General features: G+C 38.9%; 7 protein-coding genes and 1 long non-coding RNA gene across 12 annotated transcripts; 5 read left to right on the top strand and 3 right to left on the bottom strand.

Moving 5' to 3' along the window:
- Positions 1-72,681: 72,681 nt before the first annotated feature.
- On the top strand, positions 72,682-73,625 carry LOC129727238 (transmembrane protein 242). Its single transcript, XM_055684840.1, has 3 exons — positions 72,682-72,893; positions 72,958-73,196; positions 73,256-73,625. The coding sequence occupies exons 1-3, from the start codon at positions 72,800-72,802 to the stop codon at positions 73,391-73,393; spliced, it is 471 nt and encodes a 156-aa protein (XP_055540815.1). The 5' UTR covers positions 72,682-72,799; the 3' UTR covers positions 73,394-73,625.
- LOC129727237 (inhibitor of nuclear factor kappa-B kinase subunit alpha) lies at positions 73,395-76,431 on the bottom strand. Of its 2 annotated transcripts, none has more exons than XM_055684838.1 (5): positions 76,007-76,431; positions 74,487-75,949; positions 74,080-74,429; positions 73,635-74,024; positions 73,395-73,582 (listed from the first exon to the last, which is right to left on the bottom strand). In XM_055684838.1, the coding sequence occupies exons 1-5, from the start codon at positions 76,125-76,127 to the stop codon at positions 73,540-73,542; spliced, it is 2,367 nt and encodes a 788-aa protein (XP_055540813.1). In that variant the 5' UTR covers positions 76,128-76,431; the 3' UTR covers positions 73,395-73,539. The 2 variants fall into 2 exon arrangements, with proteins under 2 accessions (XP_055540813.1, XP_055540814.1); XM_055684839.1 differs by having other exon boundaries at positions 76,011-76,431.
- A 457-nt stretch (positions 76,432-76,888) lies between these two features.
- Positions 76,889-79,272, bottom strand: LOC129727771 (protein-associating with the carboxyl-terminal domain of ezrin). 2 transcript variants are annotated; one of them, XM_055685918.1, is made up of 3 exons: positions 79,099-79,231; positions 78,022-79,022; positions 76,889-77,964 (listed from the first exon to the last, which is right to left on the bottom strand). In XM_055685918.1, exons 2-3 carry the CDS (start codon positions 78,889-78,891, stop codon positions 77,053-77,055), a joined length of 1,782 nt encoding a protein of 593 aa, XP_055541893.1. In that variant the 5' UTR covers positions 78,892-79,022; positions 79,099-79,231; the 3' UTR covers positions 76,889-77,052. The 2 variants fall into 2 exon arrangements, with proteins under 2 accessions (XP_055541893.1, XP_055541892.1); XM_055685917.1 differs by having other exon boundaries at positions 78,022-79,272.
- A 13,634-nt stretch (positions 79,273-92,906) lies between these two features.
- Positions 92,907-99,988, top strand: LOC129730721 (uncharacterized). The gene is made up of 10 exons (XM_055690269.1): positions 92,907-93,535; positions 93,862-94,025; positions 94,088-94,277; positions 94,337-94,440; positions 94,503-94,666; positions 94,723-94,865; positions 94,930-95,791; positions 95,864-96,129; positions 96,209-98,967; positions 99,029-99,988. The coding sequence occupies exons 1-10, from the start codon at positions 93,478-93,480 to the stop codon at positions 99,266-99,268; spliced, it is 4,950 nt and encodes a 1,649-aa protein (XP_055546244.1). The 5' UTR covers positions 92,907-93,477; the 3' UTR covers positions 99,269-99,988.
- A 21,767-nt stretch (positions 99,989-121,755) lies between these two features.
- Positions 121,756-124,407, top strand: LOC129727285 (peroxidase). Its single transcript, XM_055684961.1, has one exon. It carries the CDS (start codon positions 122,002-122,004, stop codon positions 124,054-124,056), a length of 2,055 nt encoding a protein of 684 aa, XP_055540936.1. The 5' UTR covers positions 121,756-122,001; the 3' UTR covers positions 124,057-124,407.
- A 7,801-nt stretch (positions 124,408-132,208) lies between these two features.
- LOC129732838 (uncharacterized) lies at positions 132,209-132,944 on the top strand. Its single transcript, XR_008729362.1, has 3 exons — positions 132,209-132,344; positions 132,484-132,674; positions 132,737-132,944. It is a non-coding gene; the product is annotated as an uncharacterized LOC129732838 (long non-coding RNA).
- Positions 132,945-142,658: 9,714 nt separating this feature from the next.
- Positions 142,659-145,915, top strand: LOC129728282 (uncharacterized). Its single transcript, XM_055686710.1, has 3 exons — positions 142,659-142,663; positions 142,726-144,842; positions 145,860-145,915. Exons 1-3 carry the CDS (start codon positions 142,659-142,661, stop codon positions 145,913-145,915), a joined length of 2,178 nt encoding a protein of 725 aa, XP_055542685.1.
- A 5,356-nt stretch (positions 145,916-151,271) lies between these two features.
- On the bottom strand, positions 151,272-212,384 carry LOC129730259 (serine/threonine-protein kinase GL21140). Of its 3 annotated transcripts, XM_055689440.1 has the most exons (10): positions 211,751-212,383; positions 156,425-156,790; positions 156,141-156,365; positions 155,958-156,081; positions 155,425-155,842; positions 155,253-155,350; positions 154,922-155,188; positions 154,702-154,851; positions 154,355-154,632; positions 151,272-153,893 (listed from the first exon to the last, which is right to left on the bottom strand). In XM_055689440.1, the coding sequence occupies exons 2-10, from the start codon at positions 156,670-156,672 to the stop codon at positions 153,884-153,886; spliced, it is 1,818 nt and encodes a 605-aa protein (XP_055545415.1). In that variant the 5' UTR covers positions 156,673-156,790; positions 211,751-212,383; the 3' UTR covers positions 151,272-153,883. The 3 variants fall into 3 exon arrangements, with proteins under 3 accessions (XP_055545415.1, XP_055545412.1, XP_055545414.1); XM_055689437.1 differs by having other exon boundaries at positions 151,272-154,632; positions 211,751-212,384; XM_055689439.1 differs by lacking the exon at positions 211,751-212,383 and adding an exon at positions 211,320-211,477 and having other exon boundaries at positions 151,272-154,632.
- Positions 212,385-223,000: the final 10,616 nt, after the last annotated feature.

Raw genomic sequence — 223,000 nt, 5'->3', positions numbered from 1 at the left:
TAAATATCTAGATTCCCGGAAAATCGGTAGATGCGAAATGCAGCGTGAGTCAGAATAACATGAATAATACGTGCCTGCGGACACCAATCATCAATCGTACGGTTAAATTACCGTATATTAAATTGACTAAAACAGTTTTTTTAATGTTTTTACCCCAAAAAAGCACTTCATTAGGCGTTTTCTAACGAAAAGGTTGCCGCGAAATTACCGCGAATTCTGAATATTTTCTATTTTACCACCCGCGAGTTTTCGATTTTTTTGCCGGGAATTACCACTGTCCACATCACGATTAAAGAAATATTCGTTTTGGGTGGTATTTGGTCACTTTAGACTTCAAAATAGCATGTGAAGTTAATTTCTGGCCTCTGGGCGTCATTATGATTTCGAAAACATTCATATTGGATGGTATTTGATCATTTTCGGCTGTTTTCCAGACACCGAAAGTCGCCATCTTATATTTCAAAATGGTGTCTGAGGTGTGGCTTTAGTGCATCATCACGTTTCTGAAAATTTCTATGTTGGGTAGTTTTTGGTTACTTTCGGTGTTTTTTTAGAAACTGGAAGTCGCCATCTTGGATATCAGAATGGTATTTGGAGAATATTTTTGGACTTTGATTTTTGGCCTTTTTGTATTCCGTATAAACTGGTTAGAATATCTGTTTGATCTGTTTGTCTGGGAGACCCCCCCCCCCCCTTTCCAGAGTACGGAGAAGTGCCAAACCACTATAGAAATTCATGTTCGATTCGTATAAGAGCTTTTCCTTTGAGGTGCCACTGTGCTACCGCGATTTAGAACTTCTAATGTGACCTAGTGTAAGTTGTAGGTCTTGTTGAGTGTAACACTCACTCATACGGTAGAAATTTTCCAAACACTCCAAAAATTAAAAGTTATGGTGAAAAACTGTTTGTTGTACCTCAGCGCTCACATTTTTTTTAAGTCAGTCATTTCTCAACCGATTTCCAATATTTTAGCAGTTTTTGAAAGGAAACTGCAATATATTTACAAATTCACAATTAAAACAATACCGCACATTTCGTACAAGGTTGCTCCTCCCTGATGGATCTAAGCTAGTGAAGTTGCACAAAGAACCACGTGTATAGCTAGTTAATAGCCTCAATTTCTTCTGCTTTGTATAGAACGATAACGGCGCACAGTGCAACGTTCCATAGACAAAACTCAAAAAAGTGGTTTTCGTATTGAACCAATTCTATATGTTGATATGTTTTATACATGTTTGAGACCTACTGTAACGATATTATTATCTTCGTAAGTTCAGCCATACGATTATGAAACGCATCACTTGTGAAGTGGTTTCAACTAATCAAGTGACGCGTTATTTTAAAAAAAAATCTAAGTTTTCAAATTAATTTTTTTATATACTCTATATCTTTTCAAGTTAAAACCAAGATGGCAACGGTAATTCATCTCATCAAGCCGATATTCACGATGAATGCACGAATTAAACACCAAATTTTCAATAAGGTCTAGAGGTGGCGCAGAGGGCCTAAAGGTCAAATTTTGAACGAAAGCAATTTTAAAACAAAACATATGCCTATATAGGTAAACAGGTGATTTTGTGATCCCATAGGGCGTAAATTTCGTCCGTTTTGCGTTAAATTCAACCGTTTTTGAGATATTCGCAATTTCAGTGTACACTCTTGCAATCTTGGGGTATGTGATTATTAGGAAATGCACAAGGTGCCTGTATGTTCTCGAATATATTCTCGCAATAGACAACATTATTTCTCCGAAAAAAGTGCAAAAGAGAAAGAAAAAGAATAGGAAAAGCGAAAATATGGAGCATCACAAACTTGAAATTTACTAGTTTCTTAAGATTAAATACAGCGAATACACGCATTTGACTATTCTTAGTTTCCCTTTTTCCATTCTCTTTCTTGAAATTCAACCAATTTTTTATATGTTGCTTATAGAACCCCGAGGAGGTATTTTTGCCTGGGAAAACAGGTCCCGCGAACATTTTTGAAAATAAGCCCCACCCTACCCTATATTCATCACACACATTCATCACATTATCATGAATGAACGTAGCCGCAGCCTGTCGTAGTAGGTTACCTAGATATCCGCTGTAGTTGTTTAAGTGCAAAACTGGTAATCTAGGTAACCACTGCAGTGCTGTAGATTTATGTCAATTGTGTCGGAATAATTCAACATTTCCAGTATGATTTTTTCGTATTAACAGAAACTGATTTGGCAACTTTTAATTTTCTTCATCACAGTGAAAACAGATGAAAATACATACAGTTGAAATTTAGGAATTGCAGAAATTCATCCCATATATTTCTGCTAATTCAAGCTTGTTTTCGGAAATTTGAGGTGAACATTTCAAAGATTAAAGTATTCTTAGTGCAGTGAGTGATTTTGTTAAGTGATTAAAATAAAAAGTGGTCCACTAGTGATGAAAGAAACATTGGTTGGCTGCTGAACGAGTTCCGTTGTAGCCGTATAGAACGATGCGCGGATTTTGTTTTCTGAGGTAGGTGATTGAAATAGATGAGTTTTCGGGTGCAGATGCCCGACTATAATATCAAATCTAGAGCTTTTAGGTGAGTTTTTGAGGATTCCACTTAATGAGAAACCTAAGTGAACTAATAAAAATACATTCCATGGATTAGCAGATTGGTTTAGTTAGAAAATGAGCGTTTTTTCATGTTTTCAGTTGTGTTTTCATGTTGTATGAGACGAATATATGGGCTGAGATGAATAATGGAGCAGTTCCCCTACTTTCGATTTAAAATCCATCGTCAAAAGATATTATTTCACTTTTTCCCCTTATTTGAAATATCCTTCAAACTTCGGAAGCGATTGCTATTGCTCAAGTTTGCTCTTTCAGCCGGAATTCGCGTTTTCGAATGATACCTCTGGACCTAAGAGTGAGCAATTTATCGCACATCTGTCCCTTTTTTTCTGTAAAACACGTAATGTATGTTTAAAACACAAAAAAGATTCCTGGATTAATGATGTCTAAATGTTTTGCAACAGTAAACCGTTTGAAAACATAATTAAAAGGGAATTAAATAAAAATAATAATAAAAAACTAATTGTTATGGCGTTAAGGTCACTTTCTCATCTCCTAGAAATTATTTTAATATGCTTTTCAAGCCTTTTACCTCGAAATGGATAATATCCTTGGAAAATTATCATTTTATGCTTCTGTACAAAAAAATGGAGACATATTTGCGATTACGTATTTGACATTCGTCAATTATGCAAATAGTCGGTACTAAACATTTTTCGTGTCACACCAGTTGAAAAAATACTAGAATGGCTGTTTTGATTTTTGTCCCGCGTTCCCAAACATTCAACGCACTGTGCGGCGCTGGCCACGTACTCACGGTCGTTAGAGTAAGAAAGAGGTTATAAGGAAGGAGTTTGAACAGCCGTTGTTGTCCGATACCGAGTTTCCGCTGCAATTCCACGACTGCGACGGAAATGGAAGGTTGTGTCACTGTGGTAAGTGACGAAGTCGAACAGAACAGTTTTTTTTGTCAAATATTGTGAATCTAAGCGAGTGAATCTATGAAGCATCCGTACTTTGGTCTGCGTCACTGCACAGTCTTAAGCTTATGCAGACGTTTGTTTTTCATCTGTGTTCAGAGCCCTACATTCCAGAGAGAGGAGGAGTCTCGAACTATCATAAAAACCTTCGGTCCCAGAAACCTCCACACACAAATTTTCACGCCAATCGGTTAAGTAATATTCAAGTCGATAAAGATCAGACAGACATGACTCCTGTTTTATACTTTTCTGTTGTTTATTATAAATGTCACTTACTGAACATCAGGAAACCACTAGAACAGCGGTTCTCAACCTTTTTTTTTGTCCGCGTACCCCTTGGCGATATTTTCTAAATCAATTGTTCCCCTGATTTGGAATGTTCTTGCAGAGTGGGAGGGAGTAGCTGTAGATCATTATGTGGTAGTCTAGTTCAGGTTTCAAATTGAACTATGGTTTGTTTAATTGTTACAGTCATGTTCTAACAGCAAGTTTGAACAAAAATGAAGTATTATGAAGAAAAATTGCTTTGTCCGCCATTACTGATTCTTTTTTTGCGTACCCCCTGGCTCTCGCGTACCCCAGGTTGAGAACCGCTGCACTAGAAGATTTACCGAGGAGTTTTTGTACAGTTACTTACTCTACTTACTTACTCCTGTGGAGACAATCGACCGAATCCAGAATCCCTCACACCCGCTGCTCGGGCATCCCCGTTGACAGCACACATCCTTCGAAGTTGTCGGCCTCTATCCAACCTACCCTGTTGACAATATCAAGATTCATCGCTCGAAGACCCCAATCGCTTGCCGATCGGCCTCTTTCCACGATCACGAATCTTGTCCGTGAAGCGCCATCGGGAGGATCAGCGTCCTGTAGAGTGTAAATTTCATGCGGGTCCGTAGGCTACGGGACCAAATCTGGCTCTGTTCGCTGCCGCAATCTGCCTCTCTACCTCACGACTCACCTCGTTATCACACGTTACGAGTGTACTAAAATCAACAAGTTCATCACCATCGCAGTTTTAACGCCCGTAGAACCAGCCAGCCACCCAGTACTTTGTTCTGAGAGCCGTAAAGGCCTCCTCTACAGCTGTACGATAAACACTGATGATATCAATGTAGTCCCAGAAGCCTAGAAACATGTGAGACTTCGTGATGATGGTGCCGCTCCTCTACGCGAACTCTTCAGCGAAATTTAATATACGAAATTGAGGAGAGTCAAGCCTCGATAGTTGCTGCAGTCGAGTCTAAGTTCCTTCTTGATACAGGGTATTCGAGAGCTTCCAACCAGCCCGTAGGTAGTTCCGACCTTCCTTGCGGCTTTATAGTTCTGCAGCTCTTTGCAAGCTTTTTCACCTCTTCCGTGGTTGGCAAAGTAACAGCTTATCCATCCTTCACAGTTTCTCTCCTGTTCCCTTTGACGACTCACACACCTTCTTCACCCTTCAACACAATCAAATTCCCCTCCCTTTTGTTACACATGACAAGAACTGGCCCAGTCCGGTTCAGTCCTATGTTCCGATGTGCAAACTAGATAATACAGATAGCTATTCGCAGCGAAGTTTACTACCCAAGTAACCAAAAGTTCGGCTAAAAGTAGATTTCAGAGCCTAATCAGCCAAGCTAACGATCATAAAAAGAATTCTAATTAGCTCAATGTTTAAGTACCGTACTATCAAGTCCGCGTTTGATGGATAAACTTCGAGTAGCGTGCAGTAGCAGCTTCTACACCGAACGAGAAAGTTCACATTAAGTTTGATTAGGTTGTTGCACAGAACGTTATTCAGCTTGAAAAAAACTTTAAAAAACTCAAAATTAAAAAAAAAAACTTGTAATTTTTTTAATACATCGTTTCCCTTAACTAATTTTATTCGTGTTAATATAATTCCAAGATTGGCATACACTGGAGAAAAATGGTAGATCAGAAGAATAATTGCCTAGCTTTATTAATTATTAAATTCCCTGATTTTTTGCAACTTACATAACACAAGCTACGAACTCGAGTTCTCCCTCTTCGAAGTCTAGAATCATACCACTGCTCATTCCCGCTATAGGAGCTCAGCATCGATTTTACTCGATGTGCTGATTTCTCTTCGTTACCTACCTGTTCATAGCTTGTAATATACCGGGTCTCTCTTTAAGCTTAGAAAATCAGATAAAGTACACAAAAACAATTCCCACGTTCATCCGAATCCTTCATAAGTGCCATGTACTTACATTTACATCTTCAACAAATGCAGCCATTTTTGATTTTAAATTTGATAATATAATCGTATTCCTTGGAAAATTTTATTTAAGAAACAACTATTACTCCGAAATTATATGAGTCAATCTCGAGATTTACCATTTTTGCGAAACAAATGACTGTTTCCTGATCTGCTCTGTTTTATTTTAAACCTAAAATCTCATTTCGAGAAAATTTCGCCAAGACTACTCACTGAATCACACCTAAACAAACGTGGGAAAAATTCCCGCTCAAATTCTTATAACATACAAACACTTAACGTAGCACGAGTTTACCAAATCACTGCAATTTTTCTGTCATTAATTGGTCCTAATTAAATAAACGCGCTCGAGCGATGGTGATATTTTCACCAAAAGCCGTCCATCTATAGCCGTAGTGTTGTCGGCGTGATATTAAAATTATATCTGAAACTATTTACCATTCTCAAGACTCGAAAAAAATAACCCCAAGCCCTCGATGATAATCAACAGAAGATCGAAGAAATTTCCGGGGCAAATAATCACGCAGCTCGCGCAAAAGATGCCGACCGGACCGCGCGGAACTTGAGACGCGCGCGTTTCAGTAACATGACATTGCTGATCCGTTGATGGTTCACCGGCGTGAGCACGTCCCCGCGACGAGTATCGTGCAACGAAACTCCACTCCACTGGTAACTGTACGCTATATAGAAGTAAAATAATGAAACATGTTTAATCATCCCGAAGCAGCGAATTTGAATATTCGATCGGCTACAAAACGCTGCCGCCGCGCCACCGTCGGTGATCGAAAAGCAGCTACATTGACAAGGAATTCATTTAGTATTGGGTGCCATGAGTGACATTAATTTTCGGCGCTAATCGTTCTCCATTAGTTTAATTGAGCTTTTGGAGCCAATTATCAATTGTAGCGCATGAATATTGATGGTATCAATTTGAAAAACGATTTTTATGCTCACAGGTTATTCCCGTCCTGGCAGGATTACCCGTGTAGTTCGTGTCAATTTAATTGAAACAACATCTTCGTTCCAAGTGATTTAGATATGACACGTAAACCGAGGCGAATAGACAAGTGTCTAGGATGAATGAGCCCTCAGATTGACCGTGACGTCTCTGCCTGGACCCTCTGAGCAAACATTCAGAGATTAATTGTAGCAGTAGAAAAGCGAGATATTGATTGATTATGCTCACGTCTCCTAAAATTTGTTCCCGCGGCTGCGCTGAACTCATACTGGCCTTATGCTGGCAGCAGCAGCAGTACCAGACGGTCGTTTCGAACGGCTTAAAACAAAAAAAAAATAACAAATCTTTCAAAGGGAGAAGAAATCTCCGCTTGTAAATATCAATAATCGAGACACGACAATGAGTGCGGAGAAACTCAGCAGGATAACATTTTTGGAATGCTTCTACACGGTTGCCTGGTGTCTCTGTATCTTTGCCGATCTGGCAGAACATCGACCCAGCTCTCGAATGGTGGTTATAGGTCACACGAGGTGATACGTGCACTCGAAAGAATAGGAATATGGGCATTTAGTAGATTGTTAGTAGGTGCGGATGTGACGATTTGTGCTTGATTTTCGACGAAAAAGTGCGTTTTTCTAAAAATAATTTTACGAAAAAAAAATTGAGATGAAATATTATGTACAGATTAATACAGACTTGAGTTACTCATGAACATGACCCCTTCATGCCATGTCGTCAAAAATAATCCGCTGAAAGGGTTTGGCTACTAAAGGAATAAAAAATCTTGAGTATTAGGATTATTTTCCCACAGATAAAGATAGGTAAAAAACATAACTTCTCTAGAGCAAAAAACGGAGATTTATGTCTGCTGCAATAACGCCCGCAGTTAATGTTATCGAATCAGCAATTACGGCACGGCTAACATCTCATCGTAAATATCTCGAGTCCGTGTGAAAATATGCAAACGTATCCTAAAAAACAAATTGAAATAACGCAAAGGGACGAGCCGTACCTTTATTGTGTCTTTTTTTCATGAATTTTTTTTTTTCGTTAAAGTATAGGGCGCGAACTACAACACCTCATTGGGAGTGCCAAATACCCACAGTGTCATCGTTAATTTTTAAAACTTCATTAGCCTATGTGATTAATAGCAGTCACGCCCGGAAACACATGTTCATAACTGAAACCTGATGATGTATGCAAAACGCCTCCGGTTGATGGTTTTACTGCAAAACACTCGTAAGACCCTCCTCGTAGGCCGAGCAAGACACGAAGCAGACCATGCTAAACGGTGCATTCTTATCTGCCGACCTTCTTCGCGGCAGTTGCTTCTGTACTTCTTTCCTTAATGTGACTGTGAAAATCATAAGTATAATTTTGCCATTGACTTAAATGTGTACACGGATGATCACGAATGATGGAGGGAAGTGGAGAGTTGATGATCTGCTACCTGGGACATTACAGCATGAAGACAGCATGTTTGCATATGTAATGACCTCTGTGACGAGTGGCACTCAATTACTGCTACACACCCACTTCGAGGTACGTTTTCTGTAGAAAAAAAAAGCATATGATCCTGTTGACTTTGGGTTTTCGATTGCTAGCGTATCTTGTATAAGTGGGATAATGAGGTTGAGAAAAAAAAAACAGGACAGGACAAGGAACCAGAGAAAGGCAACCAGAAAAGAAACGACTAATAATTAAAATGTTTTGGGTAATAAATCAGTTTCGGTGACATCCGACAGTGCATTACAGTTTTATCAATTTGAGAAATGTTAATTTATATGGGAAACGTTTTCGATTTTCTGTTTTCAACAGGAAGCTGGAATACGCCGAAATGGGACCGTTCGGAAATAGGGCGCAAGGATTCTTGGATGTTTCAACTAGGTAGAGTTGAATAAGAAAATTGAGCATCTAACCGCATGAGGCTATGAACAAAGCCTCTGAACGCAGTGTGGTCTACGCCAGCGCATTCTATCTGGTGAAATGTTAGCTCACATCCACGTAAGTATTATTCAGTTTTACATTACATTTATTGAAAACAAAACCACGGTAAATAGCCGTGCGTATATTAAGCCTCGAGCTGTTTGTGAAATGCGACCATTCTGCAATACAGTTCAAATAGTACTGATAATGTAACAGAATTACTTGGCATAGCCCCTACCCAAGTAATTCTAATGAAACAAAAATCACGAGGCGAAAACAGTCAGAGAACTGGAATTTCCCTTGTTAATTATTTAATTCATTTTAACCGCAATGAGGTTAACAACTTAAATTTTTTTGAAAAAGCACATGCTTTGTATAATGTGCGTGTAAAGTGGGAAATTTATAGGAAGTATGGCGGAGGTGAAAAGCATATCACCCAATGCCGTACTTGCCAACGTTATGGCCATGGTTCCAAATTCTGTAACATGGACCAAAAATGTCTTAATTGTGGAGACTCTTCTCACAAAAAGGACACATGTCCTGTGAAAGAGAGTAAAAATTTTCGCTGTGCGAATTGTAACGGCAACCATATGTCAAATTTTTATCAATGCCCAGTCCGTTTAGCAATTGTTAAGGCAAGGCAAGGTAAACAAAATTCAATTTCTCAATTAAAACCAACTTCAAAACAAAATTCTTCAAGCGTACCAGTGACGCATAGTTTACCTACTCCTTTGCATACCCGTTTAACTTATGCACAGGTTACAGGTAGTTCGAACATTATACCGCCTAGTGTTGGTAGTTCGAAAATTACCGTTAATATGGGTAAGCAAAACACGCTAGAAAATAATTGTACACCTATTACTCCAGCTAATATTGCTACCGAAAATATTTTTTCTAATGTCAACTGCCTGGGGCCTATTACGGCAGGTAAACTTTCTTTTTTGCAACAGGCAATGTTCGATCTTATGAACGCCATGTTGCAGGCAAAATCAATGTTTGAAGCCATTCAAATAGGCACAAATTTTACTATTAAAATTGTTTCTAATTTAAAATTTAGCAATGATTTTAAATAAAACAAATAAAATATTAAATTGGAATGCTCGCTCATTGAAGGCCAATGAGAATGAGCTTTTTAATTTTTTAACAGTAAATAATGTGCATATTGCAATTATTACTGAAACATTTTTGAAACCTAACATAAAATTAAAATATGATCCCAATTACGTGGTTCATAGATATGATAGGATTCAGGGTTCCGGCGGTGGAGTTGCAATTGTTATTCATCGCCGAATCAAACATCGTGCTCTTCCCCATCTTGAGACGAAAGTTATTGAAACTTTGGGAATTGAAGTTCAAACTGAACTTGGGATTTTATTTATTGCCGCAGCATATTTACCATTTCAATGCACACGCTCAAAAATTATTTTAAAGGTGATTTACAAAAACTCACCAGAAATCGTTCGAAATTTTTCATAATCGGCGATTTTAACGCTAAACATCGTTCATGGAATAATTCTCAAAGTAATTCCAATGGCAAAATTTTATTCAATGATTGTTCTTCAGGATACTATTCTATTTTGTCTCCGAATAGTCCTACATGCTTTTCTTCTGTAAGAAACCCTTCAACAATTGATTTGGTGCTAACAGATCAAAGTCATGTATGTAGTGATTTGATCACACATGCTGACTTTGATTCTGACCATCTTCCAATAACTTTTTCTTTATCACATAAATCAGTTTTAAAACCTATGAGCTCTGTTTTTAATTATAACAAGGCTAATTGGGAAAGATACAAAACTCATATTGAGAGAAATTTCAATAATGAGCTTGATTTGCAAAACGAAGTGAATATTGATTCCGCTTTGGAAGCATTAAAATGTGCAATTGTTGATGCCAGGAATAATTCTGTTCCAAAGGCTCAAGTGAAATTTGATTCATCAATAATTGACGAAAATCTTCAACTTCTAATTCGTTTGAAAATGTCCGCAGACGTCAATATCAACGTTCTCGTGACCCTGTTTTTAAAACTATTTTTAAAGATTTACAGAAAGAGATTAAGCATAGATTTACTCTTCTGAGAAATCAAAATTTTGAGACTAAAGTTGAAAAATTGAAACCATATTCAAAACCTTTTTGGAAGCTGTCGAGGATTCTTAAGAAACCTTCAAAGCCTATTCCAGTTTTAAAAGATGGTGAACGTTTTCTTGTATCCAATGAACAAAAGGCTCAAAGACTTGCTCAGCAGTTTGAGAGTGTTCATAACTCAAATTTGAATTTTGTGAGTCCAATTGAAAATGAAGTCACACGTCAATTTGATTTAATTTCTTCCCAGAATTTTTTACCTGCAGAAATAATTGAAACTAACTTGAATGAGGTTAAATCAATTATTAAAAATTTCAAAAATATGAAAGCACCTGGTGACGATGGAATCTTTAAAATACTAATCAAACATCTCCCTGAGAGAACAATGGAATTTTTAGTGAAAATTTTCAATTGCTGCTTCAAAACTGCATATTTTCCCAAATTATGGAAAAATGCAAAAATTACTCCCATTTTAAAACCGGATAAGAACCCAGCTGAAGTTTCAAGTTATCGACCAATCAGTTTGCTTTCTTCAATAAGTAACCTGTTTGAGAGAATTATTCTTAACAGAATGATGTCACACATCAACGAAAATTCAATTTTTGCAAATGAACAGTTTGGATTTCGCCATGGGCATTCCACAACTCATCAATTGCTCAGAGTTACTAATATGATACGAGCTAACAAATCTGAAGGTTATTCCACTGGAGCTGCTCTTTTAGACATAGAAAAAGCATTCGACAGTGTTTGGCATAAAGGTTTGATTGCGAAATTGCAAACTTTTAATTTTCCAATTTTCCTAATCAAAATTTTAAAAAATTATCTTACTGATCGAACTCTGCAGGTTGTCTATCAGAATTCAAAATCTGATAGATTTCCTGTCAGAGCAGGTGTACCTCAAGGTTCAGTCTTGGGTCCAGTCCTGTACAACATATTCACTTCAGATCTTCCTGATTTGCCTCCAGGATGCACAAAGTCATTGTTCTGCGATGACACAAGCATTTCCGTAAAAGGAAAAAGTCTTCGTGTCATATGCAGTCGATTGCAGTAAAGTTTAGACATTTTTTCTTCCTACTTGCAAAAGTGGAAAATCTCTCCCAATGCTTCTAAAACTCAAATGATAATTTTTCCGCATAAGCCTAGGGCTTCTTTCCTCAAGCCAAACAATAATCACGTTGTCAAGATGAATGGGGTTATTTTAAGTTGGTCCGACAAGGTTAAGTACTTGGGACTAATTTATGATAAAAAACTTATTTTTAAAGAGCACATTGAGAGTATACAAGCCAAGTGCATCAAATATACGAGATGTTTATATCCTCTCATTAACAGGAATTCTAAACTTTGTTTAAAGAACAAACTTTTGATTTACAAACAAATTTTTAGACCAGCAATGCTTTATGCTGTACCGATCTGGTCAAGTTGCTGTTCAACAAGGAAGAAAACGCTCCAAAGGATTCAGAATAAAATTCTGAAAATGATTTTGAAGCGTCCTCCTTGGTTTGGTACACTCGAATTACATAGACTTACTGGTGTTGAACCATTAGAAGCTATGTCAAATAAAATTATTAACAATTTTCGACAAAAATCGTTGCAATCCTCAATTGCTACGATAAGCTCTCTTTATAGCCAATAAGATAGCAATTAAGTTAGTTGTAAGTTTACTTCCCCTTTCCAACAAGTAGGTTTAAATCCCTACGAATGATAAGTCCTAATTGCGAAAGCAAACAAATCCTCACAATTAAAATTACAAATTTCTAACAGTGTTGAGAAGTCACCATTTGTGATTGGACACACATACTCATTATTTACTAATATTTATCATAAATACTTAAGCTACTAACAAATCCCCCCTTAAAAAAAAAAAATTAGTACTGATAATGTGAAATTTTTTTATCCTCATTACACTAGATCAGCGTTTCCCAATCTTTTTGGCTACGCAGCCACTTTTGCGAAGCACAGATAGCATCGCGCCCCCGAAAAGAATTTCAGATACAAGTTTTGCAATACGAGGCTGCGTTTTTCAGTCTCATATCTTTCTGCAAGTCTAAGACCATACCAAAGTAAGGACAGACAGACACAATACAATACAGAAACAAAGTTAAGACGCGTTAGAAGCAATACAGAGACAAAACACATACAAAACAGGGACAAGACAACGATAAGACAAAGACAAGACACAGGCAAAACGGATACAAAACAGAGACAAAACTGTGACAAAACAGAGACAAGACAAAGACAATATAGAGACAATATTCAGACAAACAGAGATAAACTGAGACAATACAAAGACAAAACACTAGATAGAGACAAGACAGAAACGTCACAAGGACAAAACAGAGACAAGACAGAGACGAGACAGGGACAAAATAAAGACAAAACAGAGACAAGACAGAGACAAGACAGAGACAAGACTAAGACAGGACAAAGACAAGACAAAGGCAAGACGGAGAAAATACAAGGACAGTACATAGACCATACTAAAACAAAGACAAGCCATGACAAGACAATGACAAGATAAAGACGTGGTAGAAACAAGGCAGGGACAAAACACAGACAAAGACAAGACAGAGCCGAGACAAAGACAAAATGAAAACAAGACAAAGACAAAACAAAAACAACACAGATATATGACAGACACAAAACAGGGACAAAACAAACACAAAACTGGGACAAGACAGAGACAAGACGAAGACAAAACAGAAACAAGACTGAGACAGAACAGAGATAAGACGGAGATAAGATAGAGACAAGACAAAGACAAGACAAACTCAAAACAGAAACGCGACAAAGACAAGACTGACACGAGATAAAGACAAGACAAAAGCGAGACAGAAACAATACAAGGAAAATTCAGAGATCATACCAAAACAAAGACAAGCAAAAACAAGTCAAAGACAAGATAAAGACGCATTTAAAACAAGACAGAGGCAAAACACAAGCAAAACAGGGACGAGACAAAGACAGAGATAAGACAGACACAAAACAAAGTCAAAACATAGACAAAACAGGTACAAAAGAGAGATAAGACAGAAACAAGACGAAGACAAAACAGAAACAAGACTGAGACAGAACAGAGACAAGACAGGGATAAGATAGAGACAACAAAAAGACAAGACAAACTCAAAACAGAAAGGTGACAGACCCAAGAAAAAGTCAAAACAAAGTCGAGACAGAGTTAAGACAGAGACAAGACAAAGTCAAGATAGAGACGAGACAGAAACACGAGAGAGACAAGACTGAATTTAGAAAGAGACGAAAGACACAAAATATAGACAGAACAGAAACAAAACAGAGACTCAAGAGAAACAAAACAGAGACAAAAAATACCAAAATAAAGACAAGCAAAGACAAGACTAACCCAAGGTTAAGACGCGTTAGAAACAAAACAGAGACAAAACCATACAAAACAGGGACTAGACGAACATAAAACAAAGAAAAAACAGAGACAATACAGAGACAATACAGAGACAAGATAGAGACAATACAGAGTCAAGACATAAACAAAATAAAGAAAAGACAAAGACAAAACAAAGACAAGACAGAGACAAAACTGAGGCAAAGCAACAGAGACAAACCACGACAAAAAAGACAAAACAAAGACAAAACAATAAACAAGACAAAGAAAAAACAAAGACAAGACAGAGACAAAACACAGACAAGACAGACACGAGTAAAACGATGAGAAAATGAACTAACTGAACAGAACATTGAAAGTGAAAAATTCTTTAAAACCTATAGATGAAATATACAAAAAAATACAATGAAAATGTTTGGTTTATTTGGTCTGAATGCTTCTCTTTGAGTCATGGAAACAAAAATTTGAAACATTTTTTTTCCCTTGTAGAAGACTGAACCACTGCGACCATTGTTTGATTTATTGTGATGATTTGAAACAATAGTGCAATAGTTTTTTTGGCGCTTCTTTACAAATTTAGCGAATTAGCGTATCGAAGACCAATATTTTAGCGACGCTAACAGCTCGCTAATTAGCTAAAAAATAACCGAAATGCTATAGTTAGTTCGTTGAGCAGGCAATCGTAGCATCGAATTGTTTCGCAGAGCACGAGGTTGCACGTTTATATTCACTTGTTCCAAGAAAGCGGGGCAGTCTATGAGGTCATGCAAAAAGTTCTATGGTAAACAATCCGCTGGCCGTATCTTTTCAAACAAACAGAGGCTCCAAACGTAATCATAAGCAGTGACTTGGCAGCTTGGTAAACAGAAGCGATCCGTCCATGGCAGTTTACGAAGAGCAAATCTCAAAAAGCGCCATTGAACTGACTCTATTCTTTCCACGCCATTGTTGTAATGGATCATCCAGACAGCCGAGCAGTACTTTAATACAGCACGAGACAATGCGCAATACAACGATTTGAGGCAGTAAATATCCGTAAATTCTTCAGCGGTCCTTGAGATGAACCCCAGAACTCTTGAGGCTTTATCGACAGTGAACGAAATGTGAGGGTTGAGAGTGAGCTGGAAATCCAAAATTACTCCCAAGTCTAACTTGATTTACGCGTTCGATTTCTGTTCTTAGCAAAGCGTATTCGTAATGTACAGGGTGACAACGTGAAAGTGATACACTTCATTTATCTAATAAAATTCAAATTTAGTACTTAGTTAGTTAGTACTCAGTTGAGTTCAAACCTTTCACCTTCGTGTTTGATAACGCCCGTAGACGCTTTTCAAAGTCATTGCAAGCCGCACGCACAACTTCGTTCGGCATTTCGTCCCAAATCTTCACCAAACGATTTTGAAATGTGTCCAAACTCAAATGCCTAACGTCGACCAACTTTCCCAGTACTGAAGTCTAGCGGGTTCAAATCCGGTGACGATGCAGGCCATTCAGATGAACTAATGAAACGAGACAAATTCTGCTTACACCATTTCTGAACGATCAATGCCTTATGCGCTGGTGCTGAATCCTGTTGAAGGCAAAAACTGTCTTTCACAAAAAGAATTTTAGCGTAAGGATGCAAATGGCCTTTGATAACGTGTTGCAAGTAGTAATCCTTGTTTATTTTCACGCCCCTGTCAATGAACAGCAATGGTAATTTCCCTTTGGTCGATATACCTCCCCAAACCATGCTGATCCATTTTGATATCGGTCGACTGCTCTTTTATCGGCTGGTATATTACAAAGACATGCTCCATAAACACGGTCATTTTGCTTGTTCGAAGTTGCCTCCAGAGTAAAGAACTTTTCGTCCGAAAAAATAATGTTGTGACCTGCGTGCGTCTTCAGCAGAAAACCGCGATCTTAAAAAAAACTTAGTACCGACAGGGTTGCTAAATATTATTATTATTTGGCTGAATATCCTAGGTCCTTTTTGAACACATTTTGCATGGAAGTGTGGCTCATGCTCATTGCCGAACGGGCTGGATTCTACCGGAAACGTTCCTTCACTGCTTTGATGACCGCAGGAGTCCGAACACTCCGTTTTTTATCAGGTTTCTTCTTGGGAACAACCATGCCTGTATCCTTGAAACGCTTGATGGTCCCGTAGACGAATAATCTGCTTAAATTCAGTTGTGATAGCTTCCTCCTGATCTCGATGTTAGTCAATCCTTGCAGGTGCAAGACCCTCATTTGTTCTCTATTTAAATCAATTGCAATTTTCTTGAGCTGCGGAACTGAAAACTAACTGTAATTATTCCGAATAAACAGTAAACACATCACTCTTTCAAAACATGTTCAGATGTTTGTCATGCTGTGACAGAAAATACAACGAGTGGCACTCGAATACGTATATCACTTCTATGTTGCCAACCTATATAGTCTGTTTTTCCTCAAAAATGAAATAATCGAGCATTTAGATGAATTAACATCCGTACGGCTCCCATGGCACCAATCGACAAAAATAGATATTTTGACGTTGAAGGAAGTGACAGTCTTTAATTGTGTGAACTTGAAGATAGAGTTTGCGGTCATCCGCGTAAGACAAGCGTGGTCCTTTAATAACTAGATTCACGTCATCAAAAAGAGCAGGAAGATAAGCGGTCCTAAATGACTTCCCTGCGGTATCCCAAATGTAGCATCAAAATATAATGATCGGCAATCCCTGACAGCAACGGTTAGACGTCGACCAGAAAGGTATGATTATAACCATAGTAGGAGATTCGAAGATAGTCAAGTTTTGCGATGGCTATGCGATGGTTTAGTTTATCTAAGGCAGCTGTCAAGTCAGTGTAAATGACATCCGTCTGAGCACGTATCACCATACCGTCAGTGATGTACGAAATGAGACAAAGCAAATTAGTGGCGGGGGAGCGACCGGCTATGAATCCATTTTAGCCGGTGCCTATATATATTGGGCTTCAAATGGTGAGTCGACAACTTGGAAGGAGCGTCAAACTTAGCTCCGGTCCTCACAAGTTCCCATCTCACGCCTCCACGAGTCATATGATACAATAGACTGCCAGTTAAAACATGGACACAACTGGTTGGCGTTGCCTGAGCAATGTTGTCATCCAACAATAGCTAAATGAGAAGGTGCGATGCGATCGTTGGCGCGGTAACCATATCTCGGCGGTAGAGGAAATGCTTCGCCAACCCGAGCGTCTGTCCACCAAGATGGTGCGGCTCAAAACAGCGTCTGATCTCCATGTTAGGAGCGGCTGATCAACGTCCTGATGTCAGCGTGGGACTCTAATCAGAGCTGACACGATGGCCCTCCGGCGAGACAGGGGGTTGGGGAAGGCCCAACAAGCCGCCCCGAAAAACACCAAATGCTGCAAATATCGAAGAAGTTAATACGGATCGGAACAATCGGCACAGACCTAGGCGACGAAATAAGGACTACGATTAGAAACTCGGTACATGGAACTGCAGATCGTTAGGCTTTCACGGCTGCGACAGGATCATATACTGATGAACTAAATCCACGCAACTTCGAAATCGTAGCACTGCAGGAACTTTGCTGGTCGGGACAGAAGGTATGGAACAGAGGACATCGAGTGGCTACCTTTTATCAGAGCTGTGGCACTACTAACGAGCTTGGGACGGGCTTTATAGTGCTGGGTAGGATGCGCCAACGCGTGATCGGGTGGCAGCCGATCAGTGCGAGGATGTGTAACTTGAGAATTAAGGGCCGGTTCTTCAACTACAGCATCATCAACGTGCACTGCCCACACGAAGGAAGAGCCGACGATGAGAAAGAAGCGTTCTATGCGCAGCTGGAGCAGGTGTATGATAGCTGTCCGCAACGGGACGTAAAGATTGTCATCGGTGATATATTGCATGCGCAGTATGCATGCGCTCAAAACTTTCGACGGTGCGAAACTCGCGTCAAAGTCGCCCACCGCGACCAAACATCGGGCAACTACGGGACGCCGAGGTTGCACGGGAGTACGCGCAGCAGCTGGAAGCAGCATTACCAACTGAAGAGCAGCTTGGCGCAGCTACTCTTGAAGATGGCTGGAGGGACATTCGATCAGCCATAGGTAGTACTGCTGTAGCGGCGCTTGGTATTATGGCTCCGAACAGGAGAAACGACTGGTTTGACGACGAGTGCAAACAGTTAGTGGAAGAGAAGAATGCAGCACGAGCGAGAATGCTGCAACACCAAACGAGGGCGAACATGGAGCGCTACCAACGCGCACGGAACAGGCAAAACTTGGTCTTACGGAAGAAGAAGCGCCAGGAGGAAGATTGAGATCGCGAGGCGATGGAGGAACTGTACCGTGCGAATGACACACGAAAGTTCTACGAGAAGCTGAACTGTTCCCGCAAAGGCTATGTGCCACAAGCCGACATGTGCAGGGACCTGGGCGGCAACCTTCTCACGAACAAGTGTGAGGTGTTTGACAGGTGCAAGCAGTACTACGATGAGCACCTTAATGGCGATGTAGCAGAGGACGACGACGGAGTGGTAGTAGATCTCGGTATACGCGCAGATGACGACAGAATCCCAGCCCCTGACCTCCAGGAGGTTAGAGAGGAGATCGGCCGGCTGAAAAACAATAAAGCCGCTGGAGCTGACCAACTCCCCAGCGAGCTGTTAAAACACGGTGGTGAATCACTGGCTAAGGCGCTACACTGGGTTATTGCCAAGATTTGGGAGGAGGAGGTAGTACCGGAGGAGTGGATGGAGGGTACAGTGTGCCCCATCTACAAAAAAAGCGACAAGTTGGATTGCTGCAACTACCGCGCAATCACGTTGCTGAACGCCGCCTACAAGGTACTCTCTCAAATTCTGTGTTGTCGACTATCACCGTTTGCAAGAGAATTCGTGGGGCAATACCAAGCGGGATTTATGGGTGCCCGCGCCACCACGGACCAAATATTCGCGGTACGGCAGGTCCTACAGAAGTGCCGTGAGTATAACGTGCCCACACAACACTTGTTCATCGATTTTAAATCGGCATACGACACAATCGTTCGAGACTAGCTATGGCAGATTATGCACGATTACGGCTTTCCGGATAAACTGACACGGTTGGTCAAGTCGACGATGGATCGGGTGATGTGCGTAGTTCGAGTTTCGGGGACACTCTCAAGTCCCTTCGAATCTCGAAGAGGGTTACGGCAAGGTGATGGATTATCGTGCTTGCTATTCAACATCGCTTCGGAAGGTAGTATCGACACGAGTGGCACGATTTTTAAAAGGTCTGTTCAGCTCTTTGGCTTCGCCGATGACGAACCCTTGAAAAGATGACGGAGACGTACATCAGACTGAAGGCTGAAACCGGACGAATTGAACTGGCCATAAACGCATCGAAGACCAAGTACATGAGAGGAAGAGGTTCCAGAGAAGACAGTGTCAACCTCCCGCCACGAATTCATATTAGCGGTGATGAAATCGAGGTGGTAGACGAGTTCGTGTACCTGGGCTCGCTGGTGACTGCTGATAACGACACCAGCAGAGAAATTCGTCGACGCCTTATGGCAGGAAATCGTGCCTACTTTAGACTCCGGAGGACGCTCCGCTCTAATAAAATCCGCCGCCGCACGAAGTTAACCATCCACAAAACACTGATCAGACCGGTAGTCCTCTACGGCCACGAAACCTGGACTATGCTCGTGGAGGACCAACGCGCCCTTTTCGAACGAAAGGTGTTGCGTACCATCTGTGGTGGAGTGCAGATGGAAGATGGATCATGGCTGAGGCGGATGAACCACGAGTTGCATCAGCTGCTGGGAGAACCACTCATCGTTCAAACGGCGAAAATCGGGAGACTACGGTGGGCTGGGCATGTCGTTAGGATGTCGGACGACAACCCGGTGAAAATGGTTCTTGATAACAACCCGACTGGAACAAGGCGACGGGGCGCGCAGCGAGCAAAGTGGCTCGATCAAGTGGAAGACGACCTGCGGGGCCTCCGCAGACGACATGGCTGGCGAGCTGCAGCCATGGACCGAGTTGAATGGAGACGACTTTTTCGAACAGCAAGGGACACTTCGGCCTGGAGCTGACTGGTAAGGTAAGGTACGGTGCTTATAAAACCTTTACAGTGAGCTAGCAAAGGCTCCATGATGACAAGCTCGAATAGTTTGGCAATAGCACAGAGCGAAGTTGTGTACTGAAAACATGTACGCCAATTTACAGCAGGACGGGAAGATACCGAAAGTGACATGCAGAAGCGGAGATACCAGGTTTTCAATCTGCGTTTCAAGAAACATCGACGGAATCCCGTCAGGACCCGGGCTTAGGGATGATTTCAGTTTGCAGCAGGCTCTAGAAATCATCGTCGCGTCTAGATGAGAGGTGTTCAAAGTTTAACTGGATCGTGAGGTATTACTGGCGGCACATTCAACGTAATGATCGCTCATTGTCTCGCCTGTGAACACACTGGCGAATTTCTCGGAAAACTCCTGCGGAGTGGTTGGCTACTTACCGTTGAATGTCAAAGAGGAGGGCATCCTAGCTTTAAGTCGCTGTTGATTGACGAGCTTCCAAAGTTGCTTGGGATGAGACTTGAGCTTCCTCCGTTAATCATGTTGATATCGGAGAAAGCATTCTCTGTCTGTTGGTCGGATGATCTCCAGATAGATTCGTGGATACCTTTGCGGGGGAAGAAGGTACTTCGGGCTACCATACCACGGGAGGCCGCAAAGTTTACGCACCGATGGCCATTATCATTGGACACGGTGTTCAAGCTATCTAGCCCGATCACGTGTCTGTAAATTGCCTTTCGTCCTACATTCATGTCCCCAGTGACGACTTTCACGTCCCATCGCGAGCTGCTATCGTAGACATGCTCCAGCTGCGCGTAGAAAGCTTCCTTCTCGTCGTCGGTCTTCCTTCAAGTGGGCAGTGTACGTTGATGATGCTGTGGTTGAAGAACCGGCCCTTTATCCTCAACTAGCACATCCTTGCGTTGATCAGCTGTCACCCCATCACACGTTGACGCATCTTCCCCAGTACTATGAAGCCGGTTCCCAACTCGCTGGTGGTGCCTCAACTCTGGTAGAGAGCAGCCGCCCGGTGCCCGCTTTTCAATGGTATCTATCCTGTCCAACAAAATTCCTGCAGCCCTACGACTTCGAAGTTGCCTGGATGTAGCTCGTCATAGATTATCCTGTCGCATCCTGGAAAGTAGAGCGATTTGCAGTTCCATGTCCCAAGTTTTTAATCATTTCGTTGCCTAGGTCCATGTCGATTGCTCCGATTCGTAATATCTCTTACGTTGTTTATAACACATTGTTTGCTGGGGCGGCATGTTGGGCCTTCCCCAACCCGCTGTCTCGCCAGGGGACCATCGTCTCAGCTTTGTTTAGAGTCCCACGCTGCAACCAGGGCGTTGATCAGACGCTGTTTTGAGCCGCAGCATATTGGGGAACAGATGTTCGGGATGGCGAAGCATTTCCTCTGGCACCGTACGCGCCAATGATCGTGTCGCACATTCTCACTTATCTATTGTCCAGTTGTGTCCATGTTTCAACTGGCAGTCGAGTGTAATCATATGACTCTCGTGGAAAGTTTAGAACTTTTTGTAAGAATACATATTTTCGAAAGTTATTCTTGATTCTCTAGCAACAATCATAGGTTCAAATGAATGTATGGTCAATATAACATTTTTCACTATCATGCTAAAGAAAGATTAAATAAAAAATTTAGGAAGTTTCTGGAAGAAAATCAAAACTATTGAAATTTCAAAAGTATAACTGAAATTATAACATACCTCCCTCGAATTAGAAAAACGTGGAAAATTATTTTGTATCTAGTTTTTACACCCAAGTTCTGCGCAATAATTTTTTCATATTAAAAGTTAATCCTTGTTTTGATCCAAAAAACGAACAATACCTAACTACAAATGACAGTAATTAGCAATATATACGTGCCCTTCGAACCTTGTTGATTCTAATCTAAACTGATGTTCCTACTTTGTCACATCGTCGACGCCAGTTTATACCTACCTAAACGTTCAAATTCTCATTTGTGTAATTTGTGTTTAACGACCACCGCTAGTGTGTTTTAAAGTTCTAGTGAAATAAGATTTCCTCCGTCTACTGTCTGGAACGTGTTCCCTGCTGTCTTCTACAATAAGCATCGAGTGGAGGATGCCTGGCTGGGGGACAAATGAACTCGAAACTCATCGTTGCTGTCGCCGCCGTTGCCGTGTTCACGTGCTACCGTACGGCGCTATATCGACACCGTTTAATCTCTCACACCTCATTGACTTTTGTTACCTCGCTGCACGAGCCTTATTTTCCGAGCATCGAATGACACGTTGAGCTGAACTCTGATTTGTACTAAAAATTAGTAGTATTGTTGTGTTTCTTTCAGTTACATGTAAACATGCGAACATCTAACAGAGCTACGAAGTTATTTCCTGTAAGCTCCCAGCCGCGTAAAACATTCACATGGTCTAGAGCTGATATTTTCGAAAAACACTCACTAGGCCACAACGCTAACTAGCAGCAATATTATTCCCACTTTAACGACGAACGATTGAAAAATAGTTTGACGGGCAACAGCAGTTGACAAACCACCGCGTGAGGTTTTCATCATTCTTTTATTGCCTGGGGGGAAGCCGCGTGCTAAGACGTGTTGATGTTTGTTTAATCTCTGGCTTACAAATACATCATGTCGCGGGGTTTATTTCCGATCACGACGGTTCAGACCATGTACATTTGATACATGCGTGAAACCGATACAGCTTCAGTGAGGTGGGAAACTCAATACTGAACGGTAGCATCCATACGAATTTATAATTGATCACTTACAAAAATGTATTGAGATGCAACACTTTAACTTTAGTAACTTTAGTAAAAACTTACTTAACTTTAGTAAAAATAATAATCATGCATTTAACGCGAATGAGCTCAGCAGGTTATTTTAAACATCTTAATTCAAGCATCCAACCAAAAGGCATGAGATTTAAATTGCTTGTTTCCCAAACCAACATTATTTGCCGGCTGGAGTTTCAAACTTCGAAACAATAGCATCAGATAATCGAGCATCGTGTTGGATCTGAAATATTGCAAACACACCTTGAATTTTCCCGCTGCAGAGAAAAAGCAAAAAAAAAAACAAATCGTCCCTATCAGTGTCTCAAAATCTGTGACCATGAATTGTGCACTGCGACCTTACCGGCTTACCTGCTTTCGAGCGAGCGAGGATTCGCGGACCCTCATTGTTTTGCCTTCCCGCACTGTCAGGACGGGCGGAGGAAGCGATTCCGGATTTAGCGAGCAAACCGCAAGACACCGAAAACAAGATAATTACACCGGTTCACCCCGATAGTGCAGGGAAACCGAAGATGTTTTCTTATGCTCCCAGCATCTCGGCACAGAGAAAGCGAAAAGGCGACCGGCACGGAAAATATTTTAATAAGGCACACAGTTATTTCCCGACCTCCAGCTCCAACGGATATTGCACTGTAATTATCTCCAACTATTCCGAACCACTTGCAGCTCTAGCTTTGAGCATACCAGCAGCAGCGTCTCTCATCTCCACATAGATGCAACCCGAAGCAGAAAGGTCGACTTAACTCATGTGGTTAAGCGGCAGGGTTTCCTTTGACTTTGTGCGTGCAATCTTGCAGTAGCGTTCATTCGAATGTTTTCTGCGGCATAAAAGCAACCGTTCCAACTCCTTGGCACTAGCTACTACTGGCTGGTAGCATGAAAGCTTTCCTTGAACGTGTTTGTAGTTCAGAATACAATACAAAAGATTATAAAGTAATTATCGGATTGTAGGCACTGCCTTTGCGATGCCCTTGTGCCTTGCTTGCGTCCAGCGAAGACGATGATGCCCCGTGTGGATTTTCCTTACGTGGAACTGGTTGCTATTTTGCAGTACGGACTATAGTAGCATTCCTAGTATACTAGGTAGAAGCATTGAACCAACGGACACATATTGCGTTCTGCTCTTGCCAAGAAACTGTAAAATGGATTCGTTTTACCGTACTGCAGTAGGATATGAATATTCACATACTGTTCGAACTTTGGAGTTATTCATAAGTGAGAATTCCTTTATTTACTGCGTTTTTCAGCATCTACTGTTGATTTAGAAGTCATACAGGAAGTTTAACATTCGTGCTATTTTGTTGATCAAAGAACACTACAATACTTGCTCATGAATCTCTATTGATTTTTAAATTTTCTCGAGATATAATTTTGGCTACCTTTACATTGCACAATGTCACATGCCAAAAATGACAAAAAATAGGTATTAATTAACTAGTATAGTAAAACTTTGATGTTTGTTACTCAATGCTCGAAATTTGAAACTCGAAATTCAAAACAAATGTTAAATCTGTGACTGCTATAGCATTCTTGTGATAATGAGAGCTGAAATATTGTCATGTACCATTCTACCCGTTCCCTTTCTACGTCCACGAACAGAGAATGTACAGGAAGCCACTCAGACCAGATATCTGAAATCCCGTTGACATTCTTCTCGTCGGCCTTCACTCGAGGCTTCCTCAAAGCAATCAAATTGCTCGGTATCTATTACAAAGCAATTAATGTATCAATCAATATGCAATAACATAAATTTATTGAATTTTTATTCCCTTTTCCGTCGCATCGCAGCTGAACGTTGATCTTCTGAGATAGAAAATGTAATACCTTTTCCAAGCTTTCTGCTCATCATTGGCCAGGCACACGTCGACCAGGCCGCCTGGTCGTAGTGAGAAAGAAAGACACCGCTCAAAGCAAAACAATCAAATAGTCAATCGATTATCGTCAAGACCTCTTATTTGAAAGCGTAACTATCTCTAATTGCGACAGGGACGGTCATCTCTCACGTCCGCTCGCCTCCGGTCCCGGTCTGTGCTGCCTCTTGCAGAATTACGCATGTGTAGCCGTGAAGCACTGACACACTTCAAGTGGGTAACAACGTGATAAGTAGAGAATTCGAAACTAAAGTTTCAAAATTGCAAATATAAACAAAAAAAAAGTTTACAAAATGAAAATATGCCTTGTAGATTTTTTTAACTCAGTTATATTGAACTTTAGACAAGAATAAACAATTATTCAAATAGAGCAAAACAATGTGACAAAAAATGCTGTAACAATTTCCACCTGCCAGTCATCTGTGTATCATCAACGCCGGTAAGGTATCTCAACTATTCCAGATACGCGCGTTACCGCAAGCACGACTAATGTGAGCCTTATTTATTCCGCCTATTTAAATACCGAAAAATGAAATCGTTAAAATTATTCCGGAATGTCGTTAGATGTGTTGAAAGGAAAAGATAGAACATCTAATCACAATGCTAGCCTTCTATTCTTTCAGTTGGTCTATCCTGTCATTAAAACAAACTAACTTTTGGAATTTCATTCGTAGGACTCGCTGCTACCTGAACTGAGGCTGTTTAATTTTCCAAACAGGTTATTCTCGGTTCATTATTATTATTGGTGTCCCTTCTTATCTTAACGACTACCACAGGCAGTGCTACAAACTCAACTCAATCGATTCAGCTCCTGTTCATGTCACCCTCCCGCGTGATAATCGTTACCCATGCACCCGTGGAAGTCCTAGATGGAAAACGGGCAAACGAAAACCGAATCGCTCTATCGTGGTTGTTTATATTTTATTTATCGTTTTCAGAAAAATAAAACAAAACCGTTGTTCAACTTTTGTCGGATTATGTTCTATAAACGGAAGCCGTCTCTACACCGATGACTGCCTTCTTGGGTGGTAACTAATCGGTTCCTCGCAAGTGGCCGCCGAAATCAAATCTACTAACGATACACACGATTCGTTCCTTGCCTCGCTGATTCGGCGGTGAGAAGAATGCTTTTCAATCTCGCGGCTTGAAGTGAGCGTAAAATAAAACTGTTATCAACTCAATTATGATAACGACCCAATTCCCAACTCCTGCCGTTGCAGCAGGTCTCCAAGCCAAACACGAATGTCGTTGGACCACCAAGTTTTCTCCGCGACTCCAACAGAATCAGAATGAAGAAAAGTGGTATTAGCGAATGCCATTATAATATTAATGCGAAATAAAATTCGAATCCAACTAATATCGAGTGGTAAGGAATTGATAAGCATGAATATTTATTGGCGCTCTCGTTTGCCCCATGAAGCTTCCGATTGGGCTCTGGTTATACGCGGTGGTAGTTTTTCGTTGCGCTGAAACGTGGAAGATCCATTCCATCCGTTCGCCTTTCGGACTGTTCTGAATGATTATTGCTTTATTTATTGCACCGACCGATCTCCAGTACAGAACCAGAACAGAAGAAGCTCATTTGAATTTTAAATGTTCCGCAGGTAGCGCAGGAAGCCGCCTCAACACCTCCAGACACTGGGAAAAAGCCCTCGCCGTTGTTGATCGTTTGGGTGAATTCAATTTGTTCATTTGCATGCCGACTGCCAGGAATTTGACCGAGAACTCAAACGCCCTCACACGGAACGAGAAGAAAAAACTTATCGTACTTGCCAAAGAATATCAGCCCAGTTACCATCGTGGACGAATTCCCATCAGGACCGTCGCATGGTAGCGGCATGATGATAGGTTATCAACAGTAGCAAATATTTGCAATTAGTACTGAAATCCTCCAGAAGCCTCTTCAGTGTCAGTGAGCAACCGGAAAACGAAGTCCGAAGGTTTACCTCATGTTTTGCGGGTTTATCATGCAAAGAATGTAAAGCAAACTTGAAGAGAAATGATTTTAAACATGAAAAAACTGCTGGGTAAAGAGTTTGCTTAAAAAGTGGTTCGAATATGACCTGACCTTATGTCATGGACTTTGTAAAAGTGTTTATGAACTAGACAAACTAAGATTAAAAAAATATTAGTAATAGGGAGCTCACTTAAAACCCATTAAGGGGTGATAGAGGACCCTATTTGATGAATGAAAAATCCTTCTACACATATGGCCAGAATTCAACTACTGCAGAGTAATTCACTTTTTCAGTTTTCGGTTAGTTTGCCTTAAACGAGATCTAGCACAAGAAGCGTTATAGCTAGCTCAATTCGGTGGGTTTCGTTAGAAATCTGAGGAAATTTCGTAATCAATAGTGTTTTGAAAATGTCAAATTAGAGAAAATAAGAAGCACTTAGAAAGGAATGAATGTGAAATCAAATATTTTTTGAGAACTAAATTTATACACAGACTTCGTAGCCGACTGTTCAGTGTACAGGACAATTGCAGGGTAACGCTACGATCCTATTGACACTAACAGTCTCCTCTGAGCCGAGACTCGAACCTACGACGACTGGCTTGTTAGACCAGCATCGTACCCCTATCCAGTGTACATGTCAAAAAGCGGCAGTTCCGTCCACTGGTCTCGGAGCAGAAGACAATGACAGCGGCTGAATAAAATGCCCTGTTCTTTCTATTAGAAGCGTTCTCTTTTATCCATTTTGTTCAGTGGAATTTTAGAAACATTCAAGACGAATTTGTATTTGCTTCTGCTTTTAATGCTTTTAATGAATTTCACACGCACCAACGAAACTACTCATGCAAAATCAATCAAAGGGGAACTGTTCCATTATTCATCTCAGCCCATATATTCATCACATACAACATAAAAAAACACAATTGAAAACAGGAAAAAACGCATATTTTCAAACTAAACCAATCTGCTAATCCATGGAATGGATTCTTCTTAGTTCAATTTTGATTTCTCATAGAGTATAATCCTCAAAAACTCACTCAAAAGTTCTAAATTTGATATTCTAGTCAAGCATCTGCACTCGAAAACTCATTTATTTCAATCACCTACCTAAGAAAACAAAATCCGCGCATTGCTCTACACGGCTACAACGGGACTCGTTCAGCAGCCAACCAAAGTTTTTTATCACTAGCGGACCACTTTTTATTTTAATTACTGAACAAAATCAATCTCTGCACTAAGAATACTTCAATCTTTGAAATGTTCACCTCAAATTTCCAAAAAACAAACTTGAATTAGCAGAAATATATGAGATGAATTTCTACAAATCCAAAATTTCAACTGTATGTATTTTCAACTGTTTTCACTGCGTTGAAGAAAATCAAGAGTTGCCAAACCAGTTTCTGTTAATACGAAAAAATCATACTGAGAATGTTGAATTATTCCGACATAATTGACATATATTGAGGGCACTGCAGTGGTTACCTAGGTTACCAATTTTGCACGTAAACGATATCTAGGTAACCTACTACGACGGTCTGCGGCTACGTTTATTCATGATAATGTGATTCATTCATGATTAACAGTGGGATGAATATGGAGCGTCGTGAAATTAATAATTAAGCAGTGATACAAGTTTCAGATGGTGGAAGCCTTGTGAAAAATGGTTTGTTTTACAAAATTCAGGATAAATCTAGCTAGGTTTACTAAATGTACAATGCTGAGCGATTTCATAAGAGCACGTAAGCGGTGTTTGTTCATTTGTTCAATGATTTCGTGGAAATTTGGTATTTATCCATGCATTCTTCGTGAATATCGGCTTAATGAGATAAATAATGGAACAGTTCCTCTAGTTACCCATTAGTCAACAGAAAAAAATGGCAGCTCTATCAGTCGAATTCTAGCCGTGATGGAGAAAACAGTGAAGCTGCTCTGTTCAGAAGTGTGCGTGTTCAAAGAACGGTACCCCGCCGCGTCGAAAACGGACATCGTGTGGCACTTTGTGGACGCCGGATAAGCCCGTTTTGGCATCTACAACGTCTTAGCACTATTGGACAATAATCAGAGCACCAAAAGAAAGCTCCGTTCCGAACGGCCGACGACCTCGAGCGACAAGAAGCTGCTGAATAGGAAGACCGAGGTACAAGTAGCTGCGTGCGCTTGGCGGGGAGGTCGGTGCAACTGGTAAAAACAGTGAAAAAGTACTTGGTGAACATGGACATACATGTCAGCTAGCGGCAGTCCCGTCCACTGATTTCGGAGCTGCAGGCAATGACTCAGCGGCAGTGCCTGAATAAGATAGGCAAGTCGACTTTCCCGGCGAATCGTGACGCGACGTGGCAGTGATGATGGACGACGAGATCTATCTCATCCTGGAAGGCAACGACTGGCAGGGCACTTCGTATTTTACTTCCCACACAAAGATAGTGAGCTCCGAGGTGAAGTTCATTTCACTCACCAAGTTCCCCAAGAAAATGCTGCTGTGACTGAAAACCAGCGAGAAGGGAATGTCAAAGAACCATTTCTTCGCTTCGGACTGATTGTGAACGGAGAAATTTATAGAACGAAGTGCCTACCGGCAGTAGCGTCGCTTGTTGACTACTCGATTCTAAGGGAACATTTGTATATTATATAACACGCTCAGCGAAGTACTACACTGTGTGAGGCTAACGTGCGAAAGTGCAATACACTGGGGTCTTTTTTTACGCGGTTGGTTGTGTCGCATTGAAAAATCTGCGTATAAAAAAATCGCGTAATTTGAAAAAATCGCATAAAAAACTATTCAATAAAAATATCCGATTAAAAATAATAGCACGTGAGTAAATATAAACTTGAAAAAAGATATAAAAATGGTAACAAAACACACAAAATGAGTTTATAGTGCTTCTAAAGGGAAAATTCATTGAAGAACGAGACAATAACTTTTTTTAATAATCGCAACGACCCTGACCTGTATCGTTATACAATTATTAATGTTTTTTTGTTCCTTTTTCCCGAATCAACTGAAATTGTTTATTATTTAATAAGAACTGCATATCTACAAAAAATATGCATCACTTAGATTGATAAAAAAGAAACACGTATTGTCATAAACCATAAGATTGATTGTTTGATACCGCGTAAAAATAATCTTCCAAATCGTATAAAAATAATCCGCACTTTTTCAAAAAATTGCGTAAAAATAATCCGCGTTATTGTTAAAAATTCGCCACGAATTAAAAAACGCATAAAAAATAACCCGCGTAAAAAAGATCCCAATATACGTGAGGATGAGAGGGTATGGTAAACCGCCAAATTTCGCGTTACGAAATATACAAATGTTCCCCGCGGTCCGAACTCATTCTCTTTGATGATGTAACATCGCAAAAATTAGGCGCATGTGTGGCCACCAGATATATGACTAAATTGAGACAACTCAAATCTCCTTATGAAGTCATTATTCTACTACCGAAACGTATCTCCCATTGATTTATATTAGTCAACTACACGATATTACGAATGCCACGAAAGTAACATTCACGTTAATGCTCGCTATTTCTATGTATTACTTCCTCGTGAAGTGATCCTTTTCTCTACCGAAAGCTTTAACGCGTTAATAATCCATCTGTAGAAAATACGACCTCATGGAAGGTATCTACTAGATAAAAATGGAATGTCATGTTGGTTATTTACATAAAAATGTTCGCTGATGTTCAGGAAAGAAATTTGAGAAAAAATTATGGTTGTCTGATAACTAAAACTTGAGATATTATTCACAAAACTACGTAAAACATGCAAAACTATGGCTTTTTGTGCTGAATTTGTCTCTAAATCAATATTCAAAGCGATGACATATCGTCAGTTGAATTCAATACTGGCACAACTCAAAATTTTGCATTTTGGCAAATGATGCCAAATATTATCAAGTTTCATCTCACAAAGACCCGTTTCAAAATTCACAATATTTCCAGAAATATAAGTAGATGTGCCTTTATTGCACAAATCTAAAATATCCCTAAAAGAGAGCAAAATGAGGTTACAATTATTATAACTTGCTCATTACATGCACATGATAGACCCAAACAAGTTCAATAAAAATGGGAAGTCCCAAAATTAGAATTTTTCACGAAAATGAAAAAAGAAATTTTTGACGCCAATTTTCAAACGCGTTTTTCTCAAAACTATGAATTTTGAGTTGTGCCAGTATTGAATTCAACTGACGATATGATTCTTTTTTAATTAAATTGTTTGTTAATCATTGAAGACATTCGAGGAAAAATTATTAGTATCCGATTACTAAAACTTGAGATATTATTCACAAAACTACGTAGAACATGCAAAACTATGACTTTTTGTGCTAAATTTGCCTCTAAATCAAAATTCAAAGCGATGACGTACGATTCTTTTTACATTGAAATGTTTTTTAATGTTCAGGTAAGATATGTAAGGAAAAATATTTAGTATCCGATCACTAAACCTTGAGATATTATTCACAAAACTACGTGAAACATGCAAAATTATGATATTTTTCACAAAGCACATGAAAAATGCAAAACCATGATTTTTCAGGCTCAATTTGTCTCACAGCTATGATGTATGATGTTTTCATTAAAATGTTTGTTTATGTTCAGGAAAGGCTTTTGAGTAAAAATAACACTATGTAAAACACGCAAAATCGTGAATATTTGGGCAATATTTGCCTCTAAATCAAAGTTCAAATCTATGATATGTAATTATTTTTCATTGGATTGTTTGTTAATGTTCAGGAAAGACACATGAGACAAAATAAAAGGTATCTTATTGATAAAAGTTGAGATGTTACTTTAAAAACCAAGTACGTAACATACTTCAATGTTTGAAGATAATTTTCTGCATACAGAAAAACACATTAAAATACTCTTTTTGAAATTTATATATATTATACATATAATGCATGCAAAATTTTTATATATTATACATATAATGCATGCAAAATTTTGACTTTTGAGCATAAGCTCAATTCGCCTCTAAATCAAAATTCTAAGCGATGAAATGTGATTTTTTTTCAATAAAATGTTCGTTATTCCTTCAACATCTGTAAGTATTTTCTTGCAGAAACATCCATGTTTTGATTATGTGCGAATCGAGCAAAAAAATTACATTTCTGATGTTTTCGTAGTTTTGTGAATGGTAACACATTACGGGATTTAATTCACTTTTTTTTACTTTTACCTAAACTAGATCTTGGGACATTTAGCTGGAGGAAAGGCCGCATTTCATTGGTTTATACATCGATTAGGAGGCGACTTATGCATTATTTTTCTTTTAATTTCTACGTAGTTTTGTGGATTAAAGCAATAACTCCTTTTCAGACGTTTTTCTTTGGACACCAACAAACATTTTCTTTATAGAAATTCACATGTCATCTTTTTAGATATCATTCTAGAGGAGAACTAAGCATGAATGGTCATGCTCAATTCTTATTACTTAGATTTCTTTCTTTCAAAAGTTACATAAAAAGAGGTTTTACTGTAAACGATTAACGAATATCTGGACATCACCCAAATTGGTATTCGGCCAACCATTTCAATACTTCCGAAAGTGGAACTCCATACGTCATTTTGATATCCGAAATGGCGACTTCCAGTTTCTGTAAAACAGCCCAAAATCACAAAATGCAATTCAATATGAGTATTTCCGTTCCGTGCGTTCTCGAAATTTTAAAGTACTTAAAGTGATGATCGACGTACAAGATGTGAAATATTTTGAAAGTGAGTTGTGCTAATATTGCAATGAATTAAAAAAAAAATGATTCCTAATTTTGAAACCTTTGATCCCGAGCATCGCCGGGAACGTTCAACTAGTCAGAAATATAATTTAAAATTGAAAATCACAAAAAACACACTATGTTTGAATTTTTATACAAAATTCACACACGGTAAGCCAACCAATAATATTCAACTGTACTTGAAGATATAAAAACTTAAAACATTAAAATTATTTTCTTTTGGGAAGAACCAAACTATTATATACAACTTAACCAATAAAAAACCTAAATAAATCCACCTAGCGGTCAGACCCAGCCTTTCTCATTTAAACTTATTATTTGTAAAAATAGATTTACACGAACGCTGCAATCCAATAAAGAAATATTCACTCTTTGGGTACTAAAATATTGATGTTGTAACTGAAGTATAAAATTTGAAATTTGAATTTATTTCAATCATCAGCAATATCAGAAACGTTTAAATTGAACGATAACATATTTGAATTATGTTGAGGTCCCATATATTGATCAAAGCAGGTAAAGTTTTGAATAGTCTCTTAATTTCTTTACTTTTCATAACTTCTGAACCACATATCAATTTGTTATGAAGTTTATCATTTGTAAGTTTGAGAGATGACTCGTTCGTATGACACAAGTTATGTTCAAATAAGTCATGTAATCTTTGAGATAATAGATTTCGTTGTTTTATTAACAATTTAATACATAACGGTGGCTTAAGTTCGATTATATTCAAATGAAAAGGGAACGTATAAAGCAGCCAAACTTTGAAACCACGTGTTCAATCATAATTCATCAGTTAACCCTTAACTAGCCCGTTCATCTGATATCAATATTGTTCAAATCGGTTGTGTAGTTTCTAAGATAATGAAGTTTCGTGATTTTCACATTTCGATACATTACAGACGAAGTTACAATCCGATTACAGCAAAATGCAATAGGGTGTTATGAGGCAGCTAGACCTTTCATTTGATACTAATTCTGTGGGAATCGGGTCAACCATCTCTGAGAAAAGTGAGTGAGTCCAGGTAGTCTTCGGAATATGTTTCTTTCAATAGCTAGATTTCACATTTTTAAACATAACAGGCAAAGTAATAATCCGTTTGCAAAAAAACATCATTAGGGTCTTATGGGGCAACAAGACCTTCCATATGACACTGATTTTATGCAAATCTGTCCAGCCATCTCTGAGAAACATGAGTGAGATTAAATAGTATCCAGAACACGTTTCTTTCCATAACTTCTGAACCACAAAATTCAAAAGTTAAGGGTTTTTAGGTAGCCCGTTCATTTGAAACCAATTTTGTTCAAATCGGTTGTGCAGTTTCTGAGATATTGATGTTTCGTGATTTTTACATTTTGATACATAACCTCTAAACTAGAAATCTGATTACAATAAAATTCAATAGGATCTTATAGGGCAACTAGACCTTTAATTTGCGATTAATTTCATTGAAATCGGTTCAGCCATCGCTGAGAAAAGTGAGTGAGAAAAAAAGTTTCCAGTGATCGTTAGGAGAAAGTCAATATGTTTACTTTCATTATGGGATTTCACATTTTTATGAACAACGGACAAAGTTACTATCCGATTGCAATAAAATTCAATAGCAACCTATGGGGCAACTAGACCTTTCATTTGACACTTATTTTGTGATAATCGGTTCAACTATCTCTGAGAAAAGTTAGTGAGTTTAAACAACCTTAGGATAACTTTTCTTTACATAACTTTTGAACCATATGTTCAACCATAACGAAATTTGAAAGTTAAGGATTCTGGAGACAGTCCGATCATTTGAAACCAGTTTCATTGAAATCGGTTGTGTGGTTTCTGAGATATTGATGTTTCGTGATTTTTACATTTTGATACATAACCTCTAAACTAAAAATCCGATTACAATGAAATTCAATAGCAACCTATGGCGCAACTAGACCTCTCATTTGCAATTAATTTCATGTAAATCGGTCCAGCCATCTCTGAGAAAAGTGAGTGAGAAAAAAAAGTTGCACATACATACACACACACACACACACACACACACACACACACACACACACACACACACACATACACACATACATACATACATACAGAAAATGCTCAGTTCGTCGAAAAGGGTCGAGTGGTATATGACATTCGGCCATTGGGACCACTTTTATACCTTTGGTTTTTCCAGTGATTGCTATACCTTTCTAGGAGAAAGGCAAAAAACCACTTAGATGCTACGAATTTTTTTTTTTCATTAATAACGGGTGACCACTAAAAATCTGAAAATTTTTAGGGGCTCATTCACTCCACATAAAACACGCTCAAAAAGGAATGAGAATTTGTATATGAAAGCTCTATCTTTCCTCTTTATGCCAGTATTTTTGTTCTATTTATGCATGCTCAGTTCGGTTCAAAATGGCGTCCAAACAACGAGCATTCCGCCAGTGCATTGTAAGTTCGCTATGAACTGCTCAGTAATTTTGGCAAAAAGTTCATGGTAAACCATTTTGAAAGCGAAAATCTTCCGGTTTTTATGATTCGCCAGGAAGGTAATGGAAGACCGACCAAAGTAGTGGACATAAAAGGGCTTTTTCCTTGTTGTCAAATTTTGGTTCAAGAATAGTGGTTTGGTTATCAATTAAAATATATACCAAAACGAATGTTCCAAAACACTATGCAGATGAAAAGTATGTGTTTTGGCCAGAGAAAATATGATCACAGCACGTCAAAAAAACACAAACGTTTCTGAACAACAACTCGACTCCATTTGTACCCCAAATACACAACCTAACAAATCCTCCTCAGTGTCGCCCAATCGAAGATTCATTCGGGATTTTGAGTTCCTTCGGTGCAAATATACCTGGAGATCAACGAATTGCGAATCAAGAGGTGCATTCGAAAAGCGGACTTGAAGGCCGTACAACGCCCTTGTTTTGTTATCATAAGTAAACTTCGTCGGGACAGACCTTTTTCAACATTTCTTGTTAGTTTACAATGGATGAATCTTCATGAGGAATAAATAAGTTTTTCTTTAAGTTCTTCCACCTTTTTTTGACAGCTGTAGAAAAAAATCCCAAAATTTTAGTTGTCACTCGTTAGACACTTGGCGCAGAAAATAACCCTGAAGTTTGATTTATGTCAACCAGGCCCGGATTCAAGGGGGAACGAATGGGGCAAATGCCCCGAGCCTTTCGATACGAGGGGCCCCTGTAGTCCTGAGACGTGGTTTTTCTTGAGTTTGTTTTTTAGCTTATGGTGGCGGTTTTAAATTATTATTTGTTTTTCTGGCACTAAACTCTCTCCCCGCCGAGAGAAATCAGTTTCTATCTCAAAATATTACCTTCAAACTTTCATTGCTCAACAACTACATGCACAATCAAATTAAACTCTATTGCATATTGAGGATCAATCCGTACTCTAACCGGATTAAACAGTTTTATCGTTTAAAATTTCAAGTAAAACTGTTAAACCTCAACCAAAATTCAAATGTCAGGTGATGCCACATGGTATCACCCGCGGGAAATGGGTTCGAAGTGTTTTCGATCATTGAAAGCATAATTTTTGTTTATATTTTATTCGGTTTCTGGACTATAAAGGCCTTCGCAAGTATTTTGATTATTTCGCTGGTTTGAAGAGAAGTTAAAATTTCTACAACTTAAGTGATATTAATATTTCAGTTTTTTGAACAAAAATTCCAACATAAATTGAAATCATTTTTGTTTTTGGGCTCTTCCAATATCGGAACCATTTGTAGCAAAATTTGTTATCAATTGTCTGCTTTGACCTTTTCTGTTGTTCTGATGAGTTTCTCGACCCTTTTAGGCTGAATTTAGAAGGGATTCTTTCCATTTATGACTTCTCTAGGTTTCGGGCTGAGTTTGAAGTATATTTTGTTATTCTTTTGCCGACTTTTTCATGTTTAATCACCAAAATAAACCACAAAAACAATCGTTTTTCAAAATGCTGTTTAATCACTGAATAAACCACAGAAACAAATGTTTTCTAAAATGTACACGATTGTCCACTAGGGGGAGGGAGGGGTTGGGAAGTTTAAAATGGACGGTCCGGGACAGTAGAGAGTGATACGATATTATTGTTAGAGAAAATTACCTCATAGTAGTTTAATTGGCCAAGACAATTAATGTGCACGGCCTTTATTAAAACAAGTTGCATGGGACAAGAATTAGTTTTCTGAAAAAAAATCAAAAATGATCCAATTTCGGAATGTTTTCAATTCAATTTTGATCGACTATAATTTGCTCAGAGCGCGGAAAATATGTAGAAATACTCCCTGAAACTTTGTATTGCAGATAGTTTTACGAGATTTTCGACAGAGTCTTTTATGCTTAGTCCATTAAAAAGTTATCTGAAACGAGTTTTGGTGTCACGTATTCTACAAAATCTTCTGTCTACTAATTATGTAACTCTATAACGAATAATGCTATTACCGCCATGTGAACATCCCATCTCAAGGCCACTCATATTGTGAAAATACCCTCATCCTTCGATTTGAATTTCAAAATAATAAACCCAACGGAACGGTTGTGTTGAATTATTCTTCCGGGCAGATTGAAACAGTTTACTGCCTCTCGCATCTATCTTTAACCGTCGCAAATCGACGATCGCCTTGGGAAGGGTGGAAGAGATCATAATTTATTTGCATTTTTATTTGCGTTCATAAATAATTGATTGTCTATACGCACTGTGACATGACTCGGAAGCTTCCTTCTATCTTTCTCTCCACTCTCGGGGCCTTTTATATGTAGGTTTGTGATGTTTTCCAAATGCAGTCACAATCGCAAGGTGAAAAGCGGCTACCGGTAGGCTGTAGCACACGAAAAAAAAACAGCAGCAACTGCCCGACGAACGTAAAGATGTTCGATTGCTGATGGTGACATCCGCGTGTCAGCAGCCACCATTTGTCTGACAGCTTCGAGCCGATGCGCGTGGCCAAACGGTTTCACATTTGTTATTCCGATTGTTTGCTGTTTTTGCACCAGTTGCAGTTTTGTCGTACAGGTGCACATGTTGCATCAAGGAAAAAGGAAAGCTACTACAGACTATCGATGATGAGGAACCCTGTGCTGCGTTGCAAATTACATAACACAATGGAAAGAACAGTAATAGATAAAGATCAGAATATCTTCTTTCAAATCCAAAACTCGACTACACCACAGAGTTAAAATATTCGTAAATATTTTAAGAGAGTTAACTCTTGATTGGTTTCGAATCACATAAGCTCTAGATTCAGCATAATCGGTGCTTTACTCTTCGATATAGCAAGCAGCAATGTGCAGCAGCCGGCTTCATCGTTTAATGGTGTCAAATTCATTATTCTATTTCGGTAGGCAGTGTTCAGAACAAATTCTTTTGCGGTCCCCGAAATAGCGTTGGGAGTGTGCGCATCTCGGGACAAGCAAAACAAACAATAGTGCGGTAAAATTACACTTCACGAGATGCGATTTATGTTGCACCAACATCGTAATCGTTAGTGCTAACATATAAACAATACGTCGAAATGCAGTGAGGACAATGTGCCCTCGGAAGTCGATACGCGACGCCTTGTCGGTGAAAAGAAAGTTCGAACTCCGCCAAACTCTGCACGTGGCGTCATCGGTCGAACCGAACGTGTCGCTTGTTACCGCTCGTATTATGTTTACTTTGGACTAGTGGCTTACGGCACGCGTGTTGTGCGTCTGACTAGGGATGCAGGGAAGTACAGGGAAAAGTCACTTTCCGGCAGTGAAATTATAGCCCTACTCAAAGGAACACATTACCCGGAAACGTATGACCTCAGGGGACCATAAAATTAATACAATTACCCATCGGAATCACATTTAAATTAGCTCTGGTAATTTTCTCCGGACGCGTTAGCATCTGAGCAGCCACAGTTGCAACCTATATTTGGATCTGAAAATTGGTTGGGATTTTGACTGGTTTACTATTATAATACTGTTCACATAAACAATTCATTAGCAAGAAGTGCTCTAGAAAAATATGCCTTTTATTAGAAGAAACAACTGTGCATAATAATAAAATATATCGGCAATATAATCAATATTGACTTTAATCACATTTGGGAAGAAAATGTAAATAAATAAAGACAAGATTTACAAAAAATGGTGATCGAACAAAGGAGTTGAATGATTCTTTTTTGTTCGTCACTATGCCATGAATATAATTAAAATTAACTCGAAAAGTTAAAAATCATGAAAAATCAACTCTTAACATTTCCCGCCGTTCGGTGCTCGTACAACACCATCAGATTACTAATGTATCATGATCGAAACAATTTGGACTATTTAACCCTCTAGTGCCCAAGTTAATTTCTAGACGGGCAACGGAAAATCACTTTGAATCATTATAAACAATTTTTAAGTAGCTTCTAAGCAAGTATTCGGCTCAAGAAGTGTTTCTACATGAAATGTCGATGAATAGAAGTGTTTTACTGAAAAACATACAGTATTTTTCGACTATTTGACTACATCATCACTGCTTGAAAACAAAATATCATGCGTAAGGTTTGTTTCATTCAGAATTTGACCGTTTCCTTTTATTTACTGCAGCGCCTCTAGTTGTCGTATCGAGAAACTAAAGACAGCGCTTTGATCTGGAAGGTTTTATTTACTTAGTGGCGAAAATTTCGTCAGCAACGCCTGTAGCGTTGAAAAGTTATCCAAGATGGAACGCGAGAGACAAGAAAAAATTGTGCACACCTACGTTGAAAACCGAACACGGTCAGAAGGAATGATCGCCAAGACTCTCAAACTCTACCGGAATCGACTGTGAATACCGTGCTCTAACTTTACCGGGACACTTTAACGGTGGATCGCGCTAGATAAACCAAACGTAGAAGTTGAACATTGGAACGGAAACATATGTCAAAATGGACTTTGGATAAATCCCAGGCGAAAATTTTACCTTGCTAACCGTAAGAGGAAGGCTCCAGGTGGGTTAAAATTTATTTTCGCTGATAAATTTGCCCGCAAGTTGATGATTTGGCAAGCCGTCTGTAGCTGTGGAAAGTAGACAAAAGTTTTCAAAAGCAACCATGAATGGACAAGTTTACAAGAAAATGTGTCTTCAGGACATACTTTTGCCGTTCATCCATTCACAAGTTCTCGCCTGATCTAGCTAACTGCTACTACGCCCGGGATGTATTGGAATGGTACAAGCAGAATAATATTGATGTTATCAAAAAAAGGATTAATACACCAAACTGCCCACAGTTTCGTCCCATTGAAAGATATTGGGCAATAGTCAAGCGTGAATTGAAGAAGTGTGGCAAATCAATCAAAACATCATCTGATATGGCAAAATTGCCACTGTGCAGAAATTGATGGGAGGTATTCGACAAAAAAGTTCAAGAATTCATCAGAACAGCAGACAAAAAAAAATTCTTCTATTTTTTTCTCTTGAATTTTCATAAAGACCCTGCAAGAACAAATTTGTTTACCAATTTTGTGCGTTATTTCCTCATTGATTTGCTGTGATAGATGCACCGCAGTGCCAATGTTTTACGCTCGTGTATTTAAGGTTTTATGAGAACTTCTTCAACGTTTTCAGTCTAATCAGCTTTGCAACCGTGTTTGTCTAGTAAAAGGCTACATTTTGATAAAATATTACGATAACATAGTGGAAAAAATGTGGAAGAAATTGCGTTTTTTGTAAGGCGCCCTGTTTGGGGTGAAATGGACAGTTTTTGGGGTGATATGGTCTGGTGAGTTTGAAGTAAACTCTTCACCGTGGGCATACAGAAACGGACGAACAAATGACGGTGTACAAAGCATGAACTGTCAAAAGTATTGCAGCAATCCTGGATGAATTTTCTGTACACAAAGTGTTTTAAAACCTCCGCACAGTGATGGGTTTCTGAACAAAAGATGGAAAAAACCTAAAAGTCTTTCTAAAATGATTGAAAATGACGTATAATGCCAATTTTGAGGTGCTGAACTTATTTCTAATGTCAGAAAATGTGATTCACCTAAAATGCCGTTTTCCCTAGGGGGACCCCCTAGGGACCCCTACCCTTACCCCAAACTACCCTAGAAGTTACTCAAACGTAACAACTTTATGTTCGCTCTGCTTGCACGACCATACATAAAATTCCAGAGAAGTAAGGTCCGGAAAGCTAAGAGGCCACCAAGTCTTATCGAGAAAATCCGTCAAATTCTCACGACACCACGGATAAACGATATTCACCGTGTGGGCCGGTGCGCCCTCTTGTTGAAAGACGTAATAATCCTTCCTGCAGAGGTCCCGAAGTGCCGGGACCACAACCTTCTCCAGAACATCGGTTCATAGTACGCGCCGTAATTTTCTCGTTTTTCTCGATAAACACTTGTGGGAGTGTCTTGGCCTGAAATCGGCCCCCAAAACCATCACCGACGCGGGGCCTTCCGATGGAGCGGCCAACGTCGGCGGCCACAGCTGATCATTTTGGACATTGTGCGGCTGATGCAAAACCAACAGTTCCCTTCATAAAACATACACTTCGAATATATCAGTTTGGCTCTGTCCAGCCTCATCTTCATTGTTGCTTCCGTTACCCCGTGAACCTTGCATTTCTTGTACGGCAAGTCCCTTATCAGGATGGTGTGGGCAGCCCGATTCCAGCGGGGTTCCGGATCGAGCGGTTCATTCTTCGATGAACCCGCTTCATCACCACCTTCATGGTTGCTGGCGTCCTCGTTGAACGGGCCGAGCTCGTCTCCCGGTACCGACGGATTGTGATATATCGTCGAAACAGCATGGATTTAAGCCTAAAAGATTGACTACGACTAATTTAGCCACCTTCACGTCATTTCTCATAAGTAAGATGGAAAATGGACATCAGATAGTCGCTATCTATACCGATCTCTCCGCAGCTTTTGGCAAGATGAACCACGAAATAGCACTGGCGAAGCTTGACAGTATGGTCATAGACAACAGCATGCTTACCTGGTTACGTTCTTATCTCATCGGCCGATCAGTGAAGATATGGAGTCCCACAAGGGAGCCGACTCGGTCCTTTTTTTCCTACTATACATGAAAGATGTAAGTCGCATTTTCAAATGCTTTAGGCTCTCGTAAACAGGCGACCTCAAGCTATATTACGTCATAAAGGATCACACTGACACGTCTACAACAAATTATCGATTATACTTCAAAAGATGCATCAAAACGTGAGATATTTTGGGAAACGGCAGAAAATCGAAATGAAAATTTTTTGGCAGGAAAAATTGATAGACACCTAATTATCATAAAATAAAGTGTGCTGTAACATATGAAAAACAAAGGTCTGATGTTGTTCTAAAAATTCAGAGCGAATATTAAAGGTATAGTGGTATAAAATATGAATTTTAACGGCAAAAACCCTTTTATTAACATAATTGAACATAATCAGATAGCTCAGTAAGATTGAGAAATAGCTACCAAGTGTCTTCAGCAAAATTTTTTGTTATGTTATTTTGAAAAACTTTGCCAAATACGGCGATAAAAAATATTGATTTTTGGAGAAAATATTCTTTTTATCTCACGTGTAGGGGGACTCATCACGGATCTGTTAATGTCCAAAGAAAGGTCTTTTTTCACTCTCAAACTTTCCTGAAGGCAGTATTGCTCTAAAATGAAACTTTTATGAGAAAATAACTTTTGACCACCTTTTTTCATTTCTGGACCATAGTGAGGCGCTTGGAACTTAATGTTGCATCAACCGGATACCTCTCAATGTGACTAAATGTTCCGCAAGCATACTCTACAGCATCACGTGTGGCGGTACTAAGTATTGAGTCAGTAAAAGATTTGGGAGTACCTCTCGGTTCACAGCTGAACATCAGTGACCACGTTTCATACATTGTGTACAATGTCTCTTCCCAGTTAGGTTTTATTCTCAGATTTTCAAAAAAAAATCCAAGAAATTTATTGCCTTGAGGCACTCTCTGCTCTCTAATACGTTCAATATTTGAACATGCTGAAATAATCTAGTCTCATCACCATCAAAATGACACATGGAGGATTGAAGCTGTTCAATGGAGATTCGTTCGTTTTGCCCTGCGTAGACTTTTTTGGCGAGATCCCCTCAATTTACTAAAATATGCCGATCGCTGCAAACTCATCAACTTAGAGTTGCTAGAAGTGAGACGATATGAGGATAGAGCTTGCTTTGCTGGCGATCTGCTGCAGGGACTGTCATGTCATACTGGGTTTTCTTGATATAAACACACGTCGTCGCAACACTCGCTCTCGTACATTCTTGTACATCCAGCCTCCGAAGGCCAGTTACGAGCAAAATGAACCGATGCGTAGTATGTCTGGTGTGTTTAACCGTTGCTATCCTGTATTCGATTTTAATGTTTCTCGTGTTGTCAATAAGAAAAGCTTTAAGAGATTTTTTGGCTAATTCAATTAATTGATTAGAAATGTCAATTTGTCATTGGGGTAAATCTTTTGTCTGTTGACATTCAGTAAATAATAATAATGAAGATGATAATAATGCGCGGTAGGCAAACAACAAATGACAGCAAGTCTAGAAACTAAAACTAACACCAATATGCACATGGTGTGCACCTACATAGCGGTGAAAAGTTGTATTCGAACTTATTGAATGCCCTGTATTACGATTTTCAATAGTTCCATCGTTCAAAATTTTCAAGTGTAGCTGCCAAACATTCATCAAAATTTCGACGTAAGGTGATGTCATACTGCATCGCCCGCGGTGTATGTGTCAATGTCGCATTTTCACGTGAAAAGCAATTAGCGTCGTATAGGTGTTTGTACTAGAAAGAAAGACGATAAATATCGTTTTTGTCGAAAATAAATGAAAAACAGTTTCTAATTTGATTATGAATCAAGTTTACTTAAATTCTTTATAACCTTCTCGGCAAACCGACTTTCGATTCAGAATTCAGAACCAAATTTCATCATTCAAATTAATCAAAAACTAGCTTGAAAACTGACAAATCAAATACTTATTGCTAATTCCAAACATGTTCTGGATACCCTTGTAAAAAATATCAATTTCAATCTTGGATTAACCCCATAATGCTACACCAACTCGAAAAACTCTGATGCTGATGATTTCACTTATTAAGTGATTGGTTTATCACCTTCAATATAAAAAAGTAATAATTAAAAAAAAGGATTTCATCACTTTCTCCATTTTATCGCCCCTCAAAGGGTGATAAAAACGGATGATTACTGTATTTTTTTTTAATCACGACTAATTTTTGAAAAGGGTTTATGTTAAAGTGGTATTCATATTAACAAATATTTTTTCGAGCCAAAACGGTTTGCTTGTCTTTTCGAAAAATAAATCGTCACCGTGAAAATAAAATTCGATAAAAAAAAATAAATATTGTTTAACTCAAAAAGTTAATTTTTCATGAAAACTGGAAAAGGTGAGCTAAACACTGAAAGTTGTCTGATTGAGAAAAATTAAAAAAAGACAATTTTTAAATACGAGAAAAAAAAATTGTTCATAATATTCGTAACTTCAGACACTACGAGACAAGTGTCTTAATGTTTTAGATGCAACCATGAAAATGATAGTTATTCAATGGTTTTGACAATGTTAATAAAATGTTTCAAAACCTCATACTCAGCAGATAAGTATTGATAAGCAGTTTTATTTTACAAAGTTATATTTTTGAATGGTGTAATGGAATATGCATCCAGCAGCACTTAACCTAATACTTATGCAACTTGTAACGAGTACCACTATCCTAGTTCATTTTATCGATGCTTCCTGACCGGATACAAACAGCAATAATTAAGCAAAGTGACAGGAAAATGAAAACAAACTAGACACTATTAATCATGCCCATCAGTATGGACCAAACAGACACAAACAGTTTCAAATTAATTAACTAATAAGAGAATGCTGGTAAGTGAAAAATAGTCTTTACCTACTTGCGCGGCGCAAGGAAAAAAATCAAAACATCAATTTATCAGTGCGTACCGTCATCGTACCGTAAATGAAGCATACTTCCAGTGTTCCACAGCAGCAGCAGCAGTTGTAGTGTCAGGCTAGGAAAGCGGCTTTTCGGTCGCACGCAGATGTGACATTCCTAGTGAGTATACGCTACATAGTTTCCTTCATTTTCCATTTACTCGATCATCCCCTGAGCACAGAACCGAGGGCTAATGGGTATCCACAATCCGATGGCATAACACGAAAGGAAACTTCGCCGAGGAATCTCTTTTTCTCTCTGCTGGCGCGGACAGACTAGCGACTTCAAAGAAATCGGAGTCCACTTTTTTTGCTTCCTTTCGCCACCGAGATTCGATTGATGATCGCCGCACTTCTCATCGCATCGATTCCGGGAACGCGGTCACGGCACTGGAGCGGGCCAGGAACGGCGATTATATGCAGCTCTTATCATACCGATATCGATTTATATTTATATACGCGAATAGACTAGTTGCCGGAATAAAAGCGTATCGAGCAGCAGGATAGGGCATCAATAAAGCAATTAGCTGTCATGCGACATGCTGCAATGCTGCAAAAATGATTGAAATTACACTAGATTGAAGATATAACTGTACCGTGGCGAATCCCCGCTACAAAGTAGGTTTCGAGAGGTGCACCGTCCAATTCTCGGCTCAACAATACATACATATATCGGTCAAACTTTCCCAGGAAATCATTCGTCGATGTCGAACACCGACAATGGCCAAGAGACAAAGACAAAATGTTTCGCACATAACTTATTCCCCGCCGTGGTGTCTTCTTGTCCCGTACGGATCCCTGGGAAGCAAAACTGGAATCCCGAAAGTAGCTTTCGCACGATTGGCCGCCGTAATCCCTTCGTTCTTTTCGCACATCTGTTAATACAGAGCGCTTGAAGTGAAGCTGCAGCCTCCAGTTCGGAATAACAACCCGCCCTGTTGGCAGCACCAAGACAATGATACAATCGATTGATTTTGCGTTTTGGCGAATGAAAAATCAAACCCTAAAGCTGGAACTAAATTGTGGGAAAGTGCCTCCCAAATATTTCGGATGTTCTTGCAGCTTGTTCGCATTCTCCGAGACGCTACTCGTTTAGTTTCCGTCCATGTTGGATACTGATTGAGTTTTTTTGTAGTTTTACTCTATTTGAATAATCCAAAATTTAATTTACACGAAAAAAAAATCGATTTTTCCTACAAAAGTATGCTTCATCATGCTGCGTACATACTCATTTGGCAGATGCATTTGAAAAATTCGAGCTCAGTCCTGAGCTCATCGCCCCGCAAAACATTACTCACGTAGATTTATTTATGATTCCCAGGTCGCAGTAACATCTACGGTGAAATCTTCATCACTCGCGCGCGCTGGCCGACATTTCCGAAATTTTCGACAATCCAAGTCTCGTCGGTATGTCTCGTTCCTACTAATATTTCATCCCCCGCACGAGTTCGACTGTTGCCGCCCGAGTGTATCATTTCGTTTCCAACATTTTTTTTTTGTTTTCTTCCACAAACAGAACCATAACGTTTCACTCGCCATTCTTCCAACGAGCAGAGCGGTGGGCCACGCTAAAGCTTTTGTCTCGTGGAGAATGTATGTTGGTATTTTTAATGAAACTTATCAAATATTTCAGCGTTACTAATATTTCTCCCTCCCTGTCCACAAGCAATAGCACACGCTTATGACTGTAGCACCGCGCAAAGGCTATGGAGAACGTGCGCCAGCAACCCCTCCTGGTCTTCATTTACAATAATACGTCGAGTACGCGTTGGCATCAGTCAGTTCAAAGCCGCCATTATAGGCAGAACAGGAATCCCCCTTTCAACCCCTCCCTCAACCACCCGCAACGACGATGCCAGTTGAAGCGCACGCATTCCAACCACATCCATAAACTGATACTCCATAACAAATAGACTGTTGAAACGAAATGAATATGTTTTAAAAACGTAAATATTTTAATTCACTCTGTATATGAAACGAATGTTATGTAAATGGATTTCGAAAAATGACGTTTGCCATAACCAGTTGGCATACCGATAAAACATTCGAAGTGCAAGTTTGTGATGGGCACTAATCCATCACCGACCGGATGCGATTTTCAACCACGAAGGTGTTATATATTCCACCTGGTAGTGTTCCTAATGAGCGTGTCGTCACTAGCTAGACCGCCACTGGTTCGTTACCGATTTGGCTGAGAGCTAGTAAAACTGCTCAGAAGAATTCAAACACAAAACTGCATTCATTTAATCAATCATTCGCCACGAGGGAAAACTTTGATATCGTTGCTAGTTCTGTATGAGAAAAATGATCTCTTCCGAGTGCTTTAAATTCTCTCAACTTGTTCCATGACGGAACCGCAATTCCGAAGCTTCGTATTCGATCAACCGACCTTCAACGAGTCATTAGATCGGACGCGTACTGTGCGGTCTCAGCACTAATTAATTTAACAGTATCATGCAGAGTAGTACCTAGGTACCTACGTGCGTGCAGAATCTAAATCGTCTTGAAAACAGAGCGTGCTGTTGTCTGAAATGATTACACTTTGACTATTTACGAATATGGTGAGCTGCTTTACCGCTAGGTGATGACCGTTTAAGTGACTTCAATTATTTATGCACTTTCTATTTTAAAGTATAAATTACTGTCTATGGAAGGTGAATACGTATTGCAGCGGTGGTTTGCACGTCCAGCATATATCATTGCAAATATGGACTGGGGAGAATATTGGAAAATTAATCATACACTGGCAAGTCTGGTTATATGAGAATACTGGAAAATTAATCCTACCACGCAGTCTAGGCATTATGGTACGCACGTTATATAAACCAATATAAAACTGATGCTTGCATAATTCGTACTAGAAATTATTGCAAAGTTACAGAATAAATTGCAAAACTATTTCATCATTTTAGCTATCCAAAATTTAAAAACAAAGTTGAAAATTTAGAAGGAAAAATACCAGATAATATTGTATGTTTCCCATGGGACAACGGTCGGTCGAAAATACTAGCTTATTTCCGAATTGATAAAAAATCTATTTGAGTAACATCAAAATTTTCGTTCTGATACCACAATTCATTAAGGGAACTCGGTGAATCTTTTTGCCAATGTCAACAAAATATTCAAACGAATGTTCAGTGAATTAAACCAATCTGTTGTGAGCCATCAGATATTAAAATCATCTTGAGCGAATTGGTTCCTTTTTTTTAAAGGATTCAGAGAAATGTACAATTCAAACAAGTGTTTTTTCTTCGGGAAAGTTTTAAGTCATTTTCTACTGCAAATGTCATGTCATTCAAGAAAAAAGATTATCACAAACTTTTCAAATAAATTTTACTCTCTGAACATCCGAATAGTATGACTCGAAGTAGTAACACTTAGTTGATTTGTTGAGACGAGGAAGGTGTTTTGCTCTTGACGTCTGTCACATCTGTTCAACTTAAGAACCAAAAATGAGACAAAATCTCCTTACTTTAAGTATCGACATCTAGCGGTGGAGAGAACGCATTTTACACTCGAAATTTTATTACGCTTATATTTCATTCATTCAACAAAAGGACTGTATGAGCTCTCGCCGCTTTTTCGCCGAGAGAATCCTTTGTTCTCCCCGGTACTGGTATAGCGAGGGTGCCTTTTCATGACAATCGTACAATACCACCCGCATACTTGCAACGGTTTTTATGTAGATATATTTTTGATAAATTTTATTGTTGCCAAGTTGAGAAGTTGAAATCCTGACTAACGACAATCATTTTTTTACATTGTAACTAATGCCGTAAGCAGTGCTGTGTATAGCTGTGTATAGCGTCCGGTCTGATATGCATTACTTGCAATGTTAGGTATAAAAAACGGTACGAGAAAAAAATATTGTCGTTGGTCGAGAAATTTAGTTTCCAAGTCCAACGAAAATATTCAACTAAATCAACTAACAGGTTGAAATAGTTTCAACAGTCGCGAGGTGTACGATCAAAGAAAATTTGTTAAACAAATTTCTTGTTGTTGAATGGCTGAAAGGTTTTTAATTTAATTTGTTCTATTGACGTTGATTGTGAATTGTTACTGAATTTCCGCTTTAAAAATCTCTTGAATGCAGTCCTGTCTTAACTTGATTTTGATAGATTAAACTATTCAAGATCACCTTTTTGCCTGGTTATTGAAGCAAAAAAAATAATTTTTTGGTATATGTCAAACTATTGGAGCGAACTATTCGAACGATGCACTGTAAAATCAATGTAGGATGGAACAGCAAAAAATGAATGGGAAAGCTTGGGCACCGATTTGCTGCAGAGTTTTGTTCGAAGTTGCATATCTATTCTGTGCGTCTGTGCATGGCATGCTCGCATGTCCTTGACCTTGAAACTTTCATATATCAAGCAGCAAAGTAATTAGGTATAATGAATAATACAGGGTGACTAGTTCCTTGTTGGGGGTACACTAAGGTCGCTTTTTACGCGGTTTTTTTACGCGGATTCCGGAATTTACGAGGTTTTTTCACGCGGATTCCGGAGTTTACACGGTATTTTTTTTGCGCGGATTCCAGTTTCTCTTCACTCGGATTGCAGAATTATCGCTGGTTTTTTTATGCGGATTCCGGAATTTACGCGGTTTTTTTACGCGGCATGTATCCCCCGCGTAAAAAGCGACTTTAGTGTATTTCAAAGGCTGATAGAGTTATTTAACTTTTAAGTTTCTTGGATACTTTTCCATATAGTAGCTTTAGCTTTGAGAGTATATAACTTATTATTATTTATTTATTTATTTGGAATTCCGTCATAATGACATGGCCTGATTTACAAAGTTTCTCCAATCACTCGGTTATTAGCTGGCGCTTTCCAATCCCTGGAACACCGTGTACTCTCTGCCAGATCTAGCTCCACCTGGTCTACCCATCTTACCCGCTGCGCCCCTGGTCGTCTTCTTCCTACCGGATTCATGGTTCATTCTCCGGCTCCATATTCCGTTCTCCTGCACGCCGTTAAAGACCTTCCTTAGTACCCGTCGTTCGAAAACTTCGAGCACTCGCAGGTCCTCCTCGAGCATGTGTCCACGTTTCATGCCCGTAGAAAACAACCGGTCTTATAAGCGTTTTGTACAGGTTACACTTCGTACGGGGGCTCAGTCTGTTCGACCGCAATTGCTTGTGGAGCCTATAGTAGGTACGACTTCCGCTGATAATACGCCTCCGGATCTCTCGGCTGGTATCATTGTCCTCAGTAACCAGTGAGCCAAGATAGACAAACTCATCGACTACCGCGACCTCATCGCCGTCGATCGTAATGCTACTGCCTAGACGTTGTCGGTCAGCTTCGGTTCCGTCGGCTAGCATATACATCGTTTTAGCCATATTTATCTGCAACCCAATCCTCGCTGCTTCCCGTTTTAGTCTGGTGTACTGTTTTGCCACCGCCGCAGTTGTTCTGCCGACAATGTCTATATCATCAGCAAAGCAAACGAATTATACCTGGAACCTGTCCCGGTTTAGCACGGTCAGTGCTTCAAGCAGGGTTTAATCAGCAAAATATGTTCTCACCCAAAAAGCATTGATGTGGTTTGTGGAAGCTGGGAGTATGGTGCGTGATAATAGCTGAAATCTTATGCTTCACTTTTTCGATTTTTCTAGCTTTTGGGCAGATGTTTTATTTACTATGTTCTAATTATGACTAGTTCGGCATTTTGTTACCAAACTTAAGACTAAATATTGCTTAATATGGATATCTGCATTTTTAAAATTTTTAAAGCTTTGTATGTATGAAACTTTGCCAATTTTTCTATTTAATAGGCAACATTCGCATTGACAACTAAGAGAAAATTGGCGTGAAATGTCGTGTCCCCGAAAGGAAATAGAGCAGTCGTGCATAATGCATCGGTATAAACCGCGGTCCCGGCTTGGGAGAGTTTTGCTCGTATGAACGTTTACGGAATGTAGTGATTTTGCGGGGTATACCCAGATAGTTGTTCATGTCTCACTGTGTCCGTTTAGCCGAAGATTCCGTTCGATCGACAAATATCGTAATTAACAAAAACGCGATGTATACCTTTAAAAGAATCGCGTCGGTCAACGTGCATTTGCTTTCTCGATACACTGTTCGTTCGCTAACTGGGCTGAGGGCCTAGCCCAGTTAACGAATGTCGCTCGCTAACTGGGCTGACATTTCAAATGTCGTCAAATATCGAGGGGGATTCGGTTGTGATCGCGCTAGGCAAAACTCAGCAAAAATTGGAAACGTTTTAAACAAATACACTAAAAATCCTGATTGATGAACAGAAAATGAGAAAAAATAAATTGTTGGCCTTGCGTGTGCTTTATTCGCACTAACCGTTGCCTGGAAACATGTTCTTTTCATAAAATATTTATTCGACCTGGAAACCAGTAGATGGATATCTAGTGGATCGCATATGTGATGACAACCAAAATCCATTGAACTGAAAAAATCATTCTCAACTTACTATTCATGTGCCCCTATCTCGTTTTGACAGCAATATGACAAACGCTGATTTTTGACGTTCATCTGCTTTTTAACTGGGCTGTAGCCCAGTTAGCGAACGCCCAGTTAAAAAGCAGCCCAGTTAAACAACACCCAGTTAGCGAACAGTTACTGTAGTACGATAGTATGTTTGCTTTTCCGGGATTGACAACTAGCTGATTGCTACGAGTGGCAAAGGCTACTTCGCGCGCGTCGTACGGAGAGGATCGCGGTGTTCGGCAAGAAAGATACCCATGGTTCATTTTCGTAATAAGCGCGCAACATTGTTATATTCCATTTTCAAGTGTTTTTTTCGCGGGATCGTATCGCTTATTCTTAGAACAGACGAAGTGTATACGAGAGACGTCATTAGTAGATTTGTTAGGTAGAATTGTCCGGTTGACCAAACCCCTAGAGACTCCGCGTCGATACCTTTCATGTGATCGTATGATCTACAGATATATCAACAACGCGCAATAGTTTTCGGTATGAAGAGGATCACCTACGAGCAGATATCCGATCGTTTGAGTTGTTTCAAATTAGTTAAAGCTCTAGTATCCTTGCGTACAATTTGTTGTTGCGGTGTTACATGGTCAAACTGAATAAGTTCGAATCCCATTATGAATATCGTGGTGGATGTATTGAACATATAGGCGCGACATTTGTTCTAAAGAACGCGACACTCGAAATCGACGAATCGTTTACCAAAACGAAACCTGCTGCAAACCCTACCCTTTTCTCCGAAATCCCAGTGATTTCTCGTGGAAGTGCAGAGGTGTTCTCGGCTTCCAATAAAGCGAGTATCACGTCAACATTTTCCTATACAAACTCCTTCTTTGACCTGCATTCGGATGCGGCCGGCGCTGGTATTGCCTAACTTAAAGATTAAGGTCACCAGTTTTTACACATTGAGGATGCATGTTGGTCCCAAGCATCATCTGTTGGTTCTCTGTGTAATTACAGCTGATCTGGCAATAACGGAGTAGCAACCGCGGGCGGTCAATCATGCTCATGCTCATCATCAGCAAAGCAAACGAATTGACAGGATTTGTTGAAAATCGTACCCCGCGTGTTGATGTCCGCTCGATTCATTACACCCTGTAACGCAATGTTGAATAGCAGGCAGAAGAGACCATTACCCTGTCGAAGCCCCCTGCGGGATTCAAATGGACCCGACAATCCACCCGAAATCCGCACACAGTACTGCGTCCCACCCACCGTAGCCTTTATCAGTCTAATCAGCTTCCTTGGAAAGCCGTTTTCGTCCATGACCTTCCATAGCTCTTTTCGGTCGATATTGTCATACGCAGCTTTAAAGTCGATGAATAGGTGGTGCGTGGGGGTTCTGTATTCACGGCATTTCTGGAGAATCTGCCGTATGGTAAAGATTTGGTCCGTCGTAGACCGTCCTTCCACGAAGCCGGCCTGATAATTTCCCACAAATCTGTTGGCTAGGGGTGAGAGGCGGCGAAAAAAGATTTGGAAAAGCACTCTGTAGGCGGCATTCAGGACGGTGATCGCACGATAGTTTCAACAGTCCAATTTGTCGCCTTTCTTATAGATAAGCCAGATAACCCCATCTTTCCACTCCTCCGGTAGCTGTATCACCAATTCTTGCAATCAGCCGTTGCAAACAGGCAGCGCTTTTTCTCCCGGAAGATTTGGGTTCCCTGCATCTTCTTTTTTCGGTGTCTTTCCAAATTCAGGCGAGTGGCACTGCGCATCTTAGCCGCCCGCGCAGCAGTCTCCTCATCCATCACCCTCCTACATTCGTCGTCGAACTCCGCCTTCCGTTGGGCTCGTCCCACATGCCCGATGACGTTCTCCGCTACGCTGTTGATGGCTGTTTTAATTGTGTTCCAACAGTCCTCGAGAGGACCTTCCTCCAACCGGGCCTCTTCCGGCAGCGCAGCTTCGAACAAGTGCGCGTAGTTTTCAGAGATGTTAGATTGCTTCAGTCGCGCGAGATCTAACTGGAGCGGGCGTCGGTACCGAATGTTGTTAACCACGGAGAGTTTTGGGCGCTTCTTAACCATCACCAGGTAGTGGGCCGAGTCGACGTTAGCGCTCCTATAGGAATCCGTCTGATTCGGTGACCTCCAGGTGTACTTGTGTATGCACGGCCATGTTCTTGGAGGCGGCAAAGTCAATGAGTCTTAGGCCCATTTCGTTTATCAGCTGGTGCGCGCTGAACCCTCCAACCACCGGTTTGTATTCCTCCTGCTGGCCGACCTGAGCGTTGAAATCCCCGATGACGATCTTGATATTATATTTTGGGCAGTGATCGTACTCACGCTCCAACTGCGCTTAATCCTTGTCGTTTTCGGTACTTCTGAGGTGATGGCTGTGCACGTTTATGATGCTTATGTTGAAGAACCGGCTCTTGATTCTCAACCTGCACATTCGAGGGCTGATTTGCCACCACCCAATCACCCGTTGCCGCATCTCGCCCTATAAAAGCTGTCCCCAGCTCATGTGTGTTGCCGCAGCTCTGATAGATGGCATGACCATCCCGGAACGTACGTACCATTGAGCCCTTCCAGCACACCTCCTGCAGCGCAACGACGTCAAAATTGAGGGATTTCAATACTTCGAAAAGCACTCGTCTGCTGCCTTGGAAATTGAAAGACCGGCAGTTCCACGTCCTGAGTTTCCATTTTCGTCGCATGGATCTGTGCTGATTGTTCCATTCCGAGTTTCTTTGTTCTTCGTTCACTATTTGTGAGTGTTTTACGGTGGCGGCTTGTAAGGCCTGCGCACCAACCCCCTGTCTCGCCGGAGGACCATCGTGCGCAACACTGTTTAGAGTACCACGTTGGCACGAGGACGGTAATCGGCCGCCCTAACCTGGAGTACAGACGCCGTTGTGAGCCGCTTCTAACATGGAGGACAGACGCCCGGAAACGGGATAGGAGTGGCTGAATAAGAGGCTAAGGCCCACGTGTGGGGTCTATGTTATTCCTGTAGGTGCACTTGGCATCGAAGGTACGCATTATCCAGTCGTTTACCAGCCATATACTGAAGTCTATAGACTATAGTTTACCAGTCTAGATACTGAACTGACGAAACAAGGCAAATTCTGCTTACATCATTTCTGAACGATCAATGCCTTATGCGCTGGTGCTGAATCCTTTTGAAAGCAAAAACTGTCTTTCCTAAAAAGCATTTAAGCGCAAGTATGCAAATGGCCTTTGATAACGTGCAGCAAGTAGGGTAACGGGAGTATTTTGGCCCACATGCATATTTTGGCCCACCCGGTAACATTTTACGCATTTATCTGATAAATTCATTGAATATTAGAAAACTATGCATGCAACATTAAGTAACACACCCAAGAATCATACTACACTATAATTTTCGGCGAAAAACTGGCTCTAGGTAGTGTTATTTTGGAATTAGTTCATACATATTCAAAGTCATGGCTGAGTCAACGCAACGTCATGAGGAAGTGGTCAACACAACAAGTCAACGTCCGGAAGCTATTGTAACAAATATGTATACTTTTGAAACAATTCGTTGTTATAGTAACATCAATGAAATGTTATAGAAACAGTTTGTATACTCCAACATGTTGGAAAAAGTTGAAAAAGTGGTTAAACGCATGGCCGAAATATGTTTGCCTCTTTCTGAAGCAAACATATTTTGGCCATGCCAAGTTTTGACGTCTCTTTGATTACGGTTCGGCCGTTGCACGTGAACAAAGAAGCAGCTTGTGACAATTTACAGGTAATTACTTCTTAATTTATCACATTTAACGATATGAAATTAGATAAGAATGCCTGTCAAACCGCTATAAGCCAAATCATTTCATTTTTAGATACCCAAAATTTACAAAAATTCACAGCAGAAGGATGTTCTCCTCAAACCCACTATTTTCGCTCAAAAAATACCGATGATAATCTTATATATAATTAGTCCGAACTATTTCCATACACGTCTGTAGATATAAAGGTGGGCCAAAGTAAAAATTTGGTGGACCAAAATATGTTTTTAGTACTTCGTAGAAATTTTGATAATTCTAGGATATTTTTTAATATGTTGCATTGTTGAACGGTGTATATTAAAATAGACACTTGGCTTTCAACAATGGTATAATAGAGTAGGTTTTTATGTTGAAAAATTGTGTTTATTTTTAATGAAGTGTGCGAACACTTCCCAACTAGTACCACTTGTTTATTTTCACACCCCTGTCCAGCCATGGTATAAACACTGAACCGTGCTGCACTGGGGCGGTTTTTGCATAGCAACACGATACGACGTGTCTAGCTACCACCACTCAGTGTTAGTGTTAGACAGACGTCACGAAGGGCGAAACTTGAAACACGGAAGCCAGTGGCAGTGTTATACGATCGCCACTGGTGCCTCAAGCTTCGGCAAACACCGGCACCGGTGGATCTAGCTTCGGAAAACACTGGTCTCTCGTAAATATTATCAACAATGTGAGTATATTTGGGAACTTTTTCCTTCGCATTAGGCATAGCAGAGCCATATGGCAGTGTGGGCAGTGACCAAGGTGTTTCTACGATGTTCAAACATTCGGCTACGGTGCTTTCACGAAAGTTAAGCTCTCGTTTCCGGTGTTTGCCGAAGCTTGAGGCACCAGGGCCGACCGTATAACACTGCCACTGGCTTTGGTGTTTCAAGTTTCGCCCTTCGTGCCGTCTGTCTTACACTAACACTGAGTGGCAATTGCTAAGCACACCGTTTCGTGTTTCAAATACATCCCACAGTGTAGAGCGTGTTTTGGACATGACTGCCCCTGTCAATGAATAGCAATGGTAATGTCTTATTGGTCGATATACCATTTCAAACCATCACAGCTTAAGCATTTTGATATCACTCGACTGCTTTCTTACGATGGAGACATGCTCCATAAGTACGGTGATTTTGCATGTTCAAAGTTGCTTCCAGAGTAAATAACTTTTCGTCCGAAAAAATAATGTTGTGACCTGCGTGCCTGCGTTGTGACCAGTAGAAACCGGGATTTAACAGCCCTGTTGGCAATATTTTTACGAGTTAATCGTTGAATTTTCTGCTTCTCAAAAACTGAATATCCAAGGTCCTTTTCGATAACGTTTTGCATGGAAGTGTGGCTCATGTTCATTTCACACGCCATTTTTTTTTGTCGAAAACGTTTTTTCACTGCTTTGATGACCGCTTCAGATATGACATCTTCCTCCTGATCTCGATGTTAGTCAATCCTTGCAGGTGCAAGATGCTTATTTGTTCTCTATTTGAACCCATTGCAACTTTCTTGAGCGGAGAACTGAAAACTAACTGTAGTTATTCCAAATAAACAGTAAACACGTCACTCTTTCAAAACATGCTCAGATGTTTGTCATGCTGTGACAGAAAATACAACGAGGGGCACTCGAATACGTGTATCATTTCTATGCTGCCACTCTGTACAAAAATAGGCGACAAATAGGATTGTGAGAAATATCGTGCGATCACCATTCTGAACGTCGCCTACAAAGTGTTTTCCCAAGTCATCTTCCAACATCCGTCGTCACTAGTAAATGGATTCGTGGGAAGTTATTAGGCTGGCTTCGTAAAAGGTCGGTCAACAACGGGACAGGTCTTCATTTTGCGGCATATCCTCCAAAAGTACCTACGCACCATCCATTTATCGATTTTAAAGCCGCATGTGATACAATTACCCGAAAAGAGCTGCCGGACGAGAACGGCCTTTCAGGGAAAGTTGATCCAACTGTTCAAGGTTACGATGGATACAAACCAGTGCTATGCGAGTATTACGGGTGGATTATTCGGTCCTACAGAGGACTGCGGCAAGTTAATGGTCTCTTTTGCCTACTGTTTAACATTGCGCTAGAAGGTATTATGCGAGTAGTGGGGCACGATTTCCGATCCAGCCAATTTATCTGCTTTGTCGATGATGTAAACATTTTCGGTAGAACATTTGAGGCGGTGACAGAGCGGTACACCAGACTAAACCGCGAGGCAGAGAAAGTTGAGCTGAAGATTAATGCTTTCGAAACGAAGTACGTGCTGACTGGTGGAAGCGAGCACGACATGGCCTGCTTAAGCAGTAAATACTGTGACGATTGACGTCAATGAACACGAGATAGTCGACGAATTCGTCTTGGCTCACTGGTAACTTCGGACAACGATATCAGACGTGAGATCCGGAGGCGTATTATCTACTTACGGAAGTCGTGCCTGCTATGGGCTTCGCAAGCATCTGCGGACGAACAAACTTAGCTTACGCACAAAGTGTATCCTGTACAAAACGCTTATAGACCGGTTTTACTCTATGGACACGAGACGTGGACACTGCTCGAGGAGCACTCGGAGTTGTCAAACGACGCGTGCTAAAAAATTTCTTCGGCGGCAAAATAATGGGACAGTGACTTCTGTCGTAAGATTTTTCATGAATACTGAGGGATGCCGTCAGGGCCACGACCTTCAAAAGCATCTGAATGTTTCAACGTCTCTAAAATAAGCTGCACGTCAAGTTAACTAGCGCCAATAGACCCCTGGGAAGCTTAGGAGAACATGCGAAGCAACCGCGGTTGCGATCTTCATCAGAAGCGGTTTCATAGATTCCTTAAAAACATCTTTTCCGAGCTATTCTCGACAGTGCTGATAAAAGTCATTTTCCCCAGCAAAATTCTTCGAAAATTAAAAATGATTCAATTTTCACTTCCAATGATCGCAGCACTCTTTCAGATACACTAGATTTTCGTCCTATATAGTAACGTACTGTTATACTCAGGTGAAATAGATCGCGCGCATCGTTCACGGTTACGGAATAAAATTTGACGACAAATCCAACCAAATGATCTTCACTTCAAAGCGAAAAAGAAAAACAAACAGTTCACTAAACCAAAATGAACCTCACCGAAACACTTTTTCACTGACACTGACCGATGCCTTGACAATCTTCGTTAACTGATAAACTGATTTTGTTGTCTTGCTTCCATCGCATGAAATATAATGAGGTGTTTTGACAGTTCACTTCCAAGCAAAAAGCGGGAAAGGAGAGCTCTGGAAAAATTGTAAAAAAATAACGTTTATGGATGCTTTTTTTCACTTTCACTCAAGAGTGTCAACAAATATCAACCCTGATTCTAGACACTTTCGTCAGAGTGCACTATAGAAGGTAAATTGTCAGATGTCGTTATTATGTAATGTCGTTATCATGTACATTTGTTCTTTGAACAGTTCTTTCATTTAATTATGTTCTTTCTTTTAATTATGTTTCCCAATGCATTACTGATGACAAGATTCAGTTGAATGCATTTGTCCGATTTATTTTCATTCAGTGGATATTATTCGGAAATATTTAATACTATTCCAAAACACTCCTAATTTCACCAATCCTTTGAACCATTGCTTCCTTTCCACTTCTCAGCTCCCCCGTAAAACTTCCCTGATTGTCTGAGCAAATTTTTAATAAAACATAAGAATGGGACGCATTCTACAATTGCTGCCGACACACTTGTCCCGCTTGTTTGTACATTTATTAGATTTTATTAGAAAAGTCCTCTCCAGTGTGAAATCAACCGAAGGAAATTCACAACAAAAGCGAGACAGGTCCGAAGGGCAAGAGTGTAAAGCCTCTGCTCTGTTCGACCGTGTAGAATCTCCTCCCTAGTAGAATCCATGTGATGAGGGTGTCAATTTCAATATAGGACGCCGTTGTTGCCGCTACCACCACCGTCAGATCATTGAAGTTATCATCACCAGAGAAAACTAATATAAAAACCATAAAACGATTTGTCCTTGTGATTATCTCCGTCCTTACAGCTCATACGTCTGCCTACGAGGGGGAAAATCAAATATTTGCACCCTTACGCGGTTGGTTGCCATTAGGGATGTTCGTCCACGTGCTCTAGCAGCCAGCCAGCAGCCACTCCAAAGGTGCGGGTAAGATTAAGGATATGATCTGATGCAATTGGTTTCCTTGCTTCGCTCACAATTTGCCATTTGTCATCTTATAGAGTTATTATTGAAATGAAGAGTGATTAATGTTTGATAATAAATGTCATCAAGCTATAACATTAATAAATGGTGTGTGGAGTGAAGTAATTGATAGCTTTTAACCTTGGCTGAAATAAATAGCCTATCGAAGCGATACCTGTAACATTGGTAATGAATAAAGTATTAGAATTAGTGTTAAGCTGCACAACAAAAAAAATAATCAGTTTACATTGGTTTAACAAAACATTTTGCCACCTGCGATCGTGACGAATGAAAAGCGAGTTTACTGGCTCCATAACTAATCTGATTTTTATTAAAAAAGCAAATAAACGATACGGTTCAGCAGAACCCTTTTTATTATCGGCACCCTATCTAGACCAACGGAAATAGCCTTCTCATGAAGGTCGTCAAGTGCGTGATTTTCCGTTTGATGAAAACCTACGAACATGATATGTGCAATAATGGGAAGATTCTGCTGCCGAAAGTAAAGGGACGTCTCAGTCGAATGAATAGAATTAACTTTCATTTAATAACCTAGCCCGGAAAAAGGGATACGGTTGTTTTCTGGCAGGAGTTTTGTCATTTTCCTGTTCCGTTGGGCGCTACGGATAGCTCGGCTGGACTGGATGCAAATCGAGCTGCAGAGGGGGTGAAGTATTTAATCCAAGGAACACGTGTCCCTCAGATGAAACATATTGAGCCTGTCGAGTGTTGCTATAGAGGCGTTTATATGAATTATGATCACAATACTTAGATTAATTTCATGACCTATAAAGCTTTTAATTGGTTGTTGCCTTATTTGAGAAAGTATTGATATCGTAGTATGTTGTACTCCTGCGGCTGAACAAAATAATAATATTCATTTTATTACTATAAACTCTGTTATGAATAGTAATGATAGATTGTATCTTTAATACCCGATCGATATAAGTATACATGAAAATAACTTTGATTGTGCTGTGTATTTCAGATTTAGTTTGTTTGGGTGAACCACAAGGTATGGTAGTTTCCAGTGAACTCTTTCGGTAGGATTAAAAATAATAAAATGTGTTTTTGCACGAGCATTTAGTGAATTTCTTGTTGTTTTCAGTTAGTTCCTGTGAAGTTCGGCTGTTTGGGATCGGATGCTTTTTAAGAAATTTCGAAAATGTTAAACAGTTATTTAGAAAAAAAATCTTGATTTTTGTGTCATTTAGTCCAGTAAATTTCTGAGGGCTAGTTTGCAAATCTTGATGTATTTTAAGTACTTTTTCTTATTTCATTCAGTTTCGAAAAAGTTTGCTGGATTCACTTGGTTCAGTTATTATATAGAAGAAAAAAAAGCATGGAACACTCTACCCTCTATTGTAAATTTTATTAGATGTTCTGCACATTGCACAGCCTTAACCCACGGAGCATCTAGTCTACGATCATTATCATATCGCATATGAAAATAGCGCACAAGAATTTTTACTGCTTGTAATAATGAATTTATTCCCACTGTTATCGCTGTAGAAATATTTTTATGTGACCCCTGACAATGAAAAATTGCTTTATTAAGTTGATAACCGCATTGGCAACGGTGCATTCGTTAGCAGTTCTAGATGAGCCCTACAGGGAGGCTTAGTTACACAACCTACGAGTCTACTGTTTATCTACCCCTGCAGTGTACAGACCATGAATCAGCTGGCTACCCATTCCGTTGGTTACATAGTTTTTTTCCTGTCTTTCAAATCGCATCTTTCTCTTAACAAAACCGTACGCAATTACCGTGTTAATTAGTAACCAGCCACTTCAGATATGCTGTTGGTTCTTCTGCTTGCCCTTGGGTATCAGTTATTCTCAGGTAAAAGACTCGGTTCGAAAGGATAGTGAACACAAAGGCACATAACGATTAAAAGGCAAATTGAAATACGTTATTTGCGCTTATTGTAATCATAAAAGAGGCATTGCTCCTCTTAATTTACATCGTATTAATTTCTTGGAAATGATAGCCAACGGCTGACGGGAAAGGATTGTTTTAGTTGTGAGGTGGTGGGCGTACCCAAGGATGATGGTGTTGGAAATGCGTGCTTGCACTGTGTAATCGCGCTTTTAGCAATAGCGCAGGGTTGTATGAGAAAAAAAAATTAAATAAAATGATGCTTATGCTATCCTGATATTTTAAAATTTCAAACCAAATAAATAGTTGGTTATTGTAGGACAAAGGTACTGTGTAGAGATTGTATTAACTTCGTCACTTTCCGTTTGTCGTGGAAAAAAAACCATCCACAAGATGGTGATGCCCTTTTAAGGAACCTAGTTGTTTCGCGATGTGAAATTATCCGGAAACCCATTTACAACTATCGCGTGCTGCTAAGTAAATGTGCACTGAAAAGACGAAAGTTTTTACTCCAAGCCACGGTCGCTGGGTGTTCAACCCAGCTGGTCTACCCTTTTTTGTTTCTTTTCTTTTTATTGTCTTGAAGACATAATGGTTGAAAGGGGTTTCTTGAACCGTCACCGAAAATATTTGTATATAGTTGACGGAAAAAGGGTTGCTTCCGCTTTATTACTCGTTTTTTTTTTTTTTTAATTATTATTAATAAAGGATCCAGAATGCCTCGTGCGAACAGGGTGTAGTACCTGGAAAAAGGGTGCCAAGTTGGGCTGTAACCGCGTGACAGGGGAAGAACGACCAGCTTGTAAATTACAGAAGGCAGGGCTCGGCTCGTTCGGTTAAGTTTATTATGACTCGATTTTTGTCGTATATAAAGCTTAATTTAATTAAATTAAATTTCTAGTAACTTTTGTGTGCCCCAGGAACAATGTCGTTTTGATGAATATTCATGGTACTGTTTGGAGTGTTTTTCTGAAATAATGTATGAAGTTCTACAGTTACTGGTCGGCAGTGCTGAAACAGAATCACAAACAACTATGCAACATTTGATAAATGGTGAAAGTTCAGTTATTTTTCGTGTTGTAAACCAGTTCGGTCATTGTTGAAACAAAACACAAACTTAGAGTTTGGAACTATCATAATTTCGTTTTATCGCGCACAATTTGACAAAATTAAGCAATAATAATCGTCCTAAAATTGCAAAATTTTCCAAGTTTTAGATTTGAAATCCGAGTTTTAGATGTTGCGCATTGATTAACGATATTTGACAGTTTGATTTATTTCGAGATTCAACTTCATTCATACTTGCATGCAGATACTTTTCGGTGTTAATTTATTGTATCCTTTCAAAAACCCACATTGAGAATACACAATTCAAGCCAATTGGAATGTTATAAAGTAACCGGTCCTATATTCATCTCAGTATCTATATTCATCTCATCACGCCTTTATGATCAATTTGATGATATGTCAATTTGACGGTAAATTGGACAAATGAGAGAAATAAGATGAATATAGGTGCACCAAGCTGTTGAGATGAATAATGGAGCGATTACCCTAATATCGTTCTCGTTTTCGCGGTGTACTACACTTTTTCCGTGCTATACTTTGCAGCTTCAAACAAAACATTTTCAGTGTCATTGCATTGGTATGCGTAATAATGGGATAGCTGTCAATTCGTTTTGTTTTGGTCATAATCGCATTCGTCATTTTGTCTCGTTTCGTCATTCCACATGGCTGTAAATTAATTTATGCTGATGATCTAAAACTGTTTCGCATCATTCGATCTATAGCTGACTGCAAAGAATTGCAAAAATATCTTGATGCATTCGTTGATTGGTGTAACCGTAATTTTCTGACAATCAGTGTTTATAAATGCTCCGTAATTTCTTTCACACGAAAAATTAAACCACTACCTTGGAACTATAGTATATGTGGAGAAACCCTCGAGAGAGTATCGGTAATGAATGATTTAGGTGTACTGCTTGACTCCCAGCTGTCCTTCAAGCACCACTATTCTCATATCATTGCACAAGCAAACAGAAATCTCGGCTTCATGATGAGAATCGCCAAAGAGTTTACTGATCCGTTTTGTCTGCTATCGCTATACGTCTCACTAGTTCGCTCTGTTTTGGAAACATCTGCTATCATATGGAGCCCTTACACTGACATCTGGGCCAACCGGATTGAATCAGTACAGGTCAGGTTTCTGCGTTACGCTCTAAGATCACTTCCATGGCGTGATCCTGCCCAATTACCACCATATGCTAACCGATGCCGTCTACTTGGCATTGACACACTAGCAAAAAGAAGAGACGTGTCCAAGGCTGTATTCGTGGGAAAACTACTAAGTGGCGAAATTGACGCTCCAAACATTTTGGCTCAAATCAACGTGAATGTTCCCTATCGAAACCTAAGATTGCGAAACTTTCTGCGTCTCCCATTTAATCGTACAGAATATGGCCAAAACGAACCCATCAGGGCGATATGTGACGTCTTCAACAATGTATTTTACTTATTTGACTTCAACGTTTCTAGTATTACTTTTAAAAATAGACTCAAGCGAATGTTGTAATTTGTTAGCCTTAGGGTAAATTTGTTTCTTAGCTAGTTAAGTGATTTCATGTGTCATATTTTACAATAGTATATTTATTTGTTGTTAGACTTAAATTCAAAAATGTTAATGTTCAATCAAAAGATGGTGGGGTTTTTACGCGCAATTGAGCTTTTCTTAAGGAATTTCTCGAATGGGCTTTTCCCCACCCAACCCACTTCATTAAGACCAAAAAGGTCAGATGATATGAATAAATAAATACAAATACAAATACAAATTTCATATGTCCATCTCGAAAATTTGCTGAGAAAAAATTTACCTGACACTTTACCACGTGGAACGAAAACCAAAACAAACCAGTTTTGACACATACGTGTGAATGTGTTGGTAACTTCCTACAGCACACTCTGCTTTTTTCGGGTGTCATCAGTGACAGAAAAAGTGTAGGGAGAGACAGAAAAAGGGTAGCACGTAAAATCAAATAAAACATTTTCGGTGTCAAAAGTGTCGTTTGAGTGTAGCTACACCGCGAAAACGAAAACGACATTAGGATTAGGAATGTTTGAAAGCTCGCGACTTGGACGCAACCTGGATCGAAAATCGTGAAAAACAAACGCTGTCCGATCGGTTGCTCTAGTATCGCGAGTGGCAATCCTTTTAATATCACTTTAGATTTTATTTCCGTCATAAATAGATTTCGTGTTAGGTTCTGTTTTGGTTGTGCAACTTGAAAAACAACAACAATAACAAACGTGCAAGCAGTGAAACGTCACCCGTGGATTGTCTTATACTTCTGCACAAGCAACTACCCAACATGACAACTCTCACCACTTGCGCTGAATATCGTGCTCATGTTTTTTCAATTTTTATTTAAAATCGTTCGTTTTTAGATAGCTTGGATTTTTATCGTGTTTGTGAATGAATGGTTAGAAGCTGAATTCAGCTTCGACGGGTTTGTTTTGGTCGGCAGCGGAGGCAGCCATCGCGGGATAATAAGTTTAGCCTCGACCACGAGAGAAGATCGGCCCCGTTATGCTTAGCGATTGGGCCTAAATAAATATTAGAGTATAAAATAAAAAACGGGAGAAGAGACACATGCCGGTTTGTTTTTGTTCGTTTAGTGAGCGTTTCACATACATACTTTACACTCAGGAAGAAATCTTCCAAAAAAGTTGGTACAAAATGAACTACTCGAATGGTACCACACTCTGAATAAAATCACTGTTTGAGTTGGTTTTGAAGGCAGTGTACCTGTGCAGCCCTGCATTTGTCTCGTTTCTACTCGAGAAATGCTGCATTGATTTTGTAAATAACTTTTTGACAGTTCCTTATGGGTTTTTCTTCGGGGCTCTATAAAGCCGAGAAAAAGGAAATTCATTTTGTTCATTATTTATTGAGCAGTTTGACAGGACGATGTACGGAGTACTATGGGGCAACGTGTACCAGAAAAAAACGCCAGTGTTACGTATGTCTTATGTAGGGTAGAGCGGGGCTAGTTGGTTCCGGGGTAAGTTGGACAATGAGAATATCTTCGAATCTACGTATCAAAAAAATCGGGTTATATGGGTAATACGTAGTAGATAACCAGGGAAACTAAATGACGAATTGAAGTACAGTTTTAATTGAGACGTATAATAAATACAGGTTGGTGGCAAATTGGCCATCAATTCTACTCGGTTTTCAAGTTGAAACTTTTTGTCTAAACAAAGTTAGCCAAATGGAAATGAACATGGCTCAATGTATTATGAAGTCATTTCCGTTAGTTTTAAGTTGTGTAAAGCAAACTTTCGCCAAAATTTTATTTCCATATATTTCAAGTAATTTTCATATTTAATACGTGAGGGGCTAGTTGGTCACATACTAGCGGGGTTGGCTGGTCATATGGACATCATAAATGAATTCAAGAAACCAAGTAAATGCAATTTCAGGAACAGTGCTGTCGTGATGCAATTTTAATCCAAGCGAAACAGCATTTTTTATTGTTTAGTAAAACCATTTATTTCAATTTATATATTTGGTAAAAGTTATCTCCATTGCATTGTCATTTTGTTGAATCTTTTATTGCACACTATAAATGCTGAGTAATTGATCTCAAATAACGTATAACGTTCGCAACAAAACTCTTAGAGAGATTTAAACATATACTTCTCATCAGGTATTAAAGAGTAACACGATTTTTTTCATGCAATCATGAGTTACTTTTTTCTGAACAAGATGATTTTTATGGTTTTTTATGAACAAAAAACCGGGTGCGGTTTGACCTCCGCTGAGACACCACAGGCTGCCGCAAATGCAGCTAGGAAAAAAAACTGAATTGTCCTTCCGAAATATAAATGGCCAATTTACCCCACACCCTAACCAACTTACCCCAGCTGAGGGGCTAGTTGGCCAATTCGACATCCACTCAAAAAACATAGAATATCCGCAAAATCATAAACTATTCTGTACAGTTTATATTTTTCCTAGATGCTATAGACTTAACACAACATTTCCATGTTATGAGTTTTGCCATAATATTTCCCACAAAAAGTTACAAAACATTTTGACCAAAAATGACCAACTAGCCCCGCTCTACCCTATGTGTTTTGAACTGTTTTTTGTGTTCTACAGTTTGTGTCTCGCGTGTTCAGTGCAGCGACGGTTGTTCCGCTGATAGAAAACAAAACCAGTGAAGGTTCCTAAGAAACATTTATTGGTTAAATAAGCGCTTTTTCAACTAATCTTATTCAGCTGACGACTGAACATAGAACGAATAATGTATTTCTGAGTGTTTATTCAGCTTTCAATCAGTCAGTTTTGAAGAACTAAATCAGCTACCTGTTACATTCGGCTTCCTAAATAGCCGAACAAGGGCTTAATTAAAAATAACTTAGCCATTTGAACAGCTTTTATACATGCTGATCAATTCTGTAGAAGCGATTATTCATTCTTTGTACAGCTTGTAGAAAAACTTAATGTTGTGGCAATCAGTTCCACCTGTAATCAGACTTTATTCAGCTATTCTGAAATGTTTAGCTATTTTATTCAGCCCAAATGTTTGTTGGGTTGTACCACTGGCCCGTGCGTCGAGTGCTTTAAGTTTGGCGTTTGCTCGCCGATTAGGGTAAGCAAATCTAAAGTCATTAGCCAACCCCGGCTAAGTGCCAAGGAGCAATTTTAAACACTACCCCGCCGGAGATCGTTGCAGCAGGAGCTGTTGGATACCGCCATACCGACAAAGAGCAGCAATGTCCTCGCAGCTAGCCCCATCACCGATAGCCAGAGGAAAATGAACGGAATACGCGCATAAGTTTTATTTTCAGTGCTCTAGCAGGAGTCCAAAAGTCAGCTGAAGGTACTTGGCCGCCCTGTAAGGGTTTCGCCGGGTAAATTTAAGGGGTTATATACCTTTTTAGTTTTCAAAAAACCGAAAAAATTTTTATTGTATTATCTTCAAATACAACATCTTGAGAACATTTTCACAAATTTTCATACAGATCTGAGCAATAGGAAGAAAGTTAGAGCGATTTGCAGTGCGCCTCGCCACGGCCGCATAAGCTTAACTTGAAACTTTACACGCGATTATCTCGGAATAGTGTTTTCCGAAAATGACTTTGCCGTGATCCTGATTGCGGAAAAACTACGGAACCGATTTCCTTCATCTTTTTTTTTAAATTTTCGTTATTAAATTCGCCGGTCCTTGAACGATCGCTTTTTGAAACATACAGTTACATTTTACCGCAAAAAATTTTTTAATGCAATTTTTAGCGCTCAAAACGTGCATTTTTTGGGAAAACGTTCCCATTTGCACTGAAAACAAAATACTCATAAAAACGAACGTTCAAGGAATCGGCACACTTCTAAACTAATGAAATAATATGATTTTTTTGATTTCGGTTGACCCGCTGAGTCTCTATCAGGATCACCGCAAGCCTCTGCAAAAAAGTAGCGTTTCGGGGAAACGGCCATTACTCCAGTAATAATTGGTATATCTCAAAATCAAACGTATTTTTTTGTTGTTGATAAACTGTACTTTTAGAAAAATACCCCTTTGATGCAATGAAAATGGTGCTATGCACTTTAAAATAGATTCAAACTTCCCTCATTTTTCTCGACCAAGAAGGTATGTAACCCTTAAGAGTGTACAGGGTATACCTGTAATAATATATCGCACAAAGAAAACCACACAAAGGCAATCGCTCAGAAACAATCGCACGAAAAAAATTGGTTTGGCTGTACTTAAAAATAATGATCTATAAAAGGGTTGCTGATTGTCAAGACAATAAAATGTAACTCATTAGTAAGCTTTTAGCATATTTATTTCATTTAACTTCAATACCATAACCGAGGTTAGGTTCTGTACAATATCTGGTTACAGCGTCTTCTACACAGAGAGGGATCATTCAAATAATACATAACGCGCTCAGGGGTGGGGGGGTATTCAGCGAAGCGTTATATTGCGTGTAGCAAACATGTAAAATTGCGTTACATGGGGGTGGGTGGGTATTGAAAATTGCCGAATTTCACGTTATGTAATATTTAAATGGTTCCAAACCTACTTTTTCTTAGGTCTTACTTACAGACGGTGTTATGAACAGATACGCAAAGAGTGAGGTCGAAAACTCCAAGTGAACCGTCAAATCGAGGCTCCAAGTGTGCAAAGTAAACAAACTCATGCTTGTTACTTTTCGTACAGAATGTGTGTTGCAATCAGTATCAATTCTGTGAATCACGTGCAATCATGGTTTCAACGAAAAATGTGTTCGTCATGCTCATGTTATGAGTGATGCATTGAAAATTAAATAACTGTATGAACAAGCATTGAAACTCAGTAATATATCCAAACAAAGTTTCGAAATTTCATTACACTTTCTAGTGCGTATGAAAAGTCATGCGAAAATAAATGTGGTTGCCAGAATTGTACAAAATAGAATATTAGCAAAGGGTTGCCATATTTACTGCTTGTCTCTTTGCGTATCTCTTTATAGCACAGTCTCTAGTCTTACTCAGATTTGACCTCCTTGAGATGCCTGCTTGATAATAGACCAGTATTTTTCGATGGACCGGTGCGTTGACGTAGGGGTGGGCAAAACGGTTTTTTTGTAAGAGCGGCTCTGAACCGCTCACTCACCGTTTCGAACCGGCTCATATGAACCGCTCATGGTTCACAATGATTCACAAGCGTTGACAGTTCGTGTTGTTTCGGCAAACTTCGGGTTCACGCGAACCATCAGTTCTAGTGCGCTCAAAGAACCGTGGTGCTTTTTCGTGAGCCGTTCATTCTCTCGCTCTTTTCTAAGAACCGGTTCATATGAACGACTCGTGAGCCGTTCGCCCCTCTCTACGTTGCGGCCCTTCTTATACTTATTGCCAAAATTTTGAAGTTTTTACTTTCTTGCTTTCTCCTTCCAAAACATTATCATTCCTTCCGGAACATCATCATTCTGAGCGGTAAAAAACAGTAGCACCGAAAGCTGCCGGAAGTCCGCCTTGACGTAAATCTCGTCATACCTGATGAGACAATGAGGCTTCGTTAGCATCTACCGTATTTTGCCGTTTGTCACGATTTGGAGGCTTCTCTAAACAAAAAACTCGGACAGATTTAACTCTTCGGCCACACCCCTGACCGAAGCATTGCGTCTCTTCTTAAACGCTTTCACGACACGCTTGAAATCTTGACATTAATAGAGCATCCATTCTGACCGCATTTATCAATTCGCGACGCTGCTTTTCGGGTGACGCCAGTTTTTCCACTTTTCGAAAAACTCTCAGTAGCAAAAATATATTGTAAACAAGACACTCTGAACTAAAAAAACAGAAATTTTCTACAGCTTTTTTTTCGTGATGTATTTTGATGTGGAACACTCTTCATTTAATTTTTTTTTGTTTGTTTCAACTTCTGAAAAAATCTCAAGTATTACAGAGTAGAGATGGTCGGGTTTGGCTTTTTTCAATCCCGTACCCGATCCGTACACGATTTTTTTTTTGGTTAAAACCCGAGCCTGAAACTTATTTTTTTTGATCAACTCCGAGCCCGGCCCGAACCCGAAAGTTTCATTTTTTGCAAAAAGTACCTGTTGTGAAATGTTGTAAAAAAAAAACATTTTTATATGACGAGACATTGCGAGGATGAATATTCTCAAAATATACTGACTAAACGAAACTGCTTTGCAAACTGCTATCGCTGTAAAACTGCAATACTAAAATCTTGTGTCCGAATGTCACCGGTACGGACTTGGAATGAAAATGATGGTGAAATGTTAGAATAGTACCTTTTATATCAAAGCTTCGTCAATTACCGACTTAGAAAGTAGCAGCATAAGAAATGGTAAGGAAAGTAAAACATTTTTGAAAGCGGTCCCTGACACGTTCGTAGTCTACACACTTCTATAAGTGAGAGTCAAATGACATGTTACACCGCTGTGCTTCACCCTGCTATGAGCAGCGATATCGGCAGATCAGGTAACACCACAGGTGAGCAACACTGAACAATAAAGAAGAGCACCTCAGCTGGCTTTCTTGTGCGGCCATTGTTGTTTGGGGCTCAATTCGTCATAATGGGGGTACTGTCAAACTATGATAATAAGATAAAAATTCAACTTCCTACTTCAGTTACATCATTTTGGGGCATCAAAAAGTGCCCGTTGCCGATGATTCTTGTTCTCTGGTTACTTCGGGCAGAATTTTCAACCATTTTTGGCATTTTTGCAGCTACCAAGTTTTCTTTACAGCTGTCAGATATACAAGTGCAACCCGGCACGAGTTGACCGGTACTTTTTGCTTTTTTTTACCTTTCATAAATTTCCAGTAAGCGCGGCGAGATAAACAACAACAACAAATTGTTCCAAAGTCAGATCGGTTGTATACTTTAGTGTCGACTGTGCATGAGAAGTAAACTAGTGATTGGTTGCTCGATATAATATAGAAAATCTACGTTATTTACCAAATTTTTATAACAGTGGCTCAATCAATTGGTTGTTTTTGGTACAACAACTAAACCGTAAAAAAAAATCTATTCGATTGATGCCAAAACCTCGATAATCTGATAAAAAATGACTGAAATATAAGCGCTCTAATTGTGACCACTATTTGGATGGTTGAATTTCTTGATTTTCAAATCAGGCACCTAACTTCCAGATAGACGTTGTGCTACGTCAAAAATATGTACCCAAAAACTCAAAATAGTTGCTCAAGAAAGATTACAGCTTTTGAATCATTTATGTGACTTTAGGAGCCCCTAGTGTATGCAGAAGTGCGTGAAGGCGTCGCATAGTAATTGCCTGGGAGGGAGAAACGGACACGAAACTGTGTGAGTGTCAAAACGAACCAGGATGAGCTGTCATTGACTGTCAATTTAAACCAAGGGAAAAAAAGCATTTTTTTGTTATGAGTATTGTTATAACTGAAAGGTAAAAAATATTCATCGCCAACGGTTTTTATATTATTGTCGTTTTACAAAATATTTTGGTTTATTTTCACATAAAATAATAAATTTCATAAGCTTTCAGCAATAACCATGTTAGCGTACTCCGATTTTTAAACTTGCGCCTTTCTGGATTGAAGGCTTCAATTACAATTTCGAGCACACTTCATCACGGTCGAATGTTGATTCTCGTTTCACAAAATAGTGAGATGCAGGATTGTAAAATTTTCGCAACTGCACGAAACCCCGAAAAGTCTGCCTCACAGGTTATGCTCTCGCACACATTTTTAGAAAATCTGCGTGCGCAAATATATATAAACTCAAAATTCCGAAGAAACTTTTATACAACGGCAAATTGAAAGGACACAGACTCGAAAATTTTGTTTTTTACAGACAGAATTTGCAAATTCTGTATACCAGATATTACTGAAAACTTCGTTTGAGTCATGCATGCGTTACAACAAAAAGATAGTTACACGCTATCAAAAAACGACGCATGTGCGTGTTGTTGTTTTGAGTGTAGTATTCGTTTCACCCTCACAGGTAATTGCTTGCCGGGTTCGCCGGTTTAACGTTATGTTTACGAGAAAACTCATTTAAGTCTATGAAAAAGCTATCTGTTTTAAGGGGCACCAAAATTCACAGAAAAGGTTAAAAAGCTATAATCTTTGTATTTACCAGTGTATTCAATTTAGTGCATGGGCAATAGGGTGCGACAAAAAATGAATGTTAGCTCCCATGCCCTTTTCGTGTTCCTTATGGGTCCCATAGCAACTGTGTAACTTTTCGGATCGATCGGTGAAACGCCCGATTTGCGCCCGATTTTAAAAGTTTCCATACGATTTTATATGGGAAAATCCACTTTTTCAATACTTATTCTCTAGAGATGTCAAGTTGGCTCTTAAAAAAATATCAATACATGATATTTGTAGGAAATTTTCCTGGGAAAAACTCTTCTGAAGACCGTGAGGCGCTACGATGCTTGTAGAAACAGCTATTCACCCCAAACTGATTGAATGTCTGACGGACGGCTCACCATTGAAATTTTTCAGCAACACTGCTACAGCATGCTGCTTTTGCAAACTTGCTTAAGTATGAGAAATAATTTCGCGTGGAATTAATTTTCAAAGTGTGATTTTTGCTCATAGTATCTTCGGGGAAGCCTCCAAGATAAATGTCTGACCATGTCATTTCTCATCACATGGTTGAATTTGCAACAGCAGCATGCTGCAGCAGTATTGCTAGTAAAATTCAATGGTCAGCCGTTCGTCAGATATTCAATCAGTCTGGGGTGAATATCTTTTTTCACAAGCAAGGTAGCGCCTTGCGGTCTTCAGAAGAGTTTTTCGCAGGAATTTTTTTTATAAATATCATGTATTGATATATGTTTTGGAGCCAATTGGACATCTCTGTACAAAAAGTTTTGAAAAAGTGGTTTTTCCCATATAAAATCGTATGGAAACTTTAAAAATCGGGCGCAAATCGGGCGTTCCACCGATCGATCAGAAAAGTTACACAGTTGTTATAAGACCCATAAGAAACACGAAAAGTGCATGGGAGCGAAAAAAAAACACCATCGCTTTTTTCCCATATAACCATGTCCCAGTCTAATGGGCAACCATTCGTTTTAAATTAACCCCGCAAATAAATCGAATTGAGCTGGTATTTTTTAACGACAAGAATTTATATATTTTACGCTGAGACATTCGTTCTCTGTCATTTTATTCCTTGATGATTACCCTAGTTTTAGTATTTTTAAACTATTTAAACTAGAAGTGTTAGAACAATTATTTCGTGACGATTAAATAAAATTTTATCGAATATGTAATTGTATTGAATATGTAAACTTTCAATACAAGAATTGTGAATATTTTTCAAACGACAACAATTGCAAAACCACTAGAGAAGGAAGATTTGCAGGTCCGTGTAATTAGCGCCATTTCAATGATGAAGCATAACCTTAGCGCTGCAAGGGAGATTCGTCTTCTACTAACCATCCACAGCGCCAACTATACAAATCTTCATTGCTCTGTTTTCTCACCCAAGACACGCACCATACCATAATGAATACATGGAAACGAAGTAAATAAGCTGCCAGTTGTGCACGTTATTTTGTTTTGATCTGATTATGTAAAGAAACAGTCAGTAATGGGTGTAACTTTGTAACTAATTCAAGAATTTGAGGAAAATAAGCACGAAATGTTCGATAACACTACTGTAACTTCTACGGAAACAAAACCGGCACCCCAACAAACGGAAATGACTGTCGAGGAACGCAAGTATCGCTTTAGAGGTATGGAAATAATTAAGTAAAAGTTAAGGTACATAAATGTAAAATCAAACCACCAACCTTTCAGCTGCTGCATTTTTGACAGGAGTCGCCGGTATTTCGGCAATCGTTGGCTTCGGTAAAACAATAATGACCGCAAAAAAATCCGACCCACAATTTTTTGACAAAGGTGTACAGGGCAGCATCGCAATGCGTGAAACGGGCGCAGGACTAGCCTTAAGGGCGTTCGGTTGGGGCACGCTGTACGCCTTCCTGGGCACTGGTACTATTTGCTACGGTATCTGGAAGCTGTCTGGAGCTACAAATGTGCATTCCTACAGGTTCGAGTGATTTGGGTTAACTTTATACAACTTGTTTGGTTTTAGATGCGAGAATTTAGAGAATCAATCGGTAAAATATTACCACGGATACCAAAGAACGACCCACCAAAAAGTAGAACGGAATTTGATGGACTGACGGATCTCATGAAGTATTTATCTACTTGGGGCAAGAAAGAAAAATAGATTTAGTGAATTAATATATTCAAATTCTTCTATTTGAAAATAAATCAACGAAGTTGAAATGATATATATTTTTAATCGGCAATCAGTACACTTTAGCATGATACATATATACTATGCGATGGAATCAACGGATAGCACAGGCAGATTTACTTGAATAAATCGAATCCGTCGTTGATCAAATCGTCGGTTCTGAAAACAGAAATAATTAAATAAATTCCTTTCAAAACAACAATTACTTTACGTCATTATCAGTGAATCGTTGGCACTAATCAAAGATTCAACGTCTGGTCCCTCGCCGAAACATAGCAAACTTTTGTTTACAGAATTTGGCCCCATAGAATCCTGCAGAGTGGAAACAGTGCCGCCGATACGGAAGCTTAAATCGTTACTAGCTGATGACTCCAACCGGAGAGAGCTCATCATTCCTTCGATATCTGGTAGCGGCGAGGAAGCACCATTGTAAACCGAGTTGGATGAACTGCTAGAAATATTGTGCACCAGATTCCATACATTCTCGTTATGTTCAATTGTTATTCTAGCGAGTTCTTTTTTAAACTTTTCCGCTTGTTCGAGAGCCTTCTCCAGCGCTTTTCGTATCTCTTGCATCTCTCGACGGATATCTATCATTTGCCTATGAAAAACAATATTAACCAAATTCAATCAATTCGAATTCGATTCAAACTCACTGTTGTAGTTCCTTAAACTCATAGTCGCGCAGCAAAATGTCTCTCTTCTTCAGACACTCGTAGACCGCCTGTAGCATATCGATGTGCGATTTCTCGTGCGTAGCTTTCTCCAATATTTGGGCACGGACAATCTCGTAACGTCCGTCCAAAGCCTTCAAATTGAAAGGATCTTGCTGTTCGTAATCCTTCAGCAATTGGTGGCAAACGGAGAGCCGACTGCGCTTAAGGACGGATTCGTAACGTAAAGTTATCTTGTCTGCTATTTCTAGCAGTTTCAGGATACTAGTTTCCATGTGAGTACATCGTTCTTCCCACAAAACGATGGTTTTCTGCAGCAGTTCGTCAGAAAACTACAAAATGATAACTGATACTTTAAATCTGATAAAAATATGATAATTTAGCTTTACCTTTCTCTTAACCATTTTGTCCCTGGTATAACCCAGAGCCAACTTATGAAATTCCAATCCGCCACTCATTCCATAAGTAATTTTATTTAGTCGGCTCACTTCAACCTTGTACTTAACGATCTCTTCGTTAAGCATCAACCCGTAGTTTTTTATTCCCTCCAAGGCCAGGATATACGAGTGCTGCTCTTTCGTCACGAAATAATGTGCATTCGCAGCAAACTGGCGGAGCATGTGAGGCTTTAGTTTAACCTTTATGTTTTGAAATACATCTGTTACACTTTTTGGTATTTCCGGTTTCAAATCCGGCTGTATTATGGCACCTTGTTTATTAATTATGAAAAGCATAGGTTTCTCGTAGAAGCCCGGCAAATAGAGATCAATGGGTTTGGTGTCTTCTGCAATGCGGTCTAGCTTTTGCTCCAGTGGTAGAACGAACTCAATTGCATCTTTAGGGATACCCGTTACTTTTGTGACAGTTTGTCTTACCATCTCAAAGGTACTGCTTTCGCTAATTTCGACACTCATTAGTCGAAAATCGTACAGAGAAAAGATAGTTAGTAACTTCTTTTGTAGAATCGTGTCCAGCAGTGAGAAAATTTTGAGCACTTGGACCGGTTTACTGTCGGCAAGTTTAACCGATCTCAGCTGTTGTTCAGTCAATTCTTCATCTCCAACCTGAAAAACATGTCCTCGCTGCTTTGGGTTCCACTCTAAGGCCAAAACTAACCACTTTTCTAGGTGTTGCTTCAAACCAGGTGCAATGTAGTTCTCTAAAAATAGTTCACTATGGTAGGTGTAATTATCACGGTTGTCCTCCGTGATAGCTATATGCATGGACTTTTTCTGCTGAACGTGCATCATCCATTTAGCAACTGAGGTGTGGGGAATAAACGGACGTATGCCGCAAATAATTTCGAACGCTATGATTCCCATGGACCAGTAATCTACGGAGCAATTGTAGCGATCACAATAGATAAGATCAGGCGCAATGTATTCTACTGTGCCTACTAGGCTGGCATTCAAGCTTTGCTTGTCCAGTGCCTTTGCGTATCCCAAATCAGTAAGTTTATACACGGTGCGATTGCCCTCTTGCTTAAGTACGATATTTTCCGGTTTGATATCGCGATGGGTTATTTTCAAACTATGCAAGCAAGAGATAGCATTACGAAGCGAACGTAGAATTTCTCTTACTTCCAGCTCTTTTAAACCACTGCAACTGATGGGCCGGTTTAGAACTCGCCTTAGGTCTCCACCTTCGCAAAACTCCATGCAAAGTATTGGTAGCTTATTTGCCGAATACTTTGCCAGTTCTCTAAGAAAGCTCTCCGGTTGAACCTGGATCGTACGCACAATATTTTCATTTCGAACTTTGTTAGTCATCAGCGAAACTTCGTTCTGCCATCGTTCACAGTGCTTATCCGTCATTTCGCTTTTATCGTGCAGAATGTGGAACTTTTTTATCGCTACCAAAAATAGAGTTATATGAGAATTTATAGTTTAAAAAAGTATTTTTTACTTACCCACCATCTCCTTCGTTTGCTGATTTTTCCATAATGTCACTACTCCAAATCCACCGCTACCGAGGCTTTTCTCACGATACCAATCACCGATAACCGGCGGATCCTCAGTTTGAGCGAACATTTTTTACTGCTACAGAGAAAATTAGTCATCCACTCGGGCCTCTAATTCGAACTGCGTGAATCTGCATCAGGAAGTGAAGAACACAAACTTTTGCCGCTCACGGTAAAAGGCAGCCGCTGAATATTGATATCTATTTTTAACCGTATACACTGGGAGCAGATTATAGTCTCTGGCGGCTAAAGTTGCGATACCGCGCCCAATGCGTGAATTGCGTTCTAATTTTAAAATCTTGCACTGTTGGTAAATTTTTAGCTTCCAGGCAGCTGATTTGCTTGCGAATACGCATAGCAAAACATAGTAGCTGAATGAAATAACGAAAGCAACGGCGGATGACAGCCATGATTTGCTCAACCCCCTGACAACACTGCAGTGAACTGAATGAAACTTTTTTTCAGCTGCAAGGAAACTTTAGAAAATTGATTGGGTCATTTACTCAGAACAGTTTTTATATTTTTTTACTCTAGGGTAATAATGGAAGCAACGAGATAAAAAATCAGCAAAACTGATGCTGATACTGAAGAAATTTAAAACTGTTTCAATCATGAATACTTCAATTCTATCTTGATTACCTCTTCAAAAAACAGTTATTTCTAGACATAAAAATAGTAGGGCATGATGGAAAAATGTTTTTGCGATTGAATTATCAATCTCAATCAATTGAATGCATCGTATTCATTTATCCACATGCGGTCGTGTCTTGAACATTACCTTTTAATTTTTGGTGTATGGATATGTTAAAATTTGGTAATATCATTCGCATATAGCCACCGATCACAAATTTATTGAATAATGTGCACAAAGTTGCAGTAACCTTAATTTTCTCCCCCGATAATGTACTAATCCTATCGACTTAGCAGACAGTGAGCCCTTTATGAGCTCCATGTAAATAATAATTGAAGTAAAACATCGGAGAAATCCAGTTTACCTACCACTCACTCTCTTCATTGTCCCATCCGTCCTCATTGGCCTCGAGAGTTTCTACTTTTACGTCGAATCTACTACCATCAACCTTCAACAAAAGAGAATCCTGCTCCTGAACTATTGGATTTGTAGTGGCAGTGGTACTCTTGGCAGCTGACGTCACGGAAATATTATCTACTGGGTCTTTCTCGTCGATTAGCAGAACATTAGCTTTCTGAATCACTGGTTCCATATCTTTGAAAAAGTCCATATCCGATGCAGTGAACGATTCTAACGGTTTCTTGAACGGTTGTGTTTTAATGTCTAGATTTTCAATACTTTCAGCTTGCACAGAAGTTTGACGCCTTATCTTCTCCAGTTCTTCCTTGTCAGGTCTCACAATCGCACTTTGTGTGTAATCCACGTCATTTCCCAATGTCACAGGTTGACTATTGGTGATAGTGTCGTTATCATGTTGACCCTCATGCTGACCAGTATTAAGCAAATGATTAACGGTGTGTTCGGTCATGTCATTTTCCCAATCGCTCCATTCGTCTACCTCCAGTTCAACATCGCTATTAGTATGATAAATATCTTCCCCTTCAGGCGACAACCGTTCCGGCATGATGTTAAAACCCGATGATTCCACAATAGACGAAAACGATATATTGTTTTCCGCTGTTGCTATTCTGTCCACCCCACTGGGAACAGGACTTCCGGAGAGGAATTCGCCAGAGCCAATAACTGGTGTTATAGACCTTACAGCACTCCATGGCATTGTCTGATCAGGTACACCTTGTGGGCGACCATCGGCAAAAATTTTACTTCTATTGCCACCGATCACAACTGCAGACCCCAACAGGGGGACCAAATCTGCCAAGCAAAGCAAGGTTTTCGCGACTAGAACATCGTTGGTATCTTTTATACCTAACAAAAGCTGCAAAGCAAAATTTATACAATCATGATTATTATAAACTGTACCTAATTGTGTTACCTGTGGTAGTATGTGCTCCCGCAAATCGTCATTGCTAAAGAAATCCACATAAGCTGGAAAGTATTCCAACAACGTAAGTCGAATTTGGGCATCCGGAACGCAGAACACTTGCTTTATTTTAGGAATAATATACGCAGAGAAAATCTTTGCAGCAAACAGAGCTGCTGACAGGTCATCCGTCTTAGGGCGTAGTATGAACGGGGTAACGCAGAGCTGAGCTGTCGTATCCAGGAGAACAATTCGGGACAGCAACAAAGAGCCCATCTGTTCTGCGACAGTTTCCGGATCGAACAGTCGTAATCGATCCGCTAGGCCAGTAAAGAATTCCTGTTTCGCCTGTGGGCTTTTCAGTGGCAATTCGGTGAGGAAGGAATGTATTAAAATAAAATCGTGATTAAACAGCGGATGCAGCAGGATGGCAGAAAGTTTTGGTCGCATGGACACATTAGCATGCTTCAGGTGCGTTCCGCAGTACGTTTTGAAATCTTCCACTGCTGGAATGTTACTATCGGTTTTGTTATGCAAGATCTCTTCACACATCACGGCAAAAGCAAACTGCTCAACACCTTCACCCTTGTTTTTCAGCTCATCCGGGTCAATCGCCTTCTGGTAACGATATGGTTGAGATTTTTCTAGCAGGTTTAAATTGAAATCTCCATTTGTCCATAGATGTTCGAATCCTGCTAATCTCCATGCTCCATCTTCGGTAACGTAAATCGATGATATGCTAATGCTTAAATGCCGAACGCTGGCCTGCTCCATTAGGAAAACGAGTGCACATAATACGTTTCGCAATCCGAGACAAATTTGAACATCACTTATTATGTTAAGACAAGTTGCTAGAGGCCTACATCGCTCCGTGGCCAACATCTTCAGGGAGCCTTTGTGCCATGAAGCAATAAACTTTAGGATGTTCGGATGTCGATAAACTTTAAGGTTTTTAATTGCCCGCTCCAATGGGTTCTGATTAGTCCAGAATTGTCCTGTGACGAGCGTCTCTCCTTGAAAAATTGATATGCACGAAACGGAGGTATCGGACGGAACTTCTCCATTGTACAAGGACCAGTAGTCTGTTACCTGGATAGCTTTTCTGCTAATTTCCAATCCTTTCAACTGTGACTGATCGTTTCCCATGCTTAGGTTTTGCGCAATTAGGACATTACGATCATAGACAGTAAAATATTAAAAGTCGCTGGGATATAAACTGAACATATAGACACGAAGAAACACTGCATAGGGATGGGAAACCTATCGATAATTATCGATAATATCGATAGTTGCCGGCTATCGATAGAATCGTTAAGCTTTCAGCGTTATCGATAGCTATTGATAATTCTCTCGCGGTGGCATGCATACTCCACAATGATGCCAGAACTGAAAACAATAAATTGACCTTGCCAGTTTTGAAAGACACTTTGATGCTTGTTCGCTCTCACACGAAATCCTTTTTGAAATTGTTAGAAAATTGAAAGATAATCATTTTCGCTCATTTTAACCCGTACGGACAACGGCGAAATTTCGCATAAGTGTGAACGATATGTGCGAATAAACTATTAAATATTGTTCCTGTCCACAACGTAAGCAACATTTTGTTGTTTTTCTGCATCTGCTTCTAGCTGTCAAACTATCGATAATTATCGATAGTTATCGATAGAATTGGGAAATTATCGATAGTTATCGATAGCGATTTTAGTCGATATTTCCCATCCCTAACACTGCAATTGCTGGCCTGCATAAGCAGCTCTACTGTCAGTGATGATCAGAGATGCCAGACTTTTTTTTGGCAAGTCTGTATAATCCATAAAAATGTCTGTATAAGTCTGTATACCGCTGCGAAAATAAGTTACCGATACATTGATACCTAATTATTTGTCGACCTGTCAGATTGTTTTGTTTTATTGCTTGTTTTGATTGTTCTTTTTCGAATCTATCATAGTTGGTCGATTAATCGATAACTAATTTATCTTTTAAATCTAAGTAACACATAGAAGTAAGAGTCTTTCCCGTGATAAAAATTGTCGTTCGTCGTAATGTAGCTAAACTGATACATGATGGCAGAAGTCTCGCGGTTATAAAAATAGTACCTTCAAGGTTTGGGACATTTTAAGCAATTCTTCAACGTTGGATATTGCTCCGAATAGAACAAACGGTCTTTTCACCAATATAACCTGCATGGCAATCGATCGAGACAATCAGCTGTTTGTCACTGGGGGCGAAACAGGCAGATTAGTGCCCACGGGGCCGATAAAAACCCCGATAGCCTGACTCGATTCCCGTTGTCATGATTTCACGCTCAAAAACGCAAGATTAATATGTTCAGCAAAGTGTTCAGTTCCTAGTTCACTTTTTCCAGCAACGGCTACAGTGACTTTTGGTTTTTGTGTTCGTTTTTTTTTGTGTATACTGGTAAAACCATTATGTAGAATATCAGATATCTGTGTAATATCTGTATTATACTAAATGTCTGTATAAAATCTGTAGGCTTATGCGTGTCTGTATCGCAACACAAAAGTCTGTATAATACAGATTTGTCTGTATATCTGGCATCTCTGGTGATGATAAAATTTATCATCAAACGTCAAATCTCAGCAACGATCACAGCCACAGGGAAGACATTCGAGGGCTCGTTTATATATTGCGTGACGTGCTCGGGGTAGGAGGCTATTTAACAAATCTTTACACCGCGCAAGTACGAAGCGCAGAGATTTTAGGACTGTTCACCATAAATGTCAGAACTATTTCGTTCAAATCCTTATATTTTTTTGAAGTAGAATACTTCTCTCAGGAAGTTCGGCTACATAGGGATGTGAAATGAAAATCTAAAACCGAAAAAAGTGAAAAATATGTCCAATTTCAAATGCTAATAAATCGGTTAGTATTCGATGGATTTCCGTCGTTCTTGCGGCAAAAGATTGGAAAATCTTCTTAGATTCTTCCCAAAATGAGATAATTGTAATTTTATTTTTCACACTTTTGTACTATTGAAAATATTCAAGCCTTGTCAAAACGAAAAATTCGACCTGTGATTGGTCGTTATACGATTGCTTCCCAAGCACGGTCGACATTATCATATACCTTGCAATTTAAAACATGCTGTTTGGCCTATATAAGAGCCTGTTTCAGCCGAAGCCGCTCATAATAGTTCTAGACAACGACAACAGCAGTCGTCCTTCCTTAGCAGCAGCACTAGCAGTGCAGTGGATACCAGAGATGGCGGAAAGCGGCCACAGCTGTGGCGTAGCAATGGATAGCGCACTAGTTGCAGCGGATTCCAGCAACGATAGCAGCTGGGCCAGCTGATGCAGGGACAGTGGATACCAATGGCAGCGTATAGCGGCCACAACTGTGGCATGGCTATGGATAGCGAACTAGTTGCAGCGGATCTCAGCATCGATAGCGGCTGATGCAGTGAGGCTAGAGTGCCTGAAATGCAGTCTCTGTGCGATAGTGGGATAGTAAATGCATTTAATGAAAAGTTGACTCATTTTGATAACACGTGAGCCGTCGAGTTTTGAGTGCTAAATCAGGAAAGGAATACTTTATTCGCCCTGTCAGTGATAACGCAAAGATGTCATCGGCATCTTATCCGATACTAAAATGAACAACAAATTGTCCTTTTCAGGATGAAATAAAAACTTGATTGAAGAGTTAATATTTTTTAATGAGATAATTCAAATTTTTAAATTTGTAAAAGTTATAAATTTTACTTCATCTCCGTGTCTCAAAATGAACTGAATTATCTTTTCCTTCAGTCATGAGCACGACATCCGAAAAAAATTCATCTCAAAATTTAAAAATTGTCAAGCCCCAACCATGACAAGCAACTTACTATATTATTGAAAATGGCCAATCCTTGTTGATGCGCAAAATTCGATTGATGTGATTAGTCAACGTTAATTTACTAGAAAAAATGACTGACACGCAAGCAGCCGGGTTATCTTTTTTGTAAAAGTATTCTACTTCAACCTTGCGCTCGTGGCTTTGCCCACAACTCTCCTGTTTTTCTTTTAAGTGAAAGTGAAAGTGAAGTAAAATTTTGAATGAAGTTAAATTTTAAATGAAAGTGAGGTGTTTGAATAATCAAACAAAGTAAGTACATAATTCTATTTTTTTTTTTTATTATTTGAATAGTTTGATTCATGAGTTTTCAGCAGTGGAACAGAAAACAGTGGGATCGAATTGCGGGGGTGTTCTCTTGTAGTTGTATTTGTTAGGTATACTGCCTGTAATCGCATAATTGTAACGTTCGACATTTTATGGATTTCGTGCTTTTTGTTGGGAAATGCTTGAAATAGTATGTATTTTTTACATCTGAAAAAATATACTTATTTTTGTTTGAAAAAAGTCGTAAAAAATACCAAGTTGTTTTGTCACATAGCGTAAATAACCGCATAATTGTCACACTACTTAACTTTTCCAACTTTTTTGTCAAAAAAACATCCAGCCAAATCCACATCTGGATCCTTTGAAACTCGAAGGTTATTCTGGTTCGGTAGCCAACCACCCGTGATCCGTTTCTGGTGTTCAGCTCATGCTTGTTGAAAACAAGAAAAACTTCATTTCCATTGTGATATATTCCAAAAGTACCTTGAAAGTGACGGCATAAAAGTTCATTGCAAAAATTTCAACTTATTTGACTTCAAAAGTAATGTTCAATGTATACATAGTGTAAAGTAGTGCTTTCTTCATGATACTAAGTTGATTTGAAGCGTCTATTTGCAGAAGTATATTGGGTACAATGAATTTAAGATCAAAATATAAAAGTGTCATTTTCTCAAACAACCAATTTTGCAAATGTTACAATTATGCGATTATGGGCAGTATAGAGAAGGGTTAAGGGCCGGGTCACTGGTGCTATGAGGCACCATTCATGCTATTCCAGTGATAAGAGGATTGCCATCACAGCCTTAGTAACCAGCTGCAAAGTTGCTGATTATCACAATCATTCATGATTCATCATCGTTGCTGCTCACTAGTGACTTGGTACTAGAGCTGCAGCCTATCGCATCATCAAGTGCGAATAACAGTGCATAATGAACTGTTTGAGTGTATTCTATCCTTCACCTCTTCTCCTGCTATTGTATCTCACTAAGTTACCACATTCGGCCACCCGAAAAAAAGTTACTCACCTTCAATTCAACTTACAGCTGAAGCGAACGAATCTAACGAAGCGAACGAAGCTTCGAGAAAGACCAATGACGTTTACAAAGGAAAAATCTAAATTAATCCACCTAGCGGTCAGACTCAGCCTTTCTCATTCAAACTTATTATTTGTAAAAATAGATTTACATGAATGCTTAAATCCAAAAAGGTATATTCACTCTTTGGGTTCAAAAATATTGATGTTGTAATTAAAGTATAAAATATGAAATTTGACGTAATGTTAGTGCTTCTGAAATAGCGAAATATAAGAAATGACTCTTAATTTCGAACAATTTAATCACGAGCGATACCGGGAACGTTCAACTAGTACGATACCACATTTAAATCATGTTGAGGCCATATATATTGATCAAAGCAGCTATAGTGTTGAATAGTCTTTGAATTTCTTTTCTTTACAAAACTTTTGAACAGTATATAAAATTTTTATTAAGTTTGTTATTTATAAGTTTGAGAGATGACTCGTTCGTATGACACTAGTTATGTTCAAATAAGTCGTGTAATACTTGAGATAATAGATTTTCGTTGTTTTACAAATTAAAACATAACGTTTGCTTAAGTTTGATTACAATCAAATGAAAAGGGAACGTATGGAGGAGCTAAACTTTGAAACCAAGTGTTCAGTCATAATTCATCAGTTAACCCTTAACTATCCCGTTCATTCGATATCAATATTGTTCAAATCTGTTGTGTAGTGATTTTCACATTTCGATACATTACAGACGAAGTTACATTCCGATTACAGCAAAATTCAACAGGGTGTTATGAGGCAGCTATCTCTGCCATCTCTGAGAAACATGAGTGAGATTAAACAGTCTCCAGAACACGTTTCTTTCTGTAATTTCTGAACCATATGTTCAATCTTCATAAAATTCAAAAGTTGAGGGTTTTTAGGTAGACCGTTCATTTGAAACCAATTTTGTTCAAATCAGTTGTGTAGTTTCTGAGATATTGATGTTTCGTGATTTTTACATTTTGATACATAACCTCTAAACTAGAAATCAGATTACAACAAAATTCAATGGGGTCTTATAGGGCAACTAGATCTTTCATTTGCAATTGATTTCATTGAAATCGATTCAGCCATCTCTGAGAAAATCGAGCGAGATTGGGAGAGCGTTACACACACATGAAAAAAATGCTCAGCTCGTCGATTTGAGTCGAGTGGTATACGACATTCGGCCCTTTTGAGCACTTTTATACCTTTAGTTTTTGCAGTGATTGTTATACCTTTCTAGGAGAAAGGCAAAAAGTGAAATGATAGAAATGACTTTTAATTCCAACTTAAATCCTGAGCAAGGCCGCAACTTTGAAATAGTACAATATTAAATTTAAATGATGTTGAGGCCACATATTTTGATCGTAGCTATAGTTTTAAACAATCTGCGGGTTTAGTTTCTTTCTATAACTTTCAAACCACATGTTTAAACATTATGAAATTCATTGTTTAAGGGTTTGAAAGCCCATTTATTTGAATTCAACTATGTTCATAGCTTCTAAGATATAAGAGCGTTTTTCACATTCTGACGCAGCGCCAAAACTAAAAGTTTGATTACAATGAAATTCAATAGCAACCTAAGCGGCAAATAGACCCTTCATTTGACACCAAGATAGAAAGAATCGGTCAGACCATCTCTGAGAAAAATGAGTGCAAAAGAAAAGTGCACATATACACGTACACACCCACACACAAACATATACACCTATACATGCATATATGCAGAAAATGCTCGATTCGTCGAACTGAGTTGAGTTGTATATGACATTCGGCCATTTCAATCATTTTTCTACCTTTTGATTAGCCAGTGATCGTTAGGAGAAAGTCATTATGTTTACTTTCATTATGTGATTTCACATTTTTATGAACAACGGACACAGTTACAATCCGATTGCAATGAAAATCAATAGCAACCTATGGGGCATCTAGACCTTTCATTTGACACTAATTTTGTGAAAATCGGTTCAGCCATCACTGAGAAAAATGAGTGAGTTTAAACAACCTCAGGATAACTTTTCTTTACATAACTTTTGAACCATATGTTCAATCATAACGAAATTTAAAAGTTAAGGGTTTTGGGGACAGCCCAATCATTTGAAACCAGTTTTATTGAAATCGGTTGTGTGGTTTCTGAGATATTGATGTTTCGTGATTTTTACATTTTGATACATAACCTCTAAACTAAAAATCCGATTACAATGAAATTCAATAGCAACCTATGGCGCAACTAAGCCTTTCATTTGCAATTAATTTTATGAAAATCGGTCCAGCCAACACTGAGAAAAATGAGTGAGAAAAAAGAGTTGCACATACATACACACACACACACACACACACACATACACACATACACACATACATACATACATACAGAAAATGCTCAGTTTGTCGAGAGAAGTCGAGTGGTATATGACATTCGGCCATTGGGACCACTTTTATACCTTCGGTTTTTCCAGTGATTGCTATACTATATATATAAGGCAAAAAGGAAAAAAACACCGTTGATTTTGGTAAGAATAGAACCGTACAAGACCCAAACAAACGTCGCCGCATAGGGTGGGCAAGCGAATTCTCTGTTTATGGAATAGGGTGTTCGATACATCTGAGAAGGAATGTATTCTTGACAGAATAAATTTTGCAGAATATAGTTTAAGGAATTAGTTTAAATGTTCGCACGTATTGTTCGAGATGTTTGAATAGGAAAAAATGACATTCTTCCAATGTATGTTTTTATTTTTATGTTTCTTGAAGTCAACTGATTATAGGTTTCTGAAATTTAAAATGAATTTAACAAAACTGAAAGCATCGAAAAGGCACCTATATTTTATTACCCCTGTGGCAGCAGCCTTTTCCTCCACAACATCCTTCATCTTTGTTTCTAACGCGCGGCAGTTCATCACTGCTAGACTCTTTTTATTTTTAAACACAAAGTGTTAGTGTGGTTTGTGGAGTTTGGAGTATGTGTTTGATTTTTTGATTGTTCTAGCTTTTGACCAGTTGTTTTACATAATTTGTTATATTTATGACTAGTTCGGCACTTTGTCAATAAATTTAAAAATATATTCAGGCTTATATGTATATTTGCTTTTATTAAATTGTTGAGGCTTTGGATGCATGGAACATTTCCAATTTTCATATTTATTAGGCGTATTAGGCATACATTAATAAGAGATAATCGACGTAAACGCCGAGTTCCTGCGCGTATGTGTCGGCCGGGGGGATTAAAGCGGTTGTTCGTAACGCTTCGGTGTAAACGCGTATTCAGCCCGGGCGAGTTTTGCTGATATATGGACTTCCGGCGTGTGGTGATTTCGCGAAGTGAACCCAGATATTTCATCATATCTTTCTCATCTTCATCAACGTTAAGTCGGAGACTGCTCGCGCGTTGCATCTAAATTATTACATCGGAAATCGAAGTCGATTTCGTTCAGTCGATAAATATCATTTCAACCCCCGCGTCGGTACCTTCCATGAGGTCGTATTATCTACAGATGGATCAACAACGCGTAATAGTTTTAGGTATAAAGAGCATCACCTTACGAGGAGATATACGGTAATTTTAAGTTGTCTCGGTTTAGTCAAAAATCCTGTATCCTCGCGTACGTTTTATTGTTGCGGTGTTACATTGTCAAACTAAATAAGTTCGAATCACATTATGAATATCGTGGCGGATGTAATAAACTTGTAGACGCGGCACTTGTTCTGAAGAACCCGACTTTAGCGCATTAGCGCATCGTTTACCAAAACGAACCCTGCTGTATACCTTCCCCTATATCCAACATTCCAGTGATTTCTCGTGGAAGTGCAGAGGTGTTCTCGGCTTCCAATAAAGCGAGTATCACGTCAACATATTCCTATACAAACTCCTTCTTTGACCTGCATTCGGATGCGGCCGGCGCTGGTATTGCCTAATATAAAGATTTAGGTCACCTGTTTTTACACATTGAGGATGCATGTTGGTCCCAAACATCATCTGTTGGTTCTTTGTGTAATTACAGCTGATCTGGCAATAACGGAGTAGCAACCGCGGGCGGTCAATCATGCTCATGCTCTTGCTCATGCTAGACTCTATTTATTTTTAAAAACTACAACTACCCAGCACTGTTGGCTGAAGAAAGCTAATCGCTTCGGTTCACCAAAAAAGTAGGAGGTTGTATCCAAGACACGACCGCATAAATGACGTAGAACTACGTACACTATTAACAAATGCATTTAGTGTTTTATTACCCTAGTAACACAACTGTTTTTACCAAAGTTTTATAGCGCTTTTTTGGCTGTATTGAGCGCCATAAAACTTTGATAAAACCAACACTTTTACTTGGGTAATGAGTTATAATGTCTACTAATGAAGGGTTGTGAATTTCGTGAACCGGATTCAGCATCGTGCCGAGTTAAAAACCATACACAGCACACACACACAAATCATATCATATCATAGACACACACATCATACCATATCATTATACCATACACACACCATACCATATCATACACACATACACACATAATACCATATCATACATACACAGCAAGCAAGCGACCAATCAGAGGACGTTATTTTTATTTCAACAAGGCTTGACAATTTTCAATAGTGCAATAGTTCGTAGACTCAAACAACATTTTTCTGCATCTGGGCAGATGCGTGTATAATTTTCCAATCGATTGCTGCAAGAATGAAGAAAATCGGTTGAAAACCAACCGACCTATAAGCATTTGAAAAGGGACAAATTTCGTCCCAGTTTTTCAGTTTGCATCCCTGTGTGGTATGCTAAAGTAAAACGTAGTTCTACGCCAAAAAGGCATTTTGTTGTTCAAAATCGGTTGTTGATCGTAACCTTTGTGCTGCCCCAACAGTGGGGGAGTTAAGATACACGGAAAACATACACTGTGGAAGCTATTTCACCTTCTGTAAATTAGACGGCCGCGACAGATGTAACTGCTAGAATCCACACAGAATGCTTGCTTACTTATTAACTTTCAATGACTTGTTTATTTGCCTTGAAAAAAGGCATTTTGAAGTAGAATACTTCTCTCAGGAAGTTCGGCTACATAAAGATGTGAAATGCAAATCTAAAACCGAAAAAAGTGAAAAATATGTCCAATTTCAAATGCTAATAAATCGGTTAGTAATCGATGAATTTTTTTCGTTCTTGCAGCAATAGATTGGAAAATCTTCTAAGATTCTTCCCAAAATAAGATAATTGTAATTTTATTATTCACACTATTGTACTATTGACAATAGTCAAGCCTTGTCAAAACGAAAAATTCGACCTCTGATTGGTCGTTATATGATTGCTTCCCAAGCACGGTCAACAGAATCATATACCTTGCAATTGAAAATATATTATTTGGCCTATATAAGAGCCTGTTTCAGCCGGAGCCGCTCATAATAGTTCTAGACAGCGACAACAGCAGTCGTCCTTCCTTAGCAGCAGCACTAGCCCTGTGGTTGGTCATCACGTCTCAAGAGCAGCGCGGTTCTTCTCAGCGTGTGTCGCCAGACGGCCATTATTCCCCTCGTGTTGGGGCAGCATTAAGATTGCCATCAGGAAATCCAATTTTGAACATCAAAATGCCTTTTTCAAGGCAAATAAACAAGTCATTGAAAGTTAATAATTTTCGACAACGCAAGCAAGCATTCTGTGTTGGATCCTAGCAATTTAAATCTGTCGCGCCCGTCTAATTCACTGAATGTGAAAAAGCTTCTACAGTGCATGTTGTCCGTGTATCTTAATTCCCCCACTGTTAGGGCAGCTCAAAAGTTGCAATCGACAACCGATTTTGAACCGCAAAATGCCTTTTTCAAGGCAAATAAACAAATAATTGAAGGTTAATAATTTTCTGGCATCAACACAAGCGGACATTCTGTGCGGGATGCAATCAAATTATGTTGTAGTTGTCTAATTTTTACTTTATTTAGTAAACCCCCCACTGTAGGGGCAGCGCAAAGGCTGCGATCAGCATAACCTACTTTGAATAACAAACTGCCCTGTTAGAACGCATTCACAAAAACAGTTAGTTCGACTATGCAGAGCTAATATGAAGTCAATAAATCAGCATGAACAGAATTTCGTCGTCTCCCAGCTGCCAAGTTGCAACATGATGCAGCGCGCAACAGCGAGCAAACGAAATCGCTTGATGTTACAAGCCGCAATACGGTTAGGGGTTAAATCGTTGCGTGTGTGAGAGCACCATCGGTGTTTATTCGCTGGATACAAAAACCAAATGCGAATTGTGGAATAATTCATCTAGAGTACATTAGAAAATGGTACAACTGAAAAGAAAGGCGTGGCCTATTTCGTAGCACCCTTCGACTATAAAAAAGTGTTTCAGGGAAAACTAGCTACAATTATTAGTTGGAAGGTGACCTGGATGGACCTCCACAACGTTGACAGCAGTAGCAGCAGATATCAGCACTCAGCAGTAACAGAGGATAACAGCGGGTTGCGCCTGTGGCTGCCTTCAAATTAAACAAATCACTTGCCCTGTGGTTGGTCACTACGTCTCAAGCCTCTGCCAGGCTGAACGCCAACGCGAGCTATCGGGCGAGATTTTTGTCGTACATCAGCCGGCACTTCCTCTAATGGAAAAGTTGGATCATTTTGTTCAGAAGAATATTACTGTCAGTAATACAGAGATGCGATTGCATTATAATCGATATGGAATTGAACAATTGTTCTTTTGAGGACAAATAAAACACTTAATTTGAAGAGTTAATAGCTTTGGGTACCAGTAACAGTATGTCAACAGCCTCAGCGGTAGGTGCAGTTTGTACTTCCATGAGGCCGATGTGCTAAGGAAGTAAATGGAAGCGGCACGGCGAAAAAGTTCGTGTGTGCTTAGACGCGCGTCATTTTTCGTTGTTGATATTATTCCCCACATGAAACGAAGCGCTTTCGTACGATAGCGGCGGTATTAGCGGTTGATGCATTCGCCAACTTTTACTCCAGTAAAGCCGTGTCTAATTTTCAATGTGAAAACACCTTTCTATTGTGTTGGCCGTATGATCTAGGCCTCTCGCCCGGCCGTACGTATATGTACAGCCTTAAGTAGAGCTATACATTAACCTGGATAGAATAGAATCCCAAACTACGATGCCGTTCCTGAATGCGAAACCACTATTTTCATCCTTGCCGGTTGAGGGTTTCAGCCTTCCTCCTATGCCTTATTTTGGCAACTACACAAGCATTCCGGATTTTGGCAATCAAAACTTCTGCTGGCTGTCTGATTTTCAGTGGGAAAACAGCCTTTAACTTTGTTATCAGAGTGCCTGACTACGATTTGGTAATATTGTTTGAATTAAATGTTTACAAAATTTTACAATATTCCTCTTTCTCCCATTCAATAAAACAGATAATACGATGCCTTCGTCATACGCAAGTTCACCATAACTCCCGCTATCGGCGTAACACAGAGATGCAATCAGCGTCATATGCGATTTTAAATTCAACAACAAACTGTTTTTTTTTTAGGACAACCAAACAGATGAATTGAAGATTGAATATTTTCTCGTTCTGAGCTTTAACCAAAAGTTAATTATCTTGGTTTGAATTCACATGAACATATACTCTGACTGTTGAAACTTGTTTGCGCCGCAAAGAGTTTGTTGTTTTCCTGTTCAGTGAGGTCGTATTCATATGTGCAAACTGAAATTGAGTAGTATTTCAACTTCATTTGCACAGAATTTTCAATACTGCCAATGAGCGGTCAACATTTATTTACTAGGAAAAAAGACTGACTCGCAAGCATCCGGGTTATCTCTCTTGTAAAAGTATTCTACTTCAACCTTGCGGTCGTGGCTTTGCACACAACCCTCCTGTTATTTCTGTTCAAAATTGGATTTGGTGATGACGATCTTTATGCTGCCCCAACAGTGGGGGAATAATGGCAGTCTGGCGACACACACTGAGAAGAACCGCGCTGCTTCTGAGACGTGGTGACCAACCACAGGGCAAGTGTTTAATTTGAAGGCAGCCACAGGCGCGACCCGCTGCTATGGTATGTTACTGCTGAGTGCCGATATCTGCTTCTACTGCTGTCAACGTTGTGGACGGTCCATCCAGCTAGCCTTCCGACTAATTAATGTAGCTAGTTTTCCCAGAAACACTCTTTTATAGCCGAAGGTTGTTACGTAATAGGCCACGCCTTCCTGTTCAGTTGTCTAATTCTCTAATATTCTTTAGACGAATTATTCCACAATTCGCATTCGATATTTGTTTCCAGCGAATAAACACCGATGGTGCTCTCACACACGCAACGGTTTTAACCCGTATTTTATTGCGGTTTGTAACATTAAGCGATTTCGTTTGCTCGTTGTTGCGTGTTGCATCATGTTGCAACTTGACAGCTGGGAGACGACGAAATTCTGTTAATGTTGATTGATTGAATCGACTTCATATTAGCTCTGCATATTCGAATTAACTGCCTTTGTGAATGCGTTCTAACAGGGCAGTTTGTTATTCAAAATCGGATATGTTGATCGCAGCCTTTGTGCTGTCCCAACAGTGGGGGTATTAACTAAATAAACTACAACAGAATTTGATTGCTAGGTCCCGCGAAGAATGTTTGCTTGTGTTGATGCTAGGAAATTTTCCCCCTTCAATTACTTGTTTATTTGCCTTGAAAAAAGGCATTTTGCTGTTCAAAATCGGTTGCTGATCGCAACCTTTGTGCCCCAACAGTGGGGGAGTTAAGATACACGGACAACATGCACTGTGGAAGCTATTTCACCTTCTGTAAATTAGACGGCCGCGACAGATGTAACTGCTAGAATCCGCACAGAATGCTTGCTTACGTTGTCAAAAATTATTAACTTTCAATGACTTGTTTATTTGCCTTGGAAAAAGGCATTTTGCTGTTCAAAATTGGATTTGGTGATGACGATCTTCAAGCTGCCCTAACACGGGGGAATAATGGCAGTCTGGCGACACACGCTGAGAAGAACCGCGCTGCTCCTGAGACGTGGTGACCAACCACAGGGCTAGTGCTGCTGCTAAGGAAGGACGACTGCTGTTGACAACTTGTCGCTGTCTAGAACTATTATGAGCGGCTTCGGCTGAAACAGGCTCTTATATAGGCCAAATAGCATGTTTTGAATTGCAAGGTCTATGATTTTAACGACCGTGCTTGAGAAGCAATCATATAACAACCAATCAGAGGTCGAATTTTTCGTTTTGACAAGGCTTGAATATTTTCAATAGTACAATAGTGTGAATAAAAATATTACAATTATCTTCTTTTGGGAAGAATCTTAGAAGATTTTTCAATCTATTGCTGCAAGAACGAAGGAAATCCATCGAATACTAACCGATTATTAGCATTTGAAATTGGACATATTTTTCACTTTTTTCGGTTTTAGATTTTCATTTCACATCCTTATATAGCCGATCTTCCTGAGAGAAGTAATTTACTTCACAAAAATATCGTGCTGGCATTAGGGGACCCACATACCGTGGACAGATTTTATTAAAAGATTTTGTAAATAACTTTTTGACAGTTCCTTATGGGATTTTCATTGGGGCTCGAGAAAAAGAAAATTCATTTTGTTCATTATTTATCGAGCAGTTTGACAGGACGAGTAACGGAGTACATGTCTTATGTATGTGGTATTACTATTTATGTATTTGACACCAGCCACAGGGCATAAAAATCAAAAAGATCCAAAAGAAGTATGCAGAATCCATCTTCGCAGGTATTTGCTCTCACGGCTTTCAAATGTTGTATATTTATAAGCGAGTTCATTCATAAATTCTACATACAAAACAGAAATACGAGATACGAGAGAATGTAGCGCAAAAAAAGCATCAACGAAGCGAAAGGAAACTGAACGTCAAGTAGGAGATTTTCGCTGTCACACTAACACATCATGCAGAGATTCAAAAGACATCAGCACGCAAAAAATTTCATCTCATGAAAAGTTGGAAAATTTGGATGTTTAGCTAATTTGCTGGCGAGGGAAAAACATGTGAATCCGTGAGTTCAAGTGATAGTTTATACAGTGCATGCGAAATGTGAATGTAAAATGTAATATCTTATGTGTAATTTGGCACGAAATTCCTCGAACAAAACCAGCCAAATTGATATTAGTCACCATCAGTAAGAGGAGCTACTGCTGCTGTTGCTTCACGGATGAGTGAACGGAGGAATTTCTCGATGCTTATAGTCACCGAATAAATGGCGATAATCGAATCCACAGAAAATAACTTAGTCAGCAAAAGCAGAAAAACGTAGTGGAAGGCAAAAGGAGTGCTGTTTTTTTTGTACCCGTTATTGGATTGTAGTTTGATAGTCGGTAAAAAATGGCCTATATCAATGTTGCGGAATGGAGCAGTGATCAGGTCACGGATTGGTTGAAAGGTTAGTAAGAGCGGGACGCATCAGTATGCTAATGATTGAATTAATTTCGTTTTTGTTTTTTTTATGGGTAAATCATTTAAACTAAATCTTCAAAAACGTTTTTTTTTTATTTTTGTAGTTTAAATAACATCTTAAAGTGGTAGTGCACGCGATCTTAAAAAACATTTTGCATACAATTATATCATAGTTAAAAATTACTTTGTTATCGTGCGTAACATAAAACTGGGTCAGCATCTCGAAGCTGCGCAATCACAGCGAATTTCCTGCTTCGGTGTGTCCGTTCGCGTTTTATCAATTGGTAACATGCTTTTCTTCTACCACCACAGGCTTGGACAATTCAATGTACCACTATGTACAATCCTTTACCAACAATGAGGTCGGAGGAAAACAATTGCTCAATATTCGACCATATGAGCTGGAACAGCTTGGGATGCTTTCCATTGGACACCAGGAAATAGTGCTGGAAGCAGTTGAATATCTAAAAAACTTTGTAAGTTTTCATTACGCTTTGATTAAAATCCACGGCATGGAATAACTGAAACTTTCTCGTAGAACTACAATCTGGACAAAGAAAACCTGCAATTTCTGGCACTGCATGTGGCTTCAACTGCACGGTCTCTCTGCAAACAATTGGAATACTCAGATCAAACCAAACTCGAAACGCAAATACTGAAAGATATTACGCGCACTGTCGCGGCTTTGAAACCCTTAATTGAATGGTTAGATCGGGCACCCTTCAGAGGTTAGTTATGCGGCATTTTATCTTAAGACGCTTATTTTAGTACAATTCTCTATTAACAGGTCAGTTGCGCTTCGACGAGCTGCGGAAACAAATCATGAAACTGGGTCTAGAAATGGCCACAATGGCAATGAGGGATAGATTTTCTGTTAAACCCGTTGAAATGGTGAGTAAATGTTACTGTGATGGATAATTGAATTCTTTATTGATGAAATTGTTTATTTGCAGATTCACAATGTCGCCGATAAGCTTGCCAAAATAGCTGATTATATAATTCAAGATATTTCTGATCCGATGGTGCTGCAACCGGCTTCACTAGATTTGGTCACATTGAAGAAGCGCGAATCCGATTTAGGTTTCCTAATTATGCCTAGCTTGAACGGTATTCATAGGTAAATAAATGGGTTCTTCAGAATTACTAAATATGACAACGAAACATCAATTTTAGAATTGCCGAGATCAAATTCAACTCACCAGCGCACAACTCGGGTAAAGTGGAGGAAGGTGATGAAATAGTGCAAATCAACTACCAAACTGTTGTCGGGTGGGAATACAAAAAAGTGCTCGTTCAATTACAGGAGTCACCGCCCGGTTTGTTAGCTGTGTATTTAGCTTAAACATGTATCTCTAACGGATGTATATTTTTCATTTGCAGATGTACTACTTACACTTAAAAAACGGCCGAAGCACACAAAAATCTACGGCCAGATCTATATCAAACCCTACCGATTGCCCAGCAAGAAACGGTCGCTGCCATACCGCTGGGGCGAAAATTTGCCTAGCCCTCGAGCAGAACTTTTTGCTCTGCAAGATTTCAGTTTGCCATTGGCGCGTGTTCCAGAGAAACACGTGTCCTCAGACTCTGAATCAGAGAACAGTGATATTCTAACACCAACGGATGTGAAAAAATCCGAGAAAGATATTCGTTTATACATGCCCAAACCAAGAGCTGTCCTGCAAAGACGACACACGCTATCTAGTTTCAAAGATCTGATTAGTGTTTCTTTCTGGCACGAGCGGCAAACCAAGTTACAATCAAATGATCCGCAAAGTTTGAGAGATAAGTCCGTCTCGTTTGGGTTCGGATTAGAAATGGCTCCAAGGCCGACAACCTGCTTGGGTATGGTGAATGCCACAGCAAGTGGTGTAGCCGGAAACGGTCAGAGTAAGTTTAATGGTTTCGGTGGACTGAAAGGATCATTGCCGGACATTATCCCACCAGAGAAGTGTGACTCTCCTAACGATCTTTCGAAAAAATGCACCACATTTGAAGGGAACGCATATAAACCAGGAGTTTCCAAAGTTGTTCGGTTCGAATCCAACATGAAATTCGAGGAGTGTCATGTCGATACTAAGTACACTTGCAACGTGGATAATACGGTTTTGGAAACGTTCGAGCCAATACCGTACGTGGACGAGGAAGTACCGACACAGTCGGTTAACGAACGAGTAAAGCGGTTCGAATCAATTGCCAACAAAAATAGTGCCAACGCTCCTGGGAATTTGAATGCTAATAGGTTAGTCTGTATAAGGCATTAGTGTAAATGTTGCTATTTTTAATCTAATGTTCTGTTAACTATGTTTTTCAGTAATGCTGAAACCAGCAAGTCAGCGAATTTACAAAATGTTAAGGAAAACAGCTGTAATGATACTGAAAACGCAACTGATACCAATTCAGCAAACTCCACCACTATTAACGCCACTTCTCATCCAGTAGCCAAACCCATTCCAATGCAACGACAGATTTCACGAGAACCGAATATTGCTGAAGCAATCAACACCGTGCTAATTAATCGGGACATGGTCAAGCGAGGACGACTGGACAAGAGTCACAGTACTCCTGCTTATGATGACGGTAAGCTTTTCTATTATGACTGTTTGTAATTGTTATTATAACTAGTAGAACAATTTCATTTTTATTATCTTCATTCTAGACATTCCGCCGGCCATCGAACCGCGTAAGGAACATCTCTCAAAAGCGCCACCAGTTCCTCCGCCACGTCCAAGGAAAACATTAGAGCCCAACATAAATCTTGTACCTGAAAAACCTCCACCACCATCCCCTGCGATTGCTACGTCGTCTGCTACGTCGCCTCTCACCACAGTAACGGATCTAGGGTTCGTCAGTCCCCAGCAAGCATCCCTAGCTAACTCGGAGCACGGCGAAGAAAATAACAAGTCAAAACTTGCAAACTTGGTAGATCTGAAAAATCGTGAACCTTCCGCAGTAGCTGGAGAGCAAAGCATGCTAATTTTGGCACCTCCACCGAAACCAGCCGAAAGGATAATGTCACCACCAAGACGAATACCCATGACTAAGCATTTTTTGGAAGGACCCATTGAAACTCCTTCAGAGCTTTTCACACCTAATAAAACGAAGAGTTTGACATTAAAGAAAAAGAACTCTCTGCTATCGAAGCGAAGAAATGTTTCTTTAAAAACTCTTTGCATTAGTGACATTCAAGGTCACTTGTACCGTCGTACCAAGGACCGCAGCGGTCTGGCGTATTGGGCCAAGTATTATTTTGTGCTAATCGAAACTACTTTGTATGGATTTAAGTCGAAAGATTCACAAAAAGCAAACAGCATGATATTTCTGTCAGGATTTACTATATCACTTGCAAAAGAGGTACACTCGAAGCCGTTTGCCTTTAAAGTGTACCATCCGAATAAAACATTCTATTTTGCGGCGGAAACACAGGAAGCTCTTGCACAATGGATGGAATATATTAAGCAGGCTACGTTGAAAGGAAATAGCAAAACTCCAGGCAGTGGATCAGCACACCACAGCGTAAAGGAGTTGTTTTCCGAAACCGACAGCTCAGAAGATGAATTCAGCTTGATGGATAGTCAAACTAAGCTGAATTTACTGTGCACTCCCTCACCGCAATTGTCCTCTTCTGTTGGAAGAAATGTTGAACACTATACAGGACATTCCGAGGGCGGTACACCGACGTCTTCCAAACATGACAAATACCACCTAAATTTTGGGTCTTTGAAAAAGTTCACCAAAAGTAACCCCTTCAGCTCAGATGGAAGCAATACAAATGGAGCAAACAGCCATGAAAGTAAGTTTTTCGGATTTTTCAGTACGCACAAAAACGTGGAGAAGTCAAACTCGGATGAAATACCGGTTCCAACGCCTCAATTTCGGAGCTACAGAAAGGTACCCGGGAATAGCGGCATGCAAATCGGCAACAATTCGGTTTCAACTGAAGTGATTCCCCACGCAACCACTCCAACAGTCGCAACTGCACCGAACGAAAGCATGACTGCTAGCAACTTGTCCTTAGCCTCTAATTCTACGCAACAACATCCAGCATCCATTGTCAGTTTACAGACCACGTCTACAGAGCTCGAAGGAATTCCGCAACCCGTAATTGTGGAACCAGATTCAGAGCCATTATCTCCAACTCCCAATGAATCTGGTGATATGCAACGCAACAGAAAAACCAAACGGATATCACCACATAATTTTATTCATGCATCCAATCCCAATCTGGTTGAATTCGATTTTCAAACTTCTAAAGCATTACTTCATACATCATCGAATTGGGACAGTAATCCCTCCCACGGCAATCTGCACTCTATGATCACTCTGAAAGATCTGATGCTTCAGAAACAAGCCGAGGAAGCTCAGGATATGTACAACAAGCGTGTCTGTCTGGGAGTGGAAAAATTCGATGACAGAAGTTTGAAGAAAAATCTGTCTAAAACAAGTGACACCCGGATGGAGAACAATGCTATCAACGTTCCGGAGTCTGTGAACAAAATTCAAAAACGACGTCTTCCTATTACCCCGGATTATGCACAAAGCTTCAAATTGGATGATGAAGACATATTGTACACTCGTAGCAAGGAGGGCCAAAAATTAAGAGATTTTGGGTACGAGCTTATATCCGGAGACGACACTTTCAATTTGAGAAACTCTTCTTTGTCATCTGTATTGGCTAGTGGCAGTGGATCCAGCTGCAGTTATGATGTCAAACGACAGGAAGGTGGTGGGTCGATTAAGAAAAAAACTCGAAACTGGATTAGCTCAGAAAAAAGAAACGAGGAATCTTCCTCGTCGGACCGATCGCTGCGAGACAGTTTCAAAAAGTCGAAAAATAAGGCGGTCATTGCCAAACTGGATAACATAAAAGCGAGCAGTGAGAAGCTTTTCCAGTTCAAGCACAGCAGCAACAACGATAAGGAATCGTTGAAAACAAAACAATTGGATAAAACTACGCCGGCTTTGAGTGTAAGCTTGAAACAACCCACAGGACCGTTCGTTAATTTGGGAAAAAGCAATCCGAGTACACCCCTACTGGACCAGGCTACGATTTTTACCACTACCACCACCACAACCAATAATTTCGCACCTGGTCAAACGTACGCTGCCAGCGTGCCCAACTCGTCTAGTTTCATTTCGAGTGGAGTAAAAAAATCTAACACCTGTAACAATTCATCTGATTTCAAAGAGAATGCTTCAAAAACTAACAATGTAAGAAAAAATTCTGCCCCCGAACGGAGTGCATCGTATTTCACCAAACTATCCTTCAGCGGCTCGTCCGGTAAAACGGCCAAGGAGAAAAAATTGCTCGGATCTCCTGGACTACATCGGGCCATTTTCGGCAAAAATCAGCAGCATCAGGATTTCCAACCAACTGTTATAGATCATGAGGTGTTTTCGCCGATCAGCTATTCAAAGGTGATTGTTATTTCTACTAACACTAATTTGAAAAACAATTAGGCATACGTTTATATTACAGAACGCTTTCCCATCGGACGCCAGCCTGCAATCTAACTCGACCCTAACAAGCACCATTACCATTGACAATCTTCAGGCGACAACCACAACAACGTCGGTGCTCACCAGTAACCTGTGCAATCGAAACTCACCGGACTATCCCAATATGGAGTATCCGCCGGTATTCGAGCCGGAGACCTATTCGTTAAGTGATCCTAGTATGACGCTTCTCAAGCGTCGCCAAAATCATCACCAGAAATGACGAACCACCGATCGCCACTCCAAGCGGAAGCGGTTGGCTACCGTACGCGAGCATGAATGTGGGTAAGCTGTCTTTCTGATATATTGGTAGATCGTTTCTTAACCTAGCCGAGCAAACTGATTCAAAATGTTCAATAATCAATAGCAACAATATGGAAAGATATTATCGTCGTAGTTTCTATTCCTATATAACGTGTTATACCGTTCTGATCAAACAAAAGGTGCTGCGAAGAATTATTTTTAAACCTGTTTATTTAGGGGAAAACTAACGAGTGGGATTTTTTTATTTATTACCCCTGATGCGCGTGCAGCCATTTTTGCATAAATCAAATATTCCGGTTGTTTGGCTGTTTTGCGCGAACATATTTTGTGATCCTAGTAGTTAAGACGATATTTTTAATTGTAATGTATCAAATTCATATACGGGCGAATCGGGGAAGGCGGTCGCCAAATTCTGAAGCATTTAATCTACTACTTATCGATAGGAGAGGAAGGAACAAATAAGCAGTTTGATTTTTAGTATCCTCCCGCTTAAGAGAAACATTCCTTGTAAAGGCTTACTTTTAGAAGATATCTGCTTAGAATTGATTTTTTTGCAACATTATTCTAAATATGTGCTATGTGCCGACAATTCTTATGGAAGAGTAGAGTCTCTTAAGACGAATAGTGCCTTATTAGTGATTGAGTTACATGAATATATATGAGTTAAATGTTAAAATTTTACGATCTGTATCAATGTAACGGCCATTTGAAGACATCCTTCTGTTTGATTTAAGTTATTTTTAACATCAATTGAAAACATAATAAATTACAAAAACAAACATTTCCATCACTTGGCCTTGAAATACCAATGTAGCGAATGGCGAAAGAATTGCGATAAAACGAGTTTCTGTAAGATGAGATAAAAGTGGTTTCTAGCTGTAGTAGGTATTAATGTTTATTAGTCTGTGCTTTTTATTAGTAAATTCGTGTAATGTCTCAATTCATCCGGTTTTACCCAGTGCTGTCGAATAGATAGGAAGGAATGAATAATGAGTGAATATCAAGTTTTGAGCCATGCTTTATAAATTATTCATTTTATTCGGTGTTTAATGTCCCTGGTGCGATCAGCGTACTCCAGTAAATGAATAATTGAAAATCAAAACATCAAGGAATAAATAACACTATTGTAATTTCGCAATCTTTTGATTTTTTGTTGAATTTTACACGGCGTAGAGGTCTTCAAGATGCTTAGAGCATTCAAGATCGGATATGTTTTTCTGATTTTTTCAAAGCTGCATTTGAATAACGAACCCTGGTACTAACTCATTTAACATGCCTCTGAAGAAGGTCTCAGAAGTGTAGGCATAAAATTAACATATTTATCATATCTTCTTCTCCTTCTCAATATCACATACATACATTAATGCGAAATTTCGTAACGTGTCGTTAAGGTGTATTTGACTGTGTAATGACCGTATACCACCCAATGTAAGTACACTAGAGTCTTTTACGCGGGGGATACGTGGCGCGTAATATTCTGAGATTCGCGTAAAAAAACTTCATTTGCTAGAGATTCTTCAGCTAAATACTTACGAAAAAATCAATAACTGTGTTGTTTCCACCTGCGAATCGAGCTGAAAATCAAGAAAAATATGGGAAGGTTGGGCTAAATCAGCGAATATTCAGTAACTGGAATAAGTTAACTCATCCGACATTCTAAATAAACAATTAAAAAAAGGGCACCTTTTCTGGAAATCCGCGCAAAAAAAAACCCGTAAAAAGTGACCTTAGTGCATTTTCGGAACCAGGATGATACTTAATCTAGGAAACTGTCTCCAAAGGTCATTTCAAATTCCAAGATGAACCTTCAGGTTTATTGAAAAACAGCACAATCAACTCACTAATATGGGTGTTTCCGAAAGAGAGTTTATACCTAGGGCCAGAATTCGACTACAGACATCGCTTTGAAATCCAAGAAATAAATAATAGTCAATACTTTAGCGTTAACTGATTCGGTTCTAACCACTGGATATTCCAGTGGTTAGAAATGTAACCGTCTCTAGCTTTGGGTTGAGTCATTCCAAGATTTCCTAAACAAAAATAGCAGGTAGACTTGCGAATGAAAATTAAATTTACAGAAAATGGGTCGCCAATTTTCCATAAACCTTACAGCATAGAATCAAAAAATGCTGCAAAAAATTCTGAAAACATCGCCTGGAAACGAATTTGCGATGAAGAATAATTGATGAATTTTTTAAGTCATAATATTTTTATTCGCGCGAGGTCCAAGTTGTTCGGAATAGCTTTCACGAACAACTACGCTGATAGGCAAAATTAAATGCCCACCTCGTGATTGTTCTAATTTCTCTCATTATTTAGTTAAAATTTAGGTCTGTTTTAATCTCTTTTTTTATTTTCGGTAAAAGTTTTATTTAGAGAATACCAAGAAAAGGTTTACGTAAAGAAAAAATATTTACTTTGTATTAAAAAATCAAAAAAAGTCATTTTAAAAGTAGCGTGTCCTTTTCTCAATCGCCCACCAATTCTCGATGCGGTTGTGATCCAGGTTTAGTGTAGGCCATTTCAACAGTTTAATGTGATAAGATCTAAAGAAAGACTCGAGTATGCTTCGGGCAGGCTTCATCTATTCTCTTGATTTTTGCTCACATTTCCTCCTCTATCTGTCAAATGCCTTGGAGAACTAGACTTTCTCTCACACAGAGTGAGTAATTTATCAGGTTAAATCGTAGAGTATTTTAGTCGCAGAGTTCATTTTCAATCACAATCATCACGTGTGAGGGGTAAACAGTTGTTTTCTCTCTCAGTTTAAGAGTGAGTAGTATTCATTAGCTTCTGAGTTACTTAAAAAAAAACAACTAAAAAAGAGTCAAAGAACAAAACATGTAGGTTCACATTGAATTTGTAGCACCCCAGAGCGATGAGAATAGTAACGCAATTTTCAAATGTTCGCTGAGCAAAATATTTCACTTATCTTAGGTGTGCGGATAAGATATCCAATGGGCTTCTGTCAAATTTAGAGCGTTTAATCGCAAGAGAAACTATTACTCTGCGCTTACTCAACAGCACATGGTGTGATAAATGTAAGCTCACAGTTGTTGAGAGGGGAGAAAATTGTCTCCTCTTTAAGATCAAAATAATCCAAACGAAGCCTAGCTTTGGGTCGTACTCCTGCGGAGATACATATTCCTTTTTAAGGCCGGTCTAGATCAGCATAACCTCCAGATTTTCGCGAAGGATGTGAATTTAGGAATCGGCCGTCATTATCTCGTCAATTTTCAGAAGTTTCCCGTTCCGTACTGAAAACAGTCCCATGCCCCATTACCATGCCTTGGATGTGACACGAGCACTCGGCGCAGGAGATAATCCTAAAGCATGATTTCTCGCGTAACTTTTCTAAAGGAACTAACTAACATTGAGAGACTCTCTTTGTTTGCTTTCTCTTTGATTATTATCTATTTTATTCTCACATTTTTCATGGTACTTTTGGCTAGTAAGCTAGACGTTATTATTATCTTTCGATTTTTGGCAAGAAATTGTTAAAAACTTTTGTAATTACGCTATAATTAACGAAATAGATTGAGAGAGGAGAGAATCTCTCATTGCTGCTTAGGTCTTTTTGGAAAGTTATGTCAGCTCAAAATCCGGAACATTAAGTTTGGGGACTACTTCCTTCGCCGAGTATCTAATAATGATAAAAAATATTTATTGTGTCTAAACGATTTGTTTGATCGCCTAATGTCGTTTTCGTTTTCGCGGTGTAGCTACACTCAAACGACACTTTTGACACCGAAAATGTTTTATTTGACTTTTCGGACTACCCTTTTTCTGTCTCTGACTACCCTTTTTCTGTCCCTGACGACACCCGAAAAAAGCAGGGTGTACTGTAGGAAGTTACCAACACATTCACACGTATGTGTCAAAACTGGTTTGTTCTGGTTCTCATTCCACGTGGTAAAGTGTCAGGTAAATTTTTTTCAGCACATTTGCGAGATGGACATATGAAATGGAAACGAGACAAAATGACGAATGCGATAATGACCAAAACAAAACGAATTGACAGCTATCGCATTATTACGCATACCAATGCAATGACACTGAAAATGTTTTATTTGAAGCTGCAAAGTATAGCACCGAAAAAGTGTAGCTACACCGCGAAAACGAGAACGACATAAGTGTCTTCGGCAAAGTTGTAGATAATAATCCTGTTCTTCCGGAAAAATATACGCTGTAAACGAAATTTGGAAAAAAATAGTTTTTCAAAAAATTATAACTTTTTTGTTGTTTGATTTCTTCCAGTTTGAACAAGTAACAATGTTCAACTAACTATGTGTCGTTTTTAAAAAAATAAATAAGGTCTCTCAAAAGCGAGTTTTTTTACATATTTGATTTATAATTCTTTTTATAACATTTTTTAAGGACAAAGTTTTTTTCTCGGAATACTATCTACAACTTTGCTGAGGATGTCACACCGATTGAAAAAACCGTATTTGTAATCATCGATACTACTTTTTTACATGAGCCCTTCTGAAAAATGAATCGTGATTCAAAAAAAAATATAATAGCAAACATCTATTAGCGTATAGAAACATCAGCCAGTACAGCCAGATAAAAAATGGTCTATTAAAATCGTTGTCCTATATTGCTTGGAATTGGTCCTTGCTGATACTGTTTTTCATGACAGCCCAGTGAGATTTACCTTATTTATTTTTTATATCACGAACCACCAGTCAATTCGATCCATATCAGTATGGTTTATATAGGGTGTGGAAGAAGTATACGTGAGATTGTGTTGGCGAGTCAAAAAATATCATCAACGCCCGTGTGAACAGTAGTGACGTCATAACACAAATGGGTTTACGTGCTCTTATGGAGATTGTTTTTCGATTTGTATGTTCATGTTTATTTTACAAATAATTGATATGAAAACATATTCTAGATACACCGGGGAAGTGTACTGATCATGCACCACTTTTTTTTGCTGTTCTATATCAAAATCAACTTATTTTTGCAATGATATATTAGTACCAAATTCGCAAAATTATTTCGAAAACGTTCACTGGTATTATTATGAAATTGTCAACATAATCCAATATGCATGCCAATTCGATTATAACATCTCCCGTACTACTTTCAAAAATTACTGCTAATTTTGAACTGAGAACAAAATAATTTTATTTATATCGATAGAAGGTTAAATAAAACTTTCGGATATGAGTAATGTCTGATACGATGATCGAAGAAAATATTAGCCTTTTATCATATTTATTCGGTTCATGATATGCATAATATTTTGTCATTTATCTTAGCTATTGCTATTTTGAGGCTATTTCTTCTGAAATTTATATTTATGTATTGTTATCTCTTGGATAGTTTTTGCATATCGATGAGATCGCGACTACGTTGTACAAAATAATCTTGCTGGTTTGTTCCTTCAGAAATTCATACCTCGTGAATTTTCTGGCACAGTATTCCAATGTTATTCGTGTTTAAATCTGCAAAGGCCAACGTTCTGCAACTCACCACCGGTTATTTTACTGAAAATGGTAGAGATTCTTGCGTGATATTTGAATCCGAATTCCTTATGAATAACAGTCATCCAAAAAACAATACTTAGCATTTCTCCTACAATTCATATAGGACGGTCCTGGCGCCCTTCCAGTTGTTCCTCTCGGTCAGATTTTTTTATGTGACGGCACTCGAACGGATTAAACAGCTAGAACTACGAGAACGTTTTGAGCACGCGTGTCCGTATCCATTTTAATCTCCAGGCTTTTTCCTCCGGAAAGCAGTATTAACTAGTCTTTTTTCATGACTATAGTCAGTAATACACTACAAGGAGACTGCACACCTAAACGATAATCAATCGCCATAGTTTTCGCGGACAATTATCAGAATTTCTAAAACAATGCCATCACTTTACACTAAAACACTGCAGGAAGACGAAACCAAAACATTGGTATGACGTAGCACTCCTTCTTCGCAACGGTAGCGTAAATAACATCATAGCAGTTTTGCACATGATATTAAAAAGTGATGTAAGGCACCAATACAACTGCAATACCATTGCCACACCCTATATAAACCATACTGGATCCATATCGTCAGTTGAATTCAATACTGGCACAACTCAAAAATTTGCGTAAAAAATTTGTATTTTCATTTTCGTGAAAAATTCCAATTTTAAGACTTCCAATTTTTATTGAACTTGTTTAAGTTGAAACGGGATTGTGGCCTTTTCCCATACAATTTTGAGGTTAGAGTTCTTTTTACTTTTGTAGTTTGAGCGTAAAAAATTCGGCTTCCACTAAATAAACAGCACTCAAATTGCTACTTCAGGCATGCAACAGTTGTGAAAACAATTGATCAAAGTTTCATGTAAGTAGTCTTCATAAATCAAGAATTGCAAAATTCGAGTTGATCGCGACCACGTCCCGATTCACCTTAAGTCTATCATGTGCATGTAATGAGCAAGTTATAAGAATTGTAACCTCATTTTTCTGTCTTTATAGGGATATTTTAGATTTGTGCAATAAAGGCACATCTACTTATATTTCTGGAAATATTGTAAATTTTGAAACGAGTCTTTGTGAGATGAAACTTTATAGTATTTGGCATCGTTTGCCATCAATAACTCGAAACTGCAAAATTTTGAGTTGTGCCAGTATTGAATTCAACTGACAATATATCAGCATAAACAGAAAATCTAACTTTAGGAGTTTTTCCTGAGCCGAGTGCCGTACTTTACCTTACCAAACAGTTCCAAGCCGTGGTGTGGTTTTTGCTGTACGTAAAAGTCATCTCCATTCCACTCAGTCCATGGTTGCAGTTCGCCAGCTCTGCAGTCTGCGTAGGGTCCGTAGGTCATCTTCACCTATCGAACCACCTTGCCCGCTGTGCACCTTTCCGTCTCGTCCCTGACGGATTGGTTTTAAGAACTATCTTTACCGGGCTATCGCCCGACATCCTTACGACATGCTTAGCCCACCGTAACTCACCAATATTGGCGGTGTGGACGATAGATGGCTCCCCAACCAGCTCCTGCATTTCGTGCTTCATTTGCCTTCTCCACGTTCCGTTCTCCATCTGCAGTCCACCGAAGATGGTGCGCAATACCTTCTGCTCGAAGACCGCCGCGTGGCGCGTTGGTCCTTCTCAAGCATCCCAGCAAACAAATTGGTTCATATAATTCGCGCTCACCTCTGTTAAGTGAACCCTTATTTGGTAAAAAATGACCATATGAAATGCATGAAAGGCGCCTATGTGTACAAATCTGGAGGCCATATACGTACATTGTAAGAAAAAGTTGGTTACGATTTTTTATAACTTTGCATGCTCTCTTAAATGGCCCCATTTGAAACTTTAAATTGCATTCTATACGACTTAGAGGATTGACGCATTTTACAATTTTGTATGACACGTTAAATGGCTTCATATATAATCTAATATTGCGTTTTATAGGATTTAAGTTTTATACGATGTAAACAAATTTAATTTTGCATTTTATCTAATTTCAAACTTGACATGCACATTTGAGCGACTTAAAATTAACATCCTTATACGACTTCTGGTTTGCTGGGATAGTCCATGTCTTATGCCCGTAGAGGACTACCGGTCTGATCAGCGTCTTGTAGATGGTTAACTTAGTGCGGCGACGAATTCTACTCGATCGGAGTATCCGCCGGAGACCAAAGTAACCACGATTTTCTGCCATAATGCACCGAAGAATTTCTCTGCTGATATCGCTGTCGGCAGTTACCAATAAGCCCAGGCACACGAACTCGTCGACCACTTCGATTTCATCACCACCAACTTGAACTCGAGGTGGGAGGTTAGCACTGTCTCCTCATGGACCCCTTCCTGTTATGTACTTCTTCGCTGCAATGATGACCAGTCCATTCCATTTGGCTTCGGCCTTGATGTACGCATCCGTATCCGAGTATTTCGGAGAGTACCTTGTAGGCGACATTCAGCAGAGTGATTGCCCGGTAATTTTAGCACTCCAGCTTGTCGCTCTTTTTGTAGATGAGACACACAATACCTTCAATCCACTCCTCCAGAACTCGTTCTTTCTTATAAATCTTGACAATGACCCAATGCACGGATATAGCCAGTGTTTCTCTACTGTATTTCAACAACTCACTGGTAAGTTGGTCCACTCCCGCACCTTTCTCCACCACCAAGAGATCGGGGGTTAGAATCAGTTGGACGATCAGTGGCCATACCGTCCTTGCGCTCTACTGCATCGCCGTTCAGTTGCTCATCGAAATGCTGGTTGCCGTCCAAGCTCCTGCACATATCGACTTGCGGCACTTAACCTTTACGGGAGCTGTTCAGCTTCTCGTAGAACTTCCAAGTGTCGTTAGCTTGGTATAGCTATTCTATCGCTACGCGATCTTGGTTCTCTTGCTGGCACTTCTTCCTTCGGAGGACTAAGTTTTGGTTGTTCCGTGCCTATCAGTATCGTTCCACGTTCGCTCTCGTACGGTGTTATAGCATTCTCGCCCGTGCTGCGTTCTTCCCCTCGACTAGTTGTTGCTTCTTCTCGACTAGTTGCTTGCATTCGCCGTCAAACCAGTCATTTCTATGATTTAGAGCCCTTGTAATGCTACAGCAGTGCTACCTATAGCGGATCGGATGAGTGGTAGCTTGTGCCAAACTGCTCTTCCGTGGGTAACGCTAGCCAGCTGCGTATATTCCTGGGCAATCCCGGCGTCCTACAGTTGCTCGATTTGGTCGAGGCGTTCGACTTCGGCGGGTGTTATACACTGTCGAAAATGTTGAGCGCATGCACACAGCTATTAGGTGATGGTACGAACCTATATTTGCACTACGGTAAATGCGAACGGTGATGATGTCCGAGAAAAAACTGCAGTCGATTAGAACATGGCCGATTTGATTCTCTGTCTGTGGATTTGTGGATATATTTGCGAGGGAAGATGGTACTTCGGACTACCATACCATGAAAGGCTTCAAAGCTTACGCACCGATGGACGTTATTATTATACACGGCGTGCAGGCTAAAAACAATATCGATCCGTAGCCTGTGGGGCTAATAGCGGTCTCGATCAACTGTTCTAGTCGTTATCGATATTGTTTTTGACACATTTTGCATGTTGTAGGATAAGTACAACGATAAGATCGAAAAGATCCTCGACCTGATCGAGAATCGAACCCGATATCACAACCGTGTGGGAGGGCTAGCCGATCGACATCGCTAACCACAGAACCACGGGGACCACGTGCAGGCTATCTGGCCTGATTTCCGGTCTGCCTCCTGTTCTACCTCAGCACTCATGTTCTCAATGACGACTTTCACGTGCCGTCGCGAGCAACTATCGTAGAGCTGCTCCAGCTGTGCGAAGAAAGCTTCCTTTTAGTCGTCGGGTCTGGCCTTCATGTGAGCAGTGCACGTTGATGAAGCTGTTGAAGAACCGGTCTTTTATTCTCAACTTGCACATCTTTGTGTTGATCGGCTGCCACCCCCAAATTTAGGGGGAAATTTGAGTCTAGAGCTCTATAGTAACATTTTAGAGAAAAACTTTCTTCTATAAAGTTGTTACATATGATACTCCGGTGGACATTTTAAATGAAACTACTACACAAATCCATCAGTTCCAGGATGCAGCAGCAACACGCGTTCCATGGGCCGCTGTTGGGGTTTTGCGTTTTCAACGACGAGTAGCACAAAGTCAATTTCGGCCAGATTGAGGGATGATCTCTGCCACTCTTCTTAATGCGCCGCTCGCGTTCCGAAGCAGGTAAACAGATCTATGTAACCCTTGGATGGTACAGTTCTGCGGTCAAGCATATTCACCGGACCAGCATAGTCCACGCCAGTAGTGGAGAGGGGTGGAAGTGGTTGAAGACGATCCCCCGGTAGTCGTCCCATTTGCGGCACGATACGAGCTGGCAAAGTACGATTGCCAACCACACAATTTCGACACACCTTGCGAGCAGCGCTGATACCACGAAGTATCCAAAAACGTTGTCGAACGGACGCTAAACGTAACTGCGGACCACAGCGCAAATTTTCTCGATGAGAGTATAGAAGTATGTAAGAGATTAGTATTGAGTTTCGTGGGAGCAAAATAAGATGCATGCTGTCGAGGCTTAAGGGCTATTCCCACTGCTTCCGTTCAGGGACCGGGCTCGTCCGGGACTTTTCATGCATTCACACTGCGCCGTGCTTGAACCGTGCCCGCGCTGCGCTCTGGCTGAGAAATGTTGATGTGTGTATGTGAAAGAACGTCTTCCTCATTTTTTCATACCGCAGTTCACTCCGCGCGAAATATGTCACTACAACATACACGCATCCACCCGAGTGCCTTCCGTGCACTCTTCGGCCAACACAAAGTATCGTCGGCAACGATAGTTTTTCTCTCGCACGGCGGCAGCACGACGTCAACTCAACGCTGTCCCGGTCTGGGCACGGCGCGTCGGTGTGAATGCATTCATAAGAACGCATGCAATCAATCTCAAACGAGCCCGGACGACACACGGAACAGCCACGGCCCGGTCCCGGCCCGGTCCCGAAACGGAAGCAATGGGAATAGCCCTTTAGTTGCTGCAGCCGTCCGCCCACCCTGACGAGGCCGTTTTCATCCAGGAACTCATTTAGCTGGTGCAAAGACCTGCTACATTTCACTCCGTGGCTTGGTTGTAGCTGCTGAACACATTTTGTGACCGGATAAAAAGCGCTTTTAGTGCCAAATGTTACCCACAGAATTTTGAGAAAGTCACGATGCAGCCAAACCTTAGGATAAATCTGCTTCGCATAACCAGTAAGTAAGACAGGTGGCAAACGAAAACGGAGCAAAGTGTTTATCAATGAGTCCTGTTCAATGAGTCCCTTCAAACCTTTAGCATAAGCATCAATAACCACTCGGCATTTTGTGGCTGAGCTGGTGGTTTTAATCTCACGGTAGCGTGAGAGATACACGCATTTTTTGGGTGACTTGCTCTCTTCCACTAACAACTTGTGGCCGAGATCAATGTAATCATGCATGAATTCATCGTGCTTAGCTTTAGGAGATGGATTTCGGTCCAACTTTCTCTCGATATGGTTAAGTATTTTCTCCACAATTGGCCTCGACTCTCCCAGTTCACTCGGGTCTGATAGGAACGGGAGCCGTCCTTCCAATTTACCGTACTTATCTGGAATGGTATTCTCCGTAAAATGTTTCTCGCAACGTTGTTTCTCATCAGTGAGATGATGATCGTTTGATCGTTTGTCCTCTATCTCGCAGAACGTTTGCTTATGCGGAGAAAGATTATCCTTGGCGGAGATTAGCAAACAGGTCGGAGAGTGAGAGTCAGATGACGGCTTAGACTCATGATAGCGGCCGGCAATCACCCATCCGAGCTTTGTATTCTGTAGTATGGGTAGCCTGTTGTCTGGACTGAGGACAATTTTGCCGGGCTCAAGCAACTGAAAGAATAACTCAGTGCCGAGAAGAACATTTATTTCACCCGGGCAATGGAATAGTGGATCCGCCAGGGGTATTGAGAGGGGGATAGGCCAATCTTGAGTGTTAACTGGTTTGCATGGGAGATATTTTGTTATTCTCTCCAATACAAGACAGGGCACGGAGGTTCGATAGTTCGTGCAGCGAGATGTGATAACGATGTCTGCAAATCGATCTGCGTGAGCGGTAGCTGCAGAGATGCCTTCCAGATCCACATTAGCATGCGAGGTGTCGATACCAAGCTGCTTACGGAGGCTATCACTGATAAAGTTGACTTGCGATGCGCTATCCAAAATAGCGCGACAGGCATGAGGATGCCCCTTTTGATCTAGGACGTTAATAGCCACTGTAGCTAGGAGGACATTTGCGGAACTGGGGCCGCCGGAAGAATCTAGTGCCGAGATAAAAGATTGCGCGGATTGTAGCTGATTGGATTGAGATCCAGCCGTGTTTGGTGTTTGTTGACCAGTGACTGGTGGATGCAGCAAAGTGTGATGTGGGAAGTTACATTTTCTACATGTACCAGCTCTGCATCTGATACCGGGATGTGCTTTAAGACAGTTTCGGCATAATTTCAGTCGATTTACGTGAGATAATCGTTCGTGATAACTCATGTGAATAAATTTGGCGCACTGGAATAGTTGATGATACTGTGCTGAGCAGACATCACAAAATGTGGGGTTTGTGGTGACGAATGTAGTTGCCCCTCTAGTGGGAAATTTTGCGGCTTGCTTCACGGATACTAATGCTTTAGTTTCATTAGAATGTGACGATTGCAAAGCGAAACTTCTTGCTTCAACAAATTTTAGAAAACGCGTTAGGGTAATCTCTTCTTCCTTCATTTCGGCAATCTTTTGACACCATAGCTGCTTGGTATCTGGATCCACCTTTTCGCTCAATATAAAAAGCAACCATGTATCACGATCCTCTCTAGCCATGGCTTTGAGCGCTCGGAGAACTTCATCTGACACGTCATGCAGTGTTCGCAAGCCACTAGCAGAGGCAAACGAAAGCGATGGTTGCGATAGAAATCGTTGTATATGCTTGCTCACTATTTCACGGGGTTTATCGTACCGGGATGCCAATTTTTCTAAGGCAGGTTTATAATTCGCATCTTCAATTTTAAGGTGTGAAACTAAAGAAGCCGCTTCTCCCGCGAGGTTTGTTTTTAAAAAGTAAAGTTTTTGGCTATCTTTTAGCGTTGGATTTTGCTCGACCAAGCTATCGAACAAATCTTTAAACGACTGCCACTCGAGATAGTCTCCACTAAATGTTGGAATATTCACCTGGGGCAACTTCAGGTCCGGGAGTCGATATGCATCTTAAGGCACGACGGCAGCATGCGTTGCTGGTGAAACCATGTTAGCAGATATGATGCGCAGAAATTCGGCTTGCTGATCTGCTAATTGCTGGATGACATCTTGCTGGGTGGGCACAGGGGGAGCAGCGTCGCGATTTTTAACGATTTTCAACAGTTTTAGTAATCGGGTCTCCAGACCGATATAGCAACTCTCGAACTTGCCTTGACGGCTCATGGCTTCGTCGTATGCACTTTCTTCTTCGCCCAAGTCTAAAATTTCACACACTTTCACTTTTTTTTTTCCACACTTCACTCAGAGCATCTAACTCGGTTTGTAAATCAATTTCGTCGACCGCTTCTGGTCGGATTTTATCAACTGTTTCCGAAATGCGCTTCAGGCGGGGTTCTAGCGATTTACGTTCGCGGATAAGTCGATCCATCTTGGTGGATTTCGCGCACTTTTTGTCCAAATGTCTCTTCTTTAGCTCTAACTCTCTTGGATCACTATTATGCCGATCGGCAGAAGCACTATTTAGCGGCGACGGGGCCAATTCACGGGCACTAGCGATCACTTTCTATGCGGTTCCGGGCGAAACTTTTCGCAATCCGGTTCGAAGGACCATATGAATTTGCGAGAACTTTGGTTGTAACGCGGGTAACTATCGCAATCGAACGAACGAACAGCCAACGGTTTAAAATGGATTTCGGAAGATATAATAAGCGGGTGTTATCTTTAACAATTTAACTTTGTCTATATTCTAATATTGGTGGGGATTGGGTTTTTATAGGATTTATTACAATAGCAATATAGTAAAGAGAAGGAGAGAGCTCGTAGCTCTACGCCAATTATGTAGCGATGCACTTTCATCACGCGGGAATCCAATTATACCAGTCTCGATCGAAGGTTGTAGGGTGGTTTGACGTTGCGGTGCCAACAAAAGCGCTCATTGAAAAATTATCAAAAGTTAGGGTGACCAACATTTTCGATGCAATCAAGTATCTAACTTTTTTATCTTTATAGATAGAAGAAAAATTTGTTCTACAATGTTATAGCTCCATTAATTTTAAGTAACTTTGTGAAAAATAGTTTTTCTCTATCTTTGGAAACAACCTATTTATATTTAAAAAACACATGTTGCGCTCCAACTTTTTTATTTCAAGATTCATCTCAAAACTGTCTATGAACGACTTTTAGAGCTTTTTAAGAGAAACAATTTGCAATACTGACATCGTAAATATCTCAATTTTACTGAAAGTTATTTATATTTTCCAACAAAAAATATGCGTTTTTCATTTCTATGTCTTTCTTTTTGGGGCAAACATAAAAAATATCTCTTGGTCTCATTTTGAAGGGCATACTTGATTCTATAAATGGAGGAATTTTTAAAAATTTGTTATTTTTTAAATTTGAGTAAATTCAATTTAAAAACAAGTTATGAGAAAAAATACAAAAAAAATGAAACTGGGTGTTTTTATATGCATAATGTATAAAATTATTGAAATTTTTGTCTTGTTTTTAAATTAAATATACTCAAATTATAAAAAAACATATTTTTAAAAATTCCTCCATTTGTAGAGTCAAGTATGCCCCTTCAAAATGAGACCAAGAGATATTTTTTATGTTTGCCCCAAAAAAATGACATACAAATGAAAAACGCACATTTTTTGATGGAAATAGTCCAGCAGGTGGGACTCGAACCACAACTTCTAATCTCAGGTCAGATGCGTTTCCGATTACACCACCGCAAGACGTATAAGACGGCCTCGCTAAATAGCTATATTGTATCGCTTGCACACTTCATCGCACGTTATCATTTACTCAGTAGAAAGTATTGTTTGGTGGCTGGCTATGTTTCGTAACTCTCACGTCACAGTGGGGTTTACTGCATCAGTAAGAGATCGAAAAGCGCCAGTCTGTTCCCCAGTTGTATAGTACATTTTTCAATCGTCAGCTCCACATTTACTGCTTGAAATAGAAATAAAAATAGCTTGACTTGCATTATAGTCATTAAAAATAAGAAAGATAAAAAAGTTAGATACTTGATTGCATCGAAAATGTTGGTCACCCTAATTTTTGATAATTTTTGAATAAGCGCTTTATTATATGTAACAACTTTGTAGAGTAAAGTTTTTCTCTAAAATGTTGCTATAGAGCTCTAGACCCAAATTTCCCCCTAAATTTGGTTTCTGGACCATTGTGCATTGGCACATCTTGGCCAGTACTATAAAGCCGGTTCGCTGGGAACGGTTCCCCTTTTTCCATACCTTTTGTCCTGTCCAACGAAGTTCCTGCAGCGCTACGACATCGAAGTTGCATGGATGTAGTTCATCTATACCTATAAAAATGCAGTCCGGTCTGTCTGTCTGTCGGCTCGGAAACTACCGAACAGATCGACAAAAGTTCCGTAAATAACTCAGGTGTGTATTTATTGTACTATATAGAAGAGTGCTTAACATTTACCGTAAGAGTTCAAGCCTTCGATACCAACCACACAAAAACTGGATCAGCATTGCTCGGTACTTTGTGGTGAATACATCATCAACATTATTAAACAAAGGGCCACAAAGCGATATTTGTGAAATTGTGCATTTCGCACATGTTCGATATGTAAAATATTCTAAGCACACCTTCCCATAACGCTATCGCTCACACCGGCATTTAAAATTTAACAAGCGTACGTTAATACCAGTAGATATTCCGAATGAGTGAGTGCGGAGTCTTTTGTTCAGCAGGAAAATCACAAGAAGGTTGTATGCAAAGCCACGACCGCAAGGTTGAAGTAGAATACTTTTACAAGAAAGATAACCTGGCTGCTTGCGTGTCAGTCATTTTTTCTAGTAAATAAACGTTGACCATTCATTGGCAGTATTGTAATTTCTTTTTGTCTGATATTTTGAATGAAGTTCATTGGATATTTTTAAATTTTGTGCAATACGACATCATTAAACGGGAACGAAACAAAGGCTACGGTTATGCAGAACGCGAATGCCGGCGCGATGCGATTCGTCTTACCGTGGTGAAATGTACAGCTCTTTTTAAGGCGAAGTAGAGCTATACATTTCAACAGATTTCGTCTTGCCGAATCGCATCGCGCCGTTATTTGCGTTCTGCATGACCGTAGCCAAACACTAAGCGACGCAAACACGTAATAATAGTCAGAGTATGCATGTAGATGAAGATAATTAACTTTGGATTATAGCGCAAAACGAGAAAATATTAACTCTTCAAATAATCATTTGTGTTCTTCAAACTTCAGTTGTTCAATTTAATATCCGATGAAATGTTTGTTTATTATCTGATGAAGCTCTTATATAGGCCAAATGATGCATTCCCAATTTACTAGGTCCATAACTCTGCCGACCGTGCTTGGGAAAGCGCGGTATAACGACCAATCAGAGGTCGAATTTTGTGTTTTGACAAGGCTTAGAGTTTTCAATAGTACAATAGTTCGAATGATAAAATTGCAATTTCATGCATTTGGTTGGAATCTTAGAAGATTTTCTAATCGATTGCTGCAAAAACGAAGGAAATCCATCAAAAACTAACCGATTTATTGGCATTTGAAATTTTTCTCACTTTTTTCAGTTTTAGATTTTCATTTTACATCCCTATGTAGCCGAACTTCCTGAGAGAAGTATTCTAATTCAAAATTAAATCTTCACACTTAAAACTGGATCTCGAGCTCGGCAAAAAAACATCCGAGTTCACTCGGCAACTTTGGATTCAACCGATATTTCAGCGAAAAATGCCGGTTGCCGACAGTTGTCAGATCATTTTGCCGAGACTTCGTCCAAAAAACTAAGCTTGACGAATCTCGTCTCTATTTTTTGCCGAATTTATCGTTAAACACTGTTGATGTCAAGGTCAGCAAAAACATTACTGGTATCTCGGCACAAATTTTACTCGTTGCCGTGTTTCGGCAATACAGCTGTCATTCTCATGAACGAGTTGCCGTCATTTTTCTTAGTGAAAATTTTTGCGTGTTACGGGTGAGCAAACAGGAATCGGATACAAGTTTGGCTGAAATTTGTGCAAATTACAAGTGTTTACAATCCAGTAGCCGAAAAAAATGTAGTACAGTTTGGGGGGAAGTGGCTGGAACTCAAAAAGTGTAGTTTCAAATCGTGTGAATACAATATTGTATTTGTTTTAGGGATAGGCATTAGACGTAATTTTAGATTAGATGTTTAGCTCAATGCCCTACTGGCGAGCAAGATAAAGATAAGTATTCAAGATTTAGTATAAATAAATTTCTTTACTTACTAAAACTCATCGAGCTTATAATTTATCTTTTGAAAGAACTTTGCTTACCTGATTCATAGCAAAACTATTTTCTGCGATTGGATTCCACTGAAAAAAACGGCTCTTTACTGTGCCGAACATCCAGCTTATATAACCGAAAGGTCGTTGGACTGGTTTGCCGCTTCTCGGTTGGATTTGCCGAGAGTACAGTCAATTGTGTACCGCGATTCTCGGCATAAAATGACATCTGTCAAATATTGGTTTTCCGAGATTCTCGGCAAAAGAGATTCAGCCGAGATGGTTGCCGAGCACTCGGCTGTTCAAATCTCGGCACAAACAATGCCGAGATTCGGCGAAATTTTTTAAGTGTGTTCATTAATTCATTTGTTGTCCTTATAAGGACAATTGTTCAATTTATCATTGATAGTGAGGACTAAGGCGCACGGTCAACACAATGCGAAAGGTGTTTTCACATTGAAAACTAGACACGGCTTTACTGGAGGAAGTGTTGGCAAATGCATCTACCGCTAATACCACCGCTATCATACGAAAGCGCGCCGTTTCATGTGGGGAATATCAACAACGAAAAATGACGCGCGTCTAAGCATAACCCGAACTGTTTCGCCGTGCTGCTCCCATTTACCTTTACATCGGCCTCAGGGAAGTACCGGCTGCATCTGCATCTACCGCTGAGGCTGTCACTATACTGCTATTGGTACTAAAAGCTACTAACTCTTCAAATAAGTGTGTTATTTGTTCTCAAAAGAACAATTGTTCAATTCAAAATCGGATTTACGCAATCGCATCTCTGTAATATTACCGACAATCTTCTGAACAAACTGATACAACTTTTCCATTAGGCCTCTGCCATATTAGATGCGAAAAGTGACGCGAACCGATTCGCTCAGCTGTAGGTTAATGTACAGACATCAGTAGAGCTGTACATCAACCTACGGCCGAGCGAATCGGTTCGCGCCGCTTTTCGCGTCTACTATGGCAGAGGCCTTCGAGAAAGTTGCTGGCTGATGTACTCACTTCATGCAAGCCTGCTGCTGATGCTTCCTGCTACCACACTGAAACAGCATTTTAGTGAAGGGAGTGTCGTTGCATCAGCTGACCCTGCTACTATCGATGCTGATATACCCGCTGCAACAGCTACGCTATGCATAGCCATGCCACAGTTGTGGCCGCTATACGCTGGCCTAACTGCTGAGCAACTGCAACGCTATCCGTAGCCATGCCACAGTTGTGGCCAGCCATGCCACAGTTGTGGCCGCTATCCGCTATCTAAAGGAGGACTGCTGTCGTCGCTGTTCAGAACTACTATGAGCGGCTTCGACTAAAACAGGCTCTTATATAGGGATAAAAATAGGAATGAATTATTTTACGTACGTGGTGGAATGATATAACTTGAAAAATATGTGTGACTTCATTCTGGTTCAGAGCGATCATTTGATAAGCTCCACCTCTTTTTTCAGTTTCTAAAGTTTTTCCTCAGTTTCGTAGCACGAATGCACAAAAATGATTTCTTGTCGAACCGGACCGATAGCACTCTCATTGAAGCAACAAAATAACATGTTTTGTGTCGTGTTGCGCAGCTTCGTTGAAGAAAATGTTCCCGTCCCCGTGTCGCATGTAAGCAGATTATTGCGTTCAGTAGACAGTAGATAGTGCATCCAGCGAATAAACACCGATGGTGCTCTCACACACGCAACGGTTTTAACCCGTATTTTATTGCGGTTTGTAACATCAAGCGATTTCGTTTGCTCGCCGTTGCGCGTTGCATCATGTGACAACTTGGCAGCTGGGAGACGACGAAATTCTGTTTACGCTGATTGATTGAATCGTCTTCATATTAGCTCTGCATAGTCGAACTAACTGCTTTTGTGAATGCGTTCTAACAGGGCAGTTTATTATTCAATGTCGGTTATGCTGATCGCAGCGTTTGCGCTGCCCCTAGAGTGGGGAGTTTACTAAATAAAGTAAAAATTAGACAACTACAACAGAATTTTATTGCATCCCGCACAGAATGTCTGCTTGTGTTGATGCCAGAAAACTATTAACCTTCAATTATTTTTTTATTTGCCTTAAAAAAAGCATTTTGCTGTTCAAAATCGGTTGCTAATTACAACCTTTGAGCTGCCCTAACATCGGGGGAATTAAGATACACGGACAACATGCACTGTGGAAGCTATTTCACATTCAGTAAATTAGACGGGTGCGACAAATTTAAATTGCTAGGATGCAACACAGAATACTTGCTTGCGTTGACAAAAATTATTAACTTTCAATGACTTGTTTATTTCCCTTCAAAAAGGCATTTTGATTTCCAAAATTGGATTTCCTGATGGCAATCTTCATGCTGCCCCAACACGGGGGGAATAATGGCTGTCTGGCGACACACGCTGAGAAAAACCGCGCTGCTCCTGAGACGTGGTGACCAACCACAGGGTTAGTGCTGCTGCTAAGGAAGGACGACTGCTGTTGTCGCTGTCTAGAACTATTATGAGCGGCTTCGGCTGAAACAGGCTCTTATATAGGCCAAAAAGCATGTTTTCAATTGCAAGGTATATGATTCTGTCGACCGTGCTTGGGAAGCAAGCATATAACGACCAATCAGAGGTCGAATTTTTCGTTTTGACAAGGCTTGACTATTTTCAATAGTACAATAGTGTGAATAATAAAATTACAATTATCTTATTTTGGGAAGAATCTTAGAAGATTTTCCAATCTATTGCTGCAAGAACGAAGGAAATCCATCGAATACTAACCGATTTATTAGCATTTGAAATTGGACATATTTTTCACTTTTTTCGGTTTTAGTTTTTCATTTCACATCCCTATGTAGCCGAACTTCCTGAGAGAAGTATTCTACTTCAAAAATGTGTGTATTTTTCTATCCGCTTTTAAACACAACAAGGCAATGGCGACTCCACCGGTATGTGATTCATTCGACGTCATCAGAGTTTTTTTTTTATAATGCGCACAATTCGCATCGAGTTGCACTTCGATAATTGCTAATAGGGCAATCTAACTCATAGACGGATTAGAGACAACTGACCGAGGGCGAACAATTCAATCCACCTTCGGAATGTCTAACTCAATTTAGATATTTTGGAAATTTCCTTTCTGATCACGTCCATCTAGAAGAAGCAACGCTGCAACAGCTACGCTATGCATAGCCATGCCACAGTTGTGGCCGCTATACGCTGGCCTAACTGCTGAGCAACTGCAACGCTATCCGTAGCCATGCCACAGTTGTGGCCAGCCATGCCACAGTTGTGGCCGCTATCCGCTATCTAAGGGGGACTGCTGTCGTCGCTGTTCAGAACTACTATGAGCGGCTTCGACTAAAACAGGCTCTTATATAGGGATAAAAATAGGAATGAATTATTTTACGTACGTGGTGGAATGATATAACTTGAAAAATATGTGTGACTTCATTCTGGTTCAGAGCGATCATTTGATAAGCTCCACCTCTTTTTTCAGTTTCTAAAGTTTTTCCTCAGTTTCGTAGCACGAATGCACAAAAATGATTTCTTGTCGAACCGGACCGATAGCACTCTCATTGAAGCAACAAAATAACATGTTTTGTGTCGTGTTGCGCAGCTTCGTTGAAGAAAATGTTCCCGTCCCCGTGTCGCATGTAAGCAGATTATTGCGTTCAGTAGACAGTAGATAGTGCATCCAGCGAATAAACACCGATGGTGCTCTCACACACGCAACGGTTTTAACCCGTATTTTATTGCGGTTTGTAACATCAAGCGATTTCGTTTGCTCGCCGTTGCGCGTTGCATCATGTGACAACTTGGCAGCTGGAAGACGACGAAATTCTGTTTACGCTGATTGATTGAATCGTCTTCATATTAGCTCTGCATAGTCGAACTAACTGCTTTTGTGAATGCGTTCTAACAGGGCAGTTTATTATTCAATGTCGGTTATGCTGATCGCAGCGTTTGCGCTGCCCCTAGAGTGGGGAGTTTACTAAATAAAGTAAAAATTAGACAACTACAACAGAATTTTATTGCATCCCGCACAGAATGTCTGCTTGTGTTGATGCCAGAAAACTATTAACCTTCAATTATTTTTTTATTTGCCTTAAAAAAAGCATTTTGCTGTTCAAAATCGGTTGCTAATTACAACCTTTGAGCTGCCCTAACATTGGGGGAATTAAGATACACGGACAACATGCACTGTGGAAGCTATTTCACATTCAGTAAATTAGACGGGTGCGACAAATTTAAATTGCTAGGATGCAACACAGAATACTTGCTTGCGTTGACAAAAATTATTAACTTTCAATGACTTGTTTATTTCCCTTCAAAAAGGCATTTTGATTTCCAAAATTGGATTTCCTGATGGCAATCTTCATGCTGCCCCAACACGGGGGGAATAATGGCTGTCTGGCGACACACGCTGAGAAAAACCGCGCTGCTCCTGAGACGTGGTGACCAACCACAGGGTTAGTGCTGCTGCTAAGGAAGGACGACTGCTGTTGTCGCTGTCTAGAACTATTATGAGCGGCTTCGGCTGAAACAGGCTCTTATATAGGCCAAATAGCATGTTTTCAATTGCAAGGTATATGATTCTGTCGACCGTGCTTGGGAAGCAAGCATATAACGACCAATCAGAGGTCGAATTTTTCGTTTTGACAAGGCTTGACTATTTTCAATAGTACAATAGTGTGAATAATAAAATTACAATTATCTTATTTTGGGAAGAATCTTAGAAGATTTTCCAATCTATTGCTGCAAGAACGAAGGAAATCCATCGAATACTAACCGATTTATTAGCATTTGAAATTGGACATATTTTTCACTTTTTTCGGTTTTAGTTTTTCATTTCACATCCCTATGTAGCCGAACTTCCTGAGAGAAGTATTCTACTTCAAAAATGTGTGTATTTTTCTATCCGCTTTTAAACACAACAAGGCAATGGCGACTCCACCGGTATGTGATTCATTCGACGTCATCAGAGTTTTTTTTTTATAATGCGCACAATTCGCATCGAGTTGCACTTCGATAATTGCTAATAGGGCAATCTAACTCATAGACGGATTAGAGACAACTGACCGAGGGCGAACAATTCAATCCACCTTCGGAATGTCTAACTCAATTTAGATATTTTGGAAATTTCCTTTCTGATCACGTCCATCTAGAAGAAGCAACGCGGCAGCGAAAATTCCAATCACAATCAGCAGAGTCCATCTGCCCAACTGTAGGGGAAACGGCCTACGCGTTCGAGTGTCTCACTTAAGTTTATCCTTGATCTATGAGGTAGTCTGGAAGTGCTATGAACGAACTACACATATTGGCATAACGAGTAAGTCACTCAACAGCCAGAACATAAAATATTTATATTCAGATAGTTGCGACGTCTGGCTGCATGAGTGGAAAAATGATAATTTTTGAAATAAACAAACTCGATGGCTACAACTTGACACTGCAGTGCAAACTGTGACCCGTTTTGATCTTCGAGCGATCAGTTTCCTGCGAGGCGTCCGATCGACCAGAAGTTTGGTTTGAGAGACGCGCGCGCACTCTTTTCCATATTCGTTATTCGAACGGTGACCGCACATGTTGTTGTTTACGCGATCAGCCTGCCTTGCCTTGGGGAATGATAAGCCATCGACGAGAAACTTGTTGATTACAGCACGAAAAAGTCAATGTGAATCTCATTAAGGAGAAGCAAGAACTCGCTTGACATAGGCAGAAGTGACCAGAATGAAGACAATTGCAGTTAAAATGCTGTTTTTACCGTTCTTTGTTGGATATTTCGCGTTGGTGGTTCATGGGAATGCGGCCGTGCAAGGTGCTATTGACCCGCGAGTGACTTCCAAGCTCGAGCAACTGGCCACCAACCAGAACCTGCTTGATGCTGTCACGTTCGGAGAAGATGTTATTGATAAATCAAAACGCCTGGAGCAGACGATTGCGGATTCCAAAATGAAAGTAGTGAAGGGAAGCATTTCCTACGCGCAGATCATCGATGGATACCCTACTCCAAGTACGCAAAAGCAGGACTACATTGCGAGGACAGTGCTGAAGGCTACTTCGTATTTTGTGAATAGTTTTTGCAAACCGCAGCGAATTTCCTCGTATGACTGCGGTCAGTTTCTTTCGAGAAAGTCGATTCCACAGAGTAAACTGCTAGAAAAGTGTAAAAAAATTGTAGACTCGAAAACATTTAGCGATGAATATCGCCGCCTGCTACCTGCTAGTTACCAGGATGGAATTTACCGTTTCAGGAGAAGTGTTCTCGGCACGGAACTGCCCCACCCGAGAAACATTTCGAGCAAATTTCATTTCACATTAGCTCAGGGTAAAAAGGATAGACAACACAGTGTGGCACTCGTCCAATGGACGCAGTTTATCGAACATGACCTCGCCAAGACCACTGTTCAGACGACACACGATGGAACCGACATCGAGTGTTGCAGCAGCGATCATAACAATGTCGTTCCACGGTATCGTCATCCGGCATGCCAGCCATTATTGATAGATGAAGACGATGCTTACTATAAAACTCAACATGTGACCTGCTTGAACTATGTTCGGAGTGCTCTTTCACTCGGCAACAAGTGTAGCTTGGGTCCAGCCAATCAACTCAATCAGGCAACAAATCGACTGGATCTATCCCAACTTTATGGTAACCATGAAAGTGAAACTATGCCGATGCGCACCAGGCACGGGGGAAAGCTAAAATCTCAAAGCTTCAATTCGATGGAATTTCTGGTAGCAAACACCGATAAAAAGTTGTGTGTTGTTGACGAAACCCTCAACACCGTCTGCTATTCTTCCGGTGATACCCGAGTGAATGTTAATCCGTACGTTACCTTACTACACACACTGTTTTTGCGATCGCATAACCGTTTAGCGAAACACTTGGCTCTTATTAACCCTCACTGGGATGACGAGCGCTTGTTCGAGGTGGCCAGAAAGATCAACATACGAATTTACCGTAAAATTGTGCACGGTTGGGTGGAAACAGTGCTGGGAAGTCGAATGCCGGCCGTTAAATTGGCTAACGTTGATTCGCGTGTCAGTAACGAATTTGCGACAGCGGCTATTCGGTTCTACAACACGATGATGCCCGGTGAAATAAACGATTTAGTACAGTCCAATCAACAGACGGCTTTGGAGCTTGAGGATTTATTCTACAAACCGAAGGATCTCCGCAAGAAGGAGTATTTCGCGCATTTAATTAGTTCTGTCCTACAACAGAATGCAATGTCACTGGACACTAGCTACGTGGATGACATGGCACAGCTTCTGTTTAAAACACGAAACATTGGAACTGACGTTCTGGCGCTGGATATTCAACGAGGTCGTGATCACGGTTTGAGTAGCTACACCAGCTACTTCAAACTATGTACCGGTAAAACCATCACAGCCTGGTCCGATCTAGCGGCGACTATTACTCCGGAAGATTTAAACACTCTCCAATCCGCGTACGGATCGGTCCAAGACATTGATCTCATCATAGGAGCTATCGCGGAAAAACCTACTCCTGAGGCAACTGTTGGGCCAACACTTGCTTGCATTATCAAAGACCAACTCGCGCACTCATTGGCGGCAGACGATCACCATCACCATACCCAGCGAATCGACGCCATGTTGGCTAACTATACTGCAGCGCGGTTCATCTGCGACACGGCTCAAGTTGAGCAGGTGCAGCCAAACATCTTCCGCCTGCCAAACGCCGGTAAAAATGCACAAACGCGTTGCGCACAATTCCCCGAACTAGATTTCCGCACACTGCGAGAACCTTCACAGTAGACGCCGTAGACAGGGATAAATCGTTTGTAAGCCATACCTACACATCAGCGAAGAAACTGAAAACACCGTCCTCTTGAATTAAGAGCTGGATTGTCATTAAAAAATACAGCCCCCATAGAGTATGTTATTCAGGGAACCTATAAAAAGTTGAACAATGTTCGTGATTCGAAATTAGCTTTAAAGTTTCTATGATATATAATAGAACAGAGTTTTTTCTTGTAAGGTATTCGAGCTGAAAAGCCGGTAGTAAAACGTGCCTTAGTACATCCACGTTGTTTCTGTTTTCTAGTAGAAACATGTGTTAGCCTTAAAGTTAACATCGCCAGTAAATGAGTGCTGATTCATTATAAACCAGTGTTTTGATTAATTCCAATGGTTCTCAGATGACGGTAAACAGACAACAAGATAAGCAGTAGTTCGTAGAAATAACTGACGCGTTTGCCTTCTCCTTACGGTTGTTTACATATTTGTTCGATGAGGTTGTGTTTGAGTGTGAAACTCACTCGATGTTCTCAATAACGGCTGAACCGATTTAACCACTGTTAGTGTCATATAAATGGTCTGCCAACCTAGATAAACACTACAAGGCAGCGATGCCACATTCAGAGACATACCTTCAAATTTGGGACATTTAACCAACATTTTGTTTTGCGAAGACAAAGTGAAGGCATCGGAAAATATGTGAAGACATCCGCAATTTTTTGCTGAGATGGCAACCATTTTTTTGCTCAACATTTTTGGATTTGCCGGTATTTATTCTAGCCTTCGTCCGGGTCGTCTCGGGACATGTGATGACATTTTTTCGCGGAGCGTGAAGACATTTGAAAAAACAACCTAGCATCCCTGTAACAGGGACAGTTTGAAATTTTTTTGCACTGATTTTTTTCTAATCGCTAACACGCTTTAGCTCCTTACACTTACTACATCGTTTGTCTGTTTTTCAAACCTTTGCAAAATAATTTTTATCGGTCGAATATATTTGTTACCCCATTGCACTATACAGCCATTTCATGCCAAACGACCTACAGTCGAATATCGACCATTTTTGAATCGAATGAAACTTCACACATATTTGACTTAATAAACTGAGTATTAGGGTGTCCCAAAAAATCGATGTTGAAAAAGTTAAAGTGCTCAACCCTGATAGATAATGTTATTTATAGTATTTTTGTAGAACATTTCGACTTTCTAAAAAAATGTTTACAAATTGCCCAAACGTGAATAAAAAAAGATACTTTTTATAGCTATAAAACCACTTTTTTGCAGTTTCTGCGTTTTTGTTTGATTCTCACATTTTTTTCTCATTGTTTTTTTTATTTTTTGTATATTTTTGAATATTTTGCATGAACTCAGTTCAGCATCGCATCCAGTTATTTGACTCACTGAGCAGATCGCAGGGGAGTGATTTTTTCCCATAATTTCTAGACAAAACGCTTCAAAATTTAAAAAAATTTAATTCGATAACTGAAGTTTCTACTGCGAAGTGAAATTAATGACGAAAATTTACATAGAAAAAGGATCCTTAACATTTTATCGGGAGGCTGAGATATTAGCATTTTTATATGTGATGGAAAACTGAGCATATTTACAAAAATGCCACTCAAGCTCTATATATCCATTGGTAGTATACTAATTTAGCTAATTTTTGTGATGAATGAAATAAAATTTTCGTGTATTTATTGAAAAAGCATTCTAATGAGAAATTAACATAAAAATCTAAAATCGGAGTATGTAGGGTACCAACTCTATTATCGTCAGGGGGTAAATGATGTCGTAGTTAATCCTAGTTAATTTCTTGCATGATGGTTAATGCTATAACTTCTTTAACCTCCCAGACGATAATTGGTCAAACCTGACAATAATAGAGCCGATACCCTAATAAAATTTGTCTAATTTCAAATACTTATAACTGGCTTAGTTTTGAACGAATTTTGTTCGTTTTTGTAGTAATCGGTTGGAAAATTAGCTCGCGACCAAAAAATGCGGAAAATTTTTGTAATGTCGAGCTGCAGATTTCGACCAATCATAGATTAAAACAAAGCCAAATGGAATGCAATATCAAATGGCCGAAAAGTAGCCCTAGATGCCATTTTGAATAACAATATGACGATTTCTGGTTTTCTGAAAATGACCCGAAAGAGGCCAATATATGCATTTCAGAGGGGATGCGCAGAGACCGGAGCTGTACGAAGTATACAAACACGCTGATATTGTCAAGCTGATGAAACACGGCAGGTTACAGTGGGCTGGCCATGTAGCACGGATGGCGGATGAGCGACCGGCAAAGATAATATTTAGTAGAGAACCGGATAGAGGCCGACGACTTCGAGGCAGACCGCACACGCGCTGGATGTGTGCTGTCGACGAGGATGCCAGAGCAGCGGGTGTAAGGGGAGACTGGAGAGTAGCAGCCCAAGACCGAGTTTTGTGGAGACGTATTCTGGATTCGGCATAGGATCTTAATGATCTGTCGCCATAAAAGTAAAGTAAGTAAGCGCAGAGACCGGAAAAATTTCCTAGGAACAAGTTGTAGAGAATTTAAGTTAACGTTTCCAATAAAAAAAGTTGGATAAAAATTGCCGATTTTTCTTCACACGCACTGACGAAGCTACCCATTCAGCGTCAGTCATAGTAACTCATGAGTCAGCAGAAAAACTTTGGCAGCTCTATCAGTCAGTGATGGCGAAAACAGTGATGCTACTCCGTCAAGTATGTACATTAAAAGAACAGTACCTCGCCGCGTCGAAAACGGACATCAGGTGGCACTTTTTGAATGCCGGATACATCCGTTACGGTATCTACAACTTCTTGGTTGTCCAAGGACAACAATTAGAGCATGGAAGGAAAGCCCGGTTCCGGATGGCCGACGACCCTGAGAGACATGAAGCTCCAAAGGATACTGAAGACGAAAACCTGGGGAAAAGTGGCTACATCGCTGCGTGCGCTTGACTGGGAGGTTGCTGCAACCGACCAAACAGTGAAAAAGTACTTGGCGAACATGGACATACATATCAGGAAGCGATAGTCCCGTTCACTGGTCTCGGACTTGCAAGCAATGACGCAGTGGTAGCGGCTGAATGAGATGGTCCAGTCGTTTTTCCCGGCGAATCGCGACGTGGCGGTTGTGATGGACGACAAGACCTATCTTACTCTGAAAGGCAACGACTGACGGCACTTCGTATTTTACTTCCCCCTCGAAGGAAGTGAGCTCCGAGGTGAAGTTCATTTCACACACAAAGTTCTCCAAGAAGATGCTGCTGTGGCTGACAATCAGCGAGAAGTTGATGTCAAAGCCGTTCTTCTTTCGCTTCGGACTGGTCGTGAACGAACTGCCTGCCGGAAGTTGCTCATCAAGAAATACCAGGGCGAAGACACAGTATCCTGACAGGATCCCACTACTTTAAGTGATCGTTAGAGGAGATGGGGCGGCTAACTATCGATGTGGTACTCAAGTCGTCTAACCCACCCAACGTCCCCCAGTTGGGTCCCATCAAAAATTTCTGGGAAAACCTGAAGCATAGGACCTACTTCAACAATTTCGTCTCGAAAATTGAAAATGAATTGATTAATAAAATAAGGAATGGACTCAAAAACATGCCTACAGGTATGTTTTCGTCCGCCATGGCGAATGTTCCAGGTAAGGAACTTTTTGAAAGTAAGCTAATATTGTTATCTTCCATGGGAAATTCAATTAACTCAATTATCTGTCTTAGTTTTCTAGTACCATCCGAGAAACGTTCAGTTTTTCTTAATGCAAACAATATTTATTTCGTCAAGCAAATGAAGATCACATACACTGCCCATCAAGAATATAAATTTTTGACAGTCCCATGAAACAAATAAACGCAAAACAGGCTTAGAGGTAAAAATAATTGATTGAAATTATTATTGAAATGTATTTAACGGAACAACAATAAACTCAATGCCCTCAAAAGAATTTTGCTCTGAGATACCGGAACTTTTAGGATAGTCAAGTTGTGATAGAAATGCAACTGAGTCCTTGCGTTTTAAAATTATGTCATTGAAGGGGAACAGTTTTGCAAATTCGTGGCGTTGCGGGTCTCTCAAAATAAGTAGCTGAACAGCCCTATTGATGATAGAGTCTTAATGTCCTGTAAAAATTCGTCAGTTACAGTTAACGTATTTGTAGAGTTTGATTTCCTAGAGATGGTCTTCCAATTTTTCGACTAAATGCTATTGCGGTATATTTTTGAATTAATCGAGTTAGCGTAGGCTTTTTTTGCACCAACTGCAGAATAAATTGATTTTCTCTTGAATTTTTTCTGCGTCGCAAGAATTGCTGATTTCCATGAAGAAGGTTTCTTAAGAATGAAGAAAACGTCATCCATTTACAAAATGAAAAGAAGTGGATGCAAATGCGAAACCTGGGGAACTGTAGAGGTTTCGAGAGTTTGTTTTAAAAGCGTACTACCTGTTTACAATTCGTTAAATATGATTGGAGCCTACAGTAGAGACGCCAATCCATTTTTTGCAGCTTGAAGAATAATAATGGTATGTCGATTCAGTCATGTGCTTTACTGAAGTCAGTATAAAGTGCTTCTACGTGCCTACTTACTTACTTACTTACTTAGATGGCCGTACGTCCTAAGACATGGCCTGCATAACGTGGTTCCGCCAATTCACTCGGTCCATGGCTGCCTGCCTCCAGTTCCGCGGGCACCCGGTACTTTGCAGATCGTGCTCCATCTGGTCCACCCATCTCGCTCGTTGCGCCCCTCGCCTTCTCGTTCCCGCCGGATTTGAAGCGAACACCAATTTTGCAGGGTAGCTATCCGGCATTCTAGCTACATGCCCTGCCCAGCGTATCCTTCCAGCTTTAGCCACTTTCTGAATACTGGGTTCACCGTAGAGGCGCGTAAGCTCGTGGTTCATCCTACGCCTCCACACTCCGTTCTTCTGCACACCGCCAAAGATGGTTCTTAGCACCCGACGTTCAAAAACTCCGAGTGCTCGCAAGTCCTCCTCGAGCATTGTCCACGTCTCATGCCCGTAGAGAACGACCGGTCTTATTAGCGTTTTGTACAGGATACACTTGGTGCGAAGACTCAGATTATGCGACCGTAGTTTTTCATGGAGCCCATAGTAGGAACGACTTCCACTGATAATACGTCTCCTAATCTCCCGGCTGCAGTAGCGTAGCTAGGGGGGTGCGGTTGGTGCGGTCCGCACCAGGCCCACCACTCAAAGGGGCCCCAAAATCTTGCGAACACCGAGCCGGTCAACATGCCCATCTGAACTCAACCTCATGTATTTGTGCTCGCCACTCTGCCCTCGTGATCCACACGGACGGAGTAAACGTGATTCCGATGTTCATTTTAAACATGATTTGTGATTCGACTGACGCCGAAGTTGAATGTTTTCCGATCGCAGAAAACATTTGATGCAACGTGGAAACACGTAACAAAGGAGCGATTTTCTGCGATGCTGAAAACGCTGTTTAGGGTATTTGTTTAATTATTCATCTCATTAGGCCGACGTTCACGAAGAATGCATGGAGTAAACACCAGATTTACACGAAATCGTTGAACGAATAAACAAAATATGATTACATGCTCTCATAGAATCGCTCATCAATGGAAATTTGGTAAACTTAGTTAGTTTTACCCTGAATTTTGTAAAACAAACCATTTTTTACAACATTCCCATACTCATCTCAAAACCTAAACCACTGCTTAATTATTCATCTCACGACGCCCCCATATTTATCACATAGTTAATCACTTTGTTAATGAACGTTGCCGCATACCGTCGTAATAGGTTACCTAGGTATCCGCGGTAGTTGTTTACGCGCAAATTGGTAGTCTAGGTATCCACTGTAGTGCTGTCGATTTATGTCAATCATGTTGGAATTATTCAAATTTAATGCTTGTTTTTGGAAATTTAATGTGAACATTTTGAAAATTAAAGTATTATTAGTGTAGTGAGTGATTTTGTTTAGTGATCAATACAAAATGTAGTCCGCAAATGATGAAAAAAACTGTAACGAATCACTTTGTAACAGTCAGCAGCTTAAGCGCCACTTTCACGGGTGAGAGGCTGCTGATGCAAGGTCTGAGTGCTCGGCTAGAGACTCTCTGTCACGGGCGGGTTCAATGTTCAAACACTCGAATCCAATTTGGCTTTGCCAGCGGACGCGATGGGATTTAGATAGTTATTTACTAAGACACAGGAGAGGGGAACCAATCCCAGCAACAATGCGATATCCGAAATCCCGAAAAAATCTAAAAAACCCAGAGTGAAAGCGTCAACTTCGGCGAACAAGAGAACACAACTTTAGATTCAAACAGGCCTTATACATTTTCTCTTATATTCAACACATGTTCGCCTGCCTATCAGTGACGTCACTCTCACTTACTAATTCTAGAATATTTACAATAGGTGCTTATTCTAAGTCTACCTGTGAGTACCGGAACCTGTGGTCAGTGTACAAACCATCTCGAACGGCTGGTCGGTCGCAGCCTTGCGTTTAGCGATGTCGAAGTAGATTACACGCGTGCGTTGCACGGGCTCTCACCACGTGGGCGACGATCGTTTCGATCGTATGAAAGCGGTAACTTTTCCTGAGTGTCTAGCGGGCGGTTCTCGACGGGAGAAGAAAACGTGCTTCGATGGTTCGCGCCGCCGTGTGAAAACAGGCGAGGGGATCTATTAGGACGCACCCGCGTCACAATTTGCTGATGGGCTTTTCCTCGTCTCGTGGCACGCGGTACTTGCACTCGGGTAGGGTTGGCAATCCGCATTTGCACCCACGTTGAACGGTGGGTTTAATCGTGTTCAACGTTACAACCAAATTAGAACTAAACTAGAGTTATTGCCAATAGATTAAGCTTACCTGACGCTAAACACTTTTAAGCAACACTTTCAATTAGTTAATAAGTTTTAACTGTTTGACGTGTTTTATCTAGAAATTAAATTAGGTTTAGTCACTAACTTTTACAATTTTACGAACTCACTTTATATTGATTAGGTTTTTCACGCTAGGCCTATTTTATTGGCCGAAATTCGGGTAAAAGTTTGACTCGTTATACTAAGCGCACTGCGCGTTCAATCAGCTTCTCGCGTGTGCTTGCAGCGTGGTTGACGGTATTCACCCGAATAATCCCAAGGATTGAACAAGATCACATTTGATCCGATTGTTCGATCGCCTCAAACAATACCGGTTAGGTATTGGATGCTGCGGGAATTCGATTCCCTCTCCTTCTAGCTAATGCAAGATGAGGCATTTTATTTACCGATCAGGTGTCTTTTGTGATCCCGCAGTGGCGATCTTAGTTTCCATTGGTTTGCTAATTTTTGCCTTCTTTTCGATCCCATCCCGTCTACTAGGAAAGATAAATGAGATCCGTGTGGAACTCACACGATCGATTTAAGCTTCGCGTGCATTGCAGCCTCTCTATCTCCCACCAGAGGGCTTTTAAGCGTTTGACGTTGTTGAAAGCTCGCGCTAGTGTTCTTATGGCAACAGTGTTCTTAGGGAAACTGTTATAATCTTACATTCTCGTTTATGCTAAAATTTTAAAAATTTTGAAATTAAAAATTTCAAAATTTCTATAGGTTTATTACAGTTATCGAAAATTTGATTGCGGTACTCATTATTATGGTTACTATGTTTTTACTATATTATTTATGTTTTTCCTTAGTTTCAAAGATACTATTTTATTCCTTGTTTTTTTCCACTTTCATTCATTTATTCCTTGTTCATTCATCTCTTTTAATTCTACTACGGCACTAACTTTATCTAAATCTCCTTCTTCCAAATTACTTCAGACACGTCTGAAAATCGTCTTCATTTCTCCCAAATTACTTCAGAAATTTCTAAACAAAAAAAATCTTCACCGATCTAATTTACTCCAAAAGATATTTTGGAAAATTCATGGGTCTATTCTCCAACTCCAAAACGTATTACTAAATCTCTCACTCATCCCAATTTCCAATTCAGGCAATTCTCTCATAACTCAAACTGGACTGGAATAAATTAGTACCACACTTGGCGTCAGACGTTTCATTCGTCTAATCGTCTTAGTCTTCGGTGGTTTAACACTGGGTTTTCATACTGTGTTCTAAAACTGATTTCATGCTTCATGCATCAGACTTTTTGTTTCATCTGTCATTCTTGATATTTGCAATCGCCCTATACTAACATGAAGAAGACACAAAATACCTACTGTGGTTTGCTTAAATTACTATTGATACCTATCGATTATAATTGGGAGGAACATAACCTGCTTCTAAATATCTAGTTACAGTCGCTCTTAACTGATGCTTTGGTAAGTAGACCAGAATTGCTAGTGAGTTTTCTCTGTTACTTTCGTGAACAAGAAAAGATGCGAGTAAAGTCATCTTATTTACTAGTACCAGCCCCAGATTTTTGAAGAATTTTCTATTTGAAAAGGTTATTAATTTCAGGCTGAAGTTACGGTTTCATGGTAACTAACATTCTGGGACACAGCCGGTAAAATGATGTATGTTAGTCTACTGGGTAGCTCGATACGACTCAAACCGACGACGTGAGGAAACAAAAAATGACATCTCGAACGCCGTGGCTGCCGTATCACCTCAATGGAGTATTTTGTTTGGGCTCACCGTTTATTGTTTATGTACTACTCGACCGTAGTACCGTCATAGCTGTATTATTCATTCGTTTGTTTTCCATTTTCAGGCACGTTTTAAAAACGATCCATGATAGGTGCCTGAAATTCGCCGGCCTTCTAAATCCTCAAGGATATAAGTGTTGGTCCCTAAGACGTCGCGAACACGAACCTTAGTAAACTTTTGGCCGAACTTTCCCACAAATTGTTTATCTTTGTTAGACAAATGGACATTCTTCTTGTACTCAACATCATTTTTCTTGAATACATGTTTTCGATTGGCGCGCAGATTATACGGGGTAGAATATCTTTTGTAAGCTTTTAGCAAATTTTCTCGTACAATTTCGAGTAATCGTTTCTGATCATCCGCGAAGTGAGCTATTTGTGGCGCTTGGTCGTCCGCCAAGTCCCTCAGTACTACGGAGTATATCCAGTACCCTTAGGAAATACGGAGTATATCCAGTGCTATCATGAACACTTGTTCGAATTGCCTTCGCGATCTGGTGTACAGATTCGTCCCAATCTCGATGGTTTACTTTTTTGTTTAGACAGCAGCGAATCGCGGTAACAATTACCCGATTAACACGCTCGGTGGGATTTGGGCTGGGATGGTACACAGACAAATTCCAATGCGTCACACCATAGCGACTAAGCAGGTGTCTGAAACTGTCCGACAAAAATACTTTGGCATTGTCGGTTATGCAAACGGATGGGGCTCCAAAGAGGTTAAAGACGTGATTTTCAGTAAATGCACACACACCTACAGCAGTGGCTGCCTTCATACATTGAACCATTATGAACTTCGTGAAGAAGTCGGTAATTACTAGTAGCTACATATTTCCGCGTTTGGATCGAGGATAAGGTCCTAGGAAATCCATCGATATGAGTTCCCATGGCCGAGAACACATCTTTGGTTTCCCACATACTGGTGTGACATTTAGGTTCGGTGTCTTTGACTCTTTGCACACTTCACACTGGAAGCAATAACGTTTTATGTCTGTAGCCATTCGAGGCCAATAATACCGCTCTCTTATTTTCGCTAATGTTTTTAAATAACCCAAGTGCGCTTCTTGGTGAATATCTTTGATTAAATCTTTTCTTTCAGACAACGGAACTACATACTTCCACCGACTACCCGGGTCGTCACACAGAGCCGTGTTAGTTATGTATTTGAAAATTTTGCCATCGATAATACGGAAATCGGGATACCGATCCGGTTTCATTTCGATTTGCCGCTTCAGCTGTGAGCAGTATGCGTCTGGCAGGGTAACTTGTACGGTGTTTAAGCTTCGCGAGAGCGCGTCGGCGGGTATGTTATCAGAACCCTTCTTATATTGGAGAACGACATCGTACTTCGATAGCTTCAGTGCCCACCGTGCAATGCGGGGAGACTTAGACTCAATCGACATGGTCTTCAAGAATGTTAGGCTCATGGCATCGGTCTGGACAATAAACTGGCTTCCTTCGACGAAATGCCGGAAATTTTCAATACTGAGAAGTACCGCCAGACATTCTCTTTCCGTGGCACTTTATTTTCTTTGTGTGCTGGATAGCTTTTTGGAGTAGTAAGCGATGCATTTTCGTTCTCCGTCTTGAATTCGTACCAACACTGACCCGATTGCCAGATCAGAGCTATCGGTCTCAATGATAAATGGCAGGTTGAAATCGGCATTGGCTAGTATAGGTGTACTAATTAGCGCGGATTTCAGTTTATTTAATGCCATGTCAGCTTCATCAGTCCAGGTGAAATGTTTCCGTGATTTTTTTAATAAGTTTGTAATCGGTGTCGTGATCTCGGAATAATTTCCTATAAACTTTTGGTAAAAGCCTGCTAATCCCAGTAATCGACGAATGTCTTTTACTGTCTTCGGGGCGGGGTAATCAATAATCGGTTGTATTTTCTTGGTATCTACGGACAATCCTTCCTCCGATAGTACGTAGCCCAAATATCGAATTTTCTTTTGACAAAACTTGGATTTTAGAAGATTGATTGTTAGTCCAGCCCGAGTCAACCGTTCAGCCACTTTACTGATCAACCTAAGATGTTCTTCGAAAGAGGCTGACGTGATGATTATATCATCTAAATATACGTACACGTACGGCTCCAAATCATGCCCTAATACACGGGACATAAGGCGGGCCATGGTCAGTGAAGGAAATGAAATGATTTAGAGCTGATTGTTTTTTTCATCTTGAGTTGTGCACCTCATGAAGTGCACAGTTCATGACTAAAATTGTATCCTCTCAATACGTAATAAATGTTGGTGCCTTGGTCACTCGGAGATGACAAATACAACAGTTGACTACATACAACTCTGAGAATAGAGTGATGCGCGTTGCTCCGTTGTAATTCTCTCTTCGTACGTGGCGCATCGTAGGAACAAAACGATAGCAACAAGCAAAAGAATAATTGAAAGTCCCATAAATGTTGGTTGGATTGCATCTCGCATCGCAGTGACGCAGCAGCGATGCTGCGGTGCGGTGATGATGGGAGGGAGAGTAAGTAGTTCGGAAGGTATTTTTTCAGCAGGTTTTCTATAGCAGCCAAACAGATACCAAAATGTGCTATGTTTGTTACCGAGAAATCATACGTTTGTTGTATTGCGTTGCGATTTCGTCAATGACATTACTCACTAGTTTTTGTTGATTAGTGAATGGAATATTTTCCTCATACTAATTTGGGTAGTAACGTTATGGAAGAGTGAGAGGGGATGGAGTTTTGAAAATCTTTGACTAATGCTTTATTCATACTAAATTCAACAAGGAACTATGAATATAAGCATAACAACTCAGATCTTTTTTTCCCTTCCTTTTCAATTTTCTATATATCTGAGTACAAATGACATAAAGTATTTACAGATCAAATTTGTAACGGCTAATTTAACAAACATATTTACCCTAGTAAAAATGTTATGCAACTTAAATCCAAACAAAATATGGCAAGTGTTTTTTACGTCTAATGCCTGATTAATACCTGATAAAATCTGCAATATTTTGCAAATCATTAAAACTTTTTCTATCTTTCACAACAGTTCGAAAAACATAGAGGAGAAACAATTGGTATGATAAAAATCTCATCGAAGCTTTTTTCCTGATTGGTCTGATTTCAATTAGTCGAATGTTCGCGGAATACCAGTTCAAGAAACACTAGTTAGGGCCAATAATAGTGGTCTTAAAAGGCTTCGCGCTCATTCCATAGCCTTCCGACCGAAAAGCATTGCCACAACGATTATAAGGTTAGTTTCAGGGCTATATGCTCTGTACTAAAACAGTTACGGTTTGAACCTTTGTTTTTATTTGTTTTGGAAATATTCGAACTGTTATTAAAATTTGTATACACTTGTAACAGTAAGGAAAAAATTCTTAATACATATTTAGACGAAATTTGTTTTGTAAGTTCTCCGTACGTCACAATTGAATCAGTTGTAACACACCCTGTTGACACAGTGCGGTTCGATGGTTCGATTTTGGTAACATATTTATTTGCTTTCATTGACCACAGGGGGTTTGTTTCTGAAAAGTTGGTTGGGTTTGTAACGACAGATGTTGTTTGGCCATAATGGGTCAAATAGGAGAAACATGCTGTTAGTGATAAATCAAACGGGCCCGTAACATCAAAATTGCACAAAAGCTTGGAAACTCCGAAATTCAAAGAGTAGTAAATCTAGAATTTGTTTATATTAAAATGTTGATCTGACTTAACACCAACTAATTATATGTAAGGAATTACCCATCGTGAAAAAGTTGAAGAGGTTGTTTATTAGACAGGACCGCAGAGTTAACCTAGAATACGACAGCCTGTCTTAAGTCAATGTATTTCTTGCAATAGGTTTGGGAATACACTCAATGGGGTTAATCAATATAATGGTCTCTCTGTTCCAGATGACGTTTACCTCTACAGACGGCACCGGTAACGACAAAGAACAACAGCAAAAGCTATGTGCAGCTAAGCAGTTTCACTTGACGCCATATCCAAAACAAGAATGAAATTGTATTGTTTTGTGGCTGTCTTTTGTATCAAGTTGCACTGAGAAAGCTTAATTTAGGCAGTGGCTACGATGAGGGCCAATAGTGCATTCCCGGTAACCTAGGTTTAATACGAACAATTTTCTGCAGTTTGCAGTAGCGTAGATAATTTTAAAACTGATCGCTGCAAATAGTAGGACTTGAGCGAAAAATTATGTGATTCAGGTTCACTGGCGCAAACATTCTTCAAATAAATGTTAAAATACACTCAGTAAACTTTGAGGCTTAGCTGAAGTCAAAAGAGGTTAATAATGTTTGTCAATGCCATTTATTGACAACTGAATATTGTTTTTTGACATGGCAAATTTTTGATTTAGTTCTGAATGATTTACTGTGTAAAATCAACATGAGATGATTTATTTGAAACAATATATGATAATTTTTATCGCTATACTGCTAGTCATGCACGCTATATAGCTAGCCACGCACGCTGTAGATATGCACACACGCTATATAGCTAGCCACGCACGCTATAAACATGCACAGACATGCTATAGAGATGCACAGACACGCTATAGACAAGCACAGAAAATATATAACCATGCACACGCAAGCCACGCACGCTATAGACATGCACGCGCTATATAGCTAGCCACGCACGCTAGCGACACACGCTATAAAAATTCACTCACGTTATATATGTGCACACACCCTATATATATATATATATATATATATATATATATATATATATATATATATATATATATATATATATATATATATATATATATATATATATATATATATATACACCCTGGAAAATGGTGGCTTCTCAAACCACCTGGCGGTGCGAGTCTCATTTAATTTCTGGCTGTATTCACCCAACGATATCTGAATTGAAGATAGAATCAAAATATCTGATATCTGAATTGAAGAGATCAAAAGGGAGCCGAACTGAAAAAGTTAGGTTCTGCAGCTAACCACTACCGCCGCCGTTGTTGCCCGCTGCTGCTCCACGTCGCCTTTGCCCACTGCCATCGCTGCTACTGTCCGCCGCTGCTGCCTGCTGCTAGTAAACTGAGATTGCTTGAGGAGAAGCAGTCTCTTATATAGCCCAACGAGTGCATTCCTGGCTAACTAGGTACTCCATTCTGTCGTCCTTTTTAGGGAAAGGCAGCAAGCAACCAATCAAAGGTCGACATTTACGTTTCGACAAGGTTCAACAATTTTCAATAGTGTACAATAGTTCGAACAGTCAGATTACAATTTTCTGCATTTGGACGGTTGCTTAACCCTTTCCCGCTCATGGTGACTCTAGAGCACCAAGAATTATAATCACCATATCTTGATATAAAGTAGTTTGTTGTGCTTACGATTGTTCTATAAACTTTTATATGCTGCCTCAGAGCATCACTGGGCATTTTCTTCAAAATACTACAGTTGACAGTAATTTTAGTTAGTCTACAAAGTGTTCAGCTTGAATTTTCTCGTGAAGCTATAAATTTTAAACATAAATCTTGTGAGCGTTAGAGGGTTAAATGATTTTCCAATCGATTGCCGCAAAAATGACGGAAATCGGTTAAAACTGACTGAGTTTAGAACGTTTGAAATTGGACAATTTTCGTGACGCTCTCCATGTTTTCGGTTTTCGAAATTGGATCCCTGTATTGAAGTTGAACCCCTATATATGTTGCCGTAAGACGTATTCTACGTCAAAAAAATCAATTTTGTCAATGATCAAGGAACAACTTTCTTTGAAATAAAAAAGTCTCTCTCTCTCTCCAGCTCGGGGAAAACTAATAGTGTCAGAAGCAGTGATGGAAACGAAACGAATATGATGCAATCGTCGTTTATTCATCACTTGTGCACTTCACGAAGTGTACAGGCCGGGACTTAACTTGAATCCTCTCAACCCATAATGAAATGATGATATGGTGCATAGGTTTCTGAAAGAAAACAAACACATGACTAGACTACATCAGCTCTGAGAAGCGATTCGATCGTTGCGTTTGTCTCTCCATAGGCCGGTAGTTAGGGGAAGAAAGGATAGCAACAGGAGAATATCATGTCGCCTGAACAGCAGCAGTGGTTGGGTGCGGTGAGAGGGAATGTGTGGGGGAAGGGACTACTTCGGCAGCGGTTGAGTTTAAGCGAGAGTAGGAGGGCATACACTGTCATTTTCTTTCTTTTTCTGACAAATAATCATATTCATGAATCAAATGAATAAGGATATAACAAGTTCTGATCCCTCTGTGTAACAGAGACGAATAAATTCATATACCGAGTTGTGCACATTGAGAACCACGTGTTGTGGTGTACACTAATGAATAGAAATACATCGTAAAGAGGAAAGCAAAGAGAGTGCACCAGCACCGATACTTTGTTTTTCGCATACTGACGACGATTTCAACGCATCTGAGGCTTGTTTTATGTCTATTCATTAATCGCTAGAGGTGATTTTTTTCCTTCGCTGGTCAGAAGGATCGTAGCTCTAGCCCCGCAATTGTCCTGTACACTCAACAGTTGGCTGCGAAGTCTGTGTATAATAAACAGAAGTTCAAATTTCAAGACGGAATGTAGCACCAAGGCATTGCTTTACATTATCAATACACAAAATTTAAAATTGTTAAAAAGTTGTTCAAGTTAATATTTCCGAAATCTCATTTTTTGTTATGAAAACACTATAAAAGGTTAGCTAAATATTCGTTGTCTGATCATGGCAAACTGAGAGAGAAAAAGTTACGATGGCAGTTCGTAACGTTAATGACTTTTGGCCGATAGCTACAATTTTCCACCGCCGTGCACCGGAAACTGTCATTCTCCGCCACAAACATTTGCCGAACTTTTTCGGATACATTATTTTTTCTTAGCCCTTTGTCCATCTTGACGCCTTATGCCGACAAAAGCTTCTAACCATCTAGCAATTTGCACTCACCGATGGAAAAAAATCGCTTCTAGCGACTAATGAATACGTATAAACCAAGCCTATGATGCGTTGACATCGTCGTCAGTGTGCGAGTTATTCTTATTCTTCGCACATTTGCAAACAGACCTCCATGGTAGGTGAATAACGAAGATCACAAAAGAGCACCATATAAAAAAAATCGTTACTGGTGCACTCTCTCCGCCTTCCTTCTTACGATGTACTTTTCATCGTGGGAGCACGCAATATATGTTATTCTCTATGTGCACAGCTGAGAATATAAAGTTAGTCGCGTTATGAACAATTGTTAAATTATGAACATTTTGTTTCTCTCAATTCCTTTCATAAAAGAAAAAACTGCCTGGTCATTTTCATTGGGGGCCCACATTTTTGTTACCGCATCAGGCCCACCAAACCATAGCTACGCCACTGCCCGGCTGGTATCGTTATTCTCAGTTACCAGAGAGCCGAGGTACACAAACTCGTCGACCACCTCGAACTCATCCCCGTGGATTGTTACCGTATTGCCTAGGCGTGCCCTGTCGTGCTCGGACCCACCTGCAAGCATATACTTAGTTTTTGACGTATTAATCTTCAGTCCGATCCTATCTGCTTCACGTTTTAGTCGGGTATACTGGTCAGCCACCGTCTCAAAATTTCTGCCGACGATATCCACGTCATCCGCAAAGCAAATAAATTGACCCGACCTGTTGAAAATCGTGCCCCGGATATCAAACCCCGCTCGTCTCATAACACCCTCTAGCGCGACGTTAAACAATAAGCAGGAGAGACCATCACCTTGTCGGAGCCCCCTGTGAGACTCGAATGGGTCCGACGTTCCACCCGAAATTCTCACACAACACTTCACATCCTCCAACGTAGCCTTAATCAGTCTTGTCAGCTTCCCCGGGAAGCCGTTTTCGTCTAGAATTTTCCATAGCTCTTGTCGGTTTATTGAATCGTATGCGGCTTTAAAATCGACGAAAATGTAAGGTGTATACTGAGCTTGCCATAATTCATTGGCAGCACTGCATGACACGATCAAATGTCAAACCCACCCCAATCGTTTAGCCGTCTTCGTCATTGTATCGCGAAGCTTCGAAAAGGTAAGTCATAATCAGTAGAGGCACCACGTCCTTACGCCAAGTGATTCCCGCCGCTTTATTACAAGATGGCCGATGCTCCAAGCACGAGTTCTTGCATTTTCACAGAAAAGATGGTGTGTAGGGACTCTAAACTCACGGCACTTTTGGAGGATCTGCCGCAGTGTAAAGATTTGGTCAGTTGTAGACCGTCCTTCCATGAAGCCGGCCTGATAGCTTCCTACAAACCTGCTGGCTAATGGTGACAGGCGTTGGAAGATGACCTGGGAAAACACTTTGTAGGCGGCATTCAGGACTGTGATCGCTCGATAGTTCTCGCAGTCTAGTTTGTCGCCCTTTTTGTATATGGGGCAGGTAACCCCTTCTCTCCACTCCTCCGGTAGCTGTTCTGTCTCCCAGATCTCGACGATCAGCCGATGCAGCGAGCTAGCCAGTTTGTCGAGGCCCATCTTAATCCGATGCCGTCTTTTCCGGCCGCTTTGTTGTTCTTGAGCTGCCGGATCGCATCCTTAACTTCGCTTATCATCTTATACATCTTCGTCGTTCGTTGCACCGACCACGTCTTCTCCGCTCCTGTTGTGGTCTCCTGCTTGCACGCCATTCAGGTTTTCATCGTAGTGCTGCTTCCACCTTTCGATCACCTCACGATCATCCGTCAAAATGCCTCCATTCTTATCCCTACACATTTCGGCTCGTGGGACAAAGCCTCTGCGGGATCCGTTTAGTTTTTGGTAGAACTTTCGTGTTTCGTGTGTGCTGCTGCTCGTGTTCTTCACATTCCTCCTCTTCCTGGCGACGCTTTTTTTCCTCGAAGAGTTGGACTTGCTGCCTCCGTTTCAGTCTATATCGCTCCACATTCTGACGGGTGACTCTACGCAGCATTGTTGCCCGCGCTGCGTTCTTCTCGTCCAAAATCTGCCGACATTCTTCCTCAAACCACTCGTTACGTCGATTCGGTTGCACGTGTCGTGTCGCTTCTACGTGCCTACTATTATCCATTGCGTGAAAGAAAGACACAAATTCCAGAAGATCCGAGCTTGCTAAGCGAGTTTTGAAAATGTCGTGTTAGTGATATGATTTTTACCTGCTTAGATAATGGAAATTCCATGATGGTAGCGGATGTCATTTTTTCTTTAAATTTTAAACCCTTCAACGGGCCGAGGCTAAAAGCATGTCAACAAATTTTATTATTTATTTCTGATTACTGATCATAGCTCGTAATTATCAAGCAGAAAAAAACGAAAGTTGTTGGTGGCAATATAGTTGCCACTACCTTATAAAGAGTTAAATTGAAACTTGTAATTCATGACAAAACTTTCAGTAAAAAATCCAAAATAAAAAAAATGTGAGATAAAATCAGAACAGCCTTGTTTGGAACGAGGATCAAACATTGATGTTTTCGGAACCGGGACGATAAACAAAGGTCGAAAATCGACGCCAGACACCAATTCAAATTCTAAGATGATGACCGGTTTCTGGAAAACAACCTGAAATGCCCATGTACCTAATACAGGGGTTCCCAACCGGGGATTGGCTGCCACGAAACTTTTTCTAAATTTGATGAGTAATGGAAATTTCTTACTATATACCTTTTGCAATTTATGCTACCGACTGAGGGATTTTATCAGGGGGTGTTTTTCGGCTTCGCAGTCTTTCAGCAATAAAACGAATTTATATCGCTCTTTCACCAACGTTTCGGTGTATATTGCACCTTCATCAGGGAATCCTGAATTAAGAAGACAAGACAATATAAAATTACAAATTTACACAACAAATGAAATCACAAAACTCTTACAGAACATAAATCGTTTTTGTCCCTCAGTCGATAGCATAAATTGCAATTCACAATGGCGAACATTATTGGTGTCAATTTCTTCCAGAAGATTGACAACGAATTCGGAAGAGAGACAAGAAACATGTTTAAATCATATACAAACCACAACCGTAAACTGAGCAACTTAACGAGCCGAAAAAAGTTTGATATTAGATGTAGGCGGAATGGGGTAATCCCTAGCCACATAGTGAACAGCTTAAAGTGTATCTTCCCACTACTTGAACAAAACAGCCCATTCCTCCCAAAACTGCAAAGATGCATCAATAAGTTCCAAAAATCATTACTCAACATCGAAATTCGTCAAACGTACTACAGCATAAAAAAGCTTCAAAAGGAACAGTCGACTCTACGACTCTCTATATCGTTGGTAGTGCCGGACGCAATCGCCGATAATTTCTTTGCATCCCAAGATAGGTTCTTCTTGAACAACGTTGCATTGACAACAATAATCACCAAACGCAAGTATGATCGGTTGCTTACAAGCACCGCACAACATTGCGATCCCACCAAGTTCTTGACAAACACGAAAGCGATACACAATGCGACAGAAAAAGTACTGCCTCCCGAGACTGTTATTTTACTTAGTCTTGGCCCAAAATTCGCCCTCCCCTACAAGTCATTAAATGAAATCCCGTTCAGTCACATCATTGCTGACCTGGAGAATGTTATTGTGTCCGAAGACGACAGACTGACCCGAGAACGAATCAGATGCTCAGCCGTGAATATAGTTCAAAACTTTATTCATAGGTTTGCCGATAAACAGCTAGATATGCTATCCCGCTTTCTAATACATGCTTGCAATGTAACTAGGCGGTTTATCAAATCGAACAGTGATGTAATTATCGTTGAGTCAGACAAAGGGAAACAGACTGTTGTGATGTATGAGAAAGACTATGACGACAAAATGCAAGAAATGTTGTCAGATAAGAAAACGTACCTGGCCATCAAAGCGAATCCTACGTGGGGCCATCAGAAAACGAACAACAGCCTTGTTTCACGCCTTCAAAATCTGGCGCTAATCGATGCAAAAACAGCATACCGATTAAAAACGACCACAGCGCAATGTCCGAGAATATATGGTCTACCCAAAGTACATAAACCAAACATGCCACTCCGGCCGGTAGTCTCCAACATAGGAGCACCGTCATATATGTTGTCGAAATATGTCGGGCAAATAATACAGGCATCCATCAAGAGCGACTTTAACATAAAAGATTCGTTTTCATTTTGTAGCTATATTAACTCAATTCGATCACCAGAAGACTATGTCCTTGTATCGTTTGACGTTACATCGCTTTTCACTAGCATTCCAACGTACATGATTCCTGGCATTATCATTAACAGATGGCAGGATATAAAGCAAAACACGGATATCAACCTAGATTTATTCTTAGAGATAATAGATTTTTGTCTGAATGGAAGCTACTTTTCATACAAAGGAAAGTTTTTCCGGCAGATCCACGGAACAGCCATGGGAAATCCGCTCTCACCAACAATAGCGGACTTAGTGATGGAATCGCTTCTGGAAAACGTCGCTAGAAAAATTTACTTCCCAGTACCAGTTTTAAAAAAGTACGTCGATGACTTGATTCTTGCTCTTCCCCCGGACCGAGTCACAGACGTTTTGAACATTTTTAACAGTTTCAACAACAATATTCAATTCACTATCGAATTGGAGAAAGATAGAAAAATACCATTCCTTGACATGGTACTAATACGGCAAACTGACCAAACCATCCGTACTGAGTGGTATAGCAAACCGATGGCATCTGGTCGCCTCCTAGACTTTCATTCATGCCACCCACTTCATCTAAAAATGAATACCATCGCAAACTTTATCCAAAGAGTCCGACAGTTCACCACAAACAGTCCGAAGGAAGCAGCTAACATAACCATAAATGAACTGTTGAGGCGGAACCACTACCCAGCGGCGCTACGACATCGGCTGTTGAATGGCAACATCCGAAACACCGAACGAAACACGAGAAATTCGTCCGACGATGGAGGCACGGTTGTGTACAAACCGATGCTGTTTGTGAATGACCTGACACAACGGCTGAGTAAGGCATTAAAAGCGGCCTTCCCCAACATAACACTAGCGTCAAGATACGGGAACACCGCCAGCAGAATTTTCACCAACATGAAAGACACTATACCTCCAGAGATGCGACATAACGTGATCTACAGGATTCCCTGCAACGATTGCGAAGCCAGCTATGTCGGGTTAACCACAACCCAACTGAAAAAACGCATAAGCAGCCACCGATCAACAATTAATGAAATGGAAAGACTCCGCGGCAAAAACGATGACGATCCCAGCACACAATTCGATCTCGAACGACTTAAGGGCTATTCCCACTGCTTCCGTTCCGGGACCGGGCCGTGGCTGTTCCGTGTGTCGTCCGGGCTCGTTTGAGATTGATTGCATGCGTTCTTATGAACGCATTCACACCGACGCGCCGTGCCCAGACCGGGGCAGCGTTGAGTTGCCGTCGTGCTGCCGCAGTGCGAGAGAAAAACTATCGTTGCCGACGATACTTTGTGTTGGCCGGAGAGTGTGTTGGCCGGAGAGTGCGCCGGACGTTCTTTCATATACACACATCAACATTTCTCAGCCAGAGAGCAGCGCGGGCACGGTTCAAGCACGGCGCAGTGTGAATGCATGAAAAGTCCCGGACGAGCCCGGTCCCGGTCCCGGTCCGGTCCCGGAACGGAAGCAGTGGGAATAGCCCTTTAAAGAGAAGACGGCTCTCCTTTACCACAGCACCGAAGCAAATCATAGCTTCAACCTAGAAAAAAACAAAAATTATCGATCAGCACACACAAAAATTAGCTCTCCCGATTTTAGAAGTCTGTCATATTGTTAACACCAAACATGCAGTCAACAAACGGTCCGATGTTGACAATCTCAGCTCCATGTATGCAGGCGTACTACACACACTGACCAAACAGATCCCAACACAGAACACGCACACACCAGCAAACGAAACCCAATAGCAAACTGTAAGAGCTAATAGCTAATACCCAATATATATTGCACCCACTGTTAGTCCACACTTTTTCGCTCCACTTTGAATCGAATTTGAGTTAGCGGTTGAAAGAGTAGTGAAGAAAGTTTGTGGCAGAGTTTATTTGTTAAGTTTAAATTAGAGCGGGTTTGAATGTAAGATTATTGTTTTTTGTGCTACAGTTTTTGAATGTTTACATGTTATTCTATAGATTAACACAATACTAGCTAGTAAATAGGACAGTAATGCTGATGCCGAAGCTTGTATGACGAAAACGATTTATGTTCTGTAAGAGTTTTGTGATTTCATTTGTTGTGTAAATTTGTAATTTTATATTGTCTTGTCTTCTAAATTCAGGATTCCCTGATGAAGGTGCAATATACACCGAAACGTTGGTGAAAGAGCGATATTAATTCGTTTTATTGCTGAAAGTCTGCGAAGCCGAAAAGCACCCCCTGATATATATCTTTTGTAAAAGCAAATTTTCAACTCTTCTGCGTATCTTGGATCTCCTTCTAGGCTGGTCTCGTGGTTTAGGTCTTACCTGACTGGTCGTGAACTTCGTGTTAAAGTTAATTCCTGTGTATCTCGGAGTTTCTGCAATTCATCCGAAGTGCCCCAAGGCAGCAACTTAGGTCCGCTGTTGTTTACGCTATTTTTTAACGACGTTGCTCCAAAATTGCGTCTGTGTTGCGAACTCATTTACACCGATGACTCGAAAATATATTTGGTGATTCGTTCAATTTCAGACTGCCACTGTTTCACGGCCCGGTGCTCTCGCAACAAATTAATCGTGAGCGTACCAAAATGCTCCGTCATGACGTTCTATCGCTCAAAAAACCATTTTAATTTGATTATTGCATTAACGGAACTTCACTCCGAAGGGTTGAGAAAATGAAGTCACCTGGATCCAATACTATCAATAACCACTACATCTCGATAATTGTCAAGGCCAATCGACAACTTGGCTTCATTTCGAAAGTTGCCATACTACTTGAAGTTCTTGTATTGTGCGCTGGTGAGACCAATTCTTGAGGCCGCTTGCATTGTCTGGAATCCTGTAGATACGTTCTGGATCGATAGAATTAAAAGCGTTCAACGAAGATTTATCCAGCTAGCCCTACGTTACCTTTTTCGGCGAAATCCTCTAGTTATTCCTGAATACGAAAACCGATGCAGACTTTTGAACATGGACACACTTGAAAAAAGGCGTAAAATTCAACAGGCGTTGTCCGTCGCAAAGTTACTCAGTGGAGAAGTTGACTCCTCTCGACTACTTTCCATGCTGAATTATCGTGTGGCTCAACGTTCTCTCTGGTACCGGTCACAGCTGCAGGAAAGATTCCACCCACTGCCTATGCATATGATGCAGCGATACCCTCGATGATCCGGATTTTCATGCTTGTGGAGGATTGTCATTTATTCATTAAGACACTACTCATGTCAGATGAAATACAGACAAATACAAATATGAGAGTATTAGGACCAAGACGTGAAACAAATTAGACTTTCAGGACTATATGAGACTGAAAAACAGCAGCCTCGTATTGCAAAACTTCACAGTAAAAAAATCTGAATATTACACGTCATGTTAACCCGTAAAGACCCGAGACGAAGCTTATTTTTTGAAAATGATCGTTCTCGGCACTGGCGCGGTTGATTTGGGAAAACTTGGAATATTATTCAAGGGGAATAGTTGCTTTAAGTTTTGGTATAGGTACCACCCCTCTGGACCCCTCCCCATTCCCGTGAGATGCAAATATGTCTGTGTTTTTTGCTACTTTTTCAAACAGATTGAGCAAATGATGAGGATTTTCATAGGTATTAATTGTTTCATTTATCAAATCATGTCAGGTAGATGAAACATGACAAATAAGAATGAATTTGGAAGTTTTCAGAATATTTCAGTACAAAATCACAAAACTACCTATTTTTTAAAAAAAATCAAAAAACATTGTCCTCCTTCAAGTTTTTAGTTCTACATTTTTAGAATATGGTTTCCTGAATTCCTACACGATGAAATATTTATTCTAGCATGCACATATTTCGAGAAAAATGGGTTTGAATTTAATAAAGTACGAGTTTTTATGAAAAATTGATTTTCTCAAAATCTATGCATGCTAGAATAAATATTTCATCATGTATGGATTCAGGAATTTCTTATTCTAAAAATGTAGAACTGAAAACTGGAAGGACGACAATGTTTTTTAAATTTTTTTTAAAATACGTAGTTTTGTGATTTTGTACTGAAATATTCTGGAAACTTCTAAATTCACTCTTTTTTGCCATATTTCATCTACCTGACATGATTTGATACATGGAACAGTTGATACCTATGTAAATTCTCATCATTTGCTCAATCTGTTTGAAAAAGTAGCAAAAAACACAGACATATTTGCATCTCACGGAAATGGGGAGAGGTGCAATGGGGTGGTACCAATACCAAAACTTAATGCAACTATTCCCCTTGAATAATATTCCAAGTTTTCTCAAATCGACCGCGCCAGTGCTGAGAACGATCATTTTCAAAAAATAAGTTCCGTCTCGGGTCTTTACGGGTTAAATATTTTCTCATTTAAATTTCAGTTGCTTCTGACGTGAGCCACGTATTTGTTTAAAAATTTTGTGCAATATCATTCAAATTTGCGTGGAATATTATGGAATTTTCTATCATAAGCGATGGAGGCAATTCTTTACATGCGATTCGAATGAAGTTTTCTTACAATATTGTATCTGAAATTCTTTTGGGGGCCGCGGAGCTCATTTTGTTTAGCAGAAGGGATCGCGAAGCCGAAAAGGTTGGGAACCGCTGACCTAATATGAGTATGTGTAAGACCGGAATTAAATCCAAAGGCAGTGGATCGATCCCAAATATCATTTGGAGTCACAAACACATCACTTCCAGAAAACAATTTTAGAAGTGTTGGATAAAAGTTGTTAACACAAATATAAAGCACATTTAGACCAGTATGGTCTATATAGGGTGTGGCAATGGTATCATAGTTGTACTGGTAAATGTGTAAAACTGCTATGATTTTATTTACAGCACCGTTGCTAGGAAAGGTACTACGTCATATCAATGTTTTAGTTTTATTTTTTCGCATCGCTGTAGTGTAGTGATAATAAAATTCGGATATTTAGCTGTGACAATTAAGATATTTTGGAATACCCAGGTGTGCAGTCTCTTGCTGTGGCATTTCTGCCTATCGTGCTGCAAAAAAATAGTTTGCGTTGTTTCCCGAAGGAACTATACCAGACATTCTGCGCCATTAAAATAGATATGAAGTGGGTACATTCATGTATTTTAAGTACATTCCCAGTAGCATGATTTTAAAAATGCGCGAATATGCTAGAAAAAACAGGTACGTGCTAACAAAATATGCCAGAATACCGCCCCTTAAAAACAGAATAATTCTAGCTCGCCCATCTACTCGAATACATTCGTAGGAAAAACCATCTGACCGACCAACGTGAAACGCGAAACGTTAAAAAAGATAGTACGAGAAATGCCTGAGAAGTTTTGGTTCGGATTGAATGCCCCATGTTTCTACGATATTAAGTGGATCGGTAAACAGTGGATCGTTGCAGTCCTTTGGACAGGTAACGTCTTGAACGGTAATCGATTCAGCTGATACTGCTGTGGCATGAAAAAATTATACCAAAGGTAGAAGCAAAACGAATAAAAGAGATTTGTCATTTCATTAATCAATAGACTATTATAATGCCATCATCTTTTTAGATTTCTTAACCTTAAAGATATCCGAAAATAATATGTAACATGAAAAAAATTAAAACGATATTGCATTTAGAGTACAGTATTCATTGCAAAAAGCAGCTAATTTGTATCAAAATTCAAATAAAATTAGGGAAGCGTGAACAGTGCTTTTCCTAGTCTATTCAGAAAATGAATTTATGAAAATTATTTGTAAAATAAGCATAAACATTAAAACATGTGAATTATTTCCATAAGAGAGAGTAAAACCATTTGCGGTATGACGTCACAGCTGTTCGTTCAGCCGTTGCTTCGATTGTTCGACTTGCCAACACAATCTAACATACACTTCCTCCACACCCTATATAAACCATACTGCATTTAGACAAGATAGTGCGTTGTAATCTCAGCCCAAGCGGAAAAAATAACTATATCCGGATCACGAATTTATGCGATTAAAAATCCCAGCACTACTCATTACCTCCTCCGTCATATGAAACCAGTTGCATGCTTATAATCATATCCAGGCCCGGATTTGAGGGGGGGCAAAGGGGCATATGCCCCGGGCCTCCCGATTCAAGGGGCGACCTTTCTTTTGCTCGTCAACTTCCAGAACGTTACCTCTAAATGTTATAAAAGAACAGGGCCTGACAAACAAATTTTCCCCGAGCCCCCAGCGCCTAAATCCGGCCCTAATCATATCCTGTATCATTCAAAGAGTGTCGCGAATTTGCGCTGGTTTTATTTATAAGCTTTTATCAAAGCTTAGTTTTTCAAGTTTCCAAAAAAGCGTAATAATTGGAATGAGTTTATTCTTTTTTTCGAAAAACTAAAATCTGTATGGGGGATTGTGGGTAAAATGAACAGGGGTGGTAAAATGGACACCCGTTTAAATTTCGACTATTACGTTGAAAAAAAGCACAAACTTCTTTGGCACCTTATCTCAGAGGCACTAGAAGCTATTTGAGACAATGTTGTTTTGAGGTTTTTTTTTAGTGTAAAACAGTATTTTATAACGATTTTTCTGCAAATATCTGTACTCAGACCACTAACCAGCAAAAGTCATCAAAGGTTAGTAATTGTTTAAATGTTTTCTCGATATATTAAGGTATTTTGCGGAATGTCCGTAAAAAAAGCTTCTGTCATTTCTTAGTTTCTTGCGAATAAGGTCATATATTGTTATTAATTCTACGACAAACGGTGAAAATTGAACTGTTGGTGGATGCATAATTGTGTCACGTGCTATGAAACAACATTTTACTATCTATAAAAGGATAATTAATGTTCATGCCCAAGGTGTTCATATTACCACCTCCATATGTTCATTTTACCCACACGTGTCCATTTTAGCCAAAAACAACTGCTTTCGAAAATGCTTATGAAAACTACGAAAAATACTATATTTGAGTATGTCTTCTTATATTTTGTATCAACCATTAGTGACTAAGTTAATGTGCGCTATCGACTCATAGTTGTAGTGTTAAACTGTGGAGGAAATTGGGAAATAGCTTAGGGTGTCCATTTTATCACCCCTTCCCCTACTTGATCGGAATGGCGTTAATGGAAAAAATGCAGGAAATTAAATGTATTTTTAGCAAAAACAAAATTTAAATTACACTTTAAGAAAAAACTTAACAAAATCATGATAAACATAATAAAATTGTGAAGAGCAGCCCGATTCTAGCCAATGTCGGGGGATTTTTTTGGGTAAGAAGCTAACGGATCACATCTCCCATCGCACGAGTAATAAAGAGTTCTGTTTTCACTTCCAAATCATTGAAATTTGATAGAACTAGAGCAAAACAAGATTTCCAGCAAATTTTATTATTTAAACCTTTTAATAGGTCCAGCTGTTCTCGAACTGTTTTCCATTTAATCCGATCGAACTTAAAAACTAATTTTTAAAACACACTTTATAAAAAATTACTCCTTTCCTTACGATAAAGGACACGAATGAAATTTGTCTTTTGAATTTGCAGCTGGAATTCGGATTAACACTACGTACATGTGATTTGGTCTGTTTATATCAGCACGGTATATTTCTGTCCAAACTATCCTTGTATAATATACTGTTTTTTTTTTTTTTTTGTTAATGCAATACTATATGTTGGATTACAGCGTTATTTAGCGTGATTAGCTTTGATACAATATGCTCGTGACTGCCCATTTACACGGGAATCTTCGTTAAACTCTGATTATCATCAGCAGCAGTATAACTTGCTGTGATTGTAACTAACCGCTCATGGAGTCGCTAGAAATAAGATTGGCGATTGTTTCATTTGCCTTCGATTTTTTTCTTTAAGATATGATAGCAGTACTTAGTAGTATCAACAAATAAATCATTTCAGTTGGCAGGAGAAAAGCAATTAAACAATAGAGTCTAAGCAAGTTTAGCATTCGAAATGAGTTTAGCCATTGAAGAAGCGATTGCGATATGACAGGGTGAATGTACTACAGCTTCTGGTAGTTGGTGTTGTCAATTTTATTGTCATTTCTCATATGAAACGCAAGCTCAACTTGTTTTTTCTTTCTCCGGTGCTTAATTGACGGTCCTCATAAAGTTTTAGTTCCAAATTTGTGTATCGAGTCGTATTTAGCGAATTGCTCCGAAAATTTGTATATGACTGATGCCGTTTGTTTTTATATAATTCTATATCAAAAATTGTTTTTTTAGCAATGTTGATATCATGCTGAGTATTGATGATAGAAATGAAGCATGTAAGCAAAAATGATATGTGCAAAGTATTTGACTAAACGTTTATGAACTCCTTCAAACGGTTTTATTATCTACGCTTTAAATCAAGTAATAAATTCATACATAGAATTCGCCACTAAGAGTTGCGAAACGCTACTTTGTGCATTTTTTGCATGTATTATTCTTAGGACAATTGAGTATCTGTCAAAAACAAAGAACAATTTTAGTCAAATGAAAGTACAATTAACGCCGAATGAATTTAAAACGTTTTAAAACTTAAGAATGGTGGAAAACGATGGTTTTTTGCTCGTTTGGCGTCAGCCAGGGACACCCTGTACTTAACAAATGATGACTAGATGCTTAAGTGTTTTTCATGCGAGGAGAGAGGAAATAAGATTATCGAGATTTTTTCTAGGTGTGAATCTATAACTCATACCTGTTGTGATGACTATCTACAGTAATTAAATAATGTAAGCCTAAATGGGTAACTAGGATCTAGGCCCTAATTATGCAAACTTATTATTTGAACAGAAACGCGCCGAAAACGGAATGTAGGGTAATTGTCTATAACCTAAAGTGTGAATCAAAACGATTGCCTTTCTTGAAATAACATTGCTTGGAAACTGGTTCTTCAGAACAACAGTAAATACCAATCCACTAACACATTGGCTCTAGTGCTTTGCTACTTGCTTTCAATCGCGCATGAGTCGCGAATGTGAGTTTAAAAAAATATTTTGTGGTATGCATGAATTTGAAATATAGAATCAATGGTTTGCGAAAAATTATGCTCCTTGGGATAGTTACCCAAGTTGTAAACATAATAAAATATAACACATTTTAATCCATGCTATACGTTAAAACTAAATTATGACAGTTAAAAGGCTTCGGTAGAGCAAATAGGAAAAAGCAACCAAAACATGTTTTAAAAATCAGATGGAAACATTTGGAACAGAATGTAACAATAAAATATACAGAAGTTGGAGTGTTCGAAACAAAAGAAGAAGAAAACGTTACAAAATAATGCTGAAACAGCCACAGTTTACACTGCCACAATATATTTAGGTATTTTCAAGCCAAAATAGAACTATTCGACCTTTTTTTTGTGTTGTAACCAAGCTTTCGTCTTTTCTCAGCCTGATAAATGTATAATTGTATGAAGCTTTCCGACACGCATTGTATCGCTTCCATGCAGCCGCGATTTTGCAAACTTAAACAAAAAATTAACACTATCAACGCGTACTCTTCTCGTCACCACAGAAATAATGACTCTTACAAAACGAAAAGCGAATATCAATGCTACTCATATAGTGGAAATGAAGAATAAATTAGAAACAATACCGTGTAAAATATGAAACAAATCTGCTACATCCGACTGTCCTATCCTCATCTGTGTTATATTTAGTAATTTACGGTTTCCGTGACTACAATTCCGTTCTATCTCTTTCTGCTACTTAAAGACGGAAAAATTGAGCTAACATCAATTAAAACTAACAAATAAGCTGTCTTAAATTATATTCAAATGAATAAAAATCTGCAATTGCTAACAGCAATAATAGTATGCAACGAACAAATATGTATAAAGTTCTCGTGTGATGATATTTCGTTTCTTCGCCTGTGTGAACATTACAATTGTTACAATTATCATGTTGCTTAATAGTAGCAGTGTTGTAGTAGTAGTAATAGTAATAGTAATTGTGTTTTTTTTTCATCTCTCTCATAACCTTAAAATGCTGCTATTTACAGGATTCGATACTTTTTGCATACTTGACGTGGGTAACGAGACGTCATGAGCCTCGATAAAAGCCATGTGCCCTTTGCTCTCACGACCTTTTATCTTATTCGCGCACACTCTCGAACGTCGAACAAAGTGATGGAAAATATTTACTCACTTTTTGGCGTTTTCAGTTTTTTCTTGGTTAGTTGGTTTTACCCTAACGAGTATCATCCGTAAGCACTGTCACCATCGCCCCTAGTTCACTCGGTACTGATGTGGAATAGAAAATGGAAACAAGAAATTATGATAATCATACGCCTATAATAATTAAACGACTATTTGACCATGCTATGTACATTCTAGATTTTGTTTAATTTTCGACATGTGCAAAAGGTGCCACCTTTTTTGCTGGTAATTTCAGAGCAGCTAGTGAGAACTGATAAATAAAGTAAAAATAAACTGAAAAGCATTCTCTGTTTCTGTGCAAGTAATGCAAAATAATCATCACAGAAATTTTGATATCTAACTAAATAACATAAAATTTGGATGTGTTGTGTAATGCAAGTATAAACAATCTACTGGTGATAAATAGTACCCTAACAGACTAAAAATAGGTGCGTCAGTTTCCGGGAAAAGTGTTTTGCTTGCTCATACAGATACGGATAGGCAGGGAGAAAAGGTTTAAGAATGTTTGCTTGCTCTAATACACTAAATTAGATATAATGCGATACCCTTTGGGATCTCGGGTGTCCCCTACGACGTCACTAGTCAGCCAGGGATGATCTAAAATGTCCTCGCTGGAAAATCGTAATTCCGGGTCCGATTGTAGCATGTTGATTATCAGATCTCGTACACTGTCACCGATGTTGTTCCAGTACGGTGCAGGAAAGTCGAAGAAACCATTCAAAATAGCATCGAACAGCTGTTCTTGCTGATTGTCAGGTGAAACAAATGGAGGAAATCCGCAAAGCAGAATGTACAGGATTATACCGGCCGCCCATACATCAATCTGACGATACAAACGTGTGCTTAATTTGTGTTCTAATTGCTGGATTATCGTTGATTTATTCAAATTTACCTTCACACCGTAGCCGGTTTCCATGAGAATTTCAGGTGCCACATAGGTAGGTGTCCCGCATACCGATAGCAGTGGTTCGGTAACTTCACAGGCCAGTCCAAAATCACCTAGTTTCAGCAGCATTACATTGCCATCTCTGTCCAACTCAACCTGTTAAAAGCAAATGTTGTTGATAAAAAGAGTAATTTAATTACTCAGTTATGAAGGACAAAATACGTACCAACAAGTTTTCTGGCTTGATGTCACGATGCACGATACTGAGTGCATGCATATACGACATTGCCGAGGCCAGATGCCGCATCATGATTTTGGACTGGTTTTCGGAGAACCTTGTTACCCTCGTTATAGCGTCAAACAGATCTCCACCCCGGACCAGCTCCAACACCAGGTACATGTTGTTCATCGTCTCAATGTCCTGTATCAGCTGTATGATGCATGGATGGTTTAGTTTCTTCATGACGCGAATCTCCGCCGCCAGATAGTGACCCTGGTTTGGGAAATTGAGCACAAATTAATGAGAGAGAATTTTGCGCTGCAATGCGATATCCTACCTTCCCGGAGCATTTCGATTTGTCTATGATTTTGAGCGCGAAATCCGCATTCGTTGATTTGTCTTTCAGTTTCAACACTACAGCAAAGTTGCCGTCACCTGTTTGAACAAAATAGTAAATGATAAAATACTCAATGGTTAAATTTGACCACTGTCGAAAACAAAAATCTCACCAATAATCGACCCTAGCGTGTACTTGGTCTGCAGCTCCAACGGTAGCGAATCCGGAGAAATCACTCCGTTCAGCACCGTTTCGTCCACACACACGAACGTATCGTTGTGACTCTTGATGGGCATCTTCGGTTTCGGTCCCATCCGGGTGGTGTTGCTTCGCAGCGTCTTTTTGTTGGCCTGGATCGTTTTCCGCTCGTCCGGTTCCAGCTCGAAGTCATCGTTCCCGACCCTCTCGTTACCGTAGGCAAAAAACACGTCCTCCTCAGCGAAGAAATCCGCCAGCTTAAGAACCGGTGACCCCGACACGGTGAACACTTTCCGCACGCAACCGGTATCCAGTTTGACGCATTGCGTGATTGCTGTCAGCACGTGCTCGTACGTTGGACTGTTTCGTTTGTTCAGCAGTAACCGGAGAATCTGGTCAGCAGGAAAAAAGAAATGTAAATATTAATGCAGAGAGTCAAATACCGGTGCAACAAAATAGTTTGTCCCTTATTACGTAATGGCATTAAATCGTGGTCGAGGTAGGTACCTTGCGGGGTTTCACTCCGTTTCTAATTAGGGTTACAATCCTGGGATGGACTACAGAGCTGATTTCTTTGAGAGGCGTTATACCATTAGAGCCGTTTTTAATTGGCGATACTGGACGTATTAGTCTAAAAATTAAATGAATTGGTATCAGAACCGATATTTATTTTGTCACAAAATATCCCACCTAGACAGTCTATTTGTATTTTTATTAGCTGTGTTGGTTGTGTTGTATTCTATTTTCTTGAAACCTTCATTATTACAGGAACATACGTAGCTTTTACCATCTTCGAGGTCTTCAAGCTTATCGACTTTTTTGCCATCGAGCGTGTATATCGTCCGGATGGCGCCCGTTAGTGTTACACTATCTTCTAACAGTCTCGTTAGGTCTTCTGTTAAGCTGTCAAATGACCTACGAATAATTATAAATTAATTGAATTCAAAATAAATTGTGCCTGTTACCACACTAACCTATATCTCTCCCCCGACACCGGTATCGTACTACCGCAGTAGAACCTGTCGCCATTCCGAAAAAACCGTATTCGCTTGGCCTTTTTAGCCGGCGTCCGACTGCTTGAGATCCGTTTCTTAAGGGTGCTGGATTTGTTGTGTGTACCGCTGATCTCCAGGTCAATTAGTTCCTTCTCCAGCTCGGAGTTTGAGCTTGTCCTACTGTTGCTCCGACTCAGCGTCGAAGCTGTGTGATTGCTCACCTCCATTCTTCTTCCAGTTCTACGCAGTCCGAGGGGGTTGTGTTACTCGCTGTTACCAATTTGGTTCCGTAGCGTTGCTCCGTCGTTGTCGGCCCGGATGACCGTGGAGCCACGGTGCCGTCGACTGCAATATAAGAAAGAAAACTAGATAAATATTTTTGTAATTGGAAGTAAGCTACGAAATGGCATCCACAGGAACTACTCCGAGCAAAAAAAAAAAAACCCTAATGAAAAGGCTAATTGTGGTTACTTCCTCTGCTTCCATGAAATTACGGGTATCGAACAATTAGTGAAAGGAGTCGCCGATGCGAAACACCGCTGACTATTTTTCGGTTAGTGAATTTACACTCTAGTTGCTTTCTTTCTCTGGATAGCATATTTCAATTCAGACGTCTGCCGTGCTGGTAGCAAAAGGCAAGTGCTAAATACTGATAACAGGTCATCTGTGCAAATTATAAGAAATGTTCATACTTGAGCCTTGTCCTAAAGATTACGGGGAGGAACAGTTTTAATAGCCGTGACAACTAGAGTAATTAGAGCAAATGTTCAGTCAAGATATTAGGTTGGCAATTGGCTGAACACGTGTGACTTGAGACGTTTTTGTGGCCATCTATTTCTATTCAACAACTCCTATTCCAACCTTTACGAGGTGCCGACCTCGATACAAATAACTTAAGCGGAGATCAGCATTGCTTTCGGACTGGTTGGAAGGTCTCATATGCCCGATCTGCAAAGAAGGCCACCGCCTGGACTGTAGCAATTATCAAGGCATAACTTTTTCCAAATCCGTGTATAAAATGCTCACTTCTATCCTGTTTCACAAACTGAGGCCGTTGTAGGATTTTTTTGTTGGCGAATACCAATCGATCAAACTTGCAGACTCATCATCTATTCATAGACTTTAGGGCAGCGTATGAATCAGTTAAGAGAAATGAGTTATGGCGTATTTTGCTCGAATGTGGTTTTTGATTAGAGATACGTGTCACCCTTGACAATTCCATATTAAACGTCAGGGTATCCGGTGAGGTATCGGACGCTTTCGTGACGTTAAATGGTTTGAAGCAGGGCGATAATTTGTCAAACCTATTGTTCACATTGACAGGTTCTATACGAAGGGCTGACTTGAACAAATAACAGAAGGGTTGTGTACAAAGCTACGACCACAAGTTTTACGCAGAATTACATAAAGCTATTCGTTTTAACACTTATATTGCCGCATTTGATCGTGAAAATTATCGTTTTCTAAAATCGAGAATTCTCTCACCAATGTTTTTTAAGTTCGATATTTTATGCTGTAATTTTCGCAATGATATTCAACGTTGAATCGACGATGTGATATATTCTAAGGATTTTTCTTACAATGCTATAAAATTGGACTCATAATAATCATAATGATTTTGAAATATTTTTAAAACATAAATACATAACATACTGGGATTTTTCATGGTTAAAAGCTCCGAAGTATAAGGCAATTCAAACCTCAATTTCGCACGGACTTCAAGTTATTACAAAAAGGGTTTCCAAAAGACATGCTGTTTCCAAAATAAAACTGTGTAATACGCCTCGGCTACAATGCACATATCTAAATTTATATATCTCGAAGACAATAGCCCGTAGAACATCCAACTTTTACTTTCGCTGTGATATTTCAAAAGAAGAAAATTAGCCTTTAAATTTGCGTGAAAATTCGAAGACGCGAAACGAAACAAACAACTCCAAGTAATCACAAGTGAAAATTTTTCAACACTTGGTCTTTCGAAATTATTGAAAGCGATAGAGAATCAGTTTAGACTTCTGATTAATTATCACTCAAACGATTTTTCCATTCCGGTATATTAGTACAAATTCCTGGAGAAAATGTGATGGCCCTGACAAGATTCAAAATGGCAACTGCGGTTGATTTACAGCCAACAGATTTTAATTCCCAACATCCCAAAAACGCTTGTGTGTCGCCAAAATACGGCAGCTGTTCACTGGATGAAGTTCCGACCAATGCACCTACCACTGATACTGCTACCATTACCGCTGCTAATACCTGCTGTCGCTACTGCTGCTACCCGCTGCTAGGCCTCATCCATTCTCTTGATTTTTGCTTACGTTTCCTCCTCTACCTGTCAAACGGCTGGGAGAACTAGATTTTCTCTCACACAGAGTAAGTAACTAACTACATTTAGTCGTAGAGAATTTAAGTTGCAGAGTTCATTTTCACTTACAATCATCGTGTACGAGGAGAGGTAAACAAATGTTTTCTCTTGCAGTTTAAAAGGGAGCAGTTTCCATTAGCTTCTCAGTTACTAAGTGAGACCAAAGACCAAAGAACAATTCACCATGGGTACGTATTCTGCAGAATGTTCGAATTTACACTGTTTTTGTCACACTCTATAGGGCGATGAGAACAGTAACGTAATTCTCAGATGTTCACTGAGCAATTCATTTCACTTATCTTGCGAATGCGGATGAGCTGTTTACAAGAGCTTCACTGGTCCTATGCTCTATCAAATTAAGAGCGTTTATTCACGAGAGAAACTATTACCACAGACTAACAGACGTAACACTGGACCCTGCCTCCATCGCCACAAAAAAAGTTCACTTTAAATTTCCAATCGTATTACAATCATCGCGCGACAACACCGTATGGACCGCTGTCACGCAATCAGGATGGCCAGCAGATTTCCAATTTCAAATTCCCGGTTTTCCCCGGTTTTCCTGGTTAAAAATTTATGATTTTCCCAGTTTTTGAACGCATAAATATATAAGTTCAACCACGTTTATTCATTGGCAAAATAAATTTGTGAAAGAATTTTGATTTTAATATCATTATTTCATTTCAAAACTTGAAAAAGGGCTTCGGCCAACATCTGTTTGCTGTTGATTTTTCGACTTTTCATGGCTGAGGAATGCAACTTGGCTCATTGTGTGAATCCTAAATGAGGTATTATCTGGTATTATGTTGTGTCTAGTACAAAGGGCACACTTGGGGCTTTTCGAAACGTGTAACGTGCAGAAAATGACATTCTCTCAAAATTTTCATTATTTCACGCAGCTAAACTCGAGATATAATTAAGAATCAATATTTTCACACAAATTTTTAATTTTTTTACCCATTTTTTGGAACAATTTTCTGTCATTTGTGAGTTACATAAATTAATTACTGGTTTAATTAAACTGTTCAACTAAAGCGATATTTGTAACTTTCTGCACTCTCTTGTTTCGGCGTTTTGTAGAGCCGGTAACTGCTTTTTTAAACCTATATAAAGGGTATCGAACGTCTTCGTCAGTGGTTTTCTTCGGCAGGTTTTCTGCAGCAATAATATACAAGAGACTGCCGCAGATGTTCGATACCCTATATATTTTTTCATAAATTTGGAATTTAGCACAAAATTATTTTGACTGCTGCTGAGCTTTGGAAACGACAAATCTTTGGAATCATTTTCATCATTTCAAGCCTTGAGAAATTTCATCATTTTCTTCAAGCTTTATTACGGATTTTGGCCTTATTCGAAGTGTTTATTTGAAAATAAAATATAAAAATTCAAAAAAAAAATTCCACTAATTCTAAATTGAATTTTAAATATGATTGTGGATTTTTTTAAATTCAATTTGTAATCTTTTCTAGCGTTCCGTTTTCTGATTTCTCGTCCGACTAAAATTCAATCTCTTTGAACGTTTCAATTCAATTTCAATTATGAGCTAAATTATGAACAGTCCGTTTTCTTAAGGATCTCTTGAGGCTCAGTTATTGCCTCGACAATACTGGAAGGATTTATTTGATATTACTGTTATCCTTACGTGGTGTTGTTCCAAGTTTATTTTAGACGAATATTTTTTGCTATGGCCCTTATAGTTCATAGTTTTGATTTTTTTATTTAAAAAAATATGTCTTTCTGATTTTGGAGGAGTATGCAAGCAATTTGAGAAAAAAATAAAGACAGGCTCTGCATTTTTAGACCTCTAGAAAACTATTTCATAAATTTTTAATTGAATTTTAAATTATTTCGTTGCTTCTGGTCCGATTCTTTAAAATCATTTCGGAAATTTCTGGCCCCATGACATTTTCTCATGCGGATTTAAGCTTAACCCATTGGAGAAAAATCAGTTTTTACCTCGAACTATGAACTTTAAACACTTATTACTAATCAACTATAGGTACAATGAACACAAATTGTATTGCATATTAAATATCAATCTATTCTCTAACGATACTAAACACTTTCGTCGTGCAAATTTTCAAGTATAATTGTTGAACTCAATTCAAAGTTTGAATGTGAAATGATGCCATAGGGCATAACCCGCCGGGAATGGGTTAGGTTACGATTTTTTTATTTTTGCTTATTTCCGTCGGTCTATTTCCGCCACTATTGTGTCAATCACCGACACACGGGGAGGCGACTCCAACTAGAATTCTAATTAACGACCCGTTGATTAACGGACCGGCGCCAACGGCTTCACTTTCCCGATGGAAGAACCTAGAGATTGATCCAGCGTGGTTGGTGGAGGCGTTACTTGTTTTAGGTTTTAGATATAGCATTTCATAGTCTAGTTTTGCCTATTTCAAGTTAACATATAAAGCATGATTGGAATCATTCTTGACTTCAAAATATTTTTTAGTAATTTAAAGTTTCGTAAGTTTTTTTGGCGATTTGTAACCTTGTTTTTTTGTTTTTGAAAGAATATTTTTACATCAAATATGAATAATTCGGTACATAACTTTGAAACATACTCAGACATAAATGACATCAGACGTTGATCCTGTAAAGTGGTGATTGGACTGTTGGAGTCCTAATCAGTGCGAATGAGAAGGAAGACAAATTAGGAAAAACAATCGCAGCCAACCGTTAGTGTACAGAACAATTGCGGGGATAGCGATCCTATTGACTCAAACGGTCATCTCACTTAGTCGATATTCCAACATATCGTCCCCTTAGTGCTAGAACTAGATAACTCGAAAATTGACGTTTCGAGAAAAACGAGTTTGAAAATTTGACGTATTCTGGTGATGATGATTCAAATGCAATATTAAAGGTTCAGATTTTATGAAACGCATCCATATCGTTTCAGGCCCGTTATAGTAACGTAAAAATCAACAAAAAACCGAATTATTTAGTTTTACTACAAAATACGCTTGTTTTTCGTTGAGATATCTAGTTTTTTAATTGATGAATAACACTTTTTCTTAAAATCGTGTTTCAACGAGTTTTGGATATGTTATAGAGCTCGACGCGATAAATATGATGGCATAATTAACTCAAAATCGACAAATTTCGAGTTATCTAGTTCTAGCATTAAGGGGACGATATGACGACTGGCTTGTTACTCCAGCATCTTACCCCGAGACCAATTAAATGGTTCCTCGAGTCTTCCGGTGTTTGTGAGATGGCAGAAAATGTATAGCGCGTTGAACTAATACAACAGATCCCAGGCATGTATAGTAAATGAAAAATTATGTTTAGAACAAACATGATAAATCTATTGTGCCGTGTCAAATAAATGTTGTGTGAACAAAAAAAAACATGATAAATTTCCCGGTTTAGTATTAATATTCTCGGCTTTTTCCCGATTTTCCCGAATCATTCTCGAATTCCCGGCTTTTTCCCGGTTTTCCAGGTTTTCCCGGTTCACTGACCACCCTGCGCAATCTTATAGCGAATTTCTTTATTCCACCAGCTCACCTCGTTTTGACATGGAAGCGCACTAACTGCTGTCAAAACCCGAACTGAGGAACGAACTCAAAACTCTGTAAGACTTCAATACAACGGCAAATCGAAAAAACACAGACTCTAAAAATTAGTCTGTAAAATTTGCATATTAAGTATTCCTGATGATACTAAAAACTTTGTTTGATGCATGCATGCGTTACAGCAAGAAGACAGTTACACGCTATCAGAAAACGACGCATGTGCGCGTTCTCTGTTTTGAGCGTAGTATTTGTTTCTCCCTCCCAGGTTAGGACCATCCTTAGGAGCGTTTAATGTACGTTTTGAGAGGAACTTTTGCATGTTTCGAATCGTAATGACCTAGCCCATTGTAACCTACATTAATCAAAAAAAAAAGTTGAAAGCTGTGATTGTTTGTTATATGAATTAGAATACAGTGCTTTTTCGCTTTTATCAACAGTCGTTTTTATCACTACTCGCCAAATTCACGCTCGATTTTATCACGGTTCTTTTCGTTTTTATCACGCTTTTTTTTAAAAATAACTTCAAATCAAGAATAATGTACTTCCAGTTGCAGAAAATGTATTTGAAACATAATTTTCATTTGTGCCTTGTGTCCTTGCATGTGTATAATTTTATAAACTTAATTTATTTGATCAATTTTCTGAGGCAACCAAGTGTCATATCTGTTACAAATAGTTTGTGTCATAATTTAGAGAAAAATGAACCGTGAAATACGTATTTCATTGTTTTCGAAGCAAAAATTACGTATTATTCGAGCAGTTGAGAAAGAAGATCTGTTAACAACTTAAAAATCCCTACAGTTCGGTCCTCATAGAGCTTGTTTTAAAAATTACAAAATCTAGCGGTTCCACAATTTCACATAAACAAGCATTAGACTCTGCTAGCTATGCTAAATAATGGGTAGTACAAATCATATTGATATTGCATGTATAATAGCCGTGAGAAAGCCCGCGAAAATTTAATAGAGAAAAATATCGAAAACTAACCTTTTCTTGTTTATTCATTTGTAACTTGAACTTATATTCCATTCAACTATGCAAGTGCAACATTGTACTCAAAATATCATAAATTTCAATTGAATCCAACACAAAAAATTCTATTTTTATCATTTCGCTAAATTCATCATTTTTTTTGACCGTGATAAAATCGAAAAAGGACTGTATTTTAAGAACTGCTATTTGTATACAAATACCAATGAAATGTTTTAGCCGAAACAAAAAAAACGTTTCTGATTACCTTCGCGCATTTGTGTGATCAACATCGGTGAGATAATGAACCCCAATTGAAATTAAGTTGCAGCACGATTCGAAAGGCCCGAATAAAAAATACAAATATAAAGTTGTAGCAATAGGATGTCTCAAAAAAAAACGATGTTGCAAGTTCAGCATCGCAATCAGTTCTCTGACTCAGAGAGCCCATTAAACATCGCAAATAAGTAATTTTGTCTAATTTTTTTTTGAAAAAGGCTTCAAAACACATGTAAAAAAAAAATTCTGTCGAGAACTGAAATGTTCACTGCAAAGCGGAATTTATGACACCTCCCGTCTATTGGTCACCCATCTCTCTTCATTAGAAGATGCACTTTTGAATATCATGAAACTTCTCCACACATACGTTTATGACTATAACCAACATTTGAATCACAATAGAATAGAGATATTGAGTTTTAGTAGCATTTTTGTAAAAATGCTTGGTTTTCCATCACATGTAAAAATGCCAATATCTCAGCTCCCCGGTAAGATATCAAGGATCTTTTTTATGTAAATTTTCGTCATGAATTTAGCTTTGCAGTAAAAGTTTAAATTCTTGACGAAATTTGTTTATGTGTTTTGAAGGATTTTATCTGAAATCTATCAAAAAAAAGATTACTTTTTCGTGATGTTTAATGGTCTCTGTGAGTTAAATAACTGAATGCGATGCTGAACTAAACCATACAAAATATTCAAAAATAACCCTATGAAAAATATACGCAAATATGTGGGAATAGAACAGAACTGCAAAAAATGCAAATAGGTGGTTGTTTTGTATCTTGAAAAAGTCATTTTTTAATGAATCAATTTTGGGCAACCTGTTAACATTTTTTAGAAGGTCGAAATGTTCTACAAAAATACTATAATTAACATTATTACCCAATTCAGGGTTGAGCGTGTTGACTTTTTTTGGGACATCCTACTGTAACAATCAACACCCATCATGAAGAACGTAATTAATCAAAAGACACTTTTTTTTAAGAGGGGGATTTGTTAGTAGCTTAAGTATTTATGATTAATATTAGTAAATAATGAGTATGTGTGTCCAATCACAAATGGTGACTTCTCAACACTGATAGAAATTTGTAATTTTAATTATTAGGATTTGTTTGCTTTCGCAATTAGGACTTATCATTCGTAGGGATTTAAACCTACTTGTCAGGAAAGGGGAAGTAAACTTACAACTAACTCAATTGCTAATTTATTGGCTATAAAGAAAGCTTATCGTAGCAATTTAGGATTGCAACGATTTTTGTCGAAAATTGTTAACAATTTTATTTGACATAGCTTCTAATGGTTCAACACCAGTAAGTCTATGTTATTCGAGTGTACCAAACTAAGGAGGACACTTCAAAATCATTTTCAGAATTTTATTCTGAATCCTTTGGAGCGTTTTCTTCCTTGTTGAACAGCAACTTGACCAGACCGGTACAGCATAAGGCATTGCTGGTCTCAAAGTTTGTTTGTAAATCAAAAGTTTGTTCTTTAAACAAAGTCTAGAATCCTGTTAATGAGAGGATATAAACATCTCGTATATTTGATGCACTTGGCTTGTATACTCTCAATGTGCTCTTTGAAAATAAGTTTTTTATCATAAATTAGTCCCAAGTACTTAACCTTGTCAGACCAACTTAAAATAACCCCATTCATCTTGACAACGTGATTATTGTTCGGCTTGAGGAAAGAAGCCCTAGGATTATGCGAAAAAATTATCATTTGAGTTTTAGAAGCATTGGGAGAGATTTTTCACTTTTGCAAGCAGGAAGAAAAAATATCTAAACTTTTCTGCAATCGACTGCATATGATACGAAGACTTTTTCCTTTTGCGGAAATGCTTGTGTCATCGCAGAACAATGACTTTGTGCATCCTGGAGGCAAATCAGGAAGATCTGAAGTGAATATGTTGTACAGGACTGGACCCAAACTGAACCTTGAGGTACACCTGCTCTGACAGGAAATCTATCAGATTTTGAATTCTGATAGACAACCTGCAGAGTTCGATCAGTAAGATAATTTTTCAAAATTTTGATTAGGAAAATTGGAAAATTAAAAGTTTGCATTTTCGCAATCAAACCTTTATGCCAAACACTGTCGAATGCTTTTTTTATGTCTAAAAGAGCAGCTCCAGTGGAATAACCTTCAGATTTGTTAGCTCGTATCATATTAGTAACTCTGAGCAATTGATGAGTTGTGGAATGCCCATGGCGAAATCCAAACTGTTCATTTGCAACAATTGAATTTGCGTTGATGTGTGACATCATTCGGTTAAGAATAATTCTCTCAAACAGTTTACTTATTGAAGAAAGCAAACTGATTGGTCGATAACTTGAAACTTCAGCTGGGTTCTTATCCGGTTTTAAAATTGGAGGATTTTTTGCATTTTTCCATAATTTGGGAAAATATGAAATTTTGAAGCAGCAATTGAAAATTTTCACTAAAAATTCCATTGTGCTCTCAGGGAGATGTTTGATGAGTATATTAAAGATTCCATCGTCACCAGGTGCTTTCATATTTTTGAAATTTTTAATAATTGATTTAATCTCATTCAAGTTAGTTTCAATTATTTCTGCAGGTAAAAAATTCTGGGAAGAAATTAAATCAAATTGACGTGTGACTTCATTTTCAATTGGACTCACAAAATTCAAATTTGAGTTATGAACACTCTCAAACTGCTGAGCAACTCTTTGAGCCTTTTGTTCATTGGATACAAGAAAACGTTCACCATCTTTTAAAACTGGAATCTGCTTTGAAGGTTTCTTAAGAATCTTCGACAGCTTCCAAAAAGGTTTTGAATATGGTTTCAATTTTTCAACTTTAGTCTCAAAATTTTGATTTCTCAGAAGAGTAAATCTATATTTAATCTCTTTCTGTAAATCTTTATAAATAGTTTTAAAAACAGGGTCACGAGAACGTTGATATTGACGTCTGCGGACATTTTTCAAACGAATTAGAAGTTGAAGATTTTCGTCAATTATTGGTGAATCAAATTTCACTTGAGCCTTTGGAACAGAATAATACCTGGCATCAACAATTGCACATTTTAATGCTTCCAAAGCGGAATCAATATTCACTTCGTTTTGCAAATCAAGCTCATTATTGAAATTTCTCTCAATATGAGTTTTGTATCTTTCCCAATAAGCCTTGTTATAATTAAAAACAGAGCTCATAGGGTTTAAAACTGATTCATGTGATAAAGAAAAAGTTATTGGAAGATGGTCAGAATCAAAGTCAGAATGTGTGATCAAATCACTACATACATGACTTTGATCTGTTAGCACCAAATCAATTGTTGAAGGGTTTCTTACGGAAGAAAAGCATGTAGCACTATTCGGGGACAAAATAGAATAGTAACCTGAAGAACAATCATTGAATAAAATTTTGCCATTGGAATTACTTTGAGAATTATTCCATGAACGATGTTTAGCGTTAAAATCGCCGATTTTAAAAAAAATCGAACGATTTCTGGTGAGTTTTTGTAAATCACCTCTAAAATAATTTTTGTGCTCGCGTGTGCATTGAAATGGTAAATATGCTGCGGCAATAAATAAAATCCCAAGTTCAGTTTGAACTTCAATTCCCAAAGTTTCAATAACTTTCGTCTAAAGCTGGGGAAGAGCACGATGTTTGATTCGGCGATGAATAACAATTGCAACTCCACCGCCGGAACCCTGAATCCTATCATATCTATGAACCACGTAATTGGGATCGTATTTTAATTTTATGTTAAGTTTCAAAAATGTTTCAGTAACGATTGCAATATGCACATTAGTTACTGTTAAAAAATTAAAAAGCTCATTCTCATTGGCCTTCAATGAGCGAGCATTCCAATTTAAAATTTTATTCTTTTTTTTTTAAATCATTGCTAAATTTTAAATTAGAAACAATTTTAATAGTAAAATTTGTGCTTATTTGAATGGCATCAAACATTGATTTTGCCTGCAACATGGCGTTCATAAGATCGAACATTGCCTGTTGCAAAAAAGAAAGTTTACCTGCCGTAATAGGCCACAGGCAGTTGACATTAGAAAAAATATTTTCGGCAGCAATATTAGCTGGAGTAAAAGGTGTACAATTATTTTCTAGCGTGTTTTGCTTACCCATATTAACGGTCATTTTCGAACTACCAACACTAGGCGGTATGATGTTCGGACTACCTGTAACCTGTGCATAAGTTAAACGGGTATACAAAGGAGTAGGTAAACTATGCGTCACTGGTACGCTTGAAGAATTTTGTTTTGAAGTTGGTTTTAATTGAGAAATTGAATTTTGTTTACCTTGCCTTAACAATTGCTAAACGGACTGGGCATTGATAAAAATTTGACATATGGTTGCCGTTACAATTCGCACAGCGAAAATTTTTACTCTCTTTCACAGGACATGTGTCCTTTTTGTGAGAAGAGTCTCCACAATTAAGACATTTTTGGTTAATGTTACAGAATTTGGAACCATGGCAATAACGTTGGCAAGTACGGCATTGGGTGATATGCTTTTCTCCTCCGCAATACTTCCTATAAATTTCCCACTTTACACGCACATTATACAAAGCAATTGCTTTTTCAAAAAAATTCAAGTTGTTAACCTCATTGCGGTTAAAATGAATTAAATAATTAACAAGGGAAATTCCAGTTCTCTGACTGTTATCGCCTCGTGATTTTTGTTTCATTAGAATTACTTGGGTAGGGGCTATGCCAAGTAATTCTGTTAAAGTAGGTTTGATCTCATCAACGGTTTGATCGTTGGTGAGACCTTTCAATACGACCTTGAACGGCTTGGCGCTCTTCGTGTCATATGTAAAAAATTTATACATCTTTTCAGTTAAATACTGAATAAGACGATTACTACCCTTTATAGAGTCGGCTAATAAGCGGCATTCGCCCCTACGACCAATTTGATAGGTAACTTTAACGTCACAAACAAACGTTGAAAGTTCCTTTTTGAAAATATTGAATTCAGAAGAAATAGTTACCACAATAGGTGAAACTTTTTCCTTTTTTAAAGAATTGACATTTTGTATAATTTCATTACTCATAACTTCCATTTCACCAGCTTTTTGCTCAGGCAAAATATCAAAAGGATTGTCACTACAGACACTCGAAGTGTCAGAAAGAGATGCCTCTCTTTTCCTCCCCGCAGCGATGCGAGGTTTCTTTTTCCGTCAGCCATTTCAGGTGATACGAAAAAAGTGAAAACAAATGTTAAATTCAAAAGTAGGTAGTCTTGAGAAAGACTGATGGGAAATAACTCTCAGGTAGTCTTTAAAAGACACACTGACAAAACACAAACTTTGATGCTATAGGCAGTCAAAGACCAGTCCACAAGCAACCGAAAAAAACGTCTGATCTGTAGGACAGTTCAAGACGCACTGCAAGACACTTTTTATATGCCAACTTACGGTTATATAAAACGTTTCGATATACATCATAATGAATTCCTGGAATGGGTCATGCAAAGCCACCAATGAGTCAACAAATTGGAGCTCTGCTTCAAACGCCAACCCAACTGTTAATTCATAGAATACGCCATTAGCACAAATTGCGAAAAGGCTATAACCTTTATCAGCCAAAAATTTTCGGTGGGCAAGGTTTGTAGAGTCACATTCACAGCCTCCGGTCAAATTGAACGTTTGTTTAAACTAGACATTTCTGGAGAGATAAGCATAAAGCTTAGGTAGATATAAGTTGAAGCAGAGACAACGGCAAGTAAATCCAGGCTACAGCTACCGAATGTGTCATTCCTGGTGATAACAACCTGGAGCTTATTAGTGGTACATCTACTTCCTTGCCATCTACCCTTGAATGGAAGTGTCTTATCTATGTAGGTATTTGTCTCAGTGCGGTATCATCTCTGCAAACGCTTGAATCAACAAAGTAATAGTCGTACATTAGACGGGTTCAAAATTACTAGTGTACTAGGTTTTGTACGGAACTTCGATTGTTATCGGATGGTTGTATAACTTCAGCAGAGTAAATATAGTAACTTTTCAAAATAAGGAAAGCAGTTTACTGGCTCTTTTTTCGCGCCATTTCCTTGTCTGGGAAACAAACCAATCGCGCGCTTGTACAAAGTTGCAGAGCAATTTTCAAAGCCATAACCTGATTATTGCTAGCTGCTGCTATTACTGCCTCCTTTTGCTCAGTGAGTTTTATATTGTGCTGCATTAGAGATGAGCTATTCATGCTGCGAAGAGCGAAAGACTATGCTTGTGGTATGGTGCATAAAAATATTTCATCACTGAAATCATCTGTCGACATAATAAGATCAACCGAGTGAGAGTCATACAAGTTTCTCTCCTTTGTGAATCTGTTTTAATGCTTTAGTGCTATTATCTTTATTTGTTTATGAACTAAAAATAATGATTACATTGTACTCAACCAGTTGGTGGTGAGATTTGCCGATTTGATAGCGAAATTTTGCTCAGCTTTTAAAGTGTAAAGTTAGGGGGTTTTGCACAAATGAGGTCTATAGATTTGGTAACATCTTCTCAGGTAATGAAATAATCAAATATTCTTTCAACTTTTGACGGAATCTTACTCTAAAATCACACTCAGCATTATCACAGTTTCGAAAAAGAAGCAAGCATATACAATAAGGAAACCGTCATGCGGTAAATCAACACACTGCTGGTTTCCGCTATGCAATTATTACGATATAAAAAGCCACTGCTTGATGTGTCTAACCGAACGTGTGCGTGAAAGCAAATCCGATCAGCATTATTTATCTCGGATTGGTTGTTCGTTCAGCTGGTGGCCAGCTACCACCACCGGGAGCGGCGTTTGCTTTCTCGCTGTTGGCCGAGAGTTTTTTTTCTTTTTTATCACCTTCGGCCATAATTTATAGCGATTATTATTGTGCAACTTAGACAATAGCATGAATATTAACATTGCTTTATGTAAGAAATTGTTTATCAGCGTGTCATTAGATTAGGTTTATTTGAATAAAAGAGGCAAATAATTTGAACACAAGTTGAAATGTTTGGAACGAATCAAGATGATTTGTTGATAAACTCCTGAACGAAACATAGAGATCAAAAAAACGGAAGACTGGTGAAACTGGTTAACCCACTAACGAGATTTTTGCCTTTTTACTCCGATTGAGTTTTAGAGTTACTGATGTTGCTCCCAATTCGTTCCGCGCGCTTTTCTTCGTGGTTGAAGACAGTAACGGTATGTTGTTTACTGTTGATTTCATTTTGCTGTTTTCATCACCAGTGAGTAGAAAGTGAGATTTTACTATCATCATGTATGTACGCATGTACGAATGCAGCGACGCCATGATTCATGACGTTAAACATGTAGCTTCAGAGCGTTCTGTTTTACTAAGTACCGCCAGATGAAAAGTCATAATCAAGTGTTAATGTGGGTCACGGCTATCTATTGTGTTGTGAAAGAAGGTGTGTCTTTAGCTGTTTCAGAAACTTGTTGGTGTCAATTAGTGATTCGCTATACTTACGAAGAAAACATGAGCTCATCTTGAAAAGATATTAGACTGTCTACTATTCGGGGCAAACTGATGAGTTCTATTAGCTGGCTTTGTTCAGGACGTCACAAAAAAAAAACGAAACGCGAAAAATGAATCGCTATTTTTAGCCATAAATGTCCTCCGCTGTGTCATTTACGTATATACACATTTCCCTTGTTTAACCTATATGTACATATCACAGTTTCCCGGCAGTGAATGTAGAGAAAAATTGAGCTAAAGTCAACACCGCAAACCTGTCCCAAAGCAACAGGACGAAGCAATTCATGCTACTTTCGGTTCAATGACCCTTTTCGCCATACTTTCAGCTCTCTTTCGGGTTTCAAAAAAGGCGGGGGTGTTGTGAAGGGGGAGAAAAACCAACAAACAAAACGGACGAACAACCCAGTACTGGACCGGCATATAACCATTTTGCGTGTTCGCTGAATCTGTGCTAAGTATATGCCTGTCCTGCCTCGATGTAACCGTTCTAGTCGCAGTGCGGCCTTCGAACGAATGGAAATACTGTAAGCAATGACAACTTTTCATGACATCTGACACTGCCGGCGGGGTAGTCTATGGTGTTTCAGTGCGAAACCATAGTTTGGCTTGGGGAAATACACTTTTTGTAGAGTAGTGATATAAAGAAGGCAAACTTCTCAATATTTTTGTTTTTCTGACCTTCCAGGTACTGTTGAAGTACGTTAGCGGTCTCTTGGTTGATAAAATTTCAAATTTCAAACTGAACAAAAAATAAAGTTGATAAATATATAATTTATTCGAATCAGACAAAAAATACAGAAAAAGCACAAAAGAATCGAAAGGAGGAAAAGAATTTAAACATAATGTACATTTTACAGTTCTAATGTCTGCAGCAATAACCTGAGAAAAGCTAAATAAAAACTATGTTTAGTGTCATTTTGTTGAAAATATCTGAGTTATGTGGAAAAACTGGTAAAAATTCAGAAATTATAGAAACATGATTTAGTAAGTTTTGACGTAGAGCTACGTCGTTCAAGAAGTTCGGCTACATAGGGATGTAAAATGAAAATCTAAAACCAGACAAAAGTGAAAAATGTGTCCAGTTTTAAATACTAACAAATCGGTTTGTTTTCGATGAAGTTCCTTCGTTCTTGCAGCAATCGATAGAAAAATCCTCCATGCATCCGCCCAAATGCAGAAAATTTAAAACGCAAAAATTGATCTCTGATTGTTCGTTTCTCAAGGCGACATCTATAAATTGCAAAGCAAAGCAAAGCCTTGGTGCTACATTCCGATTCGGAATTTGAACTTCTGTTTGTTATACACAGACTTCGCAGCCAACTGTTAAGTGTACAGGACAATTGCGGGGCTAGCGCTGCGATCCTACTGACACTAACAGTCTCTCCCGAACCGAGACTCGAACCTTCGACGACTGGCTTGTTAGGCCAGCATCGTACCTCGAGACCATCTGGGAGATATCTATAAATTACGTAACGCAAAAAACCCAAATTTTGGACCCCCACCCCCCATATGTAACGAAACGTAACGCCAAAAATTGCGGTACACTGTTGAAGGATTTACTCGACAAAAATGCTCGTTTTTGAAGAGTATTTCCGGAGATTTTTTGTTACGTAATGCTGAACTCACCTCCCACCATCCCATGTGTAACAAATCGTAACGCTCAAGGAAACCCCCCTAAGCACGGTCCACAAAATTGTAGAGCTAGTAAATCGGGAATGTACTATTTGGTCTATATGAGAGCCTGCTTTAGCCTGAACTAGTAGTGCTGGACAGCGACTACGACAGTCTTTATTTAGCAGCAGCAGTGGCAGCGGATAGCAGCCGCCGTAGTGGCAGGGCCAGCTGGTGCCTCTAGTAGAAAACTGTCTTTGTGCGGTAGTAGGCAGCATCAGTAATAAGTACATCAGCCGGCACTTTCTCGAATGAAAATTTGTCCTATTTCGACAACACACAAACGTTCTGGGACACTGGCAATCAAAATATGTGGGTCATCAAATTTTCAGTGTGAAAACAGCTTTCCAATGTGTTTCAGAAGAATACTTTTTTCCACTGTCGGGAAGAGCACAGAGGTGCGATCCGATATTGAATTGAACAACAAATTGTCCTTTGGAGGACAAATTAGATACCTAATTGAAGAGTTTATATCTTCGGGTACCAGTAGCAGTAGTGGTGGTGACAGCTCAGCGGTAGGTGTGGCGGCACTTCCCTAAGTTAAAAGTTGTTCTTATACGGTAGCGTCAACACCGCCGGTAGGTGCATTTGCTAACACTTCCTCCAGTGAAACGCTCTGCCATATTTTGGCAACACACAATCTTTTTCGTGGATGCTGGCAATTTATCATAGTTTTCTAGTATTACTTGAGAACTTGAGGTGGTCAAGGACACTGGAAATGTTCCGGATTTTGGGAGTCAAAAATGGGGTTGTCAAAATGTACATTCTTGCAACGCGTAAAAATTTTTCTGACATTTTGTTTCTTTTAAGTTTTTGTGTTGCCAATAAACAAAAATGAATTCCGAGTTGATTGGTGACCAAAATTGAAAATCCGTCAAGGAACCATGGAGATATGAATTAATTAAGTATGGATGTTAATTTTGGCAGTTTTTTCCTGTTGGGTACACTTTTCTTTGGGCTTTCAGAACTCTAGCAGAACTCAATGAAACATTGTGAGTGTGTGGGCCTTAGTAAACCAAGCAACTTTGCAAACTTATTTTTGAAAATTTATCTGGACTCACATTTGAAGTATTTAAACCTTTTTCTTATAAATCAATATATCTAAATAATGACGAAAGATAGATAATTCAGGGTGGCCACTCATTTTACATTTTCGAGTTTCCGCATTTCTCCCGACTTTTTCCCGCATGATTGCAAGAAATTCCCGATCGTCAAAGACGGTAACTAGGTTATGTTCTATCGACGGTTGAACGTCAATTTTTGAACCTTAAATTGGAAGTAAGAGCGCATATCATTTCTACCGAATTTGCTCGGGACATTCTACACAAACAGTTGATTAGTTACATAAAATGCAACTTTTGCCTTTTCATGGTAGACAGGTTAAATATAATTTTTGCGATTTTCTCAAACATGCAAATCTTCCATTAAGCAGTCAATAACCGTGTTAGCTATTTTGTGCATTCATTATGTTTGTCTTTCTGTCTTCTTAAAATATGATATAAGCACCGTTTTTATTCAACGCATAACAACCTATTAGGGGAACAACAACAAACAAAACAGCACTTTGCGTACAATTTTTTTTTCCGTTGTTAAAATCATCGGAAAAAGTCATGGGGAGTTAAGGGTGAACATAAAACTACTTAACCTAAGAGTATAAAATATTTTGATTGAATTAATTATTTAGGGAACAAAATTTGTGACATGGATTTGCGTTTTTTTTTCTCAAATTAAAGATAATGTTATTTTACGTTCAGGAAAAATACTGCGATTTAACTGTATTTCGTTTATCACGCGTTACATAGATTCAAAACTTTTCAGAAGTGGTTTCACAACTTTTTCAGCATCTTGATTTGCTAGTCCATCAAAGTTGCTCCTCTCTGATCATCTGCCAATATCTTCAACTTGTTTGCATCTAGCGCTCATAGTGGTCAAGCTGATAAAAACAATGATATTGGGGACTAACATTTCAAAATAAGTGATTTCGAAACTTAAAAAAATTAATTAATAAATTATTATTTTTCAAATTGAAAGTCTTTTACTGCACGCACATGTCTTGCAGGAACCGTTGAAAAGAAAACAAATTTATTTTTAATTTCTTTTAAATTTTTCAAAAAAAAATTTTTTCCTGAAATTTTCCCAAATCCTTTATATTAGGATTTTTGTAAAGAATTTTTAGTTTTTATTTCTCCATGATCATCAATGTTCAGTTTATATTATGCAGTTTCTAAAAAATATAATATTTTTCAAAAATCAGCACTTTGAAATGTGTAATTTAGAATATTTTTAATACTCAACTACTCCCAAGAACTTTACCGAAAACATCGCACCAATCAAACAAATCGGTCTGGTTTCGAGAAAAAAAAATTCCGAAATTTTAACTTCTTCCGTGTTCAAATAATCAACGTTGTAACATTTGGCAACTTAGAATTTAAAAAATAAGCTTTTTGAGATATTCTATCAATTTTTTAAATAGAACTACCATCTACAGCTTTGCCGGAAACATCCCACCAATCAAGCTAACTATTTAACTAGTAATGTTAGTAAGATTGTACAGAGAAACTTAGAAAATGAAACTGTTTTATTGTACATATGATAATTTATGATTGATTCTCTCACTAAAACGTTTTCTCGATGAACTGTCAACTTCCATTCTCAGACTCCGGACCGGTTTTCGACCCCGGTTTCAATTCGCTTTACCATCTTGAGAAGTCCCACAGAGTTCATTAATTTTTTTATAAATAACACCAGATTTCGACGTTTTATGCTATTCTAAGACATTCGGTGTCAACATTTATTTCATTTGAAAAGCAGGACTGATAACAGTAGTCAGCTGGTCAGCGGGTCAAAAAAGTAAGTTTAGTGACTTTTTGGTTAAAAATTGACTGCTGAAGAAAAATGTGACTTTTAAGGGATCAACTTGCACTTCCAACTTCTCCATCATTTGTAATTGCATCAAACACAATACTTTGAAAAAATCTTGGTAACAAAATCCCGATTAAATAAAAAAATTCCCGACTTTTTCCCGTATTTTTTCCGATGTAATTCAATTCCCGACTTTTTCCCGCATTTCCCGTTTTCCCGATTAAGTGGCCACCCTGAATAATTGGTGTTAATTGATAAATTTTAGAAAATTATCTGAGCTTTCATTCAAAAATATTAGAAAGATAAAATTCAAGATCAACACTGAAAATATATAATTAAAAACACACAAAGTGATTTTAAAAATTGTGGCTGTCTCAGAGTTTAAAAAAAAAATAGATAGACAATTTAATTGCCTAAAAGTCTTTAGAACAAACCCTAGTGGGCACTGTTAAAGGAAAAAAGTTGTTCTAACAAAAACTGTTTCGCGTACCTTGTGCTCAACATATGAAAAACTGTAAAAAACATACTAAGGTAATTTATATCTCAAGGAACCCTTGACGAATTTTCGTTCTTAGGGTACCAATAAACTCGGAATGATTTTTTCTTTATTAGCAACATATTAACCTAAAAAAACAAGATGTCAGAGAAAATTCTACCCGTTGCAAAAATGTACATTTCGACACACACTTCTAAAATCCAGAACATTTCCGGTGTTGCTGTACAGGTCAAATTCTCGGAAAGTAGGATATTTCTCAAGTAAAATAAAATTTATTTCATCAAAATTGATTCATTTTTCGCGAAATTCTGGACATTTAAAAATTGACAAAATTTTGCCTGTCTACCCCTGTATTCAATACAAGTAATGTAACAAACAATTTTTGGTTTAAGGAGTAAATGTAGTAATTAAGATAGAAAATTAATTTAACTGAAAATATGATAATAGAAACTACGAACTTAGCACTCGAACCCACCACTTCCCACTTTGAGTCCCACCAGCTGAACTATATTTTTTGTAGTATCACTATCATATTTTCAGTTGATTTAATTTTCTATCTTCATTACTACATTTACTCTTTGAACCAAATATTGAAAATAGCATGACTTTGCTTAGGATAAAAAAAAGAAAGAGTAACAAACAACCTTAAGTCGTTCTACGTCTACCTGACGCGTGACATGACGTCATGACGGTCGTGGCTTTTCGCACAACCGTTGTAGTTTTTTATAGACAAAATCACTCAATTATCTACAACATTGCTTTCGACGCACTTTTGATGGAAATTGTAGTTTTCAAGTCATTTCTTTTTTTTCTAGCAAAAAATAAGCCAATATTTGAATACACCTTTTTGAAAAGATAATCCTAAGAAAACGAAGCGTTTGAAAAATATCATGGCTTCTTTCAACATAAGTTCTGAGCACAGTTCCTTTTTTAGAATAAAACCCATGATTACAATAATTCCGCCATTTTTATTTAGCAAATTTTATACCTGCGAGGCTGATTAAGTATTACAACTTACTTAGAAAAATTTCCAGTTTTATCAGAATGGTTTTGACCTATGAAGAATTTTTTTAGACTCATGAGTAAATTTCTCAAAGGGCGTATATATATTGTAACATACACTACGTAAAAAGAGGGTAGCTCAAGAACCTTTGATTTTATAGATAAACTATGTAAAAATGAATTAATTATGTAAAACATATACGCTGTGAGAACAAAATTTCAATGAAAAAATCAAAATAAGTACTACATTTGGATTTTTTTCTAAACAGATTAATTTTTTTTCCCGGATCTGTTTCAAAGCCTTTTTCAATTCCAGCATTTTCAAGAAAAAAATATTGGTCATTAAAAATTAGAAAGTTTATATCGATAGCATTTGAATTTGAGTTTAGAAAATTTGAATTCGTTTTTGCAAGTAATTCGCGATACAGTAACAATCATAGGTTTATAGACATCTCTGCATTATAAACGTTACCCAAGTCTTTTAAGTTTGAGAAATAATTTTTTTTTTGCAGAATCTAATTCTTTTAAAATATTTTTGTAGCACCAAACTTCAACAGATCGATGTAATCTAGGGAATCTTGTACAACTAGCTGATAAGTTTGTAATTTATTTTAGTGAAAAATTGGTACCCAGTGATTATATTAAAACTTAACTTAACTCCACTATTTGGGAACCCGTTTTAAAAAAAATGCTGTTGGGACCACGCACAAGTGTGTGGTTTGTCTAATGGCTCTCAAAAAGGGTACGATTTGAGCCGGTTTGAACCAACAGTGAAGATGCTGTTGAAGACAAGCACACATGTATTATTAAAAAAAATCTGATGAATAAACCACATTTCAGAAGGGCACAAAATTGCTCTACTTCCTGATTTGAGATCTATTCAAACTAACAGACAATAATACCCGACTTGAATCAGTACACTATACGAACGGCCTGTTAGGGCCACGCACGAATAATGTCTGTGTTTCCATTGAGAGAAATACAAAAGTTATTATATTTGCATATAAACGGAAATTAGTGTTCTCTTTTGTTATCAATTTTTTTCTTTTTTAGTCTTTGTAGAAAGTCTCAGATAAATCATGCGAAGCTGAATGGAAACTCATGAGGCATGGTACACATATTACGTAACGTACAAAAAACATTTTCTGCCAACACCAAATATGAGTATTAATCTGAAAAACGCTATTGTTTTGCTGTGATAAGCTTAATTTTTTATTGAAAGATTCTATAAATCACGGTTATTACCTACAATTTTTCAGTTAATTTTACCGTAACCTAAAGGATGACACTCAGGGGGATAAGGGATGACACCCAAATTCTCTGTCCGGATGTCATTCAGTAACGCTACGCCATTGTTTAGCATTAAATTTATCTTTTTCTCCTTGCATAGTACTGATAAACACAGGTTTTACCCTAGAGCTCCAACTGGAGAAAAATTAAAGATTATAGCTTTTAACCCATTTCTGTGAATTTCGGAACAGATAATTTTTTCAGAAACTTAAATAAGTTTTCTCGTCATACCGTTGAAGCAACGAACCCGGCGAGCAATTACTATGCGACACTCTCACGCACTTCCACGGGCTCCTGCATACACTAGGGGCCTCAGAATTCACGGGAATGGTTAAAAAGCTATAATCCTTCTAGGGCTACTATTTTGAGCTTTGGGGCCCCAATTTTTTTTTCTTTTGGCGATCAGTGAAATTAAAAAATACATTTGAGTGCTCCTAAAATCTTTCCAACGTCAATCTGGAACGTCTTCGAGAGGACTTCACACACTCACCAAACTAACTCACTCACTAATTTTATTATTCTCTTCAATATGTGAAAAGAGCAGAGTGAATATTCACCGCTCACTTTTTGCCCAGCCTGAGCGCTGCGTGCGGCAATTTTTTGCACCACACTTTTTGCTTCCGCTTTGTGCTCTGTTTCTACTGCTCGCAGAAAAAATAATACACTTGCTGCTTACACCACAGCTGAGTGAAACGAGAGTGGTGAATCACTCTGGTAAGAATACACAGTAGTAAACCGCGGTGTGTACTGCTGAGATAAATTCGCAACGCAATCTACTTTCCTACTGAGACGCTCCCAACATTCAATATATTTTTACGTAGTGTATTTTGCATGTTCCTCAGACGATTCGCTACCCTTCTCAAGCAAGTGCGCCGCTTTTCCACCTGTGTGAAAACAGTTGTTTTCGCAATGAAAGATATTCTTTCAAGGCTGCAAATTTTCGACACTGCACAATGGTCCAGAACCAAATTTAGGGGGAAATTTGGGTCTAGAGCTCTATAGCAACATTTTAGAGAAAAACTTTCTTCTACAAAGTTGTTACATATGGTAAAGCGCTCATTGAAAAATTATCAAAAATTAGGGTGACCAACATTTTCGATGCAATCAAGAATCTAACTTTTTTATCTTTGTATATAGAAGAAAAATTTGTTCTACAATGTTATAGCTCCATTAATTTTAAGTAACTTTGTAAAAAAAAGTTTTCCTCTATCTTTGAAAACAACCGATTTATATTGAAAAAACATATTTTACGCTTTAACTTTTTTATTTTAAGTTTCATCTCAAAACTGTCTTCCCAGTCAACATTTTCATACGTATAATAATGTTTTAATTCGAATATCCGCACTCATATATATCATAAAAACCCACATCTGATGCACAAAAACAGCATATACGTACTATTTTGGAGGCGATATACGTACTGAGGAATAATGGTATGCAGTTCATTGATATACGTATTTATATACGATTATATCCGATTGAAAGTGATTTGTTTCACACTGTCTCACAACTCTAAGCCTACAATCGTAAATCGCAAAGACTCCACCATGATATACAAATAAAGATGAATTTCTGCGCATGATAAAAAGCGTGTTCTACGATTTCGACTTCGTTGAGATATATTTATACGATTGTGGTTGACTGGGTTTGAACGACTTTGAACGAGGGTGACCATAAAAAACGGCTATATTCGATGTATTTTATTTAAAAAAAATTCATAACATTTGAACCAGTTGATCGATTTTCGATCTCTTTGGGTCAAATTAAAGGTAATTACGTCTAGTTAAAAGGTGTCAATTTTCAATAAAAGTCCGGTCATTAAAAGAAATGAGATGTTTGATTTAGTATCGTTTTTTTTTTTTTATTTGAGCCATCGATCGAATCGATGAACTATACAAGCATCTACATACTCAACCGCATAAATATCGACAATCACTGTCAACTGATTAATGCTTAAAGTCTCTTTCATTCGCAGCTCGTTCGTTGAAAAATGAAATTCAAACATTTCAATTTTAACTGGAATTCCTTTCATGACAGTGAAAGTTTGCAGCGCTGATTCTTCTACACTCTAGTGAATCGCTAGTGAATCAACGCCGACATAATTTAGGGTTCTGGGTGGAGTCGTTTCCCCGGGCGTCGGTGATTGGCGGAACTAGACCGACGGAAAATAAGCGAAAATAAAAAAAATTCACGCTAGTGATTCTCTGAGGGGAAATGACATGCCTGGATAGAGCATTTCACACAAAATTAGCTAACCTCTCTCTTGTATTAAAACTTTTTTCCTACATCTCATTATCAGTTCCCTACAATTCATTCTCAGACTGTTTCTCTACTTCTGCCTCTTTCGAAAGTTGAACTTTTCTAGTCTTCATAAGCCATTTTGAATCGTGTTTGGTTTCTTTACCATTGTGATTATTATTCATCGAATGTTTTTCACTGGTTAGTCGACAGTTAATCAATGCGTTTCTGTATATTCGGTTATAATACTAGTTTTTTTTTTGGTTTTTCGATTGAATTTATTTATTGAATTCTTCTTTAATGTTTGCTGTATCCAATTCATCTATGATAGCAAACCACCACTAAACAGTTCATAAGAAAATCAAATGAACCGTGCGATTGTAGAGAAATTAATTATTATTTATTCCACAAAAAATAACCATTATGTTGGTAGTTTGACGCTATCAGTTCAATCATTATTTTCAAATTACGATCAAGATTGAATCATTCGCCAGTCAACGAGCTTGTTACATTTTCCACCCGTGGTGATGTATTGCGCTGGTCACCAGTTCTGTGTTCTGCTTTGGTCGTTGACCGTCCCGTTCGGGATTAGCTTGGCTTCGTGCCACCTGACAACCACCCACTTGCTAAAATCATTCAGAAAAAAACCAGACCATTTTGGTCATTGTCAAAAAACCTCTCAACCAACTTTCCAGGTGCTAAATGTCATATCCAGAGCGGTACAAAATTATTGATCCGAATGGACCTGAACTTTTTATGGCACTACTGGGAAGGAAATATGTGTTTGCAGAAAAATCGAAAACAACATAGAAGTTCACTCAAGGAATATAGATGTGGTTGAGAACCGACGGTAGGGTTGTGCACAATTCTACATTTCTTTATACATTCTTGAGAATACAAAAGAAATAAACTTGACCTAATGGCGTCTTATGTAATCTATTCATCTGGTTACTGTTACAGATTATTGTTACATAATCGGATCCCAAGCTGGCCCCAAGCTGCGTCAAAAATAGCACCCTAACTGCTGCTGGCAGTTCTATCCCAGGGAACCTTCCTTCATCCATGTGACTTTTCTTCGCCACCAGCACAGAAGCCGGAAATAAATGCGTGTCGGGCAGCGGATGTCAAAGTCGAAGCAGAACATAGCTTGCCGTAGAAGACCCTTTTATCGGTTGTGATGCCGAGGGCTATGGGACTGACATCTTATCCAGCGAATGTGCCATAAATTAATATTGGGTTGTTTCGTGTTCCATCAAGAAATTTCAAATCCACCGACGCATTTCGTGGCGAAGGAACGCGCTCTGCTGGAAGAAAAGTGGCTCTTTAATATTTCCAGCACATACGCCTGCAGCGATAGTCCGTGTCGAGGGTGCTGATAGTGTTTTTGCTCTTTCCATTTATTAAAGTTCATGTTGATCAGGTGAAGGAGAATCGTAGCCGCGAGCTTCAAACAGGGTTATATAAAAACAAACTTATTGCCGGCAGAGCTAAAGCCGGGGTACGCTTTTGGGGGGAGTGAATCTTGGTTGGGCGTTTCTACCCTTATCTCGTGTACAATAATCGTGAACGCGCTGCTAACTGGTTGTCAGATAGCTGCAGCCCGTGGCATGCAATCGAGTTTAATTGTTCGTTTAAAACTTCCTCCGTGCGCACACCGCAAAGGTCACCCCGTTTACGGTTATTGCGGAAGGAAAACAACAGTTTCGTTTGTTCCATAATTTGATCCGTTGGTCAAGGTTAAGAACAACCCCTTAATACCATAGGTCATTGTGGTTAATGAATCGGTCAACACTCCAAAGGTGGATTCGCTAGATTCGTGTTCATTCCAAGAGCGGATATTCTTAATTATAATACAATCAACCGTATGATTTCTCCTTTCACGTCGATAAGCATCGACAGTTTAGCATACAGATGGCTTTATCACATGCTTTCACGCAACATAAGCGCACATCAGCGAATAAATCGATGTTTGATGTTTGGGGGGCGGTAATTTGTTGCATGTCGGTGGAATCGCATTCCAGTGAACGGTGTCTGTATGTACGCTCGAAGCGGCAAAAAGCGTAGGGTTCAGAGCTGCAGCAGTGAATTGAAGCGGAGCTATGGCGTTTAGTCACGGTTTTGTTTTAGGTTTTTTGTTTGTTTTTGTATCCATGAGTGGCTTCTAGACCACAACATAAAATCATAGCTAAATTATTGGTAGAGGACTACCTTAAGCAAGCCATAAGTCAATAATATTTATCATAAATGGAAATTTGTTAGTTGGAAAGATAAATCAAGAACGCCTCTATCTGAACTTTTTTTGTATTTTCACATACATCACCCTTGCAGAGAGTATAGCATATAAACTCAAAATTTAAAATTAAATTAGCAACGATTTTCGTTAAATATTAGTGTAGAGAAAAGTATGAAATAATACTGCAAGAAAAGTATGAAAACCTATCGTCTAAATATATATATTTTTTGGATCAATATTCCTTCTACCTTTAACCTTTCAGCGAAAAAAGCAAACGAAATAGATTCTTTCCGTTTCTGAGTAATTTTAAAAAATTATAAAGACTCCAACACGCCTTCCTCGCTTCTTGCAATACTCTACCGAGAATTTAGACGTAGGAATTCTCACTGTAGTATGGTGGCATGCTGTGGAAAGTGTAACAAAAATCCCTCTCTAAAGACATACATATTATGTTAGAATCACTAAACGCCATTGTCTTGATCGGAAAGTGAAGATTGCCCCAAACTCGTGGTTAATAGTTGACACATTTTTTTAATAGTAAGTTAATGATAAATTGAGTTGAAAATTAATCATTGCATTGCAAAATCATGCATTGTTACTTTCACTCAACAGATGTCGAACACAAATGTCTTAATCAGTAGGTTAAGTTCTCCTCAAGCTTTTGGTATAAAAATTATTGTATCTTTCAAATTTCTAACCCGTTAAAAAATGAACTAAAATCAAATTGAAAAGCAGCGGCTAACCAATCGCTCATTTTATGGTCGCAAAAATTTTCGTAAGACGCGAAGAACATTTTACTTCGTACGTAATACGAATGTACGAAATATGAATCTTATTTCGTGTAGGCAAGCAGTTGTATCGTGTTGCGGATTGGAAAAAGACAATCATCTGATGTTGGACGGACCGTTCATTAGACTGTTGCGTGTTGCATACTGCACCTGTGCGACTGGGGGACAACATTTTGTTCGTGGAAGATGGAAGCAGATAGTAAGAGTGTAACACTCTCAGCCACGCAACAGCTTATTACGCTTGCTGTGAAGTCGAATTAACCATCTTTCTTGAGACCAACGCCAGTTTTAGGTGCTGGGGGTCCGGGGCAGATATTTTCGTGGGGCCCTCCTTTCTTAAAAAAAATTGAGGTAACAAAATCTTAAATTTGATATCACTTAACGTTTCGCTGGAAGCTGACGAGCAAGAAAAAAAGGTCTTCGTTTTATCTTCACGTCTGGCTCACGACTAGAGGGGCCTCGTGTGTCGAAAGGCCCGGGGCATTTGCCCCTTTGCACCCCTCAAATCCGGGCCTGCTTGAGACGTTCCAACATTTTAAATGAAGTGTGAGGATTTTTTTGAAAAGTAGTCAACATTTTCAGAAGAAGACGTCAATCATTTGATTAAAATCGGATTAGTTTTGTACACACCGCTATTTATGCACAGTATTATTAAGTTGTGGTTGACATCAAACTACTGATTTTGATCACAGTTGCAATTTGATAAAAAGCATTCACTCACGTCTTTTAAGTATGGGAAAATCAGTTATCACATAGATGCGTCATGATCAGACTGCTTATGATATCCACACATACATAAAATTATTCTTTGTCTCGGCGGGTTTTTGTTTAAGAGTCATTTTTTGACTGCGGCGTGTGCATTGTAACTTTTTTTTTCAAAACTTACTACAAATATTTTTTTGAAGCAATTTATACCCCAAAAACAGTTGCTGTATCATTTATTTTCAATTTCAAAACATCTTAAAAAGTTACGTTATATCGAGGTAAAAGTTACGTTATATCGAGGTTGCCTTATATCAAGGTATGACTGTAGTTGGAAAAATAGAAACCTTGTGGTTTACTTATTAGAACCCCTTCGTGGTCTTTCGTGGACTGTTCACAATCTTCTAGAAAAAAGACCTTACTGGAGCTGTGACTCGAAAAATCGTAAACTTTTAAGATATAATGATCAAATAAGCTTATATGCAGCCAGCATCTTCCTTTGAATAGTTGCTGTAATTTCTAAATTTAATGTTGAGCAGTGAATTTATGTCATGATGACTAGTTTCGAAGTTGAAATAAGCTCATGACCTCAGAAGGCTAACTTGTCATTTGGTATTCGTATTAGCATGGGATGTTCGAATTTCTTCACAACTTGAAAAGCAAAAGTTTTGTACAAATTACAAATATTGGTAATCAAAATGGAACCCATGGCAACGGAGTCGCATGAATCCAGTCCAGGTCCAAAATGATTACATATAGAGCTCTCCATTTGGTTCTGCATTGGTGTGATGCATAAGTGTTAGTGAGATAATTTTCTTTGTTAGCTGTAAGAGTTTTTTGTTAGCTGTAAGAATCTCGAACAAAAATAAATAAACAGAGATGAATTCTACGCACACTATCTTAGATTGCAATGGTGCTAATGTTCGTGAGATTTTGCTTGGAGAACTCTATATTTTTATTTCCATAATCGTGGTTTTCAGGTTAGGTTTCAGAGTAGCGCATAATATACAAAATGGGGTTAAATGTAAAAAAGTTTCGTTTCATAAATGAATATGCAAGAAAATAACGGAAAACATCCCACATTTTACTAATAAAGGTGATTGAGTTTTTAACAGATTTTATAATATTAATTCATGATTTGACGAGTGTTGAGTAGTTTCAAATTCAATTCACAAATAATATTCCTCCCATCAATCAAACATCCAACATTTGAATGTACAGACAAAGTTTGAGTAGATAATATGACCTTCAAAACCCGACCTAACCAACCCTGCCTGTACTGAGTATTCATTTCATAAGAACAACCGGCCACATTACTGATGCTAAAATGCGGTCCCACTGTTAAGTAACATATCAACATATTGATTTTCGCCACGATAACAAATCTATTAAATCGCTGGCCGCGCATACTGAGCGCATATAAATCATTGCAATAAATTACCAATGCATCTGACCAGCACCGAGTACCGAATCAGGGCGCACTATATTACGAAACAATCGTTATAAAACTCCCGACGATGTTCGGTAACGATTTGAGCGCGACTTTGCATTCACATCCAACTTCCTTTATTTTCTCGTTCGAACAAAAAAGATAATAACACAATGATGAGCGTTGGCTGTATATTTTTCGGGGGTGGCTCTGCCCACCTCCTCTACTCTTTTTTCCACAGAAAAATATATTTTTTCATTTTCTTACCCACCAACTGCTTGTTCATACGTGAACTTTCCGACAATAATTGAGAGAAGTTCAGTGAAGCTTTTCCAATTTAGGACGCCCATTAGTTGCCTCCCAAAAAGAATTGTTTTAGCTTGGACTTTTGATGTACTGCCATTAAAATGACAGAAATGCTAGTCATTGTGTCGAAACGGGTGTGGCCTTATTCTTACTTCCTTCCTCATTCAGTGATCCTTTCAAGTGCCAATTGTAGATGAAAATGTTAGAAACCATCACTGCTTTCAAGTGACTTTCATATCAGCACAATTAATCCGCGCGGAAAACCGGTTTCTTTCTCGCAATTAATCGTACACTTCACGCTAGGATGATAGCGAATAAGGGACCGTTCATATGTTACGTAACATGTTTAAAGTGAAGGAAAGAGGTGATTATTAAGTTCAGAAATGTGTAACAAAGCATACGCAAAGCAACTCACGTAGGGATCAGCGAAATTCGAAATAATCGAATTTTACGTAATATAATTTTCGAAATAGACCCCAACACCAATGTCTTAAGCGCGAATCCGTCTACCAACCGGGCTTTGTATAGTGGCTGGCTCATCATTGCCCGGACAACGGGTTTGGCAGCGCTCGTGGCGTCGACGATGAGTCATTCCAGCAAACGTGTGGTTTGGCTCTTTCAGTTATTTAGGTTTGGTTCTTTGCTGTTTTTCTTATTCAGCAAAAAAAAATCTCCATCTAAAAGAAAGCGGTTGAGTTTTTTTTTTTCGAACTACGATCGAACAATGCGTTTTTTTTCTTTCGAGAAAAGCCGTCATGCTAAGGTTTGGAAGCTATTTATAGTGTAGTGCTTTATGTATCACTGTCAGAAAAAAATTCTTTCTGACCCAAATAGGGTAAATGTGCTACTATCGTGAAGGAAAACAATCTCAGAATCCTTTCACGTTGTTTCGCTTTCAATTTTCCGATCCCAAAGCACTGGAGTAGGCAGTTGACCCACTCCCGAGAAGCTTTTTCACGTAGAGTAGCTAAACATCACGACTTTATACTCCGTCAAACTACCGTGAATGTTTACGACTATGAGGTAACCCTTAATGGCACACTACTAGAATACATACAAGAACTAGCAATTTTCTAGCTTGACGACAGAACGAACTCACCGCACAGTCTGAAACAATGACTATGAATTTCTTCGTTTATGTTTATATCCCGCTTGCATGTATCCTCTTACACCTGGTTGCAGCCAGTCATGTTGGGTTCATTAATTTAGTTTCGCTCCTTGCTGTGGTCCTACAACAGCACCTAACCAAAATTATGCGCAGAGTTCTGGGAAGTACCGTGGAGGTTTGTTCCGGATCTCATTTTAGTTGAAGTTACTCATGAGGGCGTAAGGCGAGTGACCCAATTTACGTTGAATGTAGGATCATTTCATGTATGTACTTTCAAATTAAAGTGAATCAATTAAAATTCAAAATGAATATTCTACACAAGCATAGAGCAAAATATGAGTACACGCGGGAGGTTAAAAAGACATCTAAGGCTATACAAATCCGAGGTAAGGTTTTCTCTCGTGTGAAAGACAAATGACATTCTTTATGTTGCCACACGTACATATGTTCTACACTATTCAAGCGATGAGTGAAACACAACTTTTTACGCGAGTTCAGCAAAATAATTGTGCAGGTCGCTAGAAACACTATTGCATGTATGTAGTAGCATTGAACATTTGAGTACGGACCAACGGCTTGGCTTGCACCATTGTGAAGAAGTGTAAAACACTCCATCTCGGCAAAACATGTAGCGCGAAGACTCACAAGGTACGTCATCAACGGAGAAAGAATTGGATTAGTTATAATGTTATTACGCTCGCGGTTACATTGGCACAGTCTGGTTCTTGTTCAACATTTTACCCAAAATTGAGCAAAAAAACATTTTGATTTGGTGTTGAATGTATTGCAACCATTTTACGAGAAATCGCATTTGCATATAAAATAAGAGCATTTTTATATAAAATTAAGAAAATGTTTCAAGTTGTCTCATTACCCCAACCTAAACACCAGAATGATAGACGAAACGATTACATATGAATATTGACTTGCATCGCAGACGCTTCCACATTCTTTAAATGGATGCAATCAAAGATAACTAGAACAAGATACCTAACTTCCATATTTTTCATACATTTTGAACACGACCGATTTCCGACGGTTAGTGCTGCCATCTGATGATTTGAATTCTCATAAAATTGTCACTATGAGCAAAACCGATTCATCGTGCATAGTCCGTCATCGATCGTTGAGCTGATCAAGATTGTAAATGAAAAAGGTATAGCAGTTTGGTCAGCTCGACGCTTAAAGATAACATGCAGATTAATGATATTGTCATTTTTTGCACTTAATGCTATTGCCATATTTTTTGCACTTCAAAGTACGAAAGAAAAGTGTGAAATTGACTGTCAGAGTGGAGGTTTATATTGAGGGGTTATATTTATTTTCAGGTCCCATTCTACCAAAACTTAAAGTTTGATATGTCGCAAGCCAGGTTTCAGAACCATTGTGCATTGGTCAGGTTCACCGGGGCATCCGATTTTTGCTTTATTAACCTCGGCAAGAGTGGAAAGCTTGGCTGTAGAGCGTGCTCGTAGCGGTTATCAGGAAGTTCTGATGGTACGCTTTATTTTAAATGATGCGCCGATAATTCTTGATTCTTTCGGAAAGTTTCATGTTTGAGAACTAAACATTCGTACATATTATTAAATATCATTTTTCGGATGGCAGCACGGTACAGAAGTCCACATGGACACTAAATAAATTGTTTCACCTTTCAGCAGTCATGTCTTGGCGTTTTCGTCAGTTGATTTTGACGTTAAGTATACATCATATTAACAGAATATAAATTAGTTCGACTTTTGCTCACGCGCAGCGACAATCATGTCTAATGAATTCTGCAAGAGTCAGGTATCTTGTTCTAGCCATTTTTGATGCAATATAACCTAGGCGTTCATACCAGAAGAAACGGGTTCTAGAAAAGTAATTTTTAACACTTCTTATACTTCCAATATTATTTTAAATACATAAATATTCTTAGAATGCACATAGCGGAAATACCCATATTTGATTGTAATTGGTAATTCTGGGCTATTTTATAGAATCTGGAAGTCGCCATTTCGGATTTCTAAATGATGTCTGGAGTTGACTTCCGGCTTCTGAGTATCAGCTTGATTCAAGAAATTTATTTCTTCTGGAATATATATATATATATATATATATATATATATATATATATATATATATATATATATATAGATATATATATATATATATATATATATATATATATATATATATATATATATATATATATATATATATATATATAGATATATATATATATATATATATATATATATATATATATATATATATATATATATATATATATATATATATATATCCATTTTTGATGCAATATAACCTAGGCGTTCATACCAGAAGAAACGGGTTCTAGAAAAGTAATTTTTAACACTTCTTATACTTCCAGTATTATTTTAAATACATAAATATTCTTAAAATGCACATAGCGGAAATACCCATATTTGATTGTAATTGGTAATTCTGGGCTATTTTATAGAATCTGGAAGTCGCCATTTCGGATTTCTGAATGATGTCTGGAGTTGACTTCCGGCTTCTGAGTATCAGCTTGATTCAAGAAATTTATTTCTTCTGGAATATATATATATATATATATATATATATATATATATATATATATATATATATATATATATATATATATATATATATATATATATATATATATATATACATACATATATATAGATATATAGATATATATATATATATATATATATATATATATATATATATATATATATATATATATATATGTATATATATATATATATATATATATATATATATATATATATATATATATGTATATATATATATATATATATATATATATATATATATATATATATATATAATTGTTGTATGAGAGTTCGACTGTTGGGAATTGTACGATGTTTGGTTATAATTTCGGCTGAGCAGTCTTGAATAAGTAGAACGATCTGGTTTTTTACTGTCCGTGTGTATATATATATATATATATATATATATATATATATATATATATATATATATATATATATATATATATATATATATATATATATATATGTATATATATATATATATATATATATATATATATATATATATATATATATATATATATATATATATATATATATATATATATATATATATATATATATATATATATATATATATATATATATATATATATATATATATATATATATATAGGCTTTAGGCCCGTTATCCACACTTAATATTAAAATACAATAAATTAAAGACAAAAATACAATCAATTAACACTCATGAAGTTATCCTCTTAAATATAAACTTAGTCTGTTTTTTAAGATTGCAGGCGACATGTCGATGTAAACAATATGCTGTAGTTCATTAAATGATCTCATGAAACGGCATGTAGGTTCATGTTGTGAATAATTCCGAGCTCGTTGCGGAGGGTTAAACACTCTTGGATTTCTTAGCGTAACCGTATCGCTATTACGATGTATTCTAGCTGAAAGGGTTCGACTATCAGTCCTTCCCGCTAATACATTGGTGAAAAATGCTATGTCAGCAATCCTATGTCGGCAATGTACTGTGTCAATATTAACTAATGCACACAAGTCTTAATAGGCAGGTAGTTGATGACCACTGCATCTAAGGTTCCGTAGGGCAAAACGCACGAACTTTTTTGAATTCCTTCAATTCGTTGAATATGTGTTACATATTGGGGGCGCCAAACAATAATAATTGGGTTGAATTGAAGTACTGGGTTGAATTTCCCGCGCATTATCCTCCTTCTGAAAATATCTATATTGGATGGTATTTGGCCAATTTATACTGTGTTCTAGAAAACGAATTCGCCATCTAAGATTTCGAAATGGCTTCTGCGGTCAATCACTAGCCTCTGAGCATCATCCTGATTCTGGAAATACTCGTATTGTGTGGTATTTCACCACTTACACCTCTCAGCAGTTTCCCCTGATGAAGGCATCAACAAGTGCTGAAACGTTGAGATGAATAAGAACAAACTCGTTCTGAATTTAGAGTTTTAGGACTGCTAAGCCCAATTACTGGTACCCTCTACAGTCGACCTCTACCACCCAATTTGACCTTTTATGTATGTTGTGAAGTGTTTCAAACATCAGAAGCTAATGCCAGCATCTCAGCATCATTCTGATGCCGGGAATAATTATATTGGATGATCTTCGGTCACTTTTAAGCTGTTTTACAGCAAACAGAATTTTCTATCTTGGATCGGAACGACGTCTGGAAAAAGTAAACACCCATATTGACTGGTGTTTGAAAGTAAACACCCATATTGACTGGTAATTGACCATTTTTGGCTGTTTCTAGAAACCACAGTTCGCTGTCTTGGATATTGAACTTGTTATTTTCCTCAATATGTGAAAAGAACACAGTGAAAATTCTCTGCTCACTTATTTTCCAGCAGGATAGCGCTACGTATAGCAATTGTTTGCACCACACTTCTTGCGTCTTCATGTTGAGCGGCAGAAGCCGCTCGCATGAAAAATAACACACTTGCTGCTTACATCAAAGCTGATCAGAACAAAAGTCGTGAATCACTCAGATAAGAATATGTACACAGAAGTAAACCGCGGTGAGCACTGCTGAAATAAATTCGATAACATTCGAAGGGAACACACGCATAACGAACGACTGGATTTATTTTTTTTCTAATTCCGACATTTGATACAGTCATACCTCGATATAACGTAACTCGGTATGTATAACGTGGATGTTTTTTCGGCCTCACAGTCTTTCTGGCACTAAAACGACTAGTATTGCTCCTTCATCCGACGTTTCGGTGTATATTGCACCTTCTTCAGGGTATTCTATTTTTTTTTGGACAAGACAACGTTAAAGAAATAATGAAATTACAAAATCTAAAAACGAAAATATTAGTAAACCCAGAGGCGTCTCGTCCACCTGTTCAACCTGTTCATAGGACAGGTAGACAATCTCAGAAAAAAAGTGATTTTTTCACATTTGTAGAGTGGATGAAAAATCGTCGGAGTAATTTATTTGTAATTTCAATGTTATCCCGAACATCCTTATTCTATTTTCTACATAGTGGAAATGTATGCACCGTGAAGAATGTAACCTGATGGGCTACATTTCAGACTACGCCATACAACTCACACGCAACGCAACCCACACGGCCACACGCAATAATGACTACCGTTTGTTCAGACTTTTCACCTGAACTAACCGTCGTTCAACACTTCTCTGCACCTTCAAGTGCGGCAAGGTAGACGCAGTCATTCATGCTCACCACTACTAATGCGACGCCTCGCGCAAAAATGACATTTTTGGTTCAAACTTTCTGCTGAACAAAACCGATGTCAGCGAGAGAAAACATTCATTACACACCTCCTCTCTTTTGTGTCTGGTAATCTGTTTCGTTATGCCTTTCTGTTTCTTCTCTCGACGTCATTAAAATTTGAGAGAGACCACGTGGCCGCGAGAGTTCGCAGATCCATCTTCAGAACTTTCGTAGTGCAAATGAAAAACGAGCAAATTCATTCATTATTTCTGTCAATGTGGTGGAATTCTTCCGTCGATGTATAGTTTCATTCGAACCTCTACACCCATTTTGTTCATTCGAAAACTTGAACCTCGCATAGTCCGCATAGTAAACGTTTGTCTTCTCACGCGCTGCTTTCTTTTTAGTTTAAAATTTCAACATCGTCAAAAGAAACGCTTTAGCATTGAACAAAGATAGGTTTTTTACTCATGCGAAAAATTTAGAGGCAAATAGATCATAAACATAATTTCAATTATCGTTGGAAAAAACCTGAATGATACTGACATTGCATATCACAACGCCATCCGTCGAGCGAACTTTTCTAGTTCTTCGACGGATCCAGACTTATTTATGACTAAAACCGATCATTGAGAATCATGATGTGATAAATGTGGATAAAGATTTCCTCCATGAAATAATGCAGATATCATTTTTCTACGAGAAAATTAACGGAAAACTCGCGGTCATAATAGACCGTAGAAATTCTTTGCCATATAGATAAATGTAGAGAGATAAAAGTTTTCGAAACTGTTATCACGATACTGTTGTTTTAGTGTTGCAAATGTTGATTGAACAGGTAGCCCACTTGGTCACGCGTCGCCTCTGAGTAAACCCTTACAGAACAATAATCGTTTCCGTCGTACCAGCTTTGGCACAAGCATAAACTGTCTATTTTCTTAAATCCTGACACCATTAGTCTAAAACAACGCCAAATTGCACTTGAGAGTTTAAAATACGAAAAACACAAAACTTACATTTAAACTCGTAGAAATTTAAAAATGTTCAACCTGTCTCTGGCACAAACTGTTCCCATTACACTATCAACCGCCAACTTAAATTCAAGGTGGAGCGAAAATGTGTGGATTACTAGTTGGTACAATTCGTTTGGGGACTAGCTATTGGGTTACAATTTCGGCCCAAACGAGTTGTACCTTTAAAGTACAACAATTATTTTTAGGGTGAGTAATAAATTCGAATGAATGTTTTTAGTAAGTTTTGAAACCAATCAGTATCGTAAAATGGGGTAAAATTGACATTTTTTTCAATGTTTTGTGACTGATTATGTTTGTCTACGAAAATTGTCTTGAAGGGGCTATAGACAGGTTTATGTATACTGCTAGGTGAAGGGAAATAAGTTTTTGGGTACCTACTTTTGAGTAACAATCAAGAATTTTGCATCAATGGAAAAAAAATTTCTTGCTTCGATATAACGTAACGAAAAAAAAAGTTGCTCAATATCGTTGTATGACTGTCTATTAGGGTGGGGAAAAGTTATCGATTTTCCAGAACCAAGTTTTTTTTGTTCCTTTTGGGGTCCCAAACAACCCTAAACTTACCTCAGGTCGATTGGTTTTGTCTCCGCTTGTATGAAAATTCATATGGAAAAACCTACTTTTTTGCATTGACCTTTCTAGAGAGCTCAATAATGCTCTAACAATGCACTACATTATGTTAAAGTATAGTATTTTAGATGCCTAACAACATTGCAGAAGACACTGAAGAGCTAGAATGTCCCTAAGAAGAGCTATAGCTGTTCAAAGTTGAGTATGTCGATTTAAATGCAGAAAATCTTGTTTTCTGCCAACATTTCCAATGTACCGGCGTCAGTAGGATTCCCATCAGAAGACACCTGTCGTAACGAGTTCATACACTCAGCTAGACCAAGCAAATAAATTTAGGTCAATATTTTAGACGTAAATAGAATCTACAACGTGTTTCAGAGGTTACTGCTGATGGAAATTTGACTGACGCCGGTACACTGGCAGTGTTGGCAGAAAAAATGATTTGCAACATAAATTTCGACATACTCAACTTTGAACAGGTCTAGTATTTTTTTGGGACATCCTAGCTCTTTAGTGTCCTTGGCCAAGTTGTTAGGCATCAAAAAACCTACCATTTGAAGTGATGAAACCTATGGTTTGAGCCATTTTGAACTCATTGGAATGGAAAATTCAAAAAAGTTGGTTTTTCCATACAAATCTCCATATAAATTTAAAATGCAATGCGCCAAGCGGAGACAAAACCAATCGACTTCCAATAAATTGAGGATTGTTTGGGGCCCCGAATAGAACAAAAAAACTTGGTTCTGACTTTCTGCTATCAAGTTTCGTTTTTTCCATATAACGATTCCCCACCCTACTGTATATGCTTAAGGGACACACAGTAAAAACACTGCAGTGAGCTCTGTGTGTAGTTATTGTGCGTAATGTTATTTCGTGTGAGAAAGTTCACACCATTTTGGGGCCGTCCACATTCCACGTGGACAAAAAAATCGACATTTTAGACCCCCCGTCCCTCCTCGTGGATAACCATGGATATTGATAACCCCCCTCCCCCTCTTTGTGCACGTGGACATTTTTTCACGAAGCAAAATTGAAGGACGTTTGTTTCTGTAGTTTATTTATTAATAAACATAAAAAATGTCTGCAAAAGAATACAAACATAACTTCAGATTCAGCTTAAAACCATTGAATGATTGAAAACACTTTCAAACGCGAATGAAAAACAACAAAACAGACTCAAAGTCTACTTTAAAATGACTTCTAGCGAAACAAAATTAGAGCCCAAACAGAAGATAGTCAAAAAAAACATAATATTCATGAAACCATCATATGGCCAAACCAAAAATTAATTTATAAAAAAGTTGTAAACCACTCGAAGAAATCGAATAAAAGATCAAAAACAAAAAGGACTCAACAGTAGGTCAATATGGCTGAAAGCTTTTGTAGAAACTAAGAAGATAAACTTTTCTACAAGCTAGGAAAGATTTAAAAATAACCAATACACCAAATTCAACTCATAGTGCATGAAAACGCTCCGAGAAGCAAACTGACTGAAACCATTCAAAATAGAGAGTAAAATAATATTACTTCAATTTCAGTTCAACAAGTTCTCAGGAAAACAAAAAAATCCTCTAAATTAAACATCAGGAGAAGTTTGAAAGCTGCTATTAAAAATTTATCTCAAACAAACCTCAAGAAACTTTAATACGTCTCTGAAAAGTAGAATGAAAGCATATAAAAGCATACAAAAGTTTATTCTGAAAAACATCCCTAAAATTCAGAAGAAGTCAAAAAGCAAGAATTTCTATGTAGCTTTAAGTAACTAAAACACGTTAAGGGAAACAAAAATTCTAAAAAAAAAATCTCGAACAAGTTGAAATCTTGTTCGTTATTATTGGTACGTCATTGAAAGAATCCAACGTTAACAAAATTGAGCAAGACCATTTACTCTTAGTTATAGTCTACATTGAAATCTAAAGCGATGACATGTTGATTTTTTTTACGCAGATGTTTGTAGATTTAAAAGTTATGACTTTTCATGAACCGATTATATCAGACAGTTTAGAGCATCATGTTGGTTAATGATGCTGATGAGATTAAAATAAGTATAATCACGAAGTACAGAAGCGTGTAAAAATGGGAACATCTTTCAAATTTGTTCATCCCTCACTCGAATTGATAAGACGCTTTTTTTTGCTTTTTTAATCGTGCATTTACCAAATCTTTCCAAACTGGTATTCTTTGATTAAAAGGAATAGGAGACAATTAGTATTAATTTAGCTGTTTACCAGCTGTATTATTAATGATGGCAACTATTCTTTTTAGTGTCCAACTGTGATTTTCGCGAAGACTGTTTACTCTATGAACTGTGAACCAATTAAGATAGAAAATCCAAATCCAATCATCTCTTAAAATGCTAACAAATGCTCAAAATATGTTAAATTTAAAACGCTCATATCATTTTTTTAATTTTCGCTAATTTTCCATCGGTCTAGTTCCGCCACTGTTGTGCCAATTACCGACGCCTGAGGATCACAACCCATTGACTAGTGATCCATCGACTAACGGATCGGCGCTACCGGCTTTACTTCCTCGTGCGATGGAAGGCGTGATCCCAGGGATTTTTCGCCTCAGTAAATTTCCCGATGTCGACAAGGATTGAATCTAACCCAGTTCGATTCACACCATCTCACAATCATCGACACCGACATCGACGTTGTCGGCTTTGAGATTCGAACCCAGGCCATCAGCCTAAATGGCGGCGAGGTTATAAACTATTACTCAGTAAATACTCAATAAAAATAGTATTACCGCAAACTGACATCGCGAATGATAATTAACGTTCACAATTTAAAATGCGGTGATTTTTATGACATTTGTACCTATCTGTACAATAACTGGTGCAATAAGTGCGCCTTTCACGTCTGGTTCAATTCTGTTTCTGCCTTAAGTCCAACCTGAACGGTGGTATAATTGCAGGTGATTAAATACCTTGCTAATTCTCCGCAACTAGTTTATTGGAAGCAACTTTTCGAAAGCTGTATATCGATTTCAAGTTCACAGCAGCGCACGTAAGTACGGTCCTATATATAGTATACTACCAGAAGCACTTTACCCGAACACATCGAGACACCTGAATGATAGCTAGCGCTCCGAAGGACGGGGTTCTTCGGTGTGCATAAATATCAGGTGTCAAAAGTTCTCACCATTTAAAGACATATGCAGTGGCCTGCCCCCGGGCTGCAGCTAAAGAGAATTCGATGGCTGACTGCGGAGCAAGGTGGCGGCGATACTTCTTGTTTACTCCGATTATTCTTATTACGGTTCTTATCCGGTATTATTTGTATTAAGCAGGCTCAATGCGATTGTTGTTCGCTTATTCTAGAGCCGCTCGTTGGAATCAAAGACGGTTTCTTTTCGAACGACGGTGTGGGTTCTAGAGGTACGATAATAGATTGCTCGGGTCGTAGAGAAATTGTTCTCTTCGAGAAATAAATACATCGTGCGAAAATTAAGTGCCAGCATTAAGAAGCCATTATCGTTGCTATATTCCTAATTTGCTAGAGCCTAGATATGCTCCAGATAGAAAGCATATATCATTTTTTCATTCGTTACTGATCGAAAATTCGATAAAGCTAAAAAACATTGATTTAAAGGACGTTTGTATTAGGAAACAAATCACTGCGCCAGGCAAAATCACGGCACCCTGCCAATGTTTGAATGACAATCAGGTAATCATAATGATATAATCCCTTTCGACTGGGTTTGACACTTATCACATTAGAATGCCACTTGCTGCCACGGGCATCGGCTGACAATCAATGACATTTGTTTTCTCAAACTGTGGTTTTGGAAAAAAAGAATACAAACAAATACTGAACCATAAATATGCAAATGGGCGGTGCAGAAAATATGATGAGATGACACGAGCTTCCAAATAAAAAAACGTACATGGGTATTCACGCGCGTCGCTATTCGGGATGTTTGGTGGTAACCAGCCATCCAAATGACTGGCATGACAGAACGGTTCACCGCTGGCGTTTTGTTGGTTCGCTTTGGTGATACATTTCATCAATCACGATGATGTCGTTAGCATATTTGCAATATTTGAGATCTTTTTGTTTTGAACGCAAACCGGCATGGCATTACAATAACACTAACGGCACATTGTCACAACAATCCTCCCGGGTTGCGGACCACTTGGTAAGTCATCGCAGGAGGAAGCTTACGTCAGCGAAATTGAGCCCTCCCCGGGTGACGACCACGAACGTTGTTTCGAAAACAGATGTCTAGACGGTGATTTGCTGGTAGTGTTTTGGGAAAATGGACATAACGGAAAACGTCCATAAACCTCACAAAATGAGAAAAGATTAAGTAATAGTCGGTTTATCCTGTACGCTGGTCGCGAAATCTGCGTTTAAAAAAATCAACAAGATCTTTACGATATTATAATTATTATCACCATCAATAATTACAGTTGGCGTTTGGTTGTTTCGCCCAAATCAACATAGAATGAGGGCCAATGCAATATTTATGTTGGTAACACGTCAAATATATGGTAGATGGCAGGCTTGCCATCCCCGCGTTATAATTTAAACTGAAAAATTAGACAGAGCTTCTAAATTTGATACTGAAAATTTACTTCCACAGTTTCTTTCTGGTCAACGCATTTGCGTTTTGAGCATCATTTGGTTCTCTTCGTCAGTAGCAAAGAGAGTAAAAAGCAAAACCTCGGTGCTACATTCCGATTTGACCTTCTGTTTTTTATACACAGACTCCGCAGCCATCTCGTTAGTGTACAGGACAATTGCGAGGTTAGCGCTACGGCTAGCCTGCTGACACTAACAGTCTCTCCCGAGCCGAGACTCGAACCTACGACAACTGGTTTGCAAGGCTAGTGTCGTACCTCAGAAAATGGTATTATTTTTTAATGCAAATAGAATAGAATTGAGGGGAAAAGAAATATTTTTTCCCTCCACTCAATTTGCTGCATAAAAGACGCGCATCGTATCCATTATATAAATCTGGTATTTATATTAGGCCACTGCAAAATGGAGGACTTTGTTTTGTTTCTTAGAAGTAACAAAACTTTAATGATGTGTACAAACTCGAGACAATCTATCAACGCTACTATACTATACTACGCTACGGTACTATGATCAATGCGGGTGTTTTTTTGTCATTTGGCTTTCTCAGTCTAAAGTTCGATCTTCATTTTTTTTAATATCAGGGTTCTACATTACTTTTTAGTAGGATGCTAAAGAAATACATAAAAAAAAATTTTCTCCGAATTTCGCTTAGGCTTCAAAAGCTTCGTCTTCTCGACAAAATTCCCATGCAAAATTTCATCTCAATTGCACTTTGGTTTGTAGAGCCTCAAAACGGTCAAAGTTTCATTTTGTTGATCGATGAAAACATGCAAAGAAATTGTTGAAATCAAGCTTTTTTTGACCAAGTTTCTTAGAAATGCATAAAACATCGAGACTAGATGAAACACTAGATGTGTTGTCCATAAAAAACTACCAAAATAAATTTTTGTTAGAGAAAGCACCTGATTTTGACGTGTCATAAGACATTTGGCATACAAAAAACGATATCGAAAATTTCATGCTTTTTTGGTCAAAAAAGACTTTGAGGCCCGATTAAAAAGGCTATGTTATTGTTCTAGACCTTTGCCAGAGACTTGTAATACATATAACCCCGTATGAGCGGAAAAAAAACAATGATGGCACGGAATCAATTCAGTTGCTAAATTGATTTTATCAAACAAATTTTACTCTAACCTGACTTTCTGAAACCCTATTGAGAAACAATCCTCTTCTCCGATTTTTTCCTTGTCACTCTTTAGCTTTGGTTTTGTTTCTGCCACCTATTAGTTACCAAAAAAGGAAACTTTAGCAATACTCTTTTTATCGACTACTTATTTATCTGCCATGCGGCGTAAAAATATCGAGAGAATATACTATTTCAGACTACGTTACAGGAAGCTGTCTCGAATGTCTGTCTGTGGGAATACAATTTGGTGACTGAACCTGACCCTAGGAAGGAAACTGCTGCACGATGGAGCTGTAATTTTCATGGGAACTTTTTTTCTAGAAGACAAGACTTTTGATACCTACCGCTAAACAAAATTTGGAAAGTCGATTTTCCTACTGTTTATGCCATGTGATAAACAATAATTCCAGTTTTGTTCTCGAATTGAATTTAGGGCATAGAATCAAACAGCACGTGCGTTGCACGGTAAGCGGTATTGCTTAAGAAAGCAAGAAAACACTTCATCTTCTACGTTGTTCTCTCCTATTCTCTCTCTTCAGTATTATCCTGCAATCATATCTCTACTACAGCGTAACCCCTATTTAGCGTGAGTGATGGGAGCGCATCAAACCAGTATTTTTCTAATCCTGTTTTGCTAAATGATAGTCATTAATTTAGATAACTCTCTCTACAATATTCAAAAATTCACCTTTTTTATCACTTTGTAACTTCTGAGCTGTTTTATTGGCTTTGATTATGTTGACGTCATATTGATGATAATTTATGGGCCTTTTACGAAAAATAGCAAACTGTACTTTAAATCAGCGTTGCAAAGCGAGCGAGAAGCAAAACCTTCCTCCTCTTTTCTGCTATAAAACGAGAAACATGCTACGCTTCCCAAGTTTTTTTGTACATACGCTTTCTACTACTACTCTTTAGTCTCCATGCACTCCATACTCAGGGGAGTGCTAGCACGCACCGGCACGCAAAAATTTGTTTGTAAAAAAGTACGCGAGTTCATGCTTGCGAGTAGGAGCACTCGACTAGGAGGAATGCATGAAAAACTGTGCTCGAAAACGAAAATGCTTTCTTCATCTACCCGGTTTTGCGTCATGCACCGACAGCCGACAGTGGGGCGAAGAATGTGTAAAGTATCGGTACGTGTAGGGTACGGACTGCATTGGTAAGTTTTTTACAGAAGTCTAATAAAAAACCAGCCGAAGTAGTCCAATACCCTACTATTTTTTTGTCCTTCGGCGCAAAGCATTTTGAAACAATTGTCTTCTAGCGAGTAGGGGAGTAGGTACACACGAGTAGGAGAGTAGACGGGAGTGTGTGCATATGATCTCAAGAGCGAATGCGAGTAAGAAAGCGAAAAATACGAGAAGTAGTTTAAATCTAGAATGGAGAGGAGTAAGCGTGAGCATCTGAGCAGTCGCAAGTCGTGTAAGTCGCACTTCTATTGCCTGCCGCCTGCTGCAACGAACTGTTGCTGAGGGTACGCAGATAGCCAAACCTAGCGTCACCGCTGATAAAAACCAACAATCGGAACTCAACTAGATCTGATGAAGAACACTTGAAGTGAGCAGCAAACGCTGCCTTAAGTAAATCTCCATCATGCAAAGGGCGCTTCTAGTGTTCTTTGCCGGAGACTCACCAAAGTTCAGAGGAGCTTTGGCGTAGCCAACCCAAATGGTATATTAATCTAGTGCAGCCAACAGTCAAATTCCAGGACTGCAATTCTGTTGAACAGAAACATTAAATTCGTTTTCGTTACAGAATTCATCCAACGCGATTCGGTTGCCATTACGGTGGAAGTCCCAACGACTAACGGCACACAGGAAATGGTCGTTGCCTTCGCTTACTTCACAAAGAGTCATATTTCTGATTAACCCAGTTTATTAAACCAAAACGAAGATCAAGAGTTCGATTCTGTGAGGACATTTAGACTCTGCCTGAGGCAACGAGACTGCAAAAAGCGATGTCCAAAGATCATGCTATGAAAGAAACGCTTGATGTTCTTATGAACATTCACTTTCCTGGCTCGACCGTGACTTCCGGGTCGAAAGTTGAAGAGCTACAGAACCTCGGATGACGCATGACGTCACGTGACTCCACAGTGCTCGCTTGCCGACTGTTCACAGGAACCTCTCTTTTGAGCCAATGAATTCACCAGGACCGGATGGCATTCTACCAATCTTTCTACGAAAATCAGATGGAGTCATTATGTTTGAACCCGTCAGCTTTTTTCGAGCCAGCTTTACTCTGGGACATATCCTGATCAGCTGCCGGAACGATAAGGCGGTGTTCATACCAGAGGCGGGCAAAAAAAGACAAAACTTTGCCCAAAGCGTTCGAGCCTATAAGTCGGACGTCAACTCTTCTCAAATTAATTACGGAAAACTACGGAGAAATTTCTAAAAAACTTACCCTTGCATAAGCATATGTTCATCAACAGGGTAAATCTCCTCAAACTGCTTTGCATTGCCTAGTAACAAAGATCGAGAAGTCACTGAAATATAAAAAGACATTGGTCTGCGCTTTTCTTGATATTGAGGGAGCTTTCGATAACACCTTCTTTGCGTTAATTTACACAGCTCTGCAAAATAAAAGAGTCGACAATACTACATATATTTTATTTCGTCAAACTAATGTAGACTACATTCAATTACAAATAGATTATTACAATGTTTTACTGATGTCCATGTGATGTGCATAGACTAACTGCATGTTTTTTTTCATAAAAAATATTTCGTGTTCTAAGATTCCGACGTGGAGCATAAAAATTTTAATTACGAAAGTAATGTTGTAGATTATACACGGCCAGACATAATGTCGTTGATATAGTACAACATTGCAAGTTTACGGCGTTCTTTGAGAGTTTGTATACTGATAATTCAGCATGCAACGTGCTTGGTATGACGACAAGGGAAAGAATGTCCAATTTAAATTACGAAGCGCATATAAAAGAAATTATTTCTGCACGGATTCAATGCGTTCTTCGTGAGTGACTTGGTATAGGCTCCGTACCACATTGCAGCATTCCAGAAAATTGTGACTAAAACGTTTTGTAAAGTGTAGTGTGCTGTTTGCCTTGTTGAAAATTGTGTTGTAATGTTCTTTAAATGAGAGCTTAGAGTACAGAACTACTCCTAAGCCCTAAAATATGTCATTACATGGATTCTGAGCTTTTCTGCTGAAAATTATTAAATTGTTTTTTTTTTACGTTAAGTTGGAGTAAAGAGTTCCTGCCCCAAATGTTGAATGTATTTCACTCTGGAATATTACATGGTCATTGGATCTCCCAGCTGGTCTCGAGGTACGATGCTGGCCTAACAAGCCAGTCGTCGTATGTTCGAGTCCCGGCTCGGGAGAGACTGTTAGTGTCAGTAGGATCGTAGCGCTAGCCCCTCAATTGTCCTGTACACTTAACAGTCGGCTGCGAAGTCTGTGTATAGTAAAACAGAAGGTCGAATTCCGATACGGAATGTAGCACCAAGGCTTTGCTTTTTTACATGGTCATTGGATTCAGTCATTTCCATGAATAATTTAATATCGTCTGCATACACAAGTATTTTCAGGTGTTTCAGTAGAAAGGTAACGTCGTTTATATATAAAATAAAGAGAAGAGGTCCTGAAAAGGAACCCTGAGGAACGCCAGAAGTGAGTCGGATAGGATCAGCACACACGTTTTGAAAGCGAACAGTTTATTTACGTTCCGTTAAATATGAGTGAAGCCATTTAAGAAGTCTATGTTCTATTCCTATTTTTTGCAATATGAATTTGACTACATTGAACTGGACCCAAGCAATGCTGTCGAGCAGGAAGACCACAGCTGCATTTGGAGATACGTCTGTCACAGTAGAAGCAGTGAAAGGGTGTTCTCAGGGGCGAGTTCTCTCTCCACTGTTTGGCTTTGGCTGGTGGTAGATGTTTCTCTAACCAAGTTTTTGCAGCTAGACTACGAAGTCATTGGTTATGATGATGACGTAATCCTTTTTGTTCGGTGAAAATGTCCTGCAAGTCTATCTAGTCGCATGCAAACGAGTCTTAACACCACCTCTCAGTTATGCTTAGAAGAAAGAGCTGAGCATTTCAACAACGAGACCAAATATCTTGCAATTATTCTGAATATGAAGCTGAACTGGACTGCCCATCTAGACTATGCTATCAAAAAGACAACTTCAGCAATCTGGGTTTGCAGTACAACGGCAAGACCTGGCGGCTAAAACGACAATTAGCACAATGGTCTTACATCACCAAAGTTCAACGACTGACCTGTCTTTTAGTTACCAGTGCCCTGTGCACAACCCCGACTGCAGTTATGGGAGCCTCTACATCTCCATCTTAAGAAGGAGGCAGAGCTTGGCGCACTAAGGCTGCGGAGAAATACAACGGTGCTCGAAGGTAACCTAACGGGTCAATTAAGGATCCTTGAGGAGTTCAAGCTAACACCTTGGATGGGAGGGAAGCCAAAAATGAACGTTCCATATAGAGTGATTGACATAGATTGCTCAATGTGGAACCGTTTCTACACAGATGCCTCAAAAATCGGATCCCAGACGGGATAAAGGGTCTACGGACCAGGTATAAAGCTGCTATCTCTTTGGGTAAGTGACCAACCGTCTTTCAAACAGAGGTATACGCAATACACAACTGTGCTACGATATGTCTAAAGCGCAACTATAGACTTGCCAAAATCAGAATATTTTCAAACAGTCAGGCTACACTAGTGGCATTAAAGTCTTCCACATGTGTTTCAAGACCAGCCTGGGAGTGCATTGCAAAAAATTATGCTACTTGCAAAAAATTATGCTACTTACTAACAGCCTAGCAAGACAAAAATCTGCTCAGCAATTCATTCGATCTGAATCGTTTCTAGATACTTCCACATGCACAATTAAAGGCGAACTAAGTACATGAAAAAGCCTAGAAATAGCATCTCATTGGCAACATAAGCAGGGTTGTAGACAAGCTGAACATTTTATCCACCCCAAACTTGCGCTTACCAAAAGGCTACTTAATTTAACTCTTAGCGAACTACGCATCATCACGGGACCCCTCCTTGGACACGATCCTACTCGTTACCATTTGAGGAAAATCGATAAAGTCCCAACCGATAATTACCGCTTTTGCAACGCTCAATCTGAGCTTCGAGCTCTTGCTTTATGGAAGTTCAACTTTTTCGGAAATTACCTCTCTATGCCTAGATATGTTGATTGATGCTTCCAAAACTACTGGTTACTAGTTACTGTTTCATCAACCATCTAGTTCCGAAGTGTTTGGAAGAATAGAAATTTGGAGCTTCATGATTCATAAAAAAATGTCATGCCTATTGTCCGTGGACTTTGGCATAAACACCTTTATTTTTTTTATTGGGGGAAGAGCCCACCCTCAGACATATTCAGAACAAAATATTCATCAGAACGAAAGATACCAAACAATAAAGAAAACCACCTCCGCTTGAATATAGTCTTAAAATGTAACTTTATCACCATATCTAATAATGACAACAATTTTAACTGCAATATGCAGCGTAAACACTATATACGGAACATTCGCACTCATCACAACGTTGCAATATGTTACTCGTCAGCCGAACCCATTTAGATTAGGGATCGAGTCAACACATCACGTTTCCTGCAGCAAAATCAGAAGAAACGGCTAAGTATAGATAAGCGCCCAGTAGATAAGCACCACAATGTGCGAAGCCCAGTAGAAATGTGATAGCTTTCAACTCGCTGAATAGAGCCATGAAGCGCAACGAAATGCACCTAATAGCAACGTGGTGGCCGTCAGCTGTGATAAAAATCTTGATGCATGTAAAGCTAATGATGCGAAACCAATGCGCATAGTTATTCGCGCGTCGCTTCATCTATTTCTGCGTCATAGTTGCAGAAGTGTTGTGTTAACAGCAGAAAACCATCTGTAACATGGATCAAAGCAGTATACTACTGTCAAAATATGGTTATCGAAAAGACCAAAAAATACCTTTCTCACCTATCCCACGAAACAGCTATTCAATTTTCAACCCCTTGAACACTTGATGAATCGCTATCGCCACCAGCATGTCTTTCCCTTCCTGAAATCCGCAAACACGTGCTTTCTTCCATCGAGAAAGGTTACCATATGCCGGATAGTCACTTCGCTGTCGAACGTCGCGGTTTTGTGTGGGCGTATGAAGCGACGATGAATAGTTGCTGCTCATAGCATAGTGATGATGGCTTCATCGAATACCACCGGTAATATGGCAGCAACAGAGAAGAAAAAAATCAATTTACCACCTAATCGCCATGACGATTCACTGTCCTCCTAATGTATTTTTTTTCTTCGTGATAAACCACAAACCGCTCCATCCGAACCGGGAGCTCGAGCGCGAACCATTTTCCCGGAGTTTTTTCCTCTTATTATCGAACTGTTTTTGCCATCTATTTCTGTTACTGTTTATTTCAATTTTTTTTCCTTCATACGTTTACAGTTGAGCACGACCGTCACTCATTCCAGCAGGCGCAAAATCACCTTCCCGTTGGCTGGCTGGCACTTGCGATAAAGTGTCTCGCTCGGGTTCACCACAGACATACGATCACAGACTAGCAATATGCGAGTTTATCTGCTTCGGACGAACTGAATGCTTATACAGGAATGACTTGAAAAATTAGCAAAGTGCATTATTCGAAACAATGCGCTCATTTATGGAATCATGAAACTGTGAACCAGAATTCGCTGTAATTTTAAATGGTCGTGCCGTTTAACTCCGGGCTGACTCAATGCCTGCATAACTAGTGCATACATTTATCTATGCCTATTTTCATTTTCCTCGGCATTTGGTTTGAACTACTTTTTGTGCTATCCCCGTACTGGCAACCAAAGCTTCTTTAGCAAGCTGTTATCGTTATGCTGCCCAGGTATAGTTCATATATACGTAGGCACTCGAATCAAATTATGCACCGGCAGCTCTAGAAGCGGAGAACTGTTCTTTCCTTTTTTATATTTATTTCTATTACTCGCTAAGTGTATAACCCAATTCAGTAGCATCACTTCGCGCGGGCCCTCTGGGATAAATTTGAAGCTCGCTGACAACCGGAAAATACTGGCAGCAAAAAAAACGGCTAGCGGTATTCCTTCGTCCATAAATTCATCTTCACATGCTGTACAGTACAACCTTATGCTTAAAAGTTTCACTTTGAAATCTCTTCAGGCCGATGAGTTAGCTGCTCATAGGTGAGTAAGTGTTTTTTTTTTTTTTGTTGGTCATTTTCTGTCTGTTTTGGTACATATTTTTTCCCGGAGAAAGAGAATTCCAGCAGTGGTAAACAGACAACTCTGCTTGAACGATTAACGAAATCTTCATACAGACTTTGTGCAGCTTCGACAGTGTGTATATTCAGACGGCAAGTGCAAAGTGTGAAAAAAAATCCAGATCACAACAAAGGCCGGTGTTGCTGCGCGCTCCGAGCTAATCTCCTATGAAATGTGTCGTTGTAGTAAAAAATTGTCATCAGATCCAGATGACCAGATGACATCTTGAAAAGTTAGAGCGTATGCCGAAAGTGGGATAAGATATGGAGTGAAGGTTAAGGTGACCTTGATTCTGAAGTAAACCGGATTGTATATTTTAAAATCTTCGATCTTGTCGAGAGATGTTTGAGATGCAAAGAAACGACACACTGCGTTCTGTTATCAAGTGAGAAATGAATCGAAATGGATGATTAAAGAACCAGAGAATCAAAGCTAGGAGCTCTCCCAGGCATAATATCGAGCAGGTTTATTAGTTTGAAGAACCACTGGAAGGAATATTCCACTGCAAATAGATATATTCAATTTAGTTCTACAATGTATGATACGCAAAAAACTTTTTCAGATTTTTCAATTAAAATTTAAAAACTCTAAAAAACCGTGAGAAAAACTGTACATTTTGGAAACCCATTGCACATTGTAGCAACCGGTTTGCAGCACTCATTGGCCGCTGGAAGCGTTTTCATGAATCCCCGTATCAGATTTCACCAGCTGCTTATAGACCACACATCCTATCGAGTTTCTCTGAGCACAGAGCCAAAGCTTTGTACTAAGGATTTTCAGAGTAAATCCACTTATCATCACCACACCAGTAACAATACGATGCCAAATAAACAACATTTTACTCGTTTTTACGTGTGCCTCTGGTTCTCATCTTTTGTAAGCCGATTGGAAACAACTTGTTGACTCACAATCAATTGCTCTCCGTAATGATTTCGCATATGTAAATAATTTTGTCAGTTTTTTAATGGCACTAAGAAAGAGACATAAAATTAAACTTGCAGAAGTAGTATTTACAGAAAGGTTTAAGGAAAAGGGTTTTAAGAAAGGTTTTTTAAAGGTTTCGTATGATGGGGTGGAGGCAGACAAGTTTCATCAGTTGTTTTGATTCTAGTTAGCGTTTACGTCATTAAACAAATAACAAAATAACTTTAACTGCATCTTTAAACTTTTAGGAACACTAAAAAATCTAATAAAACTCTTATCGTTCTAAATTTTGCGAATGTTTTCACTATCGCCATGTTCTATGATTTTTCGCAGCACGATTTTCTTTATATTTCTCTTTTTTCCATTAAACTAGTTTTAGTTTCAGAATAATGCAAATGGTCATGATTTCGTCTCTAGTTCAGAAGCAGGCCATTCTTGATCATCAAAGGACTTAAGCATGGGTTCATTCTCAGGCCCCTCATCAGTCAGTCAGTCAGTCAAGCTAAGCTATTAAACCAGTTTCAGTTTCCGGAAGATAGGTTTACCGAAGTATCATTGGTACTTCTTAGAGGAGTCACTTCACGGCAATATATGTTCCACTCTCACACTCGCTTCACTTTTTGATACCTATACCCGATTCCATCTAAAGTGAGGTGACAATAATTAGCTCAGTGAAATGAGATTGACAGTAAAGTGAATTACGTAATAACGCCGAACCGAAGTTGAGATTAGGACAAATGAAAAGAGGGAGTGTTCTAGCTCCAAAATTTCCCAGAAAGCCATTTTTTCCGATTTTTTTGACGTGGGACTACGTCTTTGTTTTCTATACTGGGATGCATTCTGTGAAATTGGAAATGAAACTGGCAAATGTTCCATCAGATTTCAAACGATAATAACATGATGAATAACAATGATCAATATGTTGTTGTATGGACAATATTTTGAACAATTGTGTAATACGCTAGTTATCACTAGCATTTCATTGCTCAGCGTTGAAAATTGATAAAAGTTTCAAGGACAAATTTATGAGAGCAATGAACCAATCACATGCGAGCATTCCTAGCACAGACGACATGAATAAACATCAACCATTCCCTGTGATATTCTCTAAATCAACATAACATACTTCCATGAAGTTAGACTAATTTGATGTCTCGAAGGTAAAGACTTTTCGAAAAGTTAGAAACGACCTTGAAGAAAAACATGCTGGTGGAAGCAACAGTACCGTACAGTACATGTGGAACAGAGCGCTGCTGGTTTCTCGCCGTCTATCAATGCAGCGGTACACGACTTCTATTCGAGTGCAATCGTCGTGTTGCTTGCACAAAAAAACACTACAGGCACACTATCGCCAACTGTAAACGAAATTCTTTCGATTGTTGTTAAATATTTTTCTTAAAAACAAAATTTAAACAAAGGCTAAGAATAAAAGTACGTAAGTCACTGAACAAACAAATTAATTCTGTCTGCAGACTTTTTAACCTTTGTAACTAAATATCCCTCTAACTACAGTGTTTAGTCCTACGTCACCATTTTATACAACCCTAGGGCTAGATATCTTGAAGTATTATTAATTTTTTTTAAATAATCAGATCTCGTCGTTTTATAAATTTCTAAGACATTTGACGAGAAAGCTCCGTAGCCGCAAGGTTACAGAGTCCGCTTTAGTAAGCGGTAGAGGCTCATTTCAAGATGGCTTGACAAAGTATTTTTTTAATTCTTTTAGCACCAATATTTAGTGATTAATTTGTGGTTTCGAAATCCAATTTATGGTAATTTGTGGTTGAGTAATTCCTGAGAAATTTTCAGAAAACTGAATCAAGCCATCTCTGAAAATGATTTCGCTTCAAATGAATCGGACAACGATGATATATACATCAATCGAAAGCTCTTAATTTGTGGTTCACGAAAATGTAGTTTTTGTGGGCATACTTCATATTAAAATAATTAAAAAACTATTATTTAAATTTTTGGACATTGTTTACCTCTTGTTGTCAACACCGACCGTACGCGGCGCTGGTAGACCATCAAGATGATTTGTATTCATCATTTCAACGATGGCAATCATCTGCACGATTGTTTGCCAACTAGATAAGAATTTACTGCACATTACATGAATATTACTTTTGTGATGTCGCGGCTAGTAAATTTTGCACTCAAAATGGACCAGCAGAACTTGATGCGGCGGCTGCGATAGTTTGCATGTCGCACGCACTAGCAGCATTTAGAGCAACTTTGTTATCGGCTGCAACGCTTAGATGGCGGAATGAAATTCTGCGATTTCGCCTTTTGTACAGAATCATGTCTTTTGTAATTCAGCTTTCCATGGTTCTGCCTTTGGTGAACCTGCTTTATGTAGCGACTCAGATAAAAAAAAATTGAGATTGATTTACTAACAACTCAAATCTGTCCGCTATGTGGTTCTGTGATATATGTTGCAGCTGGAATTCGGCTCAGCTCTCTGTTCGGCGATGGTAATATTTGTTGAAGTTTTTCATCACTGTCACTCTGTCTCAAGTTTTCGTATTTAGAGTCAGTACCAGCCCACCATTAACTAGAAAGAATTTAAATTTAAAAAATATAAAGATAAAACAAAACAGCAATGCATAACTCCTACAAACTCTACAAACTGTTCCAATTCTCTACTGATGTGAATAATTTGAAAAAGCAACGCTAATTCATGTCTTTTTTGAAAAATTTCCCGCTGCAAACATGTATAACATGACCTACAACAGCCAAACGAAACACGCCGCTTAGTGTAGCATTCATCGTGCATTGAAATAAAACTCCATAACCGTCCGGTACGCAATGTCCCATAACATTTAGTGGAGCAGGCAGTTGTCGGATCGTCTCCATTTTTAGAATACGCGGCGTCGTACGCATTCCGTACGCGACTGGCATATTTTTGGCTAGAAATGACTCCACAAGCAAAATATTTCACCTACAATACGAATAGCCAGAAGCCAGCCGGGAGATGGAAGCGCATACGACGAGGAGCTGTAATGACGGGCTGATGAATAAAAAACGATGTCTAGCCATGGTGCATTATGGTAAGAAAAATGCTTTTATTTCCTGGCTCGTTCTTATGCTGCTGGAAAAAGATTATTCTTTTCTTTTTTTTTTAAGGCAGTGCTGCCGTTTAAACCGTTTTTGCCAATTACAATTTTTATCGCAACTTTTTTTCATAAACGTCATTTATCAGGTGGTAAAAATCGTGATACAGAATGCGTGTCAAAAACGGGGTGAGAATTGTTAGAGCAAACAATATATTACCAAGTAGCAGGATAACCCGCTAGATTATCACGGTTACAGATAGACTACTAACTGGACCCATCGAAGTGATTTTACACTTCAAATAATAGTAAAACGTAGTCCCAATACATACGGTCGCATCGATTAAAATCCACTTATTCCTGTTCCTTTCGCGCAGCGAGAACTGGCGCTAGTATGCGAAGCTGCACCGATGATACTGACGATGATGCCGACGCCAATGTTGATAGTACTGGTGAATAACTACGACTCTCGGCGAACAGTAGAAGGGAGGAAAAAAAAGCTAAATAAAAATGATTGCCCGTTGATACAACTGAAAACACGCGCACCCTCTTTCTTGCCTCTGCACCTTGCACATACGGACAAACACGCCCGATTTCGAGAGGAATGTGGCCGCTTCGATGCCCTTTCCGGAGCGTTCGGCATTGCTTGCACACCGCGAAATGACAATGAAAATTCACTACTTTCACGCCACTTTCAACAAACTCAGTAATCCATAATGGATGCTTTTCGTCATTATAAAACTATCTTCGGACCATAGCTTACCAATAAAAGTGGATACACGGAGCACACCACTATGCAGTAATTGGCTGCTTTTTGGATCACTTTGGCACTGGAAACTCCGAAATAGACCGCAACTTTCCAAATGCAACACGCGAAAAATTCGATACGTTTTTGTTTCTTGACTTTTTCACCTGGCCAGTTTTGATTTGCAAACACGTCAAAAGCAATCCGCCGCAGTTTTGCTTACTGAGAATATTTCTTGTTCTCGCCCGCAGATTTTGTTAAGATATAAAGGGGAAGCACACAACCGCGGCTGCTGCTGTGTAGCACTGTTGAATGGTGGTTGATTGCGAGACGACACGGAAAATATCCAGAATCGCGACGACGACGACGACGGGTAGAATTTCAGCTCAAAGTAAAGTCGATTTTCTGTTTTTGTATTGATGATGACTGCAATTATACTCGGAAGATAAAAAGAGACTTCGCGGACGAACAACACTCCGCAAACACGGCCGAATCGGCAGACAACACACAACTGACACAACGGAACCGCGGCGACGTCGGTCAACTCCCAACCAGCAGCCCCACACCTAACCCGTTGTACGCGAATAATATCCACTGACGATGTGCGCTCTTGTTTTGGCTTATCCCGATCGTTGTGTGTGCGAATGAGATGTGGAACTAAAAGGGGAGCGGTCCTCCAACCGTCCCAAAATAACGATGAGGAAATTCTCGGAAAAATAATGAACTTTCGGAGTTTTTGACAGTCGCATTCAATGACAGTAGAGCTGTGAAATATTTTCGGAATAAAAGCCTGTGCTGTTCAAGGGGTTCACAACCGTGATATTTAGGTATAATTTACACGAATTTTAGGCAAATAGAATACCTGGCTTACGTGGTATTTGCGTGTAATCTACGTGAAAACTTAGGTATGCACATGGGCGCAACTACGGGGGGGCTAGGGGGGGCTGAAGCCCCCCCCCCCCTGGAACGTGTTTAGCCCCCCCTAGAATTTCCCAGAGAATGATTGTATTCAATATATATACATTCCATACTACTTATCAGAGCATCAAAATCAACACAAATTGAGATGTCGTCATTCATTGGCTAAGAACTAGTTCTGTACCCAGGATCGATTCTCAACCCTTGCTCTCTTACTCACCTTACCAGTCAGACGAGAGCTGTAGTAACTCGTGCTGTATCAAGTAGTCGCCAGTTTACTCGGTTTTGGGCTGTGTTTCACCAGTTCCCCAGACGTCTCATCACTCGCAAGTCTCTTTCGATCTGGTCGAGCCATCATGCACGCTGCGCCCCTTAATTTCTTGTGCCGGTTGGGTTGCTGAAGAGAAGTGATTTCACATGGTTGTCGTCCGGCATTCTTACGATGTGACCGGCCCACCGCAACCTAATGTCCTTCGCCAGGTGTGCAATGGGGTTCTCTCCAAGCAGCGCTTGTAGCCCATGGTTCATGCGCTGTAGCCATTATCCGTCGTCCGCTTGTGCTCCACCGTAGATAGTCACCTTCTGTTCGCCGATAGGCACCTTCTGTTCGAAAATATCAAAAGGACTTCCGTAGAGGACTACCGGTTATCAGGGTTTTGTAGTTTTTTGTATCGAAGTGGTCATGTCCGATCATCACCGTGATTGGTGCGTACGTTTGTAATGTCTGAGAAGAACGGGCCGTCGTTGAGAACGTGGCCAATTTGTTTTGCTGTACGTTGGTCGAGGTAAGAAGGGACTTTGGACCGCTAATCCACGGGAAGCTGCGAAGTTGGTGCATATCAGGCTGTGCGGGCCGATAACCGGCTTATATAAGTCTATCCTTCCGTTCATGTCCCCAACGACGATCTTGATATCTCTACGCGAGCAGCTATCGTAGAGTTTCTCCAGCTGTGCGTAGAACGCTTCTTTCCCTGTATCAGGTCTTCCTTCGTGAGGGCAGTGCACATTGGGAATAGTGTAGTTGTGGAACCGGCCTTTAATTCTCAACAAACACAACCTGTCGCTGATTGCCTGCCGCTTTGGTGGTACTGTGCCCTGCGGCCACAAATCCACCGTACCTTCTCTCCTTTCAGGCAAAGCTCCTGGAGCGCAACGATGTCGAAGTGGCGGGGCTCTAGCTGATCCAGCAGAATCCGGTCGACATCCGGGTCATTAAGCGATCTACTGTTACATGTACTGAGCTTCTAATCGTCGTCCTTATTTCGTCGGCTGAGTCATTGCCGATTGTTCCGGTTCATTTTGAATTCTTGATTCTCCGTAGTATGTTTATTTTAGTATGCTGCCTTACTAGGGCTGCGATGCCTAGTCTTGCGACGGAGCTGCCGCCATGGATGTAGCTGGCGAGACACCGCATTTCATAGTTCAACCGTCCGGTCCGGATCAGTCGCTGTTTGAGCCGCCCCTAGCCTGTGGGGTAGGCGCGCAGACAACCTGCTCTCTAAGGAGAACAACTACCCCACCGGTTCACCGGTTTTTCCTTGGTTGCTCGTATCCCAGTCGGTACCACGTGGAGGTAGGAATAGGGCATTATGCCTTGAACCACAGTGGGGTCTATTTTATTCTAACTAGTACGGGTGAACTGTTAAAAAGCACTGCCCAGCCGTTTACCAAATCTAGCTCTCCTCAATATCGAATCATCGTTGCTGAAAGAGCTTGGCGTTGACGATGTGTTCAAGATATTCAGTACATCTTCGGAGATTCTATCCCGAAGTGATTTTTTCTGCTTTTACGATACTATTTTTAACGTCATTAAAAAAGCATATTCAAACTCTTTTTTCTCTTTTTTAAAATGACATACATGAAAACTAGCCCCCCCCTAGAAATTTTCCTTAGTTGCGCCCATGGGTATGCAGGTATATTAAAAATAGAATTTATTTTCAAAACATCAACAAATAATGAGCGCCTTTTTCGATTTAAATTACGTACAAATTGCCAAAGCGTACACTCGCAAATCCTTGTAAAGCCTTTCTTGGTGAATTGGGTGAACTTTGCCACTACTCCTGCAAGCTGGCGTTGTAGTGGCTCAAGTAATACAAGTAACCAAAATTTCGTACAAAAGGGGATGTTTTCCCTTATTCAGAATATCTAAGCAGCATAAAGAAAAATATACAGCTCATGTTTCGAGTAGTTACCGAACTTTTAAGTTTGCATTGGATATTTAAGCTTCTAGTTAATAAAAGGTTCGTTTGAGTTGGATGAACGTACCAAAACCTAACTCAAATTGTCACGTGTCACAAATTTGGGAGAAATTGAAAGTTTTATTTGAAGAATATGAAAAAAAAACAGATAGTATTGATACACTGATTGTAGAAAATAAATTGATCAATAATATCAACACAAAGGAACAATTACAATCGATAAAATATCTATATCCATCTATCCAAATACTACAATAAATGTAGCTATGTGCGTCTACTCTACAACAAATAGAAATCGCTGAAAACAAAACTGATGAAAACATAGAAACTTTATTTCAAGAAAATAATAACAAGTTTGTTTCTAGTAACGTTGCAAAGGATATAATTAATACTCAGGTAATCTTAAATTTTAATAAGAGCTATTTTGATTCTTAAATTCATGAAAATATCCAACAAAACATATCTGACACGCAGAACGAACTTATCGAAAGAGATAACAGCAAAATACCATTCAAATTCTTTGATTCTGAAACATCATTTACATGAACCAGGGAACAACTAAAAGCATTTTAATTTTTCAATTTCAATACTATAACCTATAATGAAATGAATAAAATTAGAAAAAGAGTCGAAGATATCAGCAACAACAACAGCAAAAACTAAATTTACAACCTACTATGACGTAATTAAGAAGCTTCATCCAACTTGTTTTATGTATTTCATAACTAAAAAAAACTCCAACAAAAAAAAAAACAAACAGGAACGATCAGTCCCAACAAACAATTTAGTTGTTTAACAGGATATTAAGGATATTAAGTTCAGCCGAAATCCGTTCATTAGTAGCTCAACAAGCTATAAAATAACCATATTATTTGCTGGGGTATTCATGCGGTCTGCCAGTATATATATATATATATATATATATATATATATATATATATATATATATATATATATATATATATATATATATATATATATATATATATATATATATATATATATATATATATATATATATATATATATATATATATATATATATATATATATATATATATATTTATATATATATATACCCAAGTAACCAAAAGTTCGGATAAAAGGAGATTTCATAGTCTAATCAGCCAAGCTACCGATCATGAATAGAATTCTATTCAGCTTGATTTTTAAGTAACTAACCGTACTTTCAAGTTCGCATTTGATGAATAAACTTCGAGTAGCATGCAAAGCAGCTTCTAAACCGAACTCGAAAGTTCACATTAAGTTCGGTTAGGTCGCAGCACAGAACGCTATTCAGCTTGAAAAGAAAACTTCAAAACACTCAAAATAAAAAAAAGCAACTAGCATTTTTTTTTAATTATCGTTTCCCTTTCTTATTAATTGTGTTAGTTAAATTCCATGATAAGCATCGCGCACTGGATAAATTCTTTATCAGAAGAATAATGCCTGGCTTTATTTATTATTAAATTTCATGATTTTTTTGCAACTTACTACCACACTAAGCTTCGAACTCGAGTCCTTCCTCTTCGAAACCTAAAATCATACCCCTGCTCCGTTCCCGCTATATGATGTCAGCATCGATTTTAGTTGATGTGCTGATTTCTCTTCGTTACCTACATGTTCATAGATAGGAACATACCGGGCCTCTCTTTCAGCTTGGAAGTTCACATAAAGTACACGCGGAACTTCATGCGAACTCAGAAGTTCAGAAAAGGCTGACGTGGAACTTTATCCGAACTTTCAAGTTCAAAAAAAGTACACGCGGAACGCAATATGAACTCACGTCTGACACTTCTCTAGTTTGTTTTGATTTTGCTGCAGTTTTTTGGTAATGTAATTGAAAAGGCTGTGTAAGCAATATTTTCGTTCCAACCGTTTATTAAAAATTATTTGGTAAGTATTATAAACAAAATATGATAAATAGTCAAAATCGATTAAAACTTTTTCGGCCAATAGATATGCCGTTCGCCGTAGTCGAAACGACCAGCGCCTTGGGACATAAAGAACTCTCTTTGGTTTCTGAAAAATGGATTCGGACCTCCAATACCCCCCAAACCAAACCTCCAAACATAATGCAATTAATATAATTTATAATTTTAAATTTTAAATTTATAATGAATTTATAATTGATTTTCTACAAGGCAACAAATGAAAATGTTTAGATATCGAAAGCTTTTTGTGTACCTAAATATTACCTATTGAAGTGATAGCTTTGTTTTCCTTTTCCGATTTAGATAAAAAAATATCCGATCATAATAATATAAACCACTTTTCGTTATTATTTAAAAAAAAACTCATTTTTATCACTAATCCTGAAGCAGAACTTTGAAGTAGAAACGGAGTACGACATAGACTTCTTCTGAACTTCCATGCTGAAAAAAGTATGGATAAAATGTTAACCGAACTTTAATTTCCCCGGTTTTGAAGTTCACGTGTGAACTTTATGTGAACTTCAAGGTTCCAATGAAGAGGAGCAAGCAGCTTCTTTTGAACTTTCGTGCTGATTAGAAGTACGAATAAAATATAAACCGAACTTCAATTCTGGTGGTTTTAAAGTTCACGTGTGAACTTTATGTGAACTCCAAGGTTTCAACAGAGAGGAGCAAGCAGCTCTTTTGAACTTGCGTGCTGTTTAACAGTACGGATAAGATGCTAACCGAACTTGAATTTTATGGGTTTTGAAGTTCACGTGTGAACTTTATGTGAACTTTAAGGTTCCGATGACGAGGAGCAAGCAGCTTCTTATGAACTTTCAAGTATCGACGGTACTTTATTTAGAATGAAGTTCGTAAGTAATGTGTCCTGTTGTTCAGCAAGAAAGTTCCGCGGAACTAAATCTGAACTTTATGTGAACTTCTAAGTTCGTTTGTTAAGTAAAATTCGAACTTTTGGTTGCTTGGGTATATATATATATATATATATATATATATATATATATATATATATATATATATATATATATATATATATATATATATATATATATATATATATATATATATATATATATATATATATATATATATATATATATATATATACATTCAATTAATATTAAAAGGAAAGAGGCGGGATTACTAACGCAAAATCAAAAGTTTTTGACAATAAAAAATCAATAGATTTATTCATCGCATGATACAATACGAAAAATAGCTACAGAAGGCAGAAACGACTTAAGATCTGACATGAACCCTTGGCAGGCTCTTATGAAAACGATTTCTAACTATTCACTATGATTTAATTTACGAAAAAGAAGATCAATATTGTTTCAGAAGCCTGTCAGCGCGAAGGCTCTTTAGGTTGGCATTTTGATACAACAGGAAGCGCTTGTTTTGTACATGTATACTTTATTAACAAAAATTAATAGTAATGATTCAGATGAACCAAAGTATTACATTTCCGATATCAGAAATATTTACAACATCGCACACTACAAATACTATTGAAGTGTTTTTATTGGATTATGATAATCTTTCTACAGTTGTATATTGTACAATATATTCAGAACGAAAACATCAGATTTTTTGATGGCTGTAATAAATGCCCTTATTAGAGTGTTTAATAGAATGGATATAATAAAATATTTGAATGTTTCCGCAGGAACAGACGAAAAACTGAAGCTTGATTCTGCAACTAACTTACATTTCCAAAGCAATGTTCAACGATGTAGATAAATGTTTTTAAAACAATGAATTACTGAGCAATACGCGCAAGTCAGTATTTTCAACTATTTTTAATATTACGACAACCGAAGACTGTTTTACACTGTTAACATTATTATGGAAACTTTTAATTGAGGATAACGAAGATAAAAAATTTAATATGTATTTACAGTGAGTTAAATAATTTTAATACTTTTTCTTTAATTTTCTTGAACAATTTCTAAACCTGCGTGATAGAAAATGATGTCTTGAAAGAAAACATGCTGGTAAAAGCAACAGTACCGTAGAGTATATGTGGAACAGAGCGCCGCTAGTTTCTCGTCCTCTATCATTACTGCGGGTACGACTTTTATTCGCGTACAATCAAAACTGCAATGCTGCTACTGATGGTGATTGAAAGTTTATCTCATGAATCTGATTACCATAGAAACCATAAATCACGCAACAAGAATTGAAGATTTTTGCAACGGTTATAAGTTATTTTTATTTATTTTTTATCTTCGATATTCACTAAATAATCGTGACCGACATAATATTGAACGGGTAAGTTCCTAAAAATACTTATTCATAGAAGAGCCGGTGAGTGCTTATGAATTTTTTGTCCATTTACTAAGATTTATTCAGATTTTTTTTTACATTTCTAATTTATTGGGTAAGTTAAAATTACTTAGTTAATTAACTTTAACTCCGTTGTACAGGTCGGACTCGATTATCCTGAGACTCGATTATCCGGAAACTCGATTATCCGGAATTCGATTATCCGGAATTTTAGACTCGATTATCCGGAATTTCATTTTTTTGGTGTCCGTTTTCAATTTTTATTCCGAAATTTTGCCTTCACCATCCCTTCTAGCAATTTGTAACCATTTAAGTCACTTCCGGCATGTTTGGGACAAGTTCAAATTGAGTGAAAATAATCAATGTCCAATTTATTTATTTTTGCTTCTTAAGATTTTACCCCCTTTCGCCTCAGAAGCAAATTCTGGTTACGGTTCAGTATTTTTTGTGTGATTCGATTATCCGGAAAACTCGATTATCCGGAATGAAAAATTTTTTACCATGTAATTGTTAAATGTTGTTTGCACAAAAAACACTACAGGCACAACATCACCATGTGTAAATGGAGTTCTTTCGAGTGTAATTAAATATGTTTCTGAAAAAATGAAGGGGAAGCTGAGAATTAAAATACGTAAGTCACTGAGCAAACGAATTTATTGTGTCTGTAATTCCAGTAATTACAGTGTTTAGTTCCACGTCACCATTTCATACAACCCTAGGGCTGTATATCTTGTAGTATTTGTCATACAATGTATGATTCTGGATCGTATGAAATAACTGAAATGAAAATCACCACAATAGTCCCAACTACTTTTTTGGGGGCTTCAAAAAGAAGCTTGTGATGAGAGTCTTTTTTCAAAGATTTTTCTTGAATAGTATCGGTCGTCCGTCTTTGCGATGTCCTTTCCTGCCGCACAACAGATACTGTTTCCAACATCGCCTGAGCTAGTCCGATGTCCTGTAATATTTTTTCTCGATAGCTGTCTTCAACCGGGCTCTTGCCTCAGAGAGAAACCTGGAAGCAGGAATAGAATAGATTTGATTTGGGGCAAATCCAGCAAATGAACTTCTGTTCAACATCAAACCAATATTTCAATGCTATTTTCTAATCCTACGGCCTTATAAAGTATTAATTTTTGTTAAATGCATGAATAAACCCAAACAATATAAATAAACAAAGTCATACATATCAGCTGTCTTGCGTTCCTCCTCCGCTTCTTTATCGGATCAGTTTGAGTTCTTCTTCTTTCTCCGTGATATTGCTTTTTAGTTGTTTTCTTTCTTTTAGTCGTATCTCGCCTCCAACTCTCTTCTTCTGTATTATTTTCGATTCTTCTTTCTGCCTTTTAGTCTTCTCCTTCTCCAAATAATCTTTGTAGCTTTTCTGGGATTTGTAAGCCAATATCAGCAGTTCCTAGGTGATCGAAAGCAAGTGCGGCTTGTAGTTGTATAGTCGTAAGACACTCCTAACGGTCATTAAAGCATCGAGGATACGCTCTTTCATGGAATCCGTCAGAATACGGGCAGAGTTCGAGAACCCTCTCTCGACGTCTGCGTGCCCATTAGACTGGGACACAGTTGTATGGGAAAAAAGCGTTGGTGTAATTTTTTCGCTCCCATGCACTTTTCGTGTTCTTTATGGGTCCTGTAACAACTGAGTAACTTTTCAGATCGATCGATGGAACCCCTGATTTGGGCCCGATTTTAAAAGTTTCCATACGATTTTATATGGGAAAATCCACTTTTTCAAAACTTATCCTCTAGAAATTTCCAGTTGGCTCCTAAAAATAATACATGATATTTATAGAAAATTTTCCTGGAAATAATTCTTCTGAAGACTGTAAGGCGCTACAAAATTTGTCGAAAAAGTTATTCACCTTAAACTGATCGAATGTCTGACGAACGGCTCAACATTGAATTTTTCCAGCAACACTGCTGCAGCATGCTGCTGTTGCAAACTCAACAACGTGATGAGAAACAGTTTTGCGTAGAATTAACCTTGAAAGCGTGATATTTTGCTCATAGGATCTTCGGAGAAAATGTTTAGAATATCAATCCCTATATTTTGATAGTATTCGTTGTGTGATTTATACCCCTAAAAGTGAGAAATCAGCTTTCTAAACACCCCTACGTAGTGAAAATATATTCGTGTAGGATTAAGCTTGAAGGTATGATATTTTGCTCACGTTATCTTCATTATCGGAGAGCTTGCTTAAAATATTAACTATCAAGTTTTAATGAAGATTGATTACTCCCCCTAAAAGAGGGAAATAAGCTTTCTACACACCCACGTCGGATGCAATTTGGGTTCTGGTGCCAATTTAATAGATCATACCCTGGTATCTTTCAGAAAGGAGTTTGGTAGATACATAGTTACAATTTGTGCAGCTACATGGCCAGCAGGTCACTTCGAACCACCGTAAATGAAGTCTATCGAAAAAGAGAAAAAGAGAGTATTGATCTTTGACGGGATGTTGGTTGAGCGGGCATCAAGGTGGGCCGCTGAAAAATCCGAAACAACTGGAAAGGGGTAGGTTTTCGAAGTTTTTCTTTAGCTCCTCGAGTTGATTGCAAACCGCTGTCTGTTGAAAATATAAACATCTTTGGCTCAAACCTAATTTTTCATTACTGATAATTCTGCTAACAAACACACCACGCAGGGCTATTCGTATTACCCTCCGTCGCTAGCCAAAGACAAAACACTGGAGAGCCATTCGTTCTTTAACTTTTTTAACTTTGGCACATGAAGCAATCGAGGGCTTGCAGTTTTGTGGGAACGTTTTACCCCAAATGGCGTATCTTCTGGTCTGTCCAAAATTTTCCTCAAAATCTATTAAGTCTAGCAGAAGAAATAGTGATTTTGACGGTTAAAAAAAACTTCTAGGGTCGTTTCTATCTATATTTTATATATTTTATAGTCTATATTTTGGCCCACCACTATATATAGATCCGCGTGTTGAAATGTTTTGGGCTGATCATATTTAAGATCATCATCGATCTTTTCAGAGTAGAAATAGTGGATTTGACGAGAACAATCTTCTGCCGTGAAGTTTGAGAGGGGCCCGTCTAATCGTCTAATGTTAACGATTCAATTTAAATCCATTTTTTAGGTTGTAATGTATTTCGTATAGATGGTGTAGATGACGCAATTGGTTTAAAAATTTCTAAAGATTTTGAGCTGACTTTATTCAACATATTTTCTTCAATGATTGTGGTGAGTTTCATTTTAGTTATTTCATCAGCTTCAGAATCATACATTATATAACTGATAGAAGCTGATAGATCGCGTCTGATCTTAATAGTTTCATTGGAAGCAATTGATCTTATGATTTCTGAGGACTGTGGATTAGCACTAGTTATATTGTACGCTGCTTTTCCTTCATGTTTTGGACCAAGCGTAATTTTTCGTTTTTTTCAAATATGACGACATCGTTTCTCCTTTTAACAACTCTCTTTTAGTTTTTCTTTGATGTATTTTTGTTTTCATTTCTCAATGTTTTTTTCGGAAAATTTTTTTGCTATTTTTTATATTTGATGCTAACATATTGATAGTATCACTAGCTGAAAAATAATCGATAACTAATCGATTAACTTTTCGACTTTGTACTGAAAGAAACGTTTTATTTTGAAATCATTGAATCGTTTTTAATTTGTTTTGTTTTATTAGCAAGTTCTTAGTATTTTTTGTTGCTCCTATAGTTTGTTAATTGTGCAAAAAAAGATTAGTTTTGTAATCTATGTCCCCTGTGAATATATATCTAATATGATCGTCTAGTCTAATAGAGGATTTCTTAATAAAATATTTTTTCTTATATTCTTTTTTCGTATTCTAATAATAATATTTGTAGTGTGCGATGTTTTAAAAATTTCTGATATCGGAAATGTACCTTTTTTATCTGAAATATTACTATCAATTTTCGTTAATAAAG

The sequence above is a fragment of the Wyeomyia smithii genome, chromosome 3 (assembly GCF_029784165.1).
Source record: "Wyeomyia smithii strain HCP4-BCI-WySm-NY-G18 chromosome 3, ASM2978416v1, whole genome shotgun sequence".
NCBI classification, from domain to species: domain Eukaryota; kingdom Metazoa; phylum Arthropoda; class Insecta; order Diptera; family Culicidae; genus Wyeomyia; species Wyeomyia smithii.
This window is presented reverse-complemented; position numbering and strand designations above follow the sequence as displayed.

Bases quoted from the DNA above. Each gene is read 5' to 3' on its own strand.
- LOC129727285 (XM_055684961.1), top strand. From the start codon at position 122,002: ATGAAGACAATTGCAGTTAAAATGCTGTTTTTACCGTTCTTTGTTGGA.
- LOC129730259 (XM_055689437.1), bottom strand. From the start codon at position 156,672: ATGGAGGTGAGCAATCACACAGCTTCGACGCTGAGTCGGAGCAACAGT. The intron at 154,852-154,921 runs GTACGTATTTTG...TGCTTTTAACAG, and splicing joins TCAAGCCAGAAAACTTGTTG to GTTGAGTTGGACAGAGATGG. The intron at 154,633-154,701 runs GTAAATTTGAAT...TTGTATCGTCAG, and splicing joins AAACCGGCTACGGTGTGAAG to ATTGATGTATGGGCGGCCGG.
- LOC129730721 (XM_055690269.1), top strand. From the start codon at position 93,478: ATGGCCTATATCAATGTTGCGGAATGGAGCAGTGATCAGGTCACGGAT. The intron at 94,441-94,502 runs GTGAGTAAATGT...GTTTATTTGCAG, and splicing joins CTGTTAAACCCGTTGAAATG to ATTCACAATGTCGCCGATAA. The intron at 95,792-95,863 runs GTTAGTCTGTAT...TATGTTTTTCAG, and splicing joins GGGAATTTGAATGCTAATAG to TAATGCTGAAACCAGCAAGT.
- LOC129727238 (XM_055684840.1), top strand. From the start codon at position 72,800: ATGTTCGATAACACTACTGTAACTTCTACGGAAACAAAACCGGCACCC. The intron at 72,894-72,957 runs GTATGGAAATAA...CCAACCTTTCAG, and splicing joins ACGCAAGTATCGCTTTAGAG to CTGCTGCATTTTTGACAGGA. The intron at 73,197-73,255 runs GTGCATTCCTAC...GTTTGGTTTTAG, and splicing joins AGCTGTCTGGAGCTACAAAT to ATGCGAGAATTTAGAGAATC.
- LOC129727237 (XM_055684838.1), bottom strand. From the start codon at position 76,127: ATGTTCGCTCAAACTGAGGATCCGCCGGTTATCGGTGATTGGTATCGT. The intron at 74,430-74,486 runs GTAAAGCTAAAT...ATCATTTTGTAG, and splicing joins ACAAAATGGTTAAGAGAAAG to TTTTCTGACGAACTGCTGCA. The intron at 74,025-74,079 runs GTGAGTTTGAAT...TGTTTTTCATAG, and splicing joins GAGTTTAAGGAACTACAACA to GCAAATGATAGATATCCGTC.
- LOC129728282 (XM_055686710.1), top strand. The intron at 144,843-145,859 runs GCTATTCCCACT...TTCTAAATTCAG, and splicing joins CGATCTCGAACGACTTAAGG to GATTCCCTGATGAAGGTGCA.
- LOC129727771 (XM_055685917.1), bottom strand. From the start codon at position 79,155: ATGGGAAACGATCAGTCACAGTTGAAAGGATTGGAAATTAGCAGAAAA. The intron at 77,965-78,021 runs GTAACACAATTA...TTTGCTTTGCAG, and splicing joins GGGAGCACATACTACCACAG to CTTTTGTTAGGTATAAAAGA.